The following is a 288,358-nucleotide window of genomic DNA, read 5'->3' on the forward strand; positions in this document are numbered from 1 at the left end:
GGGAGTGACCCATGGTTTTGGCCCCATATGGAGGGCAAGAGGTTTTCTTACAGAAACAGGTATTCCTGTCAAACACTGGCACCTCATTAAGCAGGTGATTGACGCACTACTGCTCCTGAAAGAGGTTGCCATAGTTGAGGTAAGGACACACAGAAAGCTCTCTACCAACAAGGCAAAAGGCACGAGTGAAGAGGACCAAGCAGCCAAGGAAGCTGCAAGAACGCACAGGTGACACGAGACCCCTGGGGCTCCTCTACGCACCATGCTAAGCACTGAGTATAACCAGTTGACCCTAAGTATCTTGCAGGCTCTGACTCAGGAATCCGCTGGGAAGGAGTCGAAGGTCTGGTCGCAGAGTGGTACCCGGGACCATGCAGGTTTGTGGAAGGTTGGACAGCGGGTGTGTCTGCCAAGATCTTTGTGCTCTGTGATGACCCAAGTAGCTTACAACCCAAAGCACGGGCCCAAGGATATATGTGCCATGGTAGATGAGAGGGTAACTCACAATTTCATAATGCTCCCTTTTGGATTCTACTCAGGCATATACCCCATTGCACAACACAGGTAGTATAAGCAATGCACCACAGGCACATGCCCAAGCCTCTCTACTCATTTCAATGACTGCAAACTGACTTCATACAACTACTTCCAGGTAGGAATGTATGTGCTCGTGTGTGTTGATCTCTTCCCAGGGTGACCGGAAGCCTTCCAGATGCCAAAAAGCTACAACAGCAGGGAGGTAATATAAAATGTTATACAACTGAGGCCACATAGGAAAAATGTCCTCTTTCAGGCAACCTCATAGCTGTGTCCAGAGCCTCAAGGAGAGACTGTTGCTTATGCATGAATAAGTTTTTGATTCTGTTCCAGGAGGTTGGGTAGTAATCCAAAGACACGCAAGGAGACCACTGGAGCTGGAATCTTACGGTCCTCTCACCACAGCTACACCTGTACCGCTTGAGGGAGACCCTGCTTGGAATCATGCAAGCCAGTGTATGGTCCGGGAGTGGAAGAATGATACTCCTGCTCCTGATAATATTGACAGCCTCACCTCAAGAAGGAGGGATACCTATGCTAACTATAGATGTCTCAGGGACACCAACAATGTGGTTTGACGCGTCTGAGAAATCTGCTACTTTTAGATTTGACTTTTGTAAGATAGTGAAATGTCAATGGAATCTTAAATTTGGGAGAAAGAGCAGTAACCCCAGTTATAAATTTTTAACGACAATCGAAGGGGCTGTGGTATATATCTGTGTAACCAGTCCAGGGAATGAGAACTGTGCTTCATGGTCTGATGCAGCTTGGAATACGGGAAACCCATGGGGATATGAGCCCGAGAAAGCCAAGACTCGCCTTAGTGCATCAGGGAAGTCTCTTCTTCAGAGGATGTACATTACAACTATGGGGGGCAGATGGGACTGTAAAATAGAGGATCTCTCTCCCAGATCATCTTGCAACCCCCTCCTCGTGAATATAAATTAACCCTCTCTGGGAGATGAAGGCCTTTATGTGCTGGGACTACATTCCCTTGGAAAAAGGGCTCAGTTGGGACAATTTTGGCTGAGGGCTTTCCCCCAGCAAGAAAGTGGGAATGAGGAAAAGGAGCCCCAAGAAACAGCAGTAGGAAGGCCAAAATTCAACATATTTAGGGAAGTGAGCTACGAGGAGAAGGTAGCCATGGAAACAGGCTATACTGAAAGGAGTGAGTGGCTCATGTGGATGAGATATACCACAGGCCAGCATAATAAGTCTAATTGTATTGCATGTGCTACTGCCAGACCTCACTTAGGGACAATTCATCTCAGGTCTTCAGAACCAGACCAAACAGACTTGCAATGCATTTTAGCCTTATATGATGCTGCACATGACCCCTCTGACAATGCTCTGTGTTATGCTCTTTCAGCTTTGTATCCACATGTAAAAACTGATCAGGTACCCCCTAGAGTTTTTGCATATCCAGGAAATTACACCTGTTTCCAGAGGCAAGGGATGGTAACAGAAAAATCAGTATTAGTAGGAAACCTAATGTCAGAGTTCTGTGACACTGCCATCCCCATAGACCAAGATACGTGGGGCTTCAAAGCTAAGTGGTTTCAGGAACAGACTGCAGCAAGAAGTGATATATGGTGGTTATGTGGAGATATGCGACTTAGAGCCAGACAGCCAGCAGATTGGGTTAGCATCTGTGCCCTAACACAGATACTCATGCCATTTCAGATAATTTCATCAGAAGAGATACAAAGGGGTAAACTGAATGCTGATATGCTACGTAGAAATAAGAGATCGTCACCTGCTGGATCCTTTGATCCAAGGATTTACATAGACAGCATAGGGGGTCCTAGAGGTGTACCAGAGGAATATAAAGCTAGGAACCAGGTTGCAGCAAGGTTCAAATCAATCTTCTTTTGGTGGGTTACACTTAACAAGAATGTGGACTGGATTAATTACATATATTATAATCAACAAAGGTTTATAAATTATACAAGAGATGCGATAAAAGGAATAGCAGAACAATTAGGCCCTACTTCCTTAATAACATGGCAAAATAGAATGGCTTTAGATATGTTGCTAGCAGAAAAAGGAGGTGTTTGTAAAATGTTTGGCACTTACTGTTCTACTTTCATCCCAAACAACACAGCACCAGATGGGAGCATCACTAAAGCACTGGAGGGTCTTACCTCACTGTCTGAGGTGCTGGCAGAGAATTCGGGTATCGACAACCCCTTCACAGATTGGCTCGAGTCATGGTTCGGAAAATGGAGTCACCTGGTGTCCAGTCTCCTCATCTCTCTCGCCGTCGTCACTGCAATACTTGTGGTCGCCGGATGCTGCTGCATACCTTGCATTAGAGGACTCCTCCAGAGACTGATCGATGCGTCCATTACTAAGACTATGTACATGCAAATGAAACCCCACAATGATGATTACGAACACATGATATGATTGAGAATAGGATATGATCTCCCCATCCTATGGGGGATTCGGCCGAAGAATTGACAAGAAAGTCCGACATTGGCATTAGGCCAGTGAGAGCACCTGTAGGTCAGGGGCAGAGTCATATCTGATCTCAAAAGGGGGGACTGATGGGGAAATCAGGGACCACCTTGATATATTCTTATAATTCATACACATATATATATTCATATATTTCTCTAACAGAATATGTCTGAACATGTCCAAGCTTTGCTAAGTCATTCTGCTGACTATCAATTAGAATTGCTGACTTGCTGAGGTTTAATCAAATGAGACTTAAGACCTCTTACACCACATACCTGTCCACAGTTCTCCCCTTATAAGGAATAAACTGATGAATTAAGAATGATCTCATATGTAATTAACAGCTGATTTGTGCACAAACATAATGTATTCGTCTACTCAAAAGTGTATATAACCTAACTTTCCATTTCCAGTAAACCTTATGGCTTCTGAAACAGATTATGTCTGTCTCTGTCCATCATTGTTCTGGAGTATCCATATCTGGCAGCCATCCAATATCCCTGAGGGTCTGACTTGCAGACCTACCCAACACTGGCAACGGATTCCGTTTTTTTTTTAGCTGAGCATGCTCCAATTTTTTTAGGATCCAATTAGCTGGATCAGCTAGTTGGATCCGTCAAAAAAATGGATCTGTCACATCAGTTTTTCACAATCTGTGACGTATCCGTATTTTTCAACATTCAATGGATTGTGCCCGATGGCAAAAAACTGATGTGTGAAATCAGCCTTATACTATCTATTGTGATGCAGTGACCCCTGTTTCAACTAGGGACACTGTGTGTGGTCCTCAGAATATGTATGGAGGTGTATCTGTGGTTATAATGATGGTGAAACAGTGACTGGCAGAGTTGAAAATGGCCGATGTGTGTCGCAGAGGGAGTCTGTAAGCCTGAAGTAATGTTGTTGTTATGGGACCTGTAGTCCCACAAGTGTCTGTGTAGTTGTGAAGGGAGGCTTACAGGGGTAGTTATGAGAGCTGCGTGGGTCGAAATAGCCACACACACCACCCAACTATGGGAGTGGTTACAACTACATAATGTGACCAGGGTGTGGGTCACATGGTTCCTGTGTATGGACCTGAATGTTCTCTGTAATGGAGAGTGTGAGATCCTGGACGGCTTCTGTGTTGGGAGGTCCTGTGTGTGGACTGGATCCCTTAATAGCGCACTGTGAAGCCGTGGATCTGAAGACTGGTGTGTTGGGAGATCCTGGGAGTAGGATCGGATCCCTGAACAGTGCACTTAGAGACTTGCATGTTTGATGATCCCAGGTGGGGACGGATGTCCTGAACAGCACACGCAGTGGCCTGGGTTGGAAGTCCTGGGAGTAGGATTCCTGAAGAGCACATGGGAAGGAGTGGAGGCAGAGTCTGCTATGGCACTGCACTGGTTGAGCTACAGCCCATCTGAGGATCTGGACTGTCAGGTGGCCTAGTGAGCAAGGCATTGTCCGGGATGGTGATCCCAGGTCGGCAGCTTCCCTGAGAGAGAGGACTGACAGGAGGTCAGCGTGTGGAGCAGGAGCTCCAGAAAGGTAACACCCGGGAAGGGGGCTATCATAACGGCAGAGAAGTATCTGCCAGTGGAACAGACTGTTGGTGCTTGTGATCCATGGACATTGATGAACTGTTTGGTGTACGGCCGCCCATGATAACTGGATAAAGTGAGAGGTGCAGCATGTTTAGTGTCTGTGAGTTAAAGCCGTATAAGAAATATCTGAGTTAAAGCTGCACCTTAATGTGACCGGTTGGTGCCTATTGTGTTCTATGAAGTTTACATTGAACTTTGCATAACCCTGTTTATGACTGCATAATAAACCGCATGGACTGTTTTTGTGAGAAAAACGTACCTGTGTGACTGAGTTCCATTGCTAAGCGAGTGTCCCCAACACATGCAGTAAGCGCTATCTCACACTATACTGTGGTGAAATTGATGCCACATTGGTGATGCCTGCCAGTAATATTTGGAAATGTGAACACTCCTGGTTGCGTGTCCATCTGCTGGATTGAGTGTAGTGGAAGACCTGTTGGACCAAATTATACTATTTCTACTGTTTTGAAATTGATGCCACTTCTGTGGTGTAAGGCCTTCATTTGTTTAAATGTGATCACTCCTGGTTGGGTGTCCATCTGCTTGATTGGGTGTAGTGGAAGACCTGTCAGTCCCTATTATGCTAATTCTACTGTGGTGAAACTGATGCCACTTTTGTGGTGTTTGCCAGTAATTTTTGGAATTGTGATCACTCCTGGTTGCATGCATGTCCATCTGCTGGATTGGACATAGTGGAAGACCTGTCGGTCCCTATTAACTATCTATACTGTGGTGAAATTGATTGCACTTTGGTATTGTTTGTAAATATTTTTGGGAAATGTGAACACCCCTGGTTTGGTCTCCTTCATGCATGTTGCCTGTAGCAGAAGGCCTCCGAGACCGTCAGGCCTTCACTTCCTTCGACTTGACTACCCGTGTTACTGTCCTTAAATTTTTCTGACAATGGTAGCCTACAAAACTGATATTTGTGCCACCTGAGTGTGGCTCAGCACGAAAGCAGGTAGAGGTGTTGCATGTGGTATCAGAGCTCCCACCAAAGGAGGCCTACACCGATCCCTCATCCACCTCATCTTACTGTGACGTTCAATTGAAAGCTGTAAATGCTGTCCCAGACCCCGATACCTCATGCCTGGCTGATTGCTGCAGTGTGATGCTACAATTTGTACTGTGGGTAAATTGAGGCCTCTTTCCTGGTGTCTGTCCCTCATTTGTTTTGGCAGCATTTGGGGCCTTTATAAGGTGTTGTGCATGCGTTTGTTTTTTCCCCCCATTGACATGAATGGCGTTTGGCTATGTTCGCGAATATTTGACTAATTAATCTGCGAATATTGTAAATTCTGTGATCATAAACCGTACCAAACATTGAAATATTTGATCATCTCTAATAGTAAGGCACATCAGCATCATCAGCACTGGCCATGTTGCTGGAATATTCAAAGCAGCGCAATACAGCACACATGTCCCACATGGAGCCCCATTGATTGGTAGTGAGGTGGGGTTGTTCTGGAGAGTGATTCAGCCAGTTGCGCTGCAGCTGAAACTCCACTGTTGCATGCTACCACTTGCACAGTTTCTCCAGCATATGAAATTGTAATGGATCTTTCCAATCTAACTTTAATTTCTGAATCAGCCCAGAATAAATGAAGTTGGCTAAAGACCCACAGTCAATGAAAGCTGAAGCAGATAACCATTTGTTCTTAAAAAGTAGTTCCACATTTACCAGTATTTTATCTGAGCAGTAAAAGGGTACCTGGGATTCTGGGTGGCCTCCTCGACAACCACCCAGACTTAGTTGTTTCCTGTCGGCTTGTTCAGCTATCTTGCTTGTGGGCATGCTGTGCGGTCCTTAAGGAAATATCTAGTGCGATTACAACAGAGGCAGAGATCACACAGACGTCTCATCTCAATGGCCCAAGGGCTGACATCTCCAACTTCCATAGGCTTTGCCTCAGGTAAGTGGATGGACTCAGAAGGAATGACTGAAACCCTTCGTTGCTCACCACGTCTCTCCCAAATTCTTCGATCCACATGAGTGGCCTGAGTCATGGCCTCCTCCAAGGAACAAGGAGGAGTGTGCAGAGCCAGAGCGTCCTTATGAGTATCATAAAGACCTCTGTGAAACTGGCACCTGTGAGCTTTATCATTCCACAGCACTTCAGAGGAACATAGTAGTTAGTGGTGCTGTCCCCCTGTATTAGGCTCTTGATCATTGCCTCCGTGATTTAGACTCTGTCAGGTTGATCGTAGATCATCCCTAAAGGTACCTTCACACTAAGCGATGCTGCAGCGATATCGACAACGATGCCGATCGCTGCAGCGTCTCTGTGTGGTCGCTGGAGAGCTGTCACACAGACAGCTCTCCAGCGACCAACGATGCCGAAGTCCCCGGGTAACCAGGGTAAACATCGGGTTACTAAGCGCAGGGCCGCGCTTAGTAACCCGATGTTTACCCTGGTTACCAGTGTAAATGTAAAAAAAACCAAACAGTACATACTTACATTCCGGTGTCCATAACGTCCCCCGGCGTCTGCTTCCTGCACTGACTGTGACTGCCAGCCGTAAGGCACAGCACAGCGGTGACATCACCGCTGTGCTCTGCTTTTATTTTACGGCCGGCGCTGACAGTCAGTGCGGGAAGCGGACGGCGAGGGACGTGTGACAGACAGCAGAAGGTGAGTATGTACTGTTTGTTTTTTTTACTTTTACAATGGTAACCAGGGTAAATATCGGGTTACTAAGCGCGGCCCTGCGCTTAGTAACCCGATATTTACCCTGGTTACCATTGTAAAACATCGCTGGCATCGTTGCTTTTTCTGTCAAACACGACGATACACGCCGATCTGACGACCAAATAAAGTTCTGAACTTTCAGCAACGACCAGCGATATCACAGCAGGATCCTGATCGCTGCTGCGTGTCAAACAGAACGATATCGCTATCCAGGATGCTGCAACGTCACGGATCGCTATCTTTATCGTTGCAAAGTCGTGTACTGTGAAGGTACCTTAAGGCTCCAAAAAGGCATCAACAGAAGACCATTACTGGGGCTTGTGGGGTCAAAGAAAATGCCCAAGTCTGGGGGCGCCCACCAGTAGGGACATAATTACTCTAACTCGCTGAGACTCTGAAGACTGGGGTCATAAGGTATAATTATCTGCAACTTTCGCTGAAAACTCTACACTGGTCTTTCTCCCCCAAAATGTATCCGGAAGTGCCACTATTGGTTTGTGAAAGAACACCTGCAGGTCAGAGAATACAGAAGTCATAACTACAGTGAATAGCGGAGTTCTTTGATAAGCACCTATGGTGCTAGAAAACTTACCCTGCAGCTAGAAAGGCAAAAATTATAGCTTCTGGTGCTGCCTGAACAGATCCTGTACCATCTGAATCAGATTTGCCATTTGATCACAGAGTGTACGAACTGGATCCATTGGTGGCAGAAAAAAATGGTGAGCAAAAGGATGGTCAGAACAGAGTCCAAAGTCAAGCAGCAATAGACCAATAAACAGAGCATAGAAGTGCCAGGCAAACAGCACCATTGCGGAAATGCTATGATTGGAAGAGATCTGGGGCTAAGAGCTCAGTGAAGCAGCAAGGTAATTATTTAGAAACAGGGAGCACCTGCAAGAAGCCCAGCACCTTCCACTCTTTGATTGGACAGCTGAGCTGTAGTGATGAGCGAGTATGGTCTTTACTTGGGTTTTCTGAGCATGCTCGGGTGGTCTCCGAGTATTTTGGGTGTTTTCGGAGATTATGAGTCACCGCAGCTGCATGATTTGCGGCTGCTAGACAGCCTGAATATATGTGGGGATTCCCTAACAAACAGGCAACCCTCACATGTATTCAGGCTGTCTAGCAACCGCAAATCATGCAGCTGCAGCTATTCAAATATAATCTCTGAGCATGCCCAAAACACTCGGAGACCACCCGAGCATGCTCGGAAACCCCAAGTAACAAGCACACTCGCTCATCACTACTGAGCTGTCAATCAAAGTACCGACAGCTCAGCATACCCCTGCACCTTATTGGATGACTGAGCTATCACTCATTGTGCACATGACACACCGAGGGAAGGAATCAAGACAGCAGCTTCTTTTTTTCCTCCATTGTAAAAATTGCCCGGAAATCTTGCCTTGTCTTGACAACTATTTGGAAGAAAGTCTATTTTTTTTTGTTTTTACAGGTAGGTCCAGTTGGGTAGTGCAGATGAGCAATTATTTTCACTAACCACATCTGTGCGTGAGAAAAAATTGCAGCATGCACTGTTTTATTCTGTGTGTCGGATGGGATTCATTCTTTTAAGTCTATGGGTGCTCCAAAAAAGTCTGATGTTGTATGGAGCCACTGTATATCATTCTTTTTTTAACAAATACGTTGCAATTTTTTAATACAGGGAACTGTAAATGCTGGTGCAAATTAATAACGGCTGCTGTAAGAACATGATTTGCATAGAGATTTCTTACCGATGACAAGTAAGAAAAAAATAGTCTGAGTTTTCTGGATGAAACTCTGACAATTTTTATTCATTGCGTGAACTTAGCCTACCAGTGAATAGATTCTGGTTCATTCTTTAACCAGTTTTTTTTTAAACATATACAGTAGGTGCCGATCATATACATTCTCAAATGACACTTTGATAATGATGATAATATATGTTTTTATGTGGATAAAATAATATACTATCATTAACTAAACATCAGCTACTGTATCTAGATAACTGGTGCTGGAAAAAGTAAACAAGAGAGTCATTTCTTTGTGTCTGGTTAGCTTATTACTGGTTGGCCTATAATGCAGAGCTAAATAAATGACTGCATTTCAGTTTGCACATTTCGTAGTCAGTGTGGATGGAAGATAGTTGCCAGGTAGTAAGAGACTGTGACATGTGTGGCTTCAGGCATTTGACCTTTTCAACTTGATCCCCTGACAAAATGTACACCCTTAACTGTCTAAATTTAAAGACATCTGCTAATATACTTTTTTTGTATTCCATGGTAATGGGACAATACAATAAAATAATGTGCTGGAGAGAATTGATGTGAGAGAATAGCTGATACAATGAATATGTCTTCATGAGGTATATTCATTATTTTGTCATGAGACCATATAGACAGTAATTCTATTTTACTACAGGTAACTAGCTTTTGCTAAAATCACAGTCTGGCACTTGGCTTTCATACATCAGCGTAGAAGGAAAACATATTAAATATATTATAGCATTGCTCTGTACAATTGAATGCTCCAATACACATTAACGCATTTCATTCACAATTTTACAGGGCAGACTTTAAGCATATTCATATATCACACCTAATTTCGAAACAGTATAGAAATATAATATATCTTAAAATGATATTTTCAGAAAAACAAAAGGATCAGGATATGAAAGAATGCACATGCATTGCCAGCAAAACTACACATGGATTTTTATAGTAGACGTTGGAGGGGTTCTTGTGGACCTCTTTTTGGGATGAATACCTTATCTGCAGGTAGATGCTGATTAGCTGCCTGTTCTGCCCTGTGGAGATATCTCCCAGCTCAGGTGACAATTTCCTCTCTTCTTTTGATCTCACGTTGACAGAGCAGTTCTTTCTCTTCTGCTCTACCTAGTCGACAGAGCAGAACAGAAGAAAAGGAACTGCTACGTCAACAGGCAGGTAGTTAGCAACTACTTTCTTCTAAGTTCTTAGCCCCATTGGGGAAAAAACAGAAGTCTGGAAATCCCCTTTAAAAAATGCTCCTCATGTCAATGCCTACATTTACAGCAGATGGGGTCAATAAAAATGTGTTTCATAAATTACTGAGGAATGTCTGATAATTTAGGGCTTGTACACATGCTTTGGATATGCTGTGTATTTGGAAATCTCATTCACAAGTTGTCAAGACCGTACACTATGTCAATTTAGGCAGAAAATATTAATTTCTGAAAATGCATCCTGCAGCAAATATATCTTTTGTGAATATACCCTACATACAGTAATGGACGAAAGTGTTGGTAGTCTTGAAATTAATCCAGAAAATGAAGTATTTCTCACAGAAAACTATTGTAATTACACATGTTTTGTTATACACATGTTTATTTCCTTTTGTGTGTAATGGAACAATGCAAAAATGAGAAAAAAAGCAATTTAGACATCATTTTGAACCCCTAAAATGGGCTGGATAAAATTGTTGGCATCTTTCAAAAAATGGGGGTAAAAAACTTTGTTTCAAGTATGTGATGCTTGTTCAAACTCACCTGTGGCAAGTTACCGATGTGTGCAATATGAAAAACATACCAGAAACCACTTAAAAAGGGCAAGAGTTGACCCAATCTTTGCATTGTGTGTCTGTGTGTGCCACACTAAGCATGATGGACTGAAAGAGGAGAGTATTGTCTGAGAACTTGAGAACCAATATTGTTGAAAAATATCAACAATCTCAAGGTTACAACTCCATCGCTAGAGATCTTGATGTTCCTTTGTCTACGGTGTGCAACATAATCAAGAAGTTTACAACCAATAGCACTGTAGCTAATCTCCCTGACATGGACAGCAGATAAAAATCATGAAAGTTTGCAGCGCAGGATAGTCCAGATGACCGATAAGCAGCCCCAATCAAGTTCAAAGAAATTCAAGCTGTCTTACGGACTCAGGGTGCAGAAATGTCAGTGTGAACTATCCATCGACATTTGAAATAAATGAAACGCTATGGTAAGAGACCCAGGAGGACCCTACTGCTGACACAGAGACATTAAAAAGCTAAACTGCGGTTTTCTAAAATCTACTTGAGTAAGCCAAAATTCCTCTTGGAAATCATGTTATGGAGAGATGAGATCAAGATAGAGCTTTTTGGCAAAGCACATCATTCTATTATTTTCCAAAAGTGGAATGAGACCTACAAAAGAATAGAATGCAGTACCTACAGTCAAATATGGTGGAGGTTTCAAAGATGTTTTGGAGTTGCTTTTCTGTGTCTGGCACTGGGTTCCATTGCAAAAATATTATGTGAGAAATGCTTCATTTTCTGGAACAGTTTTAAGGGTGTTGTCACGTTCCATGATTTGTGAATCATACAGACAGTATTGCTTTATCATTGTATTGTTATATTGTGCTGTTTGGTTGCTAAGCAATCTTTAGATTGTCCTTCCTCTCTCCTTGTCTATCTCTGATGTAGCTCTGATGTCAGTAACCCCTCTCTTCTTCCCCATTCTTTTTCCTCATTACTGTCTATCAGCCATTTTAAAAGCCCATTTGTTTGCAGCTCTGGTCAGAAAAGTATTTTTTACCTGCTGTATGTGTGCATATCTACAAGTATTCATCTGGAAAAATAAACCTTCTTCTGGACTCTTCATACGTGCCTCCTACAGTCAAGCTCAAGTTATCTGAGGACATTACTACGTGTGAGTAACAGTGAAAGAGGAAACATAGAAACGGTGTCTCAGTGCCCTACACTTTCAGCTTAGTTATGGAGTCAGAACAGGTGTCAACACGTTCAACCATAAACCTTCTATTGGTTCATATGTAAAAATGTCAAGGTATAGTATTTATTATAATGGGACAAAAAAAGGCAAAAGCTATGATAAGAGCTCACTGGGTGACTAAACCCTAGACAGTATGGGTCATCTTGTCATCAAATGTATAAGAAATGCTATAAACTGGGAGAAATTATAAATCAGTAAAGCAATGTATTTAACATTTTTCAAAATATATGACTGATATATAAAGGTAGTACAAGCATGCTTATGGCAGTTGTTACTTATGTTCTAATTGATACCACTTACAGTGGGGAAAATAAGTATTTGATATACTGCTGATTTTGCAAGTTTTCCCACCTACAAAGAATGGAGAGGTCTGTAATTTTTATCTTAGGTACACTTCAACTGTGAGAGAGAGAATCTTAAAAAAATCCAGAAAATCACATTGTATGAACTTTGCACACCGTAATTAATCTGCATTTTATTGCATGAAATTCATATTTGATACAGTGGAAAAACAGAACTTTTGTTTGCAATTACAAAGGTTTCTGCAGATGGTAAACTTAGATGGTTGCTGTAGTTCTTGACCAAGTTTGCATGTCTCACACTGCAGCAGGGATTTTGGCCCATTCCTCCCTACAGATCTTCTCCAGATCTTTAAGGTTTCGAGGCTGTCACTGGGCAAGATTGAGTTTCAGCTCCCTCCAAAAATGTTCTATTTGGTTTAGGTCTGAAGACTGACTAGGCTACTCCAGGACCTCGAAATGCTTCTTACTGGGCCACTCCCTAGTTGCCCTGGCTGTGTGTTTTGGATCATTGTCATGCTGGAAGATCCAGCCACTACCCATTTTCAATGCTGTTACTGAGGGAAGGAGGTTGTTGGCCAAAATTTTGCGATGCATGACCCCATTCATCCTCCCTTCAATACTATGCAGTCGTCCTGTCCCCTTCGCAGAAAAGCTCCCCCAGAGTTGTTACCAAAATGTTCTATTTTGGTCTCATTTGACCACATGACCTTCTCCCATGCCTCCTCTGGATCATCTACATGGTCACTGGCGAATTTCAAATGTGCCTGGACATGTGCTGGCGTGAGCAAGGGGACCTTGCGTGTCCTGCAGGATTTTAATTCATGATTGCTTCGTGTGTCACTAATGGAAATGTTTGAGACTGTGGTCCCAGGTCTCTTTAGGTCCTTAACCAGGTCCTCATGTGTAGGTCTTAGCTGATTCCTGACCTTTCTCTTGCATGGAGCCCCAGACCAAAAAAGATTGACAGACTTCTTGTGTTTCTTCCATTTTTTAATAATTGTGCCAAAAGTTGTTGCCTTCTCACCAAGCTGCTTGCTATTATCCTAAAGCCCATGCCAGACTTGTGCAGGTCTGCAATTTTGTCCCTGGTGTCCTTAGACAGCTCTTTGGTCTTGGCCATGGAGGTGAGGTTGGAGTGTCATTGATTGAGAGTGTTAACAGGTTTCCTTTATACAAGTAATGAGTTCAAACAGGTGCAATTTATATAGGTAATGAGTGCAGAGTAGGAGTGCTTCTTAAAAGAAAAAGCTAAAAGGTCTGTGAGAGTTTGAATTCTTGCTGGTTGGTAGGTGAGCAAATACTTATTTCATGCAATAAACTGCAATTTAATTATATAAAACTGATAAAATGTGATTTTCTGGTTTTTATTGTTATTACAATAAAAATTACAGACGTCTCCATTTTATGTAGGTGGGTGTTGGGAATTCTGCTTATGGGTTCCCTCTGGTGGTGGTAGGTGGTAATGCAGTTGTCCCTGAGTTGCAGTCCTGGTCAGGTGTTTCTGCTGATTGCAGTTCTGACTGGGGTATTTAGGTGTGCAGGATCCATTAGTCCTTGCCAGTTGTCAATTGTTGTTGGGAGGTGTTGGACCTCTGCCTGGTTCCTCCTGCCTTTCTGCCAAATCAGCAAAGATAAGTGTCAGGTTTTTTTTTCCGTGGCACACATGCTGTGTGCTTCATGATTCAGTGCTATTCTTTTGTGTTTTCTTGTCCAGCTTAGATTGTGTCAGTATTTTCTCAGTCTTGTTGGATTCTCTGGGGTTGCAGATATTCATTCCACGTCTTTAGTTAGATTGTGGAATTTTTTGTATTATCTGCTGTGGATATTTTTTGAAGGGTTTTAATACTGACCGCCTAGTATTCTGTCCTATCCTTTCCTATTTAGCTAGAGTGGCTTCTTTTGCTAAATCTTGTTTTCTGCCTGCGTGTGTCTTTTCTTCTCCTACTCACAGTCAATATTTGTGGGGGCTGCCTATCCTTTGGGGTTCTGCTCTGAGGCAAGGTAGTATTCCTATTTCCATCTATAGGGGTATTTAGTCCTCCGGCTGTGTCGAGGTGTCTAGGGTTTGTTAGGCACACCCCACGGCTACTTCTAGTTGTGGTGTTAGTTCAGGATCTGCAGTCAGTATAGTTTCCACCTACTCCAGAGAGAGTTTCATGCGGCTCCAAGGTCACCGGATCATAACAGGTGGGACAACTTGCAAACTTGCAGTGTATCAAATGCTTATTTTCCCCACTGTATATTTACAAGCAACCATATTCTATGTAGATACAGTGTTCAGCATAAATGAGTACACCCCCTTTGAAAACTAAGCTTTTAATCTATATCTCTCTAGAACATGAGAACAATTGACATTTTTTTGATAAGACTAAATTTTATACAGGGTGGGCCATGTATATGGATACACCTAAATAAAATGGGAATGTTTGGTGATATCAACTTCCTGTTTGTGGCACATTAGTATATGGGGAAAAACTTCTCAAGATGGGTGGTGACCATGGCGGCTATTTTGAAGTCGGCCATTTTGAATCCAACTTTATTTTTTCCAATGGGAAGAGGGTCATGTGATACATCAAACGTATTGAGCATTTCACAAGAAAAACAGTGGTGTGCTTGCTTTTAAAGTAGCTTTATTCTTTCATTAGTTTGTTACAAGTTTCTCTTTGTTTACAGGCATTGACATGTCGCAGAGGTTAACACATGAGGAGTGGATAGAAATTGTGTTGATGTCTGGTGAATGCAGTACCTGGGTCATTGCAGCAGATTTCAATGCAAGACACCCTATGCAAGAAAACTGTCATCATTCCCATGTTATTTAGGTGTATCCATATAAATGGCCCACCCAAAAAAGATTGCTTCATCACTGAACATAATGTTCTGTGTAAACTGAGGGTCCTGTTCCAATTTTTGCTTTGCCCTTGCTGCAAATTCAGCACACCGATCTGGCATCAGTCGAACATCCCATCAGTGCACTGAATTTTCAGAATGGGCAAAAATGGGTGGGCCATTTATATGGATACACCTAAATAACATGGGAATGGTGACAGTTTTCTTGCGTAGGGTGTCTTGCATTGAAATCTTCTGCAATGATCCAGGTACTGCGTTCACCAGACATCAACACAATTTCTATCCACTCCTCACGTGTTAACCTCTGCGACATGTCAATGCCTGTAAACAAAGAGAAACTTGTAAATAACTCATAAAATAATAAAATTCCATTAAAACCAAGCACACCATTGTTTTTCTTGTGAAATTCTCAATAAGTTTGAAGTGTCAAATGACCCTCTTCCCATTGGAAAAAATAAAGTTGGATCCAAAATGGCCGACTTCAAAATGGCCGCCATGGTCACTGCCCATCTTGAAAAGTTTTCCCACTCCCATATACTAATGTGCCACAAACAGGAAGTTGATATCACCAACAATTCCCATTTTATTTAGGTGTATCCATATACATGGCCCACCCTGTAGAATATCTTTTAACTCATAACATGGAAATAAGGTTAATAATTTAAATGCTTTTTTATTCAACTTAGTTGATGCAAAAATGAATGCAAACCCCACAAAAAACTGCTACAGCTAGTATTTTGGTTTGACCTCTGTGATTTTTAAGGACAGTACCAAGTCTTGTAGGCAAGGAATGAACAAGTTGGTGACATATTGGAACATCTTCAATTTTTCTAGAAAGAATTCTTTCAGAGCCTGGATGCTGGTTGGAGAGTCATGAAAAACTTGCTTCTTCAGGTGTTCAATTGGGTTCAGATCAGGAATTATACTTGGCCACTGAATCATTTTCACCCTGTTCTTCTACAGAAATGCCAAAGTGGCATTAGATGTGTGTTTTAGATTGTCATGTTGGAAAAGTGCACGTCTACTAAGGTAACGGAATGATTATAACATCTTCTCTTTCAACATATTTGTGAATTCATGATACCATCAATGAAATGTAGCTCCCTGACTTCACAAACACTTATACAGCGCCACATAAGGTCACTGCCACCACTATCCCTCACAGTAGGCACCATACACTTTCCTTTCTACTCTTCCCCTTTGCAGCGCCATATAACTTTACAATTTTCAAGCTATTAGTTCCAAAAGTCTATGCACACCATTCCTCTGCAGTGTACGTCATATTGTGTCACGGGAAGCACTCGCTCCAGTTTGGCTTTCTACTTATTAAGCTGACTGAAGTGAACTTGTCCGTCGATTTTCTTCAACCCTTCTCATCTGAGTGTTCTTCTGTTTAGGTGTTAACGTCTGTCGTTGTACTGGACGTTTCTGTGAGATGGTTGCAGTTCCACCATTGTTACATTTTTGTATCACTTTTATTACAGCATTTTGACTGACAAAAAAAGGTTTGTGACATTAATCTTTCTTGTTGTGCCATGGCTTACATAATGAAATGGGAAGTGGTTTTCTTTATTAAGTAACTCCCTTTTATAGTTAACTATAAGATAACATTTTTATGAACTAATATTTGGCCACATGCTTGCTGTTGCATTTTCCAAAAAGGTGTGCGGGTGTGTTTATCTGTTAACATTCACACAAGAGATGGAGCCATTATGTATGGGAAATTAAAAAGGTATGTGTGCCAAAATGTATTTTTTTTTTTACAAATGATGAGTTAAAAACTCAAACACTTTAAAATTATGCAGTCAACATGTATTTTAGTAATAATATATACATACTTACTTATAGCTTCCTGTTCATCTCATGAGCTTGATTCATAATTCGGACACATGGTGCGACAACTATAACTCCATGAAGCATCCTTGCATGTCTGTTTTGCATAGGCAGAGTCACAGATGTCTCAAAGCTCAGGAATCTCTTGAACCAGCACAATTAAAATCTCCACATTAGTAGGTCTTGGCATTTTCTTTGCTGGTCTCCGTGGAGGCATATTTTTTGCACTCAATATGTTTGCCAGGCTTTTTCCTATATTCCAACTTACTGCCATGGAATGATGCAATTTTCTGGTCCAATTAATAGCTGTGCATATAATAAATTGCACCCCATACATTTTGTACTTTTTGTTCTCAGAACTACGCTCCTTAGGTTACCGTACAGAAATGCTGGATGTTGTTGGAACCCCCATGAATTTTGTCAGCTCTGCGGGGAATTTTTATAAATATAAACTGGTGAATGAGGAAGTGTTTCTTGTTTTATTTCTTTAACTCTCTTTTTATGTCTTTCAGGTTCCCATTTGTGGACTACTTCAAATTTGCTGGACTGCGTCAGATCTTCATTTTTTTAAATAAAATTGGTGAACGAGGTATGGGGGATCGTTTTTTAAAATAAAGTATTTTTCTGAATGTGTGTATTTTTTTATTACCAGGTTCGTAATTTAAATGAATGATAGACACCTCTTAATTACTAACCCCTGAGCTTGAGACCAGTTGACAATACAAAGCTGACATCAACCCCATAAACTATTACCCTGATTGCCACTGCATCAGGGCAATCAGGAAGAGCTGAGGCAAAGTGCCAGAACTGGCACATCTAATGAATGCGCCAATTTTGGGGCAACTGCGAACTGGTATTTTTTAGGCTGCGAAGGGCCAGATAACCATGAACCTTCCCAGCTCATTATTATCAGCGCACAGCTGTCAGCTTTGCCTTTGCTGGTGAAGAAAAATGGGGAGACCCCACAGAATTTTTCTAGGGTCCCCCATTTTTATAACCAGCAAAGGCAAAACAGACAATTGTAAGCTGACACTAACCCCTTAATGACTGCCAATTAGTGTTGAGCATTCCGATACCGCAAGTATCAGGTATCGGCCGATACTTAGCGGTATCAGAATTCCGATACCGAGATCCGATACTTGCCGCGTATCGGATACCGGAATCGGAAGTTCCCAGGATTCAAACTGCACAAATTTGTATGAAATCAGCCAATGAGAATGATTCCAAGTGTGGGCACATCCTGCTCAGCATGGAGGGCCTGAAACTACTGGCAAGGCTGTGATTGGCTGCTGAAATGATGTCATGATGCAGTTTAAAAGTCGCTGGCGCCATTTTGCGCTCACTCTGCTGTGAATTCAGTTAGTGACAGGACGCTGTTTGCTGACTGAGGGCCAGTTTAGAGATAGCGATTTGCTTCTTTGTGCTTTTCAAAGGCTAATTTAGCAACCGCTGTGTTCACCTACTAATCACCTTGCTTTTGCCTTGTAGCGCTGTTTTCACAGCGATCTGCAAGGTCTGTGTGTGTGTGTGTGTGAGTGCAGCCCACTCTCTAGTCTGAGTGCAGCCATAGGCCATCCATAGCTGGTTGTATTCAGTTCAGGGAGGGTGGTTCATTGCCTCATACTGTTCTTTTTTTTTTTTTTTTTTTTCAAGTAGTGTAGTCTGCTGCTCATTTTTTCAAAAAATTCCTATTAGTGTCTTTCCACCCGTCTCCAGCTAACTTGTGGAAAAACACTACATAGGATAACGTAGAGGAGGGTTTTTGGGCCTTGCAGCGCCATTTACGGCTGTCTGCACGGTCTCCGTGTGACTGCAGCTCGCCCTGTAGTCTGTGAGCAGCCATAGCCTGGTTGTCTCCAGCTCAGGGTTCTTCACTGCGTCATACCGTAAAATCAATTTTCCTTTTGTTTTAAGTAGTGCAGGCTGCTGCACATTTTTTCAAAAAATTCCTATTAGTGTCTTTCCACCCGTCTCCAGCTAACTTGTGGAAAAACACTAAATAGGATAACGTAGAGGAGGGTTTTTGGGCCTTGCAGCACCGTTTACGGCTGTCTGCACGGTCTCCGTGTGACTGCAGCTCGCCATGTAGTCTGTGAGCAGCCATAGCCTGGTTGTCTCCAGCTCAGGGTTCTTCACTGCGTCATACCGTAAAATCAATTTTCCTTTTGTTTTAAGTAGTGCAGGCTGCTGCACATTTTTTCAAAAAATTCCTATTAGTGTCTTTCCACCCGTCTCCAGCTAACTTGTGGAAAAACACTACATAGGATAACGTAGAGGAGGGTTTTTGGGCCTTGCAGCGCCGTTTACGGCTGTCTGCATGGTCTCCGTGTGACTGCAGCTCGCCCTGTAGTCTGTGAGCAGCCATAGCCTGGTTGTCTCCAGCTCAGGGTTCTTCACTGCGTCATACCGTAAAATCAATTTTCCTTTTGTTTTAAGTAGTGCAGGCTGCTGCACATTTTTTCAAAAAATTCCTATTAGTGTCTTTCCACCCGTCTCCAGCTAACTTGTGGAAAAACACTACATAGGATAACGTAGAGGAGGGTTTTTGGGCCTTGCAGCGCCATTTACGGCTGTCTGCACGGTCTCCGTGTGACTGCAGCTCGCCCTGTAGTCTGTGAGCAGCCATAGCCTGGTTGTCTCCAGCTCAGGGTTCTTCACTGCGTCATACCGTAAAATCAATTTTCCTTTTGTTTTAAGTAGTGCAGGCTGCTGCACATTTTTTCAAAAAATTCCTATTAGTGTCTTTCCACCCGTCTCCAGCTAACTTGTGGAAAAACACTACATAGGATAACGTAGAGGAATGGGTTTTTGGGCCTTGCAGCGCCGTTTACGGCTGTCTGCACGGTCTCCGTGTGACTGCAGCTCTCTCTGTTGTCAGTTCAGCCCCCAAAAAATAAATAAATAATAAAGTTCACCAAACACACCAGTGACACCACTTTACATTTGTGTAGGCCACATTAGCTCATATTAAAGTCTAGTCCACACTTTAGAAAATTAGTGTTTCTTATACCTGTTAGGAGTTGTTCAGGAATAAGCACACAAAGCCGTTAGTACTTTTCTGCTTATCTTTATCAGTCAACCAAGATGAAGAAGGCAGTGAGTAAAGCACGTGGGCGTGGGCGCGGAGCAGGGAGAGGACGTGGGGATTCTGTGCCTGCTGTGGGCACCGGTGACTCATCTGCACCCACTTTCACCAGGGAACAGTCCTTCATGCGCAGCTTTGTCGCAGAGCGCCGTACACCGCTGCTGCGTGAAGAACAAATTGAAGCCGTTGTCGGATGGATGGCAGCTAATGCATCAACTTCAATTAGTGCCACATCCTCTCAGACACAGAGCACTGGAGAGCAGCCATCTGTCTCTTCACCACCTGAGAAATTGCCCAGGCAGACAGAGATCCCAGGACAGGAGCCGTCTCTACTTCTGTTCTCTGAATCTCTTGGCTTGGAAACAGGGGGCCAGCCAAGCAGCATTGGAGAAATGGAAGAAGAGGCAGGGTGCAGTGATGCCCAACCACTTTTTCTCTTTTCCTCTGAAGAGGCGGGTGGGCCAGTGGCTCCGGTCACCACATCGCAGGACGCATCCGCTGATGACACTCAGGTGCCACTTTCTGGTGCGTGCTCTGCTGCTGAGACTACCCAGGAGGAGCAGTTGGGGGCAGAGGGTAGTGTAGATGATGAGGTCCTTGACCCATCTTGACGTGAGGGACAGGAAGGTGGTGGGAGCAGCTCTGAGGAAGAGATTCCCCGTATGGCCCAAAGAGGGAGAGGGAGGGGGAAGACTGCGGATCCTGCAGCCTCCGCTTTGGCACCCGTTAGGAGCATGTCTCTTCCAAAAGCCAAAAAGGGCGCTCCCAAGACTTGCAGTGCCTGGTCCTTTTTTGACACAATTGCAGATGACATTTGCTATGTCAAATGCAAGGTGTGTCATCACAAAGTCAAAAGAGGTCGAAATGTCAGCAACCTCAATACCTCCAACATGTGGAAACATGTGCGCACCAGGCACGCGGCGGAGTTAGAAAAACACACTGAAGAGCTAGGCCAACCAACAGCGGCAGCTACCACCTCTTCAGCTCGTGTTGCCTCTTCCTCCAGCTCACACGCAGCTGGTTCGGCTTCCTCCCAGGATCGCCGTGGAAGAACCTCTGGCCCTGTTGTCCAGAGACCCGCTGTAATTCCACCCGCAGCACCACTTTCCCAGTCATCCACACACTCCCAGCCCAGTGTACAGCCATCGGTAGTACAGGCATGGGAGAAAAGGCGGCCTTTCTCGTCAAACCACCCACGAGTAGTGTTGAGCGATACCGTCCGATACTTGAAAGTATCGGTATCGGAAAGTATCGGCCGATACCGGCAAAGTATCGGATCCAATCCGATACCGATACCCGATACCAATACAAGTCAATGGGACTCAAGTATCAGACGGTATTCCTGATGGTTCCCAGGGTCTGAAGGAGAGGAAACTCTCCTTCAGGCCCTGGGATCCATATAAATGTGTAAAAGAAAGAATTAAAATAAAAAATATCGCTATACTCACCTGTCCGACGCAGCCTGGACCTCAGCGAGGGAACCGGCAGCGTTGTTTGTTTAAAATTCGCGCTTTTACTTGGTTACGTGAAGTCCCGGCTTGTGATTGGTCAGGGCGGCCATGTTGCCGGGACGCGGACCAATCACAGCAAGCCGTGACGAAATTACGTCACGGCTTGCTGTGATTGGTCCGCGTCCCGGCAACATGGCCGCCATTAACCAATCACAAGCCGTGACGTCACGGGAGGCTGGACACGCGCGCTTTTTAAAAAGCGCGCGTGTCCAGCCTCCAGTGACGTCCCGGCTTATGATTGGTCACGGCGCCATGTTGCCGGGACGCGGACCAATCACAGCAAGCCGTGACGAAATTACGTCACGGCTTGCTGTGATTGGTCCGCGTCCCGGCAACATGGCCGCCATTAACCAATCACAAGCCGTGACGTCACGGGAGGCTGGACATGCGCGCTTTTTAAAATGGGCGCGTGTCCAGCCTCCCGTGACGTCCCGGCTTGTGATTGGTTGCGCCGCGGTCAACCAATCACAAGCCGGGAGGCTTGTATAATACATCAGCTGAGAGGTGATACATGGGAATGTGAGACACATCCTGCAAATTCGACCAAACTTATTATGCAATAATTGATGTTTTGACAACATTGGCAGTTTCCCCTTGTTTGGTTTAGTTCATCCTCACTCATTTTGTGCGCCGCGGTCAACCAATCACAAGCCGGGAGGCTGGACACGCGCGCATTTTAAAATTTTAAAATGGGCGCGTGTCCAGCCTCCCGTGACGTCCCGGCTTGTGATTGGTTGCGCCACGGTCAACCAATCACAAGCCGGGAGGCTGGACACGCGCGCATTTTAAAATTTTAAAATGCGCGCGTGTCCAGCCTCCCGGCTTGTGATTGGTTGATCGCGGCGCAACCAATCACAAGCCGGGACGTCACGGGAGGCTGGACACGCGCCCATTTTAAAATGCGCGCGTGTCCAGCCTCCCGTGACGTCACGGCTTGTGATTGGTTGCGTCTCCCATGTGACTGTGACGCAACCAATCACAAAGCCGGGACGTAATTTTAAAATCCTTAAGGACCTGAAATTACGTCACGGCTTGCTGTGATTGGTTGCGTCGCCCATGTGACTGCGACGCAACCAATCACAACGCCGGAACGTAATTTTAAAATCCTGAAGGACCTGAAATTACGTCACGGCTTGCTGTGATTGGTTGCGTCCCGGTCACATGGGCGGCACGCAACCAATCACAAGCCGGGACTCACGTAAAGGAAAGAAAAGCGCGAATTTTAAACAAAGAACGCTGCCGCTTCCCTCGGTAAGGTGCAGGCTGCGTCGGAGAGGTGAGTATAGCAATATTTTTTATTTTAATTCTCTCTTTTACACATTTTTACATTAATGTTGTTTCGATACCGATACCCGATATCACAAAAATATCGGATCTCGGTATCGGAATTCCGATACAGCAAGTATCGGCCGATACCCGATACTTGCAGTATCGGAATGCTCAACACTACCCATGAGCACAGGCTCTGACTGCAGGCATTGCCAAACTTCTGTCACTGGAAATGCTGTCATTCAGGCTGGTGGAGACTGACAGCTTCCGTGACTTGATGTCATTGGCAGTCCCACAGTACAATGTGCCCAGCCGCTTTTACTTCAGCAGGCAAGCCGTCCCTGCCCTGCACAAGCATGTGGAGGGACACATAAAACACGCGCTACTGAATGCCGTCAGTAGCAAGGTCCACCTCACCACCGATGCATGGACCAGTCAACATGGACAGGGGCGATACCTTTCCCTCACTGCCCATTGGGTTAATGTCGTTGAGCCGGGTACAGATCGTGCGAGTGGCGCAGGACGTGTCCTGCCCACTCCAAGGATTGCAGGAATCCATTCTGTACGCATTGACTCCTCCTCTTACACCAGTTCCTCAGAATCATCGCTGCAGGAGCCGTCACAGTCCACCTCCACATGGACCCGTGATGAACGTTTACCTGTTACGACCGACATGAGCACAGCCATGGCCAAACGTCAACAGGCCGTCTTGAAATTAATTTCTTTGGGGAATCGAAGCCACACAGCGCAGGAGCTCTGGAATGCCATCAAGCAGGAGAGCGATGTGTGGTTTGTGCCAGCGAATCTCCAGCCAGGCATGGTAGTGTGTGATAATGGCCGAAATCTGGTGGCAGCTCTGGGCCTCGGCAACCTCACTCACATCCCATGTCTGGCACATGTGCTCAATTTGGTCGTGCAGAGTTTTTTGAGGGACTATCCGGATCTTGATGCACTGCTGCACAAGGTCTGCCTAGAGTGTGCTCACTTGCGGCGTTCCAGCACGGCAAAAGCGCGCATTGCGGCTCTGCAGCGCCGACACCGCCTGCCGGAACATCGCATCATATGTGACCTACCTACCAGGTGGAATTCCACGTTACATATGTTGGAGCGGTTGTGTGAGCAGCAGCAAGCTGTAATGGAGTACCAGCTGCTTCAGGTGCAAAGAAGTCGCACTCAGCGACTCAGACTTCAGACTTCACAACCACAGAGTGGGCCACTATGAATGACGTCTGCCAGGTTTTGCGTCCCTTCGATTATTCCACGCAGATGGCGAGTGCAGATGATGCACTAGTCAGCATGACTGTCCCCCTTATCTGCCTGCTTGAAAAATCACTGCAAGCGCTAAGGGATGATGTTGTGGAAGAGGTGGAGGATGAGGATTCACCATTTCCATCATCTTCTGGACAGTCAGCGCCACGTGGTTCCTCACAAACGCGTAGGCAGGGGACAGTTTGTGAGGAGGATGAGGAGGAGTCAATGGAGGAGGAAGACATCCGTCCAGAGGAGGGAGTTACACAATTGTCCAGTAGTCAGTGTGTACAGCGAGGGTGGGGTGATGATGAGCGGGCAGAGATCACGCCTCCAGCAGGGGACAGCGTTTCTTGGGCAGTTGGCAGTCTGCAGCACATGGTGGATTACATGCTGCAGTGCCTGAGAAACGACCGCCGCATCGCCCACATTCTCATCATGTCTGATTATTGGGTGTTCACCCTCCTCGATCCTCGCTACCGGGACAACGTAGAAAGCCTCATCACACCGTTGAACCGGGAGCGAAAAATGCGGGAGTACCAAGACACACTGGTGAATTCCATCATCTTCTCCATTCCAAGTGAGAGAAGTGCTGCTAGTGCATTACAAAGCAGCTCAGTGCGTCCAGGCAGTGGTGGAGGCTCTGCACAAAGAGGGAGCAGAAGCAGTGCCTCTGCCCAAGGCAAGACCAGTATGGCCCAACTGTGGCACAGTTTTCTGTGCCCGCCACAAAAGTCTACACCATCACAGACGGCTCCAGTCAGCAGGAGGCAACGGTTCCGTCAGATGGTGACAGACTACATGTCTTGCCCTCTTGCTGTACTCCCAGATGGCTCTTCCCCTTTCAAGTTTTGGGACTCAAAGCTGGATACATGGCCAGAGCTAAGCCAGTATGCATTGGAGGTGCTGGCTTGCCCTGCGGCTAGTGTATTATCGGAACGCGTCTTTAGTACTGCAGGTGATGTACTAACTGACCGTCGCATGCGACTATCCTCCGATAACATTGACCGGCTTACTTTCCTGAAAATGAACAAGGCCTGGATCTCGCAGAAATTTGCCACTCCTCTTCCTGATTAAATAATTAGGTGACTGTCTACGTTATCCAGGTCTCCTGTTGTGTTCATCTTTCTACCACCTGAACTTAAATTCCTGGGCTCCAACACCGCCAGTTGAGGCTCTGAAGTGCCGTCTGCACAGTCAAAACATACGACCCAGTGTTACTGGGTTTCAGTAACGTCAGCTGATCCCCAGCTGTGTAGCCGGCAATGTGTCCTGCGACCGCCACGCTGACACAACAACTGAAATGTAAGGGAACCTGTCCCCCCCCCCAAGGCGTTTGTTACTGAAAGAGCCACCTTGTGCAGCAGTAATGTAACACTTATAAAATGTGTCCACTGATACCGTAAAACCGTCCCGGAGGTGGGACTTTCCTTCGTAATATGACGCAGCAGAGCTGTCATTCCTACCCCCTTGACACCGTGCCCCGGCTCCTCAGCATTGTTTGATTCCATCCCGGAGCCTGCGCTGTTATGTTATCCCTTGGCCAGGCACACTTAGCACTGCCCATCTTCTGACATCATTTGGTGTCAGGCTGGCTGCGCCTGTGCGGCCGCGCTGGCCGAGAGCCCGCCTTGCATTGTCTTCTGATTTAATCCCACTGGGGGCCTGAGATCCATGGACATGCGCAGTGCATATCTGAGCCTCCGCCTCTCACTCATCTCCCTACGCCTTCTCAGACTGCGCGCCGTCAGCTGATCCCTAATAGCATGCCACGGCCGTGACGCCGCACAGTCTGAAGAAGCCGTAGGGAGGGGAGTGAGAGGCAAGGATATGCACTGCTCATGCCCATGGATCACAGGTCCGCAGAGTGATTACATTAGATGACACAGCGAGGCGGGATCTCGTCCAGCGCGGCCGCACAGGCGCAGCCAGCCTGACACCAAATGATGTCAGAAGATGGGCAGCGCTAAGTGTGCCTGGCCAAGGGATAACATAACAGCGCAGGCTCCGGGATGGAATCAAACAACGCTGAGGAGCCGGGGCATGGCGCCGGGGGGGTAAGAATGACGGCTGTGCTGCGTCATATTACGAAGGAAAGTCCGACCTCCGGGACGGTCTCACGGTTTCAGGGGACACATTTTATAAGTGTTTAGTTCTGTGTTTGCAAGGAGCATAATGAAAAGAGCCACCTTTTCCTTTTGCATCTTTTGTGCTGCACAAGCTGGCTCTTTCAGCTACAAACGCCTTGGGGGGGGGTTAAAGGTTCCCTTTCGACTTTCTCCAATCAGGCTTCGGCCTACATTGTGTTCCTCTGCTTCTCCTGCTGTCCCTGGGCTCCAACACCGCTAGTTGTTGCCTGGTAGTGCTGTACGCACAGTCAACAGTCGCTCCTCTGTTATTGGGGTTCAGTAACGTCAGCTGCTCCCCAGCTGTGTGTGTGGCAATCCCTCCTATCTCCTCCACCTCCTCCTCCTCCTGTCCCTGGGCTCCAACACCGCTAGTTGCCGTCCAGAAGTGCTGTCCGCACAGTTCCAACAGTCCCTCCTCTGTTATTGGGGTTCAGTAACGTCAGCTGTTCCCCAGCTGTGTGTGTGGCAATCCTTCCTATCTCCTCCACCTCCTCCTCCTCCTGTCCCTGGGCTCCAACACCACTAGTTGCCGTCCAGAAGTGCTGCCCGCACAGTCCCAACAGTCCCTCCTCTGTTATTGGGGTTCAGTAACGTCAGCTGTTCCCCAGCTGTGTGTGTGGCAATCCCTCCTATCTCCTCCACCTCCTCCTCCTCCTGTCCCTGGGCTCCAACACCGCTGGTTGCCGTCCAGAAGTGCTGTCCGCACAGTCCCAACAGTCCCTCCTCTGTTATTGGGGTTCAGTAACGTCAGCTGTTCCCCAGCTGTGTGTGTGGCAATCCTTCCTATCTCCTCCACCTCCTCCTCCTCCTGTCCCTGGGCTCCAACACCGCTAGTTGCCGTCCAGAAGTGCTGTCCGCACAGTCCCAACAGTCCCTCCTCTGTTATTGGGGTTCAGTAACGTCAGCTGTTCCCCAGCTGTGTGTGTGGCAATCCCTCCTATCTCCTCCACCTCCTCCTCCTCCTGTCTCTGGGCTCCAACACCGCTAGTTGCCGTCCAGAAGTGCTGTCCGCACAGTCCCAACAGTCCCTCCTCTGTTATTGGGGTTCAGTAACGTCAGCTGTTCCCCAGCTGTGTGTGTGGCAATCCCTCCTATCTCCTCCACCTCCTCCTCCTGTCCCTGGGCTCCAACACCGCTAGTTGCTGTCCAGAAGTGCTGCCCGCACAGTCCCTCCTCTGTTATTGGGGTTCAGTAACGTCAGCTGTTCCCCAGCTGTGTGTGTGGCAATCCCTTCTATCTCCTCCACCTCCTCCTCCTCCTGTCCCTGGGCTCCAACACCGCTAGTTGCCGTCCAGAAGTGCTGTCCACACAGTCCCAACAGTCCCTCCTCTGTTATTGGGGTTCAGTAACGTCAGCTGTTCCCCAGCTGTGTGTGTGGCAATCCCTCCTATCTCCTCCACCTCCTCCTCCTCCTGTCCCTGGGCTCCAACACCGCTAGTTACCGTCCAGAAGTGCTGTCCGCACAGTCCCAACAGTCCCTCCTCTGTTATTGGGGTTCAGTAACGTCAGCTGTTCCCCAGCTGTGTGTGTGGCAATCCTTCCTATCTCCTCCACCTCCTCCTCCTCCTGTCCCTGGGCTCCAACACCGCTAGTTGCCGTCCAGAAGTGCTGCCCGCACAGTCCCAACAGTCCCTCCTCTGTTATTGGGGTTCAGTAACGTCAGCTGTTCCCCAGCTGTGTGTGTGGCAATCCCTCCTATCTCCTCCACCTCCTCCTCCTCCTGTCCCTGGGCTCCAACACCGCTAGTTGCCGTCCAGAAGTGCTGCCCGCACAGTCCCAACAGTCCCTCCTCTGTTATTGGGGTTCAGTAACGTCAGCTGTTCCCCAGCTGTGTGTGTGGCAATCCCTCCTATCTCCTCCACCTCCTCCTCCTCCTGTCCCTGGGCTCCAACACTGCTAGTTGCCGTCCAGAAGTGCTGTCCGCACAGTCCCAACAGTCCCTCCTCTGTTATTGGGGTTCAGTAACGTCAGCTGTTCCCCAGCTGTGTGTGTGGCAATCCCTCCTATCTCCTCCACCTCCTCCTCCTCCTGTCCCTGGGCTCCAACACTGCTAGTTGCCGTCCAGAAGTGCTGTCCGCACAGTCCCAACAGTCCCTCCTCTGCTATTGGGGTTCAGTGACGTCAGCTGTTCCCCAGCTGTGTGTGTGGCAATCCCTCCTATCTCCTCCACCTCCTCCTCCTCCTGTCCCTGTGTTGGAGCCCTCCTCCTCCTGTCCCTGGGCTCCAACACCGCTAGTTGCCGACCAGAAGTGCTGTCCGCACAGAGCCAAACACCCTGCCAATGTGTTAGTGGGGTTCAGTAATGCCTGCTGCTCCCCTGCTGTGTATACGGCAACGTGTCCTGCGACCGCCACGCAGGCACAACAAGTTAAATTTAAGGGAACCTTGCCCCCCCCCAGGCATTTGTTACTGAAGGAGACACCTTGTGCAGCAGTAATGATGCAAAGGGAAAAAGTGCCTCTTTTCGTGGTGCTCCTTGCACATGCTGAACCTAACACTTATGAAATGTGTCCCCTCACACGGTTAAACCGTCCGGTCGGTGGAACTTTCCTTTGTCATGTGACGCAGCACAGCCGTCATTCTTACCCCCTTGGCGCCGCGCGCCTCCTCCTCAGCGTTGTTTGAATCTGTCCCGGAGTCTGCGCTGTTATGTTATCCCTTGGCCAGGCACACTTAGCGCTGCCCGTCTTCTGACATCATTTGGTGTCAGGATGGCTGCGCCTGTGCGGCCGCGCTGGACGAGATCCCGCCTCGTAGTGTCTTCTGTTTTAATCCCACTGCGGACCTGTGATCCATGGACATTAGCAGTGCATATCTGAACCTCCGCCTCTCACTCATCTCCCTACGCCTTCTTCAGATTGTGCGCTGTCAGCTGATCCCTAATAGCATGCCACGGCCGTGACGCCGCACAGTCTGAAGAAGCCGTAGGGAGGGGAGTGAGAGGCGAGGATATGCACTGCTCATGCCCATGGATCACAGGTCCGCAGAGTGATTACATTAGATGACACAGCGAGGCGGGATCTCGTCCAGCGCGGCCGCACAGGTGCAGCCATCCTGACACCAAATGATGTCAGAAGACGGGCAGCGCTAAGTGTGCCTGGCCAAGGGATAACATAACAGCGCAGACTCCGGGACAGATTCAAACAACGCTGAGGAGGAGGCGCACGGCGCCAAGGGGGTAAGAATGACGGCTGTGCTGCGTCACATGACAGAGGAAAGTTCCACCGACCGGACGGTTTAACCGTGTGAGGGGACACATTTCAAAAGTGTTAGGTTCAGCATGTGCAAGGACCATAATTAAAAGAGCTAAGTTTACCTTTTCCAGCATTAGTGCTGTACAAGATGGCTCTTTCAGCTACAAACGCCTGGGGGGGGTTAAAGGTTCCCTTTCAACTTGCTCCAGTGCAGGCTGCGGCCTACACTCTGCTCCACCTGCAGAGCCCGGGCTCCAACACCGCTAGTTGCTGTCCAGAAGTGCTGGCTGCACAGAGAAAAACACCTCGCCAATGTGTCAGTGGGGTTCAGCACCGCCAGCTGTTCCCCTGCTGTGTAGCCGGCAACGTGTCCTGCAACAGCCACGCAGACACAAAAGACCCAAAGCTGCCGCTAGTGCAGGCTTCGGCCTACACTCTGCTCCCCCTGCTCCTCCTGCTGACCCTGGGCTCTAACACCGCCAGTTGGTGCCCGGTACTGCTAGCTGCACAGAGAAAAACACCAGCCAATGTGTCAGTGGGGTTCAGCACCGCCAGCTGTTCCCCTGCTGTGTAGCTGGCATCGTGTCCTGCAAAAGCCACACAGACACAAGAACTGAAATTGAAGGGAACCTGTCCCCCCTCCCCCAGGCGTTTGTATGTTTCACAGCCACCTTGTACAGCAGTAATGCTGCATGTGTGCAAGGTGGCTCAGAAACTTATTCCCCTTGCACACGTGGAACTGAACACATCTAAAATGTGTCCTCTGTGACCATTAAACCGTCCCTGAGGTGTGACTTTCCGTTGTAATGACACGCTGCAACCCCCTTGGTAGCGCTGCCCGTCTTCTGGCATCATTGTTTGGCTGGCTGCGCCTCTGCGGCCGCCCTGCCCGACACAACGCCCCTCGGTGTCTAATTTCTTTAGACTGCGAGGGTGTGATTGATGGGCATGAGCAGTGCCTATCTTCGCCTGGCACTTATCTCCTTCTGCCTTCTTCACACTGTGCGGCCTCATGGCCGTGGCATGCCATAAGGGATCAGCTGGCGCCGCACAGTCTGAAGCAGGTGTAAGGACCCGAGTGTGAGAGGCGAACATATGTACTGCGCCAGGCCATGAATCCCAGCCCCGCAGTGTTTTAACAATGTAAAGACACTGCGGGGCTGGGATTCATGGTCATCGCGAACCGCACCGGCCAACATTAAATGATTTCAGAAGATGGGAAGCGCTAACCGCGCAAGGCCAAGGGATAACACGACAGCGCAGACTCCTGTGCAGCAAATAACGACACTCAGGAGGCCGCGACAAGCACCAAGGTGGGATTTTTGAACGCTGTGCTGCGTCTCATTACAAAGGGAACTCACGCCTCCAAAACAGTTTGACTGCGTAAGGGCCTAAGTGTTATACGTGTTTCTTTCTGCGTGTGCAAGGAGCAAAATTAAAAGAGCAACCTTTGACTTGTGTAGCATTACTGCTGCCCAAGCTGTGGCTCTTGTAGTTTGTAACCCCTGAGGGGGGGTTAAAGGTTACCTTTAAAATCGGTTCAATTAGGCTTCGGCCTACACTCTGCTCCACCTGCAGAGCCCGGGCTCCAACACCGCTAGTTGCTGTCCAGAAGTGCTGGCTGCACAGAGCAAAACAGACGCCACTCTGTCAGTGGGGTTCAGCACCGCCAGCTGTTCCCCTGCTGTGTAGCCGGCATCGTGTCCTGCAAAAGCCACGCAGACACAAGAACTGAAATTGAAGGGATCCTGTCGCCCCACCCCCAGGTGTTTGTATGTTTTACAGCCACCTTGTACAGCAGTAATGCTGCATGTGTGCAAGGTGGCTCATAAACTTATTCCCCTTGCACCCGTGGAACAGAACACGTCTACAATGTGTCCCCTGAGACCATTAAAACGTCCCTGAGGTGTGACTTTCCTTTGTAATGACACGCAACGACCCCCTTGGTAGCACAGCCCTTCTTCTGACATCATTGTTTGGCTGGCTGCGCCTCTGCGGCCGCCCTGCCCGACACAACACCCCTCGGTGTCTTATTTATTTTGACTGCGAGGGTGTGATTGACGGGCATGAGCAGTGCATATCTTCGCCAGGCTGTCACTCAGCTCCTTCCGCCTTCTTCAGACGGTGCGGCTTCATGGCCGCGGCATGCGATAAGGGATCAGCTGACGAACTGAAATTGAAGGGATCCTGTCGCCCCACCCCCAGGTGTTTGTATGTTTTACAGCCACCTTGTACAGCGGTAATGCTGCATGTGTGCAAGGTGGCTCATAAACTTATTCTCCTTGCACATGTGGAACAGAACACGTCAAAAATGTGTCCTCTGTGACCATTAAAACGTCCCTGAGGTGTGACTTTCCTTTGTAATGACACGCAACAACCCCCTTGGTAGCACAGCCCTTCTTCTGACATCATTGTTTGGCTGGCTGCGCCTCTGCGGCCGCCCTGCCCAACACAACGCCCCTCGGTGTCTTATTTATTTTGACTGCGAGGGTGTGATTGACGGGCATGAGCAGTGCATATCTTCGCCAGGCTGTCACTCAGCTCCTTCCGCCTTCTTCAGACGGTGCGGCTTCATGGCCGCGGCATGCGATAAGGGATCAGCTGACGCCGCACAGTCTGTAGCAGGTGTAAGGACACGAGCGAGAGGCGAACATATGTACTGCGCCAGGCCATGAATCCCAGCCCCGCAGTGTGAAACACTGTAAAGACACTGCGGGGCTGGGATTCATGGGCATCGCGAACCGCACCAGCCGACATGAAATGATGTCAGAAGACGGGCAGCGCATGGCCAAGGGATAGCGCAACAACGCAGACTCCTGTACAGCAAAATGCGATGCTCAGGAGGCCGCGCCAAGCACCAAGTTGGTATTTTTGCCAGCTGTGCTGCGTCTCATTACAAAGGGAACTCCCACCTCCAAGACAGATTGACTCTATAAGGGCCAAAATGTTGTACGTGTTTCATTCAGCTTGTGCAAGGAACAAAACTAAAAGAGCAACCTTTGACTTGTGCAGCACTACTGCTGCATAAGGCGTGGCTCTTCTACTTTGTAACACCTGAGGGGGGGTTAAAGGTTACCTTTAAAATTGGTTCAATTAGGCTTCGGCCTACACTCTGCTCCCCCTGCAGAGCCTGGGCTCTAACACCGCCAGTTGGGGCCCGGTACTGCTAGCTGCACAGAGAAAAACACCAGCCAATGTGTCAATGGGGTTCAGCACCGCCAGCTGTTCCCCTGCTGTGTAGCCGGCAACGTGTCCTGCAACAGCCACGCAGACACAAAGCTGCCGCCAGTGCAGGCTTCGGCCTACACTCTGCTCCCTCTCCTCCTGCTGACCCTGGGCTTTAACACCGCCAGTTGGGGCCCGCTACTGCTAGCTGCACAGAGATAAACACCAGCCAATGTGTCAGTGGGGTTCAGCACTGCCAGCTGTTCCCCTGCTGTGTAGCCGGCAACATGTCCTGCAACAGCCACGCAGACACAACAGACCTACAAATGCCTCCAGTGCAGGCTTCGGCCTACACTCTTCTCCCCCTGCTGACCCTTTGCTCCAACACCGCTAGTTGGGGCTCTAGGAAGACAAGCTTGAATAGGTCCCCATCCTGGTTCCAGCACCGTCAGCTGGTTCTGGGCAGAGCCTTTGGCTTAGGTGCCTCCCTCTGGGTATCCGAGTTCCACCAACGTCAGGTGGTCCTTGGTAGTGCTTTCAGGCACGGGTACCTCCTGCTTAGTATCCGGGTTCCAGTAACGTCAGCTGGTCCTCAGTAGTTCCATTGGCTCTTGGACCTTCGGCTACCCATCCGGGTTCCAGTACCGTCAGCTGGTTCTCGGCAGTGTCTTTTGCTCTTGTACCTTCTGCTCCCCATCCTGGTTCCAGTACCGTCAGCTGGTTCCGGGCAGAGCCTTTGGCTTAGGTGCCTCCCTCTGGGTATCTGAGTTCCACCAACGTCAGGTGGTCCTTGGTAGTGCTTTCAGCACGGGTACCTCCTGCTTAGTAACCGGGTTCCAGTAACGTCAGCTGGTCCTCGGTAGTTCCATTGGCTCTTGGACCTTCGGCTACCCATCCGGGTTCCAGTACCGTCAGCTGGTTCTCGGCAGTGTCTTTTGCTCTTGTACCTTCTGCTCCCCATCCTGGTTCCAGTACCGTCAGCTGGTTCCGGGCAGAGCCTTTGGCTTAGGTGCCTCCCTCTGGGTATCCGAGTTTCACCAACGTCAGGTGGTCCTTGGTAGTGCTTTCAGGCACGGGTACCTCCTGCTTAGTAACCGGGTTCCAGTAACGTCAGCTGGTCCTCGGTAGTTCCATTGGCTCTTGGACCTTCGGGTAGCCATCCGAGTTCCAGTTCCATCAGCTGTTTCTCGGCATTTTCTCAGCCTTCTTGTACCTTCTGCTACATTTCCAAGTTGAAGACCCTAAAGACGACGACCCGGAAGACCACCCCTAAGATGACGACGACACCAGAGACGACAACCACTGAGATGACGACGACCCTGGAGACGATGACCCTGAAGACCACCCCGATGACGACGACCCCGGAGACGACGACCCTGGAGACGACGACCCTGGAGACGACGACGACATGGGAGACCGAGAAGCAGAAGAACAAAAGGCTGCAGAACAAAGAGCAGAAGAACATTAAGCATAACACTAAATATCAGAGCAAAAGATATTATCTAAATTATAAGCAGAAGAAGACTAAGCAGTGTATGGGGGTGAGTCCGTTCCTCCTCGTGGTGCCCCTGGATAAAGCCTGATGCTGCAGGCCAAACTGAACACGGACAAATGTAACTCTTTTGTGACAGGCAGAACGGAAGGTGTAATCTTCAAACTTTTATAGATAACAACTACGGGAATGCCTGTCACAAATAAGAATATGATGAAGAAGTTGAATATGAAGAAGATAATAGTTAAATAAAAAGAATATGAACAATGTAAAAAAAAAAAATTATAGGTAGAAGATGAAGAAGATGATGAAGAAGATGTGAAGATAGTTGATGTCAAAGAAGCTGATGATGAGGATAATGAAGAAGAAAGTGTGGGAGAAGTAAAAAAGAAGGTGAAGGGCGTGGAAGTCGTGAAACATCAATATCTGACAAAATAAAAAAAAAAATAACATAGTCAAAATCTTTCTAACGCCGAACGTCATAAAAAAAAAAAATCCTGCTATTCTATTTGATTGGGATAAACCTCTGTGCCTTTAATGTCTTTGCCACCTCCCCCAATACATCCTACATTATTCTTAGTTGTTTTCCTTCATGTAGAATGAACCTACAAGGAAAGAAAGGGTTTATTTTAATTCTGATATTTTCGTCCCATTGACTTGCATTGGGATCGGGTATCGGTATCGGATTAGATCCGATACTTTGACGGTATCGGCCGATACTTTCCGATACCGATACTTTCCGATATCGGAAGGTATCGCTCAACACTACTGCCAATATGTCTTTTTACTGACCTAAGATATAAGAGAATATCTTCACAGGTATCACAATATCATACAGGTAACAATCCAGTAGCTCTAAGCTGTACACTATAGATAACAACGTGCTGCATCAGCCATGATCAGTGTTGGCACAGTCCATACCTGTTTTACCCCTTAGATGCAGCTGTCAATACTGACTACATCACATAAATGGTTAACAGAGTGTGGGGTCTCTCTCTTTAACTCCATCAGCACCCTGAGATTATGATTGTGTGGCTCTGATGTTTGCCATGGCAGTTCATGGCCAAATAGCAGCCTTAGAGTTTGCCAGCTATAGCAGCCTGTACAGAAGTTACCGACATTTAGGTGGTAAAAATACACTTTTTCATTTCTGTCACTTCACTTTGCATTAATTCCTGAAAAGCACCTGAAGGGTTAATAAACTACCTGAAAGCAATTTTGAATTGAGGGGTGCTGTTTTTAAAATGGTATCACTCTTGGGGGGTTTCCTGATGTAAAGCAGACATGAGGGAAATGCTATTTAGTAATGTTTTTCTATGGTATGACTATCTGGATTAACCCCTTCATGACCTTGGGATTTTTCGTTTTTCCGTGTTCGTTTTTCACTCTCCTTCTTCCCAGAGCCATAATTTTTTTGTTTTTCCGTCAATTTGGCCATGTGAGGGCTTATTTTTTGCGGGATGAGTTGTACTTTTGAACGACATCATTGGTTTTAGCATGTCGTGTACTAGAAAACAGGAAAAAAATTCCAAGTGCGGTGAAATTGCAAAAAATAGTGCAGTCCCACACTTGTTTTTTGTTTGGCTTTTTTGCTAGGTTCACTAAATGCTAAAACTGACCTGCCATTATGATTCTCCAGGTCACTATGAGTTCATAGACACCTAACATGACTAGGTTATTTTTTACCTAAGTGGTGAAAAAAAATTCCAAACTTTGCTAAAAAAAAAAAAAATTGCCCCATTTTCCGATACTCATAGCGTCTTCATTTTTCATGATCTGGGGTCGGTTGAGGGCTTATTTTTTGCATGCTGAGCTGGTGTTTTTAATGATAGCATTTTGGTGCAGATACGTTCTTTTGATCGCCCATTATTGCATTTTAATGCAATGTTGTGGCGACCAAAAAAACGTAATTCTGGCGTTTCGAATTTTTTTCTCGCTACGCTGTTTAGTGGTCAGGTTAATGCTTTTTTTTAATTGATAGATCGGGCGATTCTGAACGCGGCGATACCAAATATGTGAAGGTTTGATTTTTTTTAATTGATTTATTTTGATTGGGGCGAAAGGGGGGTGATTTAAACTTTTATATATTTTTTATTTTTTTCACTTTTTTTTTACTTTTGCCATGATTCAATAGCCTCCATGGGAGGCTAGAAGCAGGCACAGCACGATCGGCTCTGCTACATAGCAGCAATCTGCTGTTCGCTGCTATGTATCAGAAAATCAGGTGTGCTGTGAGCGCCGACCACAGGGTGGCGCTCACAGCTGCCGGGGATCTGTAACCATAGAGGTCTCAAGGACCTCTATGGTTACAATACTGAAGCATCGCCAACCTCCGATCATGTGACGGGGGACGGCGATGCCATCATTTCCGGCCGCCCGGCCGGATGCGGTAGTTAAATGCCGCTGTCTGCGTTTGACAGTGGCATTTAACTAGTTAGTATGCGCGGGCAGATCACGATTCTGCCCGTGCCTATTGCGGGCACATGTCAGCTGTTCAAAACAGCTGACATGTCCCGGCTATCCCGTCCGAGGTCAGAAAGGGGTTAAAGTATGGATAATCCTTCAAAGTTTGAAAATTGCACATTTTTTAAAATTTTCGTCAAATTTCTGATATTTTCTAAAAATAAAAACAAAACATATTGACCTACTGTATATTTACCATTATCATAAATTATAATGTACCAAGAAAAAACATTCTCAAAATCACTCGGAAATGTTGAAGCATTCTAGAGTTATTGCCACATAAAGTGAAACTGGTCAGATTTAAAAAAAATGTCACTAAGGGGTTAAAAGGCTGGGAAGGTCCATGGTTATCTGGCCTTTCCCAGCCTGATAACATAAGCCCATAGCTGTCTGCTTTCCCTTGGCTGGTTATTAAAAATAGACGGGGCCCTATGCCATTTTTTTTTATTTTTTTTTATTTAATAGGCTAAATAAAGCTAAACACTCTTTTGTGCCACATGAAAGGTACTAAGGGGTGCTAGTTTATCATATGTAGGGGGTTTGTGACATTAAATGTCTACATGACATCTGTCTGTCATCTATCTATAAATCTATCTATCTATATCTCTATACTATCCTATTCTGACTATTCGGGCTGTGAATTTGCTGTACTTGGGTGATGTAATGTCGGGTTTCCTTTTAGATGTGTGCATAAAAATCAATTTTTTTCTTGTACCCATTGACTTGCATTGGTTTGTGTGATTCAATTATCAAATCCAACAGCAGTATGCTGCGATTTTTTTCCTCAGTTTGATTTGAGATGAGAAAAAAATCACAGATGAGCACTGACTCATTTAATAACTTTGGTCAGAGTACAATGCCATATTTTTTCACATTGTACTCCTCTGTATTATACATCAGTGTGAACGAACCATAAAGGGGTTATCCAGGCCAACTTCATTTTTTTATTATTATCCTAAAAACTAATAGGCAGGTAGTTGCTAACCGAAGGAACTACCTGCCTGATCTGCCCAGTGCTGCCTCAGATTGCTCACGGATCGCTCCTGCCGGTGATTCTGCTCTCTCTACGGGGTGTGACTGCAGGCTTCAAGCTGATTGACAGTTGGTAATCAGCATGATGTTTGCAGTCTCACCGCGTCAACAGAGCAGAATGATAGAGAAGCCACTGCCCTATTGATGAGACATTAGCGGAAGCCGCTGAATCGACAGCAGGAGAGTCTGTGACTGCTTTGTGCCAGCAGAGATTGGTACCGGGCACAACAAGCAGTTAGGAAGTGTACTGAATTATTCTTTTTGGTCTCTAATTTTGGGTATACAACAAGTGGTTAGTTAGCAACTACCTACCTGTTACCTAATTACTTTTTTTGGTGTACAAAATAACAAATCTTGACTGCAATCAAAGGCCCACAGTATTTTGAAGTATGCTACCTCGTAGAAAATGGTGATTCTAAAAGGAAACTAAAGATTTTCTGCCAAATCTGTTAAGATATACTCATTTATGCTGATCACTGTAGATGCAAAGAAGAATTAGGTTATGCTTACATGTTATGTTTTTGCAAAGTTTCTTTTACGCGACAAGAACTAGAGTGGTTGCAGGAAAAACTACATACAATATGTGCATTTTAACCTACATTTTTGCACCATTTTTACTTGTGTTTTTCACCAATTATAAATGCAAATCTTCTTTTCACCTATATAAACTTTGTAGAAAAGCAAGAGCTTCATTCTACTGTCACACAGTGCAGTTTTGATCGCTACGACGGCACGATTCGTGACGTTCTAGCGATATCGTTACGATATCGCTGTGTCTGACACGCTACTGCGATCAGACATCACGCTGCGAATCGTACATCGTAGCAGATCGTTTGGAACTTTCTTTCGTCGCTTGATCACCCGCTGACATCGCTGGATCGTTGTGTGTGACAGCGATCCAGCGATGTGTTCGCTTGTAACCAGGGTAAACATCGGGTAACTAAGCGCAGGGCCGCGCTTAGTAACCCGATGTTTACCCTGGTTACCAGCGTAAACGTTAAAAAAACAAACAGTACATACTTACATTCCGGTGTCTGTCCCCGGCGTCTCAGCTTCTCTGCACTGTGTGAGCGCCTGCCGGCCGGAAAGCGAGCACAGCGGTGACGTCACCGCTCTGCTTTCCGGCTATGGTGCTTACACAGTGCAGAGAAGCTGAGATGCCGGGGACAGACACCGGAATGTAAGTATGTACTGTTTGTTTTTTTAACGTTTACGCTGGTAACCAGGGTAAACATCGGGTTACTAAGCGCGGCCCTGCGCTTAGTAACCAGATGTTTACCCTGGTTACCCGGGGACTTCGGCATCGCTCCAGCGCCGCGATTGCAAAGTGTGACCGCAGTCTACGACGCTGGAGCGATAATCATACGACGCTGCGACGTCACGGATCGTGCCGTCGTAGCGACGAAAATTGCACTGTGTGACAGTACCCTAAAGCAAAAGCATTTAGATTTATGGAATTGATTTTGAGCAAAAGAAATTTCTGCAACATAATCTACCATACGTGAGAACATTTGAAATGAATTTATCTAAAAACAAATTGTTTAATCTATTGATCACACGCAGGCTATTTGATTTTTGGGACACCTTCAGCTGGCATCCCCACCAATCGCATATCCCTTGTTTGTCCTCACTATAAGCCAGAATTGAGCAGGAGCTTTATAGAGTTCAAATCAAGCATGCAAATCTATGAAAGATGTCATGAAAATACTGTGACATCCGTGCCTAGAAGACAAAATAGGAGCACACAATGGTGAAGTCCTGGTGATAAGAAACAGGGAAGAATGATGGAATCTGCTCACCTGGTGGAGTTATGCAGGTTAGGCACAACTATGATGAGAGTAGTAATGAAGTGTATCATTGTTTTCTTGGTCTGAGTATTGAAACAGATGTGCACACCCGTTATGTGTCTGATCTTTCTTTGTTGTTCATGATTTTTTCCTTTGGCTAATAAGTATATAAAATAACTTTTAAAGGAAGACTCGATCCAAGGAAGTTACATGTTCCACCTACTGGTGAATATCAAAATACAGAAACAAAATAAAATAACATATGAATAATTTCAAATCATAATACAAATAAAAAATGCAAACTATAGTCATGGTCGATAGTATTTAAATTGTTCCAGAAATAAAATATTTCTCCCAGAAAATTATTGCAATTGCACATATTTTGTTATGCGCATGTTTATTTCCTTTGCAAGTAATGAAAGAACACAAAAAAAACTGAGAAAAAATGGAAAATTGGTCAGCATTTCACAAAAAAACTCAAAAATGGGCCAGACAAAATTTTTGGCATCTTTCCAAAATTGTGGATAACCAATTTTGTTTCAAGCATATCGTGATCATTTAAACTCACCTGTGGCAAGTTACAGGTGTGGACATTATAAAAATCACACTTCGAACCAGATAAAAAGGGGAGAACTTTACTTAATCTTTGCATTTTGTGTTTGTGTGTGCTACACTATGCATGAAGAACAGAAAGAGAAGAAAAGAACTGTCTGAGGACTTGAGAACCAAAATTGTTGCAATATCAACAACTTCAAGTTTATAAGTCCATCTCCAGAGATCTTGATGTTCTTTTCTCCTCAATGTGTAAAATAATCAAGAAGTTTATAACCCATGGCACTCTAACTAATTTCCCTGGACATGGTTGGCACAGAAAAATGATGAAAAGTTGCAATTCATGATAGTCCAGATGGTGAATGAGCAGTCCCAATCAAGCTCCAAGGAAGCTTAAGCTGTCCTGCAGGCTCAGCGCAAATTATCTGTCGACATTTTAATGAAATGAAAAGCTATGGCAGGAGACAGAGGATCCCAATGCTGACACAGAGGCATAGAAAAGCTAGACTGCAGTTTGGAAAAATGTATGTAAGCTGAAATCCTTTTGGGAAAGTGTCTTGTGGACAGATGAGACTGAAATAGAGCTTTTTGATAAAGCACACCGTTTTGTTTACTGAAGACGGAATGAGGTCTAAAAAGGAAAAAACACAGAACCTTCAGTCAAATATGGTGGAAGTTCAAAGCTGTTGTGAGGTTGTTCTGCTATCTTTGGCACTGGTGACTTAACTGTGTGCATGGCATCATGAAATCTGAAGATTACCAAAGGATTTTGGCTCGCAATGTAGTGCCCAATATCAGAAAGCTGGGTTTGCGTCCTAGGTCATGGGTCTTCCAGCAGAACAATGAAACCCAAACATACTTCAATAAGTACCCAGAAATGGATGGAATCAAAGCGCTGAAAAGTTCAGAAGTGGTCAGTAGTGATGACGAGCAAATATACTCGTTACTCGAGATTTCCCAAGCACTCTCGGGTGACCTCCGAGTATTTTTTAGTGCTCGGAGATTTCATTTTTATTGCCGCAGCTGAATGATTTACATCTGTTAGCCGGCAAAAGTACATGTGGGGGTTGCCTGGTTGCTAGGGAATCCCCACATGTACTTATGCTGGCTAACAGATGTAAATCATTCAGCTGCGGCAATAAAAACTAAATCTCCAAACACTAAAAAATACTCGGAGGTCACCTGATCGTGCTCAGGAAATCTCGAGTAACAAGTATATTCACTCATCACTAGTGGTCAGCAATGAGTCTGCATCAAAATCCCAGTGAACACCTATGTAAATATCTTAAATTTGCTGTTGAGAAGGCACCCTTCAAATAGGAGAGTCCTGGATCAGTTTGCAAAAGAACAGTGGTTCAAAATTCCAGTTGAAGTGTAAGAAGCTTGTTGATGATTATAGGAAGCAATTGATTGCAGTTATTTATTCCAAAGGGTGTGCAAACAAATATTAAGTTGAGGGTGTCAACAGTTTTGTCTGGCCCATTTTTCGGGTTTTGTGGGAAATGATGTTTAATTTGCCTTTTTTTTCTCTGTTTTTTGTTGTTTCAATTTACACAAACAAAATAAACATGTATATAACAAAACATGTGTAATTGCAATAATTTTCTGGGAGAAATACTTCCTTTTCTGGAATAATTTCAAGGGTGCCAATACTTTCAACTATGACTGTATGTTATCATTCCATCAATAAATGTTTGATGTAAATAAATAACTATTTAGAAATTAATTAACCAGACCTCTAAATTCAGGAATGACAAAAAAAATTAAAACGCCAGAAATGTTGTCGCTGTAACTCCACAAAACAATGTAATACAAGGCATGATCAAAATAATGTGTTTACACCAAAATGTAGTCAATAAAAATATTGGTTTAGGGTGCAGAAAACAAGCCCTCACATAGTCCCATTGAGTGAAAACTGAAAGTTTTAGGGGTTGTGGAATATGGTGAATGAAGCAACTTTTGTTTTCTTTTTTTCCAAATAATGCATATTTCCACAGATAGTACTGACCTGGAGAATCATATTGGAAGGTAATTTTTATTGTACAATGAACACTGTATATAAAAAAAAATTCAAAAAGCAATTGCGGAATTTTTTTTCAATTTTGCTGCACTTGGATTTTTTTTCCCAGTTTCTAATACATCTCATGATAAAATGGTGTAATTTAAAAGTACAACTTGTACTGCAAAAAACAAGCCCTCATGTAGCTATGTTGAGATAAAAATAAAAATGTTATGGCTCTTGAAAGGAGAGAAAAAACAAAATGCAGAAATGGAAAATAGCCATGTCACAAAGGCGTTAATTTATCATGCATTGTGCTTTGGTGTGATTTGTCACAAACAATATTTTATGTAAACTTTCCTTCTGACCTCTAGATAAACTGTACCAATCCATCTCATCATTGTGCATTCTTCATCTATGATATAAATGATTTTCTCCATCAATAGCAGGTTGTTATTTCCTTATCATTTAGAATATCCAGTGCTTAGGATACTTTCTGCTATCTCTCATCAAATTACCATTAACAGTAATAAAATGGCTGTCTTTACCATAGCAATTATCATAATATATTCTTCTTATATTAGCTGAAAACCAGGAAAGAGATCCCTACAGTTTCATGTCCTTAAAGCAATAAAGTCACATAGAAACATCAATAGAACCGCATTTTCCTGCATATGACTTACTATTAATGTTTCTTATATAAGGTCCAATATTGTCATCATCAACCAAGAAACTAGTGCAATACTTTCTTCTGATATGAATGCCCAGGTGGCTGCCATCATCACAGCAAACCCCCGAAGGGGCCTAATATATCAAACTATTTAACAGTGAAATCTGTCTTGTTGCCCATACTGTTGTCCAGGGGCTGTCGTATCGCCAGAGCAGTCATTGCAGATGTACTGGGAACTGGAGGTGTGTTGGGCTGCCCACACCAGCAACTATTTCAGCTGGATGTGCATGCTTGGATGCACATTCAGCTGAAATGAAATGCGCAGAGGACTCGACAGCTCCCTGCACTGTAATACATGCCACCAGCTATTCAGAGACCAGAAGCTGATGTTGGCATGCACATGACTGGGGAGAATGGCACTGACATCATGCTCCATGGCGAGTATGCCGATGTCAGCTGCTCTTGGAAGCTTCCCTGCATTAAGGCTCTCAAATGTTCACTGTTAGCCACTCCCACCTCCTAAATAATCTGAGCCCTGGCAAACACTCATTGCCAGAGCTGGCTTAAGCTGTATGGTTAGGAGATGGTGGTTTGTGGTTGCTGTTTGAAAAAAAATAAACTGGAGTATAACTTGGTATGCATGCAAAATATGAGCATGTTCTCACTGGCCAATAAACAGAGAAAACCTAAGACAGAAAGAAAATTAACACTTACTGTAAGCAAGTAAAAGCAATAGTGCATATAAATAAGATAAGGTACTTAGTAAACACCGTTATTTATTTAAAAAAAAGCATAAAAGCCATTCTACCAGCGTATACAGATCACAATGCATGGACTGACAATGGGTTTCCTGACCCAAACTAAATAGGCATTTATGATGCTGTTCAGTTTGTGTCATGAGACTTGTGGGTAGCCTGGCCATTGAGGTCTGTACATGCATCGTGATATTCAGCTGTCTGAACCAGTTTTTTAGAATCCCAACAAATGCCCCCAGTTTTTCTGCTATTATTATGCATTTAAGGTCGAGCAAAGGACATCAATGCGCATCCCCAGTGCTTTGCTCTGTTACTGGATGCAGGACACGTCATCCACACCAATCAGAGCCAGAAGATGGCTTTTACTAGCAGATTGGAGCTGCAGATGCTGCAGGGAGGACGCTCATTCCACCGAACCAGCCTCATTTACATACAGAGAGGAAATAAATCAAATGGTATTTTTGAGGTGTACAGGAGGAGTCAGGTGGCAATGTAATCATTTGTGAAACACTTAACAACAGCAGCAATAGGTGGTGTTATTTCTTGGGAATCCAAAAAATGGTGACAGGTTTCCTTTAAGATGTATGTACACTTTTAAGACTTTTCTAGTTAACAAAAATAGTGGAACCAATACATTCTGCTTAGTCACTATCTGTGTTGGCTGAATCTTTATTAAAAAGTCATTTTATTTTTATGAGCCGAGACAGTATGAGGTCACTTAAATTACTGCTCATTTTTCTATTCATTCATAGTTAATTTCAAGAGGCTCTGAAGATCTCTGCTAAAATGAGGCATAGTTAGGTTTAGAGCTAGGACAGCAGGACCTATAAATACAACTCTAACCACAAGTGCTTAATATGATTTAAATCTGGTAATTGTGTGAGTCAATTATTCAATTATTCAAAAATAGAAATCCAGTTTATGATATTTTATAATAAAAAGTTATTACACTGACGGATAGTCTGAAGAGGGCCCCTGTGGGCCCCATGCAGCCCAATATTTTATCATAATGCACAATTCCGCCTGCTTTCGATGTAGAAATGGGCCCTCTTACCACTCTGACCCCTGTGCAGCCGCACAGGTTGCACCAATGATATGTCCGCCCCAAAGTTTTTAGATTTATTTTAGATTATTTCCTACACCAAAGGTGACTAAAGCCGTCAAACATTCTTCTTTGCTTTTTTTTTCTTTTAATCCACAGTCTAATGTAAACTCATATACAGTATGTTCCTGTATGTTACCTCCCAATGTTTATGCTCTTTGTCAATTTTTAAATTTCCCACCTGGATAGAAAAAATAAGCTAAGCATACCCTCCATGAATTCTATGGATTTACTTATCAGGACATAATAAAAACACATCATGTCCTTAGAAGGTCTTAAAAGTAAGGTAAGTTCAACCTCATATGAACAACACAATATGACACATCATGTCATTTTTGAATCAAAAAATTTCCATAGTGTGTAAAAAGTCTTTAGCAGAAGTAGCTTGAAATAATCATTTTTTATATGACTGTTTCAGTCTCTCACATCATTCTGTAGGAATTTTGGCCCACTCTTATGTTTTTTTTAAGTTTATTGAGGTTTGTGGACATTCATTTATGCACACCTCTCTTAAGGTTCCCACACAGCAATTAAATTGGGCTGAGGTCTGGATTTTGACTTGCCCATTGCAACACCTTGATTATTTTCCATTTTTTAGCCATTCTGATGTTGATTTGCTGGCGCGCTTGGGGTCACTGTTCTCTTGCATGACCCAGTTTTGGCAAAGCTTTAGCTTTTGGATAGATAGCCTCATATTTGACCCTAGATTAATTTGCTATACAAAGGATTTTATGGTCTACTCAATGACAGCAAAGTAACCTGGTCCTGTTGCTGAAAAACAAATCCGTATGATTACCCCTCCATAATAGTGCTGGGAACTTGTGCATCATGGCCAAATGTCTCCAATTTTGTCTCATCTGTTCAAAAAGACATTGTCCCTGAAGTTTTGTGGTTTGTTGAGACTTTACCCATGCTGCAATGTACTTTTTCTCCTAACAACCATTCCAAAACCTCCTTGCTTGTTCAGACCTTTTCTAGTTCTATGTCATGAATATGAACAATCAAAATGCTGAGGCCTTTAGAGTTTAAGCTGTAGCTACTTTTTTTTTTTTTGCAATATCTCAAAGCATTGCACAGTCTAACCTTGGAATGATTTTGCTGGAACATCTACATGTGAGTTATTTTTCTGTAGAATGGTGGACTACAAAGTGAATGGAAATGGCCTCATACAGTAGCCTTTCCTAGATTGATGGGCAGTAGCAATTGCTTCTTTATGATTATTGCTATTGGCATATCTTCTTTACACTGTATTAACAGACACCTGTGAATGATCCAGACCAGTAAATTACCAAAGCTTCTGCTTTTATATAGGCGGCCACAATTACTAAAGAACATTTAATCAAGGGTATATGAATAACAATGACTGTCTGCTACTTAAAATGAACCTTTCACCGAATGTTTCATGTTGAACTGGACACACAGATTTTGTTAAATTAAAGGGAGCCTAGCACCTGAATTTGGCAGGCCCTTTTTTCAGTCCGATGGGTAGTGTTTTTGGGTCTTTTATTCACTCCTTCCTTTCCCGCTGGCTGCACGCTGGCCATAATATTGTCTTGATGTTGATTCATTTTCCTCCGTAGAACACGCGTGTGCAAGTCAATCTTGCCTTGCGCATGTGCAGTATGCTTTGCCCAACTGCGGGCAAAGCCGAAAAGCATTAGTGCACATGCGCCGGTGCACTATGTCCCGTAAGTATTTTGCTGTGTTCCGGGACATAGTGCGCCGGGGCATGCACACTAATGCTTTTGGCTTTGCCCGCAGTTGGGCAAAGCATACTGCGCATGCACAAGGCAAGATTGCCTTGCGCACACGTGTTCTACGGAGGAAAGCGAATCAACTTCAAGACAATATTGCGGCCAGCGTGTGGCCAGCTGGAAAGGAAGGGGTGAATAGAAGACCTGAAAACACCGCCCATCGGATGGAAAAAAGGGCCCGCCAAATTCAGGTGACAGGTTCCCTTTAATAATTGTGAAAAGCTGGGAAATAAAGGAGCGCACAATAGGGTTTTAACTATAAAACAAGCACAGAAAACAGAAATGGATCTGCCCACCTGGTAGTGCCCACCTGGTAGTGCAACATGTAAAAATTGCATGTAATAGCTGCTGAAAACAAACATATCCGGGTGAAGTGTCACTTGATGCATTGATGAATCTGACAAATGAATGATATCCTTGAAAACTTTATTTTTCAGGTTTAAAAGTCACCACATTTCGAGGTCAACGTAGGAACTCTTCATCAGGACAAAAACCTAGCAAAATGAATTAATAATGACGCAATATAATTTGCCATATGTTGGTATTATTAGGTTTTATTTACCTAATTTTATGACTTTTTTTATATTATGTACTGATTAGTAAAACTTTAGAATTCGATGTGCTTAGTTTTTCTCATGACTGTATCTTAGTTAGAGATTATCTGTGTGAGAAAAAAATTCAATGATATGGAAGTAGCAACCACTCGCTGTTACATTTACAAATAAAAATATAAAGCCTTTACAGTGAGCAGGAATGTAAAGCATTTATACACTATGGAGGTAATTGTTCCTCTTACTTGTCCCTCTTTTATGGAATAGTAATGTTGCAGATTATGGCACATGCCCTATTCGTGCTTTAATTTAAACAAAGCTCACCCTTACCATCTTTCCAAAGAATTTAGAAAAGTGGACAAGGTTTTCCTAAAAAGGGAAATTTGATGCTAAAATTGGTATTGAATGAGGTGAGAATCTATATCTGCTCATGGCAGAGTGTATTAAATTTTATGGCTCAAAGACCATCCAAAATGCTTCACATTTTCTAAGAGAAATGTTGTTTCTAATAAATTTGGAACTTTTACTCCAATGTACTGTAGTTTAAGACTGGGATGTAAATCACTTATTTTAGTAACTCTGCTCATATTTGCCAACAATTTTAAAACTTTTATTACAGTTGACCAATGTTATTAAACAAAAATAGCCCCTACGATCACTCCTAAATGGCCTTGACAAAGAAAGAACAATTTGTAGATTCATAAAAGCAAGTAAGATAACCATATAATGATTAGAAAAGAAAGCAATTAAATAAAAGTATATCTCTGCGTATTTGCTATTTTTCTGTACATATTAGGAAATTGTTTAATTTCATGTGTTATTTAAGAGAGACTTTAAGTGATTGGAATCTTCATTCAACATTTTACTTTTCAAGTTAAAATGTCACAATACTTGCTGTTGTTTTAGAAAATTAACATCATTTCTATTATCTCAGATCTAATAGCAGAGTAAACAAATATTGCTACAATCCATTGAAACAAAGATTTAATATTATATTTTTATTTGTAAAAGTTGTAAAATCATCTTTAAATATTATACAAACAATTTGGTGTAAATTTTCAATATATAATTTCCCATATCCATTATGTGTAGTGTAGAGCAATGGACATATGTGATGATTTTTACAACTTAGTTGTAAAAATTCTGTATTTTTGTAAAAAGTCAATATACAGTAGTAACATATCTGTAAATGTTATTCCATAAAGATGCCAACAATAAAAGACCAAAAATAGTGGGATTTAAAAACAAATGAATTTACTTGTATTTAGCTTGAATAACTGATTTTAACTGAATAAGATAATTAAAAAATATAATTAATAAAATACAAATTGTAACTACAGAACTTGAAAGTGTCATTACAACTATATTAAATGGTTCAATATTAGATCTGCTTTCTTCCCGAAAGAGCACCATCTGTCACAGTTTTGTATAGCTCAGGCTCTATTATAATTTATTGAGTTGAGCTGAAAAAACTATGCACAACTTTAGGACATATATGGTGTTGATTTTGTTTTTCTAGTCCTATACAAGTACTTTAACAATAAAATTGTGATTTTAGCTTAATATATAAAACTAGAGGATGGGAGATGATGCAGGCCAGTGTTCCCCAAACTCTCATCCTCACAGCTCCCCAACGCATCATGTTTTCAGGATTTCTTTACTATTGCACAGATGATACAATTATTACCAAGGCATCAGAAACTGCATCCTCTCCTCTCTGTAATGCTAATGAAATCCTAGAAAGCATCGTCAGTTGGTGGCTGGGAGGTCTTGGGTTTGGGAAACACTGGTGTACATGAAGGGAACAGATGGGGTACATTTTTAGAGCTCTGTTTCCCCTATTACTTTAACTAATGTGAATGTTGAAAAATTTCTGCACATTAAATATTATACAACATGCATAGCTGTCATTAGTTATTTAATACAATGGATGCATGTACTTCAAAAATAGCAAGTTTTTTCAACTGGATGTTGGCTGAAACTGTTGATTTATTCAGAAGTAGCTAAACATTCAATGTGAAGTGGGGGGTTCTACATAAATGCTGGGTGAATAAAGAATTGGACATGTCGGACTATTTTTGTTCCCATGGAGGATGAACCATTTCCAAAAGTGTCTGTCAGGGACTTATTAACCTCTACCCATTGAGAAAGCAAGCACACGTGCCTGAGAAGACATAGGTGGGGAGGGGGAACAGGATGATTAGCTATAAGTCAAATGAATATAACAAAGTTAACAAATATCTAAGGTCAATGGCCAACTTTACTTAAAGAAGAATTCCCATTAATGTTTATCCTCCTAATATACTGAAATTATTATATTAATTGGAAATGTACACTTACAATTGCTCATTTTGCCCTTTTTTCCATTAGGTCTATGACATCACATGTTTGAAAACAGACTAGCTGAATCTTTCTAAGCTTTATATTAAAAAAAGAAGTCAATTTTCCTTGCATGACTCATGACTTACTTTAAAAGTCCCTGTCATGGGGAGGAGGGAGCAGCTGGTTCAGAAGTTGAAGTAGTGGGTGATTTATGCAGGGAAAATATACTTACTATTATATAGAGCAGAGAAAAGAGAAGAATTAACTGAGTAGAAAGGCAAAATGAGCAATTGTAAGCACACAGTGCCATATATTTTGATGACTGCAATATATTAAGAGGATAAAAACAATGATGGCAATGCTTCTTTAGCTAAACTTTACATGGATGGTTAAAATCTAACAGAGGATATGGAACACAACTATTTGTTTGCTTTATGAAAGGATCTATCGAGATGTAAAAATATATTTATTAATAGTGAGAGTAAAGATATGAGCCATGGACAGTTTTACAAATGGAACAACATGTGTTGATAACAGTATATTTTGTAACAAATAATAATAAAATATACGATAAAATATGCTATGACTGTTCCAATAATATTAATACATCAGTTTTACCCGAAGCCCACTTATGTTAGTAAAAAGGATTATGTTAAGTGCTACTTTTCTATGAATGGTCACCAAGGGATTCCACAACATTCTACTCTGTGACATTTTCGATTGTTTATCTGTAGGAGCACTATCACAACAACTTTCAATCATTTTAAGCTTTAAGTAAATATCCACCTCAATAAAAAAAAACTTTCTTCACTTTTTTTGATATAGTACTTTTGTTATCATCACCGTATTAATAATCTCAGAGATGCTGTGGAAGACTGTACTAAGCTGTTGCCATGTCAATTACACAGGGCTATATTTTTGTGCTCATTATTATTCTTGGATGTCCCAATTTACATCTAAATGTACTGACTAATTTTGATCCAATCATGTCAAAAATGATAGGTAATGTGTGGGAGGAGATGACAGTCCTACCGCCAGGAATTGCCAGAATGAGAATTCCTCGGGGCAATGATTTAATGCCCAACTCAAGCACTGCTGTCAGAATGGAAGGCCAAATTATGACACATTATGCTGTACTATGGACTCACACATACAATACATATGAAAAAAATGACTGAGATTGGAATTATTAAACCGTGCTTTAACCCCCGTTACATTTCATTCTTTTTCTTTCTTTTTTTCCCTTGGCTCATTGCATTTGTTCAGAGACACTAATCGTACAGAAATTTCTTCTAGAGCAACCTACATTTGGATTCTTTCAGAGCGTGAATGCATGATTAAAGTGGGAAAAGAAATAATGTCACCTGATGTATATCTCGGCTTGGGTCTTTCAATCATTCACAGTTCCATTTTTTTTTTTACAAACTACATGTCAGCTCACACTTCGTTGAGGTGAAGGTTATATTTATTCCTTTCCATCGTTTTTTTTCATAGTATTAATTTATTATTCCCTTTTCTTCTAGAGTAAATGTCCCATTACAAGAGCAGGCTTAAAGTGTAACCTTGAGCAAATTGAGAGCTAATTTCCATATTGGATAACTATGCCTAATTACAAAGCAACATCATGTTTTCTAGCTTCAGGGACTTTGTCTGTCAAGTGTAAGATTTTTGGCATATGGAAATCTTCTTGGGTGTGCATTAGGTATTTTACTGTATGCTCCAACTTGACAAATAATTGACTTCAATCCATTCCTCTGTTGATAATAGTGTCAGTGCTTAGTTAGTAGGAGAATTTGGTTACTTTTTCCTGCCAAATGTAAGGCATGAAGATCTTGAAGATCTCTGTTCTCTCCTATTACATTTTTAGAATTATACTTACAATTTATATGTTTCTAACATATATACAAAATATACATATCTTTTCTGAAAAGTCAAATATTTTATAACAGAATTATAATTTTTTTTACAATACATGGTACAACACAATCGAACAATAATTTCAAAGTTGTATGGTCATATCATTTATTTTTAACAATTATTTATCTTTTGTTTTTTTTTCTCATGGAATGTTGTTAAGGCATCCTTAGAGATAATGTGTTACAGTACATATTATGTATGTTCCATGTGTTTTAACACTATATAAATTGGTCCAAAACATTCCCAAGCTTGATGGGATACAAGAAAATTTTTCAGGGCGGTTAACTGGGTAGATCAAAATGTCTGACATTACTGGCTAAAGGATGTAAGACTACTTCATTCACATTGCTCAGTTGTTAAGAGCCTTCTGTCACCATTATGGATGTAACAATAGCTTCTGCTCTTGTACTCTACATACTAATAATACCTTATTTAGTGAATATTCTCATGTGTCCCAGTTTTTCAAGAAATTTACCACTGCAAACTTATCTTAGGGCATATGTTAGATATTATGGAGATATATTAAAACTTTTATAGTATTTAATATTTAAGCTAAATGTGAGGTGTAGACTATTTAAATTGTTTAAATCGAGATTGATCATCTTAGTTGCATGAAATATTTTAGATCTTTTGTAATTGATATAATTTATACTGTAATACATAAACCACTGTTAAAAAAAAATTAAAAAAAAGCTATGACCACTGATCCAAAATTTGTAAGTAAAGCAGGGTGGGAAAAATGGGGAAAAGAAGCAAAAGCCTTGTGGTGACTGTATGGGTCCTGGCTGGTGATTCATTTTGGGGTAATGTATGGATGAATAAGAGGTGCCTCCCCCATACATATGATACCAGGTATAAAGGTCCCCGTTTTTACCGGATGAACAAAGAAATATGAGGTGAGATCGTTCCTTTAGCTAATTTTGAACATGGTTTTTAATCCTTGGTCCGCAAATGATCTGTTATATTTGAGCAGTACATAAAATATTCTGCCCTGATGATTCATTGATTTAAGATTTTCTAAATGTCGGTTCCTATATGAGTCTTCACACAGGAGCATTATTGAGAATATGTGTTTTGGTAATTCTACTCCTGTTATTTCTTGAATAATATTTAATTGTGGATTAATCTATCCAGATTTGTCAGCATACAGTTGAGTGTGAATTAGTGAGCTTAACTAATTGTTTGTCAGGTGTTTAACACTATTTTAAAATACAATTTATTAAAAGTTACATTTTAACTTATTGGTCCCACCCTGCTTTACTTATAAACCACTGTTACAACAAACATTGGCTGAAATAGAGAAGTTCTAAATTTTATCTCTCTATATGTCTAATCTATTCCAAGTCCATGATTATAACTAAGCATAGCGATAGTCCATATTCTCATTATTTGCCAAAATTGTATTACCACCCAATAAAATAAACAAATCTGTGATTACAATTTTGTAAAATATTAAGCATGTTGTATCCTGAAGTTACTTGCCAGAAATATCATACTATCTATGTGCACTGATTGCATTGTACATTAGTACCTTAAGAAACATCATGAATAAGTAGTGTAGTGGGAAATCTCATGCTAGCATATTACATGATACATTACTAGCATCTAAATGTATTAGTGTTAAATGATAATGTATTGCTTTAACATGTTTTTACTTTTAATCATAGTGCATAAATGTATTCTGTTAGATTTCTTTTTCTTTTCTAATTTTACTAATGTTACACATGAAGTAAATCTTGACTTGAATAATAGTATGATGCAGCAAAATACCATGATGCAGTGAACAGTAATGTCACTCCCACCACCCCAGCGCACGTTTCGTGCGGTCACTTCCTCAGGAGGCGTCTCCTGTGACTAATATATGGCATTTGCAGCCTCTGAAATGATCTTTGTATGTTCTATATAGCTATTTTAATTGCTTATTTAATAAAAAGGAATTTTTTATGGTACTTATACTCTTTTTTTTCTTTGCAAATTTATTTGTTGCAGTATTGTATCGCAGTGCATCAACAGGGGGAAATGTATCAAGTGTTTTACACCAGTTATTTTGCATCACGAAGTGGCAAACTTGGCTGTAAGCTGTTTTGCACTAAACTTGACTCATATATTTTTAAACAGGTGCAAATGTTTAATGAAATAGTTATTCATTATAAATTAATTATTTAGTATCAAAATTCATTCAGAATAAGTTTTTATAATTGTAAAATTGCCATATATTTTTTGTTCCCTCTCGAAAGTTGAGGAAATGCTCTCTCAAAACTATTTAAAAAATAGGCATAAATATTTCTTTAAATAATTATTAATTACATATGAATCATTAACTATTATCATCCATTCAGAGTAATGTATTAAAATTTTTAAAATTACCATATTCTTCCTCTCGAGGTTTGAGGAAATGCTTTCTTGGTAGGTTTACCCAAACTAGTCTCAAGCATCTCATAGTTCCTTCCACATAGACTCTCCATGTCTTTTTCAGATTACAGTAAAAGGATCTAGAAAAGAACTTTACACTAAACTCAAACTCTTAGAACTCTACGGAAGACTACTAGATGTTTAATCCATACTGGGTTTCTTGGTATAAGATGTCATATAAAACTGCTTTGTACAGAGCAGTAACTTTTACACATGTGACAAAGTCAATCCTTGGTTGAATGAAATATTATCCAAAATCAACTGTATTTGGAACACTCACATTCTTGTACCACAGAGATTGCTTTTTCTCTTTTCCCTTGGTATCACTCCTTGATTACTTTTGTCTTTTTTGGCATAAAAGTACTTAGATCCCTTTACCCTTGAACTTATTCCTACAGCTATGCAATTAATCCCTTGCACATGCTCTCACAGGAACTTTCCTACTTGGCCACTGGATAAGCGAAATGGATAACACTGGTTTGAAGAGATTTTACAAGTATATCATATAGGACAAACAGTTCCCCTGCAGTGGCCACCTTAGATGACCTCTCATTCTTATTGAAATTATGTTTGAACTTTCAATTTAGGGCAAAAGACTAAATTAGCTTTGCACGGTGGACAACCTTTTACTTATTTTTTAAAAGTTAACTCAGACTGAAATTCGGGATACTTCCAATTGTCATTTTGTTATAATATATTTAATTGCTTTGACGCATGGACTTTCAATTTAATAAACATAAGAAATTTGACTTATTTTGATTTATTATATGTCGAAAAGTTTAATTACATTGCTTTTATAAAAGGTGGTTGGAACCGGAATGTAGTTAGCTATGCAAATGTGAATTTAGCCAGATTAATGAATTTGTAAATGTTTAAAAAGCCGCAAAATCAGCTCTTTATATGAATAGATGTACAAAATGTATCATTTTGTGACATTTTGATAATTTTTGTGAAAATAATCGCAAGGTAGCCACAACCAAAGCTAATTTAAAATAATCTTTTCATTATAAATTTTCCATTTAGTGTCAACCTTTGTTACATCTGTACCTGTACATTAGCATATATCATTCTCCTTTCTGTTAATCCACATACACATTACTATTGTTTTATGTTTTTCCAATTAAAGACTCCAAAAACAGTATAATAACTCACATGCAAATTGGGCTTATTTTCAAAGACCTCTTAAATATGGTAATTATAATATTGAAAAGTATACAATGTTTCATATTCTTTAGTTATTAAGATATTAAATAGAATTTTTGCAGCTAAACACATTGAACATTGTAGAGCCAATTTGAAAAATAGTCATTTTAAGTGCTGGTTAAATGTGTCCAGTGTTCTAAATATTAATTGTAAAATAGTCTATGTCAATAATTTAAGAAGAAAAGAGAGTATAAAAATAGAAAAGGCATGAAAAAGATTTTTTTCAGTCTGTCTGGTGCTTACCTTGTCTGCCCTCAAGAAGTATATTTTAAAGCTACATATTTGAGGTCATATCTAGGTGCGTGAACTGAAGCCTGTAAACAGTATATTTGTAAATATAGAATCTTTCCGTTAGTCCCTATGAATGCCCCATGGATGGAAGATGTTTGCTTTTGGTTTTAGATGATATCAAAGAGATGTCTTATAGCTGAAGCAAATGCCCAAGGGAAGAAAGATTCTTAACCAGTAGTTCTTCTGATGCAGTTGCATGTTCAAGGGATAGTAACAATAATGATATACGTGTAGTTAGGAGCAATTCTTATATATAAAAAGAGCTGTCATGTTTCCCGTAGAAGAATGACAACTTCCCCTGTAGCATCTCATTTTTCTGGCACCATGATATGTAGGGCAGCGGCTATTGACATCATAAAATGGCAATAGGATAAAGGCTTTACATTTAAACACTACCAAAAATGTTATGTTTATTTCCATTATACAATTAATACATTCTAATAGAAAAATATTTTTTTTCCAATTACTATTTTGATATTTCAATATTTAGGATCTGGATGGAAATTTAATATTAGTATAATATTTGATGATTTTAATATTTTTTTTGTTGGATTTCATTAACTGTACAATTTAGAACAGCTTTAGAAAATTAAGACTTCATTTTTGTAATTAGAATTACAGCTGTGCCTTGAACAATTGTTAAATTAGGTAACTGTGACATTTGGCTGCAATATTTTTGTACTATTCTTTGTTATTCCTTTATAATTTTGGTAGACATTATTTAAATATAATTTAAATTTTTTTTATATGGTATTTTTTTTTTAAATGCATCTATATATAATGTTGGAATAACATATATTATTATTAGGGGTTGTCTAACCTTTCTTCAGTAGCACACCACTTATATGTCTCTCAGCTTCTAGTTTGCTTACTGACCTCATAAAAGTTGATAATTTAAACCAGTGGCATGGTCACCCTACTGGACAGAACTGTGCGGCTTCTGATGGTTTGCTTCTGCAGTATCAAAGGAAATCAAGGGTACTGAAGATGACTGGATCCAGCCAACTTCAGAATTGTGCTGGCAAGCTGCATAGTAAGTAACTGGGATGCACAGTCCTTGCCTAAGAAAACAGCCACCTCTGATAAACTGCAAAGGTGGCTGGTAACCTAGGTAAGGAGCAGTAAGCTATAAAATTCAAAATCCCTCCATTCTTGACAAGCACTTTGCAATTTTACTCATTTAAGAAGTTGAGACAATCCCTTTAAATCAGATAAACAAATAACCAACTTAATAGTAATAATAGTTCTAGATATAGGCTACAAGCAATCAAACAGGCATATGATCAGATCTGATTAAATTGATTTGAACATATCTATGACTAGTGCTTACAAAGTGGCTGTATCAGCATTTTGGAAAAAATTTAATATTATTTACATGTCATATTGTAATAGATAACAGTGTGCCATATTTGTAAAGCAGAGCCATAATGAGATGGGAACCGAAGTATAGTAATTTATATAGAGTACCTAACATACTCTATGTAAGTATTCAATGTATCTACCCCTGATTCATCACTGCAAGGTGAATGTGTGGCTTTCTGCAGCTCCTCTGTTAGCAGCTTGTTACCAGGGGATTTCTGAAGCTTAACCTGTGTTTGTTTTTTTTCCTTAGAAATATCTAGTGCAAATAGGCAGGCAAAACCTAGAATACTGATGTATCTTGCTACATGCCCATATAGCTATATAGAATAAGTCAATATAAGAGAAAACAGGGGTTAAGTAATTAACAGGTGTGCATGTATACCAAACTCATAAAGATATAAATTGTATTTAGAGTAAAATCTAGTTCTATAGAACAACTAACAGGGTACACAACCGTGATAGACTGGTGCTGCATGTCCCTGATAGACTGGCCAGCCATTATAAACAGCCTAGTCTGCTCCTCCCTGCATAACATCAGTATCCCAACCCTAGATCCAGGTGCGGACAATGACAGCTTGAGGCCCCTGTACAAGATATGTGTTTGGGCCTCCCTCCTTTTACGGTGACAAAGCTACAAATTATATATACCGTATATATATAGTGGGGAAAGTAAGTATTTGATACACTGCCAATTTTGCAAGTTTTCGTAGGCACAGTTCAACTGTCCAAGAGTCAGAATCTTTGAAAAAAAATCCAGAAAATCACCTTGTGTGACTTTTTTACATAATTAATTTTCATTTTTTGTATGAAATAAGTATTTCATACAATACAAAAACAGAACTTAATATTTGATGCAGAAACTTTTGTTTGCAATTACAGAGGTCAGGCGTGTCCTGTAGTTATTGACCAAGTTTGCACACACTGCGCCACAGAAAGGGAGCCCACAGCAGAATGGCAGATAACTCACCGGGCAGTGAGCAGGACCTGAACCATGTGACAGAGGGGTTGTGGCCAGGGGTGGAGTGAGGCACCGGTGTGCAAAGGAGGCGAAGAGCGCTGGAGAGTAGTCAAACGTGCCGAGGTCAATAACCAGGGAATAAGCGAGGTACTGGAGGGCAGGGCCGGACTGGGACTAAAATTCAGCCCTGGCATTTGAAGTTACACAGGCCCACTTGTCACATGGTGACTGTATAATATCTTTGTACATTTGTAGGTTACAAGAAGTGAGGGGAGTGTAACACAACTATATAACATATAATCACAGCTGTATCCAGCATTACAGCTCAGTCCTATTTATTGCTTTTAGTTGCAGTACCAGGAAAAGCCGCTACTTTACCTACATAACTGGATCTCGTAGATAATGAAGGGATTGAGACGATCAAAGGCTGTGGAACCTCATTCTGATGCTCCATAAATGTTGCCTACAGCCACTTTTGGTTCCCCTGTGCAGCCTGAGACTCGGTGACTCTGAAGAGCAGTGACATCAGTAACGTCACCGCTCTTCCGATATTCTGGGTCTTGCGCTGAGCTTGGCGACTGTGAAGAGCGGTATTGTTACTACCGTCACCACCCTTCAGAGTCGCTGGGTCTCACCAGGTCTGGGCTAGTAGTGGGGATGTCTGATAGACACCTTTCCATTACTTACACCAGGGATTGATAGCAGCTGACATTACGCAGCTGACATCAACTCTAAAAATCATTACACATACCAGAATTAAATGCTCTGGTGGCTGGGAAAAGCAGTAGTGCTAACTACAACTGTCATCATCCTTGCCTGGTCTCCCTGCAAAGCATTTCTGCTGTATTTACATGCGCTGATCTCAGGCCGCTAAATGAGTGTGATTGACAACACTGAAGTCATTCAGAAAGAATGAAGGGAACAGAACAATCACAATTAGATCAATATGTCCCCATACAATATCATGTTATCAGCAGCACATCTACAGTTTACACCAGTGATGTGCTGCTGAGAACAAGAATTTTTGTTCCCACATAAACAATCCAATCACTCGATGAATAGGCAGCATTTTGCTTGTTTAGTATAGTACACCCCATAGTCCTCCATATATTATAATGTGCACCTCAGTCCTTTTATATCTAACAAGAGAGAACTGTAATAAAGAGAGGGCACTTTGAATAACAAAAATAATGAGAATACGCTATGTAAGGGACGGTGCTATATATATAAGGACATTATACTATGTAATAAAGGAACAGTGATGTACATAACAGAGGTTGCTATATAATAAGGGACATAACATATATAGCTAGAAAGGATGCTATGCAATAAGAGAAGGCAAAATACATGATAAAAGAAGAAACTATGCAATGAAGGATGACCCTTTACTTAACAGAAAAGTACACTATATACTAAGGGACTGTGCTATGTATAATAAGGTTACATTCCTGTATCTCAGCTCCATGATTTTCAAGGATATATGAATGGATCTATAAAACTCTATGAGTCTGTGTGTCTTCCCATAACAAAATCTGGCAGCACACAGACATATCAAACAAATGTGAGAATGTAGCTTAAGGGAGGTTGTTTTCCAAACAACAGAATTACTGCAAGTCATACAGTATAAATGCAGAATAAATCAAAAATTGAAGTGGAGGTTATTTGGCACCAGTTCTTAGTATACTTGCACTTATATTTTCCCATGTAAGGAATAAATCAGCCAACAGCAGTACTTATCAGTTGTGCATTACTTAGCGATCAAATGGTAGCATTCAAATAGTACATAGAAAATGGTACTAAACAAGTACTGAAAAATAAGTATCCTTTAATCCATTAGGAATACAAACAAGATGGCAGGCATAGAGTGATCAAGGAGAATGTGCAGGACAATGGCCATTTCAGGGTGTCAAAGCACTTCTACGAGTCCAAATCATTTTGTATTTGCTGAGTGCCATTTTCTAATTACTATTGGCAAATACACAATAAATATTTACATTCACTGACTTATTGCCAATATCTCTTCTGATTAGAGTGGTTTTCTGTTATTTCTTCTCTATCTGGTCAGACCTTCATGTTGATATTTCCCACCACGATCCGTCTTTCCCCAATGATCACCGCAGCCCTGAAAATAAAAGCGCACATATATTGTACATACAGTGCCTTGCAAAAGTATTCGGCCCCCTGAAACTTTTCAACTTTTCCCACATATCATGCTTCAAATATAAAGATACCAAATGTAAATTTTGGTGAAGAATCAACAACAAGTGGAACACAATTGTGAAGTTGAACGAAAATTATTGGTTATTTAAAATTTTTGTGGAAATTCAAAATCTGAAAAGTGGGGCGTGCAATATTATTTGGCCCCTTTAACTTAATACTTTGTTGTGCCACCTTTTGCTGCGATTACAGCTGCAAGTCACTTGGGGTATGTCTCTATCAGTTTTGTACATTGAGAGACTGAAATTCTTGCCCATTCATCCTTGTCAAACAGCTCGAGCTAAATGAAGTTTGATGGAGATCGTTTGTGGACAGCAGTTTTCAGCTCTTTCCACAGATTCTCGATTGGATTGAGGTCTGGACTTTGACTTGGCCATTCTAACACCTGGTTACATTTATTTGGGAACCATTCCATTGTAGATTTTGCTTTATGTTTGGGATAATTGTCTTGTTGGAAGACAAATCTACATCCCAGTCTCAGGTCTTTTGCAGACTCCAACAGGTTTTTTTCAAGAATGGTCCAGTATTTGGCTCCATCCATCTTTCCATCAATTGTAACCATCATCCCTGTCCCTGCTGAAGAAAAGCAGGCCCAAACCATGATGCTGCCACCACCATGTTTCACAGTGGGGATGGTGTGTTCAGGGTGATGAGCTGTGTTGCCATTATGCCAAATGCAACGGGGCCAGGGTGATAGTCGCACCAAGGGTCTGCTGCTGCTTCCTCATCACACCCCGACACTCCGCTACAGAAATATCATAATGTCCATTTTGTGGTGTGCTGTGTGTGTCATGGATTTCACCCACCTGTGGGTCAGAATCCTTCACAGCATGCAGGGCTCCTATCCTTTGCAGACACACACAAATGTTCTCAAAGTCCAAGTTCATTTTCAATAAGACTTTACTTAACTCGTGCATCTTCATAACAGTTACAATCCATCCATTGTCCCAATACATGAGTAATCCATCTCCTGCGTTTTCCCTGGTCTGTTTCCTCAGCTTTTCTTCTTTCACCGTGGCTCCCAGGCCTGCAGCTTCCTGAACCATTCAGCTAGCTTATACTGAGTGCTCCCCGTCCACTTTCCCCATCTTGGGCGAAAATTCAGGTTGCCTCCACAATTCCTGTTCGGACTTTAAATCCCGGATGCCACGGGAGGTAACCCACAGACTAGCCACTGATTCTTCCAGGCTGCCTCGCTCTCTCAACTCTACACTGTTGCTCTGTTCAGCTTTCTGTCACAACTCCTTCTAGAACAATTCTCCTCACAGAGCTCTAGCTCCTCTCACTACCTGTAAATTACCTCAGAAAGGCACTCTCCCTGCCACTAAACTGGCTCCACCCCCTTTCTCAACTGTCACTACTCTGACTGAAACCAGTTCTCATCACAATCTAATCTCCTACTCTACAGTGCCCCCTTAACACTAACCGGCAACTACACTGCCATAACCCTTACCAATGCTGACCTACCACTGCCACTGACTGTCCCTATTCCTGTCCCTAACACACAGATAATAGAATAGTGTCAGCCATTATCATATTAAACAGTGTCAACTATCATAAACTACACATGGCACACAGCAAACACAAAACATACCCAGTTTCATTGGGTAGGCATGCACAGGAATGCAGGGCTCAAACCAGCCGCCTGCACACCTGTTGTGAATTCCGTTCTCGGGCTCCCTCCTGTGGTCATGAGTGGTACTTTGTGAGTTCTGTTCTTGGGCTCCCTCTGGTGGCTTTTAGTGTTACGGCTGGTCTGTAGCTGGACTCCAGCTGCCTCGTTTCCTGCTAGGCTTGCTGCCTATTTAACTCCACTTGAACCTTTACTTGTTGCCTGCTGGCGTTGTATTCAGTACTGGTTTAGATCTCTCTGGGATTTCCCTTGTGACCTGTCTCTTCGTGGAGAAGCTAAGTTCATGCTTGTCTATTTTTGCTCATTGCTATTTGAAAATGTTTCTCAGTATATGATGAGTTCAGTCCAGCTTGCTTATATGCTATTTGATTGCTAGCTGGAAGCTCTGGGGTGCGGAGTTGCGCCCCTCACATCGTGAGTCGGTGTGGGGGTCTTTTTGTATTCTCTGCGTGGATAATTTTTGTAGTATTTTATACTGACCGCACAGATTCCTTGCTATCCTCTGACTATTTAGTTATTAGCGGGCCTCATTTGCTAAAACCTATTTTCATTTCTATGTTTGTGTTTTCCTCTTAACTCACCGTCATTATTTGTGGGGGCTGCTCTCACTTTGGGGAAAATTTCTCTGAGGCAAGTGAGGCTTTGTTTCTCTCTAGGTGTAGCTAGTTTCTCAGGCTGTGCAGAGGCGTCTAGGCCAAGTTAGGAACGCTCCACGGCTGCCTATAGTGTGTGTTGATAGGATCAGGATTGCGGTCAGTAAAGTTCCCACATCCCCAGAGCTTGTCCTATGTTTTGGTTTACCTATCAGGTCAGTTCATGTGTTCTTACCACCGGAACCATAACAGTACAGCAGGCCAGTAAAGTGTTAATGCATCGCAAAAGAGGGATAAGAGAAGCTCTGAGGTTTTTTTTTCCTCTGCAGTGTGTTTAGCCTCTCTCCTCCCCTTAATCTCTGGGTGGTTCAGGACACAGCTGCAGAAATGGACATTCAAGGTCTGTCCTCTTGTGTGGATCAGCTCGCTACAAGGATACAAAGCATTCAGGATTATGTAATTCACAGTCCTATGTCAGAACCTAAAATACCAATTCCTGAGCTGTTCTCTGGAGATAGGTCTAGGTTTTTGAATTTCAAAAATAATTGCAAATTGTTTCTTTCTCTGAGACCTTGTTCCTCTGGTGACCCTGCTCAGCAAGTTAAAATTATTATTTCTTTGTTACGTGGTGACCCTCAAGATTGGGCATTCTCCCTGGCGCCAGGAGATCCTGCATTGCTAAATGTGGATGCGTTTTTTCTGGCACTTGGATTGCTTTATGAGGAACCTAATCTAGTGGACCAGGCAGAAAAGATTTTGCTGGCTCTCTCTCAGGGTCAGGATGAAGCAGAGGTTTACTGTCAGAAGTTTAGGAAATGGTCTGTGCTCACTCAGTGGAATGAGTGTGCCCTGGCAGCAATTTTCAGAAAGGGTCTTTCTGAAGCCCTTAAGGATGTTATGGTGGGGTTCCCCACGCCTGCGGGTCTGAATGAGTCAATGTCTTTGGCCATTCAGATTGATCGGCGTTTGCGGGAGCGCAAACCTGTGCACCATCTGGCGTTTTTTTCTGAACAGAAGCCTAAGTCTATGCAATGTGACAGGATTCTGACCAGAATTGAATGGCAAAATCACAGACGTCAGAATGGGTTGTGCTTTTACTGTGGTGACTCCACTCATGTTATCTCTGACTGTTCTAAGCGCACAAAGAGGTTCGCTAAGTCTGTCACCATTGGTACTGTACAGCCTAAATTCATTTTGTCTGTTACTTTGATTTGCTCTCTGTCATCCTACTCTGTTATGGCTTTCGTGGATTCAGGCGCTGCCCTGAATTTGATGGATTTGTCATTTGCCAGGCGCTGTGGTTTTATCTTGGAGCCATTGCAATTCCCTATTCCACTAAAGGGAATTGATGCTATGCCATTGGCCAAGAATAAGCCTCAGTACTGGACTCAAGTGACTATGTGCATGACTCCTGCACATCAGGAGGTTATTCGCTTTCTGGTGTTACATAATTTGCATGATGTTGTCGTGTTGGGTCTGCCATGGCTGCAGGTTCATAATCCAGTCCTGGATTGGAAAGCAATGTCTGTGTCAAGTTGGTGTTGTCAAGGGGTACATGGCGATGTTCTTTTGGTGTCAATTGCTTCTTCTACTCCTTCTGAAGTCCCTGAATTTTTGTTGGATTACCAGGATGTATTTGATGAGCCCAAATCCAGTGCCCTACCTCCTCATAGGGATTGTGATTGTGCTATAAATTTGATTCCTGGTAGTAAGTTCCCTAAGGGTCGACTTTTTAATTTATCTGTACCAGAACATACTGCTATGCGGACTTATATAAAGGAGTCTTTGGAGAAAGGGCATATTCGTCCGTCCTCGTCACCTTTGGGTGCAGGGTTCTTTTTTGTGGCCAAGAAGGATGGTTCTCTGAGACCCTGTATAGATTATCGCCTTCTAAATAAAATCACGGTCAAATTTCAGTACCCTTTGCCTCTGCTGTCCGATCTGTTTGCTCGGATTAGGGGGGCTAGTTGGCTCACCAAGGTAGATCTTCGAGGAGCTTATACTCTTGTGCGTATAAAGCAGGGCGATGAATGGAAAACAGCATTTAATACACCCGAAGGTCATTTTGAGTACTTGGTGATGCCTTTTGGGCTTTCTAATGCCCCTTCCGTGTTTCAGTCCTTCATGCACGACATCTTCCGAGAGTATCTGGATAGATTTATGATTGTGTACCTGGATGATATTTTGGTCTTTTCTGATGATTGGGAGTCTCATGTGAAGCAGGTCAGGATGGTGTTTCAGGTCCTGCGTGCCAATGCCTTGTTTGTGAAGGGCTCTAAATGTCTCTTTGGAGTCCAGAAGGTTTCCTTTTTGGGCTTTATTTTTTCCCCTTCTACTATCGAGATGGATCCAGTTAAAGTCCAGGCCATCTATGACTGGACTCAACCTACATCGGTGAAGAGTCTTCAGAAGTTCTTGGGCTTTGCTAATTTTTACAATCGCTTCATCACTAATTTTTCTAGTGTGGTTAAACCTTTGACGGATTTGACTAGAAAGGGTGCTGATGTGACGAATTGGTCTACTGCGGCCGTTGAGGCCTTTCAGGAGCTGAAACGTCGGTTTTCTTCGGCTCCTGTCTTGCGTCAGCCTGATGTCTCTCTTCCCTTTCAGGTCGAGGTTGATGCTTCTGAGATTGGAGCAGGGGCTGTCTTGTCACAGAGAAGCTCTGATGGCTCGGTGATGAGATCATGTGCTTTCTTTTCTAGAAAGTTTTCGCCTGCCGAGCGGAATTATGATGTTGGTAATCGGGAGTTGTTGGCAATGAAGTGGGCATTCGAGGAGTGGCGACATTGGCTTGAGGGAGCCAAGCATCGCGTGGTGGTCTTGACGGATCACAAGAATTTGATTTATCTCGAGTCTGCCAAGCGGTTAAATCCTAGACAGGCTCGTTGGTCGCTGTTTTTCTCCCGTTTTGATTTCGTGGTTTCGTACCTTCCAGGCTCAAAGAATGTGAAGGCTGATGCCCTTTCTAGGAGTTTTGTGCCTGACTCTCCGGGAGTTTCTGAGCCGGCTGGTGTCCTCAGAGAGGGGGTGATTTTGTCTGCCATCTCCCCTGATTTGCGGCGGGTGCTGCAGGAATTTCAGGCTGATAGACCTGACTGTTGTCCACCGGAGAGACTGTTTGTCCCGGATAGATGGACCAGTAGAGTTATTTCCGAGGTTCATTCTTCGGTGTTGGCGGGTCATCCTGGGATTTTTGGTACCAGGGATCTGGTGGCCAGGTCCTTTTGGTGGCCTTCCTTGTCGCGGGATGTGCGTTCCTTTGTGCAGTCCTGTGGGATTTGTGCTCGGGCCAAGCCTTGCTGTTCTCGTGCCAGTGGATTGCTTTTGCCTTTGCCTGTCCCGAAGAGGCCTTGGACGCATATTTCCATGGATTTCATTTCGGATCTTCCAGTCTCTCAGAGGATGTCTGTCATCTGGGTGGTTTGTGATCGTTTTTCTAAAATGGTCCATTTGGTGCCCTTGCCTAAGTTGCGCTCCTTCTCTGATTTGGTTCCGCTGTTTTTTCAGAATGTGGTTCGTTTGCATGGTATTCCGGAGAACATTGTGTCTGACAGAGGATCCCAGTTTGTGTCCAGATTTTGGCGGTCCTTTTGTGCTAAGATGGGCATTGATTTGTCTTTTTCTTCGGCCTTCCATCCTCAGACAAATGGCCAAACTGAACGAACTAATCAGACCTTGGAAGCTTATCTGAGATGTTTTGTTTCTGCTGATCAGGATGATTGGGTGACTTTTTTGCCATTGGCTGAGTTCGCCCTCAATAATCGGGCTAGTTCTGCTACTTTGGTTTCGCCTTTTTTTTGTAATTCTGGTTTTCATCCTCGTTTTTCCTCAGGTCAGGTTGAGCCTTCTGACTGTCCTGGTGTGGATTCTGTGGTGGATAGGTTGCAGCAGATTTGGAACCACGTAGTGGACAATTTGACGTTGTCACAGGAGAAGGCTCAGCGCTTTGCTAATCGCTGTCGCTGTGTGGGTCCCCGACTTCGTGTGGGGGATTTGGTATGGTTGTCATCTCGTTACGTTCCTATGAAGGTTTCCTCTCCTAAGTTTAAACCTCGTTTCATCGGTCCTTATAAAATTTCAGAAATCCTCAATCCTGTGTCATTCCGTTTGGACCTCCCAGCATCTTTTGCCATTCATGATGTGTTCCATAGGTCATTGTTGCGGAGGTATGTGGTTACTGTGGTTCCTTCTGTTGATCCTCCTGCTCCGGTGTTGGTCGAGGGAGAATTGGAGTATGTGGTGGAGAAGATCTTGGATTCTCGTATTTCGAGACGGAAGCTTCAGTACTTGGTTAAATGGAAGGGCTATGGTCAGGAGGATAATTCCTGGGTTGTTGCCTCTGATGTCCATGCTGCCGATTTGGTTCGTGCCTTTCATTTGGCTCGTCCTGATCGGCCTGGGGGCTCTGGTGAGGGTTCGGTGACCCCTCCTCAAGGGGGGGTACTGTTGTGAATTCCGTTCTCGGGCTCCCTCCTGTGGTCATGAGTGGTACTTTGTGAGTTCTGTTCTTGGGCTCCCTCTGGTGGCTTTTAGTGTTATGGCTGGTCTGTAGCTGGACTCCAGCTGCCTCGTTTCCTGCTAGGCTTGCTGCCTATTTAACTCCACTTGGACCTTTACTTGTTGCCTGCTGGCGTTGTATTCAGTACTGGTTTAGATCTCTCTGGGACTTCCCTTGTGACCTGTCTCCTCGTGGAGAAGCTAAGTTCATGCTTGTCTATTTTTGCTCATTGCTATTTGAAAATGTTTCTCAGTATATGATGAGTTCAGTCCAGCTTGCTTATATGCTATTTGATTGCTAGCTAGAAGCTCTGGGGTGCGGAGTTGCGCCCCTCACATCGTGAGTCGGTGTGGGGGTCTTTTTGTATTCTCTGTGTGGATAATTTTTGTAGTATTTTATACTGACCACACAGATTCCTTGCTATCCTCTGACTATTTAGTTATTAGCGGGCCTCATTTGCTAAAACCTATTTTCATTTCTATGTTTGTGTTTTCCTCTTAACTCACCGTCATTATTTGTGGGGGCTGCTCTCACTTTGGGGAAAATTTCTCTGAGGCAAGTGAGGCTTTGTTTCTCTCTAGGGGTAGCTAGTTTCTCAGGCTGTGCAGAGGCGTCTAGACCGAGTAAGGAACGCTCCACGGCTGCCTATAGTGTGTGTTGATAGGATCAGGATTGCGGTCAGTAAAGTTCCCACATCCCCAGAGCTTGTCCTATGTTTTGGTTTACCTATCAGGTCAGTTCATGTGTTCTTACCACCAGAACCATAACACACACCCCCTTACACCAAACATATCGTTTGGCATTGTTGTTCATCTGACCAGAGCACCTTCTTCCTCATGTTTGGTGTGTCCCCCAGGTGGCTTGTTGCAAACATTAAACAACACTTTTTATGGATATCTTTGAGAAATGGCTTTCTTCTTGCCACTCTTCCATAAAGGCCAGATTTGTGCAGTGTACGACTGATTGTTGTCCTATGGACAGACTGTCCCACCTAAGCTGTAGATCTCTGGAGTTCATCCAGAGTGATCATGGGCCTCTTGGCTGCATGTCTGATTAGCCTTCTCCTTGTTTGAGATGAAAGTTTAGTGGGACGATGGGGTCTTGGTAGATTTGCAGTGGTATGATATTCCTTCCATTTCAATATGATCGCTTGCACAGAGCTCCTTGGGATGTTTAAAGTCTTGGAAATAATTTTGCATCCAAATCCAGCTTTAAAGTTCTCCACAACAGTATCACGGACCTGCCTGTTGTGTTCCTTAGTGTTCATGATGCTTTCTATGCTTCAAACAGAACCCTGAGACTATCACAGAGCAGGTGCAATTATACAGAGACTTGATTACACACAGGTGGATTATATTTATCATCATTAGGCATATAGGACAACATTGGATATTTCAGTGATCCACAATGAACTTCTGGAGTGAGTTTGCTGCACTGAAAGTTAAGGGCCCGAATAATATTGCACGCACCACTTTTCAGTTTTTGAATTTCCACAAAAAATTAAAGTAACAAATAAATTTCGTTCAACTTCACAATTGTGTTCCACTTGTTATTGATTCTTCACCAAAAATTTACATTTGGTACCTTTATGTTTGAAGCATGATATGTGGAAAAAGGTTGAAAAGTTCCAGGGGGCCGAACCGTTTCGCAAGGCACTGTATATATTTGTCTCCTGAATAAAAATTCCCTAACCTTCGCCTTTGAATACAAATACAGATTCTTCTCACAAAATTAGAATGTCATCAAAAAGTTAATTTATTTAAGTTTTTCAACACAAAAAGTGAAACTCATATATTACCGTATTTTTCGGATTATAAGTCACACTTTTATGATCCCCAAAATTAGGGGTGAAAATGTGGGTGTGTCTTACAAACTGAACACTGTTCTGATCGATGCTGCGGGTTGCGGTGGTGGTGGTGTGGTCCTGCAGTGTGCAGTGGTGGTACAGTGGCAAGCGGTGGTGGTACGGCTGTGAGCGGTGGAAATGCGGAGGTGGCATATGATGGCCGCCATTCTTCTTCCGGGGTCTGGTGTTCAGCTTCTCTGTCGGCACAGATGCAGATGGTGGAAAGCCGAGGACTTTATCCATGCCTGCCTCTACACTATGTCTACAGGAAAATGGCCACGGATGCTGCATAGATGCAAATGGAGCTATCAGCCCAACCTCGATGTCACCGCCAGTGAATGATGCTGCGCTTACAGCAGCTCATTCACCAGTGGTTTTCAGCCTGGATGGTCGCATCTTGGCACTGTCCAGGTTGAAAACTGTTTTTCACCCGCAGACATGGATTACGGCATGGGACAGAATGATGGACAGGTATGGTATATTGTTGCTTTTTTTACAGGAGATCGAGGGCTTTGGTGGAATTAGGCGAGGTCGTAAATATGGTTTAATTAAGATTATTAATGGAGTCTGTGTCATTTTTTCAATTAAAGGACTTTATTCTGACTTTGTCTTTATTTACAATACAGCAATAGGATTAGTAATGGATAGGTGTCTTATAGACGCCTCTCCATTACTAAGCCATGGGCTTAATGTCACCGGACAATACAAAGGTTACATCAGCCCCACAAATATGAACCCCACTTGCCACCCCTACAGGGCAAGTGGGAAGAGCAGGCAAAGCGCCAGAAATGGCACATATAATAGATGCGCCTTTTTTGGGCAGCTGCGGGCTGTTATTTTTTAGCTAGGGGGGCCAATATCCATGACCTCTTACCAACCTGAGAATACCAACCTCCGGCTGTGAGCTTTAGCAAGGCTGTTTGTCAAAAATGGGGGGACCCCATGCCATTTTTTACAATTATTTATTTAAATAATTAAAAATATGGCATGGGGACCCCTCTATTCTTGATAACCAACCCTGCTGAAGCTGACAGCTGAGGGTTGCAGCCCCCAGCTGTAAAATTTGCCTGTCTGGTTATAAAAAATACGGTGGAACCCACAGTGGGTTTTTCATTCATTTAGTTATCTCGCAGGTGGCAGGTGACGAATTCTCCCATCATCTGCTCCTGCTGCCACAGTTATTAGCGGCAGCAGTTGTAGGTTGATGGGAGTAATGGTTCAAAATGCCACAACTTCTGCCATTGTTCTGACTTGAATATAACTCATCATCCTCCTCTGCTCATGCCGATTGCCAACATAGCAAGGGTGAATGATGAGAGATGTCTTCAGCACCCGGCGCCGATGGACAGCACTTACTGAAGCGCTGATGCGTGTCACACAGATGACATCCATGTGTTTTTCCGTGTGCACGCGTGCGGGACATTTTTCCGCCCATGCTGACAGTAAAAAAAGGACATGTCTACGTGTGGGACACACGGACACACGGTTCATGGAAACACACTGACATGTGCACAGACCAATTCATTTAAATGGGTCTATGTGTGTCAGTGTCTCCGGTATGTGCAAAAACTGTCACCACACGTACCGGAGACACATATGTGTGAAAGAAGCTGAGGAGGGAGAGAAGAGCACTTCTCCTCCTGCAGGGATGGATAGTGATTGGTGGAGGATACTGTTGCTGAGCTGCCTCTACCAATCACATATCTGTCTCTGCACACTATTTAATGTTGCAACTACGGTACTCACAAGTACGAGATCCTTTTAGGAAAGGTGAGCAAAGAACCCTCATCAATCATCTTTCAGAATATACTGTATTAATGGGTATATTCTGAAGGATGATGGGGTTCCAGCCATATATAGTGTAAATATACGCTGTAATGTAGTGTCCAAAGTGTTTTTTGCAAATGTGACTAGCACATCCCTCATCCATGTATACAGTAGGTGGGTGTATTCTTGAGGAAGAGGGAGGTGGTAGTCACAATATACGGTACTGCAGGTACTGTACTGTAATTCACAGATCCCCCATAACAGAGTGTCATCCATACATAATATTTTTGTATTTTATAAAAAGGTTTTTGCACACTATTTGGCTCAAAATATTTTTTTCTTATTTTCCTCTCTAAAATCTAGGTGCTTCTTATAATTACAGAGAAAGTCCTCCAAAGAAATCATATAAAAATATAATTTTTATTGAGCCATATTTAAAACATAATTGAAAAAGAGATGACATCATACAAAAAAGACAAGCAAACATTGGGCAGAGGTATGAATCAGGTCCAACAATAATGTACAAATACATCAATAGTTACCCACCATAGATAAATCAATAGAAAGCACAGAACTTAAAGTGAATCAAGTAAAAAAGTGCATGTGCATATGGACCAAAGGCATACTAAAGGACTGAGTGCAACTTGTTCAGTAATATGATGCTGTATATAATAAGCAAAGTTGCTTGAGTGCCTTATAACAAAATATTCCTCTGCACATCATAGTCATACATAGAAATAAAGTAAGAGAGAGTTAATAATAAATATTTGGCTTATAAATTCACATAGTTACCCAGAGTCCAGGCTGCCACAACGTACCCCCTGACGCGTGTTTCGAGAATCTCTTCCTCAGAAGGGGTGCAGATTCTCTGAGGAAGAGATTCTCGAAACGTGCATCAGGGGGTATGTTGTGGCAGCCTGGACTATGGGTAACTATGTGTATTCATTAGCCAAATATTTATTATGAACTCTCTCTTACTTTATTTCTATGTATGACTATCATGTGCAGAGGAATATTTTGTTATAAGGCTCTCAAGCAACTTAGCTTATTACCGTATATATTGCATCATATTACTGAACTAGTTGCACTCAGTCCTTTAGTATCGTATTTTCCGGTGTATAAGATGACCTTTTATACGCCAGGTCTCATCTTATAGGGCGGGTGCATATGGTGGGTCGGAGGGAGTAGTCCCGATGACGAAGAGAGGGGGCGTCTCACTGGGAAGGTGTAAGTGGAGTATACCCCATTACCTCATTGCAGCAAAGCAGCGATGCTCTCTGTGCTGGCGGGCGTCGTCGGCGTATCTCTGTGCAGCATCGGGGCTCCGCTGGCATTTCCTCAAAGCCCAGAGGCACCGGCAGCTCCATTGCTGCGATGCGGTGGCCTCCGGGAAAATGGCTTCTGGGGAGGCGCATGCTCAGATTCAGATCTCCTCTTCTGAGATCTCAGGACGAGATCTGAATCTGAGCATGCGCCGCCCCCAGCGGCCATTTTCCCAGAGGCCACCGCATCGCAGCAATGGAGCTGCCGGTTCCTCCAGGCTTTGAGGAAATGCCGGCGGAGCCCCGATGCTGCACAGAGATACGCCACCACACAGCACAGAGCCCCCACGCTGCATATAGAGGAGCCGCCGATGCCGCCCCCAGCACATAGAGCATCGCTGCTACAATGAGGTAATGGGGGATACTTCACTTACACCTTCCCTGTGAGACGTCCCCTCTCTTCGTCATCGGGGCCACTCCACCCCACCATATGCACATTGGTCACCCACCCTATAAGACGACACATGGCGTATAAGAAGACCCCTGACTTTTAAGAAGATTTTATATTTTAACTAGAAAAGTTGGAGGGTCGTATTATACGCCGGAAAATACGGTATGTCTTTGGTCCATATGCACATGCACTTTTTTACTTGATTCACTTTAAGTACTGCACTTTCTATTGATTTTTCTATGGTGGGTTACTATTGATGTATTTGTACAAGTATCATTATTGTTGGACCTGATTCATACCTCTGCCCAATGTTTGCTTGTCCTTTTTGTATGATGTCATCCCTTTTTTAATTATGTTTTAAATATGGCTTAATAAAAATTATATTTTGATATGATTTCTTTGGAGGACTTTCTCTGTAGGTTTTGCTGATTTTCACAGTCCTCCGTGCTTATGGTGTGGGGCATTTTTTATGCTTTGTATCATATAATTAGGTGCTTCTTATAAAGCAAAAAATACAGTATATAGAGTCATTACAAACAGTGGTCTGTTTCAAGCGTTTATTTCTGCTAATGATGATTATTAGTGATGTGCGAGTGTACTCATTGCTCGGGTTTTCCCGAGCACGCTCAGGTGACCTCCGAGTATTTGTTAATGTTCGGAGATTAAGTTTTAATCACGGCAGCTGAATAATTTACAGCTACTAGACAGCTTGATTACATGTGAGGATTCCCTAGCAACTGGGCAACCACCACATGTGCTCAGGCTGGCTAATAGCTGTAAATCATTCAGTTGAGGAGATGAAAACTTAATCTCCGAACACTAACAAATACTCAGAGCTCACCCGAGCGTGCTCGGGAAACCCCGAGCAACGAGTACACTCGCTCATCACTAGTGTTGAGCGATACCGTCCGATACTTGAAAGTATCGGTATCGGAAAGTATCGGCCGATACCGGCAAAGTATCGGATCCAATCCGATACCGATACCCGATACCAATACAAGTCAATGGGACTCAAGTATCGGACGGTATTCCTGATGGTTCCCAGGGTCTGAAGGAGAGGAAACTCTCCTTCAGGCCCTGGGATCCATATAAATGTGTAAAAGAAAGAATTAAAATAAAAAATATCGCTATACTCACCCTCCGACGCAGCCTGGACCTCAGCGAGGGAACCGGCAGCGTTGTTTGTTTAAAATTCGCGCTTTTACTTGGTTACGTGAAGTCCCGGCTTGTGATTGGTCAGGGTGGCCATGTTGCCGGGACGCGGACCAATCACAGCAAGCCGTGACGAAATTACGTCACGGCTTGCTGTGATTGGTCCGCGTCCCGGCAACATGGCCGCCATTAACCAATCACAAGCCGTGACGTCACGGGAGGCTGGACAAGCGCGCTTTTTAAAATGGGCGCGTGTCCAGCCTCCCGTGACGTCCCGGCTTGTGATTGGTTGCGCCGCGGTCAACCAATCACAAGCCGGGAGGCTGGACACGCGCGCATTTTAAAATTTTAAAATGGGCGCGTGTCCAGCCTCCCGGCTTGTGATTGGTTGACCGCGGCGCAACCAATCACAAGCCGGGACGTCACGGGAGGCTGGACACGCGCCCATTTTAAAAAGCGCGCGTGTCCAGCCTCCCGTGATGTCACGGCTTGTGATTGGTTAATGGCGGCCATGTTGCCGGGACGCGGACCAATCACAAAGCCGGGACGTAATTTTAAAATCCTTAAGGACCTGAAATTACGTCACGGCTTGCTGTGATTGGTTGCGTCTCCCATGTGACTGCGACGCAACCAATCACAACGCCGGAACGTAATTTTAAAATCCTGAAGGACCTGAAATTACGTCACGGCTTGCTGTGATTGGTTGCGTCCCGGTCACATGGGCGGCACGCAACCAATCACAAGCCGGGACTCACGTAAAGGAAAGAAAAGCGCGAATTTTAAACAAAGAACGCTGCCGCTTCCCTCGGTAAGGTGCAGGCTGCGTCGGAGAGGTGAGTATAGCAATATTTTTTATTTTAATTCTCTCTTTTACACATTTTTACATTAATGTTGTTTCGATACCGATACCCGATATCACAAAAATATCGGATCTCGGTATCGGAATTCCGATACAGCAAGTATCGGCCGATACCCGATACTTGCAGTATCGGAATGCTCAACACTACTCATCACTAATGATTATGGCTTACAGCCAATGAAAACCCAAAAGTCATTATCACAGTAAATTAGAATAATTAACATAAAACACCTACAAAGGTTTCTTAAGCATTTAAAAACATCCCCTTAGTCTGTTTCAATAGGCTCCACAATCATGGGGAAAACTGCTGACTTGACAGATGTCAAGAAGGCAGTCATTGACACACACCACAAGGAGGGTAAGCCACAAAAGGTCATTGCTAAAGAAGTTCGCTGTTCACAGAGTGCTGTATCCAAGCATATTATTGGAAAGTTGAGTGGATGGAAAAAGTGTGGTAGAAAAAGGTGCACAAGCAACCGGGATAACCGCAGTATTGAAAGGATTGTTATGAAAAGGCCATTCAAAAAATTGAGAATGATTCACAAGGAGTGGACTGCTGCTGGAGTCATTGCTTCAAAAGCCACCACACACAGACATATCCAGGACATGGGCTACAAGTGTCACACTCCTTGTGTCAAGCCACTCATGATCAGACCTCAGACTTGGCCGAAGTTTCACCTTCCAACAAGACAATGACCCTAAGCACACAGCTAAAATAACAAAGGAGTGGCTTCAGAACAACTCTGTGACCATTCTTGACTGGCCCAGCCAGAGCCCTGACCTAAACCCAAATGAGCATCTCTGGAGAGATCTGAAAATGGCTGTCCACCAACGTTCACCATCCAACCTGACAGAACTGGAGAGGATCTGTAAGGAAGAATGGCAGAGGATCCACAAATCCAGGTGTGAAAAACTTGGAAGACTCATGGCTGTACTAGCTCAAAAAGGTGCTTCTACTCAATACTGAGCAAAGGGTCTGAATACTTACAGTGGGGCAAAAAAGTATTTAGTCATTCAGCAATAGTGCAAGTTCCACCACTTAAAAAGATGAGAGGCGTCTGTAATTTACATCATAGGTAGACCTCAACTATGGGAGACAAACTGAGAAAAAAAAATCCAGAAAATCACATTGTCTGTTTTTTTATCATTTTATTTGCATATTATGGTGGTAAATAAGTATTTGGTCAGAAACAAAATTTCATCTCAATACTTTGTAAAATATCCTTTGTTGGCAATGACAGAGGTCAAACGTTTTCTGTAAGTCTTCACAAGGTTGCCACACACTGTTGTTGGCATGTTGGCCCATTCCTCCATGCAGATCTCCTCTAGAGCAGTGATGTTTTTGGCTTTTCGCTTGGCAACACGGACTTTCAACTCCCTCCAAAGGTTTTCTATAGGGTTGAGATCTGGAGACTGGCTAGGCCACTCCAGGACCTTGAAATGCTTCTTACGAAGCCACTCCTTCGTTGCCCTGGCGGTGTGCTTTGGATCATTGTCATGTTGAAAGACCCAGCCACGTTTCATCTTCAATGCCCTTGCTGATGGAAGGAGGTTTGCACTCAAAATCTTATGATACATGGCCCCATTCATTCTTTCATGTACCCGGATCAGTCGTCCTGGCCCCTTTGCAGAGAAACAGCCCCAAAGCATGATGTTTCCACCACCATGCTTTACAGTAGGTATGGTGTTTGATGGATGCAACTCAGTATTCTTTTTCCTCCAAACACGACAAGTTGTGTTTCTACCAGACAGTTCCAGTTTGGTTTCATCAGACCATAGGACATTCTCCCAAAACTCCTCTGGATCATCCAAATGCTCTCTAGCAAACTTCAGATGGGCCCGGACATGTACTGGCTTAAGCAGTGGGACACGTCTGGCACTGCAGGATCTGAGTCCATGGTGGCGTAGTGTGTTACTTATGGTAGGCCTTGTTACATTGGTCCCAGCTCTCTGCAGTTCATTCACTAGGTCCCCCCGCGTGGTTCTGGGATTTTTGCTCACCGTTCTTGTGATCATTCTGACCCCACGGGGTGGGATTTTGCGTGGAGCCCCAGATCGAGGGACATTATCAGTGGTCTTGAATGTCTTCCATTTTCTAATTATTGCTCCCACTGTTGATTTCTTCACTCCAAGCTGGTTGGCTATTGCAGATTCAGTCTTCCCAGCCTGGTGCAGGGCTACAATTTTGTTTCTGGTGTCCTTTGACAGCTCTTTGGTCTTCACCATAGTGGAGTTTGGAGTCAGACTGTTTGAGGGTGTGCACAGGTGTCTTTTTATACTGATAACAAGTTTAAACAGGTGCCATTACTACAGGTAATGAGTGGAGGAAAGAGGAGACTCTTAAAGAAGAAGTTACAGGTCTGTGAGAGCCAGAAATCTTGATTGTTTGTTTCTGACCAAATACTTATTTTCCACCAGAATATGCAAATAAAATGATAAAAAAACAGACAATGTGATTTTCTGGACTTTTTTTTCTCAGTTTGTCTCCCATAGTTGAGGTCTACCTTTGATGTAAATTACAGACGCCTCTCATCTTTTTAAGTGGTGGAACTTGCACTATTGCTGAATGACTAAATACTTTTTTGCCCCACTGTATGACCATGTGATATTTCAGTTTTTCTTTTTTTAATAAATTTGCAAAAAATTCTACATTTCTGTTTTTTTCCAGTCAAGATGGGTGCAGAGTGTACATTAATGAGAAGAAAATGAACTTTTTTGAATTTACCAAATGGCTGCAATGAAACAAAGAGTGAAACATTTAAAGGGGTCTGAATACTTATGACCATGTGATATTTCAGTTTTTCTTTTTTAATAAATTACTATATTTCTGTTTTTTTTCAGTCAAGATGGGGTGCAGAGTGTACATTAATGAGAAAAAAATGAACTTTTTTGAATTTACCAAATGGCTGCAATGAAACAAAGAGTGAAACATTTAAAGGGGTCTGAATACTTTCCTTACCCACTGTAATATAATCAGTCTGTGATTCTCCCCATAATTCATTTTAAGGCTATGTGGACAATTTGCTTTTATTCTGTATGGAATTGCTGAGGACAATATGCAGCGGTTTACAGTACAAGCAAAGTCTTCTGAATTCTCATGTACCCATTGCTTATTTTTTCTTTGCAGATTTGCAGCAGATTGTAATCTGCAGTTTGTCAATTTTAGCAGCGTTTTTGCAGCGCATTTCACACATAGTAATGAGTGGGAAAAAATCTGCAACAAAAATGCATGTAACCAAACACATTAGCCATTAAAAGGTATCAACCACTGAGGACTCTCAATTCTACTGTAGATATATAACTTTCCTGTAACCAAACACGGCAGAGACACGTATTTTATGCAGCATTTTTCCTGTCAACATATTGAAATTTGCAGCAGAATATTCAATTACTAATCCTGAACTTGTGCACATAGCCTTTGTCTCTGTCCTGTTCTCCCACATTCATTATATGTCCCTGATAGTGTCATAATGAATTGGGGGGAAGATGATATCAGAGTCTCTTAATGCAGGCGGGATAGTAACATAACATAGTAACATAGTTAGCAAGGCCGAAAAAAGACATTTGTCCATCCAGCTCAGCCTATATTCTGTCAGAATAAATACCCAGATCTACGTCCTTCTAAAGAACCTAATAACTGTAAGATACAGTATAGGAGGGGATAGGAGAGGATGCTATCAGGTGCTTAGCAATATTTGGATCAGGGTCCCCACCCACACCAGCATGTTGGTCAGATGTATGGGCACTTGTAGCATTCTAGATCCTTTAAAGACATATCTGTATGCCCCCCATATAATGATGCCCCCCATCTTGAGCCCCTTCCTGGTATAATTTCCACCATCTTTAGGCTTTTCCTGTATAATGTCCTTTATCCTGGGCCCCTTACTGATATAATGTCTCCCATTCTGTGCCCCTTCCTGGTATAATGTCCCACATCCTGAGCCCTTTCCTAGTATAATGTTCCCCATATTGAGCCTCTTCCCATAATAATATCCCTCATCTTGATATAGTGTCTCCTTTCATGGTATAATTCCCCCCATCCTGAGCCCCATCTAATAATAATATACTTAGTTCTTTTCCAACACAAATGATTCTTCTTACCGCTCTGTGCTCCCAGGATATAGTCGGTCCAGGAGCCGAAAGCTGACTTCGCCTGCTGTGGCACATGACTTCACTACCATGCGCCGTCCATGATGGGCATGTTGATGTCAGTTGCCTCTTTTCCGCAATGTATTTCAGTTGAATGTGCATCCTCATACACTCATCCAGCCGAAATAGGTGTTGGTGACCCCTTCACCTCTGGACCCCGTTTTATCTGCACCGTCTGCACAAGCAGTATGTCCATCCCTGCCTATATCATAAATGTGCAATCATGAAACAAACATACTAAAGGGAAAATGGCAAATATCAGAGCAGTCACATCAGAGAGATAGGTATATGATTATACTAGCTTTTTCCAGCCAGCTAATGCTCGGCATACTTATTGCTATCTAATTAACGCTGCTAGTGATTAAACTAAAGTAAATAATGACAACATTCAATAGCGCTTACGTGGTGGGGGGTGGTATTATGTGTGGTAATGTGGTGGGGGGGCGGGATTATGTGTGGTAATGTGGTGGGGGGCGGGATTATGTGTGGTAATGTGGTGGGGGCGGGATTATGTGTGGTGATGTGGGGGTTGGAGCTACTGTGTGGGGGGTGGGATTAGCAAGTGTGATGTGGTGGGGGTGCGGGATTATGTGTGGTGATTTTTATGTGTGGTGATGGGGTGGGGGCGGGATTATGTGAGGTGATGGGGTGGGGGGCGGGATTATCTGTGGTGATGTGGTGGGGGCGGGATTATGTGTGGTAATGTGGGGGGGCGGGATTATGTGTGGTGATGTGGTGGGGGGCAGGATTATGTGTGGTGATGTGGTGGGGGGCAGGATTATGTGTGGTGATGTGGTGGTGGTGGGATTAAGTGTGGTAATGTGGTGGGGGCGAGATTATGTGTGGTAATGTGGTGGGGGGTGAGATTGTGTGTGGTAATGTGGTGGGGGGTGGTATTGTGTGTGGTGATGTGGTGGGGCAGAGCTACTGTGCAGGGGGCGGGATTAGCAAGTGTGATGTGGTGGGGGTGCGGGATTATATGTGGTGATGGGGTGGGGGGCGGGATTATGTGTGGTGATGGGGTGGGGCAGGATTATGTGTGGTAATGTGGTGGGGGCGGGATTATGTGTGGTGATGTGGGGGTTGGAGCTACTGTGTGGGGGGTGGGATTAGCAAGTGTGATGTGGTGGGGGTGCGGGATTATGTGTGGTGATTTTTATGTGTGGTGATGGGGTGGGGGCGGGATTATGTGAGGTGATGGGGTGGGGGGCGGGATTATCTGTGGTGATGTGGTGGGGGCGGGATTATGTGTGGTAATGTGGGGGGGTGGGATTATGTGTGGTGATGTGGTGGGGGGCAGGATTATGTGTGGTGATGTGGTGGGGGGCAGGATTATGTGTGGTGATGTGGTGGGGGTGGGATTATGTGTGGTAATGTGGTGGGGGCGAGATTATGTGTGGTAATGTGGTGGGGGGTGAGATTGTGTGTGGTAATGTGGTGGGGGGTGGTATTGTGTGTGGTGATGTGGTGGGGCAGAGCTACTGTGCAGGGGGCGGGATTAGCGAGTGTGATGTGGTGGGGGTGCGGGATTATATGTGGTGATGGGGTGGGGGGCGGGATTATGTGTGGTGATGGGGTGGGGCAGGATTATGTGTGGTAATGTGGTGGGGGCGGGATTATGTGTGGTGATGTGGGGGTTGGAGCTACTGTGTGGGGGGTGGGATTAGCAAGTGTGATGTGGTGGGGGTGCGGGATTATGTGTGGTGATTTTTATGTGTGGTGATGGGGTGGGGGCGGGATTATGTGAGGTGATGGGGTGGGGGGCGGGATTATCTGTGGTGATGTGGTGGGGGGCGGGATTATGTGTGGTAATGTGGTGGGGGGCGGGATTATCTGTGGTGATGTGGTGGGGGGGCGGGATTATGTGTGGTAATGTGGTGGGGGGGATTATGTGTGGTAATGTGGTGGGGGGCGGGATTATGTGTGGTAATGTGGGGGGGCGGGATTATGTGTGGTGATGTGGTGGGGGGCAGGATTATGTGTGGTGATGTGGTGGGGGTGGGATTATGTGTGGTAATGTGGTGGGGGCGAGATTATGTGTGGTAATGTGGTGGGGGGTGAGATTGTGTGTGGTAATGGCGTGGGGGGTGGGATTGTGTGTGGTGATGTGGTGGGGGCAGAGCTACTGTGCAGGGGGCGGGATTAGCGAGTGTGATGTGGTGAGGGTGCGGGATTATATGTGGTGATGGGGTGGGGGGCGGGATTATGTGTGGTGATGGGGTGGGGCAGGATTATGTGTGGTGATGTGGTGTGGGGGCGGGATTATGTGTGGTGATGTGGTGGGGGCGGGATTATGTGTGGTTAAGTGGTGGGGGGAGGGATTATGTGTGGTGATGTGGTGGGAGGGCGGGATTATGTGTGGTAATGTGGTGGGGGGGCAGGATTATGTGTGTTAATGTGTTGGGGTGGCAGGATTATGTGTGGTAATGTGGTGGGGTGGCGGGATTATGTGTGGTAATGTGGTGGGGGCGGGATTATGTGTGGTAATGTGGTGGGGGGCGGGATTATGTGTGGCGATGTGGTGGGGGGCGGGATTGTGTGGTAATGTGGTGGGGGGCGGGATTATGTGTGGTAATGTGGTGGGGGGCGGGATTATGTATGGTAATGTGGTGGGGGGCGTGATTATGTGTGGAAATGTGGTGGGGGGGCGGGATTATGTGTGGTAATGTGGTGGGGGGCGGGCTTATGTGTGGTAATGTGGTGGGGTGGCAGGATTATGTGTGGTAATGTGGTGGGGGGCGGGATTATGTGTGGTAATGTGGTGGGGGTGGGATTATGTGTGGTAATGTGGTGGGGGGGCGGGGTTATGTGCAGTAATGTGGTGGGGGGGCGGGATTATGTGTGGTAATGTGGTGGGGGGCGGGATTATGTGTGGCGATGTGGTGGGGGGCAGGATTATGTGTGGTGATGTGGTGGGGGGGCGGGATTATGTGTGGCGATGTGGTGGGGGGGCGGGATTATGTGTGGCAATGTGGTGGGGGGCTGGATTATGTGTGGCGATGTGGTTGGGGGGTGGGATTATGTGTGGCAATGTGGTGGGGGGGCGGGATTATGTGTGGCGATGTGGTGGGGGGCGGGATTATGTGTGGCGATGTGTTGGGGGGCAGGAATATGTGTGGCGATGTGGTGGGGCAGCGGGATTATGTGGTGATGTGGTGGGGGGGCGGGATTGTGTGGTGATGTGGTGGATTGTGTGTGGTAATGTGGTGGGGGTGGGATTGTGTGTGGTAATGTGGGGGGTGGATCTACTGTGCAGGGGGCGGGATTAGCGAGTAATCACAATGCCTCTTATATATATATAGATTTAGCATTTTTGGGCACTAATTACTCCATGTTATATTAGGTATGTTACGCAGCAAGTAGGAGCTATGTTTTGCATTATCTCAAACTAAGCAATTTACATGAAAATCACTGAGTGACCACATATAGAAAAATATAGCATTTTCCAAGACTACAGCAAAATCATGCCTTTTTTGTGCTAAGCTGGTTATCTTGTCTCATTTATATGAAGGGAAGCATTAAGCCCCCCCTACACTTTAGAATGCCTGTCAGCTTTCACATTGAAAGGAATGTTCGCTTGTACCTGTGTACCTGAGAGGACTACTATCGGACATGTCTGGCGGTGGCTTACCTCAAGGAGAACAAAAGTATCTGTAATACGAAATTGGACTTGGAGTTTGCCCAAATTTTGAAACTTTTTGGTGGTTTCATGCCAGTTTCTCCCAGCTTTTACTAGATGGGTAGGTTGGTGGGGGGAATGGCAAGGGTTGAATTCATGATGAACTGTAGCAACACCTACACCAGAGATTGCACTCCAGTACCTGACTGTAGTAAGACTTCTGTCATGGCTCATGGAGGCCCTCACCACTCATTAGATGTTCCAGATTCATGAATAGGCATGCATGCTTCCAGGTGACTCCAGCACACCTCATAAAGACAGTAAAGGCACAGATGATTGGCCTCGGGGAGACCAAATCATCCAACACCACGGAGACACCATCACATGTTTCTCAACGCAGTGATCCAGAACACTGCCCCCATCCCTTATGGGAAATATGCAAATGCATGTAGGATAGCTGCGGAGACACCATCACGTGTTTCTCAACGCAAGCAGTGAATAGCCAGACCTTTCCCCGGGAAGGAACAACCACGGGAAGGGCAGCATCCAATAAAGGAAAACATCCAATACAGGAAAACCACCTATGCCAAGCATGGCATCCATCCACAGACAGCTGTTTCGGGGTGTTTGCCCCTCATCAATCTGGCTATTAGGAGCAGTTGCGTTGAGAAACACGTGATGGTGTCTCCGCAGCTATCCTACATGCATTTGCATATTTCCCATAAGGGATGGGGGCAGTGTTCTGGATCACTGCGTTGAGAAACACGTGATGGTGTCTCCGCGGTGTTGGATGTTTTGGTCTCCCCGAGGCCAATCATCTGTGCCTTTACAGCCTTTTACTAGGCACTGCTCCTAATAGCCAGATTCCTACTCCACACTGATGAGGGGCAAACACCCCGAAACAGCTGTCTGTGGATGGATACCATGCTTGGCATAGGTGGTTTTCCTGTATTGGATGTTTTCCTTTATTGGATGCTGCCCTTCCCGTGGTTGTCCCTTCCCGGGGAAAGGTCTGGCTATTCACTGCTTGCATTGAGAAACACATGATGGTGTCTCCGCAGCTATCCTACATCCTCATAAAGACAGGCATGGGCAACGCTGGTCTTGATGAATCAGGCTCTAATAATTTATATACAGATTTTAACCTTGCATGAAGTATGCAAAAATGTATTTTTTTTATTACTATAAGTAGAAAGGTAGTCGAAGCCTGGTTGAATGGCCATAGTGGTCTGAGCCAGCCCATAAAATTCACAGAAATATAAGGAATTTGCAACTTTTTGTGACATGAATAGTAAAGAGTGGTTGTTTTTCTGTTAAACTACCCTAGTCTGGTTCATTTCAATGTTTTGTGATCATGAGGAAGGCTTTTTGCCTAGACATTATTTAAATTCAAACCATATTTATTACAAAATCTAATTATATTGATAGTTTTGGTTTTTTTTTTCCATTTTTTCCATTTATCATTTGAAAATAGCACCCAAACCACAAAATGTTGTCCAAAATTATCTTACACCTAAACTCAAGTCATCGTTTGCTTTCTTTCCTGATTGCTAGAGTAACTTCCAATCTGGGTATGCCATCGGTTAAATTTCTTATAGAAGTATTTTTCTCTCTTCTACCACCAACATTGTCCCATATTTCCACTGCCCAATACCGGAAGTTAGATGCATCTGTTGCTTCTACTGTGACCTTTACAGGAGTTTGACATTGACGGGGATTAAAATTCCAGGACTCATAACTCTTAAGATATTCCTCAGTTATCAATATAGGCAGTAGATACACAAATGCATACCTTGTTGGAATTATTTTCAATGCTTTAAACTATTATTAAGTGCACATGTATGTTTATTACTCTCCAAAGGCATTGGAACCTGTCTCATTCTGTTAAATTGGTAAAAAGAAGTGACTAAAGCATTCTGGCTTAGGTTCTGGCCTTGTGAGTTTTCTTAGACAATATTCTTTTATACATAATAAAATCTATATAAAAATATAATTGCTTTCATTTTATTACTGACTGTAATTTCCACTTTAGTTGACGATTTGGTGTGTCCGTTATCCTGGACACAATACTGCAATAAAAGTTCGTATTTTCTGGAAAGGAAATGTTATTGTTGGGAGTTCCCCAAAGTGTATTTTAACTTCTTTGGAATACAAATGTTCATGAAGTATATATAGAATTGAATTACATCTGTGACAAAGGACTCAGGTATCAATTGTGTGTTTATTAAGAAGTGAAAGAGTAATAAGTGATTGCTTAATATTGTACACTGTTTCTAAGGTCATAGAATGAAGCACACTTTTAATAATAGCCTTGGTTTGAGATAATAACTAATAAATTTAGTTCCAACTCTTTTCCCCTGCACATAAAAATAATACATTTTCGAATGCATACGTCAGTTCATCATATTATTATAATGGAGGTTGTGTCCAAGATCCTGTGTGGACTTCGCTCCATGTACTGTAGAGTGTCCTTCCGAAGTCTTCAAAATACATCTAGGATTGAAAAAATGGATCTATTCATTTTAAAGGGATTGCAACACTGTAGACAGTCCAAAACTAACAACAGCAAATACTTATTTAATCCTGGATCACTGTAATATTTGGTAAGTTCTACACATATACAGCATATTAATTATTTATGCCACAAATATGCAATTGAAGGAGTGCCAAGACAATTATTCCCGATGGAGAGCTTGCTCTGTCTACACAATCAATCGCCATATTAGTGAATTGGTTGGCTGATAGATATCTGCTAATCACTATAGTGGAGTAACTGTCTCTTCACCAATGACACACTCTCACACATTACACATTTATGGGTATCTCCTCACTGTGGGATACCTTTACTTATGGCGTATCTTTAAATATATGTCATAAATTAATTATTTTTCATTTTTTAATAAAACTGAAGGCATATTCTATTTTGTCTGATCCTGAAATTTTATTTATACCTATTTAATTAAATAACCATTAGTGTCACCTCCACCATTACATATAATGTTTATTTTTAGATTTTAGCACACATTACTTGAAGAAAACCTGTCATCAGGTTTCCGCAATATAAATTGCAACCAGCACCTTTAATGCTTTTTCACAGTATTCTATCAAGGTGTATTTAAGTCCCAAATGCCCTTTACATAACCTAAAAAATACTTTTTATAATTCTCCTATTCATGGTATGATGGGCAATGCTGATCTTTCTGTAGTGCCTTCTCTCTCATTGCAAACACCATCCTCCTGCTTGGTTAATGTGGATGACAAGTCCTACATCATCCACACAGTTTCCCCCAATCGCACTCCTGTGCAGGCATACTCCTTTCTGCCCTGCTCAGGCCAGAGCAAAGTACTGTATTGCCCAGGTTTCAGCTTTATATCCAGGTCATCGGCGCCCTTTGGCCTTTCCCAGAGCATGCACATTACAGTACTGTGCTCTGACCTCAGCAGGGCAAAGCAAAATACTCCTGAACAGGAACATGATTGGCGCCATTGCGTGGATGACATGACTTAGGACATGCCATCCACATGAAGCAAATAGTAGGACGGTGATTGCCACGAGAGAGGAGGCGCTGAAGCAAGACCATATGGCTAGATTATAAAAGGTATTTTATTTACATCTTGCTAGAACAATGTAAAAGAGACATGAAACATGGTGGCTGTAGTCTATGATAGGAAAACTTAGTGACAGGTTCCCTTTAATTATAAATATTTGAAAAATAATATAGACTGTTCATGATAAAATTTGTACATTTGGTTATTCAGTGTTTTGATTTAATAGTATATTGCAAGATCTAAATCTCAGTGTCAAGACCTTTGTTTAATAAATAACATATCAAGAAAGTTGAATTGAAACACTATATTGACAGCCAGCACCAACATACAAGGGGGGTTCATTTAAGATTTCCCATTAAAGATTTCTACATAGGTGCCACCAAGGGACACACACTTCTCCCAATTCTTTAAGCAACAGTAAACACCCCGCTTGTAGAAGTCGACAGGTTGCTCCAAAAGCCACGCTGTAACTTCAAAATCAGAGTCATATCATCTGGAAAATTCTTGCCCTTCAAAAATAACTTCATTGTTGGAAAGAGGAGGAAGTCTGATAGTGCAAGGTTGGAGAATAAAGGGGATGCAGTAGAACTTCAAAGCCAGAGGACCATGCTTCCATTTTGGCAACATGTGAGTTGTGAACTGGTGCATTGTCTTGCACAAGGCCGACACCTTTGGTGAGCATACCACGTCTCTTGGTTTTGATGGTCTCCCACAATTTCTGCAGCAGTGAAGCATAGTAGGCCCCAGTGATCATGGTACCCTTTGCTAGAAAATCCATCAATACTACTCTGATCTGGTCCCAAAATACTGTGACCATGAGCTTGCCTGCCGAATGTTTGGCACATGCCTTCTTTGGAGGCGGTGAGTCTTGATGCTTTCATTGCATCGAGTGAATTTTAGTCTCCGAATCATAATGATGGACCCAGCTTTCATCCTGTGTGATCAGTCTGTTGAAAAAGTCTTCCTGGTTTCCATAGCACAACGTCAATAGAGCCTGAGAGCATTCTACTCGTTCCTGCTTCTGGAAAGGTGTTAGCAGCTGGGGAACCCAGCAAGCAGATACCTTATGCATGTGAAGATGGTCTTAGATCATTTTTCCACGGACCCCACACTAATCTTGACATTTTGGGCTAGGTGGCGAATGGTTATGTGGCGATTTTCCAAAATGGTGACCTCCACTTGCTGGATGGTGTGTTCATCAATAGCAGAGTGGAGCGGTTTGCATCGAACTCTGACCACATTTGAATTGACAATGCCAGTTCTTGACTACATCATATGATGAAGAATCATCATCATAAACCTATTTCATCTCATTGAGTGCCTCCTTTGGTGTGCGGCCTTTCAAGTAAAGGAATTTGATGACTGCTTTGTATTCCACTGGGTCCATTATCTACCCTCAAACCACTTCAGCACCTGTAAAATCAAGACCGTTATCAGTTCTGAGTTGCAAATTGACACGTAACCTACATAGACTTATATCTTTACACATGTGCAGTTTCAGCATTACATGATAAATAGAAGTGGGTCAGGGGAAATCTTTTATGAATGCCCCTCGTAGGTATTAGCATTGCATGTGGGGGTAGAAGTCGGTGTGAGCTGCCTCTGAAAGCTGAGTGTACAATTCTACTGGGAGATTTTAATGTCTGGTATTATTATTTATAAAAGATTTGTAAAGCAATAATTGTCCCTGCTTAAAGTGATGTTACATCACTCTGGTTATCAGATTCAGACATATGTTATTTCCAGATGTTAATCCCATAATTTGTCACGGCTTCAGCTTTCCTGTTCCTACAAAAATTGCATTGATGGGATCACAGTTTCCATAAATTAATGAAGTATGAAATAGAAAAGTCAATTTCAAAATTTCGGCATAATTTAAATTTTTTTCATGCTTCCAGAAAGTAACAAGTCAATTACAAATCTAAAACAATAAAGCAAGTTGGAGACTCCGAGAAGTCTAAATGAACAAGTTAAGAAAGCAGGATGGGGAAATTAATAGAAAGGAGGGACTGGAGTCACTTTGTAGTGTTCACAATTAAAAGAGAGCCTCCAATCCAATGTAGCATGATTTATTGAGTTGCGACAAAGTAGTTGAAGCCAAGGACTAAATTATGTTTGTTATTTCCCATTAAGAACACATGCTGGGATTTGTGAAACCTCCTTCCTATGAGTTACTTTGGCAGTCAGTAAATTGAAGCTATTGAACATTTATGTTCTTTCAATAATTTATTTTTGCATCATATATTAGTATTTGTAAGCATACTTTTTACATAACAAAGTTTTGAAAATTAGTCAGAAAATTAAATATCTAGAACTGTGACATATTTTGATGTATAATAAAACTTAAAATATATATACACAATGACTCATTGTTATTTTCATTTTTTTCATTATTTCTTAGGTTGTTTTGTGCATGCTTTAAAAAATAACAAAAAATTATTTTTATTACGTCATGCAGTGTAGTTTTGTTTGAATTCAGTGGTTTTGCGTGTTTTTTTCCATTTTATAGACATCCTTTGGAAAATATAGCAAATGAGATTTATTTACCTTCTGCAGGTCCACTGTTGCCTCTCTGATGCGGACACCTTTGTCCAAATGGCTGATCTACAACCTGTGACCATATAATCACTGGGCTCGGTAATATAGTTTTGATATTCTTACTAAGAGGATGTCTGGTTAAGTAACATTTTAAGTCAAGTTTGTCACTAAGTCAGGTAATCTCCCTTACTAAAATAGTAACATATCATCTGGATAAAATAAATGGCACTGTTTGTTGGCAGCTGTTCCTCTCGATCCGCCTAATTCTATTCGTATAGGTGTCCCCAATCATGGAACTCCAGTATTATTTACCAAGAATTAGCATTTTCCAGGCACCATAAAATAGATTGCCAACCCACCAAACCCTCCCCTCCCCCTCCCCCCAAAAATAGACATATACTGTATATATATATATATATATATATATATATATATATATATATATATATATATATATATATATATATAAGCATGTTAGCATGTTTATTTCCTTTGTGTGTGTTGGAACAGCACAAAAACCAGGAAAAAGGCAAATTGGATATAACTTTATACTGAACACCAAAAATGGTCCGGACAAAATTATTGGCACCCTCAACTTAATATTTGGTTGCACACCCTTTGGAATAAATGACTGCTATCACTTCCTATAACCATCAAAAATCTTCTTACACCTTTCAACTGGAATTTTGGACCATTCTTCTTTTTTAAAAAAAGAATGTTCCTGGTCTCTCATATTTATAGGGTGCTTTCTCACAACAGTAATTTTAAGATCTCCCCACAGGTGTTTAGATCCGGACTCATTGCAACCTACTTCAGAACTCTCCAGCACTTTGTTTCCATCCATTCCGGGGTGCTTCTTGAAGTATGTTTGGGGTCATTGTCCTCCTGGAAGGCACATGATCTAGGAGGCAAACTCAGCTTTCTGACACTGGGCACTACATTGCGACCCAAATTAATTTGGTAATTCTCAGATGTCATGATGGCTTGCACCCAATCAAGGCACCCAGTGCCATAGGCAGAAATACAACACCAAAACATCTTTGAACTCTCACCATATTTGACTGTATGTACTGTGTTCTGCTATTTTCATTAAATAGTAGAATAATGTTCTTCACCAAAAAGCTCTATTTTGGTCACATCTGTTCATTTTCCTAGAATTATTTTGGCTTATGTACATTTTGACAAAATACAGTCTAGCTTTTTATGGCTCTGTGTTAGCAGTGGGGTCCTCCTGGGTCTCCAGCCTTAGTGTTTTATTTAACTCAAATGTCAATGGATAGTTCACACTGACACTGATGCACCCTGAGCCTGCATGACAGCTTGAATTTCTTTGGAACTTGATTGAGGTTGCTTATCCACCATCTGGACTTTCCTGTGTTGCATCCTTTCATTAATTTTTCTCTGCCATCCACATCTAGGAGGATTAGCTACAGTGTCATGAGTTGTAAACTTCTTGTCACGGCTCAGACATACTGGGGCTAAGGGTGTCCTAGCTATCCCCACTCCCCAGATTACTTCTAATAGTGAAGTCTCCGGGGCCATGTACCTTTCTGAGCTCTTAGATCAGCCTTAAACTGTCCCCTCCCCCACTCATGGAAATGGAGAGTAGTAGTGTGTAATAGTAGTGTGTAGCAGTAGTAGTGTTGCAGGACAGTACTTTTAGGCAATCCTAAAAAGACAGACACTGCTGGATCACAGGTCCTATGGTGCAAACAGTGCCCCATCTGCCTCATTATAGGGATTCTTCCACTGGGGGTTCGGTCTGAAGCATGTATTTCAGGGATTTACATGGAAACCCCGGTGTAAGCGCTCAGCATAGAGTGAGGGACAAATGTGCACCAAACCTTACTGCAATCTTTGGGAGGCAGAATGAAAAAATCAACAGCATGTGAAGAATTGGTTTTATTTATTTTTAACACCGTTCCTCATATAGTATAAGTGATTAGGCGACTTTATACTTCGGGTTGGTGTGATTACAGCCATACCAGATTTATATCGGGTTTTTATGTTTGGCTGCTTTCACACACTAACAGACGCTTTTCATTGTGAAAACTAGTTTTTGCATCACCATATTTTGAGAGCTATAATTTTTCCATATTTCAGCAGACAAAGTCATGTTATGGCTTGCTGGACGAGCTGATGTTTTTATTGGAACTATTTTCAGGCACATGACATTTTTTGATCGATTTCTATACCGATTTTTGAGAGACAGAATGAAAAAACAGCAAATCAAGAATTGCTTCTAGGAGGATTTGTATAATGTTCCGCGTGTGGTAAAATTCGTACAGCAGCTTTATTCTTTGGTTGAGTACAATTACAGCGATACCCAATTTATATAGTTGTTTTATATTTTGGTGCATTTACACAATAAAAACTATTTCATAGAAAAAATAATTAATTTTGCATCGCTTTATTTTGAGAGCTATAACTTTTTTATTTTTCTGCTAATGGTGCTGTATGGATGTTTGTTTTTTGCAGGAAAAGATGACATTTTCAGAGGTACCATTTTTATTTACATTCGTCTTTTTGATTGAATTTTATTGCACTTTTTGTTTGGGGGTATGACGATAAAGCATTGTTTTTGTCTCTTTTTTTTATTTTTTATGGCGTTCACTGAAGGGGTTAACTAGTGGGACAGTTTTATAGAGCTGGTCGTTATTTATGCGTCTATACAAATATATGTACTTTTATTATTTATTTTTTTTATTTAGATAAATAAATGTATTTATTGGAAAAATATTTGTTTAGTTTTTTTCTTTATTTGGGTAATTAAAAAAATATTTTTACACTTTTTAACATTTTTTTTTAACTTTTTTACATTGTCCCATCCTGGAACATCACTGTATAGCATCAGATTGCTGCTCTGATACTTTGCAATGCTTCTGCACTGCAGAGAATCAGAGCAGCTTCTGACAGGCAGGGAAGGAGGCAGGGAAGGAGGCATGTCAGCACCTGCTCCCTGCAGGACCCTTAAGGACCCCGTGGCCATCTTGTGGCAGGGGGTCTCCATGAAGACCATCAGGACAATGAGAATGCATCACTTTGTCCTGATGGAAGTGCACAGGTAATGAGTTGCTGCAGAGTGTCAGCTCACACACAGAACTGACATCCGCACCCGATCGAAGCGGCGCTCAGCATGAAGCTGTGCAATCGTCTGCCGTTCATATACTGCTGTTTGCTGGAACTCAGCTCCAGCAGAGCATTATATGTACAGGTGCTTCTAACAAAATTAGAATATCATCAAAAAGTTAATTTATTTTGGTTCTTCAATACGAAAAGTGAAACTCATATATTATATAAAGTCATTACAAACAGAGTGATCTACTTCAAGTGTTCATTTCTGTTAATGTTGATGATTATGGCTTACAGCTAATGAAAACCCAAAAGTCATTTTCTCAGTAAATTTGAATAATTAACAAAAAACACCTGCAAAGGCTTCCTAAGTGTTTAAAAAGGTCCCTTAGTCTGTTTCAGTAGGCTCCACAATCATGGGGAAGACTGCTGACTTGACAGATGTCCAGAAAGCAGTCATTGACACACTCTGAAAGGAGAGAAAGTAACAAAAGGTCATTAATTAAGAGGCTGGCTGTTCATAGAATGCGGTATCCAAGCATAATGGAAGGTTGAGTGGAAGGAAAAAGTGTGGTAGAAAAAGGTGCACAAGCAACCGGGATAACCGTTGCCTTGAAAGGATTGTTAAGAAAAGGCCATTCAAAAATTTGAGGGAGATTTAAAAAGAGTGGACTGCTGCTGGAGTCATTGCTTCAAGAGCCACCACACACAGACGTATCCAGGACATGAGCTACAAGTGTCGCATTCCTTGTGTCAAGCCATTCATGACCAATAGACAACTCCAGAAGTGTATACCTGGTCCAAGGAGAAAAAGAGCTGGACTGTTCCTCAGTAATCCAAGGTTTTGTTTTCATATTAAAGTAAATTTTTAATTTAATTTGGAAATCAAGGTCCCATAGTCTGGAGGAAGAGTGGAGAGGCACACAATCCAAGCTGCTTGAGGTCTAGTGTGAAGTTTTCACAATCAGTGATGGTTTGGGGAGACATGTCATCTGCTGGTGAAAGTCCACTGTGTTTTACCAAGACCAAAGTCAGACATCTACAGGAAATTTTAGAGCACTTCATGTTTCCCTCTGCTGACAAGCTTTTCGGAGAAATTTCATTCTCCAGAATGACTTGGCACCTGTCCACATTGCCAAAAGTACCAATATCTTATTTAAAAACACCAGTATCCCTGTGCTTGATTGGTCTGCAAACTTGCCTGACCTTAATCCCATTGATAATCTATAAGGCATTGTCAAGAGGAAGATGAGAGACACCAGACCCAACAATGCAGATGAGCTGAAGGCTGCTATCAAAGCAACCTGGGCTTCCATAACACCTCAGCAATGCCACAGGCTGATCGCTTACATGCCATGCCACATTGATGCAGTAATTGATGCAAAAGAAGCCCGACAAAGTATTCAGTGCATTTACTGAACATACATTTCAGTAGGCCAACATTTCAGATTTTAAAATTATTTTTCAAGCTGGTGTTATAAAGTATTCTAATTTACTGAGATAATGACTTTTGGATTTTCATTGACTATAAGCCATAATCATCAACATTAACAGAAATAAACAGTCATAATAGATCACTCTGTCTGTAATGACTCTATCTAATATATGAGCTTCACTTTTTGCATTGAAGAACTGAAATAAATTAACTTTTTGAGGATATTCTAACTTTGCGAGAAACACCTGTACACACAAGATTTGTGTTGCAAATGCTTCTGTTTTGAGATATTTGTTTCAGTTACAACATTAGACTTATTTCAGACTTCTCCTACACATTTGGGCATTACAAATTACCTAGTATACCTCAATGACATCATCATCCAAGGTCTTTGAAGATCGTCTTAGAGACAATGAAGTGTAAAACAATTTAGCCAGTGCAGTGCTGAGTTCAGTTGTTTATTGTTTCTTGGACTAGTCGTTATTCAGTTCCTTTAGCAGCATCTACACTGCCAACTGCTTCTGAGACCTGCTGATTAGCCTATATTGCTGTAAGCATAAACAAACGGTTATTAGAGTCTGCTTGTATTTTATTGCAATATGTGGTGGATCCTAAAACTTGCATGAACTGCTTCTCAAATTTCTTGATTTACCCTTCATTTCTAAAGACTGTTCACATTGTGCTGAAACCACCAGTGCAGACTCCTGTGGTTTACATAAAATCTAGGATAAAAATTAGCAAATACCCTAGAGTAAGTAATTGAATAAATAAATAAATAAATAGTAGTAGTACATATCAATAACATAGGGTAATTAGTTGACACTCTTTTGATCAAAAAGTATAAAAGTTTTCCCACCACGATAAGGTGTACCCAATCAGTATGTCTTTGGAATGTGGGAGGAAACCGGAGTACTCGGAGGAAACCCACGCAAACACCGGGGAGAACATACAAACTCCTTGCACTACACTTCTACCAACTAGTGTGCCAGACCATTTCTTTGGTCTTGCTTTTGTAAGGGGGTGTGCAGGTGGCTGGTTTGAGCCCTGCATTCCTGTGCATGCCTACCTAATGAAACTGGGTACTTTTTGTGTTTGCTGTGTGCCCTGTGTAGTTTATGATATTTGACACTGTTTAATATGATAATGGCTGACACTGTTCTGATATCTGTGTGTTAGGGACAGGAATAGGGACAGACAGTGGCAGTGGTAGGTCAGCATTACATAGTTACATAGTTACATAGTTAGTAAGGCCGAAAAAAGACATTTGTCCATCCAGTTCAGCCTATATTCCATCATAATAATTCCCCAGATCTACATCCTTCTACAGAACCTAATAATTGTATGATACAATATTGTTCTGCTCCAGGAAGACATCCAGGCCTCTCTTGAACCCCTCAACTGAGTTCGCCATCACCACCTCCTCAGGCAAGCAATTCCAGATTCTCACTGCCCTAACAGTAAAGAATCCTCTTCTATTTTGGTGGAAAAACCTTCTCTCCTCCAGACGCAAAGAATGCCCCCTTGTGCCCGTCACCTTCCTTGGTATAAACAGATCCTCAGCGAGATATTTGTATTGTCCCCTTATATACTTATACATGGTTATTAGATCGCCCCTCAGTCGTCTTTTTTCTAGACTAAATAATCCTAATTTTGCTAATCTATCTGGGTATTGTAGTTCTCCCATCCCCTTTATTAATTTTGTTGCCCTCCTTTGTACTCTCTCTAGTTCCATTATATCCTTCTTGAGCACCAGTGCCCAAAACTGGACACAGTACTCCATGTGCGGTCTAACTAGGGATTTGTACAGAGGCAGTATAATGCTCTCATCATGTGTATCCAGACCTCTTTTAATGCACCCCATGATCCTGTTTGCCTTGGCAGCTGCTGCCTGGCACTGGCTGCTCCAGGTAAGTTTATCATTAACTAGGATCCCCAAGTCCTTCTCCATGTCAGATTTACCCAGTGGTTTCCCATTCAGTGTGTAATGGTGACATTGATTCCTTCTTCCCATGTGTATAACCTTACATTTATCATTGTTAAACCTCATCTGCCACCTTTCAGCCCAAGTTTCCAACTTATCCAGATCCATCTGTAGCAGAATACTATCTTCTCTTGTATTAACTGCTTTACATAGTTTTGTATCATCTGCAAATATCAATATTTTACTGTGTAAACCTTCTACCAGATCATTAATGAATATGTTGAAGAGAACAGGTCCCAATACCGACCCCTGCGGTACCCCACTGGTCACAGCGACCCAGTTAGTTCTTGTGCGGCACGGTATCAAATGCTTTGGAAAAATCGAGATATACCACGTCCAATGACTCACCGTGGTCCAGCCTATAGCTTACCTCTTCATAAAAACTGATTAGATTGGTTTGACAGGAGCGATTTCTCATAAACCCATGCTGATATGGAGTTAAACAGTTATTCTCATTGAGATAATCCAGAATAACATCCATCAGAAACCCTTCAAATATTTTACCAATAGTAGAGGTTAGACTTACTGGCCTATAATTTCCAGGTTCACTTTTAGAGCCCTTTTTGAATATTGGCACCACATTTGCTATGCGCCAGTTATGCGGAACAGACCCCGTCGCTATAAAGTCCCTAAAAATAAGAAATAATGGTTTATCTATTACATTACTTAGTTCTCTTAGTACTCGTGGGTGTATGCCATCCGGACCCGGAGATTTATCTATTTTAATCTTATTTAGCTGGTTTCGCACCTCTTCTTGGGTTAGATTGGTGACCCTTAATATAGGGTTTTCATTGTTTCTTGGAATTTCACCTAGCATTTCATTTTCCACCGTGAATACCGTGGAGAAGAAGGTGTTTAATATGTTAGCTTTTTCCTCGTCATCTACAACCATTCTTTCCTCACTATTTTTTAAGGGGCCTACATTTTCAGTTTTTATTCTTTTACTATTGATATAGTTGAAGAACAGTTTGGGATTAGTTTTACTCTCCTTAGCAATGTGCTTCTCTGTTTCCTTTTTGGCAGCTTTAGTTAGTTTTTTAGATAAAGTATTTTTCTCCCTATAGTTTTTTAGAGCTTCAATGGTGCCATCCTGCTTTAGTAGTGCAAATGCTTTCTTTTTACTGTTAATTGCCTGTCTTACTTCTTTGTTTAGCCACATTGGGTTTTTCCTATTTCTAGTCCTTTTATTCCCACAAGGTATAAACCGCTTACAGTGCCTATTTAGGATGTTCTTAAACATTTTCCATTTTTTATCTGTATTCTTATTTCTGAGGATATTGTCCCAGTCTACCAGATTAAGGGCATCTCTAAGCTGGTCAAACTTTGCCTTCCTAAAGTTCAGTGTTTTTGTGACTCCCTGACAAGTCCCCCTAGTGAAAGACAGGTGAAACTGTACAATATTGTGGTTGCTATTTCCTAGATGCCCGACCACCTGCAGATTTGTTATTCTGTCAGGTCTATTAGATAGTATTAGGTCTAAAAGTGCTGCTCCTCTGCTTGGATTCTGCACCAATTGTGAAAGATAATTTTTCTTGGTTATTAGCAGAAACCTGTTGCCTTTATGGGTTTCACAGGTTTCTGTTTCCCAGTTAATATCCGGGTAGTTAAAGTCCCCCATAACCAGGACCTCATTATGGGTTGCAGCTTCATCTATATGCTTTAGAAGTAGACTTTCCATGATTTCTGTTATATTTGGGGGTTTGTAACAGACCCCAATGAGAATTTTGTTACCATTTTTCCCTCCATGAATTTAGACCCATATGGACTCGACATCCTCATTCCCTTCGCTAATATCCTCCCTTAAAGTGGACTTTAGACAAGACTTTACATAGAGACAAACCCCTCCTCCTCTCCGATTTTTACGATCCTTTCTAAACAGACTGTAACCCTGTAAGTTAACTGCCCAGTCATAGCTTTCATCTAACCATGTCTCGGTTATTCCCACTATGTCAAAGTTACCTGTAGATATTTCTGCTTCTAGTTCTTCCATCTTGTTTGTCAGGCTTCTGGCGTTTGCGAGCATGCAGTTTAGAGGATTTTGTTTTGTTCCAATGTCCTCGCTGTGGATTGTTTTAGAAATGTTCTTACCTCCCTTCTGAGTATGTTTTCCTGGGTCTTCTTTGTTCGAGTCTAATGTTTTTCTTCCCGTCCCCTCTACTTCTAGTTTAACACCCTCCTGATGAGTGTAGCGAGTCTTCTGGCGAATGTGTGTTTCCCAGGTTTGTTGAGGTGTAGTCCGTCTCTGGCGAGGAGTCCATCGTACAAGTAATTTACACCGTGGTCCAGGAATCCGAATCCTTGTTGTCTGCACCATCGTCTTAGCCAGTTGTTCGCATCAAGGATCCTGTTCCATCTCCTGGTGCCATGCCCGTCTACTGGAAGGATAGAAGAAAAAACTACCTGTGCATCCAGTTCCTTTACTTTCTTCCCCAACTCTTCAAAGTCCTTGCAGATTGTTGGTAGGTCCTTCCTTGCCGTGTCATTGGTGCCAACATGTATCAGCAGAAATGGGTGGACGTCCTTGGAGCTGAAGAGCTTTGGTACCCTATCGGTCACATCCTTGATCATCGCACCTGGAAGGCAGCATACTTCTCTTGCGGTTATGTCCGGTCTGCAGATGGCTGCTTCTGTGCCTCTCAGTAGTGAGTCTCCCACCACCACCACTCTTCGTTGCTTCTTGGCTGTACTTTTTGCTGTCACTTGTTGCTGTGTGCCCTTTTCTTTTTTGCTTGCTGGTATTGCTTCATCCTTAGGTGTGCCATCTTCATCCTCTCCATAGATTTGATATCGGTTCTTCAGTTGTGTGGTTGGTGATTTTTCCATGGTCTTCTTGCTTCTTTTGGTCACATGCTTCCACTCATCTGCTTTTGGAGGTTCTCTGACACTTTTTTCACCTTCTGTGACCAGTAGAGATGCTTCTGTTCTGTCTAGGAAGTCTTCATTCTCTTTGATGAGTTTCAAAGTTGCTATTCTTTCTTCCAGACCTCGCACCTTTTCTTCTAAAAGGGCCACTAGTCTACACTTCTGACAGGTGAAATTGGATTCTTCTTCTGGTCGATCTGTGAACATGTAGCACATGCTGCAGCTCACCATGTAGGTTGTCACATCTGCCATGTTGCTCCTAGATCCTGCTGACTTGCTGTGTGTTTTCCTTCTTGTGTAATCTACTCAGCCAAGCTTTCTTGCAATAATGTCCTACAGGCAAAAATTCGCGCGCCGTAAGGTGATGCTTTCCAAGCAGCTGGTCCCGACTGTACCCAACGATCTTCTTGCTGAGGGAGACTCTTTGCTTTTCCCAGAAGGTACCTGGAATATGCAAATTATCCTCCTCAAGCTTGAATCCCTGGTTTGGTGATGCTTTCCAAGCAGCTGGTCCCGGCTGTACCCAACGATCTTCTTGCTGAGGGAGACTCTTTGCTTTTCCCAGAAGGCACCTGGAATATGCAAATTATCTTCCTCAAGCTTGAATCCCTGGTTTGGTGATGCTTTCCAAGCAGCTGGTCCCGGCTGTACCCAACGATCTTCTTGCTGAGGGAGACTCTTTGCTTTTCCCAGAAGGCACCTGGAATATGCAAAGTATCCTCCTCAAGCTTGAATCCCTGGTTTGGTGATGCTTTCCAAGCAGCTGGTCCCGGCTGTACCCAACGATATTCTTGCTGAGGGAGACTCTTTGCTTTTCCCAGAAGGCACCTGGAATATGCAAATTATCCTCCTCAAGCTTGAATCCCTGGTTAGCATTGGTAAGGGTTATGGCAGTGTAGTTGTGGGTTAGTGTTAAGGGGGCACTGTAGAGTAGGAGATTAGATTGTGTTGAGAACTGGTTTCAGTCAGAGTAGTGACAGTTGAGAAAAAGGGCGGAACCAGTGTATTGGCAGGGAGAGTGCCTTTCTCTAATTTTCAGGTAGTGGGAGGAGCTATAGCAGAGTGAGAGGAATTGTTCTAATAGGAGTGGTAGTATTTGTGTGGTGAGTCACAGTTGAAAGAGACAGAAGAAGCACTGAGGGAAGCAGGTCTGGAGATATTAGATCTTAAAGCACATGAAAAGCGAGGCAGTCTGGAAGGGTCGGTGGCTTGTCTGTGATTTACCTCCCGTGACGTCCGGGACTTACGGTCTGAACAGGAATTGCAGAGGCAACCTGATTTTTCGCCCAGGATGCTGAAAGTGGACGGGTAGCACCTAGTATCCTAAAGCTGGAATTCCCAGGGGACTGCGGGTCTGGAAGCCACAGTACTAGAAGATAAGCTGAAGGAAAAGACCAGGGAAAGTGCAGAATGAGAAGTTCTTATGTCTTTTGAAGATTGTTGGATTAAGTCTGTTATGAAGATGCACAAATTGGGTAAAGTTTTATTGAAAATAAATCTGGACTTTGATAACATTTGTGTTTGTCTGCGACGGATTGGAGCCCTGTAAGCTGTGAAAGATTCTGACTCACAGGTGAGTGAACTAGTTGACACACACAGCACACCACAAAATGGACATGATATTTCTGAAGCGGGGCCCCGGGGTGCAATGAAAGTACAGAAGCCCCTCGGTACGGCTACCACCCTGGCCCCGTTACAATTTAGTTCCTTTTTCTCTGGTTCTCTGTATATAGTGGGGCATTGTCTGCCTTTTTTGGCTGTGCATCATATAGGTTTCTTATATAGAGTCAGGTCTAGGGCATGCTCTGCCCCTGTTTAGTTCGAGGCCTGCTGGCACATAGTAATGTGAAATACTACACTTAGGGACTATTTTGAATGGGTAAACCCTGTAGTGGGATGGCTCTAACGCTTTTTTAATCAAAATAGTGTCAATTAAGTACCCTATTATTTATGGTTATTTACATGTACTACTATTTATTTGCTTAGTGCATTGTATTTGCTTATTGTTTTATGTTTTGTCTGTTAATGGCCACAGTGTGAATGTGCACCTACACATTATACTTATGACAACTGGTGAGCTGTCCTATTTCTTCGGTTTTCCTGACATACAGTACATATTTATTTTACTCTTTTTTTTAATCAAAAACATTGTTTGCTAAGTACCTAATGTTATTTAAACCCTAGAATGCGTGACATCACAAATCTACACTTTTACTTAATGGGGGCAAATCATATGGAGAAACTCACATAAATAACTTTTACAAGTTTATTTCAAAATTGAAAAATAAGATATGAGTAATGCACAACATTTTAACTATAATTTTTTGCAGAAAACACCAGAAAACATTTTTTTTCAAAATTTAAAACAAAGATATGAAAAACACATAAAGGTATATAAATCTAGAGTAAACTAGCTGCAGCTAAATTTCTTTTCTAACTTTTTCTTTTCAATTTTATTGGTCTTCCAAACAATTTTCACATGTTATCTTTTCTGAAGAATGTTCTTTGCAGACATTTTACCCACAAGTGGTACAATATCGCTCAGTTTTCCTATATAAGTTTCTTGGACAAATGAAATAACACTTTCGTTTTCTTTCTCCTGGCCCTGGAATATCCTGAAACTGCACGCCACACCGTTTCATTGCTTCTTTAGTTTGCTTTGGCAAGCATTTCATGTTGCTTCTTATAGAATCAAAGACACTGAAAATGAGTCAGACTTCCTCCCATCATCATATCATCACAGGTCCTACAGCAATTAGCTCACAGTGTATACTGTCCTCAGTACTCTCTATACAGCTCATTACTGTGTTCAGAAGAACTTGGGATAATGTCATGGCCTTATCACTCCTTCTTAAAATCATATGACATCCTCACATGGCATGATACACCCGTCGGCCCCTCCACCAGCAATGCTGAATACAAGTAAAGTAACTTGAGATACAAACACTGCTGAGTACATGGTAAAAATAGCATGGGCCTAAAAGGTCCCCATTCCTTACAGATGTGATTTTCCCCAAAAAAGCATTGTTACACCAAAATGCCTATAAAAAATTATATGAACATTTTGATATTACCAACAACGACATTCTTGAGGAATACCTAGAGTTTCAAAATTCTAAAGTAATTTTGCAGATAATAGCAAAAAAGTAAGCATGGGGGCCTAAAAGGCCCCCAATACGCATTCTAGGGCTTTAAAAGCATTAGTGCTTTTACTTATTTACTTACAGCAGGGTATATGTTCATTTTGTTTCTATCTTATTTGTTGTCTGTTTAATGGCCAATGTGAACATGTTCCCATCTTGCGTGCATACTAACTTATATGGAAAACATGGAAATTCAGCTCACCCTTGTGATGTTATTCTCACAGCCCATGAGATTGATCTGAGCATGGAAAACGTCTCTGCTTGACGCCAGGTACTTATGCATGAAAATGAAGGTATCCAGCTCCGGAATTAAAATCAAAAGTCTTTATTGAACAACTTTAAAAATAGGCTGCTTGACAAGCTGGAGCATATTATCTCACGTGTTCCCCACCTGGTTGTGGATGTTTTTATTCTCTTGCAAGACTGCTCATTGTGAAACTGAGGACTTAGAACACTACACGTGTTCGAAACGCTTCCAGTTGCTCAAAGCATTTCTTCCTCCGGGATGTAACGGCTTGTCAAGCAGCCTATTTTTAAAGTTGTTCAATAAAGACTTTTGATTTTAATTCCGAAGCTGGATACCTTCGTTTTCATACTAACGTATACTCCAGTTCAGTTTTTTTTGCTAAGTTTCAGGTTTCTGCAGTCATTGCAGGTAAGGGTGTGGTCTCCCTTTCTTTGACCTGGACATTAAATTTGTATAACTTCTCATTTAGCTGGGTACACCTTGAAGCTGGTGGGATGGCTTTTACGCGTCTTTAAATTAAAACGGTGTTAACTAAATATCCTATGTTATTTATATGCACTATTGCTTTTACTCATTTACTTACAGCAAGGTTACATGTGCATTTTGTTTCTGTCTTAGGTTTTGCAATGTATCGATAGGCCTGGTCTAGTAGAGCAGGAGTAGCTTCAACAAATATAAGATTGTAAGTCTACAACATCCTTATGGCCTCATAGGACATATCGAAATGAACTGTTTTTGCAAGACAACATCTTTAAGAGTCACAGGTGAAATTCTGGATGATCAGAATATAAGCAGTTTCATGTAAGTAACACTTATGAGGGACAGTATAATTATTACCGTATTTTTAAATTATTAGTCTAAACATACTGTACTATAAAAAGGCATTTTGATGCTTCCTAACAAATATACATGGAGTAAAAGTTCACAGACACAAAAAGAGGACTTAAAAATCCTCCAGAAAATTGAAAAAATCACAGAGAAAAAAGCAGAGATGTTTACCTGCTGAAGCCTCCAAACAAATGCACTAGCAGGGCGCATCGGACCCGATTAATGATGGCAAAAACACAGGTGCAAAAAATACAGATGAAACAACCACTTTCAATCCAGTGTTGGCTGTTTGGCATTAGTGCACAAAAAGATAAGAGATAATAGTCTGTATATGGCATTATTCACACAGGCAATGCCGAGCATCTGGTTTACAGCCTATTACTAACGCACATACAGGCGGGCCGCCCAGTGCTACAAAATGCATGCTGTGTGAATAGAGGCCTACGGTTTACAGAGCCATCTTGGTCCGACTGCGCCCTGCAAGATAAAGTGCAAAAAAACCACATATCAATGTATGTAAAGTATTAGTTTATATTGGGGCCTCAATACGTAAGCTGGCAACCCATGTCAAGGGTCCTTACATTTTGCCAGTCCTAACGCTAAACATTGAGTAAAAGCTCACAGACACAAAAAGAGGACTTAAATATCCTCCAGAAAATTGAAAAAAATCACAGAGAAAAAAGCAGAGATGTTTACCTGCTGAAGCCTCCAAACAAATGCACTAGCAGGGCGCATCGTACCCGATTAATTGTTTTTACCATCATTAATCGGGTCCGATGCGCCCTGCTAGTGCATTTGTTTGGAGGCTTCAGCAGGTAAACATCTTTGCTTTTTTCTCTGTGATTTTTTTTATATAGAATATACATGCCATCCTCCTAGGTGGCCAGTTTTTATATTTTTTTATGTTGAGATATAAAAGGCTATTTTTTATTCCAACCGGATCACCAATTTATATAGTGGATATTTGCTGCTGGAAGACCTCCTTGTTCTTTGATTTCTTAACATGTCCTGGACTGGGACGACTCTGCACCTGATACAGCAAAGTGCTTTGGGATGTGGTGAACTGACTTAAATTCCTTTTCCCTTCTTTGCGTTACTGATAAATGGTGCCCTTCTGTAACACACTTTGCATCTTTTATGTGACCTTCCTTTCTTTGCAGTTTGAGGGAGTTCAACGGGAAAATGTTGCCCTGGTACAACAAGGGCACCTTCAGTTATCGAAGTACTGGGACCCACTCCTTCCTGACTGCCAAATATTAGGGCCTTGATCACTACCTCCTGGAACTGAAGCAAAGTCCCAGTCTGGTCTTCACATCATGATAGCACAAAAAGTTATACATTGCCTTGTGTATTATGTGCACTGCCAGCTTCTTGTACCACATCTTGGCTTTTCTCATGGCACTGTATTGCTGAATGACTTAATCAGAGAGATCAACTCCCACCATGTTCTTGTTGTAACACAGGACACAATCTGGTTTGGTGAGCTGTATAGAGGAACCTTGTACGGCAGTGGTGGTGCTGCCATCACCATGTATGGTGGTCAAGAAAACAACATTTCTCTTGTGTTTGTAGTTGACCACCAGCATGTTATCACTACATTGGACTCTACTATCAACCTCCCTGAGGAGCTGCCCAATTAGCATCTTAGGGAGGCCTCTCTGATTTTTGTGGACAGTACCGTATGCTGTGGTAGCTTGCACAGAGAGTGACTTGAAGAGTGGGATGCTAGTATAAAAGTTATCTACAGAGAGGTGATAACCTTGATCCAGCAGTGGGTGCACTAATTCCCACACAATGTGTTTGTGCATATGCATATTATATTCAGGTGTGTGTGTTTGGTGTAACCTTTTTTATATAGAAAAGAAAAAAAGAAAATAATCCAGAAAGAAAAAGATAAAAATAAAATAAAAAGACCATAAAAATGTGGTAAAATCCAAACAAACTTACTAAAAGGATGTCAATAAAAAAAAATTACTGAGCGCCCACAAATATCTGATACTAATCCTGACCAAAGTCAGTAAAGAATACAGTTTTAGACACAGATTACTATCATATATTTTTACTGTCCCTTATCAAGTCCAATCAACTAATCTACATTTTTTGTTGATTCTTTTTTCACACAAAAAATAAACAATCAGATGCCCATCAGAGATGTGTCACTGACCAGCACTCGATGGCTGTAGAATGCACGCACGGATGTGATTTTTTTTACGCTTTGCTATCTAACACTAACCCTGACTAAATTCAGTAAAAAATAAGGTAGTAGATGCTGGTTACTTAGGTATACTTTTACTGTCCATAATCTAGTCCTTTCAAGTAATCTAAATTATTTTTCTTTTTATTCTTTTTCACACAAAAAAACCCCAACAATCGGATGCCGCTTAGTGATGTGCATCACCGACCAGCGTTCAACAACTGTATGACTGACACTGTAATTGGCTGCTCAAAATTGAACAGCGAATCACATCGATCGTAGTCCCAGTGCTCTGTTGTCAGAAACAACAAGCACTTTCATGCGATCACCGTCACGATGATTGCATGAATGACATGATGTATATATACATCATTGGTTGGGAAAACCTTCCCTTCTATGATGTATATGTACTGCAAATATCGGGAAGGGGTAACTTACCGTATATACTCGAGTATAAGCCGAGATTTTCAGCCCAAATATTTGGGCTGAAAGTGCCCCTCTCGGCTTATACTCGAGTCATGATCGGCGGTGGGGTCGGCGGGTGAGGGGGAGAGAGGACTGTCGCATACTCACCTAGTCCTGGCACTCCTGGCACTCCCCCTGACCATCCCACGGTCTTCTGTGCCGCAGCTCATCCCCTGTTCAGTGGTCACGTGGGACCGCTCATTAAAGTTATGAATATGGACTCCACTCCCATAGGGGTGGAGCCGCATATATTCATTCCTCTAATCAGCAGTAACGGTGACCGCTGACAGAGGAAGAGGCTGCGGCACCCGGAGACCAGCTGTCCGGGATAAGGAGCCAGGGACGCCGGGAGCAGGTAAGTATGTCATAGTTACCTGTCCCCGTTCCACATGCTGGGCGCCGCTCCTTCTTCCCATCCTCTTGCTCTGACTGTTCAGGTCAGAGGGCGCGATGACGTGCTAGTGTGCGCGCCACCCTCTGCCTGAACAGTCAGTGCAGAGAGACGCCGGGACGGGACGCTAAGGAGCTGCAAGCAAGAGAGGTGAGTATGTCATTTTTTTTATAGCAGCAGCAGCAGCATTATAGATGGGGCACTGCTTTCTATGGCACATCTATGGGGCAACAATGAACGGTGCAGAGCATTGTATATGGGGCACAGCTTTCTATGGCACATCTATGGGGCAACAATGAATGGTGCAGAGCATTGTATATGGGGCACAGCTTTCTATGGCACATCTATGGGGCAACAATGAACGGTGCAGAGCATTGTATATGGGGCACAGCTTTCTATGGCACATCTATGGGGCAACAATGAACGGTGCAGAGCATTGTATATGGGGCACAGCTTTCTATGGCACATCTATGGGGCAACAATGAACAGTGCAGAGCATTGTATATGGGGCACAGCTTTCTATGGCACATCTATGGGGCAACAATGAACGGTGCAGAGCATTGTATATGGGGCACAGCTTTCTATGGCACATCTATGGGGCAACAATGAATGGTGCAGAGCATTGTATATGGGGCACAGCTTTCTATGGCACATCTATGGGACCATAATGATCGGTGCAGAGCATTGTATATGGCACAGCTTTCTATGGAGCATCTATGGGGCCATAATGAACGGTGCAGAGCATTATATGTGGCACAGCTTTATGTGGAGCATCTATTGGGCCATAATGAACGGTGCATAGCATTATATGTGGCACAGCTTTATATGGAGCATCTATGGGGCCATAATGAACGGTATGGAGCATCTATTTTTATTTTTGAAATTCACCGGTAGCTGCTGCATTTTCCACCCTAGGCTTATACTCGAGTCAATAATTTTCCCAGTTTTTTGTGGCAAAATTAGGGGGGTCGGCTTATACTCGGGTCGGCTTATACTCGAGTATATACGGTAGTTTATTAGCATCAGGAGTGGGTAACTTAGTAACTTTAGTTTAGTAGCATCACTTCAGTGCTGCAATAAAAAAAGACCCTCTGGATACAATTTTAAAAAATGAGTATATGAGGAAGATGCATAAAAATCTGAGCAAGCTATATGAAATCAATGTTCCCATCAGAAGTTGTTTTGTTTATAATTTTGTTTATTAAAAAAAACCCAAAAAAACATTTAGTTAACCAGGGATTTTAAATTCAGAACCATTGAATTTAGCAGCAGGTAGGTTGCTTGAAAACAAGGAAATGTGGACAAGGCAACTTGGGTAAAGATAACTTCCCAATAATTTGGACAATTTTTCCACATATTTTTTAGGTGTTAAAGCATGCATTTTACAACACGCTTGTACAGTTCAGCATACAGCTGGCCAAACGTACAAAATCATTTTATAACAGTTGCAGAGTCTTTTTGATGAATTATTAGATGTTATTTGCAAACTGTTTGCTTATTATTAATGGCATAAAATGCGTGGCCATGAATAATAATTGAACAATTTGTAATACTTATCTAATAATACATGGGAATGCCATTCCTCCTTTTAGAAACTCAATGCTTGGCAGTTTCATCCCAGATGTGCACTAGCTGAGTGCTGTGTGAAACCCCAGCCTAAGCAGTCACATTGATGTATCCACAATGGGTTACCATACTGCTGACACGGTAAGTCATACATAGGCTACAGACATGGGTACTTTTGAGTAAAAGTCATTGGTAATTTTAATAGTAATTGAAAGTAAGTATATGAATAAAAATCTGAATTAATATATAGTATAATATATCATATGAATTTACACTATAATTGTTTCAGAAATGTACGTGTCATCCTCAGAATGATATAACGCATGGATAGCATTAACCAGGAACAGTCTCCTTTCTTGCAGGAATCGTTTCTTTACTCTGAAACACTGAAACTTTACAGACAAGCTGAGAACAAGGAGAAGAGACATCACATGTGTGGTGATGGCTTTTCACCATCAACAGTGACCAAATTGACATTGGATGAACCTGGCAGGTGATTAATGCAATGTGCAGCATGAATTAAAGTAAACCTGTCAGCAGGATTGTGCTCAGTAAACTACAGACACTGTCAGGTTGGCGCTGTTATACTGATTAAAACGATACCTTGGTTGATGAAATCCATGTTGTAGTTGTTTAATCTTTATAGTTTTCAGTTAATGAGATTCTCATGTTCAGGGTGGGGCTGTGGGTGAGACTTGGGTGGGGCTGTGGAGCGGGGCTTTATATGGTGCTCTAGTTACATATCTATCCTTATGGGCTTATCGCAGTTCACTGATCCTTCAGTGACCTACCCCTATTTAACAAAATGCATATAATATTGTTGATATGCAATATTGTTGGTAGTACACTACCGTTCAAAAGTTTAGGGTCACATAGAAATTTCATTATTTTTTAAAGAAAAGCACAGTTTTTTCCAATGAAGCTAACATTAAATGATTCAGAGATACACTCTATACATTGTTAATGTGGTAAATGACTATTCTAGCTGCAAACGTTTGGTTTGCAATGCAATATCTTCATAGGTGTATAGAGGCCCATTTCCAACAAACATTACTCCAGTGTTCTTATGGTACTTTGTGTTTCCTAACTGTGTAAGAAGGCTAATGGATGGTTAGAATACCCTTGTACAACTATGTTAGCACAGCTGAAAACAGTTTGGCTGATTAGAGAAGCCATAAACCTGACCTTCCTTTGAGCTATTTGAGAATCTGGAGCATTACATTTGTTGGTTCCATTAAACTCTCAAAATGGCCAGAAAAACAGAACTTTCATGTGAAACTCGACAGTCTATTCTTGTTTTTAGAAATGAAGGCTATTCCATGTGAGAAGTTGCCAAGAAACTGAAGATTTCCTACAACGGTGTGTACTACTCCCTTCAGAGGAGAGCACAAACAGGCTCTAACCAGAGTAGAAAGAGAAGTGGGAGGCCCCGCTGCACAACTGAGCAACAAGTAAAGTACATTAGAGTTTGTAGTTAGATAAATCGATGCCTCACAGGTCCTCAACTGGCAGCTTCATTAAATAGTACACGCAAAATGCCAGTGTCAACGTCTATGGTGAAGAGGCGACTCCGGGATGCTGGCCTTCAGGGCAGAGTGGCAAAGAGAAAGCCATATCTGAGACTGGCTAATAAAAGGAAAAGATTAATATGGGCAAAAGACATTGGACAGAGGAAGATTGGAAAAAAGTGTTATGGACAGATGAATCCAAGTTTGAGATGTTTGGATCACACAGAAGAACATTTGTGAGATGCAGAACAACTGAAAAGATGCTGGAAGAGTGCATTACGCCATCTGTCAAGCATGGTGGAGGTAATGTGATGGTCTGGGGTTGCTTTGGTGCTGGTAAAGTGGGAGATTTGTACAAGGTAAAATGGATTTTAAATAAGGAAGGCTATCACTCCATTTTGCAATGCCATGCCATACCATGTGGACAGTGCTTGATTGGAGCCAATTTTATCCTACAACAGGACAATGACCCAAAGCACACCTCCAAATTATGCAAGCACTATTTAGGGAAGAAGCAGGCAGCTGGTATTATATCTGTAATTGAGTGCCAGTGCAGTCACAAGATCTCAACCCCATTGAGCTGTTGTGGGAGCAGCTTGACCGTATGGTAAGCAAAAAGTACCCATCAAGCCAAACCAACTTGTGGAAGGGGCTTCAGGAAGCATGGGGTGAAATTTATTCAGATTACCTTAGCAAATTGACTGCTAGAATGCCAAAGGTCTGCAATAATTGCAGCAACAGGAGCATTCTTTGACAAAAGCAAAGTTTGAAGGAGAAAATTATTATTTCAATAAAAAAATTTTTTTAACTTTGTCAATGTCTGGACTAGATTTTCAAATCATTTGTCAACTCATTTCTTTTATAAAAGTATGAGTTTTCATGGAAAACACAACATTGTCTGGGTGACCCTAAACTTTTGAACGGTAGTGTATCCATAATATTGTTGACTATTGTGAGGTTCAGAAAAAAAATTGCATCTAACAAAATGGCACTGGTGGCAGTGCCTGCGCAGTAGCATATATCTCTTTCTGATGGATTCTACTGCACAAGCGCTGCCACCAACACCCTTTTGCTGCAAACAATTTTTTTTTCCTCCATCACAATGGCACCGCCATGATGTAAATTATCTTTTTGAAGCCTCACACTAGCCATCAATATTATCAACAATATTGGATATCAACAATATTATCAACAATAATATCAACATTATTATAGGCATTATGTAAAATATGGGGCAGGTCAGTGAAGGATCTGTGGCCTGTCATAAGCCCATACAGATGAATATCTAAGCCGAGCACCACATAAAGCCACACCCAAGGGTGGGCCAAACAACAAGCAAATCATTAACTCAAAACTGAAAAACTGAAAATAAAGATTAAACAACAACCACAAGATGGATTTCATCAACCAAGATATCATTTTAACCAGTATAACAGCACCAACCTGGCACTGTCTGTAGTTTACTGAGCACAATCCTGCTGACAGGTTCACTTTAAGGAAAGGCTTCCTTATACTACATATGGCAGTGCAGGGAACAATCAATGAGATTATTTCCTACAGGATTTTTACTATTTCGATGAGCTAAATTGACAGGTCTCTCTATCGTTCTATTTGTGTATAGGTATAAACTACCCTTAGACCCTTGACCAATCAAAATAAGAGAGTTGGGAACCCCAGTGATTTAAAAATTATTAGCCATGCTTTCAAGTGTTGCTGAGGCAGCCTATGAAACAGATCTCTCTGCATTATAACATTCTATTTCCTGTGTAATGTGAAGACTCAGTTATGCTTACCTGCCCAGGTCTCGGCTCGCCTCTTCTTGGACACCTCCGATCTGGACAGCCCTTTATGTGAGCTTATTCTTGAGCTGCTTTGCTTCATCCTTACCCATAACTTTTTTGTCTTCAAAGACATGTTTTACCTACAGAAGTGCAGCACAGCCATGAGTATGGCCTGTGTGCCTTTGTACGCTAATCTCTTCCTTTGTTCCTGGGAGAGATTCCTTTTTGGTGATGCGGGCACACAGGCTGCTGACCATGTGCTGTGCTAGCTGAGATATATTGATTACATCTTTTGATGTGGGGTGGGATGGCACAGGAGCTTGAGATATATATGGATCAGCTCAACATGAATCCTTACATCATCAGGCTGACATATCAGTAGGATTCTGCGAAAGTTGATTTTTTACACGTCACTCTGGAAATTGACTCAGCTCCATGTATTCAGACAGACGTCTTCAGAAAGTCAACCTCGGTAAATGCTTTAATTCGTGCTGATTCTGTCCATAATCCTGCCAAGTTTTTTTCCCAGGCCAATGATTTCCTATCACAGTTTGAATCACGCGGCTATATCCGCAGGATCATCAAACGTGGCTCTGATAGGGCTAGAAAAGCACCATGGAATGACCTGTTATATCCGACACAAATTAAGCAAAGGGGTGGAGTGGAGGAGAAAATCAGATTTATATCTACCTATAAATATAAATGGACCAATATAAGAGACATTCTGACCAAACTGGTTCATATTGAAGACTAAGCCCTCCCTGGGGCCAGTTTTGGTGACTTCCCCTCCATGACCTCTAGAAGGTCACCGAAATTGGGTAGTTTGCTGGTCAGAAGTCATTATGTTCCACCTATTAAAAATCCATTTGGTACTAGGGGTTCTCCTTTGGGGTGCTTCCCATGTGACCTCTGTCTTGCCTATGCAGCTTTACCTTTGGGTCCTTTGATGGTCTGAAAAAATTTCAAATCAGACAGCACGTCAAAAGTAGCACTACTAATGTTATTTACTCTGCTACATGTGGGTGCTGTCTGATATATGTAGGGTTGACATCAAGGGAGCAGGAACATGTTCGGAACATTTGCTCAGCCAAGATGGTTGCTGATCCCTATGACTTGAAGACGATCCCCCATCACTTTAAATCTTGCCACAATTGTGACGCTGGGTCTCTTTCAGTCAGGGGGATCGAGAGTTTACATTTAGGGATCGGTGTGGCAACTGCAAGAGACTCCTAGCGCAACGGGAAGCCCACTGGATAGTGCAACATAATACCTTGACACCCAGAGGTCTCAATGAGTCCCTAAGTTTCTCTTATGTGAAGACTCAATTATGCTTACCTGACCAGGTCTCGGAATGAATGCACTCACAGCCTACCAATTCAAGGAGTTGAATATGATTCATGCAATCATATAATAAGCAATCACTCCCTCCATGATTTGGTAGGTTGTGAATGGTTGCCTTATCAGTATTTTGCACCTGTGTTTCCGCCATCTTTACTACATGGGTTTACAGCATCCTGATAGTGCATTAGTTTGGAGACCTGGGCAGATAAGCGGTGCTGTTCTTTTCTGCTGTATTACCGTAGTTCTTTAATTTTTGGAGGATTTTTAGTACTCTTTTTGTGGTTTTGCTATCAAGTTTAGTGTTAGGACTCGCAAGTGTGAGGACCCTTGACGTGGGTTGCGAGCTTGCATATCTTGGCCAATATATCAACCAGTACCTCACATATTTATATGTATTTTCTGCCCTTTATTATTCATGGTGCAGCCAAGCCCAGCATCTTTTGTCTTGTAAACTGGGATGTCTGTTCACATGGGATGCATTTAGATAGTGCTGGGCAAGCCCGCCTGATCTAATAGTATGGGTGTCACTAATAGGCTGTAAACCAGATACTGTGCATTACCTGTATGTGAACAGCGCCCTATACAAGCCACTTTTGTGCAATCATAAGCTAAGCAATCACCCCTCCATGAATTGGTAGGCTGAGAGTGGTTGTCTTATCAGTATTTTGCACCTGTGTTGCCATCACCTTTACTACATGGGTTTTAATCCTGAGTGCATTCGTTCGGAGACCTGGGCAGATAAACATTGCTGCCCCTTTTCTGCTGTATTAATTCTTGAATTTTTGGGGAATTTTTAGCCCTTTTTTTGTGGCTTTGCTATCAAGTAATGTGAAGACTCAACCCAAGGATTATCGAAAGGAGATTGGGGACAAAGAAGCACTAATTGCGTCTATCAAAGATGATTAGATGTGGGGTGCTATAACAGTACTAGAAAGGGCCCACATTAATCTATGCTTCCTCTGTATAAATGCATTTGCTTTCAGTCTGTTTAAACAGCAGTTGTACTAACTGCCATATATGTGTAGAAAAATATGGATGTCAATACAATGGTAATGTTTATCAATGTTTTCTCTTTTTATTAGCAAACCCTCTAACAATTTGAACAGTTTAAGAAAGGAAACATAAAACTTCTTCAATTTTTTCATTTATGCATGGTTTTCTCTACACCATTTCTTTCTCCAGGAACATAACCAACTAGATCTACAAAAGTGGGTTCCTTAGATAAGTTGCACATTCAGGGGCATCACAGTTAAAACGAATAGCATTGAAATGACACTATTGACACATTGCTCCACCTAAAACCTTCATAATATCTATATTATGCCTTTTCAGGACTGCCACAGTCATACATGATTGATTAGTAGTGTTGAGCATTCCGATACTGCAAGTATCGGGTATCGGCCGATATTTGCTGTATCGGAATTTCCGATACCGAGATCCGATACTTTTGTGGTATCGGGTATCGGGTATCGCAACAACATTAATGTAATAATGTGTAAAAGAGAGAATTAAAATAAAAAATATTGCTATACTCACCTCTCCGACGCAGCCTGGACCTCAGCGAGGGAACCGGCAGCATTGTTTGTTTAAATTTCGCGCTTTTACTTGGTTACGTGAAGTCCCGGCTTGTGATTGGTCAGGGCGGCCATGTTGCCGGGACGCGGACCAATCACAGCAAGCCGTGACGAAATTACGTCACGGCTTGCTGTGATTGGTCCGCGTCCCGGCAACATGGCCGCCATTAACCAATCACAAGCCGTGACGTCACGGGAGGCTGGACATGCGCGTATTTTAAAAAGCGCGCGTGTCCAGCCTCCCGTGACGTCACGGCTTGTGATTGGTTAATGGCGGCCATGTTGCCGGGATGCGGACCAATCACAGCAAGCCGTGACGTAATTTCGTCACGGCTTGCTGTGATTGGTCCGCGTCCCGGCAACATGGCCGCCCTGACCAATCACAAGCCGGGACTTCACGTAACCAAGTAAAAGCGCGAATTTTAAACAAACAACGCTGCCGGTTCCCTCGCTGAGGTCCAGGCTGCGTCGGACAGGTGAGTATAGCGATATTTTTTATTTTAATTCTTTCTTTTACACATTTATATGGATCCCAGGGCCTGAAGGAGAGTTTCCTCTCCTTCAGACCCTGGGAACCATCAGGAATACCGTCCGATACTTGAGTCCCATTGACTTGTATTGGTATCGGGTATCGGTATCGGATTGGATCCGATACTTTGCCGGTATCGGCCGATACTTTCCGATACTGATACTTTCAAGTATCGGACGGTATCGCTCAACACTATTGATTAGCCTTTTCAATTGAAGTTTTCCTTGGCATATACACTGCTCAAAAAAATAAAGGGAACACTAAAATCCCACATCCTAGATATAATATGAATGAAATATTCCAGTTGTAAATTTTTATTCATTACATAGTGGAATGTGTTGAGAACAATGAAACCTAACAATTATCCACGTAAATCACAACAAATATCCCACGGAGGTCTGGAGTTGGAATGATGCTCAAAATCAAAGTAGAAAATTAAGTTACAGGCTGATCCAACTTCAGTGGAAATGCCTCAAGACAAGGAAATGATGCTCAGTTGTGTGTGGCCTCCACGTGCCTGTATGACGTCCCTACAATGCCTGGGCATGCTCCTGACAAGGTGGCAGATGGTTTCCTGAGGGATCTCCTCCCAGACCAGGACTAAAGCATCCGCCAACTCCTGGACAGTCTGTGGTGCAACATGACGTTGGTGGATGGTGTGAGACCTGATGTCCCAGATGTGTTCAATCGGATTCAGGTCTGGGGAATGGGCAGGCCAGTCCATAGCTTCAATGCCTTCATCTTGCAGGAACTGCTGGCACACTCCAGCCACATGAGGTCTGGCATTATCCTGCATTAGGAGGAACCAAGGGCCAACCGCACCAGCATATGGTTTCACAAGGGGTCTGAGGATCTCATCTCGGTACCTAATGGCAGTCAGGCTACCTCTGGCGAGGACATGGAGGGCTGTGCGGCCCTCCATAGAAATGCCACCCCACACCATTAGGCTATGTGCCCACGTTGCAGAATGTTTGCAGAATTTTCCTGAGCAAAACTGGACTCATTTTGCAGGAAATCCGCTAGCATTTTTTGCACATCTTTTGCTCGTTTTTCTAATTTTTTTTTGCATTTTTTTCAGAGCATCCCAATACAATTATATAGTGGCAAAATCGCTGAAATTCCGCAAAATTAATGAACATGCTCTGTTTTTTTCCACAATGCGTTTTTTTGCAGAAAAAAATACAGCATGGGCACAACAATGCGGAATTCCATTAAAGGGAACCTGTCACCTGAATTTGGCGGGACCAGTTTTGGGTCATATGGGCGGGGTTTTCGGGTGTTTGATTCACCCTTTCCTTACCCGCTGGCTGCATGCTGGCCGCAATATTGGATTGAAGTTCATTCTCTGTCCTCCGGAGTACACGCCAGCGCAAGGCAATATTGCCTTGCGCAGGCGTGTACTCCGGAGGACAGAGAATGAACTTCAATCCAATATTGCGGCCAGCATGCAGCCAGTGGGTGAGGAAAGGGTGAATCAAACACCCGAAAACCCCGCCCATATGACCCAAAACTGGTCCCGCCAAATTCAGGTGACAGGTTCCCTTTAAAAATAATGGAATGCGTTTTGTAAGCATTTTTTTTGCATTTTCACAGCGAAAAAATGTGCAAAAAATGCAAAAAAACCACAACTTGTGCACATAGCCTCACTGACCCACTGCTAAACCGGTCAAGCTGAAGGAGGTTGCAGGCAGCAAATCACTCCACGGCATCTCCAGACTCTGTCACGTCTGTCACATGTGCTGTGTGAACCTGCTTTCATCTGTGAAGAGCACAGGGCGCCAGTGGCGAATTTGCCAATCCTGGTGTTCTGTGGCAAATGCCAAGCATCCTGCACGGTGTAGGGCTGTGAGTACAACCCCCATCTGTGGATGTCGGGCACTCAGACCATTTTCATGGAGTCGGTTTCTAACCGTTTGTTCAGACACATTTGTGGTCTGCTGGAGGTCATTTTGCAGGGCTCTACAGTGCTCCTCCTCTTCCTCCTTACACAAAGGCTGAGGTAGTGGTCCTGCTGCTGGGTTGTTGCCCTCCTACGGCCCCATCCACTTCTCCTGGTGTACTGGCCTGTCTCCTGGTAGCACCTCTAGCCTCTGGACACTACACTGACAGACACAGCAAACCTTCTTGCCACAGCTCACTTTGATGTGCCACCCTGGATGAGCTGCACTACCAGAGCCACTTGTGTGGGTTGTAGAGTCCGTCTCATGCTACCACAAGTGTGAAAGCACAACCAAGATTCAAAAGTGACCAAAACATCAGCCAGAAAGCATTGGTACTGAAATGTGGTCTATGGTCGCCATCTGCAGAAGCACTCCTTTATTGAGTGTCTTGATGATTGCCAATAATTTTTATCTGTTGTCTATTCCATTTGCACAACAGCATGTGAAATTGATTGTCAAACAGTGTTGCTTCCTAAGTGGACAGTTTGATTTCACAGAAGTTTGATTTATTTGGAGTTATATTCTGTTGTTTAAGTGTTCCCTTTATTTTTTTGAGCAGTGTAGTTACCATTGAAGATTTCAATAGAAATTAACTGTAATCTCTAAAAATGGTGGGTGTAGTATATTAATTTGCGTGTAAGGGTACAATATCTGATAATACAGTCCACCTGTGACTTTTTGCCATCTAAAGCAAGGAGTCTTTATAATTTTCCTATTAAATGTATAATGAAAACAAAAATGCAATAAAAACTCTACAAATGACTAAAAATCTACTATCTGCCATCAGCTTTTCAATGCTTAAAGATGGCAGTATTTCAATATCAGACTTTATTTATTTTTGTGCAATTTCTTTCATAACTGTACACAACCTTCTTTGTCTCAGTTGCCAAAAGCATGCACTATAGAGCACTGGACTTGCAATTTAATAGGATATTCTAAATAAAAGTCTTAGACTGTAAATAGAGGTCTCATTTCTTAAATATATATTAAAAAATAAATAAACCTACTCAATTCTATACTTATATATGAGTCCTGCCAATAATGTAGACTCAGTCTCTTTTGTTCTTGTTTTTACTTTATTACTATTTAGCCTTTAGCATGAGGAAAATGTCTGTTCTCTGTACACAGCCTTAAAATGTCAACTTGAGTGGTGCGTTGAAATAATCCTTCTCATCTGCTAAGCTAAGCTAAAACTTTAATGAACATTAATTACAAGCACTATTGCGGGATTTGGCTCTAATTTAGCCTCCATTTAAATTACCTAAAATCTATTGGCTTGATTTATTACATTTGCAGGAATCACACTATAAGATGGCAATTTCTTCTGAAAATGCCACATGCAGGCAGGAAAAGGAAACCAATTAAGAATCAGCGAATGATAAATGGGCATTTTCACCAGCAGTTTACTTAATATCCCCATTAAGTAAACCTCTTTGCATTTATCATTTCATTATCAGCTCAGTCTACAAGTTCTGTCTAAATAAGCTCTCTATTTTAACTTTACACTTCAATATGGGCCTGTATATCGACTGCATTTGGTGCTCACTTTTCCAAGTTCTTAAAATATCAATGATCCCATAAATTGACTATAAAACATCTCCATACACATCAGTTTTTCGCTAACATTTTCTTAGAGAGCGGAATTAGTTTCCTCTTTAAAGGTGCACTGAAACAGATTGATGTCATCACGACTTCTTTTCATCTTAACTGTACCAGTGGTGAAAGCAGATGCAACACAGATTCCAGTGAGTGTTAAGGATTTTTAACAGAATGTAGTTTAAGCTTACTTGTTGGGGTAGATAGATAACATTCACAGCAAATGTTGTTGATTAGTGAGAAAATTAACAGTTAGACGACTGTTGCTTGACATTTAAATGTGCAGGAAATTAGATATCACTTTTTTTGTTCTTTATGTGAACACATATGTAAGCCTACGCAAATTTAGACTTTAAACTAAAACTAACCAACAGCATTGTTATCCAATATGTGAATCTTCAGCTGTTTTAAAACTGAAAATACTAACTCTGGCTGTCAGACATTCTTGGAATTATTGGTGATCTCTGTTCTACATGGCCAGTGTATAGCATTTTTAAAACCATAATGCTTTAGATACTAAATGTGCTGGATAATTAGGTCATTTCCTGATGATTTTGTAATTTTTTTCAAATGGCATTGTGTCAAGAATATTTTTAAAGATGGGATTAGCATGGTAGCTGATCAGCAGTGCAAGAAATAGAAAATGACGGACAATATGGAAACACAAATATTTAGGCTATACACAGTTGCAATCAAAAGTATTCAACCCCCCTCATATTTAGTTTTATTGGCAGCATTTACAAATTTTCAACTTTTTCCAATAAACCAGTAAACAAGAACACTTTAAATAGTTAATCACTTCTAATATAAGTAGTGGTTTCTCCAAATTCAACATAAAATGCCACATTTAAAGACTCTTAAACTCTCAAAATTATTCAACCTGTTGATGACAAGCATCTTTACTACTTAGTAGAGCACCTTTTGGCTGTTATAATCTCCAGCAAACGAGATGCATAGCCAGTAATCAGCTTCTGGCAATGTTCCTGATGAACATTGCCCCTGGTTTACATATGTTCTTTATTTTGCATTTTACAACTGCCTTCTTCAAATCCTATGATCAATTTTCAAGAGGTTAAATATAGCAGATAATGATGGCCAGTAGAGATGAGCGAACCTTTCATTGTTCGGTTCCCAGGGTGCGATAGTCAGAAGCGAGCATACAGCAACCGTACTTTCTGTGCATCCAGGCCAGGATAGTGGTGGAGAAATTGCTGTACCACCAAGTTGAAATCGTGAGCCATTTAAGGGACATGTATGAGGCTGCCCTGGCTAAGGACTACCACCAGGTTTGCACAATTATCGCACACACCATTCCCTGGCTCAAGGTTTAGTGGAGACAGCCATTGCTCTAACTCGGTCTGGATAGCTGTCCACAACTCTTGAGCTGTGTGACTGCAATCTCCAAGGCTTTTCAATTTGAACACTACCTGATTGCGGTGAGTCCTGTCTGCACAGTATGAAGGTGGGGGGATTCTCTCTGCACTGTTGGAATGCGTGTCTCATTAAAAGAGAGGATGGGGCAAAGGTGGAGGCCCTAGTGGAGATGGAGGAGCAAGAAGCAGTGGAGGAAGCATTAGATACAGAGGTTTGTCCCACAAGCCTTGGGGATTCGTAGACTTGTGAAGTAGCCCCTTGACTGCCTGCCCCCACTGCCACCAGAGTCACACAGTGTCCAGTCAGCAAGATGTAACGTCACTGCCCACATTTACTTATCCAGGTGGCTGCCTATGTGAGTACCACTGACATAGAAAACATTTGCGCCTGACATACCATATATACTCGAGTATAAGCCGAGATTTTCAGCCCATTTTTTGGGGCTGAAAGTCCCCCTCTCGGCTTATACTCGAGTCATACCCGGGGGTCGGCAGGGGAGGGGGTCTATCTAATTATACTCACCTACTGCTGGCGTGGTCCCTGCACGTCCCTGCTTCTTCCAGCGCTGCATATTCTTCCTGTACTGAGCGGTCACATGGCCCCGCTCATTACCGTAATGAATATGCGGCTCCACCTCCCATAGAGGTGGAGCCGCATATTAATTTCGGTAATGAGTGGTAACTGTGACTGCTCAATACAGGAAGAAGATGCAGCGCTGGAAGAAGCAGGGACACACAGGGACCGCGCCAGCAGTAGGTGAGTATACAGCACTGCGCGATATTTACCGCTCCTCGTTCCGGTGTGGCTCCATCATCAGCGTCCTCTGGCTGTGACGCTCAGGTCAGAGGGTGCGGTGACGTAGTCAGTGCGCACCCTCTGCTGAATGTCAGTGCTGAAGATGGAGCCGCACGAGGAGCAAGTAAATATTGAAAGTGCCGGGGGTCCTGAGTGAAGAGAGGTGAGTATGTGATTTTTTTTTTATCGCAGCAAAAGCATATGGGGCAGTGACTGTATGGGGCCATAATGATTGTGCAACACTATAAGGGGCAGTGACTGTACGGAGCATCTGTATGGGGCCATAACGATTGTGCAGCACTATAAGGGGCAGTGTCTGTACGGAGCATCTTATGGGGCCATAACGCTTGTGCAGCATTATAAGGGGCAGTGTCTGTACGGAGAATCTTATGGGGCCATAACGCTTGTGCAGCACTATAAGGGGCAGTGACTGTACGGAGCATCTGTATGGGGCCATAACAATTGTGCAGCATTATAATGGGGCAAGTGACTGTACGGAGCATCTTATGGGGCCATAATGCTTGTGCAGCACTATATGGGGTAAGTGACTGTATGGATGATCTTATGGGGTCATAACATTTGTGCAGCATTATATGGGGCAAATATCTGTATGGAGCATCTTATGGGGCCCTTATTACCCTTTATGCAGGATTATATGGGGCATATTTTAATATGGAGCATCTAATGGGGCCCATCAAACTTTATGGAGCATTATATGGGGCTCCTGATTCAATATGGATTCAAAAACACTTAACCTACTGATGTCTCAATTAATTTTACTTTTATTGGTATCTATTTTTATTTTTGAAATTTACCGGTAGCTGCTGCATTTTCCACCCTAGGCTTATACTCGAGTCATTAAGTTTTCCCAGTTTTTTGTGGCAAAATTAGGGGGGTCGGCTTATACTTGGGTCGGCTTATACTCGAGTATATATGGTAACCTGATCAGAATGTGCTATAACACAACATATCAGTCAAACTTACAGAGCTCTAATCTGATTCAGTCTTGTATAACAGGTAAGTCAAACAAACACTGAACTTCAATGAGTCATCTTATGCAATTCAGGCTGGCAAAGGACCTCTGACAAATCAATAGTTCTTTGTGACTTTAGACATCACAATGCTGTAGATCTGGCCACATTCCAAGGCTATTTGAGGGTGTCAGTAGGGAACAGTTATCGTCATATCATATACAGTATATTAATTGTGTCACTTTAACTCTACAACCTCTCATTGATATATTCTGGGCATCCAAAACCTTCCTGGGATATTTATGGGACATTACTTCCCTTTAACTTGAATGTCATGCCATACTAAATGACAACTGACAACTGACACCTATCCTACAAATGTATGTTTAACTAAGTCCGTTTCCAATAAAAAGATATCAATGTGTTTTTTGAATTTGCTACATTACGCAATGTGACTCTGTAATTTGTTTCTGGCTCAATCTAGGAATTGGGTCTTATAGGGCCAATAGGGTCAGTCCATGTTGAGCAGGGGCACCATATCGCTTATAGTAGGGTGCCAACCTCTGTGAACATGTAGGGGTACCTTGGGGTTGAATTGGGCAGCACCATGGCTCAGTGTTTAGCCCTGCAGCTTTGCAGCACTGGGGACCTTGGTTCAAATCCCTCCAAGGACAACATCTGTGTTTGCGTTGTTTTCCTCTCGGCACATTGGTTTCCTCCCACACTCCAAAGACATACTGCTAGGGAATTTAGATTGATTGACAGCAATGATAAAGTATGTAAAGCGCTCTAGAATATGATAATGCTATATAAGCAAAGCCTAATAGAGCCCATTTCCTAACTCTATGACCTTGATTATTATAATTTTCACACAGATATTTTTTTCCATGATGTCTATTATTACCCAGCATTTTAAAATAATGTAATGAATACTATTTTATAAGGTTTTCTGTTCTAGAATTGTTTACTTGATAAAAGCCCTTTTGCTTATCCTTTGTGGGTTTTTTTTCCCAGGATATAATGCATGAGGCAATGAGTATATCCCATAGAGGGAGAACAATCAATCTAGTTGTAAAATGAAAGCTATATCTTGTATTGCGTCATGTTTCCCTCTAACTTCTTTATTTAGTTTTTAATTTTCTTTGTCTTTTTGTAACATTATAATGAAATAAAGAAAACATTTTTGTTGTATGAAGAATAGTCTTATATTATAGAATTTACTAGTTTTGGAAATTATGTCACATTTGTAGATGTAGTTAGTTATGTACTTTAAATATGTCCATTTGAATTATATGGTACTGATAAAGCTGGCCTTTTACCAACAAATTTTAAAATCATTTTGTACTATATTGAGCCATTTAAACCAACTTTATATTTAGAATATTAAAACCTAGACATAGTGTATTTGTAAATTATTTCTTGAATCAATGTACCATATGCAAAGTAATAGGATTATACTATGTTGCAGTATGACATTTAAAATACTTCTCAGTTTGTGTTTTCCCAAATTGCAAAAACATGTCATAGTTCTATTAAACTTGTTGTGAACATCATATTTCCTTTTTTTCCATTTGTCATATTTAAATTACATATTCCAGTAGTTTAGTTATTGTGGTCATAAAATCACATTTCTGATATTCAAATTTGAGATAAAGCCGTAGTTTAGTGCTATAAATAACCACAAGTATCAAACATTCACTATTTTACAATATAGCTATTGGACTCATTGTTCCAAAAATGTCAGTTTGATCATGTTATACATTTGAAGCAACAGCAACAATTTTTACTCATGAGATTACACATTCAATTTATAATTCTTCTTTTGACAGCTTTGCCATTTATTTGGGAAATGCCTTTTTTATTACTTTATCTGTATCTCAATTTAGTTTCTTCAGTTTGACTTATTGTTGCCATCATAACAGCAACTGTCACTGGTTTAAGCACTTTTTATTTACTGTTTGCCTCTAGCCAATTGCTATTTAATATGTGTTGTGAATTAAATGACTTCCAGGTATGTGTCAGAGACTCCTGAGATGACCGGCCTTAGCCTGTAATGCAATATATTATGGAATTCAAAGTCTTCATATTACCTCTGGAATGCTATGGTTTTGTACTTGCTTCTGGAAACTGCAAATAAAGTGACATTAAAGTCAATGTCAACAACTGAGATAGTGATGACCTATCTTTACAAAAGGTCAACCGATTCAGCTCTTTTGGGGTCTGCCACCTAGCACCCCCACCAATCAGCTGCCTTCAGGTGCTGTAGGTGCCACAAGTATGCAACATAGACAGCTGGAACAGCACAGAACCATATACTATATAGTGGCCAACTTGTGGCTACTGCAGTACAGTTCCCATTCCCTTCATTTCAACACCCTAGAACGGACATTAAACAGTATATGGAGAAATGCTGTTCTCATTCCATATACTTTGTATATCTTATAACGATGAGTTTTGTACTAGCTTATGTAAACTGCAAATAAAGTGACATTAAACTCATTGTTCACAACTGAGCTGGTGATGAGCACCTATCTTTACAATAGGTCAACAAATTCAGATTTTTGGGGCTCTACCACCTAACACTCCCACCGATCAGCTGCTTTCAGGTACTGCAGCTATCACAAGCATGCAGTGTAAAGAGCTGGCACACCACAGATTCATATACTGGACAATGTTTAGCTTCTGCAGCACAGTTTCCAGTCCTTTAAATTCAGCACCCAAGACTGGTCACTAAACAATATAAGGAGCCATGTTGTTCTGACTCCATACACTTTGTATATCCCATAGCTATGGGATCTTAAAACACTTGATGGTGGGGATTATTAATTACCCACCCTAAGGATAGGTCATATATAACTTAGTTGTGGACAACCCCTTTAGTGATTGGCTAATATTATAGCAGTACCTATTTGTGCATTAAAGATTTTAAGTTATGCTATAATAAAGAATTTTGCTCAATCATTTATGACATGTGAGCTAAAATCACAGTACATTTTTATATTGTTTCTTTACAAACAGAGAAAAACTAATGCCTATAGAATGTATTTTGTCATATTTGTGTTGTATTTTCCTCTAAGCATGAGCCGAGAAGCACTGTGTGATATTTCTAAATCATAAACAGTACCCCTATATACTGTGACTTTTGAGCAATAGGCCAATAGCTATATCATGGGCTTGCATTATATCATGTGCAGTAACTGCAATGTGCACAAAGCTTAGCAATGAAAGCAATGTCTGGCCGGGCACCTTTATCACTGACATGACTGCTTTGAGAGAACAGCTTACAGCACTAGTCCATTTTTGATTTAGGAAGATCAATTTATTGGAAATGATGACATGTATCCATGAACAAAAACATAAAATTTTTTGTAAGTTGAGACTGGAAAATAATAGCCTGATGAGCTAACCTCAAGATCTAAGAATTCATACACTAAATTGTACCAATGTAAGGTACTAGCAGGTATGAGGGATGCAGTGACGAGCAGGAGGCAGAACAAAAGTTAACAGTTTTTTTTATGAAAAGGTATTTTAACAGTTGATACTCCATGCAGGGAGAAAGATATTAAAGTTATATGTATGAACAAAGCGCTTGCAATTAATAAGGAACAATATAGATTCAAATAACATGTTAACTTATCAGCCTGTGGTTCCCGGATGGAGGAGGCTGGAAAATCCCATGATGGTGCCGTAGATGATGGCAAAAGTCTCTGAATTGATTTCGGAAAAAAGTGAAGCACTGTCTATTTACAGCGGCGAAGTATCCTGGTCTTTCCACACGTAGTCTTGAGGTCCCGGAAGAAGGAACTGTTCGGGTGGCTTTCTGTGGTACCGCAAATGATGAATGGTGCTCCAGAGAGGAGGCCGCAGTCACGCTACCAGTCTCAACATGCACCGTTTGGGTAATGCTATGTCGTGCACTGGAGGCAGTCAGCGGTACAGTCCGTTTTGTACTACTAGTGTTGGAAGCAGTAGGGGTATTGGTCTCTGAAGGTACACAGTCTCTGTGCATGGGGAATGAGGGAGTGAAACACGACACTGTTCGTTGGTGTCAGACTGCAGAGAGGGAATCAACCTTCTCCTGTCTCTCCCGCTGTCTTCCCGCCAAAGCCTGCGTCCTAGTGTGCGCCGTCCCTTTTATCTGAGACCCACCACCTATAGTCATGTGCATAGGACTCTTCCAGTCAGAAAATGCTTCCCCCAGCGACAATGGTGACAGCCCCCACGGTTCCGGCCCTGACACGAAAGAGATGTCACTAGCCCGGTCTATTTCCCTACACCAGTAGAGTGCCATCATTTATTGATCCCACGACTGCATTACAAATCTAATAACAAGATCATCATCCAGTAAATGTTAATCAGTAAAATGAGGGCATGTATGTGTTATCATGGCCAAAAAAACTAATTAAAAAAAAAATCTCAAGGGGCAGAGAGAATTCTTTATAGCAGGTAATATGATTCAGGAACATTTAGTTTATCACATCACTTTAAAGAGTTATTCTCAATATATATCTTCAAGAGCACAGAACTCTCCACCTATTTGTTGCTTTGGAGGGGCTTGGGGTTGGTTGAGGGGGTGGCTCCTCTTTGACAGTTATGATCAGTAGCACTGTTCTTCTGCTGAGCTTATTATGCTATTGTAGCACATTTACGTCTCTCAATAATTTGGTCTGAAGTCTACACTGTTATTAATTTATTTGCACTTAGAGATAACAAGATCTTTGAACAAGCACACGGCTCAGGAAAGTGAGAGCATTGATTAGGAGAACTGCTATGGGAGCATCAACAGGTGGGAGCCAGGAGGCCCTATAGATCAGGAGCTGACAGGGGTAAACAATTGGATACTGATCAAACTGCTGATATTCCTGCAGGTCTCAGGGTCCAATGAGCACTTTATTTCAATGTGTTAGGTGGAATTTTAATAACAAAATGGTCCATCTGCTATATTTTACTGACCTAGTAGGGGTGAGGGCGCATTCTAGAGACTGCAGCAAGAAGAGATTGGTCCTATTTCTGGGTTCAGTAATTTAAAAACTATTTCTTTTAAACCAATTCTTTATATTTTATTTTTCTTAATAACTTTAGGATTCACTAATGTATTTGATAGTGATATTCATCTCATTTTTTTATTTACTGATATGTTTATTGACATTCTTTAAATATTATGATTTACGTCTATTATTACCATAATTGAAACTATGGAAATTTTTGCTTCTACATTTTAATGTACTTTTTGCACAGTCATAAAATGAAGAAATTCTTGAAAGATGGATTTGTATATGCTATATTATTGATTATTTTTTGTCATTATTCACCTTTTGTGTGAAAGCTGCATGAATCTTTGAAAGATGCTAGAAAGTTCTATTATTGCTCTGTTATTGTAGCTGCTTCTTTTTGTATATCCTGTGCTTCTACATGGACAAGGCTTGCAGAGATAGACCCTTTGTGGTCATTTTATGCTTATTGCTTGCTATGAATGGAAATGACTCCGCCAAAATATATTTATTTTCATCCACGCTCAATTTAGAGTTCAATGAGCATTGAAGGGATCCATAACATATTAAAGAATTGTCTCATAACCAAGATGGTATTTAAATAAATTGTAAAAGAAAAGCTCAGCAAATTTGCTGATTATTTTAAAAATCCCCATTTTTAACTACCTTTTGCCTTTTGCTTTTATGTCATTGTAAATTATACTTACCCAATTTTTTTGTCAGTGAAAAGTATAACATGATTTACAGTGCCACCCATCGACATTTCCAAGTCTAGGAAGGAAGTGTGATGAAAAATAGCGAGCAATAGAAATATGTATATTGAGAACTCATTTTAAAAAATACATTTATCTTTTATAAAAAAATCTGTATTTTCCCTAGTTCTTTACAATATGAATATATTTAGCTAAAAACAGTTTGAAATGTGTTAGAAATGTAAAATTAGAAATGATGCCTATGTTCAAGGGAATTTGGATGGTACAGCAAGGAGATGGATTCTGTAGGGAATAGAAAAGAATAAATGTGAGCTGGAATAAAGTAATTTAGTGTATTTCCCTTGGTGTTTGGTAGCCACTAAGGATCTAATAACTAATGCGCTGGGGAAAAAAAAGTATTCTACCTTAAAGGTAACATTTACTTCTTGCTGTCAATCTAGATATAAAAACACCTCCCTCAGAACAAATGTATGGAAATGTTATGATAATTAGAAACTTTGTGGGTCTTGTATGGCAAAATATGTGTTTGAAAGGCACATTTCACCGGGATTGCTTCTTTCAAGGTATTAGATCAACAGCACTGTGGGATTAAAGCTTCCTACTATAATGTACATTTCCCTGGCAGAATAAATAACATGATTAAGGTATATGTGGAAGGGTAGTGACAGCATCAGATTCCATAGGTACAAAGCCCCTCAGGGGATTTGATGCAATATGGAATGATTTATTCTGGAACTATTTGCATGCACCAAGCGCTTTGCTCTGCTCCACGGTGTTACAACAGACGTCACAATCCTCTTGACAAGCGAAGATGCAAACATCCACCATTTGCAAAGTAGCTACAATTTACTGAAAAAAGATGTAATATATCACAATGATTGTGAGATTTCCTTGAGAATCGTGAAGCCACTTCTAATGATAGCTTCAAATGAGTGATATGTCTGGTGATAAATGTGCTAATCAGCCTTAGCGTTACATGTATGCACTGCAGATGTCTAAAGTAGAGGCTTCTGGTCTTAGAAGTAGTCTTCTTATCCCACATGAAAAAGATTTTGTGTTTCAGTCCTTAGTTATGTAAGTAGTCATATAATATTATCCCTAATATATGGTGTGCAACACTACACTAGCAATGAAGTATTATTTTAAAAATGACATATGTCATGTCTTGTAGAACCAAATGTCTTAAAACAACTGTGAATAGGGTTGATAACATCTAAAAAAATATTGTTGGAGGTTCTTAGCTGGTTATTAGGCAAAACATGTTCAAAAACTGTCTAATAACTGAGGATAATCTCCATCAGTTTTGTGCAACATTGGCATTAAGCCCTGTCCAATATTAGAACCTCAAATTACCATGTATGTTACATTTAATTAAAGACCTCTTTAAGCTAATAAATGAAATTCTAACAGAATTGGTTATCATGTAACGACAAGGAATATCTGTGTAATAGGCCATAAAATACGTTATCTTCTTCACTGAAAAGTTAGGTCGGAAGAGGTAATTGGGCAAATTGGAAAAATGGGGGATTTATAAAAACCCTCAAGAAGAAAAATGGACTTTGTTTTCCATTGCACAGCCTTTTTTTGGTCAAAACAGTTTAAGAAATGAAAACTAAACTCTGATTGTTTGCCATTTTAGATGGTTTTTATGAAGAAGGCTCATTGTGTACAATTTTGGACACTAGAGTTCAAGAAAGGCAAAGCAAAGACAGAATATTTGCTCAGAAGGATTACCAAAGTTGAGGGAAAAGGGCCTAATTAATAAAATGATCCCAAACTAATCTCTTTATACATGTAGATGCATCCGCCTTTATCCTTCTCCAAATTTTGTTAAGGATACAATAAAAAAATTGACATATATATCATATTCATGTCCTGACAGAGTTTTGTGAAATCAACTATTTTCAAACCTAGTCATCTTGGACAATACATTTCTAGATATGCTAATCCAAGAAGAAAGGTAATAAACGACACATCTGTAGGCTTGTAACAAAGACAATGGTAAAGTACTACAATGAGGAAGGAAATAAGGTCTCACTATTGTTTAATATAAAATTTGACTATGATATCATCTGACAGAGGAAGATGTGATACCTGATTCTCGGTATGAGAATTGCTGGATTTGTAAGATTACTTATTACTGGGCAATACAATTTGTTCTTAGTTCATATTTAGATTCTGGAAGGAAATTTCTTTAATGTAAGGAAAGATTTCTTAGGCCCTAATTTGGTGTTTTCTTAGATCAATACTATGCAATTTTAGATCAAATTTGATTTGATATACACCATTGTGTTCTAACCTTACTATGTTCTTATGTTACCACAAGTAGATCACATAGCACTAGGATGTAAGGTAAGGATGTGCTATAGAATAATATTTTTGTCCAAGTCAATATTCAAACTAGAAGGTGACATATTTTGAAATAACTACAGAGTTCCAACCTTCCTCAAGCATTAACATTAGCAGAAAAACTGTGCGCAGTGAGCTTCTTGGAAAAGCTGAGCAGCTGCATGCAACCTTTACAGTGCCAAGCACTGTTCCAAGTATATATGTGTTTTGATTATCGTAATTTAGTGCAGTTGATTGGTTGTTATTTGGATAAGTTAACCTATTGGGATTTGAAACAATAAAAACTATAGGAATTGAATATCACTACAATCACACTGTCCCAGAGAATTAAGGTACCACGTCATTTTTTAAGCCCGAATTCCATACAGATACACTTCTTACCATTGAAATTGCAACACCAAGAAGGTAAAGTTGTGGAATTAGGGAAATCATAGGATCAATAGATATATTAATGATATGTAAATTATGAAAAACTGTAAGCAAAATTTTCAAAACATATCTATTTAGTCAGCATTGAGTATGTGTCACACGCAAAAATAAACACAATTAAACCATTTGCAATGCTATTAATGAGGTTATTAATGGGTGTCCGAGGAATGTTCTGAAATGCTGAATGCACTTGGGCATGCAAATCATCAAGTTCCGCAATGGCAGCTCATTTTGCAATTGCTGAGTAATGATGTAACAGATCTGGTTAATGGGAGACAATAACAGAGATGCTTCATGCCATGGTAGCATGCTAAGGGCACAACGGTTGGCAACAGTAGCATGAGCAACATGTGGTCTGGCAGTGTGGCAGTGCTGTATTGTGGTTGCTTTTTGGGATAATTAAGAAAATTAGCCATACTACTGGTTTCACAACAAAATGAATGTAATGCTGAGTAGTGTTGAGCGATACCTTCCGATATCGGAAAGTATCGGTATCGGAAAGTATCGGCCGATACCGTCAAAATATCGGATCCAATCCGATACCGATACCCGATCCCAATGCAAGTCAATGGGACGAAAATATCGGAATTAAAATAAACCCTTTATAAACTTGTAGGTTCATTCTACATGAAGGAAAACAACTAAGAATAATGTAGGATGTATTGGGGGACGTGGCGGAGACATTAAAGGCACAGAGGTTTAGCCCAATGTAATAGAATAGCATGATTTTTTTTTTTTTTATGACGTTCGGCGTTAGAAAGAATTTGACTATGTTAATTTTTTTTTTTTTATGTCAGATATTGATGTTTCACTACTTCCACGCCCTTCACCTTCTTTTTTACTTCTCCCACGCTTTCTTCTTCATTATCCTCATCATCAGCTTCTTTGACATCAACTTCTTCACCTTATTCATCTTCTTCTTCATCTTCTACCTATTATTTTTTGGGTTACATTGTTCATATTCTTTTTATTTTACTATTATCTTCATCATATTCTACTTCTTCATCATATTCTTATTTGTGACAGGCATTCCCGTAGTTGTTATCTATAAAAGTTTGAAGATTACACCTTCCGTTCTGCCTGTCACAAAACAGTTACATTTGTCCGCGTTCAGTTTGGCCTGCAGCATCAGGCTTTATCCAGGGGCACCACGAGGAGGAACGGACTCACCCCCATACACTGCTTAGTCTTCTTCTGCTTATAATTTAGATAATATTTTTTGCTCTGATATTTAGTGTTATGCTTAATGTTCTTCTGCTCTTTGTTCTGCAGCCTCTTGTTCTTCTGCTTCTCGGTCTTCCAGGTCGTCGTCGTCTCCAGGGTCGTCGTCTCCGGGGTCGTCGTCATCGGGGTGGTCTTCAGGGTCATCGTCTCCAGGGTCGTCGTCATCACGGTGGTTGTCGTCTCTGGTGTCGTCGTCATCTTAGGGGTGGTCTTCCGGGTCATCGTGTTTAGTCTCTTGAACTTGGCAATGTAGCAGAAGGTACAAGAAGGCTGAGAAAATGCCGAGAACCAGCTGATGGAACTGGAACTCGGATGGCTACCCGAAGGTCCAAGAGCCAATGGAACTACCGAGGACCAGCTGACGTTACTGGAACCCGGTTACTAAGCAGGAGGTACCCGTGCCTGAAAGCACTACCAAGGACCACCTGACGTTGGTGGAACTCGGATACCCAGAGGGAGGCACCTAAGCCAAAGGCTCTGCCCGGAACCAGCTGACGGTACTGGAACCAGGATGGGGAGCAGAAGGTACAAGAGCAAAAGACACTGCCGAGAACCAGCTGACGGTGCTGGAACCCGGATGGGTAGCCGAAGGTCCAAGAGCCAATGGAACTACCGAGGACCAGCTGACGTTACTGGAACCCGGTTACTAAGCAGGAGGTACCCGTGCCTGAAAGCACTACCAAGGACCACCTGACGTTGGTGGAACTCGGATACCCAGAGGGAGGCACCTAAGCCAAAGGCTCTGCCCGGAACCAGCTGACGGTACTGGAACCAGGATGGGGAGCAGAAGGTACAAGAGCAAGTGTCTGCGTGGCTTTTGCAGGACACGATGCCGGCTGCACAGCAGGGGAACAGCTGGCGGTGCTGAACCCCACTGACACATTGGCTGGTGTTTTTCTCTGTGCAGCTAGCAGTACCGGGCCCCAACTGGCGGTGTTAGAGCCCGGGGTCAGCAGGAGGAGGAGATGGAGCAGAGTGTAGGCCGAAGCCTGCACTGGCGGCAGCTTTTGGGTCTGTTGTGCCTGCGTGGCAGTTGCAGGACACGTTGCCGGCTGCACAGCAGGGGAACAGCTGGCGGTGCTGAACCCCACTGACACATTGGCGAGGTGTTTTTCTCTGTGCAGCTAGCAGTACCGGGCCCCAACTGGCGGTGTTGGAGCCCGGGCTCTGCAGGGGGAGCAGAGTGTAGGCCGAAGCCTAATTGAACCAATTTCAAAGGTAACCTTTAACCCCCCCTCAGGGGTTACAAAGTAGAAGAGCCACAGCTTATGCAGCAGTAGTGCTGCACAAGTCAAAGGTTGCTCTTTTAATTTCGCTCCTTGCACACGCTGAATGAAACACGTCTAACATTTAGCCCTTTATACAGTCAAACTGTGTTGGAGGCGCGAGTTCCCTTTGTAAAGAGACGCAGCACAGATGTCAAGAATCCCACCTTGGTGCTGGGTGCAGCCTCCTGAGCGTTGTTATTTGCTGTACAGGAGTCTGCGCTGTCGTGTTATCCCCTGGCCTAGCGCTGTTAGCGCTGCCCATCTTCTGACATCATTTAATGTCGGCCGGTGCGGTTCGCGATGACCATGAATCCCAGCCCCGCAGTGTCTTAACATTGTTAAAACACTGCGGGGCTGGGATTCAGGGCCTGGCGCAGCACATATGTTCGCCTCTCACACTCGGGTCCTTACACCCGCTTCAGACTGTGCGGCGTCATCTGATCCCTTATCGCATGCCACGGCCATGAAGCCGCACAGTCCGAAGAAGGCGGAAGGAGAGGAGGGACAGGCGAACTGATGCACTGATCATGCCCATCAATCACACCCTCGCAGTCCCAATAAATAAGACACCGAGGGGCGTTGTGTGGGTCAGGGCGGCCGCAGAGGCGCAGCCAGCCAAACAATGATGCCAGAAGACGGGCAGCGCTACCAAGGGGGTTGCAGCGTGTCATTACAAAGGAAAGTCACACCACCGGGACGGTTAAATGGTCACACAGAGGACACATTTCAGACGTGTTTTCAGTTCCACATGTGCGAGGAGAATACGTTTATGAGCCACCTTGCACACATGCAGCATTACCGCTGTACAAGGTGGCTGGATAACGTAAAAACGCCTGGGGGAGGGGGGACAGGTTCCCTTCAATTTCAGTTCTGGTGTCTGCGTGGCTTTTGCAGGACACGATGCCGGCTGCACAGCAGGGGAACAGCTGGCGGTGCTGAACCCCACTGACACATTGGCTGGTGTTTTTCTCTGTGCAGCTAGCAGTACCGGGCCCCAACTGGCGGTGTTAGAGCCCGGGGTCAGCAGGAGGAGGAGATGGAGCAGAGTGTAGGCCGAAGCCTGCACTGGCGGCAGCTTTTGGGTCTGTTGTGTCTGCGTGGCAGTTGCAGGACACGTTGCCGGCTGCACAGCAGGGGAACAGCTGGCGGTGCTGAACCCCACTGACACATTGGCGAGGTGTTTTTCTCTGTGCAGCTAGCAGTACCGGGCCCCAACTGGTGGTGTTGGAGCCCGGGCTCTGCAGGGGGAGCAGAGTGTAGGCCGAAGCCTAATTGAACCAATTTCAAAGGTAACCTTTAACCCCCCCTCAGGGGTTACAAAGTAGAAGAGCCACAGCTTATGCAGCAGTAGTGCTGCACAAGTCAAAGGTTGCTCTTTTAATTTCGCTCCTTGCACACGCTGAATGAAACACGTCTAACATTTAGCCCTTTATACAGTCAAACTGTGTTGGAGGCGCGAGTTCCCTTTGTAATGAGACGCAGCACAGATGTCAAGAATCCCACCTTGGTGCTGGGTGCAGTCTCCTGAGCGTTGTTATTTGCTGTACAGGAGTCTGCGCTGTCGTGTTATCCCCTGGCCTAGCGCTGTTAGCGCTGCCCATCTTCTGACATCATTTAATGTCGGCCGGTGCGGTTCGCGATGACCATGAATCCCAGCCCCGCAGTGTCTTAACATTGTTAAAACACTGCGGGGCTGGGATTCAGGGCCTGGCGCAGCACATATGTTCGCCTCTCACACTCGGGTCCTTACACCCGCTTCAGACTGTGCGGCGTCATCTGATCCCTTATCGCATGCCACGGCCATGAAGCCGCACAGTCCGAAGAAGGCGGAAGGAGAGGAGGGACAGGCGAACTGATGCACTGATCATGCCCATCAATCACACCCTCGCAGTCCCAATAAATAAGACACCGAGGGGCGTTGTGTGGGTCAGGGCGGCCGCAGAGGCGCAGCCAGCCAAACAATGATGCCAGAAGACGGGCAGCGCTACCAAGGGGGTTGCAGCGTGTCATTACAAAGGAAAGTCACACCACCGGGACGGTTAAATGGTCACACAGAGGACACATTTCAGACGTGTTTTCAGTTCCACATGTGCGAGGAGAATACGTTTATGAGCCACCTTGCACACATGCAGCATTACCGCTGTACAAGGTGGCTGGATAACGTAAAAATGCCTGGGGGAGGGGGGACAGGTTCCCTTCAATTTCAGTTCTGGTGTCTGCGTGGCTTTTGCAGGACACGATGCCGGCTGCACAGCAGGGGAACAGCTGGCGGTGCTGAACCCCACTGACACATTGGCTGGTGTTTTTCTCTGTGCAGCTAGCAGTACCGGGCCCCAACTGGCGGTGTTAGAGCCCGGGGTCAGCAGGAGGAGGAGATGGAGCAGAGTGTAGGCCGAAGCCTGCACTGGCGGCAGCTTTTGGGTCTGTTGTGCCTGCGTGGCAGTTGCAGGACACGTTGCCGGCTGCACAGCAGGGGAACAGCTGGCGGTGCTGAACCCCACTGACACATTGGCGAGGTGTTTTTCTCTGTGCAGCTAGCAGTACCGGGCCCCAACTGGCGGTGTTGGAGCCCGGGCTCTGCAGGGGGAGCAGAGTGTAGGCCGAAGCCTAATTGAACCAATTTCAAAGGTAACCTTTAACCCCCCCTCAGGGGTTACAAAGTAGAAGAGCCACAGCTTATGCAGCAGTAGTGCTGCACAAGTCAAAGGTTGCTCTTTTAATTTCGCTCCTTGCACACGCTGAATGAAACACGTCTAACATTTAGCCCTTTATACAGTCAAACTGTGTTGGAGGCGCGAGTTCCCTTTGTAATGAGACGCAGCACAGATGTCAAGAATCCCACCTTGGTGCTGGGTGCAGCCTCCTGAGCGTTGTTATTTGCTGTACAGGAGTCTGCGCTGTCGTGTTATCCCCTGGCCTAGCGCTGTTAGCGCTGCCCATCTTCTGACATCATTTAATGTCGGCCGGTGCGGTTCGCGATGACCATGAATCCCAGCCCCGCAGTGTCTTAACATTGTTAAAACACTGCGGGGCTGGGATTCAGGGCCTGGCGCAGCACATATGTTCGCCTCTCACACTCGGGTCCTTACACCCGCTTCAGACTGTGCGGCGTCATCTGATCCCTTATCGCATGCCACGGCCATGAAGCCGCACAGTCCGAAGAAGGCGGAAGGAGAGGAGGGACAGGCGAACTGATGCACTGATCATGCCCATCAATCACACCCTCGCAGTCCCAATAAATAAGACACCGAGGGGCGTTGTGTGGGTCAGGGCGGCCGCAGAGGCGCAGCCAGCCAAACAATGATGCCAGAAGACGGGCAGCGCTACCAAGGGGGTTGCAGCGTGTCATTACAAAGGAAAGTCACACCACCGGGACGGTTAAATGGTCACACAGAGGACACATTTCAGACGTGTTTTCAGTTCCACATGTGCGAGGAGAATACGTTTATGAGCCACCTTGCACACATGCAGCATTACCGCTGTACAAGGTGGCTGGATAACGTAAAAATGCCTGGGGGAGGGGGGACAGGTTCCCTTCAATTTCAGTTCTGGTGTCTGCGTGGCTTTTGCAGGACACGATGCCGGCTGCACAGCAGGGGAACAGCTGGCGGTGCTGAACCCCACTGACACATTGGCTGGTGTTTTTCTCTGTGCAGCTAGCAGTACCGGGCCCCAACTGGCGGTGTTAGAGCCCGGGGTCAGCAGGAGGAGGAGATGGAGCAGAGTGTAGGCCGAAGCCTGCACTGGCGGCAGCTTTTGGGTCTGTTGTGCCTGCGTGGCAGTTGCAGGACACGTTGCCGGCTGCACAGCAGGGGAACAGCTGGCGGTGCTGAACCCCACTGACACATTGGCGAGGTGTTTTTCTCTGTGCAGCTAGCAGTACCGGGCCCCAACTGGCGGTGTTGGAGCCCGGGCTCTGCAGGGGGAGCAGAGTGTAGGCCGAAGCCTAATTGAACCAATTTCAAAGGTAACCTTTAACCCCCCCTCAGGGGTTACAAAGTAGAAGAGCCACAGCTTATGCAGCAGTAGTGCTGCACAAGTCAAAGGTTGCTCTTTTAATTTCGCTCCTTGCACACGCTGAATGAAACACGTCTAACATTTAGCCCTTTATACAGTCAAACTGTGTTGGAGGCGCGAGTTCCCTTTGTAATGAGACGCAGCACAGATGTCAAGAATCCCACCTTGGTGCTGGGTGCAGCCTCCTGAGCGTTGTTATTTGCTGTACAGGAGTCTGCGCTGTCGTGTTATCCCCTGGCCTAGCGCTGTTAGCGCTGCCCATCTTCTGACATCATTTAATGTCGGCCGGTGCGGTTCGCGATGACCATGAATCCCAGCCCCGCAGTGTCTTAACATTGTTAAAACACTGCGGGGCTGGGATTCAGGGCCTGGCGCAGCACATATGTTCGCCTCTCACACTCGGGTCCTTACACCCGCTTCAGACTGTGCGGCGTCATCTGATCCCTTATCGCATGCCACGGCCATGAAGCCGCACAGTCCGAAGAAGGCGGAAGGAGAGGAGGGACAGGCGAACTGATGCACTGATCATGCCCATCAATCACACCCTCGCAGTCCCAATAAATAAGACACCGAGGGGCGTTGTGTGGGTCAGGGCGGCCGCAGAGGCGCAGCCAGCCAAACAATGATGCCAGAAGACGGGCAGCGCTACCAAGGGGGTTGCAGCGTGTCTTTACAAAGGAAAGTCACACCACCGGGGCGGTTAAATGGTCACACAGAGGACACATTTCAGACGTGTTTTCAGTTCCACATGTGCGAGGAGAATACGTTTATGAGCCACCTTGCACACATGCAGCATTACCGCTGTACAAGGTGGCTGGATAACGTAAAAACGCCTGGGGGAGGGGGGACAGGTTCCCTTCAATTTCAGTTCTGGTGTCTGCGTGGCTTTTGCAGGACACGATGCCGGCTGCACAGCAGGGGAACAGCTGGCGGTGCTGAACCCCACTGACACATTGGCTGGTGTTTTTCTCTGTGCAGCTAGCAGTACCAGGCCCCAACTGGCAGTGTTAGAGCCCGGGGTCAGCAGGAGGAGGAGATGGAGCAGAGTGTAGGCCGAAGCCTGCACTGGCGGCAGCTTTTGGGTCTGTTGTGCCTGCGTGGCAGTTGCAGGACACATTGCCTGCTGCACAGCAGGGGAACAGCTGGCGGTGCTGAACCCCACTGACACATTGGCGAGGTGTTTTTCTCTGTGCAGCTAGCAGTACCGGGCCCCAACTGGCGGTGTTGGAGCCCGGGCTCTGCAGGGGGAGCAGAGTGTAGGCCGAAGCCTAATTGAACCAATTTCAAAGGTAACCTTTAACCCCCCCTCAGGGGTTACAAAGTAGAAGAGCCACAGCTTATGCAGCAGTAGTGCTGCACAAGTCAAAGGTTGCTCTTTTAATTTCGCTCCTTGCACACGCTGAATGAAACACGTCTAACATTTAGCCCTTTATACAGTCAAACTGTGTTGGAGGCGCGAGTTCCCTTTGTAATGAGACGCAGCACAGATGTCAAGAATCCCACCTTGGTGCTGGGTGCAGCCTCCTGAGCGTTGTTATTTGCTGTACAGGAGTCTGCGCTGTCGTGTTATCCCCTGGCCTAGCGCTGTTAGCGCTGCCCATCTTCTGACATCATTTAATGTCAGCCGGTGCGGTTCGCGATGACCATGAATCCCAGCCCCGCAGTGTCTTAACATTGTTAAAACACTGCGGGGCTGGGATTCAGGGCCTGGCGCAGCACATATGTTCGCCTCTCACACTCGGGTCCTTACACCCGCTTCAGACTGTGCGGCGTCATCTGATCCCTTATCGCATGCCACGGCCATGAAGCCGCACAGTCCGAAGAAGGCGGAAGGAGAGGAGGGACAGGCGAACTGATGCACTGATCATGCCCATCAATCACACCCTCGCAGTCCCAATAAATAAGACACCGAGGGGCGTTGTGTGGGTCAGGGCGGCCGCAGAGGCGCAGCCAGCCAAACAATGATGCCAGAAGACGGGCAGCGCTACCAAGGGGGTTGCAGCGTGTCATTACAAAGGAAAGTCACACCACCGGGACGGTTAAATGGTCACACAGAGGACACATTTCAGACGTGTTTTCAGTTCCACATGTGCGAGGAGAATACGTTTATGAGCCACCTTGCACACATGCAGCATTACCGCTGTACAAGGTGGCTGGATAACGTAAAAACGCCTGGGGGAGGGGGGACAGGTTCCCTTCAATTTCAGTTCTGGTGTCTGCGTGGCTTTTGCAGGACACGATGCCGGCTGCACAGCAGGGGAACAGCTGGCGGTGCTGAACCCCACTGACACATTGGCTGGTGTTTTTCTCTGTGCAGCTAGCAGTGCCGGGCCCCAACTGGCGGTGTTAGAGCCCGGGGTCAGCAGGAGGAGGAGATGGAGCAGAGTGTAGGCCGAAGCCTGCACTGGCGGCAGCTTTTGGGTCTGTTGTGCCTGCGTGGCAGTTGCAGGACACGTTGCCGGCTGCACAGCAGGGGAACAGCTGGCGGTGCTGAACCCCACTGACACATTGGCGAGGTGTTTTTCTCTGTGCAGCTAGCAGTACCGGGCCCCAACTGGCGGTGTTGGAGCCCGGGCTCTGCAGGGGGAGCAGAGTGTAGGCCGAAGCCTAATTGAACCAATTTCAAAGGTAACCTTTAACCCCCCCTCAGGGGTTACAAAGTAGAAGAGCCACAGCTTATGCAGCAGTAGTGCTGCACAAGTCAAAGGTTGCTCTTTTAATTTCGCTCCTTGCACACGCTGAATGAAACACGTCTAACATTTAGCCCTTTATACAGTCAAACTGTGTTGGAGGCGCGAGTTCCCTTTGTAATGAGACGCAGCACAGATGTCAAGAATCCCACCTTGGTGCTGGGTGCAGCCTCCTGAGCGTTGTTATTTGCTGTACAGGAGTCTGCGCTGTCGTGTTATCCCCTGGCCTAGCGCTGTTAGCGCTGCCCATCTTCTGACATCATTTAATGTCGGCCGGTGCGGTTCGCGATGACCATGAATCCCAGCCCCGCAGTGTCTTAACATTGTTAAAACACTGCGGGGCTGGGATTCAGGGCCTGGCGCAGCACATATGTTCGCCTCTCACACTCGGGTCCTTACACCCGCTTCAGACTGTGCGGCGTCATCTGATCCCTTATCGCATGCCACGGCCATGAAGCCGCACAGTCCGAAGAAGGCGGAAGGAGAGGAGGGACAGGCGAACTGATGCACTGATCATGCCCATCAATCACACCCTCGCAGTCCCAATAAATAAGACACCGAGGGGCGTTGTGTGGGTCAGGGCGGCCGCAGAGGCGCAGCCAGCCAAACAATGATGCCAGAAGACGGGCAGCGCTACCAAGGGGGTTGCAGCGTGTCATTACAAAGGAAAGTCACACCACCGGGACGGTTAAATGGTCACACAGAGGACACATTTCAGACGTGTTTTCAGTTCCACATGTGCGAGGAGAATACGTTTATGAGCCACCTTGCACACATGCAGCATTACCGCTGTACAAGGTGGCTGGATAACGTAAAAACGCCTGGGGGAGGGGGGACAGGTTCCCTTCAATTTCAGTTCTGGTGTCTGCGTGGCTTTTGCAGGACACGATGCCGGCTGCACAGCAGGGGAACAGCTGGCGGTGCTGAACCCCACTGACACATTGGCTGGTGTTTTTCTCTGTGCAGCTAGCAGTACCGGGCCCCAACTGGCGGTGTTAGAGCCCGGGGTCAGCAGGAGGAGGAGATGGAGCAGAGTGTAGGCCGAAGCCTGCACTGGCGGCAGCTTTGGGTCTGTTTTGCCTGCGTGGCGGTCGCAGGACACGTTGCCGGCTACACAGCAGGGGAACAGCTGGCGTTGCTGAACCCCACTGACACATTGGCTGGTGTTTGGCTCTGTGCAGCTAGCAGTACCGGGCCCTAACTGGCGGTGTTGGAGCCCAGGGTCAGCAGGAGGAGGAGAGGGAGCAGAGTGTAGGCCGAAGCCTGCACTGGAGCAAGTTGAAAGGGAAACTTTAACCCCCCCCCAGGCGTTTGTAGCTGAAAGAGCCATCGTGTACAGCACTAATGCTGGAAAAGGTAAACTTAGCTCTTTTAATTATGGTCCTTGCACATGCTGAACCTAACACTTATGAAAAGTGTCCCCTCCTACCGTGATACCGTCCGGTAGGTGGAACTTTCCTTTGTGATGTGACGCAGCACAGCCGTCATTCTTACCCCCTTGGCGCCGTGCGCCGCCTCCTCAGCGTTGTTTGAATCAGTCCCGGAGCCTGCGCTGTTAGGTTAGCCCTTGGCCATGCACACATTTTGCGCTGCCCGTCTTCTGACATCATTTGGTGTCAGGCTGGCTGCGCCTGTGCGGCCGCGCTGGCCGAGATCCCGCCTCGTACTGTCTTCTGATTTCATCCCACTGGGGGCCTGAGATCCGTGGCCATGCACAGTGCATATCCTCGCCTCTCACTCCCCTCCCTACGGCTTCTTCAGACTGTGCGGTGTCACGGCCGTGGCATGCTATTAGGGACCAGCTGACACCGCACAGTTTGAAGAAGCCGTAGGGAGATGAGTGAGAGGTGGAGGTTCAGATATGCACTGCGCATGTCCACGGATCTCAGGCCCCCAGTGGGATGAAATCAGAAGACAGTACGAGGCGGGATCTCGGCCAGCGCGGCCGCACAGGCGCAGCCAGCCTGACACCAAATGATGTCAGAAGACGGGCAGCGCAAAATGTGTGCATGGCCAAGGGCTAACCTAACAGCGCAGGCTCCGGGACTGATTCAAACAACGCTGAGGAGGCGGCGCACGGCGCCAAGGGGGTAAGAATGACGGCTGTGCTGCGTCACATCACAAAGGAAAGTTCCACCTACCGGACGGTATCACGGTAGGAGGGGACACTTTTGATAAGTGTTAGGTTCAGCATGTGCAAGGAGCACCACGAAAAGAGGCACTTTTTCCCTTTGCATCATTACTGCTGCACAAGGTGGCTCCTTCAGTAACAAACGCCTGGGGGGGGACAGGTACCCTTAAATTTAACTTGTTGTGCCTGCGTGGCGGTCGCAGTACACGTTGCCGGCTACACAGCAGGGGAACAGCTGGCGGTGCTGAACCCCACTAACACATTGGCGAGGTGTTTGGCTCTGTGCGGACAGCACTTCTGGACGGCAACTAGCGGTGTTGGAGCCCAGGGACAGGTGGAGGAGGAGGAGGTGGAGGGATTGCCACACACACAGCAGGGGAACAGCTGACGTTACTGAACCCCAATAACAGAGGAGGGACTGTTGACTGTGCGTACAGCACTACCAGGCAACAACTAGCGGTGTTGGAGCCCAGGGACAGGTGGAGGAGGAGGAGGTGGAGGAGATAGGAGGGATTGCCACACACACAGCAGGGGAACAGCTGACATTACTGAACCCCAATAACAGAGGAGCGACTGTTGACTGTGCGTACAGCACTTCTGGACGGCAACTGGCGGTGTTGGAGCCCAGGGACAGGTGGAGGAGGAGGAGGTTGGAGGAGGTAGGAGGGATTGCCACACACACAGCAGGGGAACAGCTGACGTTACTGAACCCCAATAACAGAGGAGGGACTGTTGACTGTGCGTACAGCACTTCTGGACGGCAACTGGCGGTGTTGGAGCCCAGGGACAGGTGGAGGAGGAGGAGGTTGGAGGAGGTAGGAGGGATTGCCACACACACAGCAGGGGAACAGCTGACGTTACTGAACCCCAATAACAGAGGAGCGACTGTTGACTGTGCGTACAGCACTTCTGGGCGGCAACTGGCGGTGTTGGAGCCCAGGGACAGGTGGAGGAGGAGGAGGTTGGAGGAGGTAGGAGGGATTGCCACACACACAGCAGGGGAACAGCTGACGTTACTGAACCCCAATAACAGAGGAGGGACTGTTGACTGTGCGTACAGCACTTCTGGATGGCAACTGGCGGTGTTGGAGCCCAGGGACAGGTGGAGGAGGAGGAGGTTGGAGGAGGTAGGAGGGATTGCCACACACACAGCAGGGGAACAGCTGACGTTACTGAACCCCAATAACAGAGGAGCGACTGTTGACTGTGCGTACAGCACTTCTGGACGGCAACTGGCGGTGTTGGAGCCCAGGGACAGGTGGAGGAGGAGGAGGTTGGAGGAGGTAGGAGGGATTGCCACACACACAGCAGGGGAACAGCTGACGTTACTGAACCCCAATAACAGAGGAGCGACTGTTGACTGTGCGTACAGCACTTCTGGACGGCAACTGGCGGTGTTGGAGCCCAGGGACAGGTGGAGGAGGAGGAGGTTGGAGGAGGTAGGAGGGATTGCCACACACACAGCAGGGGAACAGCTGACGTTACTGAACCCCAATAACAGAGGAGGGACTGTTGACTGTGCGTACAGCACTTCTGGACGGCAACTGGCGGTGTTGGAGCCCAGGGACAGGTGGAGGAGGAGGAGGTTGGAGGAGGTAGGAGGGATTGCCACACACACAGCAGGGGAACAGCTGACGTTACTGAACCCCAATAACAGAGGAGCGACTGTTGACTGTGCGTACAGCACTTCTGGATGGCAACTGGCGGTGTTGGAGCCCAGGGACAGGTGGAGGAGGAGGAGGTTGGAGGAGGTAGGAGGGATTGCCACACACACAGCAGGGGAACAGCTGACGTTACTGAACCCCAATAACAGAGGAGGGACTGTTGACTGTGCGTACAGCACTTCTGGACGGCAACTGGCGGTGTTGGAGCCCAGGGACAGGTGGAGGAGGAGGAGGTTGGAGGAGGTAGGAGGGATTGCCACACACACAGCAGGGGAACAGCTGACGTTACTGAACCCCAATAACAGAGGAGGGACTGTTGACTGTGCGTACAGCACTTCTGGACGGCAACTGGCGGTGTTGGAGCCCAGGGACAGGTGGAGGAGGAGGAGGTTGGAGGAGGTAGGAGGGATTGCCACACACACAGCAGGGGAACAGCTGACGTTACTGAACCCCAATAACAGAGGAGGGACTGTTGACTGTGCGTACAGCACTTCTGGATGGCAACTGGCGGTGTTGGAGCCCAGGGGCAGGTGGAAAAGCAGAGGAACACAATGTAGGCCGAAGCCTGAGAAAGTCGAAAGGGAACCTTTAACCCCCCCCAAGGCGTTTGTAGCTGAAAGAGCCAGCTTGTGCAGCACAAAAGATGCAAAAGGAAAAGGTGGCTCTTTTCATCATGCTCCTTGCAAACACAGAACTAAACACTTATAAAATGTGTCCCCTGAAGCCGTGAAACCGTCCCGGAGGTGGGACTTTCCTTCGTAATATGACGCAGCACAGCCGTCATTCCTACCCCCCGCCGCCGTGCCCCGGCTCCTCAGCGTTGTTTGATTCCGTCCCGGAGCCTGCGCTGTTATGTTATCCCGTGGCCAGGCACACTTAGCGCTGCCCGTCTTCTGACATCATTTGGTGTCAGGCTGGCTGCGCCTGTGCGGCCGCGCTGGCCGAGAGCCCGCCTCGCAGTGTCTTCTGATTTAATCCCACTGGGGGCCTGGGATCCATGGACATGCGCAGTGCATATCTGAACCTCTCACTCCCCTCCCTATGGCTTCTTAAGACTGTGCGGTGTCACGGCCGTGGCATGCTATTAGGGACCAGCTGACACTGAACAGTCTGAAGAAGCCATAGGGAGATGAGTGAGAGGTGGAGGTTCAGATATGCACTGCGCATGTCCATGGATCCCAGGCCCCCAGTGGGATTAAATCAGAAGACACTGAGAGGCGGGCTCTCGGCCAGCGCGGCCGCACAGGCGCAGCCAGCCTGACACCAAATGATGCCAGAAGACGGGCAGCGCTAAGTGTGCCTGGCCACGGGATAACATAACAGCGCAGGCTCCGGGACGGAATCAAACAACGCTGATGAGCCGGGGCGCGGCGCCGGGGGGGTAGGAATGACGGCTGTGCTGCGTCATATTACGAAGGAAAGTCCCACCTCCGGGACGGTTTTACGGTATCAGTGGACACATTTTATAAGTGTTAAGTTTTGCGTGTGCAAGGAGCAAAACCAAAATAGCTACCTTTTTCCTTGTGCAGCATTACTGCTGTACAAGGTGGCTCTTTCAGTAACAAATGCCTTGGGGGGGGGGGGGACAGATTCCCTTACATTTCAGTTGTTGTGTCAGCGTGGCGGTCGCATGACACATTGCCGGCTACACAGCTGGGGATCAGCTGACGTTACTGAAACCCAATAACACTGGGTCGTATGTTTTGACTGTGCAGACGGCACTTCTGAGCCTCAACTGGCGGTGTTGGAGCCCAGGAATTTAAGTTCAGGTGGTAGAAAGATGAACACAACAGGAGACCTGGATAACGTATACAGTGACCTAATTATTTAATCAGGAGGAGGAGTGGCAAATTCCTGCGAGATCCAGGCCTTGTTCATTTTCAGGAAAGTAAGCCGGTCAACGTTATCGGAGGATAGTCGCATGCGACGGTCAGTTAGTACACCACCTGCAGCACTAAAGACACGTTCCGATAATACACTGGCCGCAGGGCAAGCCAGCACCTCCAATGCATACTGGCTTAGCTCTGGCCATGTATCCAGCTTTGAGACCCAAAACTTGAAAGGGGAAGAGCCGTCTGGGAGTACAGAAAGAGGGCAAGACATGTAGTCTGTCACCATCTGACGGAACCGTTGCCTCCTGCTGACTGGAGCCGTCTGTGATGGTGTAGACTTTTGTGGGGGGCACAGAAAACTGTGCCACAGTTGGGCCATACTGGTCTTGCCTTGGGCAGAGGCACTGCTTCTGCTCCCTCTTTGTGCAGAGCCTCCACCACTGCCTGGACGCACTGAGCTGCTTTGGAATGCACTAGCAGCACTTCTCTCAGTTGGAATGGAAAAGATGATGGAATTGACCAGTGTGTCTTGGTACTCCCGCATTTTTCGCTCCCGGTTCAACGGTGTGATGAGGCTTTCTACGTTGTCCCGGTAGCGAGGATCGAGGAGGGTGAACACCCAATAATCAGACATGTTGAGAATGTGGGCGATGCGGCGGTCGTTTCTCAGGCACTGCAGCATGTAATCCACCATGTGCTGCAGACTGCCAACTGCCCAAGAAACGCTGTCCCCTGCTGGAGGCGTGATATCTGCCCGCTCGTCATCACCCCACCCTCGCTGTACACACTGAGTACTGGACAATTCGGTAACTCCCTCCTCTGGACGGATGTCTTCCTCCTCCATTGACTCCTCCTCATCCTCCTCACAAACTGTCCCCTGCCTACGCGTTTGTGAGGAACCACGTGGCGCTGACTGTCCAGAAGATGATGGAAATGGTGAATCCTCATCCTCCACCTCTTCCACAACATCATCCCTTAGCGCTTGCAGTGATTTTTCAAGCAGGCAGATAAGGGGGACAGTCATGCTGACTAGTGCATCATCTGCACTCGCCATCCGCGTGGAATAATCAAAGGGACGCAAAACCTGGCAGACGTCATTCATAGTGGCCCACTCTGTGGTTGTGAAGTCTGTACGGCGCTGCCTGCGACTTTTTTGCACCTGAAGCAGCTGGTACTCCATTACAGCTTGCTGCTGCTCACACAACCGCTCCAACATATGTAACGTGGAATTCCACCTGGTAGGTAGGTCACATATGATGCGATGTTCCGGCAGGCGGTGTCGGCGCTGCAGAGCCGCAATGCGCGCTTTTGCCATGCTGGAACGCCGCAAGTGAGCACACTCTAGGCGGACCTTGTGCAGCAGTGCATCAAGATCCGGATAGTCCCTCAAAAAGCTCTGCACGACCAAATTGAGCACATGTGCCAGACATGGGATGTGAGTGAGGTTGCCGAGGCCCAGAGCTGCCACCAGATTTCGGCCATTATCACACACTACCATGCCTGGCTGGAGATTCGCTGGCACAAACCACACATCGCTCTCCTGCTTGATGGCATTCCAGAGCTCCTGCGCTGTGTGGCTACGATTCCCCCAAAAAATTAATTTCAAGACGGCCTGTTGACGTTTGGCCACGGCTGTGCTCATGTCGGTCGTAACAGGTACACGTTCATCACGGGTCCATGTGGAGGTGGACTGTGACGGCTCCTGCAGCGATGATTCTGAGGAACTGGTGTAAGAGGAGGAGTCAATGCGTACAGAATGGATTCCTGCAATCCTTGGAGTGGGCAGGACACGTCCTGCGCCACTCGCACGGTCTGTACCTGGCTCAACAACATTAACCCAATGGGCAGTGAGGGAAAGGTATCGCCCCTGTCCATGTTGACTGGTCCACGCATCGGTGGTGAGGTGGACCTTGCTACTGACGGCGTTCAGTAGCGCGTGTTTTATGTGTCCCTCCACATGCTTGTGCAGGGCAGGGACGGCTTGCCTGCTGAAGTAAAAGCGGCTGGGCACATTGTACTGTGGGACTGCTGTCATGATCTCTGCAGGCAGAGATCATAGCAAGCCTATAGAGGGACAAGCTCTCGGAAGATGGAACTATACTGACCATGAACTAAGCCTGCCGCGCAACTAGAAATAGCCAGGTAGCATTTCCTATTTATCGCTAGATGCCCAGCTCTGGCCTAAGACCTAAATAGCTAGCAGAGGGAAATATAAGACCTGGCTCACCTCTAGAGAAATATTCCAAAGAAGACAGTAGCCCCCCACATATAATGACGGTGAGTTCAGATGAAACTACAAACGCAGCAGGAAAATAGTCTTAGCAAATTTGAGGTCCGCTTACTAGATAGCAGAAGACAGGTAGTATACTTTCATGGTCAGCAGAAAAACACTAACAAAACACCATCCAGAGATTACCTTAAACTCTGGCATTAACTCATAACGCCAGAGTAGCAATCCCTGATCAACGAGAGCTTTCCAGACACAGTAACAAAACTTCAGCTGTGAACTGGAACAAATAGGCAAAACAAAACATGGACAAAAGTCCAACTTAACTAGTAGTTGTCTAGAAGCAGGAACAAGCACTGAGAGGCATCAGATAACATTGTTGACCGGCAAGAAACCACCAGAGAAATGAGCTTAAATAGCGACACCCACTACTGATGGAACCAGGTGAAACAGGAAAGAGGATGACAAGTCCAATTCCACAAGCGGCCACCGGGGGAGCCCAGAATCCAAATTCACAACAGTACCCCCCCCTCAAGGAGGGGGCACCGAACCCTCACCAGATCCACCAGGGCGACCAGGATGAGCCCTATGGAAGGCACGAACAAGATCAGAAGCATGAACATCAGATGCATTGACCCAAGAATTATCCTCCTGGCCGTAACCCTTCCAGTTGACCAGATACTGGAGTTTCCGTCTGGAAACACGAGAGTCCAAAATTTTCTCCACAACGTACTCCAACTCACCCTCAACCAACACCGGAGCAGGAGGCTCAACTGAAGGTACAACAGGTACCTCATACCTGCGCAATAACGACCGATGAAAAACGTTATGAATGGAAAAGGACGCAGGGAGGTCCAAACGGAAAGAAACAGGATTAAGAATCTCCAATACAAAGCCGAGAACCAACACGACGATGACGGTTGGCAAAACGCTGAGTCTTCTCCTGGGACAACTTCAAATTGTCCATAACCTGCCCCCAGATGTGATGCAATCTCTCCACCACCGCATCCACTCCAGGACAATCCGAGGATTCCACCTGACCGGAGGAAAATCGAGGGTGAAACCCCGAATTACAGAAAAACGGGGACACCAAGGTGGAAGAACTGGCCCGATTATTGAGGGCGAACTCTGCCAATGGCAAAAAAGCAACCCAATCATCCTGGTCAGCAGAGACAAAACACCTCAGATATGTCTCAAGGGTCTGATTAGTCCGCTCGGTCTGGCCATTAGTCTGAGGGTGAAAAGCAGATGAAAAAGACAAATCTATGCCCATCCTAGCACAGAATGCCCGCCAAAATCTAGACACAAATTGGGTACCTCTGTCAGAAACAATATTCTCAGGAATACCGTGCAATCGGACAACATTCTGAAAAAACAGAGGAACCAACTCAGAAGAAGAAGGCAACTTGGGCAGAGGAACCAAATGGACCATTTTAGAGAAACGGTCACAGACCACCCAGATGACAGACATCTTCTGGGAAACAGGCAGATCTGAAATAAAATCCATCGAGATGTGTGTCCAAGGCCTCTTAGGAATAGGCAAGGGCAACAGCAGTCCGCTAGCCCGAGAACTACAAGACTTGGCCCGAGCACAAACGTCACATGACTGCACAAAGACTCGCACATCTCGTGACAGGGAAGGCCACCAGAAGGATCTTGCCACCAAATCCCTGGTACCAAAAATTCCGGGATGACCTGCCAATGCAGAAGAATGTACCTCAGAGATGACTCTGCTGGTCCAATCATCCGGAACAAACAGTCTATCAGGCGGACAACGATCCGGTCTATCCGCCTGAAACTCTTGCAAGGACCGCCGCAGATCAGGAGAAACGGCCGACAAAATTACTCCCTCCCTAAGGATACCTGTGGGTTCAGAATTACCAGGAGAGTCCGGGTCAAAACTCCTAGAAAGGGCATCTGCCTTAACATTCTTAGAACCCGGTAGGTATGACACCACAAAATTAAAGCGAGAAAAAAATAAAGACCAGCGCGCCTGTCTAGGATTCAGGCGTCTGGCAGTCTCAAGATAAATCAAATTTTTGTGGTCAGTCAATACCACCACCTGATGCCTAGCCCCCTCGAGCCAATGGCGCCACTCCTCAAACGCCCACTTCATGGCCAAAAGCTCCCGATTCCCAACATCATAATTCCGCTCTGCGGGCGAAAATTTGCGAGAAAAGAAGGCACAAGGCCTAATGACGGAGCAGTCGGAACCTTTCTGCGACAACACTGCCCCAGCTCCGATCTCCGAAGCGTCAACCTCAACCTGAAAAGGCAGATTCACATCAGGCTGACGCAACACAGGGGCAGAGGCAAAACGGCGCTTAAGCTCCTGAAAGGCCTCTACAGCATGAGGGGACCAATTAGCAACATCAGCGCCTTGTCTGGTCAAATCAGTCAGTGGTTTAACGACATCCGAAAAACCAGCAATAAATCGGCGGTAAAAGTTGGCAAAGCCCAAAAATCTCTGAAGACCCTTAAGAGAGGAGGGCTGAGTCCAGTCACAAATAGCTTGCACCTTGACGGGATCCATCTCAATGGAAGAGGGAGAAAAAATATACCCCAAAAAGGAAATTTTCTGGACCCCAAAAACGCACTTAGACCCCTTCACACATAAAGAATTAGACCGCAGAACCTGAAAAACTCTCCTGACCTGCTGGACATGAGAGTCCCAGTCATCAGAAAAAATCAGAATATCATCCAGATATATTATCATAAATTTATCCAGAAAATCGCGGAAAATATCATGCATAAAAGACTGGAAAACTGAAGGGGCATTAGAAAGACCAAAAGGCATGACCAAATACTCAAAGTGGCCCTCGGGCGTATTAAATGCGGTCTTCCACTCATCCCCCTGCCTGATCCGCACCAAATTATACGCCCCACGAAGATCAATTTTAGAGAACCACTTAGCACCCTCTATACGAGCAAACAAATCAGTAAGCAATGGCAATGGGTATTGATACTTAACAGTGATCTTATTCAGAAGCCGATAATCAATACATGGTCTCAAAGAGCCGTCTTTTTTTGAGACAAAGAAAAACCCAGCTCCCAAGGGAGAAGAAGATGGACGAATATGTCCCTTTTCCAAAGACTCCTTTATATATTCCCGCATAGCAGCATGTTCCGGCACAGACAAATTAAACAAACGACCCTTTGGATATTTACAACCCGGTATCAAATCTATGGCACAATCGCACTCACGGTGCGGAGGTAACGACCCAAGCTTGGGTTCGTCAAAGACGTCTTGATAATCAGAGAGGAACTCAGGGACTTCTGAGGGAATGGACGACGAAATAGAAACCAAAGGTACGTCCCCATGAATACCCTTACATCCCCAGCTCAACACAGACATTGCTCTCCAGTCCAAGACTGGGTTGTGAGACTGCAACCATGGCAATCCCAGTACCAAATCGTCATGTAAATTATACAGCACCAGGAAACGAATAATCTCCTGGTGATCCGGATTGATACGCATGGTTACTTGTGTCCAGTATTGTGGTTTATTATTAGCCAATGGGGTGGAGTCAATCCCCTTCAGAGGAATAAGAGTCTCCAAAGGCTCTAAATTAAAACCACAACGATTGGCAAAGGACCAATCCATAAGACTCAGAGCGGCGCCAGAGTCAACATAGGCGTCCGTGGCAATGGATGACAAAGAGCAAATCAGGGTTACAGACAAAATAAACTTAGACTGAATGGTGCCAATGGAAACAGACTTATCAAGCTTCTTTGTACGCCTAGAGCATGCTGATATAACATGAGTAGAATCCCCACAATAGAAACACAATCCATTCTTCCGTCTAAAATTCTGTCGCTCGCTCCTGGACAGAATTCTATCACACTGCATACTTTCTGGCGTCTTTTCCATAGACACCGCCAGATGGTGCACCGGTTTGCGCTCCCGCAGACGCCTATCAATCTGAATAGCCATTGTCATGGACTCATTCAGACCTGCAGGCAAAGGGAACCCCACCATAACATCCTTAACGGCATCAGAGAGACCTTCTCTGAAAGTTGCCGCCAAAGCGCACTCATTCCACTGAGTAAGCACAGACCATTTACGGAATTTTTGGCAGAAAACTTCAGCTTCGTCTTGCCCCTGAGATAGTGCCATCAAAGTTTTTTCTGCCTGAAGTTCCAAATGAGGTTCCTCATAAAGCAAGCCCAAGGCCAGAAAAAACGCATCCACATCGCGTAACGCAGGATCCCCTGCTGGCAATGAGAAGGCCCAATCTTGAGGGTCACCCCTGAGCAAGGAAATCACAATCCTAACCTGCTGAGCAGGGTCTCCAGCTGAACGAGACTTCAGGGACAAATAAAGCTTACAATTATTTCGGAAATTCTGGAAGCTAGCTCTATTCCCTGTGAAGAACTCCGGCAGAGGAATTCTCGGCTCAGATACCGGAGCATGTACCACAAAATCTTGTAAATTTTGTACTTTCGTGATGAGATTATTCAAACCCGCAGTTACACTCTGGAGATCCATTATTGTCAGGTGCACACAGAGCATACAGAGATTAGGAGGAGAGAGAGAAAAAAAGACTGCAGCAAGGCAAACTGGAGGAAAAAAAAAAAAAAATTCCAGCAGACTTCTTATAACTCTCCTTTCTCAACCTGGGTCTTTAACACTTTATGGGCCGGTCAAACTGTCATGATCTCTGCAGGCAGAGATCATAGCAAGCCTATAGAGGGACAAGCTCTCGGAAGATGGAACTATACTGACCATGAACTAAGCCTGCCGCGCAACTAGAAATAGCCAGGTAGCATTTCCTATTTATCGCTAGATGCCCAGCTCTGGCCTAAGACCTAAATAGCTAGCAGAGGGAAATATAAGACCTGGCTCACCTCTAGAGAAATATTCCAAAGAAGACAGTAGCCCCCCACATATAATGACGGTGAGTTCAGATGAAACTACAAACGCAGCAGGAAAATAGTCTTAGCAAATTTGAGGTCCGCTTACTAGATAGCAGAAGACAGGTAGTATACTTTCATGGTCAGCAGAAAAACACTAACAAAACACCATCCAGAGATTACCTTAAACTCTGGCATTAACTCATAACGCCAGAGTAGCAATCCCTGATCAACGAGAGCTTTCCAGACACAGTAACAAAACTTCAGCTGTGAACTGGAACAAATAGGCAAAACAAAACATGGACAAAAGTCCAACTTAACTAGTAGTTGTCTAGAAGCAGGAACAAGCACTGAGAGGCATCAGATAACATTGTTGACCGGCAAGAAACCACCAGAGAAATGAGCTTAAATAGCGACACCCACTACTGATGGAACCAGGTGAAACAGGAAAGAGGATGACAAGTCCAATTCCACAAGCGGCCACCGGGGGAGCCCAGAATCCAAATTCACAACAGACTGCCAATGACATCAAGTCACGGAAGCTGTCAGTCTCCACCAGCCTGAATGACAGCATTTCCAGTGACAGAAGTTTGGCAATGCCTGCAGTCAGAGCCTGTGCTCGTGGGTGGTTTGACGAGAAAGGCCGCCTTTTCTCCCATGCCTGTACTACCGATGGCTGTAGACTGGGCTGGGAGTGTGTGGATGACTGGGAAAGTGGCGCTGCGGGTGGAATTACAGCGGGTCTCTGGACAACAGGGCCAGAGGTTCTTCCACGGCGATCCTGGGAGGAAGCCGAACCAGCTGCGTGTGAGCTAGAGGAAGAGGCAACACGAGCTGAAGAGGTGGTAGCTGCCGCTGTTGGTTGGCCTACCTCTTCAGTGTGTTTTTCTAACTCCGCCGGGTGCCTGTTGCGCACATGTTTCCACATGTTGGAGGTATTGAGGTTGCTGACATTTCGACCTCTTTTGACTTTTTGATGACACACGTTGCATCTGACATAGCAAATGTCATCTGCAACTGTGTCAAAAAAGGACCAGGCACTGCAAGTCTTGGGAGCGCCCTTTTTGGCTTTTGGAAGAGACATGCTCCTAACGGGTGCCAAAGCGGAGGCTGCAGGATCCGCAGTCTTCCCCCTCCCTCTCCCTCTTTGGGCCGTATGGGGAATCTCTTCCTCAGAGCTGCTCCCACCACCTTCCTGTCCCTCACGCCAAGATGGGTCGAGGACCTCATCATCTACACTACCCTCTGCCCCAACTGCTCCTCCTGGGTAGTCTCAGCAGCAGAGCACGCACCAGTAAGTGGCACCTGAGTGTCATCATCAGCTGATGCGGCCTGCGATGTGGTGACCGGAGCCACTGGCCCACCCGCCTCTTCAGAGGAAGACAGAAAAAGCTGTTGGGCATCACTGCACCCTGCCTCTTCTTCCATTTCTCCAATGCTGCTTGGCTGGCCCCCTGTTTCCAAGCCAAGAGATTCAGAGAACAGAAGTAGAGACGGCTCCTGTCCTGGGCTCTCTGTCTGCCTGGGCAATTTGGCAGGTGGTGAAGAGACAGATGGCTGCTCTCCAGTGCTCTGTGTCTGAGAGGATGTGGCACTAATGGAAGTTGATGCATTAGCTGCCATCCATCCGACAACAGCTTCAATTTGTTCTTCACGCAGCAGCGGTGTACGGCGCTCTGACACAAAGCTACGCATGAATGACTGTTGCCTGGTGAAAGTGGGTGCTGATGAATCACCGGTGCCCGCAGCAGGCACAGAATCCCCACGTCCCCTCCCTGCTCCGCGACGGCTCCCACGCCCACGTGCCTTACTCACTGCCTTCTTCATCTTGGTTGACTGATAAAGATAAGCAGAAAAGTACTTTCTGAAAAGTACGGATTTGTGTGCTTATTCCTGAGCAACTCCTCCTAACAGGTATAAGAAACACTAATTTTCTAAAGTGTGGACTAGACTTTAATATGAGCTAATGTGGCCTACACAAATGTAAAGTGGTGTAACTGGTGTGTTTGGTGAACTTTATTATTTATTTATTTTTTGGGGGCTGAACTGACAACAGATAGAGCTGCAGTCACACGGAGACCGTGCAGACAGACGTAAACGGCGCTACAAGGCCCAAAAACCCTCCTCTACGTTATCCTATGTAGTGTTTTTCCACAAATTAGCTGGAGACGGGTGGAAAGACACTAATAGGATTTTTTTGAATAAATTAGCAGCAGACTACACTACTTGAAAAAAAATGAAAATTGATTTGGCGGTATGACGCAGTGAACAACCCTGAGCTGGAGACAACCAGGCTACGGCTGCTCACAGACTACAGGGCGAGCTGCAGTCACACGGAGACCGTGCAGACAGCCGTAAACGGCGCTGCAAGGCCAAAAAACCCTCCTCTACGTTATCCTATGTAGTGTTTTTCCACAAATTAGCTGGAGACGGGTGGAAAGACACTAATAGGAATTTTTTGAAAAAATGTGCAGCAGCCTGCACTACTTAAAACAAAATGAAAATTGATTTGGCGGTATGACGCAGTGAACAACCCTGAGCTGGAGACAACCAGGCTATAGCTGCTCACAGACTACAGGGCGAGCTGCAGTCACACGGAGACCGTGCAGACAGCCGTAAACGGCGCTGCAAGGCCAAAAAACCCTCCTCTACTTTATCCTATGTAGTGTTTTTCCACAAATTAGCTGGAGACGGGTGGAAAGACACTAATAGGATTTTTTTGAATAAATTAGCAGCAGACTACACTACTTGAAAAAAAAAAAAAAAAAAAAAAAAAAGAACAGTATGAGGCAATGAACCACCCTCCCTGAACTGAATACAACCAGCTATGGATGGCCTATGTGGCTGCACTCAGACTAGAGAGTGGGCTGCACTCACACACACACACACACAGACCTTGCAGATCGCTGTGAAAACAGCGCTACAAGGCAAAAGCAAGGTGAATAGTAGGTGAACACAGCGGTTGCTAAATTAGCCTTTGGAAAGCACAAAGAAGCAAATCGCTATCTCTAAACTGTCCCTCAGTCAGCAAACAGCGTCCTGTCACTAACTGAATTCACAGCAGAGTGATCGCAAAATGGCGCCAGCGACTTTTAAACTGCATCAAGACATCATTTCAGCAGCCAATCACAGCCTTGCCAGTACTTTCATGCCCTCCATGCTAAACAGGATGTGCCCACACTTGGAATCATTCTCATTGGCTGAATTTCTGAATTTTGAATCTTGGAACTTCCGATTCCGGTATCCGATACGCGGCAAGTATCGGAATCCCGGTATCGGAATTCCGATACCGCAAGTATCGGCCGATACCCGATACTTGCGGTATCGGAATGCTCAACACTAATGCTGAGCTGTTAATATACCTGGATTGAAAACTAGAGGGGTATCAATACCGTACATTATGTTACCCCCATACCATAATCCTGGGAGTAGGACAGATGTGATGTTCCCTTGTGATGGCCTCTTCATGGCATTGCCCATGTGTTCTCCTTATATATTCAAAGAATGGGATTGTGGTGATCCTTTCTGTACTGAAAGTGAAATGAGATGTTGCATACTAAGCCAAACTCATCAGTGTATACTTAAACAATTTGTATGACACTGAGCTATGAGCCAGGTGTCCAGCTACAAATGTTCTGTTGACCTCATGTCATCGTTCTCAATGGCTATCATGTTCCAGAGCAAAGAGGCAATGAAGGTTGGAATGAAGGTTTATACTTTTCAGTAATGAGTTCCGCTTTTTCTTGATTGCAATAATATTTTTGAGATTGATCTGGAGACTCCTAAGGAAACACCATTAAGAGTTCTTCATGAAGGACTGTGAAAGCAAAGAGCAACAATTCAACATGACAATGACAAAGCTCTTCTTGATCATGCTTTCTTGAACAATTTGCATGGCCTAAATATGGTACAATGGCCTGCAGCATCTCCGGACTTGTCTTCCATAGAGCACATTTGGGATGTCATTTGTTGGCAATTGCAAAGGGAGCTGCCAGTAGCAGATCGTGAAGATATATGTGACCTAGTGGATTCAATGCAGCATAACAGTCCTCAAACAACAATTAACGTCATGAATAGCATGCTAAGGCGTGTAAGTGTCTGTATTTCTGAACATGGTGTTTATAGTTGGTACTGAAAAAAATCAGACTGTTTTAACATTTTGTTTAAAAATTTTCATTGTTTGCTTATTATTGTTTGCTTGTTATTAATATGTCTATCGAGATTCTATGATTTACATAACTCTTCACTTTTCCTTCTTGATGTTCCAATTTCAATGAGAACCTGTCAGCAGGATTTTCTTCAGTAAACTACAAACACTGTCAGTTTGGCGCTGTTATACTAATTAAGCTGATACCTTGGTTTAGGACATCTCACTTGTGGTTGTTGTTTAATCTGTATTTGTAGTTTTCAGATAATGAGATTCTCGCGCTTCGGGGTGGACCTGTGGCTTTCTGTGGTCCTTTGCTTACATATGCATCTGCCCCCTTATTTGCATACTGCAAATAGTGTGTTTTGAACAAATACATTTACATTGAGCAAAATGGCACCAACGGCGGCACCTGTGTACTAGCATGTAAAGCATTATTATAATATTGCAAGGTAAAAAAAGAAAATGTTCCTTCATCAAAATGGCACATTGGGGGAGCATGCACAGTAGCATCTATCACGTTCTGATGTATGGTTATATTTTACTGCAGCCTAATTTTTTTTTCTATAGCAAAATGGTGTTGGTGGTGCTTTCGCAGTTGCATCTATTGGAACTCAATAGATCGATAGATGCTACTGCACAAGCACGGCACCATTTTGCTATTGAAAGAAAAAATTGGCTGCAGTAAAATGGCATAGGTGGCGGCACCTGTGCTTCAGTATCTATTGCGTTATTATAGATACTACTGCACAAGCGCTATTGACACTATTTTGCTAGAAAAAAAATTGGCTGCAGTAAAATTGTGCCAGTGGCGGCTCTTATGCAGTAGTAACTATTGGAACGCGATAGATGCTATGGCGTATATACCCACTGCCAGCGCCATTTTGATGAATGTAATTTTTTTACCCATCAATATTATAGGCATAATACTTTACATGCTAATGTGCAAGCATGGCTGCTGGTGCCATTTTGCTCAACGTAAATTTATTTTTTTGAAACACACCAGAGTATATGCAGTATATAAATAGGGGGCAGGTCAGTGAGGGATCTGTTACCGGTCATAAGCCCATAAGGATGCATATGTAAGCAGAGCAACATATAAAGCCCCCTCACAGGCCACCCCGAAGCACCAGAATCTCATTAACTGAAAACTACAAATACAGATTAAACAACAACCACAAGACGGATTTCATCAGCCCATCATTTTAATCAGTATAACGGTGCCGACCTGACAGTTTCTGTAATTTACTTAACTGGTGAAGAGTTTAAAACCTAAATAACAATGTCAGAATTATTTTTTTTTCTAATTAATCAACACACATATTTTTTGCCTTTTTACAGTATATTATATGGTAAATTAAATTATGGCATTGAAAACTAAAACTTATATCTGAAATTAGAAAAATATGGCTCTCAGAAAACAAAGACACAAACACAAATGTGAAATAAATAGAAATTACTGCAGGGAAAAAGGGTTTAAAACTGGTGATAATTAGCAATATGTTTTGTCTCTTTTTTGCCCCAGAAAATATACATTTTAGCTGTTTTAAAAATTACTTTCCATATATATAGCTATGAAACAAACTTGGAACCATAGTTTTCCCAATGTTCAGATGAGTTTAGATGATTCTTTGGATGCAAATAGGAAGTTCAACTGGTGTGATCTCATATATCATTGTTGCTGTTTTACAGTAACTCGGAGCAAAAGTCCATGAACAACCCAGCATTAAAATTGAAGCAACCGTCATAATTTTGAGCAAATACTATCTATAGCACAAATAATTTTTAACCTCAAAAACAAAGCATACTTTCACGTGACATGGTTTACAGTTGTTGGGAAGTCATTACAGGTTGCTCATTGTGCCACAATCAAACTGTCGGTTACTGAAGTTAAAGAAGCAATTTATTCTTTTCTGTTTTGACAGCTCTGAATTAGAATGACATCCAGTAGCTGCCATTGCTATCAATTTTGCTGTGATCATTGTATTCAGCAGCTCAACAGCACTGTAGAATTGTTTAATCTGACTTCTAATTTAATGGCGCATTCAAAGCTTTGTATGGTCAGGCCCCCAAGGCCCAACATTTCTATCTGATATGTTCTTTAGGTACTTTCTATCAATTACAGTACAGTAATTTACGAGAACCAGACCATGTGTCATGTTTGTGCCAGTCATTTCCCTCAAACATGCTGTTTTGAACATAAAGCTTATGAAAACTTGTCTTCATAGCCAAATGATACTTTAACTGTGTTGAACTAATGAACACTGAGTGCTGGATTGTTGGCCAGGGGTTGTTCTTTCATTTCCTTGGAGAGGGAGGATTGATTGCATCTTTTTTTTCTTTTATATTTGAGATGTAACTTTGGTTTCACTATGCTGCACATTCTCAGACCTTGGCACTTTTCCTAATAAAGCAGGCTGAATGTTTATTATTTATAAACTTTCTTGACAGATCTGAAAAGAGCTCAATTCTGGTCCTTTGCGTCTTGGTGAGGCAGTCTCGTCTGCTCCATTATTAAATTATCTGACTTTACAATCAATTAAGCTTTAATTTACCATTTCATTTTCACATGCCAATATATAATGTTTTAACCATTTGAATTTTCAGGATGCAAATAGTTTAAAAGGTTTGAAAATCAAAATGTTGGCATTATTATTAAACAAAATAATGAATGCAGATTTTAATCCTCAATGCCATCATAATCGTCTTCAACAACATTATCATAAATTACTAAATCAGAGCTACATTTGCTTTTTTACACCATTACTAATATATAATTTTATTTAGCAAATAAGCATGTAGAAAATTTCCTTAGATATGCATATGCAGCAATTAAGACATGGTTGTTTCTTTAGGATTACGGGTGGTGATAATGAATAAAAACTTTCTAAATAAAATTTTAGGGTGCGTTCACATATCTATGGCCACTCAGTGTTTTTTTTTGCTAAGATTTGGTGTAGAAATGCCTTATTCTTTTCCACGGGATTCTTTCTGGCATCCTGCACATCCATTTACTGTGCTTAACCACTGGTGTGCACAGATAGAATAGGGCCCCTGTTTAAGAACAGTATATGGACCCTTTTCAGTTCCTGACAAAATCTGTGCTGTCCATGATTGGGACAACATTTTCTGGCCTTTATTAATTTTTACCAGAAATTCATCCAGAATTATTCACTAATTGTGAAACCCATTACTACATGACAAGGAAGGGGTCTGATTTTTCCAAGTGTTTGGATTTTGCCCTGCGGCTTTTTCCTCTCTAAAGAGCTGCTTTGCCATGACTCCTATACTTAAGGTACCGTTACACTAAACGACTTACCAACGATCACGACCAGCGATACGATCGTTGGTAAGTCGTTGTGTGGTCGCTGGGGAGCTGTCACACAGACAGCTCTCTCCAGCAACCAACGATCAGGGGAATGACTTCGGCTTCGTTGAAACTGTCTTCAACGATGCCAAAGTCCCCCTGCAGCACCCGGGTAACCAGGGTAAACATCGGGTTACTAAGCGCAGGGCCGACCTTAGTAACCTGATATTTACCCTGGTTACCATTGTAAAAGTAAAAAAAAAACACTACATACTCACCTTCTGATGTCTGTCACGTCCCCCGCCGGTGGCTTCCCTGCACTGAATGTATCAGCGCCGGCCGGCCGTAAAGCAGAGCACAGCGGTGATGTCACCGCTGTGCTCTGCTTTACGGCCGGCCGGCGCTGATACATTCAGTGCAGGGAAGCCACCGGCGGGGGACGTGACAGACATCAGAAGGTGCGTATGTAGTGTTTTTTTTTTACTTTTACAATGGTAACCAGGGTAAATATTGGGTTACTAAGCGTGGCCCTGCACTTAGTAACCCGATGTTTACCCTGGTTACAAGTGAACACATCGCTGGATCGGTGTCACACACACCGATCCAGCGATGACAGCGGGTGATCAGCGACAAAATAAGGTGCTGGCCTTCTAGCTCCGACCAACGATATCACAGCGGGATCCAGATCGCTGCTGCGTGTCAAACACAACGATATCGCTATCCAGGATGCTTGTTCAGTGTGAAGGTACCTTTAGTCAACCCAACATTTCCCAATCCTTTATTGTGAAGGTTGATGTGTCAGAGATGGGGGTTGGCGCTGTGTTGTCTCAGGGTCCATCCCCTGGTAAATGGCGTCCATTGACATTCTTCTCTAAAAAATTGTCTTCAGCTGAGAGTAATTATGATGTGGGTAATAAAGTGCTTTTGGTGATTAAATTGCCATTTGAAGAATGGTGATATTGGTTGGAGGGAGCTGTCCATCCTATTACTGTTATCACTGACCATAAGAACTTGTCATATCTTCAGCTGGCTGAACATCTCAACCCTAAGCAAGCTAGATGGTCCCTGTTTTTTACAAGGTTCAATTTTTTGTCATTTTCCGTCCAGGGGTAAAAAATGTCAAGGCGCATGCTTTGTCCCAGAGCTTCTGTGGTGGTGGTGACCATGAGGACCCTGTCTCAATTTGCAGAAGGTGGTAGTTATTTCAGCACTGTAGAGAAAAAAACTAAAGATAGTAGGGTATAGTAACTCAGAGGGCTAACATGAAACTTAATACCTTAAAATCATTTTTTATTTAAATCATTAAAAATCAACACATCAACACATACTAATTTATGCCTACAACCGACAGATTAATCAACACACAAAATGGTGGTGAAGATTAAAAAAAACCCCTATACAACCATAATGTACCCTAGCGCATTCCTTCCTTGCCATGGAGGTTGGCTCTCCCTAGATAACAACTGGAAGACCCTAGCTACATAAATGAACACCATAAATACCCAGTGCTCAAGAATGTGCCATGGTGTCAGGAAGGAAGAAAGAAGGGTGTGGGTAATAATTTGAGGTGAACCTAAGGGGGGTGCGTCCTCCAAGAGGGTAGTCTATGCAATAGCAATAGCCAGACACAAAAATTAACTCCTTAGGAGCCCATGTAATCAACTCCATCCAAATAACAGAATATCCAAATTCTGAATTATCCATCAGTTACCCAGACAAATGCAGAAGCGGTAGCAAAATTTATTAAATATGCATAGGGGATTGATGGTGGGATATGTGCTTAGATAACTCACCCTCCCATAACCCTGGTCAATTGTCCCTACCTTACTGCGGAGGTTGGTGCCCTAATTGAGTATGCAAAATGGTGCCCCCGCTCAAATTCGGCAAACCCTCGCTTCCCCTCAACACTGACTCTTCCAGCTCTCTATTATCCAATATAGAATGGGGATGGTAGGAGGGGGTAAAAGGGAGGGGATGAAGGCAGCTGAAACTTATCAGTAAATGTAGTAATATGAAGAGCCTTAGCCTTACACATAAAAATAATTATCTGGTGCATAGGAATATCAAAAAGGTGCTATAGTGCCATGTATGAGCCATGGGTACCTCCCCAAAGAATGATATAATTGAGTAAACGGCGTTATGACATTGCAATTTTCAATACTTTAGTTACATGCCTGGTACATCTCCACATGCACATACTGTAGCTGTAAAACAAGTTATTATCAGGGATATATGGGTCACCAAGTTAAAATCCTATGCATTGATTAACTTTCTCAACAAATTTTTGATTGTTATAATGTTGAAGAACAGAGTAAAATCACTTGTTGCCAAAACATACAATAATGGTAATGCCCTTATATGTTACTTCCCATGGAAAAAACCCTTATTACACTACGCCCATCTTAGCACCATATAATCAAAACGTATCTTATCTGGGATCCGAAGAAGAAAGTGCTCAACGCGCTTCCCTTCCATGATATAAGTTCATCAGGAGGCAAATGGTATATTCAGTGTCAGTAGATAGATGACATCAGACAGCAAGGACATCCTAGTTGCGGGTGTAATCTACGTAGAGGTAGTGAGATGTTTAAAAAGCCCACTTGCTCAGACCAAGGGGTTATATGTAAAATCAGAAGGAAAGCAGCAGTCAGTGAGCCATAACAAAATAGTGTCCCCACGTGTGTAACCACACAAGTCTCTGTTCCTTCCAGACGCTAGAGGTCATTGTATATACCTCATTCATGTCCTATTTCCTGTCAACTTGCATTCCACAATGTGCATGCGCACTGCGCGTATCTCCGGCCAGTAGCTCAGGCACCCCACCAACTCTGTGGTTGCGATGACAGATGCTCTGCGCACGCGCTCCACCAGACACACCAGGGTATGCATATGACGAGCACATCTTTTAAGTGAATAAATAAAAGGTTTTTTCACTACCTTGTTGAGCTGGATTCCTCATTTTTTTTATTCCTTACATTCTAGAGGATGGTGGGGATGTAGACAATAGGTTGAGGGTTGCAGGAGCTTCGGTGTTGGTGAGGCGATAGCTTTGGTATTGGTGAGGAGGCAGCAGGGTCAGTGCAGGCTGTAGGCTTTCCTGAAGAGGTGGGTTTTCAGGTTCCGTCTGAAGGATCCAAATGTGATTGATAGTTGGACATGTTGGGGCAAAGAATTCCAGAGGATGTGGGATATTCGGGAGAAGTCTTGGAGGTGGTTGGGTGAGGAGCGAATTAGTGTGGAGGAGAGAAGGAGGTCTTGGGAGGACCGGAGATTACGTGAGGGAAGATATCGGGAGATACCCTGAGGGAATGGGAGCCAGTGAAGAGATTTGCAGAGGGGGGAAGCAGAGGAGTAGCGAGGGGAGAGATGAATTAGTCGGGCAGCAGAGTTGAGGATGGACTGGAAAGGTGAAAGGGTGTTAGCATGGAGGCCATAGAAAAGGATGTTGCAGTAGTCAAGGCGGGAGATGATGAGGGCATGCACAAGAATTTAAGTAGGTTGAGGAAAGGACGGATTTGGGAGATACTTTTGAGCTGGAGGCAACAGGAGGTGGAAAGAGCTTGGATGTGCGGTTTGAAGGACAGGGCAGAGTCAAGGGTTACTCCGAGGCAGCGGACGTCCGATACGGGGGAAGGCATGATGTCCTTTAATGTGATAGTTAGTTCAGGTAAGGAAGATCTATGAGATGGAGGAAAGATGATGAGTTCAGATTTGTCCACATTGAGTTTGAGGAAGCGAGAGGAGAAGAAGGAGGATATGGCTGAAAGACACTCCGGGATTCTGGACAGCAGGGAGGTGACGTCTGGGCTAAAAAGGTAGATCTGAGTGTCATCAGCATAAAGGTGGTGCTGGAATCCATGAGACTCTGACAACCCGCGCAGGCACATTAATGCCACCATCTGTCAGCAGGAAAAGATGGGGAACAGAAAAAATGCTGGATCAACTGACTGGATCAACTGAATTGTGTAGAATCTCCCCGCTGGCAGCAGCTCATATATGATGTGAATGAAAGATCAATTAAAGGCAATCTGTATATTTTTCTCTATGGTTACCAGAGCATCATACTTATGTTTAATGTAGAGAACTGACAAGATGAGTGTGTGGGGAAAGAATTTGCTATTAATAATCACGTCAAGAATCTATTTGCAAGTCACCGTTTTTTGTTGCATAAAGATTGCCATTCACAGTTTTGTACTGTTATGGGGGAGGGGCTTTGGGAATTCCAGAAGAGGAACATTTTGCTTTGTCGCTCTCCTCAGTATGGTGGGTGGTTATGAGTAATTTGAAGATTATGGGAGACAGGTGCAAATGTATGGCTGACAGAAAATGCTTGTCAGGTCCGGACCTGAATGTGGATGACTTTGTGTGGTTGTCTACCAGGAATATCAGGTTGACGGTTCCTTCCTGAAAGTTGGGACCTAGATTTATTAGTCACTATAAAATAACTGCCATCATTAATCCAGCAGCATTTCGGGTTTAGCTACCTCAGGCCCTTAAGATCCACAATGTCTTTCACAGGTCTTTGCTAAAGAAATACATTTGGAGCCAGAACTCTTAATGGTTGCTAGAGGATCAAATACTTATTTCTCACTGCAAAATGCAAATAAATTTATATAATTTTTACAATGTGATTTTCTGGATTTTATTTTTTATATTCTATCTCTCAATGTTAAAATTAAGCTTCCCTTTAAATTATAGACTGTAGATGTCTTTGTTAGTAGGCAAACTTACAAAATCAGCAAGTGATCAAATAATTTTTTCCTTCACTGTATGTGGAACCTCTTGAGTCCTCACCCCTACCACCGACCCCAATAATGGTTGATGGTAGTCTAGAGTTTCAGATTTTGAGGATTGTAGATTCTTGTGTCCAACATCATTCCCTACAATACTTGGTGCACTGGAAGGGTTACGGTCCTGAGGGAAGAATGTGGGTCTCCGCATCGGAGGTGAGTGCCCCCAGGCTGGTTCATTCATTTCATATCTCTTATCTTGAGAAACCCGGTCCTGATTGTCCAGAGGCCACTAGTAGAAGGGGGATACTGGCACGGGTGTGTCAGATGCTGCAGTCACTCTGCATCTGGCTGCAGATGGTCTCTGTGTTTGGCTTTGAAGACATCTTAATCCTTCTGACTCTTAGACCCTGTGTGTTATGATCCTTGTGGCTTAGGATCACAAATCTGACCAGCTAAGTAGGTACATAGAACGAGCTCTGGGGATGTGGTAACTAGACTGACCGCAATGCTGATCCTAACCGCACACACTATAAGCAGCCGTGGAACGTACCTAGAAATCCTAGACGTCTCTTCACAGCCTGAGAAACTAACTACCCCTAAAGGGAAACAAAGCCTCACTTGCCTCAGAGAAATAATCCCAAAGTATAGAACAGCCCCCCACAAATAATAACGGTGAGTAAAGGAGAAGGCACAAACGCAGTAATGAAAACAGATTCAGCAAAGGAGGCCCACTAATCACTAGATAGACAGAGGACAGCAAAGAGTCTATGCAGTCAGCAAAAAACCCTATCCAAAAATATCCACGCTGAGAATGCAAGAAACCCCACACCAACTAACGATGTGGGGGGAGCACCTCAGCACCCCAGAACTAACCAGCGAGCAAAAAAATCACATTAAAGCAAGCTGGACTGAACTCATAATATACTGAGAAACGTTTTCAAGGAAATCATGAGCAAATAAACAAGCAAACTTAGCTTCTCCTAGCAGAAGACTGGTAACAAGGAATATTCAGGAGAACAATGAATCAGGACTGAATACACCGACAGCAGGCAACAAGTAAAGGTGCAGCTGGCTTAAATAGGCCTCGCTTAGCAGCAAAAATGAAACAGCTGAATCCAGCCAAGACCAGCCATCAAGCTAAAGGCCACCAGAGGGAGCCCAAGAACAAATTCACAACAGAGCCCAAGAACAAATTCACAACAGTACCCCCCCCCCCTTGAGGAGGGGTCACCGAACCCTCACCAGGGCTCCCAGGCCGATCAGGACGAGCCAAATGAAAGGCACGAACCAAATCGGCCGCATGGACATCGGAGGCGACAACCCAGGAATTATCCTCCTGACCATAGCCCTTCCACTTAACCAAGTACTGAAGCTTCCGTCTCGAAATACGAGAATCCAAGATCTTCTCCACCACATACTCCAAATCCCCCTCGACCAAGACCGGAGCAGGAGGATCAACAGAAGGGACCACAGGCACCACATATCTCCGCAACAATGACCGATGGAACACATTATGAATGGCAAACGATGTAGGAAGGTCCAAACGAAATGACACAGGGTTGAGGATTTCCAAAATCTTATAAGGACCGATGAAACGAGGTTTGAACTTAGGAGAGGAAACCTTCATCGGGACATAACGAGAAGACAACCATACCAAATCCCCCACACGAAGTCGGGGACCGACACAGCGACGGCGGTTAGCAAAGCGCTGAGCCTTCTCTTGGGACAAGGTCAAATTGTCCAGCACATGGTTCCAAATCTGCTGCAACCTATCCACCACAGAATCCACCCCAGGGCAGTCAGAAGGCTCAACCTGACCCGAGGAAAAACGAGGATGAAAACCAGAATTGCAAAAGAAAGGTGAAACCAAAGTAACAGAACTAGCCCGATTATTGAGGGCGAACTCAGCCAATGGCAAAAAGGTCACCCAATCATCCTGATCAGCAGAAAGAAAACATCTCAAATAAGCCTCCAGGGTCTGATTAGTTCGTTCAGTTTGACCATTCGTCTGAGGATGGAAGGCCGACGAAAAAGACAATTCAATGCCCATTTTAGCACAAAAGGACCGCCAAAATCTAGACACAAACTGGGATCCTCTGTCAGACACAATGTTCTCCGGAATACCATGCAAACGAACCACATTCTGAAAAAACAGTGGCACCAAATCGGAAGAGGAAGGCAGTTTAGGCAAGGGTACCAAATGGACCATTTTAGAAAAACGATCACAAACTACCCAGATGACAGACATCTTCTGAGAGACAGGAAGATCCAAAATAAAATACATGGAAATATGCGTCCAAGGCCTCTTCGGGACAGGCAAAGGCAAAAGCAATCCACTGGCATGAGAACAGGAAGGCTTGGCCCGAGCACAAATACCACAGGACTGCACAAAGGAACACACATCCCGCGACAAGGAAGGCCACCAAAAGGACCTCGCCACCAAATCCCTGGTACCAAAAATCCCAGGATGACCCGCCAACACCGAAGAATGTACTTCAGAAATAACTCTACTGGTCCATCAGTCCGGAACAAACAGTCTCTCCGGTGGACAACGGTCAGGTCTATTGGCCTGAAACTCCTGCAACACCCGTCGCAGATCAGGAGAGATGGCAGACAAAATCACCCCCTGTTTGAGGACACCAGCCGGTTCAGAAACTTCCGGGGAGTTAGGTACAAAACTCCTAGAAAGGGCATCAGCCTTCACGTTTTTCGAACCCGGAAGATATGAAACCACGAAATTGAAACGAGAGAAAAACAGCGACCATCGAGCCTGTCTCGGATTCAACCGTTTGGCAGACTCAAGATAAGTCAAATTCTTGTGATCTGTCAAGACCACCACACGATGCTTGGCTCCCTCAAGCCAATGTCGCCACTCCTCAAATGCCCACTTCATTGCCAACAACTCTCGATTACCAACATCATAATTCCGCTCGGCAGGCGAAAACTTTCTTGAAAAGAAAGCACATGGTCTCATCACAGAGCTATCAGAGCTTTTCTGCGACAAGACAGCCCCTGCTCCAATCTCAGAAGCATCAACCTCGACCTGAAAGGGAAGAGAGACATCGGGCTGGTGCAAGACAGGAGCCGAAGAAAACTGACGTTTCAGCTCCTGAAAGGCCTCCACGGCCGCAGGGGACCAATTCGTAACATCAGAACCCTTCTTGGTCAAATCCGTCAAAGGCTTAACCACACTAGAAAAATTAGTGATGAAGCAACGGTAGAAATTAGCAAAACCCAAGAACTTCTGAAGACTCTTCACAGATGTAGGTTGAGTCCAGTCATGAATAGCCTGGACCTTGACTGGATCCATCTCAATAGCAGATGGAGAAAAAATAAAGCCCAAAAAGGAAACCTTCTGGACTCCGAAGAGACATTTAGAGCCCTTCACAAACAAGGCATTGGCACGCAGGACCTGAAATACCATCCTGACCTGCTTCACATGAGACTCCCAATCATCAGAAAAGACCAAAATATCATCCAGGTACACAATCATAAATCTATCCAGATACTCTCGGAAGATGTCGTGCATGAAGGACTGAAACACAGAGGGGGCATTAGAAAGCCCAAAAGGCATCACCAAGTACTCAAAATGACCTTCGGGCGTATTAAATGCTGTTTTCCATTCATCGCCCTGCTTTATGCGCACAAGATTATACGCACCACGAAGATCTATCTTGGTGAACCAACTGTTCCCCCTAATCCGGGCAAACAGATCAGACAACAGTGGCAAGGGGTACTGAAATTTGACCGTGATGTTATTTAGAAGGCGATAATCTATACAGGGTCTCAGAGAACCATCCTTCTTGGCCACAAAAAAGAACCCCGCACCCAAAGGAGACGAGGACGGGCGAATATGTCCCTTCTCCAAGGACTCCTTAATATAACTCCGCATAGCGGCATGTTCTGGTACAGATAAATTAAAAAGTCGTCCCTTAGGGAACTTACTACCAGGAATCAGGTTTATGGCACAATCACAATCCCTATGAGGAGGTAGGGTACTGGATTTGGGCTCATCAAATACATCCTGGTAGTCCGACAAAAATTCAGGGACTTCAGAAGGAGTAGAAGAAGCAATTGACACCAAAAGAACATCGCCATGTACCCCTTGACAACACCAACTTGACACAGACATTGCTTTCCAATCCAGGACTGGATTATGAACCTGCAGCCATGGCAGACCCAACACGACAACATCATGCAAATTATGTAATACCAGAAAGCGAATCACCTCCTGATGTGCAGGAGCCATGCACATGGTCAATTGAGTCCAGTACTGAGGTTTATTCTTGGCCAATAGTGTAGCGTCAATTCCCTTTAGTGGAATAGGGAATTGTAAAGGCTCCAAGATAAAACCACAGCGCCTGGCAAATGACAAATCCATCAAATTCAGGGCAGCACCTGAATCCACAAAAGCCATAACTGAGTAGGATGACAGAGAGCAAATCAAAGTAACAGACAAAATGAATTTAGGTTGTATAGTACCAATGGTGACAGACTTAGCAAAGTTTTTTGTGCGCTTAGAGCATGCTGAGATAACATGAGCAGAATCACCACAGTAAAAGCACAACCCGTTCTGACGTCTGTAGTTTTGCCGTTCAACTCTGGTCAGAATCCTGTCGCATTGCATAGGCTCAGGTTTCTGCTCAGAAAATACCGCCAGATTGGGCACAGGTTTGCGCTCCCGCAAACGCCGATCAATCTGAATGGCCAAAGACATTGACTCATTCAGACCCGTAGGCGTGGGGAACCCCACCATAACATCTTTAAGGGCTTCAGAAAGACCCTTTCTGAAAATCGCCGCCAGGGCGCACTCATTCCACTGAGTGAGCACTGACCACTTCCTGAACTTCTGGCAATAAACCTCTGCTTCATCTTGACCTTGAGAGAGAGTCAGCAAAACCTTTTCTGCCTGGTCTACTAGATTAGGTTCCTCATAAAGCAATCCAAGCGCCAGAAAAAACGCATCAACATTTAGCAGTGCAGGATCTCCTGGTGCCAGAGAGAATGCCCAATCTTGAGGGTCGCCACGTAACAAAGAAATAACAATTTTAACTTGCTGAACAGAGTCACCAGATGAGCGAGGTCTCAAAGAAAGGAATAACTTACAATTATTCTTAAAGTTCAAAAACCTAGATCTATCTCCGGAGAACAGCTCAGGAATAGGTATTTTAGGCTCTGACATAGGTCTGCGGACTAAATAATCCTGAATGCCCTGTACCCTTGCAGTGAGATGATCCACACTAGAAGACAGACTCTGAATGTCCATATCAGTAGCTGCATTCAGAACCACCCAGAGATTAAGGGGAGGAGAGAAGCTGAACACAGCGCAGAGGAAAAAAAAAAAAAAAATGACCTTAGGATTTCTCTTCTCCTTCTTCTGCTGCATTAACACTTTTAGGCCTGCTGTACTGTTATGATCCTTGTGGCTTAGGATCACAAATCTGACCAGCTAAGTAGGTACATAGAACGAGCTCTGGGGATGTGGTAACTAGACTGACCGCAATGCTGATCCTAACCGCACACACTATAAGCAGCCGTGGAACGTACCTAGAAATCCTAGACGTCTCTTCACAGCCTGAGAAACTAACTACCCCTAAAGGGAAACAAAGCCTCACTTGCCTCAGAGAAATAATCCCAAAGTATAGAACAGCCCCCCACAAATAATAACGGTGAGTAAAGGAGAAGGCACAAACGCAGTGATGAAAACAGATTCAGCAAAGGAGGCCCACTAATCACTAGATAGACAGAGGACAGCAAAGTGTCTATGCGGTCAGCAAAAAACCCTATCCAAAAATATCCACGCTGAGAATGCAAGAACCCCCACACCAACTAACGTTGTGGGGGGAGCACCTCAGCACCCCAGAACTAACCAGCGAGCAAAAAAATCACATTAAAGCAAGCTGGACTGAACTCATAATATACTGAGAAACGTTTTCAAGGAAATCATGAGCAAATAAACAAGCAAACTTAGCTTCTCCTAGCAGAAGACTGGTCACAAGGAATATTCAGGAGAACAATGAATCAGGACTGAATACACCGACAGCAGGCAACAAGTAAAGGTGCAGCTGGCTTAAATAGGCCTCGCTTACCAGCAAAAATGAAACAGCTGAATCCAGCCAAGACCAGCCATAAAGCTAAAGGCCACCAGAGGGAGCCCAAGAACAAATTCACAACAGAGCCCAAGAACAAATACACCTGTGGCAACCTCCCTCCGGCTCTAATTGACACACCTGGACCTGGGTGTTTGTAGACTTCCAGTATGTTTCTGGGAATCATCGGTGATATTCACATTTCTCAATTGTGAAGGTTTGGAGCCATAGCAGTTGACTATCTTCTTCTCTGGTGCTGTTGGAGGACATCTGGTGTTACCTCTCTGAGTCTGCTCTAGATTAGTGTTCCCCTTGTTTGTCTACCCTCTATGTTTTCTCTCTGTTTATAGCGGTAGTGGGGACTTACAAGTGTGTACCCCATCATCTCTGTAACCAGTAATGGTAAACTGACTGAACAGATAACTAGTCTAAACTGGTGCATAACCAAAAACAACTTACATATCAAATAGATAAATGGCTGCACTCAATTGTATTAAAGCAAGGGAACATGTGATACATGAAATGTGAATAGCATAATGGCTTGTGAAATCTATGAAAAAACACATGAGGTGCTTAGCACAAAATTTGGCCAAAAAATGTGAGCCCATCCACCAACGTCAAGGTAATGTCATAGGTCGGATGGGTCCCTGACCTGACTGCCTAGTGTGAACACTTACCTCTGGCTAATATCATGGTAAAACCTGCATTTATAGGAAGGTCGGAACCAACTGTGTTTGGGATGTAATTAAAATCACAGCATGGTGAAAGGCAGGGTGTTCGAGTCAGAAAAAATAGTACATAACAAGTAATGGTAAATAGTGTTGAGCATTCCGATACCGCAAGTATCGGGTATCGGCCGATACTTAGCGGTATCGGAATTCCGATACCGAGATCCGATACTTGCCGCGTATCGGATACCGGAATCGGAAGTTCCCAGGATTCAAACTGCACAAATTTGCACGAAATCAGCCAATGAGAATGATTCCAAGTGTGGGCACATCCTGTTCAGCATGGAGGGCATGAAACTACTGGCAAGGCTGTGATTGGCTGCTGAAATGATGTCATGATGCAGTTTAAAAGTCGCTGGCGCCATTTTGCGCTCACTCTGCTGTGAATTCAGTTAGTGACAGGACGCTGTTTGCTGACTGAGGGCCAGTTTAGAGATAGTGATTTGCTTCTTTGTGCTTTTCCAAGGCTAATTTAGCAACCGCTGTGTACACCTACTAATCACCTTGCTTTTGCCTTGCAGCGCTGTTTTCACAGCGATCTGCAAGGTCCGTGTGTGTGTGTGTGAGTGCAGCCCACTCTCTAGTCTGTGTGCAGCCATAGGCCATCCATAGCTGGTTGTATTCAGTTCAGGGAGGGTGGTTCATTGCCTCATACTGTTCAATTTTTTTTTTTTCAAGTAGTGTAGTCTGCTGCTCATTTTTTCTAATAATTCCTATTAGTGACTTTCCACCCGTATCCAGCTAACTTGTGGAAAAACACTACATAGGATAAAGTAGAGGAGGTTTTCTGGGCCTTGCAGCGCCGTTTACGGCTGTCTGCACGGTCTCCGTGTGACTGCAGCTCGCCCTGTAGTCTGTGAGCAGCCATAGCCTGGTTGTATCCAGCTCATGGTTGTTCACTGCGTCATACCGTAAAATCAATTTTCCTTTTGTTTTAAGTAGTGCAGGCTGCTGCACATTTTTTCAAAAAATTCCTATTAGTGTTTTTCCACCCGTATACAGCTAACTTGTGGAAAAACACTACATAGGATAAAGTAGAGGAGGTTTTTTGGGCCTTGAGCGCCGTTTACGGCTGTCTGCATGGTCTCCGTGTGACTGCAGCTCGCCCTGTAGTCTGTGAGCAGCCATAGCCTGGTTGTCTCCAGCTCAGGGTTCTTCACTGCGTCATACCGTAAAATCAATTTTCCTTTTGTTTTAAGTAGTGCAGGCTGCTGCACATTTTTTCAAAAATTTCCTATTAGTGTCTTTCCACCCGTATCCAGCTAACTTGTGGAAAAACACTACATAGGATAAAGTAGAGGAGGTTTTTTGGGCCTTGCAGCGCCGTTTACGGCTGTCTGCATGGTCTCCGTGTGACTGCAGCTCTCTCTGTTGTCAGTTCAGCCCCCCAAAAATAAATAAATAATAAAGTTCACCAAACACACCACTTTACATTTGTGTAGGCCACATTAGCTCATATTAAAGTCTAGTCCACACTTTAGAAAATTAGTGTTTCCTATACCTGTTAGGACTCGGAGCTGTTCAGGAATAAGCACACAAAGCCGTTAGTACTTTTCTGCTTATCTTTATCAGTCAACCAAGATGAAGAAGGCAGGGAGTAAGGCACGTGGGCGTGGGCGCAGAGCAGGGAGAGGACATGGGGATTCTGTGCCTGCTGCGGGCACCGGTGACTCCTCAGCACCCAGTTTCACCAGGGAACAGTCCTTCATGCGCAGCTTTGTCGCAGAGCGCCGTACACCGCTGCTGCGTGAAGACCAAATTGAAGCCGTTGTCGGATGGATGGCAGCTAACGCATCGACTTCAATTAGTGCCACATCCTCTCAGACACAGAGCACTGGAGAGCAGCCATCTGTCTCTTCACCACCTGCCAAATTGGCCAGGCAGACAGAGAGCCCAGGACAGGAGCCGTCTCTACTTCTGTTCTCTGAATCTCTTGGCTTGGAAACAGGGGGCCAGCCAAGCAGCATTGGAGAAATGGAAGAAGAGGCAGGGTGCAGTGATGCCCAACAGCTTTTTCTCTCTGAGTCTGAAGAGGCGGGTGGGCCAGTGCCTCCGGTCACCACATTGCAGGCCGCATCCGCTGATGATGACACTCAGGTGCCACTTTCTGGTGCGTGCTCTGCTGCTGAGACTACCCAGGAGGAGCAGTTGGTGGCAGAGGGTAGTGTAGATGATGAGGTCCTTGACCCATCGTGGCGTGAGGGACAGGAAGGTGGTGGGAGCAGCTCCGAGGAAGAGATTCCTAGAATGGGCCAAAGAGGTAGAGGGAGGGGGAAGACTGCGCAGCCTGTAGCCTCCACTTTGGCACCCGTTAGGAGCATGTCTGTTCCAAAAGCCAAAAAGGGCGCTCCCAAGACTTGCAGTGTCTGGCCCTTTTTTGACACAGTTGCAGATGACATTTGCTATGTCAAATGCAAGGTGTGTCATCACAAAGTCAAAAGAGGTCGAAATGTCAGCAACCTCAATACCTCCAACATGTGGAAACATGTGCGCAACAGGCACGCGGCGGAGTTAGAAAAACACACTGAAGAACTAGGCCAACCAACAGCGGCAGCTACCACCTCTTCAGCTCGTGTTGCCTCTTCCTCCAGCTCACACGCAGCTGGTTCGGCTTCCTCCCAGGATCGCCGTGGAAGAACCTCTGGCCCTGTTGTCCAGAGACCCACTGTAATTCCACCCGCAGCACCACTTTCCCAGTCATCCACACACTCCCAGCCCAGTCTACAGCCATCAGTAGTACAGGCATGGGAGAAAAGGTGGCCTTTCTCGTCAAACCACCCACGAGCACAGGCTTTGACTGCAGGCATTGCCAAACTTCTGTCACTGGAAATGCTGTCATTCAGGCTGGTGGAGACTGACAGCTTCCGTGACTTGATGTCATTGGCAGTCCCACAGTACAATGTGCCCAGCCGCTTTTACTTCAGCAGGCAAGCTGTCCCTGCCCTGCACAAGCATGTGGAGGGACACATAAAACACACGCTACTGAACGCCGTCAGTAGCAAGGTCCACCTCACCACCGATGCGTGGACCAGTCAACATGGACAGGGGCGATACCTTTCCCTCACTGCCCATTGGGTTAATGTCGTTGAGCCGGGTACAGATCGTGCGAGTGGCGCAGGACGTGTCCTGCCCACTCCAAGGATTGCAGGAATCCATTCTGTATGCATTGACTCCTCCTCTTACACCAGTTCCTCAGAATCATCGCTGCAGGAGCCGTCACAGTACACCTCCACATGGACCCGTGATGAACGTTTACCTGTTACGACCGACATGAGCACAGCCGTGGCCAAACGTCAACAGGCCATCTTGAAATTAATTTCTTTGGGGAATTGAAGCCACACAGCGCAGGAGCTCTGGAATGCCATCAAGCAGGAGAGCGATGTGTGGTTTGTGGCAGCGAATCTCCAGCCAGGCATGGTAGTGTGTGATAATGGCCGAAATCTGGTGGCAGCTCTGGGCCTTGGCAACCTCACTCACATCCCATGTCTGGCACATGTGCTCAATTTGGTCGTGCAGAGTTTTTTGAGGGACTATCCGGATCTTGATGCACTGCTGCACAAGGTCCACCTAGAGTGTGCTCACTTGCGGCGTTCCAGCACGGCAAAATCGCGCATTGCGGCTCTGCAGCGCCGACACCGCCTGCCGGAACATCGCATCATATGTGACCTACCTACCAGGTGGAATTCCACGTTACATATGTTGGAGCGGTTGTGTGAGCAGCAGCAAGCTGTAATGGAGTACCAGCTGCATCAGGCGCAAAGAAGTCGCACTCCGCGCCATTCAGACTTCACAACCACAGAGTGGGCCACTATGAAGGACGTCTGCCAGGTTTTGCGTCCCTTCGATTATTCCACGCGGATGTCGAGTGCAGATGATGCACTAGTCAGCATGACTGTCCCCCTTATCTGCCTGCTTGAAAAATCACTGCAAGCGTTAAGGGATGATGTTGTGGAAGAGGTGGAGGATGAGGATTCACCATTTCCATCATCTTCTGGACAGTCAGCGCCACGTGGTTCCTCACAAACACGTAGGCAGGGGACACTTTGTGAGGAGGATGAGGAGGAGTCAATGGAGTAGGAAGACATCTGTCCAGAGGAGGGAGTTACACAATTGTCCAGTACTCAGTGTGTAAAGCGAGGGTGGGGTGATGACGAGCGGGCAGAGATCACGCCTCCAGCAGGGGACATCATTTCTTGGGCAGTTGGCAGTCTGCAGCACATGGTGGATTACATGCTGCAGTGCCTGAGAAACGACCGCCGCATCGCCCACATTCTCAACATGTCTGATTATTGGGTGTTCACCCTCCTCGATCCTCGCTACCGGGACAACGTAGAAAGCCTCATCACACCGTTGAACCGGGAGCGAAAAATGCGGGAGTACCAAGAGACACTGGTGAATTCCATCATCTTCTCCATTCCAACTGAGAGAAGTGCTGCTAGTGCATTACAAAGCAGCTCAGTGCATCCAGGCAGTGGAGGAGGCTCTGCACAAAGAGGGAGCAGAAGCAGTGCCTCTGCCCAAGGCAAGACCAGTATGGCCCAACTGTGGCACAGTTTTGTGTGCCCGCCACAAAAGTCTACACCATCACAGATGGCTCCAGTCAGCAGGAGGCAACGGTTCCGTCAGATGGTGACAGACTACATGTCTTGCCCTCTTGCTGTACTCCCAGACGGCTCTTCCCCTTTCAAGTTTTGGGTCTCAAAGCTGGATACATGGCCAGAGCTAAGCCAGTATGCATTGGAGGTGCTGGCTTGCCCTGCGGCTAGTGTATTATCGGAACGCGTCTTTAGTGCTGCAGGTGGTGTACTAACTGACCATCGCATGCGACTATCCTCCGATAACGTTGACCAGCTTAATTTCCTGAAAATGATCAAGGCCTGGATCTCGCAGGAATTTGCCACTCCTCTTCCTGATTAAATAATTAGGTGACTGTCTACAGTATCCAGGTCTCCTGTTGTGTTCATCTTTCTACCACCTGAACTTTAATTCCTGGGCTCCAACACCGCCAGTTGAGGCTCAGAAGTGCCGTCTGCACAGTCAAAACATACGACCCAGTGTTATTGGGTTTCAGTAACGTCAGCTGATCCCCAGCTGTGTAGTCGGCAATGTGTCCTGCGACTGCCACGCTGACACAACTGAAATGTAAGGGAACCTGTCCCCCCCCCTAAGGTGTTTGTTACTGAAAGAGCCACCTTGTGCAGCAGTAATGCTGCACAAGGAAAAGGTAGCTATTTTTGTTTAGCTCCTTGCACACGCAGAACTTAACACTTATAAAATGTGTCCACTGATACCGTAAAACCGTCCCAGAGGTGGGACTTTCCTTCGTAATATGACGCATCACAGCTGTCATTCCTACCCCCTTGGCGCCGTGCCCCGGCTCCTCAGCGTTGTTTGATTCCGTCCCGGAGCCTGCGCTGTTATGTTATCCCTTGGCCAGGCACACTTAGCGCTGCCCCTCTTCTGACATCATTTGGTGTCAGGCTGACTGCGCCTGTGCGGCCGCGCTGCCCGAGAGCCCGCCTCGCAGTGTCTTCTGATTTAATCCCACTGGGGGCCTGAGATCCATGGACATGCGCAGTGCATATCTGAACCTCCGCCTCACACTCATCTCCCTACGCCTTTTTCAGACTGTGCGCCGTCAGCTGATCCCTAAAAGCATGCCACGGCCGTGACGCCGCACAGTCTGAAGAAGCCGTAGGGAGGGGAGTGAGAGGCGAGGATATGCATTGCGCATGGCCACGGATCCCAGGCCCGCGGTGGGATTACATTAGACGACACTGCGAGGCGGGCTCTCGGCCAGCGCGGCCGCACAGGCGCAGCCAGCCTGACACCAAATGATGTCAGAAGATGGGCAGCGCTAAGTGTGCCTGGCCAAGGGATAACATAACAGCGCAGGCTCCGGGACGGAATCAAACAACGCTGAGGAGCCGGGGCATGGCGCCAAGGGGGTAGGAATGACAGCTGTGCTGCGTCATATTACGAAGGAAAGTCCCACCTCTGGGACGGTCTCACGGTATCAGGGGACACATTTTATAAGTGTTTAGTTCTGTGTTTGCAAGGAGCATAATGAAAAGAGCCACCTTTTCCTTTTGCATCCTTTGTGCTGCACAAGCTGGCTCTTTCAGCTACAAACGCCTTGGGGGGGGGTTAAAGGTTCCCTTTCGACTTTCTCCAATCAGGCTTCGGCCTACACTGTGTTCCTCTGCTCCTCCTGCTGTCCCTGGGCTCCAACACTGCTAGTTGTTGCCTGGTAGTGCTGTCCGCACAGTCAACAGTCGCTCCTCTGTTATTGGGGTTCAGTAACGACAGCTGTTCCCCAGCTGTGTGTGTGGCAATCCCTCCTCTCTCCTCCACCTCCTCCTCCTCCTTCTGTCCCTGGGCTCCAACACCGCTAGTTGTTGTCCGGAAGTGCTGTCCGCACAGTCCACAGTCGCTCCTCTGTTATTGGGGTTCAGTAACGTCAGCTGTTCCCCGGCTGTGTGTGTGGCAATCCCTCCTATCTCCTCCACCTCCTCCTCATTCTGCTGTCCCTGGGCTCCAACACCGCTAGTTGTTGCCTGGTAGTGCTGTACGCACAGTCAACAGTCGCTCCTCTGTTATTGGGGTTCAGTAACGTCAGCTGTTCCCCAGCTGTGTGTGTGGTAATCCCTCCTCTCTCCTCCACCTCCTCCTCCTCCTTCTGTCCCTGGGCTCCAACACCGCTAGTTGTTGTCCAGAAGTGCTGTCTGCACAGTCCACAGTCGCTCCTCTGTTATTGGGGTTCAGTAACGTCAGCTGTTCCCCAGCTGTGTGTGTGGCAATCCCTCCTATCTCCTCCACCTCCTCCTGCTGTCACTGGGCTCCAACACCGCTAGTTGTTGCCTGGTAGTGCTGTATGCACAGTCAACAGTCGCTCCTCTGTTATTGGGGTTCAGTAATGTCAGCTGTTCCCCAGCTGTGTGTGTGGCAATCCCTCCTACCTCCTCCACCTCCTCCTCATTCTGCTGTCCCTGGGCTCTAACACCGCTAGTTGTTGCCTGGTAGTGCTGTACGCACAGTCAACAGTCGCTCCTCTGTTATTGGGGTTCAGTAACGTCAGCTGTTCCCCAGCTGTGTGTGTGGCAATCCCTCCTCTCACCTCCACCTCCTCCTCCTCCTTCTGTCCCTGGGCTCCAACACCGCTAGTTGTTGTCCGGAAGTGCTGTCCGCACAGTCCACAGTCGCTCCTCTGTTATTGGGGTTCAGTAACGTCAGCTGTTCCCCAGCTGTGTGTGTGGCAATCCCTCCTATCTCCTCCACCTCCTCCTCCTGCTGTCCCTGGGCTACAACACCGCTAGTAGTTGTCCAGAAGTGCTGTCCGCACAGAGCCAAACACCTCGCCAATGTGTTAGTGGGGTTCAGTAATGCCTGCTGTTCCCCTGCTGTGTATACGGCAACGTGTCATGCGACCGCCACGCAGGCACAGCAACTTAAATTTAAGGGAACCTGTCGCCCCCCCCCCCAAGGCATTTGTTACTGAAAGAGCCACCTTGTTCAGCAGTAATAATGATGCAAAAGGAAAAAGTGGCTCTTTTTGTGGTGCTCCTTGCACACGCTGAACTTGACACTTATGAAATGTGTCCCCTCACACCGTTAAACCGTCCGGTCGGAGGGACTTTCCTTTGTCATGTGACGCAGCACAGCTGCCATTCTTACCCCCTTGGCGCCGTGCGCCGCCTCCTCAGTGTTGTTTGAATCTGTCCCGGAGCCTGCACTGTTATGATAGCCCTTGTCCATGCACACATTTTGCGCTGCCCATCTTCTGACATCATTTGGTGTCAGGCTGGCTGCGCCTGTGCGTCCGCGCTGGACGAGATCCCGCCTCATAGTGTCTTCTGATTTAATCCCACTGCGGGCCTGTGATCCATGGACATGCGGAGTGCATATCTTAACCTCCGCCTCTATCTCATCTCCCTCAGCCTTCTTCAGACTGTGCGCCCTCAGCTGATCCCTAATAGCATGCCACGGCCATGACGCCGCACAGTCTGAAGAAGCTGGAAGGAGGGGAGTGAGAGGCAAGGATATGCACTGCGCATGCCCATGGATCACAGGTCCACTGAGTGATTACATTAAATGACACAGCGAGGCGGGATCTTGGCCAGCGCAGCCGCACAGGCGCAGCCAGCCTGACACCAAATGATGTCAGAAGATGGGCAGCGCAAAATGTGTGCATGGACAAGGGCTAACATAACAGCGCAGGCTCCGGGACAGATTCAAACAACGCTGAGGAGGCGGTGCACGGCGCCAAGGGGGTAAAAATGACAGCTGTGCTGTGTCACATGACAAAGGAAAGTCCCTCCGACCGGACGGTTTAACGGTGTGAGGGGACACATTTCATAAGTGTCAAGTTCAGCGTTTGCAAGGACCATACTTAAAAGAGCTAAGTTTACCTTTTCCAGCATTAGTGCTGGACAATATGGCTCTTTCAGCTACAAACCCCTGGGGGGGGGTTAAAGGTCCCCTTTCAACTTGCTCCAGTGCAGGCTTCGGCCTACACTATGCTCCTCCTGCTGACCCTGGGCTCTAACACCGCCAGTTGGTGCCCAGATGTGCCTCGCTGCACAGAGAAAAACACCAGCCAATGTGTCAGTGGGGTTCAGCAACACCAGCTGTACCCCTGCTGTGTAGCCGGCAACGTGTCCTGCAACAGCCACGCAGACACAACAGACCTAAAGCTGCCGCCAGTGCAGGCTTTGGCCTACACTACGCTCCCTCTACTCCTCCTGCTGACCCTGGGCTCTAACACCGCCAGTTGGGGCCCAGAAGTGCTGGCTGCACAGAGCCAAACACCTCGCCAATGTGTCAGTGGGGTTCAGCACCGCCAGCTGTTCCCCTGCTGTGTAGCCGGCATCGTGTCCTGCAACAGCCACGCAGACACAAGAACTGAAATTGAAGGGAACTTGTCCCCCCTCCCCCAGGCGTTTGTATGTTTCACAGCCACCTTGTACATCAGTAATGCTGCATGTGTGCAAGGTGGCTCAGAAACTTATTACCCTTGCACACGTGGAACTGAACACGTCTACAATGTGTCCTCTGTGACCATTAAACCGTCCCTGAGGTGTGACTTTCCTTTGTAATGACACGCTGCAACCCCCTTGGTAGCGCTGCCCGTCTTCTGGCATCATTGTTTGGCTGGCTGCGCCTCTGTGGCCGCCCTGGCCCACACAATGCCCCTCAGTGTCTTATTTATTTTGACTGCGAGGGTGTGATTGACGGGCATGAGCAGTGCATATCTTCGCCAGGCTGTCACTCAGCTCCTTCTGCCTTCTTCAGACTGTGCGGCTTCATGGCCGTGGCATGCGATAAGGGATCAGCTGACGCCGCACAGTCTGTAGCAGGTGTGAGGACACGAGCGAGAGGCGAACATATGTACTGCGCCAGGCCATGAATCCCAGCCCCGCAGTGTGAAACACTGTAAAGACACTGCGGGGCTGGGATTCATGGGCATCGCGAACTGCACCAGCCGACATGAAATGATGTCAGAAGACGGGCAGCGCATGGCCAAGGGATAACGCAACAACGCAGACTCCTGTACAGCAAAATGCGATGCTCAGGAGGCCGCGCCCAGCACCAAGGTGGTATTTTCGCCAGCTGTGCTGCGTCTCATTACAAAGGGAACTCCCGCCTCCAAGACAGATTGACTGTATAAGGGCCAAAATGTTGTACGTGTTTCATTCAGCTTGTGCAAGGAACAAAATTAAAAGAGCAACCTTTGACTTGTGCAGCACTACTGCTGCATAAGGCGTGGCTCTTCTAGTTTGTAACACCTGAAGGGGGGTTAAAGGTTACCTTTAAAATTGGTTCAATTAGGCTTCGGCCTACACTCTGCTCCCTCTCCTCCTGCTGACCCTGGGCTCTAACACCGCCAGTTGTTGCCCAGTACTGCTAGCTGCACAGAGAAAAACACCCGCCAATGTGTCAGTGGGGTTCAGCACTGCCAGCTGTTCCCCTGCTGTGTAGCCGGCATTGTGTCCTGCAAAAGCCACGCAGACACAAGAACTGAAATTGAAGGGAACCTGTCCCTCCTCCCCCAGGTGTTTGTATGTTTTACAGCCACCTTGTACAGCAGTAATGCTGCATGTTGCAAGGTGGCTCATAAACTTATTCTCCTTGCACACGTGGAACGGAACACGTCTACAATGTGTCCCCTGAGACCATTAAAATGTCCCTGAGGTGTGACTTTCCTTTGTAATGACACGCAACAACCCCCTTGGTAGCGCAGCCCTTCTTCTGACATCATTGTTTGGCTGGCTGCGCCTCTGCGGCCGCCCTGCCCGACACAATGCCCCTTGGTGTCTTATTTATTTTGACTGCGAGGGTGTGATTGATGGGCATGAGCAGTGCATATCTTCGCCAGGCTGTCACTCAGCTCCTTCCGCCTTCTTCAGACTGTGCGGCTTCATGGTCGTGGCATGCGATAAGGGATCAGCTGACGCCGCACAGTCTGTAGCAGGTGTAAGGACACGAGTGAGAGGCGAACATATGTACTGCGCCAGGCCATGAATCCCAGCCCTGCAGTGTGAAACACTGTAAAGACACTGCGGGGCTGGGATTCATGGGCATCACGAACCGCACCAGCCGACATGAAATGATGTCAGAAGACGGGCAGCGCATGGCCAAGGGATAACGCAACAACGCAGACTCCTGTACATCAAAATGCGATGCTCAGGAGGCCGCGCCAAGCACCAAGGTGGTATTTTTGCCAGCTGTGCTGCGTCTCATTACGAAGGGAACTCCCGCCTCCAAGACAGATTGACTGTATAAGGGCCAAAATGTTGTACGTGTTTCATTCAGCTTGTGCAAGGAACAAAATTAAAAGAGCAACATTTGACTTGTGCAGCACTACTGCTGCATAAGGCGTGGCTCTTCTAGTTTGTAACACCTGAGGGGCTGAGGGGGGGTTAAAGGTTACCTTTAAAATTGGTTCAATTAGGCCTCGGCCTACACTCTGCTCTCCCTGCAGATCCTGGGCTCTAACACCACCAGTTGGTGCCCCGAAGTGCTGGCTGCACAGAGAAAAACACCCGCCAATGTGTCAGTGGGGTTCAGCACCGCCAGCTGTTCCCCTGCTGTGTAGCCGGCAACGTGTCCTGCAACAGCCACGCAGACACAAAGCTGCCACCAGTGCAGGCTTCAGCCTACACTCTGCTCCCTCTCCTCCTGCTGACCCTGGGCTCTAACACCGCCAGTTGGTGCCCAGTACTGCTAGCTGTACAGAGAAAAACACCCGCCAATGTGTCAGTGGGGTTCAGCACCGCCAGCTGTTCCCCTGCTGTGTAGCCGGCATCGTGTCCTGCAAAAGCCACGCAGACACAAGAACTGAAATTGAAGGGAACCTGTCCCCCCTCCCCCAGGTGTTTGTATGTTTTACAGCCACCTTGCACAGCAGTAATGCTGCATGTGTGCAAGGTGGCTCATAAACTTATTCTCCTTGCACACGTGGAACGGAACACGTCTACAATGTGTCCCCTGAGACCATTAAAATGTCCCTGAGGTGTGACTTTCCTTTGTAATGACACGCAACAACCTGCTTGGTAGCGCAGCCCTTCTTCTGACATCATTGTTTGGCTGGCTGCGCCTCTGCGGCCGCCCTGCCCGACACAACGCCCCTCGGTGTCTTATTTATTTTGACTGCGAGGGTGTGATTGACGGGCATGAGCAGTGCATATCTTCGCCAGGCTGTCACTCAGCTCCTTCCGCCTTCTTCAGATTGTGCGGCTTCATGGTCGTGGCATGCGATAAGGGATCAGCTGACGCCGCACAGTCTGTAGCAGGTGTAAGGACATGAGCGAGAGGCGAACATATGTACTGCGCCAGGCCATGAATCCCAGCCCCGCAGTGTGAAACACTGTAAAGACACTGCGGGGCTGGGATTCATGGGCATCACGAACCGCACCAGCCGACATGAAATGATGTCAGAAGACGGGCAGCGCATGGCCAAGGGATAACACAACAACGCAGACTCCTGTACATCAAAATGCGATGCTCAGGAGGCCGCGCCAAGCACCAAGGTGGTATTTTTGCCAGCTGTGCTGCGTCTCATTACGAAGGGAACTCCCGCCTCCAAGACAGATTGACTGTATAAGGGCCAAAATGTTGTACGTGTTTCATTCAGCTTGTGCAAGGAACAAAATTAAAAGAGCAACCTTTGACTTGTGCAGCACTACTGCTGCATAAGGCGTGGCTCTTCTAGTTTGTAACACCTGAGGGGGGGTTAAAGGTTACCTTTAAAATTGGTTCAATTAGGCTTCGGCCTACACTCTGCTCCCCCTGCAGATCCTGGGCTCTAACACCGCCAGTTGGTGCCCCGAAGTGCTGGCTGCACAGAGAAAAACACCCGCCAATGTGTCAGTGGGGTTCAGCACCGCCAGCTGTTCCCCTGCTGTGTAGCTGGCAACGTGTCCTGCAACAGCCACGCAGACACAACAGACCTACAAATGCCTCCAGTGCAGGCTTCAGCCTACAGTCTGCTCCCCCTGCTGACCCTTTGCTCCAACACCACTAGTTGGGGCTCTAGGAAGACAAGCTTGAATAGGTCCCCATCCTGGTTCCAGCACCGTCAGCTGGTTCCGGGCAGAGCCTTTGGCTTAGGTGCCTCCTTCTGGGTATCCGAGTTCCACCAACGTCAGGTGGTACTTGGTAGTGCTTTCAGGCATGGGTACCTCCTGTTTAGTAACCGGGTTCCAGTAACGTCAGCTGGTCCTCGGTAGTTCCATTGGCTTTTGGACCTTCGGCTACCGATCCGGGTTCCAGTACCGTCAGCTGGTTCTCGGCAGTGTCTTTTGCTCTTTTACCTTCTGCTCCCCATCCTGGTTCCAGTACCATCAGCTGGTTCCGGGCAGAGCCTTTGGCTTAGGTGCCTCCCTCTGGGTATCTGAGTTCCACCAACGTCAGGTGGTCCTTGGTAGTGCTTTCAGGCACGGGTACCTCCTGCTTAGTAACCGGGTTCCAGTAACGTCAGCTGGTCCTCGGTAGTTCCATTGGCTCTTGGACCTTCGGCTACCCATCCGGGTTCCAGTACCGTCAGCTGGTTCTCGGCAGTGTCTTTTGCTCTTTTAACTTCTGCTCCCCATCCTGGTTCCAGGACCGTAAGCTGGTTCCAGGCAGAGCCTTTGGCTTAGGTGCCTCCCTCTGGGTATCCGAGTTCCACCAACGTCAGGTGGTCCTTGGTAGTGCTTTCAGGCACGGGTACCTCCTGCTTAGTAACCGGGTTCCAGTAACGTCAGCTGGTCCTCGGTAGTTCCATTGGCTTTTGGACCTTCGGCTACCCATCCGGGTTCCAGTACCGTCAGCTGGTTCTCGGCAGTGTCTTTTGCTCTTGTACCTTCTGCTCCCCATCCTGGTTCCAGTACCGTCAGCTGGTTCCGGGCAGAGCCTTTGGCTTAGGTGCCTCCCTCTGGGTATCCGAGTTCCACCAACGTCAGGTGGTCCTTGGTAGTGCTTTCAGGCACGGGTACCTCCTGCTTAGTAACCGGGTTCCAGTAACGTCAGCTGGTCCTCGGTAGTTCCATTGGCTCTTGGACCTTCGGGTAGCCATCCGAGTTCCAGTTCCATCAGCTGTTTCTCGGCATTTTCTCAGCCTTCTTGTACCTTCTGCTACATTTCCAAGTTCAAGACCCTAAAGACGACGACCCGGAAGACCACCCCTAAGATGACGACGACACCAGAGACAACAACCACTGAGATGACGACGACACTGGAGACGATGACCCTGAAGACCACCCCGATGACGACGACCCCGGAGACGACGACCCTGGAGACGACGACGACATGGAAGACCGAGAAGCAGAAGACCAAGAGGCTGCAGAACAAAGAGCAGAAGAACATTAAGCATGAGACTAAATATCAGAGCAAAAGATATTATCTAAATTATAAGCAGAAGAAGACTAAGCAGTGTATGGGGGTGAGTCCGTTCCTCCTCGTGGTGCCCCTGGATAAAGCCTGATGCGGCAGGCCAAACTGAACGCGGACAAATGTAACTGTTTTGTGACAGGCAGAACGGAAGGTGTAATCTTCAAACTTTTATAGATAACAACTACGGGAATGCCTGTCACAAATAAGAATATGATGAAGAAGTTGAATATGAAGAAGATAATAGTAAAATAAAAAGAATATGAACAATGTAACAAAAAAAATAATAGGTAGAAGATGAAGAAGAAGATGAATAAGGTGAAGAAGTTGATGTCAAAGAAGCTGATGATGAGGATAATGAAGAAGAAAGTGTGGGAGAAGTAAAAAAGAAGGTGAAGGGCGTGAAAGTAGTGAAACATCAATATCTGACAAAATAAAAAAAAAATTAACATAGTCAAAATCTTTCTAACGCCAAACGTCATAAAAAACAAAACAAAATCCTGCTATTCTATTAGATTGGGCTAAACCTCAGTGCCTTTAATGTCTCCGCCACCTCCCCCAATACATCCTACATTATTTTTAGTTGTTTCCCTTCATGTAGAATGAACCTACAAGTTAAGAAAGGGTTTATTTTAATTCCGATATTTTCGTCCCATTGACTTGCATTGGGATCGGGTATCGGTATCGGATTAGATCCGATACTTTGACGGTATCGGCCGATACTTTCCGATACCGATACTTTCCGATATCGGAAGGTATCGCTCAACACTAATGGTAAACTGACTGAACAGAGTACTAGTCTAAACTGGTGCATAACCAAAAACAATTTACATAGCAAATAGATAAATGGGTCAGGATGATTAGGTTCCTGCTCGGCGATAGGTGCAGAACCTATATAGATACATTTAGGCCAGTCAGGATGATGTTAGCTCTGCCTAGGAATCTCCACTCCCCACTCCCCTAGTGTTTGGGCTCCCCCTCCCTATTCACCTTATGTTATACTTAGTCTTCACATACTGTGCATGACAGATATTCATGGAGGACATGCAACAGATGTTTCACTGCTTTCTTGTTAAAGAATAACACAGTAATTACTTGAGGTTCTTCTGGTACCTCATATAATGACATCGCAGAGTATCAAATGAAGGTGTACATCTTTGGAAACAGTCCATCACCTGCAGTAGACATGTATGGTCTCAGACATTCTGCCAGAAACAGAGAAGGAAAGTATGGCTCTGATGTCAGATCATTTGTGGAAAAGGATTTTTATGTAGATGACTGCCTGACATACACACCCACTAATGAGACTGCAATCAGTCTCCCTAAAAGGGCTCAAGAAATGCTCACTTAATCTAAACAGAGGTTGTAGAAGATCGCTTCTAACATTTGAGAATTGATGGAAACCTTTCCCTACCAAGACTACTTAAGTAACCCAAAAGACTTGGATCTAAGCACCAACTCTCTTTCCATGCAATGGAGCCTTGGTTTGCTATGGGATTTAAAGGCAGACGCATTAACCTTTCAAATCAGCAAGGAAGAAAGTCCCTTCATGTGCTGATGTGTCTTGTCTGGCAAAAACAGTGTATATGATCTTCTAAGGTTCATAACTCTTAGTGCTATCCAAGGTAAAATTACTTAACTATGCTAAGAGACTACACCCTGACTGGGATGATCCGCTTCCCATGGAGAAAAGAGACCAGTGGGTAGATTCGAGAAAGTCTCTCGAAGCCTTGTTCAGTCTTTATGTGACACGACCTTATGCTTCCATGCCATAAACAAATGTCAAAATGCAAAGACTTTGTATCTTTATACGATTGCAGCAGTAGCATGCCTAAAAACCATAGACGTCAAAGAACTATGCCATATAGGGTTTGCTATGAGCCGGACAAAGCTGGCGCAACTCCGGATCTCTGTGCAGTGAGTGGGCAAAGCTTATCATGACAGGAATGAACCTAGAAATCAAAGATGTGGAGTTCTACATGGACAGCAAGAGAGTGCTAGGATACATCTGCAATGAAATCGGACACTTTTGTCTTTGTCAGCAATCAGGTTCCACGGATCAGAAAATTCACTTGTCCATAACAATGGCATTATATGTCTACACACCATGTCTACACACCATAATCCTGCAGACCACATGACTAGATCAGTCTCTCCAAGCACCTTAAGGACACAACCTGGTTCACGTGTCCTGCATTCCTATATCGCACAACGACCTGAATTATCAGACCTGACACATTTGAACTGGTATACCCTGTTGATGGTAAAGAAATCCACCCTCAGGTATACAGTTCTCAACCTGGAAGTCGCTCATTCATGCCATTGCCTGTTTAATTTATATAGCTGGGTCTTACAAGTTGACTTTACCTGTGAGTCAGAAACCCTACAAAGGTTGGTATCACTGCAAGCATACTTTTACATTTCCCAACCTAGAGAGAGCTAAGAACATGTTAATTCATACTATGCAATGTGAAGGTTAAGCTAAGAAAATAGACAACCTCAACAAAACAGCCTCAAAGAAACTTGATCCAATCATTGACCAAGATGGGATGTTAAGACTTGGAGGTCGTCGTCTTGAAGCCAAAATAAAATTTATTGAGAAACATCCTGTAATAATTCCTGGACATCATGTCATGAGTCTGCTCATGCAACATCACCACATTCTAGTGAAACACCATGGTCCATGGCCAATTGCTTACTGAAGGGAATCTATGAGCTGCTGGACTGTAAATAGTTGGAGCCAAGAGATGTGTGAGTAAACTCATCTTCAACTGTGTTACCTGTTGCAAACTTTGTAGCATATTTCAAAGCCCAAAGATGGACAATCTCCCATCTGATAGACTTAGTGCAGATCCTCCCTTCACCAACGTTGGTGTAAAGATTAAAAGGGATAACTCAGGAGACTTTGCATGGAACAAGACAACTACAGGACACAGTTTTATAAGTGGTAAAGTCTATATTATCACACGGTGATTCAAACAGGTGCAGAGAGAAACTCAAGTCCACAACACTTGGTGTAAATATTAAACACAGCTTAACAGTCTATAGGAAACTTCAGAGGAAAATGCAATCACGCACAAAGTCTATGAAGCACAATTATTCTTGAGGATACTTGAATTGAATAAGTCCTTGGTAGTCCAAACACAGATAGATATTCTTATAAGGCAGTTCAAATAATATCTTAGCACAACCAGGGAGGCCTGGGTAAAAGTCTCAGATTTAAGCAGAGCAGCAACAGCTTACATGTCCAGCAAATGCAGATGGAAACAAACACAAGCAGCCAGATGGAGGATTACTGGAAACCAATGTATGCAGCAGAAACTCAGAGCTGAGTAGCAGGATCTCCACACAGGTTCACAGGAGCAGGTGCAGGTGCAGATGCAAAGCCAGGGAGTCGTCAGGAGCTGGATGCAAGGCAGAATACTCTAGCACAGACTAAAGGCTGGGGTGGAGTTATATATAGCAGGAAGACACAGTGCACATGAGACCAAAGACGCCATCTTGGAAAAGGGCAGTAATGCAAAAAAGGTAATCAAAATGTTCAGAGTCCTGACAGTTGGTCTGGATGTATACAGTCCTTGATCAGTGGTTACATGGTGCACGACAGTAGAGGGATCCATGCCAATGTGAAATAGGGGGCATTCATGTTTACGTGTATCAATCAAATATGTAAACCACTTATATGTTAAAATAATGCGTCATGCACTAAAATTGACATAAATCATCCAAGAAAAGAAACAGTGCAAAAAAAGACTTTATATAAAATTATTATTTTATTAGAATTCTTACATATTTAAAAAAACTAAATTTGATCAAATATAGCTGATATACAAAAACACAAATGTAATGGTAAAATTAGACGCCACCCAAACAACATACAATTCATTAATAACCCTCCACAATGGTATTAAATAAACCAGCACTAATTTCCACAAAAATAGAAAAATATATAATAATAAACTGTGCAAAAAATGAAAAAAATTTTTTTTAAATAAAACAAAACACGTGTAAAAAAAAATATATATATATATATAATCAAAGTGCAATGTGCTATATAAAGTGCCAAAGTATTCACACCTGCGCCTATAATGCACAGGCCCATAAAATTATATGCACTACCAAACAGGAGTAAGTGCAATGTGCTAAATAAAGTGCCCAAAAATACTGCTCAAAAAATATATATATATTACAACTGGGCCTATATTGCACAAGCCAATACAAAATAACTAATATAGAAAGTGCAAATGTGCTAAATAAAGTGGCTACACAGGCTCTATGCCAAGTCTATATTGCACTACATAATCACATAAGCACAGAAGATAACACTATAGTGGTCATAAGGTACTCAGTGCCGGGGAAGAAGGCAGGCGCCGAAACGCGCGTAGGGTATTGTACACATGTAGGTATTATGAGCCACTATATCTATTTAACATATTTATCCTCCCTGGTATGTTTGTATGTTAATTGATTTTACCTGTCCAGCACTGTTTGCACTTTAGCACTGAGTACCTTATGACCACTATAGCGTTATCTTCTGTGCTTATGTGATTATGTAGTGCAATATAGACTTGGCATAGAACCTGTGTAGCCACTTTATTTAGCACATTTGCACTTTCTATATTAGTTATTTTGTATGGGCTTGTGCAATATAGGCCCAGTTGTAATATATATATATTTTTTGAGCAGTATTTTTGGGCACTTTATTTAGCACATTGCACTTACTCCTGTTTGGTAGTGCATATAATTTTATGAGCCTGTGCATTATAGGCCCAGGTGTGAATACTTTGGCACTTTATATAGCACATTGCACTTTGATTATATATATATATATATTTTTTTTTTACACGTGTTTTGTTTTATTTAAAAAAAAAATTTTTTTTCATTTTTTGCACAGTTTATTATTATATATTTTTCTATTTTTGTGGAAATTAGTGCTGGTTTATTTCATACCATTGTGGAGGGTTATTAATGAATTGTATGTTGTTTGGGTGGCGTCTAATTTTACCATTACATTTGTGTTTTTGTATATCAGCTATATTTGATCAAATTTAGTTTTTTTATATATGTAAGAATTCTAATAAAATAATAATTTTATATAAAGTCTTTTTTTGCACTGTTTCTTTTCTTGGATGATTTATGTTTACGTGTATGTTCATCTGAGCTGTACATATCAAAGTAATTGAATCCATGGACGCTTCAAGTTTCATAAATGCACTTCGATGTTTCATTGCCATCAGAGGCCCTGTGAAGCACATTCACTCTGATAGGGGCACAAATTTTGTTGGAGCAGTAATGGAACTTCAAATTCTTTCCAACTTAAGCACTACAATGTGGAAAGATGCTTAGGTAAGCCAGGATGCAAGTGAACTTGTAATTTGCCATACTCGTCTCACATGGGAGGTGTTTGGGAGATAATGATAGGACTCCTGTACTCAATCTTCTTGCAATCAGGAAGTGCAAGACTCAAACAAAAGTCTCACTAAATTTTTGGTAGAAGTTTCTGCTATCATTAATGCATGCCCATTGACTGCACTTTTTGGTGACTCTGGAGATTCAACTATTCTCACTCCTGCAATATTACTCACTCAGAAAACCAGCGCTCCGAGCGCTCCATTTGGACAATTCAGTGACAAAGACCTCTGCAGATGGCAATGGATGTAGGCGCAGAGTGTCTCTAATGTTTTCTGGGACAGATGGAGAAATCAGTATATCTCTATCTTACAACCAAGGAAGAAGTGGCAGACTGACAAACTGAACATCAAACCAGGTTATGTTGTTCTCATGTCTCATGAAAGAAAGCCAATCACACAGGAATAAGTGGCCACTAGGCTTTGTCAATGATGGGAATGTATACAAAGTCAAAGTCAAAGTTTGGAAATCTGATGAGAGGAAACTATTCTTCAGACCAGTAGCGGAAATTGTTTTGTTGATTTTGTCAAAGGAGACTAGCAGTGGCATCAGTTAATGTTAGGCAGGGAATGTTCTGGTCTTTAGAGTAAAAAATGAGGTCAATTTACTGTTGTCACTTTAATAAGCTGTAATACTCTGTTTGTGATGTATAATATGGCAACAGCACCATCTGGTGACATTTAATTGTATTAGAAGTTGTTTTTCTGTAAAGCAGTCAGTTGTATTGTGGGAGAGACCAAAGCATGCTGGATCGAAAGTGTCCTTTTGACAGAAGTTTTCCAGACATGTGAGTGTGTGTCATGTTCCCTGCATTTCTTTCTTGAACTCCATTATCCTGGTCAAAGTATATCAGGTAAGGGAACAATCTCTGTTCTTGTAGTATTAAATCAGATGGTGATTGTTACTAGGTCATGTGTACACATATACAAGCTCCATCTTGCTTTGTGCTTTTACTGTTAATTGTAAATGTCATAGTTATATGATATTCTAAGCTCAATACTTATACCTGATATTTGTGTCCCTGTAGTTTTACCATACATTTTGTTTCTATACATCCATCTGTTTGCAAATGAGCAAGTTAGACTACAGAGAACTCTGCTTATTTTGGAAGACAGAAGAGGTTTATGCTGTATATCAGATTGCATATCAGATTCCTGTTTTTTTGATTTGACAAACGTTTATTGACATACTTAGATATGTATTACATGAGTTTTTGGTGGAAACGCACTAAAACTGTATTTGCGCTTTTTACCTGAAAAGAAAACTTAACGTACCTGCAAGAGAAATTGACATATTATGAATTTGAAAAACGCCCTTCAGGTCAGTTAATGCAGCATTAAAAAGAAGCAGAGTGGCACTTTTCTAGAACTGTAAGATGCTGCGTTTTTGATGAAGCAAAAACAAGCACCATCAAAGCTCATTGTGGGAATGTAGCCATATGATTCAAATCTTCAAGGAGAAAATAAGCAGAGTGTGAATGAGATTTCAGAAAAAAACACAGTAAAAACACAAAGTATGCTAAAATCCATACACTCCTTAATAAATTTGTGCTAATTTGTTTCATTTTTTTACAGAAATCTCATTGGTAGCAAGTCAATGTTTCACTGATGCTTCTTCAACATTGGTCCCTTCTGTAATTTCTGTGCTTATTGCTTTATACATAATTAATTAATTAATACTTGGCAAACTTTTTATAATCATTTTTTATATAGCAGTTCTATATATAGTCTGCCTGGGGATTTAGTGGTTATTATTTTTTTTTTATAGAGCTGGAAGCCTAAGTTTAAATCTATTCAAGGACAATATCTGCTTGGACTTTGCATGTTCCCTGATAGTTGTATGGGTCCACTTCCTCTAAAATTGCTAAGTGAATTTGCTTCCTTTGAAGTTGGTACTAATTTGTTTCTAGGGAAATAGATTGGAAGCCCCATTAGGAACATGATGAATGTTAGTAATGAGCATATCTGTACAATTATGTTGAATATATTGTTGGTATGTAATCAACATAAATAAATATAGTTTATAAACTTATTATTTCATACTTCAATCACTTTCCATTTTTATTTATAATAACCAATGCCGTAATTTAGTTTAAAGGTCTCCAAATAGGTAGTTCTTGTTTAAAATATTAGGATCTTGGTGTATTAATATTGTGTCTGTATTGCTTCGTCTGGTCTACAAAGAGAATGTAAGTTAATTTTATACACTCCCAACATTGATTTTTGCATTGCATTAGGTTGTAACTGATATTATTTATCTGGTGATTGATGATTTGCATTGCAAAAGGCTATCAATCAAAGCCCACTTGTTCTTGTGTAATCAAATTGAATATACAGCTGTGGCAAAACTTAAGAGACCACTGAAAAATGTTGTTTGTCTGATTTTTCTCTTTATAGGTATATGTTTGAGTAAAATGTAAATTGTTCTTTTAGTCTATAAACTTCTGACAACATGTCTCTCAATTTCCAGGCAATACATTTTGTATTTTTTTCTGACACAGAAAAATGGTCAAAATAAAAAAAACCCAGTGCTTTCAGAACTCAAATAATGCAAAGAAAACAAGTTCAGAATCATTTAGAAAGAACAATACTAATGTTTTAACTCAGGAAGAGTTCAGAAATCAATATTTTGTGGAATAACCATGATTTTTAATCACAGCTTTCATGTGTCTTGGCATGCTTACCATCAGTCTTTCACACTACTTCTGGCACAAAAATTTAAGCAGCTCTTCTTTGTTTGATGGCTTGTGACTAGGGTTGAGCGAAACGGATCGGTCAATTTCATAAGTCGCCGACTTTCGGCAAAGTCGGGTTTCGTGAAACCCGAGCCGATCCCAGCGTGGGATCGGCCATGCGGTCGGCGATCTTCGCGCCAAAGTCGCGTTTCATATGACGCTTTAACCGCCATTTTTTCAGCCACTGAAGGAGTGTGGGCAGCGTGATGACATAGGTCTTGTCTTGCTTTCTGCGGCGTCACAGGTCGTGGGGGTATAAACGCCATCTTACCGTTTTGGATGTAGCGATTTACACAGTCCGAGGAATGTACTGATTTACACTCTGTCCGAGGAGAGAGAGAGAGAGAGAGAGAGAGAGAGAAAAAAAAAATAATCCCCATTGACTTGCATTGGGTTTCGTGTTTCGGTCGGCCCCCCGACTTTTCACAATAATCGGCCGATTTCATACGATCCGACTTTCGAGAAAGTCGGGTTTCACGAAACCCGACTCGATCCTAAAAAAGCAAAAGTCGCTCAACCCTACTTGGGACAATCCATCATCACCTAGATTACATTCCAGAAGTTTTCAATGGGGTTCAGGTCTGGAGATTGGGCTGCCCATGACACGGTTTTGATGTGGTGGTCTCTTAATTTTTGCCAGAGCTGTATGTCATAAGTATCTTTAAAAAAAAAAAAAACAGTTTTGGGAATAGAAATGGAAAAAAATTAATTCATTAACGTAAAATTGAGGATAATAATAATATAATAAAAAAAAACTACAAATATAACAATGTTAATGCTTTAACCCCTTCAGCCTGAAGCCTGTTTTCACCTTCCTAACCAGGCCAATTTTTACAATTCTAACCACTGTCAATTTATGAGGTTATAACTCTTGAACGCTTTAACAGATCACACTGAATATAAGAATGTTTTCTTGTGACATATTGAACTTCATAATAGTGGTAAAATTTATTTGATATGACTTGCATTTATTTGTCAAAAAATGGAAATTTGGCAAAAAAATTTGAAAATTAGAAATAGAGACTTTTCACTTTTTGAATGTAAAATTTGCTGACATAATTAGCGGACGCCATGTCATGTTTGGAGAGCCCCTGATGTGCCAAAACAGTGGAAATCCACTAGAAGTAATATTATTTTGGAAACTAGACCACTTAGGGAATTCATCTAGATGTCTGTTGAGCATCTTGAACCCACAGGTGCTTCACAGGAGTTTATAACATAGAGCTGTGAAAATAAAAAAAATCACTATTTTCCCAGATAAATCTTTTATAGCTCCAATTTTTGCATTTTCATAAGGGTAACAGGAGAATTTACTCCATACAAATTGTTGTGCAATTTGTCCTGAGTGTGCAGATACCCAATATGTGGAGGAAAACAACTGTTTGGGTGGACGGTAGGGCTTGGAAGGGAAGGAGCGTCATTTGACTTTTTAAATGTAAAATTTGCTGGAATAATTAGCGGATGCCATGTTGCATTTGGAGAGCCCCTGATGTGCTTAAGCAGTAGAAACCCCAAACAATTGGCACCATTTTGGTAACTAGACCCCTTAGGGAACTTATCTAGATGTATATTGAGCACCTTGAACACACAGGTACTTCACAGAAGTTTATAACGTAGAGCAGTGAAAATAAAAAAAATCACATTTTTCCCAGATAAATCTTTTATAGCTCCAATTTTTGCATTTTCATAAGGGTAACAGGAGGAATTGCTCCATACAATTTGTTGCGCAATTTCTCCTGAGTAGGAGAATACCCAATATGTGGAGGAAAACAACTGGACAGGGTTTGGAAGTGAAGGAGCGCCATTTGACTTTATGAATACAAAATTTGCTGGAATGATTAGTGGACGCTATGTCGCATTTGGAGAGCCCCTGATGTGCCAAAGCCATGGAAACTCCCCACAAGTGACACCATGTTGGAAACTAAACCCCTTTGGGAACTTATATTGATGTGTATAGAACACCTTGCATCCCCAGGTGCTTCACAGAAGTTTATAATGTTAAGCCAGGAAAAAAAAAAAAAAAAAAAAACTTTTTTAGCACCAAATTCTGTCTAGTGTGTAACTTGTGGGTATGTGGCTGGTGTGTATGTATCCTGTGTCTAGCGTGTGACTGGTGTGTATATATGCTGTGTCTAGCATATGACCGGTGTGTATGTATCCTGTGTCTAGTGTGTGACTTGTGGGTATGTGTCATTTGACTGGTGTGTGACTTGGTATGTGTCATGTGACTGGTGTGCGTGTATCCTGTGTCTAGAATGTGACTTGTGGGTATGTGTCATGTGACTGTATGTGTGTATGTATCCTGAGTCTAGCGAGTGACTGGTGTATGTATCTTGTGTCTAGCTTGGGACCTGTGTATGTATCCTGTGTCTAGTGTGTGACTGGTGTGTATGTATCCTGTGTCTAGCGTGTGACTGGTGTGCATATATCCTGTGTCTAGCGTGTGACTGGTGTGTATGTGTCCTGTGTCCAGCATGTGACTGGTATGTATGTGTCCTGTGTCCAGTGTGTGACTGGTGTGTATGTGTCCTGTGTTTAGCGTGTGACTGGTGTGTACACTGTGTGCAGAATTATTAAGCAAGTTGTATTTTAGAGGATTATTTTTATTATTGCCACAAAAAACAAAAAGACAGCGCCACAATGGATGGTGAAAAAATAGGAGCTTACATTTATTCTGCCTCCTGTAGCGACGTTTCGGTCAACAGACCTTTATCAAGCATGCATGATAAAGGTCTGTTGACCGAAATGTCACTACAGGAGGCAGAATAGATGTAAGCTTCTATTTTTTCACCATCCATTGTGGCGCTGTCTTTTTGTTTTTTGTGGTCTTGATACTGTATGGGATGGGCTCCCTGGTTTTGGACGTGCGCCCTTGTGTCCGCTGAGACCTTCAATCTACTGTGTATATAAAAGGGTGCGGTTTTGACTTTCTTTTCTTCTGACTCTGATATTTTTATTATTGATCAACAACTATGTTCTCAATCAACCCAAAAGACTCATAAATATCAAAGCTTAATATTTTTGTAAGTTGGAGTGGGTTTTTATTAGATTTGGCTATCTTATGAGGAAATCTGCTTGTGCAGGTAACTATTACTGTGCAGAATTATTAGGCAACTTAATAAAAACCAAATATATTCCCATCTCACTTGTTTATTTTCACCAGGTAAACCAATATAACTGCACAAAATTTAGAAATAAACATTTCTGACACGCAAAAACAAAACCCCCAAAAATTAGTGACCAATATAGCCACCTTTCTTTATGATGACACTCAACAGCCTTCCATCCATAGATTCTGTGAGTTGCTTGATCTGTTTACGATCAACATTGCGTGCAGCAGCCACCACAGCCTCCCAGACACTGTTCCAAGAGGTGTACTGTTTTCCCTCCCTGTAGATCTCACATTTTATGAGGGACCACAGGTTCTCTATGGGGTTCAGATCAGGTGAACTAGGGGGCCATGTCATTATTTTTTCTTCTTTGAGACCTTTACTAGCCAGCCACGCTGTGGAGTAGTTGGAGGCATGTGATGGAGCATTGTCCTGCATGAAAATCATGTATTTCTTGAACGATACCGGCTTCTTCCTGTACCACTGCTTGAAGAAATTGTCTTCCAGAAACTGGCGGTAGGGAGTTGAGCTTCACTCTATCCTCAACCTGAAAAGGTCCAACAATTTCATCTTTGATGATACCAGCCCATACCAGTACCCCACATCCACCTTGCTGGCATCTGAGCCGGAGTGGAGCTCTCTTCCCTTTACTGATCCAGCCTCTGGCCCATCCATCTGGCCCATCAAGAGTCACTCTCATTTCATCAGTCCATAAAACCTTTGAAAAGTCAGTCTTAAGATAAAACGTCAAGACTGGGCCAAGAAATATCTTATGTTTCTTGTTCAAAGGTGGTCGTTTTTCAGCCTTCCTTACCATGGCCATGTCCCTGAGTATCACACACCTTGTGCTTTTTGTTACTCCAGTAATGTTGCAGCTCTGAAATATGGCAAAACTGGTGGCAAATGGCATCTTGGCAGCTTCACGCTTGATTTTCCTCAATTCATGGGCAGTTATTTTGTGCCTTTTTTGCCCAACACGCTTCTTGAAACCCTGTTGGCTATTTGCCGTGAAACGTTTGATTGTTCGGTGATCACGCTTCAAAAGTTTGGCAATTTCAAGACTGCTGCATCCCTCTGCAAGACATCTCACAATTTTGGACTTTTCAGAGCCCGTCAAATCTCTCTTCTGACCCATTTTGCCAAAGGAAAGGAAGTTGCCTAATAATTAAGCACACCTTATATAGGGTTTTCATGTCATTAGACCACACCCCTCCTCATTACAGAGATGCACATCACCTGATTTACTTAATTGGTAGTTGGCTCTCAAGCCTGAACAGCTTGGAGTAGGACAACATGTATAAAAAGTATCATGTGATCAAAATACAACTTGCCTAATAATTCTGCACACAGTGTATATATCATGTGTCTAGCATGTGACTGGTATGCATATATCATGTGTCTAGCGTTGTAGCGTGTGTTTGGTATGTATGTGTCCTGTGCCTAGCGTGTGATTGGTGTGTATGTATCATATGTCTAGCATGTGACTGGGGTGTATGTATCATATGTCTAGCGTGTGACTGGTGTGTATGTATCCTGTGTCCAGAGTGTGACTGGTGTGTATGTATCCTGTGTCCAGAGTGTGAATGGTGTGTATGTGTCCTGTGTCAAGCGTGTGACTGGTGTTTAAATATCATGTGTCTAGCTTGTGACTGGTGTGTATATATCCTGTGTGATTGGTGTGTATGTATCATGTGTCTAGCATGTGACTGGGGTGTATGTATCATATGTCTAGCGTGTGACTGGTGTGTATGTATCCTGTGTCCAGAGTGTGACTGGTGTGTATGTATCCTGTGTCCAGAGTGTGAATGGTGTGTATGTGTCCTATGTCTAGCGTGTGACTGGTGTTTAAATATCATGTGTCTAGCATGTGACTGTAGTGTATGTATCATGTGTCTAGCATGTGAATGCATGTGAATGGTGTGTATGTGTATTGTGTCTAGCATGTGACTGGTGTGTATGTGGCACATGTCTAATTAATACAATCTTTCTGTGTTTATAGAATACCATTTTTCTCAGCAGCACTTGTCTCCTTCACACAAAAATATCTGCTGCCGATAAGGATGTTTTTAAATCAAGCATAAAAATAATTGCACTCAACAAATGAGCGTTTTGCTGGCATGTCAGGCGATTGTTTGGACAGGTATATAGTTGGAAAAAATTCCGATTATCAGCTTGACTAGATGGAAGCTAAGGGAAGACTCTGGTGCTAGTACCCCTTAAGCATGGTGGGTCCCAAGAATGATTTTCTTTGATGGACCCAAACTACTCCAGTCCGACGCTGCAGGCAGGTGATGAGTATTTTCTGTAGATGCAATGATACTGTGTTGGGCACTTTAGAGCAATAACATTTTGTGTGGGAGGAGCGGTGGGGGTTTCCACAGTGCTAAAAGGGATCTTTGGGGTAAATCATACTGTGTATGAGTACTTGGAGGCAAACCTACTTTGAGAGTGCTGAGGGGCCATTCTACTGTATAGAGAGTTGTGGCACCAAGATACTGTGTGGGAGGAAGTGGGATCTATGAAATTGTGTGGGGAGCTGTGGTGACCATTATACTACTTGTGTGGGGGACTATGGGGATTATCATATCATGCGGAGGGAGTCTATGGAGTCCATCATACTGTATGTCGGGAGGCTATGGGAGCCATTATACGGTGGGAGATTGTTGGGACATCATATTATTTGGGGAGTTGTTGGAGTTTCAAACTATGTGGCAGTATTATGGAATAGTTATGCTGTGGGTTCATCATACTGAGTGAGGTGCTGTGGTGACATCATACTATGGATGGGGTGACTGTGGGCACATCATTCTTTGTGAGGGTTCTCTTGCAGGCTTCATTATGTGTGTGGGTAACTAATAAGTCATAATACACTGTGAAGGGCACTTTAGGCACATTATTCTGTGCTGGAGGGCACTGTGGAGACATCATACTGTGTTGGAGGCACTGTTGGGTTATCATACTTTGCTAAGGGCACTATAGGTTCATCATACTGTCCATATGGTGGTATCGTGTGAGCAAATTATTTAGGGCAATTCACTGCAAGGGTACCATACTGTGTGTGGGGATATTTTGACAGGATAAAGCTCTAAGGGACCATGAAAAGGGTATTACAGTGGGTGAAAACACTAAGGGACTTCAATAGGCTCACACAGTAGGCAGTAGGTTTGTTCTTGTCACTGTGTCTTTGCACCATGACCTTGCCTACTCTGCCCAATATTTTTTGGGTTGGCATAGGGGACCCAAATAATGCATTTGCTATGGGCTTTTATTTACATATTATATGCATTTAAGACATAGACGTTGAAACTATTTTCTTTTGCTGTATACTGACATAGAACTCAAATATGGCATGCACATAGCTTAACATATTAGGTCAAACATACAATGCATTTTCAAGTATATATTTTACTTATATCTAAAATCCTTAGAATAACATACTAAGCAACATATTTAAGAGTATGCTATGTGTGCTGTATTATAAAGGGTATATAGTCTAATTTATTAAGATTTTAATGTTAATATTAAAGATAACACTTGACTAAACCTTAACCCAGGCACATAAAAACTAAAGGGAGAAGTGTGCTTATCTTACCATTTGTGTTATTTTACATCAATAATAAATAAACACTTCCTTAATGTGTTCTTGATATTAGCAGAATTAAATCTATAAATAATTAATGAGCTCTAAGTTGGCAATGAGAAAACTACTTTGCTTAATGGATAGACTTGATTTACTTTTTACTTGACACATGAAAGTCAAGCCTTTCACAACCCCATTAAAAAGCCACAGAATAAACAATGTGCCCAGGCTGCCATTGATATTATACATGTATTTATATTTAAAGGTAATCTTTTCCCAGGATTTTGTTACTATATCTGAAGTCAGCATGATGTTGGGGTAGATACCCTGATGTTTCACTCACTAGGCTGGTTGCTGAAATTTTTATAAAACTTCTGTTTTTTCTGCTGTAGATTTGGTGAGTTCTGTTAACCCCATCTTCACCACTGATCAAGGACCCTCAGGATCAGGCTTATCCACAGGTGCTATATTGAAAGAACAAATTAATCTACCAGCATTAACTTCGGACGCGGGTACCCATGTTCTCTCCTCTAGACCATAGCCTTTCCAGTGCAACAGATACTGGATAGAGCGATAGTGGCAACTCAAGATGAAAAGCCATCGGATTAACGACGGCAGATACCTTATATGTACCAATGAACGTTGGGCCACGTTTCCAGTAAGGGACCTTCAACTTAATGTTTCTTGTGGAGAACTGTGGGGGCCGACCAGGGGCACAGTCGTGGCCGAGCATAATGAGTCTGGCAGACCCTGGTCTCCCTCTACATAAAAATCACATCTCACTTTGAGCTTACTTGTGTTCCTGCTTGCTGCTCCTTCTGGAATTTCCCTCTGCTATTCAGGGTTAGTTCCAGTCGCTTCTGAATAAACAGATACACAGTCCAATTGCAATTCAAAACGGGTAACTTTACTTGAAATACTTCGCAGCACATCCTCATCAGAAACAATATCAAAATCATATGAAAAACCTCAGTCTAAAATGGTATAATTTTATTATTAAAACAAGGCAGACAGACCCACCTTCAAAACCAAACACTATTCAAAAACAACCAAAAAACGTGGAAAAAATGTGCACCAAACGACTAAAACCAATGGGGAGACCTAGATCACCCTAATAAAGCCACTAGTTTACCCCTACCTGGCTGCGGAGGTAGGCACCCTAGGGGGGAGCGTAGTGGCGCCCCCGCTCCTCGATGACTGTCCCTAGGGGCCCTACAAGACCCTAAGGCCACTAGTGTAAGCCACTACCCACACACTAAAGGGTCCTCTACCGCTAGACAGAAAGATACTCTTCTAGGGATGACCTAGTTCCCACCAGTAAAACGCTATATACACAAACACATAAGGCGATATATATGTCACAATGGTATAACTTATTCACAGCGGCCCCAAGATACTATGCACAGTGTAAATACACTTATAAACAGATCCAACCTGATCCTCTAAGCTTATATATTTATTCTCTTTCTTGGGCTAACATTTATATTCGTGTGGGTGAAGATACTTAAAGCCAGATTAGCTCAATATCATGCATGGGTAGTATCTCTGCTACCTCACTCCAAAAAACCCACACTATTCACACAATGCTAGCAATAGCCCATATATAGCCACAGGATAAGGCCATAAATACTCATCTGAGCCGCTGTGTAACACTGACCGCCATATCAAAAACACGCCTCAACGCGTTTCGCCTCTACAGGCTCATCAGGAGGCCAGATAGACCGATATCTTGTGTAACATCAGATTGTGGATAGCTGGGGTAAACTAGTGGCTTTATTAGGGTGATCTAGGTCTCCCCATTGGTTTTAGTCATTTGGTGCACATTTTTTCCACGTTTTTTGGTTGTTTTTGAATAGTGTTTGGTTTTAAAGGTGGGTCTGTCTGCCTTGTTTTAATAATAAAATTATACCATTTTAGACTGAGGTTTTTCATATGATTTTGAGGATTTATACCTCGTGCTTATTGGATCTTCTTTTGAGATTTATATCAGAAACAATATCAGCATCAAAGTCCATAAAGTTCAAGTCCTGTACTTTCCCTGTACTCCACTCCATGTCCTCTTGTACAATACGATGTACAATTCAATGTAATAGCGCCTTAGGCGGTACCGCAGCATCATCCTGGTGTAGACTCACTATGTTCGCGCCGGACCTTAATGTTTCAGCCCAAGCAATGACCTGCCACATGGTGAACAATCTGTGCCCTATACGTCTTCTGGACCACTTTCTCTTCTCAGCTTCCCACTGATGAAACGCTGCTGCTGAAGACTGTCCTTCTGTCCCTATAGGACTCTGAATGGCTGGGTTCTCTTCTTCAAACGCTGCGTGGCTGCTGCGGTGTCCTGGGCCTAGAGCCTGTTTGGACGCTTCGGGCGCCTAGGCCCTTCTGAGCTCACCTAAGATAATACAATTACCACACAGCATGCTCTCCTACAATTAACCATCTGCCTAAACTATGTTCTTGAATACACTACGAATACTATAGTGTCCCCATCTAGTGGCCACACTACATTTTCCCTATGTAGCCAAATATTAACACAGGTTAAACATTAGCAAAACATATGTTACACCGTAGATTGTACATAAAGGGATATGTTAACAAATAGCAAAAGATGGTAATACACCTAATCGTGTAGCAGCACCATTATATAGCAACAAGTATACATACACTTATAAGACACTATAACATACAGTACCGGGATAAACGAGAGAGAAAAGGGTGTTACAGTAAAATAATCTATCCCCTTACACACCACACATAGTCATTCACACAAAGGTCCAGACCTGGCATACGTTTTTTTATCAGTCATGCATTTGTATCTATTTCCCATCACCTTCAGGTTGTTCTGTATGCTTTGCCACATAGAAGAGAGCAGCGAGGAGAAATGTTTCTCTCCATGAATCCTCGAGTCCTCCTCGCTGCTGAAAGTACAGAACTATGAGTGAAACGCGTATGCACCAAGGAATGGTGACTTACCAGTTGACTCATGGCGGCAATTGTAAAGCGCAAACTCTGCAAAGGGTAGGTATAACAACAAATTCTCCTGATCATCAGAAACAAAACACCTATGTATCTAGGCTTTGTTCAGTCTGACTTTTTGATTGAGGATTGAATACTGAAGAAAAAGAAAGTTGAATTCCTGGGCGAGAACAAAAAGCCCTCAAAATTTAGATATAGACAGGGTTCCCCAATCATATACAACATAGGAGGGAATCCCGTGAAGCTTCACAATCTCACTAATAAATACCTGATCCAACATTTTTGCATTTGGAAGAGCCGGTAAATTAACAAAATGTTCCATTTTACCAAAACTATCCACCACCACTAAAATCACCATTTTATCTGCGGATGGCAGAAAATCCTTAATAAAATCCATAAATAGATAAGTCCGTGGTCTATTAGGTAACAATAGGTAGGCGAGACACAGATATACGAATAAGCAGGGTCTTATAGCATGCACAAGTATTGCTGGTAGACATAAAATCAACAACATCTTGACCCAGCCTGGGCTACCAGAAATTCTGAGAAATAAAATCCATAATAGCTTTATTACCTTGGTGACCTGCAAGAACCAGGTGATGTTCCTCTTAAATTTTTAAATGTAAATGTAATGACACAAATAATTTCCCTGAAGATCAGGAAGAAGGAGCGCCCATCTGAGCCTTCAATACCTCCACCTCAAATCTCAACATATGGCAGAAATAACAACTCCCTACTGCAGAATACGAGCAGAGTCCTCTGATCTACCTCCCCCAGGAAAACACCGGGACAAGGAATCAGCCTTGACATTTTTAACCCCAGGATGAGAAGTGACGTAGAAATTGGTAAAACTGGCAAAAAATGAAGACCACCTAGCATGTCTTCAAGTGAGACAGTTCGCACCTTCGAAATTCAACAAATTTTTATGGTCAGTAATCACCATGACAGGATGAGTTACCCCCTCCAGAAAATGATGCCACTACTCAAAGGCCAATTTAATGGCCAAATGTTCTCTATTACCTAGGTCATAATTTTTTTCGGCCGGTGACAGTTTCTTTAAGAAGAATGCACACGGGTGCCACTTCAGAGGAGATGATCGCTGTGATAAAATTGTACCAACTCCCACCTCAGAAAGGTCGACTTCCACAATAAACTGCTGTGAAACTTCAGGCTCAATGTGTATGGGAGCTGAGAAGAAACAATTTTTTAGAGCAATAAATGCCTGATGGGCAGAGTCAGACCAATCAGAAAAATCTGTACCCTTTTTGGTCATGTCAGTGAGTGGTTTAACAATGGAGGAGAAATTCCAGATAACCAGATAATAATTGTCAAACCCCAGTAAGTGCTGTATGGCTTTAAGATTTTACGGAAAGGTCCCGTTCCAGTAGTGCGCGGACCTTTTCAGGGTCAATCCGGGAATCCAAAGCCAACATCGGTTAACCTAAGAATTGCACCTTCTGAATGGCAAACACACATATGTAAGGCTTAGCATACAAGCTATTGTCTCGCAATATCTGTACCTGCCTGATATGTCCCTATGTGTACCATGACAAATTTGCCCACCAGATGACAGAAGATGTCATTAATAAAATGTTGAAAAATGTCAGGGGGATTAGTCAGACCAAATGGCATGATGAGATTTTCAAAATGCCCTTCAGGGATGTTAAAGGCCATTTTCAACTCATTCCCTTCTTTGATTCTAATCAGATTATAGGCCCCAATAAAGGTACCTTCACACTGAACAACTTAACAACGATAACGATAGTGATCCGTGACGTTGCAGCGTCCTGGATAGCGATATCGTTGTGTTTGACACGCAGCAGTGATCAGGATCCTGCTGTGATATCGCTGGTCGGAGCTAGAAGGCCAGCACCTTATTTCGTCGCTGGATCACCTGCTGACATCGCTGAGTCGGCGTGTGTGACGCTGATTCAGCGATGTCTTCACTGGTAACCAGGGTAAACATCGGGTTACTAAGCGCAGGGCCGCGCTTAGTAACCCAATGTTTACCCTGGTTACCATTGTAAATGTAAAAAAAAAAAAAACACTACATACTTACATTCCGGGGTCTGTCGGGTCCCCCGGCGTCCGCTTCCCTGCACTGTGTCAGCGCCGGCCAGCCGTAAAGCAGAGCACAGCGGTGACATCACCGCTCTGCTTTAGGGCCGGCGCTTACAGAGTGCAGGGAAGCGGACGCCGTGGGACGCGACAGACACCGGAATGTAAGTATGTAGTGTTTGGGTTTTTTTACATTTACACTGGTAACCAGGGTAAACATCGGGTTACTAAGCGTGGCCCTGCGCTTAGTAACCCGATGTTTACCCTGGTTACCCCGGGACTTCGGCATCGTTGGTCGCTGGAGAGCTGTCTGTGTGACAGCTCTCCAGCGACAACACAACGACGAAACAGCGACGCTGCAGCGATCGGCATCGTTGTCTATATCGCTGCAGCGTCGCTTAATGTGACGGTACCTTAAGGTCCTACCTGGAAAACCATTTTGCTCCAACAATCTTATTAAACAAATCTGAAATCAGCGGAAGGGGATAAGGGTCTCGGATGATAATTCAATTTAGCTCCCAAAAATCCAGACAAGGATGCAGACTTCCATCTTTCTTCTTGACAAAAAAGAATCCTGCAGCAATGAGGGAAGAAGAGGGTCTCCCTTGGCAAGACTTTCCATGATATACTCCTTCATTGCCTGTCTTTTCTGCCCCGAAAAATTGTATAACCTGGTTTTGGGTAGTTTTGCTCCAAGGAGCAAGATAATGGTACAGTAATAAGCCTGATGAATAGGCAGTTCCTGGCACCCCTCTTCAGAGAACACATGCTAAAAATCGGACAGATATGAGGGTAGGGTCATGGTGGAGACAGTAGACAGACAAGTATTAAAGCAGTTATTGTTACAGAAATTGTTTAATTTAACTATTTTACTAGACTGACGGTTATTCATAATAAACCACAGGAGACAAATACAATAGGAGTAGTAAGACCTTCAAGCACACAGCAAAAAATGCGTTCTTTATGAGGAATGTGAAGACCCAAATTATGCACCACCTGTGTAAAACACCACTTACCAAGAGTCATGGAATCAATAGAAAATATGAGGATAGGTTTTTCCAGAACACTAAAAGATAATCTATGAGTCCGGGCAAACTGAGCATCCACCATATTGGCCCCCGCCCCATTATCCAAAAAAATAGACACTCAGTTTTCGTACCAACAACAACCTCTGCAGATAAGACAAACTGAGAGGAAATAGAGCTCATGGAGGAAATGTACAGTATACACCCAGGTTGTAGTCCTTCACCCAACCTACGGCCAAAAGTATTCCACCTGTTTCATTAGTTTAAAGGCTGAGGGACAGACACCAACAAATCACAAAAGACCACAAAAGAAACAAACTCCCATTCTGCGGTGTACCGCAGGAGCATTGGACTGAGGTCCTCCCCAACTGCATTGGTTCATCAGTACACATAAGGGAGCTGTCCCCTCTAGGGAGTACAGTTAGGGGAAGGGTTATCACTGGTCTATCTCTGAGGTGTCTGTCAATCCGGATCACTAAGGCCAAAGCTGCCTCCAAGGACTCAGGAGTATCATACAAGACCAACACGTCCTTTAGACTTACTGACAGGGCTACAACCAGGCTTCTGAGGGCTGATCATTCCATCTGGTGCCAGTGGCCCATCTCTGGAACTTAGAGCAAAACTCCTCTGTTGGCCGATACCCCTGCTGGAGCTTGGATAGCTTTGACTGAGTGAGGGAAACCCAGTCAGGGTTATCAAAGATGAGACCTAAGGCTGCAAACATTTCCTCTACCAATCTGAGAGACTGAGAGTTTTCAAGGAAGAGAATAAGACCCAGGATTGGGGATCCCCTAGAATTAGGGAGACAACAATCCCCACCCATAGTTCCTCCCTCCCAGAGGAACGAGCACATAGCCTCAAATAGTTTACAGTTTACAGTTTTTACCCGCTCCTCAGAGAACTGGTCCAAGAGGGTCACCTTGGGTTCATGCTGTGTCTGGATGACCTGCAGTTTGCTGTTGTTGCTGTACAACTAAAGACCACAGATCTATCACCTCCAAAGACATTTGTTTTTGCAGTGGAACAACCAGATCCTTATTAGGATAAAAAATTATGCGTCCAGTAATAATGTCACGCTGTGACATAGAAAAGGCAGGCCAAAGAGACCATATATTGTCCCTTATTCTAGGGGAGCCTAAGTAATGTAATAGATAAACCATTATTTCTTATTTTTAGGGACTCTATAGCGACGGGGTCTGTTCTGCAGGACTGGCGCATAGCAAATGTGGTGCCAATATTCAAAAAGGGCTCTAAAAGTGAACCTGGAAATTATAGGCCAGTAAGTCTAACCTCTACTGTTGGTAAAATATTTGAAGGGTTTCTGAAGGATGTTATTCTGGATTATCTCAATGAGAATAACTGTTTAACTCCATATCAGCATGGGTTTATGAGAAATCGCTCCTGTCAAACCAATCTAATCAGTTTTTATGAAGAGGTAAGCTATAGGCTGGACCACGGTGAGTCATTGGACGTGGTATATCTCGATTTTTCCAAAGCATTTGATACCGTGCCGCACAAGAGGTTGGTACACAAAATGAGAATGCTTGGTCTGGGGGAAAATGTGTGTAAATGGGTTAGTAACTGGCTTAGTGATAGAAAGCAGAGGGTGGTTATAAATGGTATAGTCTCTAACTGGGTCGCTGTGACCAGTGGGGTACCGCAGGGGTCGGTATTGGGACCTGTTCTCTTCAACATATTCATTAATGATCTGGTAGAAGGTTTACACAGTAAAATATTGATATTTGCAGATGATACAAAACTATGTAAAGCAGTTAATACAAGAGAAGATAGTATTCTGCTACAGATGGATCTGGATAAGTTGAAAACTTGGGCTGAAAGGTGGCAGATGAGGTTTAACAATGATAAATGTAAGGTTATACACATGGGAAGAAAGAATAAATATCACCATTACACACTGAATGGGAAACCACTGGGTAAATCTGACATGGAGAAGGACTTGGGGATCCTAGTTAATGATAAACTTACCTGGAGCAGCCAGTGCCAGGCAGCAGCTGCCAAGGCAAACAGGATCATGGGGTGCATTAAAAGAGGTCTGGATACACATGATGAGAGCATTATACTGCCTCTGTACAAATCCCTAGTTAGACCGCACATGGAGTACTGTGTCCAGTTTTGGGCACCGGTGCTCAAGAAGGATATAATGGAACTAGAGAGAGTACAAAGGAGGGCAACAAAATTAATAAAGGGGATGGGAGAACTATAATACCCAGATAGATTAGCGAAATTAGGATTATTTAGTCTAGAAAAAAGACGACTGAGGGGCGATCTAATAACCATGTATAAGTATATAAGGGGACAATACAAATATCTCGCTGAGGATCTGTTTATACCAAGGAAGGTGACGGGCACAAGGGGGCATTCTTTGCGTCTGGAGGAGAGAAGGTTTTTCCACCAAAATAGAAGAGGATTCTTTACTGTTAGGGCAGTGAGAATCTGGAATTGCTTGCCTGAGGAGGTGGTGATGGCGAACTCAGTTGAGGGGTTCAAGAGAGGCCTGGATGTCTTCCTGGAGCAGAACAATATTGTATCATACAATTATTAGGTTCTGTAGAAAGACGTAGATCTGGGGATTTATTATGATGGAATATAGGCTGAACTGGATGGACAAATGTCTTTTTTTGGCCTTACTAACTATGTAACTATGTAGCCCTAGACTATCCCTAATCCCAGGGTAGAGATACCTGGGTCATGTACCTCTCTGTGCTTTTACAAATTCCTAAACTACTGCTACCCTCCCCCAAGGAGGAAACGAGCAGGAGGGAAAGGGTCAACACAGGCTGGATAGACAGTAGGAACGAAGTCACAATTAAACGGAAGACGCACAAGATAAAATACAAAGCAGAAATGAGTGCACAGTAATGAGGCAGAAAAGCAAGACAAAAAGAACACCAAAAGGGAGGTTAGAGGTATCCACAAGAAACCACATGCTACAATCTCAAAACTACTAAGAGCGATTCTCCAGAGTACCTTCTCCAGTGAAGTCAAGAACAGAATGAAGATTCTATTGGCATAAAAGAACAAATTGGCATAAAAATATTGATACAGATAACCCTATGAGGTGAAGTGAATTATGTTGATTTCATAACTAGGGTACCTGTCAAGGGTTATGATACATTAGGCAGTAACTGAACAGTCAGATATTGAAGTTGTCTATCAGAACATATAGAGAAGCATAACGATCTTAGCAACAATGACAAGGGCCAAATTGTAAATTGTTAGTTGAGTGGGTCAGTATGTTTCCAAAATGGCAGATCTTGTGTTTCATTTCCTGAATGTACAGAAATGTGGTCAAAGGAAAGACAACCAGTGTGTCTGCAACAGGGTTATGAATACCCAAGGCTCACTGAAGGTAGAGTGCTGGCCACAAGACTTGAGTAAAACATTTTGTTGGCTTGTATTTGTCTCCAATGTTTTTATACCAACCAGTAATGTCTTTGTGATGCTGAGTCACTTGTCATGGACAAGGGATAGTCAAGGAGTCCGAGGTCAAAAGGTGAGTATTCCATAAACAGAAGGAAGAGCCAAAGGCGTAGTCATGTAACGGTCTGAGGTCAAAATACCAGGAGGATAGCGGATCAGAGCAAAGGGGTTAAATAGACAGTCAGAACAAGGTCCAAGGTCAGGCAGTAAAAGATAAACAAACAGAATACAAGGCACAGAGAGACACATCACACAAAAGCTGAATGTACGTCAGACAAAGGTCTGGAACTAACAGCACAGTTAAGCAGCCTCGAAATCACCTGGAATAATGAACACATAGAGACAGCCAGCACCCTCCCCTGTATCAGATTCTAAGCTGTCAGTAACTGCATCCCAGACAAACTGAGGTATGGAATTGTGACAGTCTTAAAATCAGACAGTACACTGGTCAATGTTATTAAATAGGGCTGTTCAGATGACAGTTTTTTCACATGGACCAAGTGTCGGTATAAAAAAATTTTGGCATGCACTTTTCTTTTACTTATTTTGGATAAGACTCACCTATTCAAGTCTTTGGGTACTCAATCAAAATCAGATCCCATATGAGTCGTCCACATTGCATCAAATTTTTACAGATATATTGCCATTATTAATAGCAAATTGTATTTGATCATGTACAATTTAAACTCTTGATGCATATGTTTGGAAGCTATACAGAGATCATGTCACACAGATGTTATAAATGGGGACATGGATTACAAACAAATGGCACATAGATGGAAGTAGTCCTACTTCTTCGATGAAAATTGACTAGAATATATATAGTCATCTGAATACGGCCTTAGTGTCATGAGTCAACATGTATACATCAAATATTCAAAAGACATTTGTATGTGTGGCACCTCAGGAGTCGGGATGCCACAATGGTATTGTCTTCCTCACGGGTGAGGTGATGTCATGCCTGGAAACAAGGAGGGATCCCTTAATCAGGTAATACTAACATGCAACATAGTCCTGACTCCAGACCAGAAGGGTGAGCTCTATACCCGCTTTCAGGGGAACTTCCCTAAAAATTCTGGCCTGGGGAGGGGTTAGACAGTCTGTTAGGGACAGTGAGAGGAGAGGAGGCAAAGGAGAGAAGCCTGGGGTCTGGAGCTGTGAGTGGACTCACCCCAGAGGAAAGCATCAAGAGACCAGACACCGGGGTCAGTGGTGGTGTGGGAATTGCAGACCCAGCCACTGAACCCAGAGGGCAGGAGATTGCAAGTCTCCTGTCCCATCTAACACCTGCAGGTACCACAGCAAGTCAGGAGCCTGGGGCTGCCAGAGAGAGAGGACAGTGCCCATGAAAAGTTCAGGCTGTCAGCCATACAGGTTGAGAATACAGATACTGAGAGGACTCGTGCAGAGCTTCAGGCAGCAAGGGTCAGATATACAGTGCAGAAGGAAGGCCTCCGAACCCACTTGGCTAAGTGGATCCCAAACTGTTTCCAGGTTGTCCGGACACCACCATCACCTGTTACCTGTACCCTGGACTGTACCTGAATTCTACCAGTAAAAGAAAAAGGAAACTGCTATCCCTGTATCCTGCAATTATTTCCTGCACCCTCAGTCCTGCACCCCATCGTCAATCATCCCTCTTACCAACTACTGCAGGAGCCCCGGGGGCCAAGCTGTACCTGTGGGGAGCCATACCATCTAAGCTGAAAAACCATCAGCCCCAGAGGACCCCTTTAAGAAGCGTCGGCCACCCCTGGCCGAATACCACAGGTGGCATCACGAACATTACTACATTAGACTTTATTTCCATTTACATTAACCCCCTTTTACTAGACGCCCAGGGCCATGGACCGGGTCACTGCCACCATCACCACCCCTTTAAGAACAGAATCGGCCCGGTACCGAGTACCCCACGGTCCTTGTGGGCGTTCCATATGCACATTGTTAATAAATACTGTGTGCTTCTTAAGAGTTTTGGGCATTGGGTATATACCCTTATTGATCTTATCATAATTGGCCTTTTTATGTGGCTACAAATAATCATTACCGGTATCTACTTCATAACTTTATATTCATTATTCTAAAATCCTATCTAAAATTTTTAGTTCTGTATCTTGATAGAAAATTAAAAGCAGTGTATTTCATTTTCATTTAATGAGGTGTTGCTACTATGAACGTGTATTCTGTAGCTTGTTTGCTATTTTATCTTCTCATCTTGAAAGCAATTGTTTTGGCCCGGAAACGCGTCAATTTTACATGGCTACAAATGGCTAATATATCGAAGTTCTGCAGTGACATGAGATACTGAAAGATGTTAGTTTTATTGCAACACTCTTTTCAGTCAGCAAGGTCACTTGTGGCAATAATCCGCTCATTAGAGGTGTAATCCATCACTCAAGTAATATCAATTTGGTGCCAGGGTTTTAATGCAGGTTTTACTAATCATTAGCGGCAGTTTGTCAACTGCATAATTCACATGGGATTCTGGGTATGCATGATTTAGCAGGTGACCCTTGACCTCAGCTGAGTAAGAAGCTTGCCTTAGAGGCAAAATCAAGAGGGACAATAAGCAGCTCTCACTCATGAACAATTGTTATGCCTAACAGCATGACTATCATTTTAAAAGGGAAAGGAGAAAAATCTCTATGCTGAATAATTAAGGCTTAAAATTCACCTGAGACCTTTGGTTTGGATGGAGGCAAAACTTTGCGTTCTATTGTCAGCTATATTGGTATGGCAACACCTTAACACAATACCTATATATCTCTGCAATTAGTCCAAAAATCCGTATCAATAGCAATTTAATATGCTGCCAAATACTATTAAAACAATTGTTACATTTTTATTTTTGCCTCCTTGATTTCCTGGGTAAGTTATTATAAAATGTTGCATTAAGCGCATCTTAATTGCCAAAGCATAAATGATTTAATCCATAATTCTAAGATTCAAATGCTATTAGCTAACTAAATTCTGCTTTATTCCAATTAGTGGAGCTCAGCTAAAGATTTACGAAATGTTGCAGGCACTGCCGATGATTTGATTTCATACATATAAAGACAAAGATGAAGAAGGGAACATTAAACTCTAAAACATCTTGTTGGAATTAAAACAAATTAACAGACATAATTTCATTCCTATAATTGATATGATACAAACTGGAAGCTTGCTTCATTTGCATGCTTACTGCTTGCTAATGTCTAAAAAAATAATATGCCTGCAGAAAAAAACACATTAAATTATGCTGTAGATACTGTTCTGTTTTCTTGATTTTCTGCTGGATGTATGCTAATAAGAAGCCAGTGGGATGAGATCCGAATACTTACTACAACATACACTGCCTTGATATTCTCAATGGACAGTGGTGATTAGGAGGCTGCCTTGTACAATATCACAGTAATAATTCATTAACTAGCAATAATGAGTGATTCATAAGGATTATGGAACCATCTCCACTCGAATCCAGTCTGTTTTCCTTCTTTTTTTTTTAATCCTTTGTCAATTATTTTTCTCATCACAGCACTTCTTGTGAACAGCCCCCAGTTGAGCTAGGCTTACCATAAAGGAATAAGCGCAAACCTGAATAAGGTCTCTAAGCAGGAAAGTCCTGAAGAAGATACAGTGATTGATGCATAATCTAAAAATATGCTTTTTCATTCTAAACTCTACTTATCAATAATTTTCAATAAAATATTTAGTTCTGTAGATGCCTCCAAACAGATGCTATATTTTATAATTGTTGGATACAAGATTATTTAAGTCAAGGAATACATTCATCAACAGAAATTTGGCAATTTCTATTGCATGTTTCTGACCCTTATTTTTATGTGTGGTCTTACATGTCAGTTAGCCTGCTATCTTTTATTTTTTCCTAAATTCACCATATATAGACAAATATATCTAGGTGTGTATGTATTTATTTGTCGTTGCTTTTGGAATTGCAAAATTACAGAAGGGCAGCTGGAAATTTTCGATCTATGTAGCTGAATGATACAGCTTAGCACATTGGACAATGTGCTCCTCCATACATCTGTGACATGATCTCCCGGTACCTACCAACATGCAACCTCCGATCCTCTCAAGACCTCCTTCTCTACTCCCCTCTCATCTCTTCTTCCCACAACCGCATCCAAGACTTCTCTTGTGCTTCCCCCATACTCTGGAACTCTCTACCCCAGCACATCAGACTCTCGCCTACCATAGAAACCTTCAAAAAGAACCTGAAGACTCACCTCTTCTGACAAGCCTACAGCCTGCAGTGATCCTGAACCTACTGAACCGCCACACAACCAGCTCTACCCTCTCCTAGTGTATCATCACCCGTCCCCTGCAGACTGTGAGCCCTCGCGGGCAGGGTCCTCCCTCCTTATGTACCCGTATGCCTTGTTTTTTGCTCATGTTTAATGTATTTGTCTATATTTGCCCCGTATTTCACATGTAAAGCGCCGTGGAATAAATGGCGCTATAAAAATGTATAATAATAATAATAATAATTGGACAAAATGGATATACAGTGGTGAGAAAAACTAAGTTACAAAGTGTCAAGGATAAAAACTGAGCGGTCACACAGAGCCCACCTCTCTTATCAGTTGTCAAAAATAACAGCAAAGGGGTCACCTAGATCCCACCACTGTTATCAGTTTATCAAGTGAACGCAACTCCGCTGCCTCCAATCATCAGGACAATAACGCAATTTACTGACGAGGGATGGACGTGGCCATGACTGTTTCCACTACTAGGCCAGTCATTGGGGAACTCACAGTGAGCATATGGTATATACAGTTCCGATTCCAATGCATGGAATATATTCATATATCCTGGTAGGTCATTGCCAGCTCCACAATAACAAAAAGAACCAGTAGCTGCCACCATCAATGATTTACAGTGCCTTGCAAAAGTATTTGGCCCCCTGGAACTTTTCAACCTTTTCCAACATATCATGCTTCAAACATAAAGATACCAAATGTAATTTTGTGGTGAAGAATCAACAACAAGTGGAACACAATTGTGAAGTTGAACGAAATTTATTGGTTATTTTAGATTTTTGTGGACATTAAAAAACTGAAAAGTGGGACGTGCAATATTATTCGGCCCCTTTAACTTTATACTTTGTTGCGCCACCTTTTGCGATTACAGCTGCAAGTCGCTTGGGGTATGTCTCTATCAGTTTTGTACATTGAGAGACTGAAATTCTTGCCCATTCTTCCTTGGCAAACAGCTCGAGCTCAGTGAGGTTTGATGGAGATCGTTTGTGAACAGCAGTTTTCAGCTCTTTCCACAGATTCTCGATTGGATTGAGGTCTGGAGTTTGACTGGGCCATTCTAACACCTGGATACGTTTATTTGTGAACCATTCCATTGTAGATTTTGCTTTATGTTTGCGATCATTGTTTTGTTGCAAGATAAAGCTTCGTCCCAGTCTCAGGCCTTTTGCAGACTCCAACAGGTTTTCTTCAAGAATTGTCCTGTATTTAGCTCCATCCATCTTCCCATCAATTTTAACCATCTTCCCTGTCCCTGCTGAAGAAAAGCAGGCCCAAACCAAGATGCTGACACCACCATGTTTGACAGTGGGGATAGTGTGTTCAGGGTGATGAGCTGTGTTGCCTTTACGCAAAACATATCATTTGGCATTGTTGCCAAAAAGTTCGATTTTGGTTTCATCTGACAAGAGCACCTTCTTCCACATGTTTGGTGTGTCTCTCAGGTGGCTTGTTGCAAACTTTAAACAACACGTTTTATGGCTATATTTGAGAAATGGCTTTCTTCTTGCCATAAAGGCCAGATTTATGCAGAGTACGACTGATTGCTGTCCTATGGACAGACTGTCCCACCTCAGAGCTGTAGATCTCTGCAGTTCATCCAAAGTGATTATGGGCCTCTTGGCTGCATCTCTGATCAGTCTTCTCCTTGTTTGAGATGAAAGTTTAGAGGGACGGCCGGGTCTTGGTAGATTTACTGTGGTATGATACTCCTTCCATTTCAATATGATCGCTTGCACAGTGCTCCTTGGGATGTTTAAAGTTTTGGAAATCATTTTGTATCCAAATCTGGCTTTTAACTTCTCCACAACAGTATCGCAGACCTGCATGTTGTGTTCCTTGGTCTTCATGATGCTCTCTGTTCTTCAAACAGAACCCTGAGACTATCACAGAGCAGGTGCCTTTATACGGAGACTTGATTACACACAGGTGGATTATGTTTATCATCATTGGGCATTTAGGACAACATTAGATCATTCAGAGCTCCACAATGAACTTCTGGAGTGAGTTTGCTGCACTGAAAGTAAAGGGGCAGAATAAAATTGCACGCCCCACTTTTCAGTTTTTGAATTTCCCCAAAAATGTAAAAGAACCAATAAATTTCGTTCAAGTTCACAATTGTGTTCCACTTGTAGATGATTCTTCACCAAAAATTTACATTTGGTATCTTTATGTTTGAAGCATGATATGTGGTAAAATGTTGAAAAGCTCCAAGGGGCTGAATACTTTCGCAAGGCACTGTATATAGGCCGATTGTACACTCATTATAGGTAGCATATGGCTTCAGGGGTTTGGCTTACAGAGTTAGAAGAACAGAGCTATTAAATTTCATATATTTATTACAGAAAGGTAAGCAGTGCTTATAAAAAATATACAAAGAAGATTCAAAATAAGGAAAAAAAACAATATGATACACAGTGGGGAAAATAAGTATTTGATCCCTTGCTGATTTGTAAGTTTGCCCACTGACAAAGACATGAACGGTCTATAATTTTAAGGCTAGGCAATTTTATTTTTTATTTTTCTTTATTACTCAATTATTACTCTCTCAGATTGTTCTAGAGGAATATTGGCCTATTCATATTTGCAGTATTGCTTAGAGGATTGCTCTCAAATTGTCTCTTGAGCAGCTCAGAGCTAGGCAGTCACTTTACGGACTCCTTACTTCCAACTTCCTGGCAGGATGGATACTATTCCTTATTTGACATTTCTTGTGAGTAGCAGAGCTGTAGTATTAGTATAACTTTTAGGGTATGTGCACACGTTCAGGTTTTTTCGCGTTTTTTCACAATAAAAACTCTATAAAAACTCATTAAAAACGCATACATTATGCATCTTATCATTTAGAATGCATTCTGCATGTTTTGTGCACATGGTGCGTTTTTTTCAGCGGAAAAAACGCATCGCGGTAAAAAAAAGCAGCATGTTCATTAATTTTGCGGTTTTTTCGTGTTTTTCCCACTATTCTATGCATTGGGAAAAAACGCACAAAAAACGAGTCAAAAACGCGGTAAAATCGAGGTAAAATCGCGGTAAAAACGCATGTGGATTTCTGGCAGAAATGTCCGGTTTTTGTCAGGAAAATTTCTTCCAGAAATCCTGACGTGTGCACATAGCCTAAAGCTCAGCACAAGTTCTGCTATAACATATTCAGCTATCAGTGGTTTACACTGCTAATCCTGTAGAGATAACAGGGTATTTGAACAAGCCCTCAGCTCTGGACAGACAAAGCCATGATTAGAAATCTTGATAGGGGAGAAGCCAATGCTGTGGGCTGGTGATTTTGAAATATTTAGGCTGTGTGCACACGTAGCATATTTTTCGCGTTTTTTTCGGCGTTTTTCGCTATAAAAACGCTATAAAACCGTGAAAAAAACGCTACCATTAAGCATCCTATGTAACAGAATGCATTCCGCATTTTTTGTGCACATGCTGCATTTTTTTCCTGAGCGGAATCGCATTCCAGAAAAAAACGCAGCATGTTCATTAAAATTGCGGAATCGTGGCGATTCTGTAGCCATAGGAGTGCATTGATCTGCTTACTTCCTGCACGGGGCTGTGCACACCATGCGGAAAGCAAGCAGATTATATGCGGTTGGTACCCAGGGTGGAGGAGAGGAGACTCTCCTCCACGGACTGGGCACCATATAATTGGTCAAAAATAAAAGAATTAAAATAAAAAATAGCGATATACTCACCTTCGATGTCCCCCGCAGTCTTCCGGCCTCTCCGCTGCACGCTGCCGCTTCGGTTCCTATAGCTGCTGGGCGGTGAAGGACCTGCGATGACGTCACGGTCTTGTGATTGGTCGCGAGACCGCATGTGACCGGTCACGTGACCAATCACAACCGTGATGTCATCACAGGCCCTTCACCGCACAACAGCTATAGGAACGGATGCCGCTGAGGTCTGCAGGTGAGTATAACCATGTTTTTTATTTTTTTTATTATTTTTAAACATTCTATCTTTTACTATAGATGCTGCATAGGCTGCATCTATAGTAAAAAGTTGGTCCCACTTGTCAAACACTATGTTTGACAAGTGTGACCAACCTGTCAGTCAGTTTTCCAAGCGATGCTACAGATCGCTTGAAAAACTCTAGCATTCTGCAAGCTAATTATGCTTGCAAAACGCTAGTTTTCTGCGGGTATATGCATGCTAATTCTGCATGCGATATACTCGCGGCAGGAGGCGCAGAATTGCCGTGGAAATTTCCGCGGCAATTCTGCAACGTGTGAACTTAGCCTTATAACAGCAGCCTGTTGATAGCTGACAGAGTGGGGTAAGGAAGTGAACAACTAAAGGTACCGTTACACTAAACGACTTACCAACGATCACGACCAGCGATACGACCTGACCGAGATCGTTGGTAAGTCGTTGTGTGGTCGCTGGGGAGCTGTCACACAGACAGCTCTCTCCAGTGACCAACGATCAGGGGAACTACTTCGGCATCGTTGAAACTGTCCCCCTGCAGCACCCGGGTAACCAGGGTAAACATCGGGTTACTAAGTGCAGGGCCGCGCTTAGTAACCCGATATTTACCCTGGTTACCATTGTAAAAGTAAAAAAAAAAAACAGTGCATACTCACATTCTGATGTCTGTCACGTCCCCCGGCGTCCACAGGGTTAAAACTGCTTTCGGCAGGAGCGCTGGTAATGCACGCGCTGCTGCCGAGAGCTTCTCTGCACTGAATGTGTCAGCGCCGGCCGTAAAGCAGAGCACAGCGGTGACATCACCGCTGTGCTCTGCTTTACGGCCGGCGATGACACAGTCAACCCTGTGGACGCCCGGGGACATGACAGACATCAGAATGTGAGTATGTACTGTTTTTTTAACTTTTACAATGGTAACCATGGTAAATATCGGGTTACTAAGCGCGGCCCTGCGCTTAGTAACCCGATATTTACCCTGGTTACAAGTGAACACATCGCTGGATCGGCGTCACACACGCCGATCCAGCGATGACAGCGGGTGATCAGCGACCAAAAAAAGGTCCTGATCATTCCCATCGACCAACGATCTCCCAGCAGGGGCCTGATCGTTGGTTGCTGTCACACATAATGAGATCGTTAGCGGGATCGTTGCTTACGTCACCAAAAGCGTGACGTTGCAACGATATCGTTAACGATATCGTTATGTGTGACTCAGCCTTTACTGATGTGTAGAAATCAATAAGTTGAAAAGAGATAGCTGGTATGTTAGGAGTTGACATGTCTCCTGGAATGTAGTTACTGCATACTCTGGGAAAAGGTCTGACATATACTAGTGATCAAGCTCCTTGGAAATTAGCTAAACACTAAGGGTACTGTCACACCGTGCAATTTTCGTCGCTACGACGGCACGATCCGTGACGTCGCAGCGTCGTATGAGTATCGCTCCAGCGTCGTAGACTGCGGTCACACTTTGCAATCACGGCGCTGGAGCGATGCCGAGGTTCGCTGGTAACCAGGGTAAACATCGGGTTACTAAGCGCAGGGCCGCGCTTAGTAACCCGATGTTTACCGTGGTTACCAGCGTAAAAGTAAAAAAAAAAAAACCGTACATACTCACCATGTGATGTCCGTCAGGTCCCTTGCAGTCTGCTTCCTGCTCTGACTGAGTGCAGCCGTACAGTGAGAGCAGAGCGCAGCGGTGATCACCGCTGTGATCTGCTCTCACTTTCCGGCCGGCGCTCACAGTCAGAGCGGGAAGCAGACTGCAAGGGACCTGACGGACATCAGATGGTCAGTATGTACTGTTTTTTTTTTTTTACTTTTACGCTGGTAACCACGGTAAACATCGGGTTACTAAGCGCGGCCCTGCGCTTAGTAACCCGATGTTTACCCTGGTTACCAGCGAACGCATCGCTGGATCGCTGTCACACACAACGATCCAGCGATGACAGCGGGAGATCCAGCGACGAAAGAAAGTTTCAAACGATCTGCTACGACGTACGATTCTCAGCAGGATCCCTGATCGCTGCTGCGTGTCAGACACTGCGATATCGTAACGATATCGCTAGAACGTCACGAATCGTACCGTCGTAGCGATCGTAATTGCACTGTGTGACAGTACCCTAAAAATAATGGTAGCAATGGAGAATATCCTCATAAAGCAAATAGATGAAGCTGTGACTCAAGGAGAAGTCATTATTATGGGGGACATCAACTACCCTGAAATAGATTGGGGAACAGAACTATGTGCTTAATTCTAAAACTCTGGGCAAAACCGTCAAAGAAAAAGACCAGGGAGTATGGGTGGATGACAAACTCATATTTAGTGGCCAGTGTCAGGCAGCTGCTACAAAGGCAAATAAAATAATGGGATGCATTAAAAGAGGCATAGATGCTCATGAGGAGAACATAATTTTACCTCTATACAAGTCACTTGTGTGACCACACTTAGAATACTGTGTACAATTCTGGTCTCCGCTGTATAAGAAAGACATAGCTGAACTAGAGCGGGTGCAGAGAAGAGCCACCAAGGTTATTAGAGGATTGGGGGTCTGCAATACCAAGATAGGTTATTACACCTGGGGCAATTTAGTTTGGAAAAAGGAAGGCTAAGGGGTGATCTTATTTTAATGTATAAATATAAGAGGGGACAGTACAAAGACTTTTCTGATGATCTTTTTAATCATAGACCTGATACAGGGACAAGGGGTATCCTCTACATCTGGAGGAAAGAAGGTTTAAGCATAATAACAGACTCGGATTCTTTACTGTAAGAGCAGTGAGACTATGGAACTCTCTGCCATATGATGTTGTAATGAGTGATTCATTACATAAATTTAAGAGGGGACTGGATGCCTTTCTTGAAAAGTATAATGTTACAAGGTATATATACTAGATTCCTTGATAGGGTGTTGATCCAGGGAACTAGTCTGATTGCTGTACGTGGAGTCGGGAAGGAATTTTTTTTCCCCAATGTGGAGCTTACTCTTTGCCACATGGTGTTTTTTTTGCTTTCCTCTGGATCAACATGTTAGGGCATGTTAGGTTAGTCTATGGGTTGAACTAGATGGACTTAAAATCTTCTTTCAACCTTAATAATAACTATGTTACTTTAAAAGATAAAAGTTCTTACTGCAGGAGAATGATACCAGATAGAAAAATCATGTCAATTATAAACTTCTTTATTTGTATGCTAACTGATTAAAGCAGTTTAATAACTGGAGACATTTGATAATAGAATATTTTGGCACACAGAAGATTTCATGGTAAACTCAGTGAGTGCAGAGTGCCCAGGTCATATAACTGCAAAGCAAGCTCAAATCATCATCCTTCTACCACCATGCTTGACAGTTGGTATGAGGTTGGTTCCTAAAGTCTTAGTCATGCTAGTTTGTTGTTTTTTAGATAGAAGAGGCTTTCTTTTGGTATTTCATGGTCTAACCTTTGAGGTACATTTTCTACTGTCTTGAATGTTTTTCATTTGAAAATAATATTTCACTGCAGTGTGATGAACTCCAAATTGTTTGAAAATGGCTTTATATCTAGAAATGATTGAATTGTTTTGGAAAAAAAAATTGTAGTACATACGAAATTTGAATTTCAAAAGGTTCGATCATCTCTACTTTTAACCCTTGGCATATTGATGGGCAGCTGCAATTGCTTCTCTAAAACTGCTACTGATTTCTTTCCTTTTTGGCATTGTATTAAAACATGCCTAAATGCTGCAGACCAGTGAACTTCCAAAACGTCTGTGTTTTTAGAGGTTGTGAGACACACTTTCTGGAGAACAATTCATTAAGAGCATTAGGGTGCTACTTACTCTCTTTATTCTCGTCATGTTATGGTGTATTTAATTTTTCACACACACCTGCGGCACACACTGCTGTTGACCTAGTTTTTGTGAAATAAATAATGACACTGTGTAATTTATGTATTTAGATGTTCATCTGAGATTGTATTTAGCAAATTTTAAGATCTTCAAAGGACCAGCTTTTTATTATGTCCTGATACATTATGCATAGAATCAAAGAGGATGTACTTAGTTTTTCTCATGACTGTACACTGTCAAGTTCACATTTACATAGTTTTTTCAGTTAATAAGATAAATTATTACATACACTAGTACCACAGCCATGTCACATTTGATAACAAAAGCATCTCATGGATCCCATTAGCCTAAAAGTGGTCTTTTGGGCTTCATTGTGGTGTCATTTGTTTTGATGGAAAAAAGTGTTTTACCTTTACTCTTTCCATCAAACCTGACAGGGCTTAAGGAATGGGCATACGACATAGTGCAAAGTGATTAAGAATATATCATCAAGAAAACTCCACATTTTGCAGCACATCCTCACAACCTGCACTATACTAAACAAAGTATATCAGTTTTCCTGAAACATTCCTTTAATTTTTTTTGCCAGCCGCCTTTTCCATTTAGTTTCATATTTTCTGAGACAATCTTACTAAGAGACTTGTGAAAAGTAAGTTGTTATTAAACTTATCATAAAAGTGGGTGTCACTATAGAGTTTGGGGAAAAACAGGTTATAAGTTAAAAGTCCCTTAATGGAGTATAGAAATATTGACAGACGTGAATGTATAATGCATAGCATTGTGGATATTGCAAAAATCATTGTAACAACTGCAAGAATCATGAAAAACAAGAGCAGAAAAAAGGTCTAAACTGCGGCGCTTCCAATCAGATGTTAAAACAATTCACAAACTCTCACAAAAAAATTATGAATGACACACTCTGTGAGTGAAATTAACACCACTCACATTTGTTATAAAGCATTCAATACTGGCGAGTTTTGCCTCCACGTGCCCACTTCCACACCTCCCTGAGCTCTCCACATAAGTTCTCCACTCCTCCTCAGCTGGATGAAAACACCACTACAGCACATCAATGACATATCCAAAGACTTGACGATAATCACTCTTTCAGATAAGTGAGGTTTACTTACCATTAAAACAAAGATAATAAAATACATACAAAAATTCATTTTAAGGCAGTTCATGCTAATAGTTTTTTAAACTTTGAAAGTGATCACTTGAAAAAAGGAAACCGATCATGTATTTTAACCAGATGATGTGGATGAGGAAGAATTGCACTGATGATAAAGATATGGATTGTCAAATGAATAAAATAGGGATTAAATTAAATGAAAAGGGATACCCAAGACCGATCATTAAAGGTACAAAGAAGAAGGCAAAATGAATGAAACCAGAAGTACCAATAGGGATCAGGATGTAAAGAAAAATAGAAATGTTAGCCCCCTTCTACCCTAAACTATAGGAAAAGAAAAAAAGAAATAAGGGTAGTAGCTGGTTAAATATAAAGGGGTATATAAATCTGGTTAAAAAATGTGATGTGTATCACACATAAAAAGAAAACCTTTTACAGTAACACTATGGGATAGATCTTTGAAAGAAAACAATTTCGTTAATAGGGAAGGTCGGACTCATAGATGTTTGGGTCAGTTGGGTCCCTGGTCCGGTCGAGTTCATCAGCTATGAACTGAGATAACCTTATTGACTTCAGTGCTCTTTGCAGCAACTGGATTCACACGCTACTGTCAGAGTGTTCTGACTGGTGTGCTGAGCGGTTGCATTACTCATGCCACTGCTCAACACATCATCTGGATGTAGCAGACTTGGGAATTGTCGTGGGATGTGGGATGAATGTATGTGGACACTTTTGGATTATTTGATTTCGCAAAGGTAAAAAATGAGTAGAAGAGGGTAGAGGAGTGTTTTGCACAAATAGGATTTTTCTCAGTGAATGTGTTATTACTTTTATCTACGTGGGTACTACAGTTACAGCTGTCTGGTTTCCCTCAGCTGGTTATCAAAAATGGGGGGGACCCCATGCCATTTTTTGAAATTATTTAAGTACATTTAAAAACAGTGTGGGGGCCCTCTCTATTTTTGATAACCAGCCCTGGTAAAGCAAACAGCTGAGGGATGCAGCGTGTAGAGTGTACACCTTAATTTTATTGCTATAAAATGGCTGTAAAATAATGATAGTAAGGGATAGGGCGCTGCGCTGCAAAAGAAAGAAACATTTTGGTAAGAGCAGGATATTTTTATTTAGGAAAATTATTACTTAAAGTAACAGAGAAAAAAATAAACTTAAATTAAAAAATAGAACCATGGCAAAGAGGTCCAAGTGGAGGAGGAGGTTGAGGTGGATGTGTTGGTAGAAGTGGAAGAGATGGTGGGGGACAATTTTTTCTATGTTTAGGCAAATGACTTAAAATAACAGTGAATTAAAAAGAAAATAAACAAAAATAAGAAAAATAGAAGTATTGGAGTGAAGGAGGAGGTGGAGATGGAAGTGGTGGTGTAGGTGGAAGAGTAGGAGGAGGAGGTAGCAAAACTGTTTTACATTTTTTTTTGTTTTATTTGAATTTGAGGACACACCAAAATGAAACAAATTCCAAATAGAGTGTAACTATGGCTAAGTGCAGCTGGCATAGTTGTCTAGTCAGCCAAAGGTACAGGCAAGTCCTGTGTGATCTATGATTGATTCATTTTGATAAATGTTAGCTACCACACATTGACTATGGACAGATGGATGCGTCTGTCTGCGATCTCACCACCTGCTAAAGACACGCTCTGATAATACACCTGCTGCACGGTAGGCCAACACCTCAAAGACATACAGGGCAAGCTCTGGTCATGTGTCAAATTTGAACACCCAAGAGTTAAATGGAGCAGACCCATTAGTTAGTTCGTGGACACATACTCTTCCACCATGCTGTGGAAACGCTGCCTAATACTGATACGGGCAGTATCACATAATGGTGCCAGATGCTGTGGGATGCGCAAGTTTTTCCAAATTGCGCCATGCTAACCCTGCCTTTTGAGGTAGTGGTGTTGCCTCAGCAGTGTTGGCGACCTGCCTTGTTCTTCATCTGAGCTCCCACTGTCAGCAATTTCTATTCCAGCGTGTGTTTGCTTTCAAGCTATAACACTCCAGTGACAGAAGTAATTATAATTTTATTATTATTATTTATATAGCACCATTAATTCCATTGTGCTGTACATGAGAAGGGGTTACATCAAAATACAAATATACAAATATCACTTACAATAAACAAACTAACAATGACAGACTGGTACAGAGGGAAGAGGACCCTGCCCTTGCAGGCTAAAATTCTACAGGATTATGGGGAAAAAGACAGTAGGTTGGGGGGTTGCAGTAGCTCTGATGGTGTTGAGGTGGCAGCGTGGTCATTACAGGTTGTAAGCTTTTTTGAACAGATGGGTTTTTAGGTTCTGTCTGAAGGATCCAAATGTGGTGGATAATCGGACGTGTTGGGGCACATAATTCCAGAGGATGAGGGATATTTGGTAGAAATCTTGGAGGTGATTGGGTGAGGAGCAAATAAGTGTGGAGAACAGAAGGAGATCTTTGGAGGACCGGAGTTTACGTGAGGGAAGATATTGAGATTAGTTTGGAAACATACGGAGAAGAAAGGTTATGGATGGCTTTGTAGGTCAGTGTTAGTAGTTTAAACTGGATATGCTGGGAAAGTGAAGGGATTTGCAAAGAGGGGAAGTAGGAGTGTAGCGAGGAGAGAGATTAATTAGTCAGACAGCAGAGTTAAGGATGGAATGGAGAGGTGCAATAGTGTTCGAAGGTAGGCCACAGAGGAGGATGTTGCAGTAGGTGGGAGATGATTAGGGCATGCACAAGCATTTTGGTAGAGTGGCGGTTGAGGAAAGGATGGATTCTGGAAATATTTTTATGGTATATTGATGATATATTGTCCTTGTAGCGGAGATCCAGCAGGGTGACCACCCAGTAATCTGCTCAGGTAACAATACTGGCAACTAGACTGTCATTGCGCAGGCACTGCAGCATGTATTGGATCATGTGTGCCTGGCTGCTCAGAGGCAATGACAAGCTGTTCTCAGTGGGATGTGTATCACCTGTGACCTCTCTATCACCCAAGCCACACTTCCGTGATGCCCATGAGCTGCTCTGAGTGCCATCAAGCTGTGAACACATTTCCTCCTCCTCCTCCAAAATTGTTCAGTGGTGGGATACTTGTGTACCTGGCCACTGTTTGTGCAAGAATCCACCCTCTGAAACATGTATGGACAACAAGCCTGATTATGATGAAAATGGTCTCTGTTCCTCCTGGCCCTCTTCCTCCTCTGAAGTGTTGTTTCTAGTAGGAATACAAGTGGTACAGTAATACTGATGATGGCATCAGCACTGGCCATGTTGCTGGAATATTCAAAGCAGCACAACACAGCACACATCCCGCGTGAAGGCCAGCTTATTGATGATGAAGAGGGGTTTTTCCGCAGAGCGATCACCCATTCATGCTGGAGCTGAAACTCCACTATTGAATGCTGCTGCTCACAAATCCTCAGCGGCATTTAACTAATTTATAGCGGTGGGTGGATTGCCATTCCACTCGCCGCTATTGCGCTCACATTTCAGCTGTACAAAACAGCTGACTTGTCGCGGCTTTGATGTGGGCTCACCACCGGAGCTCACATCAAAGCAGGGGATCTGACCTCGGACGTACTATCCCGTCCGAGGTCAGAAAGGGGTTAACCTTGTAGGTTGACATGGAGAGATCCCTGCATCGTTATACATCTAACATATTTTCCTTGATGTTTTAAGAGGTCTTTTGCTGCATTTTTGTGGGCTAAAAACATTGCTTCCAGTTGTTACTTCAAAGTCTATTTTAAAATGTAAAATACACTATATACATTGCATCTTGGTTTGTGGTATTTCTGTTGCATAGCAAAAATATGAATTAAATGTTTTTCAAATGCATTTCAAAAAGGCATGAAGGAGTCTTTAAAGGGGTGTTGCACTGGTATAGACAGCATCAAAATAAGTAAGTTTGCAGTTGACTTGCTTTTTCTAACTGATGTCATTCTCCTGATATGAGAGTTTTTATATTGCATAGTGTACAGCTTGTTGCCAAGGAGAAAGGCCACCATATCCTGACTGAGTATGAGAAGTATTTATATTCCAGTTTGAGCAGTTAACTCCTGAGATACCAGCCACCTCTCTCCAGACCATTAATTTCAATACAATGATTAGATACTCATCTCTATTTCCCTCCATGTCAGTTCCTGACCTGTTATCAGTCCTGCAACATAACAATACCCTGGCCTCCACAACTGGCAGTTTCCAGAGCGATTCTCCCAATAATGGCTTGTGCAAAGGCACTGTTAGGGTACCTTTACACAGTGCAATTTTGATCGCTACGACGGCACGATTTGTGACGTTCCAGCGATGCATTTACGATATCGTTGTGTCTGACACGCTACTGCGATCCGGATCCCCGCTGAGAATCGTACGTCGTAGCAGATCGTTTGAAACTTTCTTTCGTCGTCTAGTGTCCTGCTGTGGCGGCATGATTGCATCGTGTGACACAGGTTGTATACGATGTGCGCACGGTAACCAACGGCTTCTACATCGCAAATACGTCATGAAATTATCGCTCCAGCGCTGTGTATTGCAACGTGTGACCGCAGTCTACGACGCTGGAGCGATACTCATACGACACTGCAACGTCACGAATCGTGCCGTCGTAGCGATCAAAATTGCACTGTGTAAAGGTACCCTTACTTCTTTATGCAAATAGTGATAGCAGTGTAGACTTTAAAATAAGTTACTGACAGACTTTAATGTGTCACAAAAGCATAAGATGAACAACAAAATAATGTAGCATTCTGAAGCACTGTAGCATGCAAACATGAGATATATGAAATTTCAATTGCTTTACTGCACTAAAAATAGGAAAAATTGGGAATACTTAGCACATAAATTGGCCAATTCATGTCTACCCGATAGCCGCGATAAGGCGATTCTCATTGCTGGGACCTATCCTATGGGGACTCCTCTCATGGGCAGATGGCCTATATTTATATGAGAAGGTAGGATCCTTCTTTAATTAAAACCATCAGAGGCTGAGGAGTAGAGTGCTCAGTTAGAGAACCTATGTATACAAATATCAAAAGTGTCAAACCGTCATTCCCAAACAAATCAGGTAGTACAGGTGCTTTCATATTTTCTAGTGCAGTACTAGAATTCAAATTTCATACTGTATATTTCATATTTGCTACTATATTTTGTTGGATATATATATGGAGATTGCTAATCTTAGTAAGCACCTGTAAACACCTGATTTCTGTTTTGAAGTGATGGTCAGTCTTTTGATATTTAGAAGCATAAGAAGAGCAGTAAAACAAAGCTACCAAACCCAACCAGTACCCAAGCCACCCGAGAAATAAGGAAGTAATGAGAGCCGAATGCTGTGTGTTGCTCAAGACACAACTTGAGACTACCTCTTTAAAGGGAACCTGTCAGCAGGATTGTGCAAAGTAACCTACAGACAGTGTCAGGTTGGTGCCATTATACTGATTAAAATGATACTTTGGTTGATGAAATCCATCTTGTGGTTGTTGCTTAATCTTTATTTGCAGTTTTCAGTTGAGATTCTTGTGCTCCGGGGTTGCCTTTGGTGGGGCTTTATGTGGTGCTATTCTTACATATGCATCTGTATGGGCTTATGGGACAGAATATCAGCAAAACATAGCTTGGTGATCCCCATCTCTCTTTATATGCCCTGTTTGTTAACCAAACCCAGGCATGAACCTCAGGGCTCTTCAATTGAGAAATGTTAGAGCTCTTGCAAAAGCTATTGATCTACTTGATAAATTCAGATTCAGATCAATAAAATTCTTTTGCTCAGCCCACTCAATTCCAGATTCAAGACTATTTAATTTACAACAGATTAACAATTATGTGCTATCTCTCTTTAACTATAAAGAAAATTTGGCAAATATGACCATATTGTAACAGATATCTCTAAATTTTAAGCCCTTCCCCCAGGGAAATTATCTTACATGATCAAATGGGAGGAGGATCTGGGGGAAGAACAAATGTTAAAAGAATGGCATGATAAGTCAGAAGTGGCCTCAGATTTATCAATCAATGCCTAATTGTTCAGAGAAAGATATTAAGTACTAATGCGATGGGATATGACACCCAAGAGACTCTCCCATATCCTCTGTGTTCTTCTGATAGGAGTTTTAAAGGCTACGATGGCAATAGATCCTTGATTCATGTATTCTGGAAGTGCCCAAGAATAAACACTTTTGTGTTTAAGTATATAACTTAATTTTTTCATTCACTGCTTCTACCCTAAATAAATCACCCAGAGATGCTATGTTGAATAGTCAAATTCCTGATATTTGAATTTTTGGCAGCTAAGATTGTTATCGGTTGCTCCTGGAAGAAACCTCCTGTTAGTCTAAATTTAGTCTAACTTAAATCTTTTTTGATAGTGGTAAATGATGAAGAGCTGGTCTTGTTGTTATACAACCAGGAGGAGTGATACAAAAGGACATTGGCCCTATGATATAAATATTCTCTCATGTTCAAACTATAGAGTTCAGCTTCATTGAGTGGGACGATGAAAAACTGAAATGTTTCCGGCTTCACTCCTCACAAAACTGAAACATTGTCTCAGTATCTTTCCCTTGATGTGTCTGAGTTTGTCACATCTTTGCCCTTACATGATTAGGTGATAGAGTTGAGCAGATCATTATATGTAGGATCGTCTTTGAGTCGAATTATCTGAAATTCACATATCCCTGCAAATTCGAACACTTTGCAATTTGATTCACAAGGATTGGCCTAAAAAAGAAATGCCCAACAACCTTTCACATTCTGCTGAATACTAAGGGAGCGATCTAATGGCCACAGGCATGACGGGCAGCCTTCTCTACGATGCCCTATAGCGATCACATTACCTGATCTAGTGCAGTCAATCAGGTGAGCTATCACAGATAAAACATGGGAGCCAGCCAAGGAACAGCTTGTACAGTTTAGGGACACGAGCTCAGAGCACACAGCTCATTCTGCTTAGGTCTAGAATCAAACCTAATCTAATAGTGGTGTATTACTGTCAGTCCTCAAGCAGAGTGAAAATGGGAGTTCTTGTCTCAGTCTCTGAATAGTAATCAAAAGAAGCAAGTGATATATATATAGGAAAGTGCTGTACCTTCATAGTCACTCAGTGCGATGGAATTGATTGATTTGAGCACCTTAATAACAGTCTTTTTTTAATTCTTTACTCACTGCAAACAAGGAGACCAATATTAAAACCCTCAGTGCTATTTGAGCAACTTAAAAAAAAATCATAAATCTAAGGCTTGTCTGTTACAGAAAGTGTGTTTCTTGCATTGCAAAAGAGGTAAGCATTTTTTTACATTCTAAAGAAAAATCAAAATAATCTAGAAATGTAACCTCTTAACGACTGCTGATGTGCCTTTTAACGGAGGCAGTTAACGGTACTTGTTCCTCAGCGCTGCTTTTTAACGGCGCTGAGAAATAAGGGTATAGCGCCCCCCAGGGGTGTAGATGAGACCCCAGAAAACATGATTTGGGTCGGTTTTTACCAACCCCGACCCCAGTGTTGCGATCGCCATTATTAATGGAATAACAACTACCGCAAAAGAAAAAGTCAGATTTCCAATTTAATTTCTCTCTCCTCTGATGTGATTGCACATTAGAAGAGAAAGAAATTGGGTCCCCCGATCCCCTACCCCGATACCTCCAGTGTCCCTGCATCCCCCCACGAAGTCCCCCTGCTGGCTGTGTCTTTTTCCAGGAAGAAAATGGCGAGCACATGCGCAGTGCGCCTGTCGAGATCTGCCGGTCGGCACCTGGCAACAATGGAAAATTTTTCCTATTGGTTAATTTTGATCACTGTGATAGACCCTATCACAGTGATCAAAATAAGAATACAAGTAAACAAAATCCCCTTTTATCATCCCTTTAGTTAGGTAAAATAAAAAAAGTATTTCCATTTCTCCATTAGGGTTAGAGTTGGGCTAAAGTTAGGGTTAGGGTTGGGGCTAGGTTTAGGGTTCGGCTAACAGTAGGGTCAGGGCTAGGGTTAGGGTTGGGCTAATGTTTGGGTTGGGCTAAAGTTAGGGTTGGGCTTAAGTTAGGGTGGGCCTAGGGTTAGGGTTGTGGTTATGGTTGGGATTACATTTAAGGTTGGGATTAGAGTTTGGGGTGTGTTAGGGTTAGGTTTGTGGCTAGGGTTATGGTTAGGGTTGGGATTAGGGTTAGGGGTGTGCTGGGGTTAGGGTTGGTGTTAGAATTGGGGGTTCCACTGTTTAGGCACATCAGGGGTCTCCAAATGCAACATGGTGTCACCTGTTATGATCCTAGTGGCAAGGATCGCAGGTCGGACTAGCTAAGTAACTGAACAGACTACTAGCTCTGGGGAAGTGGTAACTAGATTGACCGCAACCTGATCCTATCCGCAAACAACTATAGGCAGCCGTGGAACGTTACCTAAAAATCCTAGACGTCTCTTCACGGCCTGAGAAACTGACTATTCCTGGAGGGAAAGAAAGTCCTCTCTTGCCTCAGTGGAATGACCCCAAAGATATAGAATAGCCCCCCACGAATATTAACGGTGAGTTAAGGGGAAAGCACAAACACAGAGATGAAATCAGATTTAGCAAATGAGGCCCGCTAATACTAGATAGCAGAAAATAGGAAGGAAACTGTGCGGTCAATTAAAAACCCTATTCAAAAATATCCACGCAGAGATTGCTCGAGCCCCCGCACCAACTAACGGTGCGGGGGAAGCAACTCCGTACCCCAGAGCTTACCAGCAAAAAGAAATCACATGTTAGCAAGCTGGACTAGACTCATCATACACAGAAATCATATTGTAGGCAGATGAGCAAAAAATATTCAAACAGAACTTAGCTTATCCTGAAGAGGCAGAAAATGAGATAATCAGGAGTAATCAGAATAGCACTGAATACATTGACAGCCGGCAACAAGTGGGAGTGAAGCAGAGCTAAATAGGAGCCTCCCTGGTGAATAACGAGGCAGCTGATCCAGCAGACCTGCAGGATAATAAACCAAACCACCAGGGGGAGCCAAAAAACCAAAGTCACACAATTCCATCTGTGACCACAAGAGGGAGCCTGAAAACGGAGTTCACAACAGTACCCCCCCCTTGAGGAGGGGTCACCGAACCCTCATCAAAACCCCCAGGGCGATCAGGGTGAGCCACATGGAAGGCACGAACCAAATCGGCCGCATGAACATCAGAGGCGACAACCCAGGAATTATCCTCCTGACCATAGCCTTTCCACTTAACCAAATACTGAAGCCTCCGTCTAGAAATACGAGAATCCAAGATCTTCTCCACCACGTATTCCAATTCTCCCTCAACCAGCACAGGGGCAGGAGGCTCAACCGAAGGAACCACAGGCACCACATACCTCCGCAACAACGACCGATGGAACACATTATGAATAGCAAACGATGCCGGGAGGTCCAAACGAAATGACACAGGGTTAAGGACTTCCAAAATCTTACAAGGACCGATAAACCGAGGCTTAAACTTAGGAGAGGAGACCTTCATAGGAACAAAGCGAGAAGACAACCACATCAAATCCCCAACGTGAAGTCGGGGACCCACACAGCGACGGCGGTTGGCAAAGCGCTGAGCCTTCTCTTGTGACAGCTTCAAATTGTCCACCACATGATTCCAAATCTGATGCAACGTATCCACCACAACATCCACTCCTGGACAGTCAGTAGACTCCACCTGACCCGAGGAAAAATGAGGATGAAACCCTGAATTACAAAAAAAAGGCGAAACCAAAGTAGCAGAACTAGCCCGATTATTAAGGGCAAACTCGGCCAATGGCAAAAAAGTCACCCAGTCGTCCTGATCAGCAGAAACAAAACATCTTAAATAGGTTTCCAAAGTCTGATTAGTGCGCTCGGTTTGGCCATTCGTCTGAGGATGGAAGGCCGACGAAAAAGACAAATTAATGCCCATCTTAGCACAAAAGGTCCGCCAAAATCTAGACACAAACTGGGATCCTCTGTCAGAAACAATATTTTCAGGGATCCCGTGCAAACGAACCACATTTTGAAAAAACAGAGGAACCAACTCGGAGGAGGAAGGCAACTTAGGCAAGGGCACCAAATGGACCATCTTAGAAAAACGATCACACACCACCCAAATGACTGACATTCTCTGAGAGACAGGGAGATCTGAAATAAAATCCATGGAAATGTGCGTCCAAGGCCTCTTCAGGACAGGCAAAGGCAACAACAAGCCACTGGCACGAGAACAGCAAGGCTTAGCCCGAGCACAAATTCCACAAGACTGCACAAAGGAACGCACATCCCGCGACAAGGAAGGCCACCAGAAGGACCTAGCCACCAAATCTCTGGTATCAAAAATCCCAGGATGGCCTGCCAACACTGAAGAATGAACCTCGGAAATAACTCTGCTGGTCCATCTATCCGGGACAAACAGTCTCTCCGGTGGACAACGGTCAGGTCTATCCGCCTGAAACTCCTGCAGCACTCGTCGCAAATCTGGGGAGATGGCAGACAAAATCACCCCTTCTCTGAGGATACCAGCTGGCTCTGAATCACCAGGAGAGTCAGGCACAAAACTCCTAGAAAGAGCATCAGCCTTCACATTCTTCGAAACAGGCAGGTATGAGACCACGAAATCAAAATGAGAGAAAAACAACGACCAACGAGCCTGTCTAGGATTCAGCCGCTTGGCCGACTCGAGATAAATCAAATTCTTGTGATCAGTCAAGACCACCACACGATGCTTAGCTCCCTCGAGCCAATGTCGCCACTCCTCAAATGCCCACTTCATAGCCAACAACTCCCGATTACCAACATCATAATTCCGCTCGGCAGGTGAAAACTTTCTTGAAAAGAAAGCACATGGCTTCATCACAGAGCCATCAGAGCTTCTCTGCGACAAAACAGCCCCCGCTCCAATCTCAGAAGCATCAACCTCGACCTGGAAAGGAAGGGAGACGTCTGGCTGACATAAGACCGGAGCCGAAGAAAACCGGCGCTTCAGCTCCCGAAAGGCCTCCACAGCCGCAGGAGACCAATTAGTAACATCAGAACCCTTCTTGGTCAAATCCGTCAATGGCTTAACAACACCAGAAAAATTAGCGATGAAGCGACGGTAAAAATTAGCAAAACCCAAGAACTTCTGAAGACTCTTAACAGATGTAGGCTGAGTCCAGTCATGAATAGCCTGAACCTTGACTGGGTCCATCTCAATAGCAGAAGGAGAAAAAATGAAACCCAAAAAAGAGACCTTCTGGACTCCAAAAAGACATTTTGAGCCCTTCACAAATAAAGCATTGGCACGCAGGACCTGAAACACCATCCTGACCTGCTTAACATGGGACTCCCAATCATCCGAAAAAACAGAATATCATCCAGATACACAATCATAAATTTATCCAGATATTCGCGGAAAATGTCGTGCATAAAGGACTGAAAGACAGAAGGAGCGTTAGAAAGTCCAAAAGGCATCACCAAGTACTCAAAATGGCCTTCGGGCGTATTAAATGCAGTTTTCCATTCATCACCCTGCTTAATACGCACAAGGTTATACGCACCACGAAGATCTATCTTGGTGAACCAACTAGACCCCTTAATGCGAGCAAACAGATCAGATAACAATGGCAAAGGATACTGAAATTTGACCGTGATTTTGTTTAGAAGGCGATAATCAATACAAGGTCTCAAGGAACCATCCTTCTTAGCCTCAAAAAAGAACCCCGCACCAAGAGGGGAGGAGGAGGGGTGAATAAGTCCTTTCTCCAAAGACTCCTTTATATAACTCCGCATAGCAGCATGCTCCGGCACTGACAAATTGAAAAGTCGTCCCTTAGGAAACTTACTACCAGGAATCAAATTTATAGCACAATCACAATCCCTATGAGGAGGTAGAGAACTGAGTTTGGGCTCATCAAATACATCCTGGTAATCTGACAAAAACGCAGGGACCTCAGAAGGAGTGGATGAAGCAATTGACACCACAGGAGCGTCGCCATGAATTCCCTGACAACCCCAACTTGACACAGACATTGCTTTCCAATCCAGGACTGGATTATGAGTCTGCAACCATGGCAGGCCCAACACGACAACATCATGCAAATTATGCAATACAAGAAAGCGAATCACCTCCTGATGAACAGGAGTCATGCACATGGTCACTTGTGTCCAGTACTGAGGTTTATTCGTAGCCAATGGTGTAGCATCAATTCCCCTTAGTGGAATAGGGAATTTTAAAGGCTCCAAAACAAAACCACAGCGCCTGGCACATGACAAATCCATCAGACTCAGGGCAGCACCCGAATCCACAAAAGCCATAACCGGGTAAGATGACAGGGAACAAATCAGGGTAACAGACAAAATAAACTTAGGCTGTAAAGTACCGATGGTGACAGATTTATCAATCTTTTTTGTGCGCTTAGAGCATGCTGAGATAACATGAGCTGAGTCACCACAGTAAAAGCACAACCCATTTTGCCGTCTATAATTTTGCCATTCACTTCTGGTCAGAATTCTATCACATTGCATAGACTCAGGTGTCTGTTCAGAAGACACCGCCAAATGGTGCACAGGTTTGCGCTCCCGCAAACGCCGATCAATCTGAATGGCCAGAGTCATTGACTCATTCAGACCTGCAGGCGTAGGGAACCCCACCATGACATTCTTAATTGCTTCAGAAAGACCTTTTCTGAAATTTGCAGCCAGGGCACACTCATTCCATTGAGTAAGCACCGACCATTTCCGAAATTTCTGGCAGTACACCTCTGCATCATCTTGCCCCTGAGAGAGGGCCAACAACGCTTTTTCAGCCTGGTTCTCAAGATTAGGTTCCTTATAGAGCAATCCAAGGGCCAGAAAAAACGCATCCACACTGAGCAACGCAGGATCCCCTGGAGCCAATGCGAAAGCCCAATCTTGAGGATCGCCACGCAAGAAAGAAATAATAATCTTAACTTGCTGAACAGAATCCCCAGAGGAACGAGGTTTCAAAGAAAGAAACAACTTGCAATTGTTCTTAAAATTCAGGAACCTAGATCTATCTCCAGAAAACAACTCCGGAATAGGTATTCTAGGCTCTGACATAGGACTGTGCACAACAAAATCCTGAATACTTTGTACCCTTGCAGCAAGATGATCTACACTGGAGGCTAAACTCTGGATATCCATATCAGCAGCTGAACTCAGAGCCACACCAAGATTAAGAGGAGGAGAGAAGCTAGACACACAGCAGCTAGACACACGGCAGCAAAAAAAAAAAAAAAAAATCTCCAAGCTTCTTTTCTCCTGCTTCTGCCATGCAATTAACACTTTATAGGCCGGCTGTACTGTTATGATCCTAGTGGCAAGGATGGCAGGTCGGACTAGCTAAGTAACTGAACAGACTACTAGCTCTGGGGAAGTGGTAACTAGATTGACCGCAACCTGATCCTATCCGCAAACAACTATAGGCAGCCGTGGAACGTTACCTAAAAATCCTAGACGTCTCTTCACGGCCTGAGAAACTGACTATTCCTGGAGGGAAAGAAAGTCCTCTCTTGCCTCAGTGGAATGACCCCAAAGATATAGAATAGCCCCCCACGAATATTAACGGTGAGTTAAGGGGAAAGCACAAACACAGAGATGAAATCAGATTTAGCAAATGAGGCCCGCTAATACTAGATAGCAGAAAATAGGAAGGAAACTGTGCGGTCAATTAAAAACCCTATTCAAAAATATCCACGCAGAGATTGCTCGAGCCCCCGCACCAACTAACGGTGCGGGGGAAGCAACTCCGTACCCCAGAGCTTACCAGCAAAAAGAAATCACATGTTAGCAAGCTGGACTAGACTCATCATACACAGAAATCATATTGCAGGCAGATGAGCAAAAAATATTCAAACAGAACTTAGCTTATCTTGAAGAGGCAGAAAATGAGATAATCAGGAGTAATCAGAATAGCACTGAATACATTGACAGCCGGCAACAAGTGGGAGTGAAGCAGAGCTAAATAGGAGCCTCCCTGGTGAATAACGAGGCAGCTGATCCAGCAGACCCGCAGGATAATAAACCAAACCACCAGGGGGAGCCAAAAAACCAAAGTCACACAATACCATCTGTGACCACAAGAGGGAGCCTGAAAACGGAGTTCACAACAGTCACCATTGTTTTCAGCCAATTTTACACTCAAAAAGTCTCCCTCCCTTCTGAACCCTGCCATGCTCCCAAACAGTGGCTTTCCCCCACATACTGGGTATTGGAGTACTCAGGAGAAATTGCTCAACAAATTTTGTGGTCCATTTTTTCCTGATACCCTTGTAAAAATAAATAAGTTTGGTTCCAAAGTAGATTTTTAAAAAAAATAAAAAATAAAAATGGGGATAAGTCAGCGCTGCTTATGGTCAGAACGCAATACATAAAGTGCACATGCACATATTGATTTCTAACTGTATTTCAAAATGAGACATTTAGCAAACAATTGATCAATTCTTTGAGCAGCCACGTCATGGCATTCTCATAATGGGGCAGTCCTACTCTTTGTTTTTTATATTCGCTGTGCTATTACGGCCTCCTAAATGTATTAAAAGCAAGACCACATTAAATGCAAACTGTACCTGAAGCGTTTCTGAACCACTCCCATGGCGCCAGAAAGGGCAGATGCAGATAAAGGTTGACCAGGTCTGGACATAGACATTTCAGGTCCAACCTCCACACTGCTTAATCAGCACCACAGATGAAGGGTGACACAGGCTTAGACACAGGTGCACAATCAAACAGACCCTAGGGCAGGGCCCGGCTGCTGTATGTGTGTACAGCAGTCTAGATCAATCACAATGAACACAGAAAGAATGGCGTGCTGACCACCACTGTTGCTGTGCGCGCTGGGTTATGCATGCCATTCTTTATCCATATCCATAGTAGCAGTCATTGAGGTTGAGATAGTCTTGGTGAAAAATTATTATATCCTAACTATAGAATTTCCTATCACCACCAATTATGTAACCCTACATACATTACCCTACTCCTGTCTACTATCTGGGCTGTTTTCCTGGCTGTTTGGAAAAGCAGTATCTACTAGGTTTGCCATTTCTGAGACTGAGACCCTTGCATCATCATCCAATTTGGCAATTTTGTCTGAAAGCACAGAACTAGAAGTTGCCTTCCTTTTATTTGACCATTTTCACCTTCACTTACTAGTCCATCTACTTACCTGCTCATCCTGACCCACTTCTCCACCCCCCATATTTACCCTACTAAGCATCTTGCTTAATGAGCAACATGCTCCTTTCAATAATTTCAATCGCCCCCAATGTTGCATATTGTTCATCCAGATCTCTAATACAAGCGTCCAGGTGGGCAACATTCTCACATCTGTTATAGCGGTATTCACCCTGGAACCCTTGCTCCAGTTGTGCATACATGTGGCAGCCTGTACTCTGAAGGAAACATCCAGTCCTGCTATTCACTAAAATAACAAACAAACAACAAAGAACAATAATTACCAGCCTAAAATGACTTATTTCAACTTGTTTTTCACTCCCGCTTGTTTCTAAGCCTCAGAAATATGAACAAAGCCTTAAACTGTTTTGGAGGCAGCATTAACCCCTTAACGACCTTTGACGCATACGCTGCGTCATGAAAGTCGGTGCCAAAACGACCTATGACGCAGCGTATGCGTCATGGAATGATCGCGTCCCTGCAGATCGGGTGAAGGGGTTAACTCCTATTTTACCCGATCTGCAGGGAGAGGGGGAGTGGTGCTTCAGCCCAGGGGGGGTGGCTTCACCCCCCCGTGGCTACGATCGCTCTGATTGGCTGTTGAAAGTGAAACTGCCAATCAGAGCGATTTGTAATATTTCACCTAAAAAACTGGTGAAATATTACAATCCAGCCATGGCCGATGCTGCAATAACATCGGCCATGGCTGGAAATACTAAAGTGCCCCCCCCCACACCCACCGATCGCCCCCCCAGTGCTCCGCTAGTCCTCCGGTCCCCTCCGTCCGCCTGCCGGCTCCCCCGTCTTGCTGTCCGCTCCCTCCTTGCTCAGATCCCCCCCCCTGTGCTCCGATCCCCCCCCCTGTGCTCCGATCCACCCCCCCACCACCCCTTCATACTTACCGATCCTCCCGGTGTCCGGCCGTCTCCTCCCTGGGCGCCGCCATCTTGGAAAATGGCGGGCGCATGCTCAGTGCGCCCGCCGAGTCTGCCAGTCGGCAGATTCCTTACAGGTACATTTTGATCGCTGTGGTAGGTTCTATCACAGCGATCAAAATAAAAAAAATAATAAATAACCCCCCCCCCCTTTATCACCCCCATAGGGACAATAATAAAATAAAGAATTTTTTTTTTTTTTTTTTTCCACTAGGGTTAGGGTTAGAACTAGGGTTAGAACTAGGGGTAGGGTTAGGGGTAGGGTTAGGGTTACGGGTAGGGTTAGGGGTAGGGTTATGGCATGTGCACACAGAGCGGATCGGCCGCGGATCCGCAGCGGATCGGCCGCGGATTGGCCGCGGATCCGCAGCGGATTGGCAGCGGATTGGCCGCGGATCCGCAGCGGATTGGCAGCGGATTGGCCGCGGATCCGCAGCGGATTGGCAGCGGACCCGCAGCGGATCGGCCGCGGATCCGCCGCGGATCCGCAGCGGATTGGCCGCGGATCCGCAGCGGATTGGCAGCGGATCCACAGCGGATTGGCCGCGGATCCGCAGCGGATTGGCAGCGGATTGGCCGCGGATCCGCAGCGGATTGGCCGCTGCGAATTCGAAGCAGTTTTCCATCAGGTTTACAGTACCATGTACACCTAAGGAAAACCAAATCCGCTGTGCCCATGGTGCGGAAAATTCCGTGCAGAAACGCTGCGTTGTATTTTCCGCAGCATGTCAATTCTTTGTGCGGATTCCGCAGCGTTTTACACCTGTTCCTCAATAGGAATCCGCAGGTGAAATCCGCACAAAAAAACACTGGAAATCTGCTGTAAATCCGCAGGTAAAACGCAGTGCCTTTTACCTGCAGATTTTTCAAAAATCGTGCGGAAAAATCTCACACGAATCCGCAACGTGGGCACATAGCCTTAGGGTTAGGTTTGGAATTAGAGTTAGGGTTGGAATTAGGGCTAGGGTTTGAAATAGGGTTAAGATTAGGCTTGTGGTTAGGGTTACGGATAGGGTTAGGGGTGTGTTGGGGTTACAGTTGTGGTTAGGGTTGGGATTAGGGTTACGGTTGGGATTAGGGTTAGGATTAGGGTTGGAATTAGGGTTACGGGTGTGTTGCGGTTAGGGTTGTGGTTAGGGGTGTGTTGGGGTTAGGGTTGTGATTAGGGTTATGGCTACAGTTGGGATTAGGATTAGGGGTGTGTTGGGGTTAGTGTTGAAGTTAGAATTGAGGGGTTTCCACTGTTTAGGCACATCAGGGGTCTCCAAACGCAACATGGCACCACCATTGATTCCAGCCAATCTTGCGTTCAAAAAGTCAAATGGTGCTCCCGCCCTTCCAAGCCCCGACGTGCGCCCAAACAGTGGTTTACCCCCACATTTGGGGTACCAGCGTACTCAGGACAAACTGGGAAACAACTGTTGGGGTCCAATTTCTCCTGTTACCCTTGCAAAAATAAAAAATTACTTGCTAAAACATAATTTTTGAGGAAAGAACAATTATTTTTTATTTTCACGGCTCTGCGTTATAAACTTCTGTGAAGCACTTGGGGGTTGAAAGTGCTCACCACACATCTAGATAAGTTCCTTCGGGGGTCTAGTTTCCAAAATGGGGTCACTTGTGGGGTGTTTCTACTGTTTAGGCACATCAGGGGCTCTGCAAATGCAATGTGACGCCCGCAGACCATTCCATCAAAGTCTGCATTTCAAATGTCACTACTTCCCTTCCGAGCCCTGACGTGCACCCAAACAGTGGTTTACCCCCACATATGGGGTATCAGCGTACTCACAACAAACTGGGCAACAAATATTGGGGTCCAAATTCTCCTGTTACCCTTGTGAAAATAAAAAATTGCTTGCTAAAACATCTTTTTTGAGGAAAGAAAAATGATTTTTTATTTTCACGGCTCTGCGTTGTAAACTTCTGTGAAGCACTTGGGGGTTGAACGTGCTCACCACACATCTAGATAAGTTCCTTGGGGGGTCTAGTTTCCAAAATGGGGTCACTTGTGGGGGGTTTCTACTGTTTAGGCATATCAGGGGCTCTGCAAACGTAACATGATGCCCGCAGACCATTCCATCAAAGTCTGCATTCCAAAACGTCACTACTTCCCTTCCGAGCCCCGGCATGTGCCCAAACAGTGGTTTACCCCCACATATGGGGTATCAGCGTACTCAGGAGAAACTGGACAACAACTTTTGGGGTCCAATTTCTCCTGTTACTCTTGCAAAAATAAAAAATTCTGGGCTAAAAAAATATTTTTGAGGAAAGGAAACACATTTATTATTTTCACGGCTCTGCATTATAAACTTCTGTGAAGCACTTGGGGGTTCAAAGTGCTCACCACACATCTAGATAAGTTCCCTTGGGGGTCTAGTTTCCAAAATGGAGTCACTTGTGGGGAGTTCCTACTGTTTAGGCACATCAGGGGCTCTGCAAACGCAACATGATGCCCGCAGAGCATTCCATCAAAGTCTGCATTTCAAAACGTCACTACTTCCCTTCCGAACCCCGACGTGTGCCAAAACAGTGGCTTACCCCCACATATGGGGTATCAGCGTACTCAGGAGAAACTGGACAACAACTTTTGGTGTCCAATTTCTCCTGTTACTCTTGCAAAAATAAAAAAATTCTGGGCTAAAAAAATATTTTTGAGGAAAGGAAACACATTTTTTATTTTCACGGCTCTGCGTTATAAACTTCTGTGAAGCACTTGGGGGTTCAAAGTGCTCACCACACATCTAGATTAGTTCCTTGGGAGGTCTAGTTTCCAAAATGGGGTCACTTGTGCGGGAGCTCCAATGTTTAGGCACACAGGGGCTCTCCAAACGCGACATGGTGTCCGCTAATGATTGGAGCTAATTTTCCATTCAAAAAGCCAAATGGCGTGCCTTCCCTTCCGAGCCCTGCCGTGCGCCCAAACAGTGGTTTACCCCCACATATGGGGTATCATCGTACTCAGGACAAACTGGACAACAACATTTGGGGTCCAATTTCTCCTATTACCCTTGGGAAAATAAAAAATTCTGGGCTAAAAATCATTTTTGAGGAAAGAAAAATTATTTTTTTATTTTCACGGCTCTGCGTTATAAACTTCTGTGAAGCACCTGGAGGTTATAAGTGCTCACTATGCATCTAGATAAGTTCCTTGGGGGGTCTAGTTTCCAAAATGGGGTCACTTGTAGGGGAGCTCCAATGTTTAGGCACACAGGGGCTCTCCAAACGCGACATGGTGTCCGCTAACGATTGGAGCTAATTTTCCATTCAAAAAGTCAAATGGCACGCCTCCCTTTCCGAGCCTTGCCGTGCACCCAAACAGTGGTTTACCCCCACATATGAGGTATCGGCATACTCAGGAGAAATTGCCCAACAAATTTTAGGATCCATTTTATCCTGTTGCCCATGTGAAAATGAAAGAATTGAGGCTAAAAGAAATTTTGTGTGAAAAAAAAGTACTTTTTCATTTTTGCGGATCAATTTGTGAAGCACCTGGGGGTTTAAAGTGCTCACTATGCCTCTAGATGAGTTCCTTGGGGGGTCTAGTTTCCAAAATGGGGTCACTTGTGGAGGAGCTCCAATGTTTAGGCACACAGGGGCTTTCCAAACGCGACATGGTGTCCGCTAACGATGGAGATAATTTTTCATTCAAAAAGTCAAATGGCGCTCCTTCCCTTCCGAGCCTTACCATGTGCCCAAACAGTGGTTTACCCCCACATGTGAGGTATTGGTGTACTCAGGAGAAATTTCCCAACAAAATTTAGGATCCATTTTATCCTGTTGCCCATGTGAAAATGAAAAAATTGAGGCTAAAATAATTTTTTTGTGAAAAAAAAGTACTTTTTCATTTTTACGGATCAATTTGTGAAGCACCTGGGGGTTTAAAGTGCTCACTATGCTTCTAGATAAGTTCCTTGGGGGGTCTAGTTTCCAAAATGGGGTCACTTGTGGGGGAGCTCCAATGTTTAGGCACACGGGGGCTCTCCAAACGTGACATGGTGTGGGCTAAAGATTGGAGCCAATTTTTCATTCAAAAAGTCAAATGGCGCTCCTTCCCTTCCGAGCCCTGCCGTGCGCCCAAACAGTGGTTTACCCCCACATATGAGGTATCAGCGTACTCAGGACAAATTGGACAACAACGTCCGTGGTCCAGTTTCTCCTTTTACCGCTGGGAAAATAAAAAAATTGTTGCTAAAAGATCATTTTTGTGACTAAAAAGTTAAATGTTCATTTTTTACTTCCATGTTGCTTCTGCTGCTGTGAAACACCTGAAGGGTTAATAAACTTCTTGAATGTGGTTTTGAGCACCTTGAGGGGTGCAGTTTTTAGAATGGTGTCACTTTTGGGTATTTTCAGCCATATAGAACCCTCAAAATGACTTCAAATGTGAGGTGGTCCCTAAAAAAAATGGTTTTGTAAATTTTGTTGTAAAAATAAGAAATCACTGGTCAAATTTTAACCCTTATAACTTCCTAGCAAAAAAAAAAAATGTTTCCAAAATTGTGCTGATGTAAAGTAGACATGTGGGAAACGTTATTTATTAACTATTTTGTGTCACATAACTCTCTGGTTTAACAGAATAAAAATTCAAAATGTGAAAATTGCGAAATTTTCAAATTTTTTGCCAAATTTCCGTTTTTTTCACAAATAAACTCAGAAATTATCGACCTAAATTTACCACTAACATGAAGCCCAATATGTCACGAAAAAACAATCTCAGAATCGCTAGGATCCGTTGAAGCGTTCCTGAGTTATTACCTCATAAAGGGACACTGGTCAGAATTTCAAAAAACGGCAAGGTCATTAAGGCCAAAATAGGCTGGGTCATGAAGGGGTTAAAAAAAAACAGCAATTCAAGAATTCTTTGTATTTTTTATGCTATTCATTGTGAGGTAAAAGTGATAACACAGCTTTATTCTTAGGGTCATTACAATTGCAATGATATCAGAATTATTAGCATTCATCAGTATGATAAAAAACTACATGTTTGAAAACAAGGCCCCTTAATGACCACCATAAATGGCATACCAGTGTTCATTAAGGGGTTAAGTATTTATACACAATATTAGAAATGCTAGGAAAACGTCAGTGTCACTAGTGCATTGCAGAAACTGCAGATGCCAAATGCTAGGAAACGATATGCAGGGTGCCATTGAATGACATATGGCTTCCAGTCCACTGGTTGAAAAGCAGCAACATTGGAATAGTTAAAGGGAATATCTGCTTATTAGTGTTGAGCGATACCGTCTGAAACTTGAAAGTATCGGTATCGGAAAGTATCGGCCGATACTGGCAAAGTATCGGATCTAATCCGATACCGATACCCGATACCAATACAAGTCAATGGGACTCAAGTATCGGACGGTATCCCTGATGGTTCCCAGGGTCTGAAGGAGAGGAAACTCTCCTTCAGGCCCTGGGAACCATATTAATGTGTAAAATAAAGAATTAAAATAAAAAATATTGATATACTCACCTCTCCGACGCAGCCTGGACTTTACCGCCGTAACCGGGAGCCTTCTTTGCTTAAAATGCGCGCGTTTAATGGTTTCCGTGACGTCACGGCTTCTGATTGGTCGCGTGCCGCCCATGTGACCGCGACGCGACCAATCACAACAAGCCGTGACGTAATTTTCAGGTCCTGAATGCCTAGAATTAGGCATCAGGACCTGAAAATTACGTCACGGCTTGTGATTGGTCGCGTCGCGGTCACATGGGCGACGCGACCAATCACAAGCCGTGACGTCACGGGAGGCAGTAAACGCGCGCATTTTAAAATTACGTCACGGCTTCTGATTGGTCGCGTGCCGCCCATGTGACCGCGACGCGACCAATCACAAGCCGTGACGTAATTTTCAAATCCTGAATGCCTAGAATTAGGCATCAGGACCTGAAAATTACGTCACGGCTTGTTGTGATTGGTCGCGTCGCGGTCACATGGGCGGCACGCGACCAATCAGAAGCCGTGACGTCACGGAAACCATTAAACGCGCGCATTTTAAGCAAAGAAGGCTCCCGGTTACGGCGGTAAAGTCCAGGGGCCTCCGGACAGGTGAGTATATCAATATTTTTTATTTTAATTCTTTATTTTACACATTTATATGGATCCCAGGGCCTGAAGGAGAGTTTCCTCTCCTTCAGACCCTGGGAACCATACACTGGAAACTTCCGATTCCGATTCCTGATACCACGAAAGTATCGGATCTCGGTATCGGAATTCCGATACCCGCAAGTATCGGCCGATACCCGATACTTGCGGTATCGGAATGCTCAACACTACTGCTTATGCATTTTTTAAAGCTTATAGGCTTGCTCTTGTTCTCCAATAACAACCAAAGCTTTACTTATTGACTTCTGCTCTCTGCTGCTGATCCCGATGATTGGCTGCAGTGGTGACATTGCAACTACAGTGCACCTGAGTTGGCAACAATCTGTAAATTTACAGTCTGTAAAAAACAGTTTTTACACCAATAGAGAAAAGACGAAGGAGTACAATCAAAAATATATGAAAATAGAAAATAGATTTTATTTTAAAAAAAATTACACAATATATAAAAAATATGATAGATAAGATAAATTAATTTGGGGCACAAAAAACAGAAAGCTAAAAAGCAGGTATGGACCCCAGGACCAGACATATCATATATTTCAAAAATTCTAATAATGTATAATAACACAGATATGTCTGGTAGAGATCCCTGTGTCTGTATGACACAATATATACAGCTCTGGCAAAAATTAAGAGACCACTGCAAAATGTTCAGATTGCCTGATTTTTCTCTTTATAGTTATATTTTTGAGAAAAATGTAACTTGCTCTTTTAGGCCGGAGACACACTGGTGCGAGAGACGGCCGAGTCTCGCTGGTTAAAAGCAAGCTGTGGCACCTGCACTCTGGAGCGGAGCGTGCGGCTCCATAGCAATACATGGAGCCGCACGCTCCGCTCCGGAGTGCAGGTGCCACAGCTTGCTTTTAACCAGCGAGACTCGGCCGTCTCTCGCACCAGTGTGTCTCCGGCCTTATTCTATAAACTACTGACCTTTTTCTGAAAAGGAGAAATGGTCAAAATTACAAAAATAACTGCTTACAGACCTCAAATAATGCAAAGAAAACAAGTTCAGAATCATTTAGAAACAATAATACTAATGTTTTTAACTCAGGAATAGTGTTGAGCGATACCTTCCGATATCGGAAAGTATCGGTATCGGAAAGTATCGGCCGATACCGTAAAAGTATCGGATCTAATCCGATACCGATACCCGATCCCAATGCAAGTCAATGGGACGAAAATATCGGAATTAAAATAAACCCTTTCTTTCCTTGTAGGTTCATTCTACATGAAGGAAACTAACTAAGAATAATGTAGGATGTATTGGGGGAGGTGGCGGAGACATTAAAGTCACAGAGGTTTAGCCCAAACAAATAGAATAGCAGGTTTTTTTGTTTTTTTTTATGACGTTCGGCGTTAGAAAGATTTTGACTATTTTTTATTTTATTTTGTCAGATATTGATGTTTCACTACTTCCACGTCCTTCACCTTCTTTTTCACTTCTCCCACACTTTCTTCTTCATTATCCTCATCATCAGCTTCTTTGACATCAACTATCTTCACCTTATTCATCTTCTTCTTCTTCTACCTATAATTTTTTTTTTTTACATTGTTCATATTCTTTTTATTTAACTATTATCTTTTTCATATTCAACTTCTTCATCATATTCTTATTTGTGACAGGCATTCCCGTAGTTGTTATCTATAAAAGTTTGAAGATTACACCTTCCGTTCTGCCTGTCACAAAAGAGTTACATTTGTCCGCGTTCAGTTTGGCCTGCAGCATCAGGCTTTATCCAGGGGCACCACGAGGAGGAACGGACTCACCCCCATACACTGCTTAGTCTTCTTCTGCTTATAATTTAGATAATATCTTTTGCTCTGATATTTAGTGTTATGCTTAATGTTCTTCTGCTCTTTGTTCTGCAGCCTCTTGTTCTTCTGCTTCTCGGTCTCCCATGTCGTAGTCGTCTCCAGGGTCGTCGTCATCTCAGTGGTTGTCGTCTCTGGTGTCGTCATCATCTTAGGGGTGGTCTTCCTGGTCATCGTCTTTAGGGTCTTGAACTTGGAAATGTAGCAGAAGGTACAAGAAGGCTGAGAAAATGCCGAGAAACAGCTGATGGAACTGGAACTCGGATGGGTAGCCGAAGGTCCAAGAGCCAATGGAACTACCGAGGACCAGCTGACGTTACTGGAACCCGGTTACTAAGCAGGAGGTACCCGTGCCTGAAAGCACTACCAAGGACCACCTGACGTTGGTGGAACTCGGATACCCAGAGGGAGGCACCTAAGCCAAAGGCTCTGCCCGGAACCAGCTGACGGTACTGGAACCAGGATGGGGACCTATTCAAGCTTGTCTTCCTAGAGCCCCAACTGGCGGTGTTAGAGCCCAGGGTCAGCAGGAGGAGGAGCAGGAGGAGGAGCAGGGGGAGGGGAGTGTAGGCCGAAGCCTACACTGGCGGCAGCTTTGGGTCTGTTGTGTCTGCGTGGCGGTCGCAGGACACGTTGCCGGCTACACAGCAGGAGAACAGCTGGCGGTGCTGGACCCCACTGACACATTGGCGAGGTGTTTGGCTCTGTGCAGCCAGCACTTCTGGACAGCAACTAGCGGTGTTGGAGCCTGGGCTCTGCAGGTGGAGCAGAGTGTAGGCCGAAGCCTAATTGAACCGATTTTAAAAGTAACCTTTAACCCCCCCTCAGGGGTTACAAACTAGAAGAGCCACAGCTTATGCAGCAGTAGTGCTGCACAAGTCAAAGGTTGCTCTTTTAATTTTTCTCCTTGCACACGCTGAATGAAACACGTATAACATTTAGCCCTTTATACAGTCAAACTGTGTTGGAGGCGAGAGTTCCCTTCGTAATGAGACGCAGCACAGATGTCAAGAATCCCACCTTGGTGCTGAGCGCAGCCTCCTGAGCGTTGTTATTTGCTGTACAGGAGTCTGCGCTGTCGTGTTATCCCTTGGCCTTGCGCTGTTAGCGCTGCCCATCTTCTGACCTCATTTAATGTCGGCCGTTGCGCTTTGCGATGACCATGAATCCCAGCCCCGCCGTGTCTTTACATAGTTAAAACACTGCGGGGCTGGGATTCATGGCCTGGCGCAGTACATATGTTCGCCTCTCACACTCGGGTCCTTACACCCGCTTCAGACTGTGCGGCGTCAGCTGATCCCTTATCGCATGCCACGGCCATGAAGCCGCACAGTCTGAAGAAGGCAGAAGGAGATGAGGGACAGGCGAACATAGGCACTGCTCATGCCCATCAATCACACCCTCGCAGTCCAAATAAATAAGACACCGAGGGGCGTTGTGTGGGTCAGGGCGGCCGCAGAGGCGCAGCCAGCCAAACAATGATGCCAGAAGACGGGCAGCGCTACCAAGGGGGTTGCAGCGTGTCATTACAAAGGAAAGTCACACCTCCGGGACGGTTAAATGGTCACAGAGGACACATTTTAGACGTGTTCAGTTCCCCATGGGCAAGGAGAATAAGTTTCCGAGCCACCTTGCACACATGCAGCATTACTGCTGTACAAGGTGGCTGTAAAACACAGAAACACCTGGGGGAGGGGGGACAGGTTCCCTTCAATTTCAGTTCTTGTGTCTGCGTGGCGGTCGCAGGACACGTTGCCGGCTACACAGCAGGGGAACAGCTGGCGGTGCTGGACCCCACTGACACATTGGCTGGTGTTTTTCTCTGTGCAGCTAGCACATCTGGGCCCCAACTGGCGGTGTTAGAGCCCAGGGTCAGCAGGAGGAGGAGCAGGAGGAGGAGCAGGGGGAGGGGAGTGTAGGCCGAAGCCTGCACTGGCGGCAGCTTTGGGTCTGTTGTGTCTGCGTGGCGGTCGCAGGACACGTTGCCGGCTACACAGCAGGGGAACAGCTGGCGGTGCTGGACCCCACTGACACATTGGCGAGGTGTTTGGCTCTGTGCAGCCAGCACTTCCGGACAGCAACTAGCGGTGTTGGAGCCCTGGCTCTGCAGGTGGAGCAGAGTGTAGGCCGAAGCCTAATTGAACCGATTTTAAAAGTAACCTTTAACCCCCCCTCAGGGGTTACAAACTAGAAGAGCCACAGCTTATGCAGCAGTAGTGCTGCACAAGTCAAAGGTTGCTCTTTTAATTTTTCTCCTTGCACACGCTGAATGAAACACGTATAACATTTAGCCCTTTATACAGTCAAACTGTGTTGGAGGCGAGAGTTCCCTTCGTAATGAGACGCAGCACAGATGTCAAGAATCCCACCTTGGTGCTGAGCGCAGCCTCCTGAGCGTTGTTATTTGCTGTACAGGAGTCTGCGCTGTCGTGTTATCCCTTGGCCTTGCGCTGTTAGCGCTGCCCATCTTCTGACCTCATTTAATGTCGGCCGTTGCGCTTTGCGATGACCATGAATCCCAGCCCCGCAGTGTCTTTACATAGTTAAAACACTGCGGGGCTGGGATTCATGGCCTGGCGCAGTACATATGTTCGCCTCTCACACTCGGGTCCTTACACCCGCTTCAGACTGTGCGGCGTCAGCTGATCCCTTATCGCATGCCACGGCCATGAAGCCGCACAGTCTGAAGAAGGCGGAAGGAGATGAGGGACAGGCGAACATAGGCACTGCTCATGTCCATCAATCACACCCTCGCAGTCCAATTAAATAAGACACCGAGGGGCGTTGTGTGGGTCAGGGCGGCCGCAGAGGCGCAGCCAGCCAAACAATGATGCCAGAAGACGGGCAGCGCTACCAAGGGGGTTGCAGCGTGTCATTACAAAGGAAAGTCACACCTCCGGGACGGTTAAATGGTCACAGAAGACACATTTTAGACGTGTTCAGTTCCCCATGGGCAAGGAGAATAAGTTTCCGAGCCACCTTGCACACATGCAGCATTACTGCTGTACAAGGTGGCTGTAAAACATAGAAACACCTGGGGGAGGGGGGAAAGGTTCCCTTCAATTTCAGTTCTTGTGTCTGCGTGGCGGTCGCAGGACACGTTGCCGGCTACACAGCAGGGGAACAGCTGGCGGTGCTGGACCCCACTGACACATTGGCTGGTGTTTTTCTCTGTGCAGCTAGCACATCTGGGCCCCAACTGGCGGTGTTAGAGCCCAGGGTCAGCAGGAGGAGGAGCAGGAGGAGGAGCAGGGGGAGGGGAGTGTAGGCCGAAGCCTGCACTGGCGGCAGCTTTGGGTCTGTTGTGTCTGCGTGGCGGTAGCAGGACACGTTGCCAGCTACACAGCAGGGGGACAGCTGGCGGTGCTGGACCCCACTGACACATTGGCGAGGTGTTTGGCTCTGTGCAGCCAGCACTTCCGGACAGCAACTAGCGGTGTTGGAGCCCGGGCTCTGCAGGTGGAGCAGAGTGTAGGCCGAAGCCTAATTGAACCGATTTTAAAAGTAACCTTTAACCCCCCCTCAGGGGTTACAAACTAGAAGAGCCACAGCTTATGCAGCAGTAGTGCTGCACAAGTCAAAGGTTGCTCTTTTAATTTTTCTCCTTGCACACGCTGAATGAAACACGTATAACATTTAGCCCTTTATACAGTCAAACTGTGTTGGAGGCGAGAGTTCCCTTCGTAATGAGACGCAGCACAGATGTCAAGAATCCCACCTTGGTGCTGAGCGCAGCCTCCTGAGCGTTGTTATTTGCTGTACAGGAGTCTGTGCTGTCGTGTTATCCCTTGGCCTTGTGCTGCTAGCGCTGCCCATCTTCTGACCTCATTTAATGTCGGCCGTTGCGCTTTGCGATGACCATGAATCCCAGCCCCGCAGTGTCTTTACATAGTTAAAACACTGCGGGGCTGGGATTCATGGCCTGGCGCAGTACATATGTTCGCCTCTCACACTCGGGTCCTTACACCCGCTTCAGACTGTGCGGCGTCAGCTGATCCCTTATCGCATGCCACGGCCATGAAGCTGCACAGTCTGAAGAAGGCGGAAGGAGATGAGGGACAGGCGAACATAGGCACTGCTCATGCCCATCAATCACACCCTCGCAGTCCAAAAAAATAAGACACCAAGGGGCGTTGTGTGGGTCAGGGCGGCCGCAGAGGCGCAGCCAGCCAAACAATGATGCCAGAAGACAGGCAGCGCTACCAAGGGGGTTGCAGCGTGTCATTACAAAGGAAAGTCACACCTCCGGGACGGTTAAATGGTCACAGAGGACACATTTTAGACGTGTTCAGTTCCCCATGGGCAAGGAGAATAAGTTTCCGAGCCACCTTGCACACATGCAGCATTACTGCTGTACAAGGTGGCTGTAAAACATAGAAACACCTGGGGGAGGGGGGACAGGTTCCCTTCAATTTCAGTTCTTGTGTCTGCATGGCGGTCGCAGGACACGTTGCCGGCTACACAGCAGGGGAACAGCTGGCGGTGCTGGACCCCACTGACACATTGGCTGGTGTTTTTCTCTGTGCAGCTAGCACATCTGGGCCCCAACTGGCGGTGTTAGAGCCCAGGGTCAGCAGGAGGAGGAGCAGGAGGAGGAGCAGGGGGAGGGGAGTGTAGGCCGAAGCCTACACTGGCGGCAGCTTTGGGTCTGTTGTGTCTGCGTGGCGGTCGCAGGACACGTTGCCGGCTACACAGCAGGGGAACAGCTGGCGGTGCTGGACCCCACTGACACATTGGCGAGGTGTTTGGCTCTGTGCAGCCAGCACTTCCGGACAGCAACTAGCGGTGTTGGAGCCCGGGCTCTGCAGGTGGAGCAGAGTGTAGGCCGAAGCCTAATTGAACCGATTTTCAAAGTAACCTTTAACCCCCCCTCAGGGGTTACAAACTAGAAGAGCCACAGCTTATGCAGCAGTAGTGCTGCACAAGTCAAAGGTTGCTCTTTTAATTTTTCTCCTTGCACACGCTGAATGAAACACGTATAACATTTAGCCCTTTATACAGTCAAACTGTGTTGGAGGCGAGAGTTCCCTTCGTGATGAGACGCAGCACAGATGTCAAGAATCCCACCTTGGTGCTGAGCGCAGACTCCTGAGCGTTGTTATTTGCTGTACAGGAGTCTGCGCTGTCGTGTTATCCCTTGGCCTTGCGCTGTTAGCGCTGCCCATCTTCTGACCTCATTTAATGTCGGCCGTTGCGCTTTGCGATGACCATGAATCCAAGCCCCGCAGTGTCTTTACATAGTTAAAACACTGCGGGGCTGGGATTCATGGCCTGGCGCAGTACATATGTTCGCCTCTCACACTCGGGTCCTTACACCCGCTTCAGACTGTGCGGCGTCAGCTGATCCCTTATCGCATGCCACGGCCATGAAGCCGCACAGTCTGAAGAAGGCGGAAGGAGATGAGGGACAGGCGAACATAGGCACTGCTCATGCCCATCAATCACACCCTCGCAGTCCAAATAAATAAGACACCGAGGGGCGTTGTGTGGGTCAGGGCGGCCGCAGAGGCGCAGCCAGCCAAACAATGATGCCAGAAGACGGGCAGCGCTACCAAGGGGGTTGCAGCGTGTCATTACAAAGGAAAGTCACACCTCCGGGACGGTTAAATGGTCACAGAGGACACATTTTAGACGTGTTCAGTTCCCCATGGGCAAGGAGAATAAGTTTCCGAGCCACCTTGCACACATGCAGCATTACTGCTGTACAAGGTGGCTGTAAAACATAGAAACACCTGGGGGAGGGGGGACAGGTTCCCTTCAATTTCAGTTCTTGTGTCTGCGTGGCGGTCGCAGGACACGTTGCCGGCTACACAGCAGGGGAACAGCTGGCGGTGCTGGACCCCACTGACACATTGGCTGGTGTTTTTCTCTGTGCAGCTAGCACATCTGGGCCCCAACTGGCGGTGTTAGAGCCCAGGGTCAGCAGGAGGAGGAGCAGGAGGAGGAGCAGGGGGAGGGGAGTGTAGGCCGAAGCCTGCACTGGCGGCAGCTTTGGGTCTGTTGTGTCTGCGTGGCGGTCGCAGGACACGTTGCCGGCTACACAGCAGGGGAACAGCTGGCGGTGCTGGACCCCACTGACACATTGGCGAGGTGTTTGGCTCTGTGCAGCCAGCACTTCCGGACAGCAACTAGCGGTGTTGGAGCCCGGGCTCTGCAGGTGGAGCAGAGTGTAGGCCGAAGCCTAATTGAACCGATTTTAAAAGTAACCTTTAACCCCCCCTCAGGGGTTACAAACTAGAAGAGCCACAGCTTATGCAGCAGTAGTGCTGCACAAGTCAAAGGTTGCTCTTTTAATTTTTCTCCTTGCACACGCTGAATGAAACACGTATAACATTTAGCCCTTTATACAGTCAAACTGTGTTGGAGGCGAGAGTTCCCTTCGTAATGAGACGCAGCACAGATGTCAAGAATCCCACCTTGGTGCTGAGCGCAGCCTCCTGAGCGTTGTTATTTGCTGTACAGGAGTCTGCGCTGTCGTGTTATCCCTTGGCCTTGCGCTGTTAGCGCTGCCCATCTTCTGACCTCATTTAATGTCGGCCATTGCGCTTTGCGATGACCATGAATCCCAGCCCCGCAGTGTCTTTACATAGTTAAAACACTGCGGGGCTGGGATTCATGGCCTGGCGCAGTACATATGTTCGCCTCTCACACTCGGGTCCTTACACCCGCTTCAGACTGTGCGGCGTCAGCTGATCCCTTATCGCATGCCACGGCCATGAAGCCGCACAGTCTGAAGAAGGCGGAAGGAGATGAGGGACAGGCGAACATAGGCACTGCTCATGTCCATCAATCACACCCTCGCAGTCCAAATAAATAAGACACCGAGGGGCGTTGTGTGGGTCAGGGCGGCCGCAGAGGCGCAGCCAGCCAAACAATGATGCCAGAAGATGGGCAGCGCTACCAAGGGGGTTGCAGCGTGTCATTACAAAGGAAAGTCACACCTCCGGGACGGTTAAATGGTCACAGAGGACACATTTTAGACGTGTTCAGTTCCCCATGGGCAAGGAGAATAAGTTTCCGAGCCACCTTGCACACATGCAGCATTACTGCTGTACAAGGTGGCTGTAAAACATAGAAACACCTGGGGGAGGGGGGAAAGGTTCCCTTCAATTTCAGTTCTTGTGTCTGCGTGGCGGTCGCAGGACACGTTGCCGGCTACACAGCAGGGGAACAGCTGGCGGTGCTGGACCCCACTGACACATTGGCTGGTGTTTTTCTCTGTGCAGCTAGCACATCTGGGCCCCAACTGGCGGTGTTAGAGCCCAGGGTCAGCAGGAGGAGGAGCAGGAGGAGGAGCAGGGGGAGGGGAGTGTAGGCCGAAGCCTGCACTGGCGGCAGCTTTGGGTCTGTTGTGTCTGCGTGGCGGTCGCAGGACACGTTGCCGGCTACACAGCAGGGGAACAGCTGGCGGTGCTGGACCCCACTGACACATTGGCGAGGTGTTTGGCTCTGTGCAGCCAGCACTTCCGGACAGCAACTAGCGGTGTTGGAGCCCAGGCTCTGCAGGTGGAGCAGAGTGTAGGCCGAAGCCTAATTGAACCGATTTTAAAAGTAACCTTTAACCCCCCCTCAGGGGTTACAAACTAGAAGAGCCACAGCTTATGCAGCAGTAGTGCTGCACAAGTCAAAGGTTGCTCTTTTAATTTTTCTCCTTGCACACGCTGAATGAAACACGTATAACATTTAGCCCTTTATACAGTCAAACTGTGTTGGAGGCGAGAGTTCCCTTCGTAATGAGACGCAGCACAGATGTCAAGAATCCCACCTTGGTGCTGAGCGCAGCCTCCTGAGCGTTGTTATTTGCTGTACAGGAGTCTGCGCTGTCGTGTTATCCCTTGGCCTTGTGCTGTTAGCGCTGCCCATCTTCTGACCTCATTTAATGTCGGCCGTTGCGCTTTGCGATGACCATGAATCCCAGCCCCGCAGTGTCTTTACATAGTTAAAACACTGCGGGGCTGGGATTCATGGCCTGGCGCAGTACATATGTTCGCCACTCACACTCGGGTCCTTACACCCGCTTCAGACTGTGCGGCGTCAGCTGATCCCTTATCGCATGCCACGGCCATGAAGCCGCACAGTCTGAAGAAGGCGGAAGGAGATGAGGGACAGGTGAACATAGGCACTGCTCATGCCCATCAATCACACCCTCGCAGTCCAAATAAATAAGACACCGAGGGGCGTTGCGTGGGTCAGGGCGGCCGCAGAGGCGCAGCCAGCCAAACAATGATGCCAGAAGACGGGCAGCGCTACCAAGGGGGTTGCAGCGTGTCATTACAAAGGAAAGTCACACCTCCGGGACAGTTAAATGGTCACAGAGGACACATTTTAGACGTGTTCAGTTCCCCATGGGCAAGGAGAATAAGTTTCCGAGCCACCTTGCACACATGCAGCATTACTGCTGTACAAGGTGGCTGTAAAACATAGAAACACCTGGGGGAGGGGGGACAGGTTCCCTTCAATTTCAGTTCTTGTGTCTGCGTGGCGGTCGCAGGACACGTTGCCGGCTACACAGCAGGGGAACAGCTGGCGGTGCTGGACCCCACTGACACATTGGCTGGTGTTTTTCTCTGTGCAGCTAGCACATCTGGGCCCCAACTGGCGGTGTTAGAGCCCAGGGTCAGCAGGAGGAGGAGCAGGAGGAGGAGCAGGGGGAGGGGAGTGTAGGCCGAAGCCTGCACTGGCGGCAGCTTTGGGTCTGTTGTGTCTGCGTGGCGGTCGCAGGACACGTTGCCGGCTACACAGCAGGGGAACAGCTGGCGGTGCTGGACCCCACTGACACATTGGCGAGGTGTTTGGCTCTGTGCAGCCAGCACTTCCGGACAGCAACTAGCGGTGTTGGAGCCCGGGCTCTGCAGGTGGAGCAGAGTGTAGGCCGAAGCCTAATTGAACCGATTTTAAAAGTAACCTTTAACCCCCCCTCAGGGGTTACAAACTAGAAGAGCCACAGCTTATGCAGCAGTAGTGCTGCACAAGTCAAAGGTTGCTCTTTTAATTTTTCTCCTTGCACACGCTGAATGAAACACGTATAACATTTAGCCCTTTATACAGTCAAACTGTGTTGGAGGCGAGAGTTCCCTTCGTAATGAGACGCAGCACAGATGTCAAGAATCCCACCTTGGTGCTGAGCGCAGCCTCCTGAGCGTTGTTATTTGCTGTACAGGAGTCTGCGCTGTCGTGTTATCCCTTGGCCTTGCGCTGTTAGCGCTGCCCATCTTCTGACCTCATTTAATGTCGGCCATTGCGCTTTGCGATGACCATGAATCCCAGCCCCGCAGTGTCTTTACATAGTTAAAACACTGCGGGGCTGGGATTCATGGCCTGGCGCAGTACATATGTTCGCCTCTCACACTCGGGTCCTTACACCCGCTTCAGACTGTGCGGCGTCAGCTGATCCCTTATCGCATGCCATGGCCATGAAGCCGCACAGTCTGAAGAAGGCGGAAGGAGATGAGGGACAGGCGAACATAGGCACTGCTCATGTCCATCAATCACACCCTCGCAGTCCAAATAAATAAGACACCGAGGGGCGTTGTGTGGGTCAGGGCGGCCGCAGAGGCGCAGCCAGCCAAACAATGATGCCAGAAGATGGGCAGCGCTACCAAGGGGGTTGCATCGTGTCATTACAAAGGAAAGTCACACCTCCGGGACGGTTAAATGGTCACAGAGGACACATTTTAGACGTGTTCAGTTCCCCATGGGCAAGGAGAATAAGTTTCCGAGCCACCTTGCACACATGCAGCATTACTGCTGTACAAGGTGGCTGTAAAACATAGAAACACCTGGGGGAGGGGGGAAAGGTTCCCTTCAATTTCAGTTCTTGTGTCTGCGTGGCGGTCGCAGGACACGTTGCCGGCTACACAGCAGGGGAACAGCTGGCGGTGCTGGACCCCACTGACACATTGGCTGGTGTTTTTCTCTGTGCAGCTAGCACATCTGGGCCCCAACTGGCGGTGTTAGAGCCCAGGGTCAGCAGGAGGAGGAGCAGGAGGAGGAGCAGGGGGAGGGGAGTGTAGGCCGAAGCCTGCACTGGCGGCAGCTTTGGGTCTGTTGTGTCTGCGTGGCGGTCGCAGGACACGTTGCCGGCTACACAGCAGGGGAACAGCTGGCGGTGCTGGACCCCACTGACACATTGGCGAGGTGTTTGGCTCTGTGCAGCCAGCACTTCCGGACAGCAACTAGCGGTGTTGGAGCCCGGGCTCTGCAGGTGGAGCAGAGTGTAGGCCGAAGCCTAATTGAACCGATTTTAAAAGTAACCTTTAACCCCCCCTCAGGGGTTACAAACTAGAAGAGCCACAGCTTATGCAGCAGTAGTGCTGCACAAGTCAAAGGTTGCTCTTTTAATTTTTCTCCTTGCACACGCTGAATGAAACACGTATAACATTTAGCCCTTTATACAGTCAAACTGTGTTGGAGGCGAGAGTTCCCTTCGTAATGAGACGCAGCACAGATGTCAAGAATCCCACCTTGGTGCTGAGCGCAGCCTCCTGAGCGTTGTTATTTGCTGTACAGGAGTCTGCGCTGTCGTGTTATCCCTTGGCCTTGTGCTGCTAGCGCTGCCCATCTTCTGACCTCATTTAATGTCGGCCGTTGCGCTTTGCGATGACCATGAATCCCAGCCCCGCAGTGTCTTTACATAGTTAAAACACTGCGGGGCTGAGATTCATGGCCTGGCGCAGTACATATGTTCGCCTCTCACACTCGGGTCCTTACACCCGCTTCAGACTGTGCGGCGTCAGCTGATCCCTTATCGCATGCCACGGCCATGAAGCCGCACAGTCTGAAGAAGGCGGAAGGAGATGAGGGACAGGTGAACATAGGCACTGCTCATGCCCATCAATCACACCCTCGCAGTCCAAATAAATAAGACACCGAGGGGCGTTGTGTGGGTCAGGGCGGCCGCAGAGGCGCAGCCAGCCAAACAATGATGCCAGAAGACGGGCAGCGCTACCAAGGGGGTTGCAGCGTGTCATTACAAAGGAAAGTCACACCTCCGGGACAGTTAAATGGTCACAGAGGACACATTTTAGACGTGTTCAGTTCCCCATGGGCAAGGAGAATAAGTTTCCGAGCCACCTTGCACACATGCAGCATTACTGCTGTACAAGGTGGCTGTAAAACATAGAAACACCTGGGGGAGGGGGGACAGGTTCCCTTCAATTTCAGTTCTTGTGTCTGCGTGGCGGTCGCAGGACACGTTGCCGGCTACACAGCAGGGGAACAGCTGGCGGTGCTGGACCCCACTGACACATTGGCTGGTGTTTTTCTCTGTGCAGCTAGCACATCTGGGCCCCAACTGGCGGTGTTAGAGCCCAGGGTCAGCAGGAGGAGGAGCAGGAGGAGGAGCAGGGGGAGGGGAGTGTAGGCCGAAGCCTGCACTGGCGGCAGCTTTGGGTCTGTTGTGTCTGCGTGGCGGTCGCAGGACACGTTGCCGGCTACACAGCAGGGGAACAGTTGGCGGTGCTGGACCCCACTGACACATTGGCGAGGTGTTTGGCTCTGTGCAGCCAGCACTTCCGGACAGCAACTAGCGTTGTTGGAGCCCGGGCTCTGCAGGTGGAGCAGAGTGTAGGCCGAAGCCTAATTGAACCGATTTTAAAAGTAACCTTTAACCCCCCCTCAGGGGTTACAAACTAGAAGAGCCACAGCTTATGCAGCAGTAGTGCTGCACAAGTCAAAGGTTGCTCTTTTAATTTTTCTCCTTGCACACGCTGAATGAAACACGTATAACATTTAGCCCTTTATACAGTCAAACTGTGTTGGAGGCGAGAGTTCCCTTCGTAATGAGACGCAGCACAGATGTCAAGAATCCCACCTTGGTGCTGAGCGCAGACTCCTGAGCGTTGTTATTTGCTGTACAGGAGTCTGCGCTGTCGTGTTATCCCTTGGCCTTGCGCTGTTAGCGCTGCCCATCTTCTGACCTCATTTAATGTCGGCCGTTGCGCTTTGCGATGACCATGAATCCCAGCCCCACAGTGTCTTTACATAGTTAAAACACTGCGGGGCTGGGATTCATGGCCTGGCGCAGTACATATGTTCGCCTCTCACACTCGGGTCCTTACACCCGCTTCAGACTGTGCGGCGTCAGCTGATCCCTTATCGCATGCCACGGCCATGAAGCCGCACAGTCTGAAGAAGGCGGAAGGAGATGAGGGTCAGGCGAACATAGGCACTGCTCATGCCCATCAATCACACCCTCGCAGTCCAAATAAATAAGACACCGAGGGGCGTTGTGTGGGTCAGGGCGGCCGCAGAGGCGCAGCCAGCCAAACAATGATGCCAGAAGACGGGCAGCGCTACCAAGGGGGTTGCAGCGTGTCATTACAAAGGAAAGTCACACCTCCGGGACGGTTAAATGGTCACAGAGGACACATTTTAGACGTGTTCAGTTCCCCATGGGCAAGGAGAATAAGTTTCCGAGCCACTTTGCACACATGCAGCATTACTGCTGTACAAGGTGGCTGTAAAACATAGAAACACCTGGGGGAGGGGGGACAGGTTCCCTTCAATTTCAGTTCTTGTGTCTGCGTGGCGGTTGCAGGACACGTTGCCGGCTACACAGCAGGGGAACAGCTGGCGGTGCTGGACCCCACTGACACATTGGCTGGTGTTTTTCTCTGTGCAGCTAGCACATCTGGGCCCCAACTGGCGGTGTTAGAGCCCAGGATCAGCAGGAGGAGGAGAGTGAGCAGAGTGTAGGCCGAAGCCTGCACTGGAGCAAGTTGAAAGGGAACCTTTAACCCCCCCCCCCCCAGGCGTTTGTAGCTGAAAGAGCCATCGTGTACAGCACTAATGCTGGAAAAGGTAAACTTAGCTCTTTTAATTATGGTCCTTGCACATGCTGAACCTAACACTTATGAAATGTGTCCCCTCACACCGTTAAACCGTCCGGTAGGTGGCACTTTCTTTTGTCATGTGACGCAGCACAGCCGTCATTCTTACCCCCTTGGTGCCGTGCGCCGCCTCCTCAGCGTTGTTTGAATCTGTCCCGGAGCCTGCGCTGTTAGGTTAGCCCTTGGCCATGCACACATTTTGCGCTGCCCGTCTTCTGACATCATTTGGTGTCAGGCTGGCTGCGCCTGTGCGGCCGCGCTGGCCGAGAGCCCACCTCGCTGTGTCATCTAATGTAATCCCACCGCGGGCCTGGGATCCGTGGCCATGCGCAGTGCATATCCTCGCCTCTCACTCCCCTCCCTACGGCTTCTTCAGACTGTGCGGCGTCACGGCCGTGGCATGCTATTAGGGATCAGCTGACACCGCACAGTCTGAAGAAGCCATAGGGAGATGAGTGAGAGGCGGAGGTTCAGATATGCACTGCACATGTCCATGGATCTCAGGCCCCCAGTGGGATTAAATCAGAAGACAATGCGAGGCGGGCTCTCGGCCAGCGCTGCCGCACAGGCGCAGCCAGCCTGACACCAAATGATGTCAGAAGACGGGCAGCGCAAAATGTGTGCATGGCCAAGGGCTATCATAACAGTGCATAACTGTGCTGCGTCACATGACAAAGGAAAGTGCCACCTACCGGACGGTATAATGGTAGGAGGGGACACATTTCATAAGTGTTAGGTTCAGCATGTGCAAGGAGCACCACGAAAAGAGGCACCTTTTCCCTTTGCATCATTACTGCTGCACAAGGTGGCTCCTTCAGTAACAAACGCCTGGGGGGGGGACAGGTTCCCTTAAAATTAACTTGTTGTGCCTGCGTGGCGGTCGCAGTACACGTTGCCGTATACACAGCAGGGGAACAGCTGGCGGTGCTGAACCCCACTAACACATTGGCGAGGTGTTTGGCTCTGTGCGTACAGCACTTCTGGACAGCAACTAGCGGTGTTGGAGCCCAGGGACAGGAGGAGGAGGAGGTGGAGGAGATAGGAGGGATTGCTGTTGTGAAATTGGATTCTGGGCTCCCCCGGTGGCCACTTGTGGAATTGAACTTGTGTGCATCATCCCCTCTGTTCACCTGCTCCTATCAGGATGTGGGAGTCGCTATATAACCTTGCTCCTCTGTCAGTTTCTTGCCGGTCAACAATGTAATCAGAAGCCTTCTGTGCTTGTTCCTGCTACTAGACAACTCCCAGCTAAGTTGGACTTTTGTCCTTGTGTGTTTTTGCATTTTGTTCCTGTTCACAGCTGCTGTTTCGTTACTGTGTCTGGAAAGCTCTTGTGATCGGAAATTGCCACTCTGGTGTTATGAGTTAATGCTAGAGTCTTAAAGGAATTTCTGGATGGTGTTTTGATAGGGTTTTCTGCTGACCATGAAAGTGTCCTTTCTGTCTTCCTGCTATCTAGAAAGCGGACCTCGATTTTGCTAAACCTATTTTCATACTACGTTTGTCATTTCATCTAATATCACCGCCAATATATGTGGGGGCCTCTGTCTGCCTTTTGGGAAAATTTCTCTAGAGGTGAGCCAGGACTGTCTTTTCCTCTGCTAGGATTAGGTAGTTCTCCGGCTGGCGCTGGGCATCTAGGGTTAAAAAACGTAGGCATGCTACCCGGCCACTTCTAGTTGTGCGGCAGGTTTAGTTCATGGTCAGTATAGTTTCCATCTTCCAAGAGCTAGTTCTCATATATGCTGGGCTATGTTCTCTCGCCATTGAGAACCATGACAGTTTGACCGGCCCAAAAAAGGGTTAAATTACTGGCTGAGAAAGGAGAGAAAAAAGAAGTCTGCTACAATTTTTTTTTTTTTTCCTCTAGTTCTAGTGTGCTCTTAATTGAATCACTTGCTAGTCTGCCTATACTGCAGCCTTCCTCTCTTTCTCTCCTTCTAATCCTTGAATGGCTCTGTGTTCACCTGTTTCAAATGGATCTTCAGAGTGTAGCTACAGGTTTGAATAATCTCGCCACAAAGGTACAAAATTTGCAAGATTTTGTTGTTCATGCACCTATGTCTGAGCCTAGAATTCCTTTGCCTGAATTCTTCTCGGGGAATAGATCTCACTTTCAAAATTTTAAAAATAATTGCAAATTGTTTTTGTCCCTGAAGTCTCGCTCTGCCGGAGACCCTGCACAGCAGGTCAGGATTGTAATTTCCTTGCTCCGGGGCGACCCTCAAGACTGGGCTTTTGCATTGGCACCAGGGGATCCTGCGTTGCTCAATGTGGATGCGTTTTTTCTGGCCTTGGGGTTGCTTTATGAGGAACCTCATTTAGAGCTTCAGGCGGAAAAGGCCTTGATGTCCTTGTCTCAGGGGCAAGATGAAGCTGAAATATACTGCCAAAAATTCCGCAAATGGTCTGTGCTTACTCAGTGGAATGAGTGCGCCCTGGCGGCGATTTTCAGAGAAGGTCTCTCTGATGCCATTAAGGATGTTATGGTGGGGTTCCCTGTGCCTGCGAGTCTGAATGAGTCCATGACGATGGCTATTCAGATCGATAGGCGTCTGCGGGAGCGCAAACCTGTGCACCATTTGGCGGTGTCTACTGAGAAAACGCCAGAAAATATGCAATGTGATAGAATTCTGTCCAGAAGCGAGCGGCAGAATTTTAGACGAAAAAATGGGTTGTGCTTCTATTGTGGTGATTCAACTCATGTTATATCAGCATGCTTTAAGCGTACTAAGAAGCCTGACAAGTCTGTTTCAATTAGCACTTTACAGTCTAAGTTTATTCTATCTGTGACCCTGATTTGTTCTTTGTCATCTATTACCGCGGACGCCTATGTCGACTCTGGCGCTGCTTTGAGTCTTATGGATTGGTCCTTTGCCAAACGCTGTGGGTATGATTTGGAGCCACTGGAGGCTCCGATACCTCTGAAAGGGATTGACTCCACCCTATTGGCTAGTAATAAACCACAATACTGGACACAAGTGACTATGCGTGTTAATCCGGATCACCAGGAGGTTATTCGCTTTCTGGTGCTGTATAATCTACATGATGTTTTGGTGCTGGGATTGCCATGGCTGCAATCTCATAACCCAGTCCTCGACTGGAGAGCTATGTCTGTGTTAAGCTGGGGATGTAAAGGAACTCATGGGGACGTACCTTTGGTTTCCATTTCATAATCTATTCCCTCTGAGATTCCTGAATTCTTGTCTGACTTTCGTGACGTTTTTGAAGAACCCAAGGTTGGTTCACTACCTCCGCACCGGGAGTGCGATTGTGCCATAGACTTGATTCCGGGTAGTAAATACCCTAAGGGTCGTTTATTTAATCTGTCTGTGCCTGAACACGCTGCTATGCGAGAATATATAAAGGAGTCCTTGGAAAAGGGACATATTCGTCCTTCGTCATCTCCCTTAGGAGCCGTTTTTTTCTTTGTGTCTAAGAAAGACGGCTCTTTGAGGCCGTGTATTGATTATCGACTTTTGAATAAAATCACGGTTAAATATCAATATCCGTTACCACTGCTTACTGATTTGTTTGCTCGTATAAAGGGGGCCAAGTGGTTCTCTAAGATTGATCTCCGTGGGGCATATAATTTGGTGCGAATCAAGCAGGGGGATGAGTGGAAAACCGCATTTAATACGCCCGAGGGCCATTTTGAGTATTTGGTGATGCCTTTTGGTCTTTCAAATGCCCCTTCAGTCTTCCAGTCCTTTATGCATGACATTTTCCGCGATTATTTGGATAAATTTATGATTGTGTATCTGGATGATATTCTGATTTTTTCGGATGACTGGGACTCTCATGTCCAGCAGGTCAGGAGGGTTTTTCAGGTTTTGCGGTCTAATTCCTTGTGTGTGAAGGGTTCTAAGTGTGTTTTTGGGGTTCAAAAGATTTCTTTCTTGGGATACATTTTTTCCCCCTCTTCCATCGAGATGGATCCTGTCAAGGTTCAGGCTATTGGTGATTGGACGCAACCCTCTTCTCTTAAGAGTCTTCAGAAATTTTTGGGCTTTGCTAACTTTTATCGTCGATTTATTGCTGGTTTTTCTGATGTTGTAAAACCATTGACTGATTTGACTAAGAAGGGTGCTGATGTTGCTGATTGGTCCCCTTATGCTGTGGAGGCCTTTCGGGAGCTCAAGCGCCGCTTTTCTTCCGCCCCAGTGTTGCGTCAGCCTGATGTTGCTCTTCCTTTTCAGGTTGAGGTCGACGCTTCTGAAATCGGAGCTGGGGCGGTGTTGTCGCAGAGAAGTTCCGACTGCTCCGTGATGAGACCTTGTGCTTTTTTTTCCCGTAAATTTTCGCCCGCCGAGCGGAATTATGATATTGGGAATCGGGAGCTTTTGGCCATGAAGTGGGCTTTTGAGGAGTGGCGTCACTGGCTTGAGGGGGCCAGACATCAGGTGGTGGTATTGACTGACCACAAAAATTTAATTTACCTTGAGTCTGCCAGGCGCCTGAATCCTAGACAGGAGCGCTGGTCGTTGTTTTTCTCTCGGTTTAATTTTGTGGTGTCGTACCTACCGGGTTCTAAGAATGTTAAGGCGGATGCCCTTTCTAGGAGTTTTGAGCCTGACTCCCCTGGTAATTCTGAGCCCACAGGTATCCTTAAAGATGGAGTGATATTGTCTGCCGTTTCTCCAGACCTGCGGCGGGCCTTGCAGGAGTTTCAGGCGGATAGACCTGATCGTTGCCCACCTGGTAGACTGTTTGTTCCTGATGATTGGACCAGTAGAGACATCTCTGAGGTTCATTCTTCTGCGTTGGCAGGTCATCCTGGAATCTTTGGTACCAGGGATTTGGTGGCAAGGTCCTTCTGGTGGCCTTCCCTGTCACGAGATGTGCAAGGCTTTGTGCAGTCTTGTGACGTTTGTGCTCGGGCCAAGCCTTGTTGTTCTCGGGCTAGTGGATTGTTGTTGCCCTTGCCTATCCCGAAGAGGCCTTGGACGCACATCTCGATGGATTTTATTTCGGATCTGCCTGTTTCTCAGAAGATGTCTGTCATCTGGGTGGTGTGTGACCGTTTCTCTAAGATGGTCCATCTGGTTCCCTTGCCTAAGTTGCCTTCTTCTTCCGAGTTGGTTCCTCTGTTTTTTCAAAATGTTGTTCGTTTGCATGGTATTCCTGAGAATATCGTTTCTGACAGAGGGACCCAATTCGTGTCTAGATTTTGGCGGGCATTCTGTGCTAGGATGGGCATAGATTTGTCTTTTTCGTCTGCTTTCCATCCTCAGACTAATGGCCAGACCGAGCGGACTAATCAGACCTTGGAGACATATTTGAGGTGTTTTGTGTCTGCGGATCAGGATGATTGGGTTGCTTTTTTGCCTTTGGCGGAGTTCGCCCTCAATAATCGGGCCAGCTCTGCCACCTTGGTGTCCCCGTTTTTCTGTAATTTGGGGTTTCATCCTCGATTTTCCTCCGGTCAAGTGGAATCTTCGGATTGTCCTGGAGTGGATGCTGTGGTGGAGAGGTTGCATCAGATTTGGGGGCAGGTGGTGGACAATTTGAAGTTGTCCCAGGAGAAGACTCAGCTTTTTGCCAACCGCCGTCGTCGTGTTGGTCCTCGGCTTTGTGTTGGGGACTTGGTGTGGTTGTCTTCTCGTTTTGTCCCTATGAGGGTTTCTTCTCCTAAGTTTAAGCCTCGGTTCATCGGCCCGTACAAGATATTGGAGATTCTTAACCCTGTGTCCTTCCGTTTGGACCTCCCTGCATCCTTTTCGATTCATAATGTTTTTCATCGGTCATTGTTGCGCAGGTATGAGGTACCGGTTGTGCCTTCCGTTGAGCCTCCTGCTCCGGTGTTGGTTGAGGGTGAGTTGGAGTACGTTGTGGAAAAGATCTTAGACTCTCGTGTTTCCAGACGGAGACTCCAGTATCTGGTCAAATGGAAGGGATACGGTCAGGAGGATAATTCTTGGGTCACTGCCTCTGATGTTCATGCCTCCGATCTTGTCCGTGCCTTTCATAGGGCTCATCCTGATCGCCCTGGTGGTTCTGCTGAGGGTTCGGTGCCCCCTCCTTGAGGGGGGGGTACTGTTGTGAAATTGGATTCTGGGCTCCCCCGGTGGCCACTTGTGGAATTGAACTTGTGTGCATCATCCCCTCTGTTCACCTGCTCCTATCAGGATGTGGGAGTCGCTATATAACCTTGCTCCTCTGTCAGTTTCTTGCCGGTCAACAATGTAATCAGAAGCCTTCTGTGCTTGTTCCTGCTACTAGACAACTCCCAGCTAAGTTGGACTTTTGTCCTTGTGTGTTTTTGCATTTTGTTCCTGTTCACAGCTGCTGTTTCGTTACTGTGTCTGGAAAGCTCTTGTGATCGGAAATTGCCACTCTGGTGTTATGAGTTAATGCTAGAGTCTTAAAGGAATTTCTGGATGGTGTTTTGATAGGGTTTTCTGCTGACCATGAAAGTGTCCTTTCTGTCTTCCTGCTATCTAGAAAGCGGACCTCGATTTTGCTAAACCTATTTTCATACTACGTTTGTCATTTCATCTAATATCACCGCCAATATATGTGGGGGCCTCTGTCTGCCTTTTGGGAAAATTTCTCTAGAGGTGAGCCAGGACTGTCTTTTCCTCTGCTAGGATTAGGTAGTTCTCCGGCTGGCGCTGGGCATCTAGGGTTAAAAAACGTAGGCATGCTACCTGGCCACTTCTAGTTGTGCGGCAGGTTTAGTTCATGGTCAGTATAGTTTCCATCTTCCAAGAGCTAGTTCTCATATATGCTGGGCTATGTTCTCTCGCCATTGAGAACCATGACAGATTGCCACACACACAGCTGGGGAACAGCTGACGTTACTGAACCCCAATAACAGAGGAGCGACTGTTGGGACTGTGCGTACAGCACTACCAGGCAACAACTAGCGGTGTTGGAGCCCAGGGACAGGAGGAGGAGGAGGTGGAGGAGATAGGAGGGATTGCCACACACACAGCAGGGGAGCAGCTGACGTTACTGAACCCCAATAACAGAGGAGCGACTGTTGGGACTGTGCGTACAGCACTACCAGGCAACAACTAGCGGTGTTGGAGCCCAGGGACAGGGGGAGGAGGAGGTGGAGGAGATAGGAGGGATTGCCACACACACAGCAGGGGAGCAGCTGACATTACTGAACCCCAATAACAGAGGAGCGACTGTTGGGACTGTGCGTACAGCACTACCAGGCAACAACTAGCGGTGTTGGAGCCCAGGGACAGGGGGAGGAGGAGGTGGAGGAGATAGGAGGGATTGCCACACACACAGCAGGGGAGCAGCTGACGTTACTGAACCCCAATAACAGAGGAGCGACTGTTGGGACTGTGCGTACAGCACTACCAGGCAACAACTAGCGGTGTTGGAGCCCAGGGACAGGAGGAGGAGGAGGTGGAGGAGATAGGAGGGATTGCCACACACACAGCAGGGGAGCAGCTGACGTTACTGAACCCCAATAACAGAGGAGCAACTGTTGGTACTGTGCGTACAGCACTACCAGGCAACAACTAGCGGTGTTGGAGCCCAGGGACAGGAGGAGGAGGAGGTGGAGGAGATAGGAGGGATTGCCACACACACAGCAGGGGAGCAGCTGACGTTACTGAACCCCAATAACAGAGGAGCGACTGTTGGGACTGTGCGTACAGCACTACCAGTCAACAACTAGCGGTGTTGGAGCCCAGGGACAGGAGGAGGAGGAGGTGGAGGAGATAGGAGGGATTGCCACACACACAGCAGGGGAGCAGCTGACGTTACTGAACCCCAATAACAGAGGAGCAACTGTTGGGACTGTGCGTACAGCACTACCAGGCAACAACTAGCGGTGTTGGAGCCCAGGGACAGGGGGAGAAGCAGAGGAACACAATGTAGGCCGAAGCCTGATTGGAGAAAGTCGAAAGGGAACCTTTAACTCCCCCCCCAAGGCGTTTGTAGCTGAAAGAGCCAGCTTGTGCAGCACAAAAGATGCAAAAGGAAAAGGTGGCTCTCTTCATTATGCTCCTTGCAAACACAGAACTAAACACTTATAAAATGTGTCCCCTGAAACCGTGAGACCGTCCCGGAGGTGGGACTTTCCTTCGTAATATGACGCAGCACAGCTGTCATTCCTACCCCCTCGGCGCCGTGCCCCGGCTCCTCAGCGTTGTTTGATTCCGTCCCGGAGCCTGCGCTGTTATGTTATCCCTTGGCCAGGCACACTTAGCGCTGCCCATCTTCTGACATCATTTGGTGTCAGGCTGGCTGCGCCTGTGCGGCCGCGCTGGCCGAGAGCCCGCCTCGCAGTGTCGTCTAATGTAATCCCACCGCGGGCCTGGGATCCGTGGCCATGCGCAGTGCATATCCTCGCCTCTCACTCCCCTCCCTACGGCTTCTTCAGACTGTGCGGCGTCACGGCCGTGGCATGCTATTAGGGATCAGCTGACGGCGCACAGTCTGAAGAAGGCGTAGGGAGATGAGTGAGAGGCGGAGGTTCAGATATGCACTGCGCATGTCCATGGATCTCAGGCCCCCAGTGGGATTAAATCAGAAGACAATGCGAGGCGGGCTCTCGGCCAGTGCGGCCGCACAGGCGCAGCCAGCCTGACAACAAATGATGTCAGAAGATGTGCAGTGTTAAGTGTGCCTGGCCAAGGGATAACATAACAGCGCAGGCTCCGGGACGGAATCAAACAACGCTGAGGAGCCGGGGCACGGCGCCGAGGGGGTAGGAATGACAGCTGTGCTGCGTCATATTACGAAGGAAAGTCCCACCTCCGGGACGGTTTTACGGTATCAGTGGACACATTTTATAAGTGTTAAGTTCTGCGTGTGCAAGGAGCATAATGAAAATAGCTACCTTTTCCTTGTGCAGCATTACTGCTGCACAAGGTGGCTCTTTCAGTAACAAACGCCTTGGGGGGGGGGGACAGGTTCCCTTACATTTCAGTTGTTGTGTCAGCGTGGCGGTCGCAGGACACATTGCCGGCTACACAGCTGGGGATCAGCTGACGTTACTGAAACCCAATTACACTGGGTCGTATATTTTGACTGTGCAGACGGCACTTCTGAGCCTCAACTGGCGGTGTTGGAGCCCAGGAATTTAAGTTCAGGTGGTAGAAAGATGAACACAACAGGAGACCTGGATAACGTAGACAGTCACCTAATTATTTAATCAGGAAGAGGAGTGGCAAATTCCTTCGAGATCCAGGCCTTGTTCATTTTCAGGAAAGTAAGCCGGTCAACGTTATCGGAGGATAGTCGCATGCGACGGTCAGTTAGTACACCACCTGCAGCACTAAAGACGCGTTCCGATAATACACTAGCCGCAGGGCAAGCCAGCACCTCCAATGCATACTGGCTTAGCTCTGGCCATGTATCCAGCTTTGAGACCCAAAACTTGAAAGGGGAAGAGCCGTCTGGGAGTACAGCAAGAGGGCAAGACATGTAGTCTGTCACCATCTGACGGAACCGTTGCCTCCTGCTGACTGGAGCCGTCTGTGATGGTGTAGACTTTTGTGGCGGGCACAGAAAACTGTGCCACAGTTGGGCCATACTGGTCTTGCCTTGGGCAGAGGCACTGCTTCTGCTCCCTCTTTGTGCAGAGCCTCCACCACTGCCTGGACGCACTGAGCTGCTTTGTAATGCACTAGCAGCACTTCTCTCACTTGGAATGGAGAAGATGATGGAATTCACCAGTGTGTCTTGGTACTCCCGCATTTTTCGCTCCCGGTTCAACGGTGTGATGAGGCTTTCTACGTTGTCCCGGTAGCGAGGATCGAGGAGGGTGAACACCCAATAATCAGACATGTTGAGAATGTGGGCGATGCGGCGGTCGTTTCTCAGGCACTGCAGCATGTAATCCACCATGTGCTGCAGACTGCCAACTGCCCAAGAAACGCTGTCCCCTGCTGGAGGCGTGATCTCTGCCCGCTCGTCATCACCCCACCCTCGCTGTACACACTGAGTACTGGACAATTGTGTAACTCCCTCCTCTGGACGGATGTCTTCCTCCTCCATTGACTCCTCCTCATCCTCCTCACAAACTGTCCCCTGCCTACGCGTTTGTGAGGAACCACGTGGCGCTGACTGTCCAGAAGATGATGGAAGTGGTGAATCCTCATCCTCCACCTCTTCCACAACATCATCCCTTAGCGCTTGCAGTGATTTTTCAAGCAGGCAGATAAGGGGGACAGTCATGCTGACTAGTGCATCATCTGCACTCGCCATCCGCGTGGAATAATCAAAGGGACGCAAAACCTGGCAGACGTCATTCATAGTGGCCCACTCTGTGGTTGTGAAGTCTGTACGGCGCGGAGTGCGACTTCTTTGCGCCTGATACAGCTGGTACTCCATTACAGCTTGCTGCTGCTCACACAACCGCTCCAACATATGTAACGTGGAATTCCACCTGGTAGGTAGGTCACATATGATGCGATGTTCCGGCAGGTGGTGTCGGCGCTGCAGAGCCGCAATGCGCGCTTTTGCTGTGCTGGAACGCCGCAAGTGAGCACACTCTAGGCGGACCTTGTGCAGCAGTGCATCAAGATCCGGATAGTCCCTCAAAAAACTCTGCACGACCAAATTGAGCACATGTGCCAGACATGGGATGTGAGTGAGGTTGCCGAGGCCCGGAGCTGCCACCAGATTTCGGCCATTATCACACACTACCATGCCTGGTTGGAGATTCGCTGGCCCAAACCACACATCGCTCTCCTGCTTGATGGCATTCCAGAGCTCCTGCGCTGTGTGGCTTCGATTCCCCAAAGAAATTAATTTCAAGACGGCCTGTTGACGTTTGGCCACGGCTGTGCTCATGTCGGTCGTAACAGGTAAACGTTCATCACGGGTCCATGTGGAGGTGGACTGTGACGGCTCCTGCAGCGATGATTCTGAGGAACTGGTGTAAGAGGAGGAGTCAATGCGTACAGAATGGATTCCTGCAATCCTTGGAGTGGGCAGGACACGTCCTGCGCCACTCGCACGATCTGTACCCGGCTCAATGACATTAACCCAATGGGCAGTGAGGGAAAGGTATCGCCCCTGTCCATGTTGACTGGTCCACGCATCGGTGGTGAGGTGGACCTTGCTACTGACGGCATTCAGTAGCGCGTGTTTTATGTGTCCCTCCACATGCTTGTGCAGGGCAGGGACGGCTTGCCTGCTGAAGTAAAAGCGGCTGGGCACATTGTACTGGGGGACTGCCAATGACATCAAGTCACGGAAGCTGTCAGTCTCCACCAACCTGAATGACAGCATTTCCAGTGACAGAAGTTTGGCAATGCCTGCAGTCAGAGCCTGTGCTCGTGGGTGGTTTGACGAGAAAGGCCGCCTTTTCTCCCATGCCTGTACTACCGATGGCTGTAGACTGGGCTGGGAGTGTGTGGATGACTGGGAAAGTGGTGCTGCGGGTGGAATTACAGCGGGTCTCTGGACAACAGGGCCAGAGGTTCTTCCACGGCGATCCTGGGAGGAAGCCGAACCAGCTGCGTGTGAGCTGGAGGAAGAGGCAACACGAGCTGAAGAGGTCGTAGCTGCCGCTGTTGTTTGGCCTAGCTCTTCAGTGTGTTTTTGTAAATCCGCCGCGTGCCTGTTGCGCACATGTTTCCACATGTTGGAGGTATTGAGGTTGCTGACATTTCGACCTCTTTTTACTTTGTGATGACACACCTTGCATTTGACATAGCAAATGTCGTCTGCAACTGTGTCAAAAAAGGACCAGGCACTGCAAGTCTTGGGAGCGCCCTTTTTGGCTTTTGGAAGAGACATGCTCCTAACGGGTGCCAAAGCGGAGGCTGCAGGATCCGCAGTCTTCCCCCTCCCTCTCCCTCTTTGGGCCGTACGGGGAATCTCTTCCTCAGAGCTGCTCCCACCACCTTCCTGTCCCTCACGCCAAGATGGGTCAAGGACCTCATCATCTACACTACCCTCTGCCCCCAACTGCTCCTCCTGGGTAGTCTCAGCAGCAGAGCACGCACCAGTAAGTGGCACCTGAGTGTCATCATCAGCGGATGCGGCCTGCGATGTTGTGACCGGAGGCACTGGCCCACCCGCCTCTTCAGACTCAGAGAGAAAAAGCTGTTGGGCATCACTGCACCCTGCCTCTTCTTCCATTTCTCCAATGCTGCTTGGCTGGCCCCCTGTTTCCAAGCCAAGAGATTCAGAGAACAGAAGTAGAGACGGCTCCTGTCCTGGGCTCTCTGTCTGCCTGGGCAATTTCGCAGGTGGTGAAGAGACAGATGGCTGCTCTCCAGTGCTCTGTGTCTGAGAGGATGTGGCACTAATTGAAGTTGATGCATTAGCTGCCATCCATCCGACAACGGCTTCAATTTGTTCTTCACGCAGCAGCGGTGTACGGCGCTCTGCGACAAAGCTGCGCATGAATGACTGTTCCCTGGTGAAAGTGGGTGCTGATGAGTCACCGGTGCCCGCAGCAGGCACAGAATCCCCACGTCCCCTCCCTGCTCCGCGCCCACGCCCACGCCCACGTGCCTTACTCACTGCCTTCTTCATCTTGGTTGACTGATAAAGATAAGCAGAAAAGTACTAACGGCTTTGTGTGCTTATTCCTGAACAACTCCTAACAGGTATAAGAAACACTAATTTTCTAAAGTGTGGACTAGACTTTAATATGAGCTAATGTGGCCTACACAAATGTAAAGTGGTGTCACTGGTGTGTTTGGTGAACTTTATTATTTATTTTTTTTGGGGGGGCTGAACTGACAACAGAGAGAGCTGCAGTCACACGGAGACCGTGCAGACAGCCGTAAACGGCGCTGCAAGGCCAGAAAACCCTCCTCTACGTTATCCTATGTAGTGTTTTTCCACAAATTAGCTGGAGACGGGTGGAAAGACACTAATAGGATTTTTTTGAAAAAATGTGCAGCAGCCTGCACTACTTAAAAGAAAAGGAAAATTGATTTTACGGTATGACGCAGTGAAGAACCCTGAGCTGGAGACAACCAGGCTATGGCTGCTCACAGACTACAGGGCGAGCTGCAGTCACACGGAGACCGTGCAGACAGCCGTAAACGGCGCTGCAAGGCCCAAAAACACTCCTCTACGTTATCCTATGTAGTGTTTTTCCACAAATTAGCTGGAGACGGGTGGAAAGACACTAATAGGATTTTTTTGAAAAAATGTGCAGCAGCCTGCACTACTTAAAAGAAAAGGAAAATTGATTTTACGGTATGACGCAGTGAAGAACCCTGAGCTGGAGACAACCAGGCTATGGCTGCTCACAGACTACAGGGCGAGCTGCAGTCACACGGAGACTGTGCAGACAGCCGTAAACGGCGCTGCAAGGCCCAAAAACCCTCCTCTACGTTATCCTATGTAGTGTTTTTCCACAAATTAGCTGGAGACGGGTGGAAAGACACTAATAGGATTTTTTTGAAAAAATGTGCAGCAGCCTGCACTACTTAAAAGAAAAGGAAAATTGATTTTACAGTATGATGCAGTGAAGAACCCTGAGCTGGAGACAACCAGGCTATGGCTGCTCACAGACTACAGGGCGAGCTGCAGTCACACGGAGACCGTGCAGACAGCCGTAAATGGCGCTGCAAGGCCCAAAAACCCTCCTCTACGTTATCCTATGTAGTGTTTTTCCACAAATTAGCTGGAGACGGGTGGAAAGACACTAATAGGATTTTTTTGAAAAAATTAGCAGCAGACTACACTACTTGGAAAAAAAAAACAAAAAAAAAAACAGTATGAGGCAATGAACCACCCTCCCTGAACTGAATACAACCAGCTATGGATGGCCTATGTGGCTGCACTCAGACTAGAGAGTGGGCTGCACTCACACACACACACACACACAGACCTTGCAGATCGCTGTGAAAACAGCGCTACAAGGCAAAAGCAAGGTGAATAGTAGGTGAACACAGCGGTTGCTAAATTAGCCTTTGAAAAGCACAAAAAAGCAAATCGCTATCTCTAAACTGGCCCTCAATCAGCAAACAGCGTCCTGTCACTAACTGAATTCACAGCAGAGTGAGCGCAAAATGGCGCCAGCGACTTTTAAACTGCATCATGACATCATTTCAGCAGCCAATCACAGCCATGCCAGTAGTTTCATGCCCTCCATGCTGAACAGGATGTGCCCACACTTGGAATCATTGTCATTGGCTGAATTTGTGCAGTTTGAATCTGGGAACTTCCGATTCCGGTATCCGATACGCGGCAAGTATCGGAATCCCGGTATCGGAATTCCGATACCGCAAGTATCGGCCGATACCCGATACTTGCGGTATCGGAATGCTCAACACTACTCAGGAAGAGTTCAGAAATCAATATTTTGTGGAAGCATCATGATTTTTAATCACAGCTTTCATGCGTCTTGGCATGCTTGCCACCAGATTTTCACACTGCTTCTGGCACAAAAATGTAAGCAGTTCTTCTTTGTTTAATGGCTTGTGACTAGTGTTGAGCATTCCGATACTGCAAATATCGGGTATCGGCCGATATTCGTGGTATTGGAGTTCCGATACTGAGTTCCGATACTTTTGCAATATCGAATACCGGAATCAGAAGTTCCCATAATGCAATGAGCCTGTTTAATTTAATTCAGCCAATGAGGAATCCTAAGAAGTGTGGGCACATCCTGTTATGCATGTTAGGCATGTAACTAATGGCATGGCTGTGATTGGCTGCTGAAATAATGTCATAATGCACTATAAAAGCCACCGCTGCCATTTTGGGTTCACTCTGCTGTGAATTCAGTTAGGGACAAGACGCTGCTGTTCTGACTGTGGGACAGTTTGAGATAGCGATTTGCTTCATTGTGCTTTACCCAGGCTACTTTAGCAACTGCTGTGTGAGAAGCTTTTTTTTGCCTTGCAGCGCTGTTCATGGCTGTCTGCAAGGTCTCTGTGTGTGAGTGTAGCTCACGCTGTAGTCTGTTCTGCTGCCACATCTGGTTGTAGTCAGCTCAGTGTGCGTCACTGCCTCATACTGTTCAATTGTCCTTTTTTGCATTAGTGCTGCTGCACATTTTTCCTGATTTCTCCGATTAGTGTGTTTCCATCCGTATCCAGCTAGATTGTGTGCACACAATATATAGGAGTAGATAGAGGAGCTTTTCTGCAGCCTTGTGCCCTGCAGCCCCAGCCAGATTAGTATTATCCTATTTTTTGGAGCCTCATCTATTGCATTGTAGGTTACCTTCCTGCATTGTAATAGCTACAAAAAGTTTGTGATACTATTGGTTTTACATCTTTGGGCACATCCAGTGTCTTTTTTGCGAAAAAAACAAAAAGTTAATAAAGTTCACCAAACACTCCACTTTACAGTTGTGTAGGCCACATTAGCTCATATTAAAACCTAGTCCACACTTTCTAAAATTAGTGTTTCTTATACCTGTTAGCAGCTGTTCAGGAATAAGTACACTAAGCCCTTTTCTGCCTATCTTTATCAGTCTACCAAGATGAAGGAAGCAGGGAGTAAGGCACGTGGTCGTGGGCGTGGAGTTTCTGCAGGGAGAGGACGTGGGGATTCTGTGCCTGCTGCGGGCACCAGTGACTCAGCATCCCCCAGTTTTACCAAGGAACAGTCCTTTATGCGCAGCTTTGTAGGAGCTAGCCGTACCCCACTGCTGCGGGATGAACAAATTGAAGCCATTGTCGGATGGATGGCAGCTAACGCATCGAATTCAATTAGTGCCACATCCTTTCAGGTCCAGAGCACTGAAGAGCACCCATCTGTCTCTTCACCACCTGCCAAATTGCCCAGGCAGTCAGAGAGCCCTGGACAGGAGCCATCTCTACTTCTGTTCTCTGAATCTCTTGGCTTGGAAAAAGGGGGCCAGCCAAGCAGCATTCAAGAAATTGAAGAAGAGGCAACTGCTTTGTGTCTCTGAATCTGAAGAGGCGGGTGGGCCAGTGCGTACGGTCAGCACACCTCAGTACGCATCTGATGATGAGACTCAGGTGCCACTTTCTGGTGCGTACTGTGCTGCTGAGACTACCCAGAAGAAGCAGTTGTTGGAAGAGGGTAGTGTAGATGATGAGGTCCTTGACCCATCATGGCGTGAGGTACAGGAAGGTGGTGGGAGCAGCTCTGAGGAAGAGATTCCCCGAACGGTCCAAAAGAAGGGAGAGGGAGGGGGTAGACTGGGTTGCCTGTAGCCTCCACTTCGGCACCCATTAGGAGCATGCCTCTTCCAAAACCCAAAATGGGCACTCCCAAGACTTGCAGTGCCTGGTCCTTTTTTGACACAGTTGCAGATGACATTTGATTTGTCAAATGCAAGCTGTGTAATCAGAAAGTCAAAAGAGGGAAAAGTGTCAGCAACCTCAGTACCACAAATATGTGGAAACATGTGCGGACCAAGCATGTGGGGGGAGTTACAAAGACACACTGAAGACCTAGGCCAACCTACAGCGCCACCTACCACCTCTTCAGCTCCTGTTGTAGCCTCTTCCTCCAGCTCACACACAGCTAGTTCGGCTTCCTCACAGGATCGCCATGGAAGAACATCTGGCACTATTGTCCAGAGACACAGTGTAATTCCACCCACATCACTGCATTCCCTGTCATCCTCACACTCCCAGGCCAGTCTACAGCCATCGGTAGCACAGGCATGGGAGAAAAGGCACCCATACTCGGCAAACCACCCCCGAGCACAGGCTCTGAATGCTGGCATTGCAAAACTACTGTCCCTTGAATTGCTCTACTTCAGGCTGGTGGAGACTGACACCTACCGTAACTTCATGGCATTGGCAGTCCCACAATATAATGTGCCCAGCCGCTTTTATTTCAGCAGGCATGCCATCCCTGCCCTGCAAAAGCATGTGGAGGGAAACATTAAACATGTGCTACTAAACGCCGTCAGTGGCAAGGTCCACCTGACCACCGATGCGTGGACCAGTAACCATGGACAGGGACGATACCTTTCCCTCACTGCCCATTGGGTAAATGTTGTGGAGCCGGGTTCAGATCTTGAGAGTGGCACTGTATGTGTTCTGCCAACTCCAAGGATTGCAGGAATCCAGTCTATACACATTGACTCCTCCTCATACTCCAGTTCCTCTGAATCAGCGCTGCAGGAGCCGTCACAGTCTACCTCCACATGGACCCGTGAACCTGTTATGACCGATATGAGCACAGCCGTGGCCAAACATCAACAGCCGTATTGAAATTAATTTCTTTGGGGAATCGAACCCACACAGCGCAGGAGCTCTGGACTGCCATCAAGCAGGAGAGCAACGTGTGGTTTGTGCCAGCAAATCTCCAGCCAGGCATGATCGTGTGTGACAATGGCTGAAATCTGGTGACAGCTCTGGGCCTAGGCAACCTCACTCACATCCCATGTCTGGCACATGTGCTCAACTTGGTCGTGCAGAGTTTTTTGAGGGACTATCCAGATCTTGATGCACTGCTGCACAAGGTCCGCCTAGAGTGCGCTAACTTGCGGGGTTCCAGCATGGCAAGATTGCGCATTGCAGTTCTGCAGCACCGATTCCGCCATAACGGAACAACGCATCATATGTGACCTACCCAGCAGGTGGAATTCAACGTTACGTATGTTGGAGCGGATGTGTGAGCAGCAGGCAGCAGTAATGGAGTACGCAAACAAGTCGCACTGTGCGCCGTTCACACTTTACCACCACTGAGTGAGCCTCTATGATGGACATCTGCCACGTTTTGCGTGCCTTCGATGATTCCACGTGGATGGCGAGTGCAGATGATGCACTAGTCAGCATGACTATCCCCCTTATCTGCCGCCTTGAAAAAAAACAGGAAGCTCTAAGGGAGGAGGTTGTGGAAGAGGTGGAGGATGAGGAGTCACAAATGCCATCTGCTTCTGGACAGTCTGCGCAACGTCATTCCTCACAAAGGCCTAGGCAGGGGACACTTTGTGAGGAGGATGAAGAGCAGTCAATGGAGGAGGAAGACATCTGTCCAGAGGAGGGAGTTACACAATGCTCTAGTAGTCAGTATGTAGAGCGAGGGTGGGGTGATGCAGAGCAGGCAGAGATGATGCCTCAAGCAGGGGACAGCATTTCTTGGCCAGTTGGCAGTCTGCAGCACATGGTTGATTTCATGCTGCGGTGCCTGAGAAATGACCGCCGCATCACCCACATTCTCAACATGGCTGATTAGGGGGTGTACACCCTCCTAGATCCTTGCTATCGGGACAACTTACAAAGCCTTATAACACCATTGAACTGGAGCATAAAATGCGGGAGTACCAAGACACACTGGTGAATTCCATCTGTTCTCCATTCCAACCGAGAGCAGTGCTGCTAGTGCTTTACAAAGCAGCTCAGTGCGTCGAGGCAGTGGAGGAAGCTCTGCACAAAAAGGGAGCAGAACCAGCGCCTCAGCACAAGACAAGACCATTATGGCCCAAATGTGGCAAAGTTTTGTGTGCCCGCCACAAATGTCTACACCATCACAGACGGCTCAAGTCAGCAGGAGGCAACGTTTCTGTCAGATGGTGACAGACTACATGTCTTGCCCTCTCAGTGTTCTCCCACATGGCTCTTCCCCCTTCAAGTTTTGGGTCTATAAGCTGGATACATGGCCAGAGCTTAGCCAGTATGCATTGGAGGTGCTGGCTTGCCCTGCTGCTAGTGTATTATCGGAACGCGTCTTTAGTGCTACAGGTGGTGTACTAACAGACCGTCGCATGCGACTATCCTCCGATAACGTTGACTGGCTTACTTTTCTGAAAATGAACAAGGCCTGGATCTCACAGGATTTTGCCAGTCCTCTTCCAGATTAAATAATTGGTTGGCAATAGTATCCAGGTCTCCTGTTGTGTTCATGTTTCTACCACCTGAACTGTAATCCCTGGGCTCCAACACCACCAGTTGCTGCTCAGAAGTGCCGTCTGCACAGTCAACACTTGCTGCCATGTTATTGGGGTTCAGTAACATCGGCTGATCCCCTGCTGTGTATCCGGTAATTTCTCCTGCTCCGTCCACACTCACACTACAACAGATATTAAACATGCTCCAAGTAGGCCTCTGCCTACACTCTGTTTGCAGCATTGACCCTGGGCTCCAACACCGCCAGTTGCTGCTCAGAAGTGCCATCTGCACAGTCAACACATGCTCCAGTGTTATTGGGGTTCAGTAACGTCAGCTGATTTCCTGCTGTGTGTGCGGTAATTTCTCCTGCTCCCTCCACATTCACACTACTACAGATATTAAACTTGCTCCAATTAGGCCTCTGCCTACACTCTGTTTCTCCTGTAATCCCTGGGCTCCAACACCACCAGTTGCTGCTCAGAAGTGCCGTCTGCACAGTCAACACATGCTCGAGTGTTATTGGGGTTCAGTAATGTCAGCTGATCCCCTGCTGTGTGTGCGGCAATTTCTCCTGCTCCCTCCACATTTACACTACTACAGAATTTAAAACTTGCTCCAATTATGCCTCTGCCTCCACTCTGTTTCTAGCATTGACCCTGGGCTCCAACACCGCCAGTTGCTGCTAAGAAGTGTCTTTGGAACGGGTACTCCCTCCTGCCCAGCCTGGTTCCAGCATGCCAGCTGTTTCCGGGTAGTGTCAAGGTCACTTTGCCTCCAATACGTTGTCCTATCGGGTTGCGATCGGGTTAGCCGACTCTATGGTGCCTGCAGTTTAGGTGCTTCCTATGTGGGCTGTGGGATCTGGCATTCAAGGCTGGTTCCGTAGTGCCAATAGGACAAGCTCCCACTGTAGGACTGTGGGTTTTCGGTAACTCCGGACGGCTCGCGGCCTTGCAATTTTTTTTTCATGTGGACCTTCTGTTGCCTATCTGAGTTCCAGCACTATTAGCTGGTTCTTTGGAAGTCAATCTTCAATAGGTCCCCCTGGGTTCCAGTACTGTCAGCTGGTTCCAGGCAGAGCCTTTGGCTTAGGTGCCTCCTTCTCGGTATCCGAGTTCCACCAACGTCTGGTGGTCCTTGGTAGTGCTTTCTGGCACGGGTACCTCCTGCTTAGTAACCGTGTTCCTGTACCATCAGCTGGTCCTCGGTAGTTCCATTGGCTCTTGTACCTTCTGCTACCCATCTGGGTTCCAGTACCATCAGCTGGTTCTCGGCAGTGTCTTTGGCTCCTGTACCTTCTGCTACCCATCCGGATTCCAGTGCCGTCAGCTGGTTCTAGGCAGAGCCTTTGGATTAGGTGCCTCCTTCTCGGTATCCGAGTTCCACCAACGTCTGGTGGTCCTTGGTAGTGCTTTCTGGCACGGGTACCTCCTGCTTAGTAACTAGGTTCCAGTACCATCAGCTGGTCCTCGGTAGTTCCATTGGCTCTTGTACCTTCTGCTACCCATCCTGGTTCCAGTACTGTCAGCTGGTTCCATTCAGAGCCTTTCGCTTAGGTGCCTCCTTCTCGGTATCCAAGTTCCACCAACATCTGGTGGTCCCTGGTAGTGCTTTCTGGCACGGGTACCTCCTGCTTAGTAACCGGGTTCCAGTACCATCAGCTGGGCCTCGGTAGTTCCATTGTCTCTTGTACCTTCGGCTACCCATCCGGGTTCCAGTACCATCAGCTGGTTCTCGGCATTTCCTCAGCCTTCTTGTACCTTCTGCTACATTTCCAAGTTCAAGCTTTTTGAAATGGTTTTTGGTAATCACTCTGGATCTCCCTGACGACGACCCTAAAGACGATGACCCTGAAGACCACCCCGAAGAAGACGATGACCCTGGAGATGATGACCCCAGAGATGACGACCCTGGAGACGATGACCCTGAAGACCACCCCGAAGAAGACGATGACCCCAGAGACGACGACCCCGGAGACGATGACCCCGGAGACGATGACCCTGAAGACCACCCGAAGAAGACGACGACCCCAGAGATGACGACCCCAGAGACGACGACCCTGGAGATGACGACCCTGAAGACAACCCCGAAGAAGATGACGACCCCAGAGACAATGACCCTGGAGACGACGACCCTGAAGATCACCCCAAAGAAGACGACGACCCCGGAAATGATGACCCCGGAGACAACGACCCTGGAGACAATGACCCTGAAGACCACCCTGAAGAAGATGATGACCCCGGAGACTACGACCCCAGAGACAACAACCCTGGAGACAACGACCCTGAAGACCACCCCGAAGAAGACCAAGAAGATGACCCTGAAGAAGATGACCAAAAGGACAAAGAACAAGAAGACAACCACCAAGGTACAGAAGAACAAAATGCAGAAGAACAAGAAGCTGCAGAACAAAAAGCAGAACATTAAGGATAAGACTAAAAATTAGAGCAAAGGATATTATCTAAATTATAAGCAGAAGAAGACTAAGCAGTGTATAGGGATCAATCCACTCCTCCTCGTGGTGCCCCTGGAAAAAACCTGCTGCTGCAGGCAAAACTGAACGCGGACAAATCCTGTTGTAAATCTTTTGTGACAGGCAGAACGGAAGGTGTAATCTTCAAACTTTTATAGATAACAACTACAGGAATGCTTGTCACAAATAAGAATATGATGAAGAAGAAGAATATGAAGAAGATGAAGAAGTAGAATGTGAAGAATAATAATAGTTGAATAAGAAGAATATGAAGAATGTAAAAAAAAGAATAATAGGAAGAAGGTGAAGAAGAAGAAGATGAATAAGGTGAAGAAGAAGTTGATGAAAAAGATGCTGCTGCTGAGGATGATGAAGGAGAAAGTGTGGGAGAAGTAAAAAAGAAGGTGAAGAGCATGTAAGTAGTGAAACATAAATATCTGACAAAATATAAAAAAGCTTATAACAGTCAATATTTTTGTAACTCCAAACGTCTTAAAAAAAATTAATTCCTGCTATTCCATTTGATTGGGCTAAACCTCTATGCCTTTAATGTCTCCTCCACCTCCCCCAATACATTCTACATTATTCTTAGTTGTTTTCCTTCATGTAGAATTAACCTACAAGGAAAGAAAGGGTTTATTTTAATTCCGATATTTGTGTCCCATTGACTTGCATTGGTTTCCGGTATCGGAATCGGCGATACCCGATATTTTTGGGTTATCAATCCGATCCGATATTTCCCGATATCGGAAGGTATCGCTCAACACTACTTGTGACTATCCATCATCCTCTTGATTACATTCCAGAGGTTTTCAATGGGGTTCAGGTCTAGAGACTGGGCTGCCCATGACAGGGTTTTGATGTGGTGGTCTCTTTATTTTTGCCAGAGCTGTATTGGTGCAGGTGTCACATCAAAATATCTTAATGTGCTACATCAAGACCTAGGAGGGCAATAAGACACCGATTCATAATGATATATATGCATAAATAAAGGTGATTCAGTGCACAAGGAAGGACCATAAAATAAAGTCAAGGTAACTGAGTAAAGTGCATAGCATTAAGTAAATATAGCTGACATACTGTAAGGTGCATGAAGTAGCAATGTATCACCATATATAACTGCCTGCAGCCATGATGAATGGGGTATATAACCTACTAGGACGCAACTCAATGCGTGTTTCACCACCTGTGCAGTTTCGTCAACAGGTCCTGTGTATATAGTATATAGTGTGGAGCTGTGTATATGTAATAGATAGCTTAGAGCTAAGTGTATAGTATGTAGCCTAGAGCCGAAAAAATAGTGTATATTGTAGAGATGTGTGTATATAGTGCATAGCATTGTATGTGGTGTGGTGTAAATACTATACATTGTAATGTTGTGTACATACAATTTAGTACATACATACATTACACATTATATACACCATATTTCAGTATATAATGTCCACACAACTTTAATGGGCAGCAGGTGCTCTGGACTGATTCAAAATCTGAAAGATCTGCAATAGAGAAGTAATATAAGGCAGTTTTTTCACAAAGAGACGGTGTCACTCAGAGTAGACAGGATGGAATATGTGTGATATAAAGAGTATAAAGTTGTATTAAATTCCAATTACTTGAAAAGCAGCAGATTATTTAGTAAATGGTAAAGATGATGTATGAAAAGTAAATTGGCACTAGAGTGTTAACTTTTCATATATAGAATATAATAACTTATGCAATAAAACCTCAAAATGGTGCGGTGAGATGAGTGTTAAGATAGGTCCTTTCATTTAAGATGTAATTGCAAAACTGCAGGTAAATCAAATGAAAACGGACCCAAATGATAATCACACCGAGATATGCAGTTTATGATATTGGTATTCTACTGTGGAGAAGACAAACTAATGCCAGAAATAATAAAGTGCTTTGTACAATTTCTTTACCTAGATGCAGGAAGGCAATACAGACTCTGCTGATGGAGGTCACCTCAGCGTCCCCTCACACCGACACGTGTTTTGCCGCCTGCTTCTCCCAGGGGCAGCGAAATGGAATAAGCTGGTGGCAAAACACGCGTCGGGGTGGGGGGATGCTGAGGCGACCTCCATCAGCAGAGTCTGCATTGCCTTTCTATATCAACTGTAGGTAAAGAAATGGTTATATCCCTGGAAGTAGATTCCTGGGATTTAAACAGAGGGAGGATAATAGCAGGGTGCCTCTTGTAGTCACATACAACCCCCACATGAGCATCCTAAGATTGATGCTGTCAATAGTCCACAGAGACCACAGACTGAAAGAAATATTCACAGAAATATCACTTCTCTTCTACAAACAGCCCCTAACTTAATGAATCTTCTTGTCAGAAGTGTCCTCTCATCGCAATTAAAGACGGATGCATCCCCCGTAACAATGAAAAATGCAAATCTTGTACCAACAAATACAGTCTGCATACCCAGCACAAATCAGAACTATAAAATCATGGTTTTCTTCTCATGTATATCCTTCAATGTGGTCTTCATGGTATATTCTACTAGGTGCCCTGGAGGTACCTATATTAGGGAAACTAAGCAAACACTACAAACAATGATAAAGCTACACAGGCACAATATTAACCCCTTCCTGACATGCGCCGTACTAGTACTGCTCTGCGGGAACTGCGTTCCCGCAAACCACAGTACTAGTATGGCGCTGCTATTTCCAGTCACCGCGCTGCATCACGCGGTGACCGTGTGAGGATGGCTGCTGTTTCTAACAGCAGGCCATCCTGGCACGTCACCACGAGCGGCTGATCCGCCCCCCCGCGTCGGCGATCGCTGGTGATCTCTCACCAGCCAATCACAGCAAAGCTGCCAATAAAGTTGTTAAAAAAAGCATGTGACAGGCTGTGATTGGTGCTGTGTGACGTCGCACCAATCACAGCCGTCACAGTAGGTGGGGTGATCGCCACGTCACCTCACCTGATTAACCCCTATGGCGCTGATTGGCTGAACAATAGTTTCTAGCCAATCAGCACCAAAGGGGTTAATTTAAAATACCGATCACCACCCTGCACGCCATCTTTCTCTCAGATTTTAAAAATGGCCCATTCGTCAACAAGGCGCTATTCACCATAGGATGCTTACGCCATCCTTGCGTCCGACACGGATACAGCCAGTGAGGAAGATCCCACATTCCTCTATTCCTCCTCCTCCTTCTCCTCCTCCTCATCTGGTGAGGAAGGACCCCCAACAAGGCGCCCTAGGACCCAGGCATCTCCTGTAGCAATCAATCCCGTATGGATTGCACCCCCCGAAAATTTTCAGCCCGTCATTCCGGATTTCAGCAGCAGCTCAGGAATCCAGTTTGACACCACTGGCCTCACTGAAATTGACTTCTTCAAATTCTTTTTCAGTGAGGAAATAATAAATCTTATGGTGGCCCAGATGAACCTGTATGCCCAGCAATTTTTCACCCAAAATCCCACGTCATCATATGCCAGATGGACCCCCGTAAATGCAGCAGAGATGATGACATTTTGGGGAATTGTGCTGCATATGGGCATAATAAAAAAAAGAGATTCATCAGTACTGGAGTACTGATATTCTCTACAGTACATGGGTATTCCACATGGCCATGACAAGGACACGATTTGAAGGGATCCAAAGATTTTTGCATTATAGTGATAATGCGCAGTGTCCTCCCCTAGACGATCCTAACTTTGATCGTCTATATAAAATTCGGCCAGTGGTTTAACACTTCAGCAGAAAATTTGCTGAGGCGTACACACCCCAGAGGGACATCGCTATTGATGAATCTCTCGTTCATTTCAAAGGGAGGCTAAAATTCAGACAATACCTGCCCAGTAAGAGGTCCAGGTAAGGAATAAAGCTGTGCAAACAGTGCGAGAGTACCTCAGGGTACATCCACAGATTTAGGGTCTACAAGGGGAAGGACACCCAAATTGACCCCCCTGAATGCCCCCCCATCCTGGGGGTGAGTGGGAAAATTGTGTGGGAAATGCTGCACCCACTGCTGGATAAAGGTTATCACCTCTACATTGATAACTTTTACACCAGCGTCCCACTCTTCAAGGCCCTCTCTTCCAGAGGTACAGCTGCAATGTGGCACCGTGCAAAAAAATCAGCGAGGCCTCCCTAAGCTGCTAATTGGGCAAATGCTGAGAAAAGGGGAAAGCAGAGCCCAATGCAGTGACAACATGCTGGTGGTCAAGTATAAGGACAAAAGGGATGTCCTTATCCTGACCACCATACACCGTGACAACAGCACCCTTGTCACTGTTCGTGGGACCACAGCACAAGTCCGAAAGCCAGATTGTATCTTGGATTACAATCGGTACATGGGGGTGTGGATCTTTCAGATGAGGTCCTCCAACCATACAGTGCCATGCGGAAAGCCAAAGTATGGTACAAAAAATTGGCCGTGCACATTGTACAGATGGCACTGTACAATGCTTTTGTGCTGTCCCGATCTGCAGGCAATACGGGGACCTTCCTTCAGTTTCAGGAGGTAGTCATCAAGGCCCTAATGTTTGGCACTCGGGGAGGTGAGGGCCCCAGTACTTCTCAATCTGATAGTGCCCATATTGTCCCAGGTCAACATTTCCCAGGACAGGTTCCCCAAGCAGCAAGGAAAGGCCGATCACAAAAGTGGTACAGAGTATGCTCCAAGAGGGGAATCCGAAAGGACACAACTTACCATTGTGAAACCTGCCCTGAGAAACCTGGCCTTTGCATTAAGGATTGTTTCAAAGCGTACCACAAATTAATAAAATTAGTTTATACCCTCTTGACACAACACATCTATAATCTGATGTATGGAGCACATCTTACACATACCGCCACATTATAAATTCATACACTAAAACCAAAAGCATTATAGTTATTATTATAAAACTATGCCTCTAGATAAATTCCTTCAGAGGTGTAGTTTTCAAAATGGGGTCAATTGTGGAGGATTTCCACTGTTTAGGCACATCAGGGGCTCTGCAAATGCAACATGACACCCGCAGACCATTCCATCAAAGTCTGCAATCCAAAACAGCACTCCTTCCATTCTGAGCCCTGCCATGTGCACAAACAGTGGTTTTCCCCTACATATGGGGTATCGACGTTTTCAGGAGAAAATGTGCAACAACTTTAGTGGTTTATTTTTACCCATTACCTTTGTGAAAATAAAAAAAATTGGGGCTAAAAGATCATTTTTGTGGAAAGAATGTGATTTTTTTTTCATGGTTCTACGTTATAAACTTCTGTGAAGCACCTGGGGGTTTAAAGTGCTCACCACACAGCTACATAAGTTCGTTAAAGGGTCTAGTTTCCAAAATGGGGTCACTTGTGGGGGTTCTATAATGTTTAGGCACATCAGGGGCTCTTCAAACGCAACATGGCGTCCACTCTCAATTCGAGCCAATTTTGCGTTCAAAAAAGTCAAAAGGCGCTCCTTCCCTTCCAAACCCTGCTGTGAGCGAAAACAGTGGTTTTCCCCCACAAATGGGGTATCAGCGTATTCAGGAGAAATTGCTCACCAACTTTAGTGGATCATTTTTTCCTTTTACCCTTGTGAAAATAAACAAATTGTTGCCGAATGATCATTTTTGTGACTAAAAAGTTAAATGTTCATTTTTTCCTTCCACATTGCTTCAGCTCCTGTGAAGCACCCGAAGGGTTAATAAACTTCTTGAATGTGGTTCTGAGTACCTTGAGGGTTGAAGTTTTTGGAATGGTGTCACTTTGGGGTATTTTCTGTTATATAGACCCCTCAAAGTAACTTCAAGTGTGAGGTGGTCCCTAAAAAAAATGGTTTCCTAAATTTTATTGAAAAAATGTAAAATCGCAGGTCATCTTTTAACCCTTATAACTTCCTGACCAAAAAATATTTTGGTTCCAAAATTGTGCTGATGTATAGTACACATGTGGGAAATGTTATTTATGAACTAATGTTTGTGACATATCTCTTTGATTTATGGGCATAAAAATTCAAATTTCAAAAATTGCTACATTTTCAAAATTTTCGCCAAATTTCCATTTTTTTCATGAATAAACGCAAGTCAAATCGAATAAATTTTACCACTATCATAAAGTACAATATGTCATGAGAAAAAAAATCTCAGAATCACCAGGATCCGTTGAAGCGTTTCAGAGTTGTGACCTCATAAAGTGACAGTGGTCAGAATTGAAAAAAATGGCCTGGTCAGGAAGTTGAAAACAGGCTTCGGGGTGAAGGGGTTAAGAATGAACTGGACACATATGTGTGATACATTTCTCTGGACCGGGACACTGTATGACAACCTTTCAGTATTGAGATTTCGAAATCTATTTTAAGGATGACAGAGAGAGGAATGTCTGGGAACTCATACTGATAAGGATGTTCAACTCTTTGACAATGGGACTCAATTTAACACCTGGATATATGACAGATTAACTTAAGATCACTAAGTTATTACTACCACCACCTCTCCATTTGTAACACAAACATTAATTTGATTTCCTCGGTTTATTTTTAGGAAGCATCACCCCATTCACGTTATGCACAAATGTCCAATTGTAAAATCTCTTAAATGTTGTGCTTTTGTCTCAGTGATTCATTTGTAAAAGTTCCTGAATAAGGAGCATCTGTGCTCTGAAAGTTTGCAAAGATAATAATTTTGTTTAGCAAAAAAATATATCACTCCTAGAATACTTTTGTTGTTTTGGGGCCAAACAATATATTTCACAACACACTGCAGTGCAGGGCCGGACTGGGACTAAAATTCAGCCCTGGCATTTGAAGTCACACAGGCCCACTTGTCGCATGGTGACTGTATAATATCTTTGTACACTTGTAGGCTACAAGAAGTGAGGGGAGTGTAACACAACTATATAACATATAATTACAGCTGTATCCAACATTACAGCTCAGCCCCCATAGACTATAATACAGCTCAGCCCCCATAGAATGTAATGCAGCACAGCCCCCATAGACTATAATACAGCACAGTCCCCATAGAATGTAATGCAGCCCAGCCCCCATAGAATGTAATGCTGCACAGCCCCCATAGAATGTAATGCAGCACAGCCCCCATAGAATGTAATGCAGCACAGCCCCCCATAGAATGTAATGCAGCACAGCCCCCATAGAATGTAATGCAGCACAGTCCCCATAGAATGTAATGCAGCACAGTCCCTATAGAATGTAATACAGCACAACCCCCATAGAATGTAATACAGCACAGCCCCATAGAATGTAATACAGCTCAGCCCCCATAGACTATAATACAGCACAGCCCCATAGAATGTAATACAGCTCAGCCCCCATAGACTATAATACAGCACAGCCCCATAGAATGTAATACAGCACAGCACCCATAGAATGCAATGCAGCCCAGTCCCATAGAATGTAATACAGCACAGCCCCCATAGAATGTAATGCAGCACAGCCCCCATAGAATGTAATACAGCACAGCCCCCATAGAATGTAATACAGCACAGCTCCATAGAATTTAATGCAGCACAGCCCCCATAGAATGTAATGCAGCACAGCCCCCATAGACTATAATACAGCACAGCCCCCATAGAATGTAATACAGCACAGCCCCCATAGAATGTAATGCAGCACAGCCCCCATAGAATGTAATGCAGCACAGCCCCCATAGAATGTAATACAGCACAGCCCCCATAGAATGTAATGCAGCCAGCCCCATAGAATTTAATGCAGCACAGCCCCCATAGAATGCAATGCAGCACAGCCCCATAGAATATAATGCAGCACAACCCCATAGAATATAATGCAGCACAGCTCCCATAGAATGGAATGCAGCCAGCCCCATAGAATATAATGCAGCACAGGCCCATAGAATGGAATGCAGCCAGCCCCATAGAATGTAATGCAGCACAGGCCCATGGAATGCAGCCAGCCCCATAGAATATAATGCAGCACAGGCCCATGGAATGGAATGCAGCCAGCCCCATAGAATATAATGCAGCACAGCTCCCATAGAATGGAATGCAGCCAGCCCCCTAGAATATAATGCAGCACATGCCCATGGAATGGAATGCAGCCAGCCCCATAGAATATAATGCAGGCAGCTACCATACAATATAATGCAGCACAGCCCCATAGAATGTAATGCAGCACAGCCCCATAGAATGCAATGCAGCACAGCCCCATAGAATATAATGCAGCACAGCCCCATAGAATATAATGCAGCACAGCTCCAATAGAATGGAATGCAGCCAACCCCATAGAATATAATGCAGCACAGGCCCATGGAATGGAATGCAGCCAGCCCCATAGAATATAATGCAGCACAGGCCCATGGAATGCAGCCAGCCCCATAGAATATAATGCAGCACAGGCCCATGGAATGGAATGCAACCAGCCCCATAGAATATAATGCAGCACATGCCCATGGAATGGAATGCAGCCAGCCCCATAGAATATAATGCAGCACAGCCCCATAGAATATAATGCAGCACAGCTCCAATAGAATGGAATGCAGCCAACCCCATAGAATATAATGCAGCACAGGCCCATAGAATGGAATGCAGCCAGCCCCATAGAATATAATGCAGCACAGGCCCATGGAATGCAGCCAGCCCCATAGAATATAATGCAGCACAGGCCCATGGAATGGAATGCAGCCAGCCCCATAGAATATAATGCAGCACATGCCCATGGAATGGAATGCAGCCAGCCCCATAGAATATAATGCAGCCAGCCCCATAGAATGTAATGCAGGCAGCCACCATACAATATAATGCAGCACAGCCCCCATAGAATGTAATGCAGGCAGCCCCCACAGAATGTACTGCAGGCAGGCAGCCCCCATAGAATGTACTGCAGGCAGGCAGCCCCCATAGAATGTACTGCAGGCAGGCAGCCCCCATAGAATGTACTGCAGGCAGGCAGCCCCCATAGAATGGAATGCAGGCAGGCAGCCCCCATAGAATGGAATGCAGGCAGGCAGCCCCCATAGAATGGAATGCAGGCAGGCAGCCCCCATAGAATGGAATGCAGGCAGGCAGCCCCCATAGAATGTACTGCAGGCAGGCAGCCCCCATAGAATGGAATGCAGGCAGGCAGCCCCCATAGAATGTACTGCAGGCAGGCAGCCCCCATAGAATGTACTGCAGGCAGGCAGCCCCCATAGAATGGAATGCAGGCAGGCAGCCCCCATAGAATGGAATGCAGGCAGGCAGCCCCCATAGAATGGAATGCAGGCAGGCAGCCCCCATAGAATGGAATGCAGGCAGGCAGACCCCATAGAATGGAATGCAGGCAGGCAGACCCCATAGAATGGAATGCAGGCAGGCAGCCCCCATAGAATGGAATGCAGGCAGGCAGCCCCCATAGAATGTACTGCAGGCAGGCAGCCCCCATAGAATGGAATGCAGGCAGGCAGCCCCCATAGAATGGAATGCAGGCAGGCAGCCCCCATAGAATGGAATGCAGGCAGGCAGCCCCCATAGAATGGAATGCAGGCAGGCAGCCCCCATAGAATGGAATGCAGGCAGGCAGCCCCCATAGAATGGAATGCAGGCAGGCAGCCCCCATAGAATGGAATGCAGGCAGGCAGCCCCCATAGAATGGAATGCAGGCAGGCAGGCAGTCCCCCCCCAATAGCTCCACAATCCACTCATCACTCTTTGTTAAAAAAAAAACAAACACTCTACTCACCTCTCTCCTCCTGCCCCGCGCTGCTCTCCTCTGGCTCCGGTCTCAGCAGCTGCAGTCTGCCCGGCGCCCGGTCACACTGCAGGTGCGCGATGATATGACATCATCGCGCACCCGCAGTGTCAGCGGCAGGCAGAGCGGGGAATGATGGGAGAGGGGGCGTCAGCAGACGCACTCTCCTCCATCATTACATTCAACTGTACCGGCGTCTATGACGCCGGTATAGTTGAATGCGGGGCCGGGAGTGTGCCGCGACAGCGGGGGGAAGAGTGCCGACAGCGGCACACTCAAGCGGCCCACTACTGCCATCGGCCCTTCTGGCATTTGACAGAACTGCCCTATGGCCAGTCCGGCCCTGCTGCAGTGTCAGACTTTTTAGGCTAACTAAATTGTAACAATATAAAAATTTAAAAATTATTTCCTTTTTTTTTGGGGGGGGGTGCTCTGCAGATGCATTCATTGCTGATGTTTATAGACAGGTGGTGCTAATAGAAGAAGCTGTCACATTTTGGAGGTTATAAAGAGCTTTGCAACTTGTAAAATGAAGAAACAATAGCTCTTTATTATCTGTCCAAAATTATCCCTTTATTAGGTAGATAAAACAGGTGTAGAGTACTTATTTGAATATAAGGTAATGGACTCTCAACCAGTGGAAAAAAATCATCACTTCTATGTGGTCTGCAACTTCTTTGCTAAACAAAATCATTAAGCAATTACAAAGGTTTTCTACTAAGCCATCTAAAACTATTCTCATATTTCTATAGACAAAACAGTAGCACTGTTTTGAATGTGGAAAAGTTCTGGCTTGTTGTCATCAAGCGTTTTCAAAAATTAGACTCATTTTCAGAACTATTTCTTGAACTTACAAAAACATGAGTACATTTTCCAGCATCAGTATTACAATCGAGCACTATGAAACACAATGAGCAACCAGGAGGTGTGTGGCTTGCCTGGCTGTGGAGTGGTTGTGGCAGGAAAAGCATGGTAGAGAGTTAAGACGGAGCAGGCAAGGGGATGCTGTGAGGTTAAAAGGCAGC

This window comes from Ranitomeya variabilis, chromosome 3 (genome assembly GCF_051348905.1).
Source record: "Ranitomeya variabilis isolate aRanVar5 chromosome 3, aRanVar5.hap1, whole genome shotgun sequence".
Lineage (NCBI taxonomy): Eukaryota > Metazoa > Chordata > Amphibia > Anura > Dendrobatidae > Ranitomeya > Ranitomeya variabilis.